Source organism: Bicyclus anynana, chromosome 8 (assembly GCF_947172395.1).
Source record: "Bicyclus anynana chromosome 8, ilBicAnyn1.1, whole genome shotgun sequence".
In the NCBI taxonomy this organism is placed as follows: Eukaryota; Metazoa; Arthropoda; class Insecta; order Lepidoptera; family Nymphalidae; genus Bicyclus; species Bicyclus anynana.
In genome coordinates this window covers 9969391-10257748 of record NC_069090.1, presented here as the reverse complement: position 1 = coordinate 10257748, position 288358 = coordinate 9969391, and the positions used below count along the sequence as shown (strand labels likewise).

Sequence of the window (288358 nt, the reverse complement as noted above, 5' to 3'; positions counted from 1 at the left end):
AGGTAAATTATAAAGAATTGCTCATATTAGGAAATACTATAAAATTGAAAAAAATTGCATTACTTTTAGGAGGGTATAACAACAGTAATACTGCAAAGTTGTGGACTTCACTGACAGCTCTCGTCACAGGAATTGAACTGGATGAAATAATACCTGAGCATTGTTTTTGGATGAATTATGGACCTGACTACACACTATCTGTACAGCCTTTATTATGTAAAGATGTCAATACTAGAGAATATATTATGCATGCCATATCTATCGTTAAAGGTAACAAATGGGAGTTAATGAAACATTAATTTATATTGAATTTTAATTATTAGTTAATGACAATGCTTTTTTTTTCAGAAAATTTAAGCAAATATTTACAAACAGATGAAATTGTAGAGCCACTAGTAAAGAAACGAAAAACTGATGAAGACCCCAAGCCAAATTCTGTTATTTCAAAAAAACTAGACTTCAGGTCTGAAAATAATATGGATGTCCAGTATGAAGTTACTGACAAAACTGTAGATATCTATGAATTCTTAGATTAATTTTTTTCTTACATTACGTAACATTATTATTTTTGATAAAAGTTATTTTTTAAATATGCATGCTATGAAACCATTAGCATTCATTGATACTACAAGGAAATTCAAAGCTACTGGGAAAAATATGATCTGTTAATTTAGAAGACCAGTAAACATTTATTATTTATTCACATACAGCAAATATAAATAATTGATTGTCGAACAAGTGAACAAGCAAACATTTGGATCAACTGTCTCATAGCAATTCCATGGGATACATAAAATGTTAACGCACATAATATAATGACAGGAACAAGATTATCTGCAACCTGAATACTTGATTTTATATATTTTAATTAAATACCTATTACAATACATATTACATTGAGATGCATATTATTTAATGAACCAGCTAACCCACATTAGTAATTATTCACAGACCATAAAGAAAACGTTAAAAAGACAATTGCCAAATCACATATAATAAATACCTACTTGAATTTCAACCCAATACCTTTAGTTTGCTAGAAATGCTTTTTAGTAACATAATATATGCTATTTACAAAAAACAAAAAAGAAAACAATTTGAATTTATTTTATAAGTTTAATAACTGTTACAGTGTAAAGTAAATAAATAAGACTGCTTTAATAATAAAAGAAATATTAAAAAGCAAAACAAGTTTCAATTACGTGCAATAATAAGCCCTATGTCACAAGGAAAATAGTGTCTGAAAATTCAATAGTGTAACAGTGTGAGTGTAAATTTCAGTTAGTTATTTTCCCTTTGATTACACCAATGTTATAATATTTGAAAGCACATTTTAATCATTCTTAAAACAAGTTTACTTTTTGCTAATTGGTGCTCAAAATTTTCAAGCAATGTGGTTTACAAAAACAATAGGCCCATATCCAGTAGCATATTTAAAATCTACAGCAAGTTTAAGCATCAAAGATTAATATAATAAGAAAACTTGTATTAAATCTTTTTTATTTTCAACATTCATACTTGAGAATATACTGTTACTCTAGGAAGGTTATAATTGAATCCATCATAGATACCCCGAAACCCTTAAGCATATTTGATACAAGTATTCTTTTTATTACAAACACATTTGCTGTAAATTAATTGGAATTGTTTAATCAGTAGGCCGCTTTTCACTATGCTTCTTAGTGAACTCTTCTGCATTCTTGGTAAATTTTTTTCTATCCTTAAGAAATTCTTCAGCAAGTTCAGCACGCAAGGGATGTTCTGGCTCAGGATCATTTACAAGAGCAACTAATGCTTGAATCACTTTAAAAAGAAAAAACAGTATTTAATCTCTCATTTCAATACCAAACAAAACTCACAGGATAAACTAAATAAACATTTTAATTGAGGTTTTTTCCATGACAAAAAATCCTTTATACAACCTACTTGTACTGTCTGGACCATTTTATATTTGACTAGCTGTACCCCACTGTAGCACTTGCATAGAACCTGTTTCCTTGGAAACATCCTCGTAAGAATATGAAGTATCCTATTTGTTGTTCTAGACTATAATCTATCTATTTGACAAAACATCCAAATCCATTCAGCCATTTTAATGTTATGAAAGACCCAACTTTGTTTAATATATGGTCTACTAGCAGACTCCTGATTTTAGAATACAGGGATAAAATATAGCCTATGTTACTTGTTGATGATGTAGTTTTCTAATGGTGTAAGAATTTATAAAATTAGTCCAGTAGTTTTAGAAGGCTGTTCAAAATGTGGTGCTGGAGGAAAATGCACTAGATCCCATGAACTGCATTTCAGACCAATACACCTAACTCAGACTCTACTACAAACTAGACTCTGTACCATCTGCCTCAAGAAGATCCTTGAGCCAGATGCATTGGTCTGGTCAGATCTGCACCACACTTGACTCCACAGTCTAAAATGCTCTCCAAGTGGCAGATAACACGACAAAATGATGTGACACATTCAAACTCACAAGTCAAGGATGGTCTTTAAAATTATAATGCATTTATTTTCTATTTGAAATACACATAACAAACCCTTTAAATTATTTGATAAGATGTGATAACTTTTAATCCAAAATGATTATATATATTGGTATTTCTAATCAATTGACATAGATTGTGAATCCATGTATTTTGACTGTTATACTGATAATATACATTACCTGCAGTATGTTACCTATCTAACTTTAGACATCCTAATCATAATGTATTGAGATTTTTTATAGATATGTCAGATTTTAGTTTACTATAACATAATTTGTGTCAAAAATTTAACAAATATTTATGTTAGACGCTGGCTAAGAAATAACCTGTTTACTAAACCATACACTGGTTCATCATAATCAACCCATATTCCGCTCACTGCTGAGCTTGAGTCTCCTCTCAGAATAAGAGATGTTAGGCCAAATAGTCCACCACACTGTCCCAATGTGGATTGGCAGACTTCACACACACAGAGAATGCAGCAAATTCTCAGGAATGCCGGTTTCCTCGCCCTGTTTTTCCTTCATTGTTTGAGACACTTGATATTTAATTTTTTAAAATGTGCATAACTGAAAAGTTGGAGGTGCAAACCCCGGACTGGATTCAAACCTACAACCTCCAGTATCTGAGGCAGAGGTCATATCCACTGGGCTATCACAGCTCATAATATACACTAATTAAGAATACATAATATTACAAAAGTAGAAATAGGTGAAAGGTGATAGTTACCAAGGTTGGTAAATTACTAGATTTTGGAGAAAACATATGCTTCTATTTAGTGTAAAAGTTTTGGGTAAAACAACAATTTGCTACAGATGTAGCAAGCAAAAAGTAATTTGAAAAAGAAGCATTATTCACTTTAATTTTACCATTTATACCATACTTTGTCCATTTGCAATCCATTTCAATTTATATTTCAGTAAACAGACAAATTAATTGCTGAATATTATGAATATGAAATACATGATTCACTAGTAACATAGAAACAGACTTATATTTCCTTTTATGTTAAAGATCTTATTCATTCCAATTATATTTTAAAAATCTTACCTTGGTCAGTCTTTGTGGCAGGTTTCCAGTTCTCTGCACTGATGATGGGAAGGCAAACTTGACCTTTCTCATCAATATTTGGGTGATAGATTTTAGTCTTGAAACTTATCTTAGGAGGTTTGAATGGATATTCAGCAGGGAAATTTATTTCAATGCGAAATGCTCCTTTGTTATATGGAGGATTATCCTAAAAAAATATATACATTACAATTGTAAAATAATATAACAATCAATGAGTCATAATTAGATTGAAATTTTAAGGATTAACTATGCAACATTTATACACTATAAAATATACTTACTGGAACAATTAAGCCTTGCCATGTTAAGATATTAGATTCGTCCACTTGAATGTCCCTAAAAGATTTAAGACCTGACTGCCTTATATCATTTAATTCCTGAAAATGATTGTTTTATACATTTTTGATCGTTCCACATAAACAAGATACTAAAAATGGTTACGGATTCGATTTGCTTTACCATATTTACACTTTATTAGATAATTTGATTACATATAAAAGTAATCTAAGATATTTTTTAGAAATAACAGACCTTTTGAAGTCTCCTTGTTGCAGCCATGGTAGATTATATCTGAACTATACCGTGTGTGATGATAACTTGCAATTTATTATAATATAATTTAAATTGAAATCCACTTAAATAACATAATTCGCAATGCCGAAAATATGATTTAGTGAAACGTCAGTAATATTCGCTTACTCGCTGCACTCGATCGAGCTCCGCCCAAGGAACATATTTACTCAGGAGAAGAATACCAACCTCATACAAAAAAAGCGGCACTAAAATTACCGCCATCTGTGGAATGCCCCCATTGAAACAATTTGCCAACGCGGGAAATTCAAAGCTAATATATTGTTTTTAAATTTTCACAGTTCAGCTTTTGTAGACGGAATAGCTTTAAAATAAATATTTTTAAAAACCATTTCGATTAATTAATTAATTTAAACAGATATTTATAAACTCTGTCGATTAATTAATTCATTTAAACAGATTTTTAAAAATATTTATTTTAAAACCACTCCGTCCCCAAAAGCTGAACTGTGAAAATATTAAAAACAATATAATAGCACAATATTTTAGTAACAAGTAATTGTATATAATAAATTAAACAATAGAAAGAATAACAGTTTCAAGTTGAAATGTCTTTATTATCAAATAAAAAATCTTATGCACTTAATCAATAACTAAGTAAACATCAGCACCTAAAATGTAATCTACATATATTCATTTTGCTTCTAAAACTAAATTTTATCTTTAAAGTAAAATGAAAACCAAAATAAAAATATATCTATGCATCAATTGGGTGACTTCACTGATATATTTGGGAAAATCAAGTCAATTATGACTTAACCAATTCATACATAAAAATATAGATTGTCGGGATATTTGTACATATGATAAACTATGCAAACGTCACGCAGTTTCACCAGCGTAGTTCTCGTTCCCGTGGGAATACAGAGATAACAATTATGGCCTAATCCATGATTATAATGCTGTAAGAAATTTTTAAATCAGCAAAGTAGTTTCAGAGCCTATTCAATGCAAACAAACAAATAATCAAATTCTTTCTCTTTCTAATTAGTATAAATTTCATAAACAATAAAATTATTAGAATTTGGCTAATGAAAGTAGAAACTGAAATCACCCGCCAAATTTTAAAAAATCGGAGTAAATTCTCAAAATTATAGTGCAAATATTGGAATAACTGAGTTTAACACTTATAGTATAGGTAATAATGTATTCACAAATTAAAATCTAATTTAAGTAAATTATGAAAACGCATGTTTTTTTACTTTGTTTATATGATTTTTAAATTTGGCGGGCAATTTCAGTCTCTACTTTCACTAGCCGAACTTTACAACCTAATGCGATAAAAAATCATAATATTACTTTTAGGCGAATCAATAGAGCATTTACCCTCTACTTCCTCAGAAACAGCTCTGATTTTGATGATTATTTTTGTTCAGTTTGTTTCTTCATATTATTTGACATCAGAAACCTTTTGAAGTGAGGATGGAACGATTTATACTATTCAACAATAGTTATGCTATTTATATAATAAATAATTAAAAAACAAACACTACCGACTTCAAAAACACAAAGTTATGCAGTAAACTAATAAGCTGAAGAAAACATTATAATATTTTCTATCTACTGATTACTTTGAAGCCGGTGCCAATTGTACAATTAATGGGTAGGCAATCAATCGTACAGTTTTTTTCCTCCTTAAGGATTCGAATTGTTTTCCGAAATTTATATGGGACCTACTTCGAAATAAACCCTTTACAAAAAGAAAAGAATTTTCAAAATCGGTCCACTCAGTAAAAAGTTACGCATAGTTTAACATTACAATAAATGGGAAAACAATTAATCATCTTCTATTTTCCTACTATTAGGTTTGAAATTGTTTTCCAACATTTTATGAGACTTTTAGGAATATACCCTTTCTATCAAAAAAAGAATAATCAAAATCGAACCACCCAATAAAAAGTTATGCTTGGTTTTACATTAAAATGAATGAGAAAACAATCAATCGCACATTTAGGATTGGAATTTTTTTTTTAAATTTATATGGGAGCTTTACAATCAAAATACCTTTACAATCTATAAAGAATTTACGAAATCGGACCACTTCGTAATAAGTTACGCATAGTTTTACAATACAATTAATGGGAAAATAACCAGTCATCTTCGTTTTTTTAAAATTTATAATGATTTGGGACCATTGTCGGAATATACCCTTTCTATTTAAAACAAAGTTATTCAAATCGGAATTCGAAGACATGCTTGGTTTTAAACTAAAACAATCAAGAATGATCAATCAAAAGAATTATCAAAATCGGACTACTCATGTTAACAGTTATTCTTGGTTTTACATTACGAAAACAGGGGATGATTGATTGTTTAACCATTAATTTTAGTATACAACCAAGTATAACTTTTTATTGAGTGGTCCGATTTTGATAATACTTTTTTATTATAAAGGGTTCATTCCGAAGATAGTCTTTTAAAGATATGAAAAAGCAATTCGAGCCCTATAGCTAGTAAACAATAGATAACTAATTGTCGGCCCATTAATTGGAACATTGGCACCGCCTTCAAAGTGATCAATAGATAGAAAATATTATAATATTTTCTTTCGTTTGTTAGTTTTCTGCATAAGTTTGTATTTTTGAAGTCGGTTGTATTTAAAAAAAAAAATATGTATAAATAGCATAGATATTTTTTAACAATTTAAATAATTTCGTCCACCAAAACATTTCTGATTTTAAATAACATAAAAAACATGACTTTAAAAAAATCATCAAAGTCGGAGCTGTTTCTGAGGACTTCCAGCATATGCTTGTTTTATTCATTATTTGATTCCATTATTTCTTTCATAAAAACGTGACATTTTTCATTATGAGAAGTACAGTACATAAAGAGACGAATTTTAGTATTCCAAAGAATCATGGTGCAGGTGCCTGGTCCATTGATTATATTTGTTGTGACCTGTAATAGAAAATTTCATTTAACATGACTTTTTAAAATGCACTGAAAATAAATATTTACATAATTATATATAATAAGAATATATAATAAAAATTCTCTTCAGGGACATTTGTGAGATACTACTAGATACACTTACAGTTTTTAAAAACAAAACTGTAAGTGTATCTAGTAAACATGTAGTTCATTGTTATTAAGCAGGTCAAAAATACCTTGTTGGTTCAGTAGCTAGCCCATGTGTTTTGGATCACGAGATCCTGGTTCTGTCTTTAAGAGATACTGAGTTTTTGCTTCTGCTAACAAATTCTTAGTCTGGAATTGGGAAGTTGGTGGTGTCACACCCCCGTGCCTCAGAGAGCATGTTAAGCCGTCGAACCCGGTCATTATCATTAACATTTCTGATAGTGATCATTAATCAATCTAATAATATCAACCTAAGCCGAATGAATAAAGCAAGTTACCTTGTGGTATTTTGCAAAAATGCCAGCAGCAACGTGGCTGCAGTAGTGTGGCTCGGGACGGGTACAGCTAGACCTTCATCTTTTATTTCTATCTCATGATATTTAACAATATATCTTCATTTTACAGCACCTGCAATAATAAATCAGAAGTTATTCATTTTACATAACTATTATTGCATGCACTGCACCTGCAAAAATAAATGAGAAGTATACATTTATGGGGTGTAAGGGGGAGGCTAGTACCAGTCAGCCTCTCCAACTGCCAACATCACCTGCACGTGGTGCACCCTGCAGATTGACCGACGAGGCTCTGGCGACCGACTAATGGCGGTTTAACAATTCTGATTCAGCTAGACATCACAAGTACCACAGACCGGTGTCAGGCAGCAGCGATACCGGTGCGAGAAGTCTAGGCCTGCGAATGACCAACCCGCATGCCCAGCGTGGTCATTTATGGGCATTACCTTGCAATGTATAGTACAACACAACAAGATCCATGCAAGAGGCCTATGTCCAGCAGTGGACGTCTATCGGCTGATAAGGTATACATTTTACATAATTATTATTGTTACCAGTTAAGAGGATAATCCCAGAGGATGTTGCTATTTCGTGATCTAAACCAGACATTTTCCTTTAGCATAGTACTTGTAGTGCTTACTGTCCCGTGGGAGACTAACATTCCAAAGGACCACAGTATAAAACTGAATAAATGTTATGACCTAACAAATGAACTAACTAAAATGGCTATATGGTTAGTCTGTACGCCGTAGAGAGGTGCGAGAGGATTACCAGCAAAATCTCTCTATAATTTGCTTAGAGACCTTGGTCTCTCTAGAAGTGCAGATTTGGGTTACCAAATTTGGCAGACCTTACTACGCAGGGAGAACAACACGAGCAGAGAAGGGGAGTGTTAATCAATTGTCAAGGAATTCTTTAACCTTACGTCCATTGATCACAAGTCCAAGCTCTGCTCAGCGTTTTTCTCTCTGCCACGTGATGGACACCCACATGGTGAATCCATGAATTGGTAAGATATTCGTCTCAAAAAAATCATGTTGTACACTAAAATAATTTAGTTGAGGCATGCAATAATGACCGCGTGAAATACAGTTTTTCACAAATCTCCCTTGATTTTTTCAGGAATAAAAGTTAATTTTAGTGAAATTTATCAATAGTTTTTTCAAGTGATTATAATTATATACACAATACTAAAATGCAAACAAGGTCTTTTAAATTTTTTGTCTGTCTGTGTTTCTGTTTCTCTGGGATAATCTTTGGAACGGCTGAACCGATTTTAATTGGACTTTCATTGGAAGATAGAGGAAGTTATTGAGCAATATTTAGGCTACTTTTTATCCCAGAAACATGGTTCCCGCTGGATGTTCAAAAACTGAACATCACACGGTTGAAATCGCGGGCGTCCGCCAGTATTATAATATTGGTTAGCCAATGTGGTTTTGGATAACTAGGTCGTGGCTTCGAACCTGGGTCAGGCTATCAGATACTGAGTTTTTCTTTCTTCCAAGAAATTTACAGTTCTCAGCCTGGAGTTGGTAAGTTGTTTGTATTACACTCCCGCGCCTCGTCCAGGTCATTATCATTAACATCTGATAGTGATCCACAATGAATTTCACTTTATCTCCCTTAGCTCACCAACCTTTATTGTAGCAGTGTGGTGGGTCTAAGCTCCCTAACCCCTTTTCTATAAGGTCTGGCTCTGTTAAACTAGTGTCGTTAAAATAGGCTGATAATGATGATGAAGCAGGTTACCTTGTGCTATTTTGCAAACATGCCAGCAGCAACTGTGTGGCTCAGCACTGACTGGCACAGCTAGACCTTCATCTTCTATTTTGCTACACCTGAAAAATTAAACATAAATAATAAATTTTATGTATTTTCACCAGTTAAAAACAAATGAAAACTAAAATAATTTTATTAAGTGAAAAATGTGAAGAATAGATTATGAAAAAAAAAACATAGACTCGAATTGAGAACCTCCTTCTTTTTTTGAAGTAGGTTAAAAATGTGAAAAAAAATTCAGTTAAATTCTCATCTTGGAGTTGGGAAGCCTTTAATCCCGATTATTATCATTAGCATCAGATAGTGGTTATTAATGAATTGAACATTATCACCCTAAGCCCTCCAACAGCATTGGAGCAGTGTGGTGGGTCTCAGCTCCATAATCACTTTTCTATAAGGCCTGGGCCTGTAATGCCGTAAAAATAGGTTGATAATAACGATGAAGCAGGTTACCTTGTGCTATTTTGCAAACATGCCAGCAGCAACTGTGTGGCTCAGCACTGACTGGCACAGCTAGACCTTCATCTTCTATTTTGCTACACCTGAAAATTTAAACATAAAGAATAAATTTTATGTATTTTCACCAGTTAAAAAACAAATAAAAACTAAAAGAATTTTATTAAGTGAAAAATGTGAAGAATAGATTATGAAAAAAAAACATAGACTCGAATTGAGAACCTCCTTCTTTTTTTGAAGTAGGTTAAAAATGTGAAAAAAAATTCAGTTAAATTCTCATCTTGGAGTTGGGAAGCCTTTAATCCCGATTATTATCATTAGCATCAGATAGTGGTTATTAATTAATTGAACATTATCACCCTAAGCCCTCCAACAGCATTGGAGCAGTGTGGTGGGTCTCAGCTCCATAATCACTTTTCTATAAGGCCTGGCCCTGTAATGCCGTAAAAATAGGTTGATAATAACGATGAAGCAGGTTACCTTGTGCTATTTTGCAAACATGCCAGCAGCAACTGTGTGGCTCAGCACTGACTGGCACAGCTAGACCTTCATCTTCTATTTTGCTACACCTGAAAAATTCAACATAAAGAATAAATTTTATGTATTTTCACCAGTTAAAAACAAATGAAAACTAAAATAATTTTATTAAGTGAAAAATGTGAAGAATAGATTATGAAAAAAAAACATAGACTCGAATTGATAACCTCCTTCTTTTTTTGAAGTAGGTTAAAAATGTGAAAAAAAATTCAGTTAAATTCTCATCTTGGAGTTGGGAAGCCTTTAATCCCGATTATTATCATTAACATCAGATAGTGGTTATTAATTAATTGAACATTATCACCCTAAGCCCTCCAACAGCATTGGAGCAGTGTGGTGGGTCTCAGCTCCATAATCACTTTTCTATAAGGCCTGGCCCTGTAATGCCGTTAAAATAGGTTGATAATTTAAACATAAAGAATAAATTTTATGTATTTTCACCAGTTAAAAAACAAATAAAAACTAAAAGAATTTTATTAAGTGAAAAATGTGAAGAATAGATTATGAAAAAAAAACATAGACTCGAATTGAGAACCTCCTTCTTTTTTTAAAATCGGTTAAAAATGTAAAAAAAAATTCAGTCAAATTCTCATCTTGGAGTTGGGAAGCCGATAGCAAAATTTCACATATTTTCACCAGTTAAAAACAAACAAAAACTAAAAGAATTTTATTAAGTGAAAAATGTGAAGAATAGATTATGAAAAATGTAAAAAAAAATCAGTTAAATTCTCATCCTGAAGTTGGGAAACCTTTAATCCCGATTATTAACATTAGCATCAGATAGTGGTAATTAATTAATTGAACATTATCACCCTAAGCCCACCAACAGCATTGGAGCAGTGTGGTGGGTCTCAGCTCCATACCTCCTCTACTATATGGAGACAATGATAAATGATGGATGTGTAGGATTAAAATAGCTTCTATGAAACATAACCTATTTTAACATACCTATTGCCTGGTTTCCATCTGTTAATGCTATATTTGCTAAGCATTGTGTGTTAATATTATTTTATTCTATTGTCTTCTTTTAAATTATCTTCTTGAAATTTCTTAGTCTGGCTTGCAAGTAATGCTAAATTTTGGGCTCATTTTTTGTGAGTTTGTTGGTACTGAACTTCTGCGAACATTGTTCATTTTTGAAAGCTTTGATTGCTTTTTGAGACATTGTGTAAATATTTTTTATATTAAAAACCGTCGTCATGCGGGTAAAATTCATGTGAAGAAGCAGGATTGCTGAAAGCATTAGGTATATATTTTTATTTTAATACATAATAAACTCTTTTTATTTATCTCTCTCTCTCTCTCTCTCTAACTGCTTTATTGGTTCAGTGTAACTATCATGAAATTCTGAGTTTGAGTCCTGGGTTGGTCTATGAAATATTGAGCATTTCCTTCTTTCAAGAAACTCACAATAAAAATCTATACTGATATGTATTCAACCCATTTTTAAATTAAATGTCTTAAATGGTGAAGCATAACATTGTGAAGAAACCTGCATAACTGAGAATTTTCTTAATTGTCTAGGTGTGTGAAGTCTGCCAATCCGCATTGGGCAAGCATGGAGGACTAAGGCCTAACCCCTCTCGTCCTGAGAAGTGACTCGTGCTCAAAAATGAGCCGAAAATGGGTTGTTAATCTATACTAATATTATAAAGAGGTAAAGTTTGTAAGTTTGTCACATTTTTTAAATGGGACAAATTTTCGGAACTACTGGTCCGATTTCAAAAATTCTTTCACCAGTAGAATGCTACATTATCGGGGAGTGCTATAGGCTATATTTTATATTAGCATGATATATATTCGATTTAATTTTATTTTAGCATAGAAGTCTCTATTTTCCTTTGTCATCGCACCACGCTCATATTTTCTATTTTTTGTCTGTCTGTTTGCCTTTTTTTTGACCGGGCATCACGCTGATACTACAGAATGAATTCAAACGATACTTAAGACGATTTGAGACCATAATACGTAGAAGGATCATAGGATACTTTTTGTCGTGAAAACAAAATCAGAATTGGGTGAAGTAGGGGTAGAAAGTTTGTACGGAAAGTCCTTAATTTTTTTAGTTACAGGGTATAAGTTATAAAACTTGCAAAATAGAATGTGAAATAGGGGTTGAAAGTTGACATCGATTTTTACGCGGACGAAGTCGCGGGCGTCCGCTAGTATGTATTATAAAGAGGTAAAGTTGGTGGTGTTCTAGCAGGTAAACTCTGGATCTACTGAACCAATTTTGAAAATTCTTTTACCACTAGAAAGCCACGTTATTTCTGAGTATCATAGGCTATATTTTATCCGCGTATTCTCAAACTGCAGAAAGTTGGTTAATATTTATATTAACACATTACACACATCACTAACTAGTCTCAAAGTGCTTAGCTTGTGTTATGGGTAGTAAAAGCTCAACTGAATGAGGAATGTTCATAAATAAATTATATATACTTAATATTCTTCATAAACTCCAAGCCCACCAACCGATACTGATGAATGATGGATTAGTAGGATTAAGTAGCATCTACAGGGTGCTCGGGAGTATTTCCCATAACTCAAGGGTAGCTCCAAGTTCTATAAGGAAAATTAACTTAAAATGTCTAAGGAACATGTGTATTAAAAAACTTTAATAAAAACAAGTCAACCGACTTCAAAAACATACTTACTAAACTAAAAAACGAAAAATAACATTATACTAAGTTCTATATATCATATTATGTTCTAACTGATGATCAGTTTGAAGGTGGTGCTAGCCCAATGATGTATTAATTCAAGCCATGTAAGAATATCATAAATATTTAGGTTTTTCAGACAGTGTTCTTTCATGTAGTTCTTTCAGTAACAGCTTAAATTAAAACAACACCGGTTTAGCACAGCCTTCAAACTGATCATCAGTTAGAACATAATATGATATGAACTTATTTATTATTTTTTTATTATAGCCTGGTTATTTATTTATTACTATTATTATATATGCATATATATATATGCATATATATATATATATTTTTTTTAATTTATAACCCATCCCATTTCCGGGCAAAGGCCTCCCCCAAACTCCTCCAAAGTTTTTGATTTGTCTTTTGGTGCCATGTAGGGCCCATGTACTCTACTAGGTCGTCTCTCCATCTACATAATTATGTAGATGATATGAACTTAGTATAATATTATTTTTCGCTTTTTAGTTTAGCCAGTATGTTTTATGTTTTTGAAGTTGGTTGAATTTCTTTAATTAAAAATTTTTTATTTTTCCATTTTTAGTGAAATCATCCTAGATATTGATCTAGCGCCAAAGGTATGTTGCTATGAGTCGTGATAAAACATTGTATTTGATTGCCTCTGACTTAGAATCAAACTAATTACTACTGTGAACCATCGAGAAGTTCCCTTAACCGTCCTTCGTCTTCATTACCAGACCCCTAATACAGTCACAACCCATCTAGGTGGAAAGTTCTCATCAATACAAATTTATCAACACATGGTAGCTACTGTGAACCATTGAGGAGTTCTCTTAACTGTCCTACGTCTTCATCACCAGACCCCTAATACAGTCACAACCCATCTAGGTGGAAAGTTCTCCTCAATATAAACTAGTAGCTAAGGTAACTCCTATAAGTGGACTTGTCAACACCTTGAATTTATGAGAAATAGTCCCGAGCACCCTGTATAAAATGTGTGCCTAGTTTGTTTCAGCTGTGCAATACATATTAATAAAATTTAAGTGTATGTCTGTGATTTCAAAATAACTGTGTTTTCTCAAGTGCCTATATACAATACTGACATACAGTCATACTTCTTTAAAATGTTCATCTGTCTGTTTGTTTGAGCTAATCTCTGGAACAGCAGGGTCATTTTAATGGAACTTTTACTGGAAGATAGAGAAGATTATTGATCAACATCTACTTAATATTTTGGCCATTACTTGTTATTTAACATGGGCGTACACTCACAACCACATAGACACTGAAATACATCCATGCTTATCACACTAATATGATGAGTTAAATTGCCACAACTGGCTGTGGTGTGTAGATGCAAAGAGCAATGATGCTATCTACTGCATCACTGGAGAGCTGTTGCTGGTGTTATATCCCTATATCTCAGAGAGTATGATATGCTATATATCCCAGTCATTATCATTAACACCTGATAGTGATCCTTTTATAATTTAACTTTATTACCCCAAGCCTATCAACCCACATTGGAGCAGTGTGCATTTTACAGTAGGTGTTTAACTTACCTTCTTATTCTCCCTCTCTCTTGTTCTTACAGGCAAAACATCTCGTCTTTTTTAAAAATGTAGATGACAAACCATTCATAGTTCAATGTAAAATTTATTCTAAAAGTCCAATAGTCTAATCATTGATTATCTGGACATTACTGAAATTAAGAGAGTGAGTAAATTTAATTAAAAATACATAAACATACTACGCATGAAGAGACAGATGAATATCTTAACATTCCGTGCAGGTGCCAGGTCCATCGCCTGGTAGAGAGAAATACTCCGAGCAGAGTCCTGGAGTTGTGACTACAGGATGTAGGGTTAAGGAATTCCTTGACAATTGATTAAACTCCCCTACTTGTGTTGTTCTCCCTGTTTAGCCAAATTTGGTAAGATCCTAGTAAGAGCAGCTTTGGATACTTATTCTTCTTTCTCTCTTTCTTCTACATAGAAGTTGCTGCAGTCCTAAAGATGCCAAGGTCTTTAAACAAGTTATAGATAGATTTTGTTGGTAATCCTCTCGCAGCTACTTCTACGGCAGACAGACTAACCACATAGCCATTTTTACTTAGTTCATTTGTTATTATTGTTTATTACAAAACCTTGACAAGAACCAGGTGAGAAATATAACTAAAATGTCCGGAGGCAATCTGATGATAGAACACAGATGAGGGAATTCCTCAACTGTTCACAGAAGCTACATTGTCAAAAAGAAAAAAAAAAATAAAATGTGCAAAGCTTAGGTCTTATAGCTAAAAGCTATTTCTTTCAAACAACCTTCAATGAAAAATGTATCTTATTATTGGCAAAAGCTTTTATAGATCAAGGCAAGAAAAATATTGCCGAAATGGCCTCCGTAGCACAGTGAATTAACTACGCAAAAGTCCTGGGTTCTATCCCCGGCTGGGCCAATTGAAGTTTTCTTTCTGGTCTATGTCTGGCTGGCTAGTTAATACCCTACTGGCAAGCGATTTAGTGTTCTGGTGAGATATTATGTAGAAACAGAAATGTGTGTGGATTTTCATCCTTTGCCTAACTAGTTATCTCGCTTCCATCTTAGATTGCATCATCACTTATCATCTTATTCTATAATTATGTCAAAGAACAGATTTTTGTACAAAGTAAACTAACATACTCTTCATTAGTCTGCCTAGTGCCTAACATAATTATAAAAACTTGTAATTGTAATTTCAAATTAACAAATTGATCTGGTTCATCATTACATAATTATAAACTACTTATTATAGATTCAAAAATAAAACTCAAATTTTACTCTACCTGCCTTTAGTACATATACCTGTGGTTTAATATTGAACTGGTAACAGATACTTTCAAATTAGTTCATGGAATTTGCTTTTCTCAGATGTTTATTTTCATTACCATTTCATAATTAACCTTATGTTGCTCCAGATTAAGCTACCTGTGATAACCAAATGAAAATCTGTTCAGTAGGTCCAGAGAAGTAAACATTCAGACAGCTGCAGGTCAGACAGTTATTTGGGGTGCATTGCATCTACAAACATTACTATAATGTGTAAACCCTTAACCCAGCATAGTTGTATAATTGAGCACGAGTTTCATAAGAATTAGTAGGATTTTAATAATTCCCATATCTTGAGAAGACTACTAAGAAACCTAATTAACTAACTAATGTAATCATTATCTGATCAATAGCTATAATTAAAGTATTTTATTATTAGCTAAAACTTAAAGTAGGTACTTACCGGAGACTAAATTTGTAGAATCAAATTTCTGTAATCTCTGTAGGGTCTTCTCTGGATCATCGGCAGGCGAAGAACCACACTCAAAGCATTTTCTTTTGTTCTTCTTCATAGTTATAGAGACACTTGAACTAACAAAGTCTTATTTTTAACATAATGAAAAACCACAACACTCAGATGAAACGCAAAAGACTTATAGATCTTCTCAACATCAAGAATGGCGAGGATATTACACAGCAGGTTGCTTAAATCCAATCCATGAAGAGGTCTTCATAAATATTAACAGGCCGTGGCAAACATTTATTTTATTATTCGTGAATTCGTGTTTTATTTGGTGAAATGACGCCATTTTCATTTTATAACATATTTATTTTTTATTAAGTAATTGGGGTTGCCACACTTCGTTTAGAAAATCTTACCCATACGTTACTAAAACAATATTCAACGAGTGTCTCTCTATATTTTTGTAGAAGAAAAGTATTTATTCAGTTATTAAAGTCATATTTAAATCTAAAAATGTATTAGATTTATCAAAATATTATGTCAGGCGTGAGCTACTAACGATAATAATATTGCTACAACTACCAGACGGTAGAACCCTATGGATGATGACACCACAGGTCTAGCCCCCGTAGGTATAACCAAACTTTGTTCGAGAGTTGACCCGGCCTGGCTCCGCCATTCATTACCAAAGAACACAAGCATAAGTCACAAACGTCAAATAGAGCCATAGAGTAGAATGTATAGGCAAAAAAAAAGTAAATATTATACCACAGACAAAAACAATGAGAAAACACCTAATATATTTCGTCACTTCATTCTTCAGAATTCAGATATAATTTTGCCATTGCCAAGATTTGTGGTCTGTGTTGCCAAGTCAATTACGTGTTGATCGCATTTTCCATATTTTTCAAAAGGAAAAAATAAAGGAAAGAAATGATGGACAGGAAGGGGAAGGAAAGGAAAGAAAACAGTTTTTAACCCTTTAGAGGTTGAATTATAAATCTCCTTTACATTTACCATTCTATCGATAGTCAATGTATATAATACCTCCTGAGTAAATATGTTCCTTGTATAATACCGTGAACATAACTTGATTGACTTGAAGTTCAATCCCTGTTTAAACCCCAAACCCCGTTTTTGGGTTGTATTTTAAAAATTCTTAAGTCATATTATAAATTTCAACCCCTTCTCTTTTTATTTTAGGGTCAAAAAGTAGTCTATGTTCAGCTCCAATATCCCATTTATCATATACCAAAATTCATCTTGATCGGTTTAGCCGTTAAAAGGTAATAGACAGACATACAGACTTACTTTCGCATTTATAATATTAGTATAAATGTATTTATAATGTTTATTGGTTTAATGTATAGTGGTTTATAATGTTTAATATTTATTGCGAACTCTCGCAAGAGCAGGAATACTTTCAGCTGTAGTGCAGAGCTTGACCAAATTGACTGTGTCTCTGAGACTTAAGCCCTTATTCGCACGAGAGTTTTTAACCGACTTCAAAAAAAAAATGTTATCAATTCGACGCGCATGTTTTTCTTCTGATCTTCTTCTTTCTTCACGAGTGTTATTACCACGAAACTAAATAAAAGCTAGTGTATTTACATGCAGGGCTATATGTATAATGAGCAAATTATAATCTTCGAACTCAAATATAATATCTGCCTGAAAATGAATAAATGAATTGCAAATAAATGCAAATTAATAAAATCTTATTTGAGACAAATTTGTATTTATTATTACAAACTTTCACTATAAATCTTTATATATTTAGATAGCGCTCTTCCGAACTGCAAGTCTTTCAAACGTAAAATTTAACACATACAGAAAATAAATACGTGTTAGGGTTCATTTACACGAGCGGCAACTGATACCTACAACCGCGAAGCGAAGTCTCGGCGGCAGTCAACGGCAGTCGACTGCAGTAGACTGCAGTCGGCAACTGCCGTCAACTGTCGCCGAGACGTCGCCGAGTACAGTCGTCGGTAGCAGCTCCCGGTCGTGAAAATGAACACTTAAAACTGGCAAAACTGGCAACCCGGAAGAGCGCTATCAATCAGTGTGATTATGTTCAGTAAGAAAAATGTATTTTGCAACCGTCTCATCTTCATACACAGGAGGAAATGTATAAATATGACATACAAGAAATACGTACATTGATGTCACATTGAATATATCAACTGTGGCTGCTAAATTTTCATTTGTGGCAATTGATACTTTATTTGCCTGAGAATGTGAATCACAAGCGAGGGATTTAATTGGAAAAGGGCACTTTTCTAACGCCACTGTATAATCTATTCGTGAATCTGAGTGGCCGCACTCATATTCCAAACGTGGTTTCTTGGTAGTATGATATTTAAGGGTAAGTGGGCGTTTCTTCCCGCGTATGCCCCAACAGCCGTTAGTAATGTGTGGTGTAGGGTGCGATTGAGAGGGTTGGAATAGGTGTGAGTTTAGTCTTCGTGTTGGCGCTCGTCGTCGCGGCCACGGCGGTTGCGCTGGCGACGACCCCATCCGTCGCGCGGGCGCTCCCTTTGACGCCCTTCCCCCCGCGGGGCACCACCCCTTTGGAAGAACGACCCCTGCTTCTCGAAGATACGCTCGTTGGAATCTACTAGGTTGCCGACCTGTGAACGATGGTGGCGGATTATTTAATGACTAAGTAAAAATTCTGCTATCTAGAATAGGGTAGTCGACTCATATCAATTTTAATTTATACAAAATACGAATACAAAGTATTCGTGTGGTACATTCGTGTGGTTACCTAAAAAACTCAATTTAAATGTCACGATTTATTTCAAACGTCATAAACGCTGTCGTTAATTTTGTGACGTCACTAACACACTTGATTTACTAAACGTCAACCTAATCGGTAACTAAAATTTTTGCAGTGTTACCAACTCTGCAAAATATTTATTCCTAAAGTTTGTGTCAAAAACCCCTAAAATCGCCTTATTTATTGAGTTGTCCCCCTAAAAATATAAATTCATAATAATTTAGAAATAATATGTTTTAATATGTTTCAAAAGTCTATATTTAATACAGACTAAATATTACGTCTTTATCTGAAGATTCAGATTTTTTGAAATTATACATGTTGACAATGAATAAATTTAACAATTTTTTTATTCGATGAAAATTGCCGCCAGTTGCCTCAGAGTGGTTGTAGAATAACGTATTATATATCGTTATAAGTCGCTAGGTCAAGAAAGAAATATTAAAATTATCATAAATTTAAAAATATTAAAAGTCAAAAAATCCCTGAAAATACCCCTAAAAATTTCAGACCCCTAAAAAATCCCATTTCACTTATTTGCCCCCTAAATCTGGGGGGAAAACCCCTAAGTTGGGAACCCTGAATTTTTGTCAAACGCTGTTTGTTATAGGATTTGTTAAAGTGACGTCATGAAACAGATAAAAAATCATCATGGCCGTCAGCGTTTTAGCTCGTATTATCAAAAAAATATTCAAATATGAAATTTTCATGTATTTACGTTTCAAACAAATTTTTGATAATTTTTTTTTAATCTATTAGAACGATAATGAACAATTTAAGACCATTAAAAAAAAAGTGTTAACAAGCCTATTGTCATACCTTGTCAGCCAGTTGCAGCGCCAGCGCTTGCATCCTAGTGGGCTCGGAACGATGGAGTATGGCGCACTCGCTGGGGTCGTCCAGGGACGCCAGCAGCTCCTCGTTGATGATCATCTTGGACACCAGCGAGTGCACGCGCTGGCGCGGCAACTCGAACATGTCGGCCAGCGAGCGCAGCGACAGCGACGCGTACACGTGCGCGTACGTGAACAGGTACGTGCGGAGCGACTCTTCGCGAATGAGCCGCCCCAGCATGGCGCGCACGTTTTCCGCGCCTACCATTAAATCCCACACCTGAAATAATTCATTTTATACACATATAACCTGGTGGAATTAACAACAAAATTGTATACATTTTTGGATTGTAAAATACTAGCGGACGCCCGCGACTTCGTCTGTATGGTATCCAGATTTTCACAAATTCAGCATAGATTTTTTCGGGATGAAAGAAGAATATGTGTTAATCTATTTTCATTCCAAATTTCAGACAAAATCGCTTCAGTAGCCGTAGCGCAAAAAGGCGAACAAACATACACACACACTTTCGCATTTATAATATGTGATTATCCTGTATATGACTAACTAGTGGGTGCCTGCGACTCCATTCACGTGAAATTGGCTTAAAAAATTAAAAAGTTTACTGTATCTCTATACCAAATTTCTTCCAAAACGGTTCAATGGCCATCAATTATAATGGACAGACACTTACACTGTAGTATTTATAATGCATACTAGCGGACACCCGCGACTTCGTCGGACCTAAGACCTTCTTAATCCGATCCTCTTACAAAATCCGTTCTTAGCGGACATCTACTACCTACAAACTATCTCTCTGCCAAATATCATCTCGTGTAATATTAGTATGAATTTTGATAAGAATGAAATATTTTTAGTACCTTAGCATTCATCTTTTCGTTGACGATGAAGTTCAGACATGCGCGCCAATCCCCGCGGCGCATGGCTCTGGCAGCCGCCACAGCGTGCTCGCGCATCGACTCCGGCGGTCCTACTAAAGCTTGGCGTTCACTGGCGCGCAAGTTCTGGTAGAACGTCTTACTTATCATACGGCGACGGGCGTCGAACTCGTGAGCTGCCATGTAAGGGATCTCGATCATCATAGCGGACACCAAGTAGACGCATTCCAACAACTCCAGGTTTATATGCATATGGAAAGGCATTTGGCGCTGTTTCTCTATCTTCTCTTGTTCTTTGGAGCGCTCGTGTTGCCGCTGGGGCAGGAGACCCTGAGCGAGCAACTCTTTCGGCTTGCCGGTCATCATCAGCTCGGCTAAACAGCCGTGAGCCTCCTTGACGTTGCCGCGGCGGAAGGCACACAGGCCCAAATTGGCCATAGTACGATTGTAAAGAATCTGAGTGCTCGGGTCGGAGTGCTGAACGTTTTCTTGCAGATGCGACATGAGAAGCAGATCTCGTGCTTGGAACCAGTTGTCGTGCAATGCGTGATGGTAGATGTGAGAAAGGATGGCGCGAGTTCTCAGACGGTCAGAATCATCGTTAGCGTAGATGTATTTGCACAGGCGTTCCATTTTCTTAATAGTGGTCTCCTCGCCGGGCGGCAGATCTTTCTTGACGGCTCGCGGATCGAATTTATAGTAAAGATGATCAATTTTGCGCAAGTAAGCGCGACAAATTTCCTGCGGCGTCCCATCACGCTCCACCACTTGGCAGACGCGATCGATCAGTGCCGAAACCCTCACTTCGTCCTTCAGTCTCTCCACATACTCATTGGAATGGGGATCGCATTCCTTCAACAGTTTGGTGAATTCATCGTCGAGACGTTCGAGCGCTGTAAGTAGGCATCCCCGGACTCTGTAGGGAGGCGTCACGAGCTGTTCGTTTTCTTCGAGGATGCTTTCACTGAACACCATGTCATCAAAGGATAGAAGAAGTGTGACCATCTGGTCGACGTTTTCGACCAGTCGCGACCAGTATTCCGGTTTCATAGCATCAGACACTTTAGGATTGTAGTCGAATAGTGCGGCGACGGTGGCAGCTCGTAGTTTGAGTTGGAGCGCATCCCCTAAGTTGTGCTGCTGTGCCACAGTTCGCAGTTCGTGCAATAGCTCGAGCTGCGCGCGCCGGTCGGTACGCTTGCGGCCGCGGGCGGCGCTGATCTCGCCTAGTTTCTTGACAACGAGAGCTGCATCGATGTCGCTATCCTGTGTGTAATAATTTAAAATGTGGTAATGATTTTGACGGCCTCCGTGGCGCAGTGATACGCGCGGTGGATTTACAAGACGAAGGTGTTATGTTATTATATTCCTCGAAAAATGGATTATTCAACACAAATTTCTTGTGTTGAATAATCAATTTTTCGAGGAATATAATAACTATTACTATTTTCAACTATTTTCACTAATTCATCTAATTGGGGATCCAAAATAAGAACGATTCCTCTACTAAAATTAAAACATAAAAGGAAATTTTACTTACGTGTAGCAAAAGCCCGCCACTTTATCAATCAGATTAAAAAAAATTTAGTAGTAATTTTTTTTAAATCTGATTGATAAAGTGAAGTTCAATGAAAAATATATCAAACTTACTTTAGCAAACATCTTGGGTTTATCCGAGGTAGCAGCACCTTTCCGAACCGTCTCCCACTCCCCTCCATCATCAGCCTGGTCCTTCTTACTAATTTTGCCAGCTCCCTCGCGTCTCTTATTACGACGTATTTGACGCTTGTCTCCTCTCTCATCGTCATCATCTCTCTCAGTGGTACGTTTCAAGAATCGCTCTCTGATTGTGGTAGCACCATGGGCTTCATCATCTGAGCTTGAGCTTGAATCAGACGAGCTGGAACCCCAGTCCATGGAGTCTGAAGACTCATCATCTTGAGGTGGAGGTCGCCGAGGTGGCTCTGGAGAACGACGCACTCTTGGTTTTTCTTTAACTTTCTCTTCATCTTCAGACTCATCAGATGAGGATGTATCTATGAGAAAAAATTTCTAGATAACAACTTATTTTATATTGGTTTATGGTTTATTTTATATAATGTATATTTAATTCATTTTCTTTAACCACTTAAAAAAGTACTTAAAACATAACACAATAATTAAAAACTAAAACTAAATAAAATGCAAAAGGCAACTTGTTTCTTCCAGGTTACCCTAATGATAGGAACACAGTCACAATAAAATAGTATGTTATACAACGTGTCCCAAAATTCAACGATAAGCGGGCGCCAAAAGATTGACCTGCTCATGAGCACTTAAGGAAAAATAATAAAAAAAATATACCTAAATTTTTTTTTTAGTTACAAAATAAATTTTAAAATTCTTTGAAAATTTACACCTTGTATGATATTTTGAACTACCGCAGCTACAATTTCTTAAATATGCTTAAGATTTTTTTTGTATCGGAACCTAAGTAGTACTACTATTCACCACAACTCTTAAAAACACCACAATGCCCGCAGTTTTTACACAAAAAAATATCAAAATATTTTTTTTCCCTCAAATTTTTAAAGATTTTTACTTTCAGTCTACTTTGACTCATGGTCTTGCAAAAAAAAGTATGAACACCGCTATGGCAAGTTATTTTCAAAGTTGACGCAACTAATCAAGATTTCAAAATAGTATAATACCCTAGGATAACTAGTCACAAAAAAAAATATGCGTACCATTTGTAAACAAGAACCAAATTTCTTAATTGTTCTTGTTGTTAGTAATAAATTTTACTATGTTCCAAAAATGTGTTTGTTATTTTAATTACACAACATTAAAGTAAATGTTCGAATTGTTTTCCACCGGCATTAATACAGGCACGACATCGCCTTAAAAACGACCGTTTTATTTTTCGCGCATATCTTCTAGCATTGATATGTGCCGCAGCCTGAGTGATTTTTTGCCGAAGCTCGTCCAATGTCGTAATCGGTTTTGCGTAGATCCTGTCTTTGAGACAACCCCAATAAAAGAAATCCAGGGGGTTTAGGTCGGGTGATCGGGGTGGCCATAGGATAGGACCAAGTCGCCCGATCCAACGCCCCGGATACTCGTGGTCTAGGTATTGTCTCACAGGACGAGCGTAGTGAGCTGGGCAACCATCATTTTGATACCACATATTTTGAAGGTCGCTTAGGGGGACGTCTTCTAGTAATTCTTGCAAATCATTTTGTAAAAAGTTCAAATAACTGTCCCCATCTAAGTTTCCTTGTAATTCAAAAGGCCCAATCACTTTTCCATTTAAAATGCCCGTCCATAAGTTGACCTTAAATTGATATTGGGATTTGTCTTCTCTCATCAGGTGCGGATTCTCATTGCTCCAGCTGTGTAGGTTGTGAAGATTTAAATAGCCATCTTTCTTGCAGGTTGTTTCATCCGACCATAGTACTTTATCCAAGAACTGAGGAGCTTCCCGATGCTTTTGAAGCATCACTCGGCAAAATGCGATCCGCAGTGGATAGTCCCGTGATAGTAACGTTTGTACACGTCTGTAATGATATGGGTGTAGCCGATGACGTTTTAGTATTCGATGTGCTGAACTTTTTGGGATTCCCGTAGCTGCTTCTATGGCACGCACTGAGGTAGTTGAATCAATGTTTATTTCATTGAGAACTTCTTCATCGCATTCCGATCTAGGTCTTCCAGCGTTTCTTCTAGCTGACGGCAAACGACCCTCCGAAAACGCTTGATGCACATTCATAAATACCCGATAATCTGGATATCTTTGAGCGTTTGGGTACCTTTCTCGATACAATCTGCTAGCAGCGTTAGCATTGCACCGACATTCTCCATAAATGAGATGCATGTTAGCGTATTCCATCGGCGTGTATGGTTGCGGCATGATAACGCTAAACAGTCCAAAATACACCAAAAGTCCAATTCACAAAACACAGGCACAGTCCAAAATAATGCCAGGTCAGTTCAGTTTGCAGATCACTTAAGTCCAGTCCAAAATGCAAAGCCAAAAGTCGTTAGTACGAGAGCCACGTCAATTGAATACGGAAAGTTGCGCAGTAAACAAAGGAGCAGAGCGTACTGACTTGCTGGGAACAGGATTTTCTTTACCTGCATCATTGTCATTCAACAAAGAACATCTGTCTATCCCTCTCTAACGTATACTTATCGCTATCTTTCTCTCTCTCTCTCTCTCTTATTTTTAAATGTTATCGTTCGTTCCATTAAAATTCTAGGAAATTGCAACGTATGACTCACATCATTTTGTGCATAAAGTAAAAGTGATTTCTAGGAGCAAAAACATTTTAGAAATTTAGTTCTTGTTTACAAATGGTACGCATATTTTTTTTTTGCGACTAGTTATCTTAGGGTATTATACTATTTTGAAATCTTGATTAGTTGCGTTAACTTTGAAAATAACTTGCCATAGCGGTGTTCATACTTTTTTTTGCAAGACCATGAGTCAAAGTAGACTGAAAGTAAAAATCTTTATAAATTTGAGGGAAAAAAAATATTTTGATTTTTTTTTGTGTAAAAACTGCGGGCATTGTGGTGTTTTTAAGAGTTGTGGTGAATAGTAGTACTACTTAGGTATCCGATACAAAAAAAATCTTAAGCATATTTAAGAAATTGTAGCCGTGGTAGTTCAAAATATCATACAAGGTGTAAATTTTCAAAGAATTTTAAAATTTATTTTGTAACTAAAAAAAAATTTAGGTATATTTTTTTTATTATTTTTCCTTAAGTGCTCATGAGCAGGTCAATCTTTTGGCGCCCGCTTATCGTTGAATTTTGGGACACGTTGTATATAGTAAATCAAAATAAAAACAATAATATAAAACTAAATATAGCATACAAATATGTATACATATACATAAAATCATAAATATATAAAAATATACATATTAAACTACAGAAAGGAGACAAATAGACAAAGAGAAAATAGCATAAACTGAGAATTATTATAAAATTACAGTGACTGATAATGTTCCTATACCTGTTTTTTATACAAATGACTTTGAGCATCTTAAGTATTTTTCATCTTAAGCATCTTTGCATTAGAACTTTTTCTAATATTGATAACAAGCTATCAACAAAGGTCCTATTTAAAAGTTAGCGTAACATAATTTATGAAATTTAAATAAAACGTTTGGTTTTTTATTCCAGTTATGAATAACTAAAATATAAATAAAAGTGAGAACCCCAAGGTTCTGGAATGGCAACCATGAACTAGAAAGCCCAGTGTTGGTTAACCCCTATAGAATGGGCTGACAACATCAAGCTGGTTACATAGAGATGTTGGAAGCTAGAGATTGGTGATTGGTGTCCATGCAAGAGGCATTTGTTCAACAATGAATCCATCCATCCATTGGCATAAAATGATACAATAATAAGGATATGCACTACAAATTACTACATTAATGATGCCTGATGGATAATCATTAAACTGTTGCAATTAATAGATAGATTTGAGCAATTAAAGAGCAGAAATCTAAAAACTTTGTCAACAGCTTTTTTAAACTTATAATTGTAGCAAAGGAAACAATATATTGCTATAAGTTGTTACATAAAGAATATATAAAGAGAAGGTGTCTAGAAATTCATACCAACCTTTACGCTCATCATCATCATCAGGCAAATCAGGGTTCTCCCTGAACTTAGATATCTCTGCGTCAAAATCTTTTGTATATTTCCTCAGTTTTTGTCTCAATGATGTAAGTGCCTTACTGTTGCCCTTTGAAAGAGCTTTACGGCTATCCCTATCATTCCACGCCCCAGAAACCCAATCATCCAGCTCAGTCAAGGCTCTTATAAAGAACCGTGGTGCTATTCCATTTTCTTCCTTTTGCACTACAGGAGCAGCACGGGTGTAAGCTCTTTGGAGTTCTTCAAATGAAGCCAATGCTGACGAGTAGTCTTTAATCTTTCGATGGTTGCGAAGTGAATGAATTATTCCTTCTAACTCCTCATATCTTTTCTCTTTCATGGAACGCACTACACGTTTAGTTTCTTCTTCATCGTCACTAAACTGTTGATAAAGACAATTTATTTTATAGGATTTTCAATATAATAAACTTGTGCAGCGTCCACAAATTATATTTTCCTTTTATTACAAACTTTCGATATCAAATGCAACTTACCGTATAGACGGGTGCAGGCGCTCGTACTACCTGCTCCTCTTCAGACGAACTATCAGACTCGGAGTCTGTACCAGTAGCGAAGAAACGACTCATGATTGTAGTTTATCTAAAATAACATGTAATAATAACAACAAAGTAATAACTTTATTCGATATAAACCTTTATAAACTGTTGCTTATGAATTTGAAGAGATTTCTAGCGTTAAATGTGTTTCAAATTTGAAGGTTATGACTGCAATATTGTTAAATATAAACTGTGCTAAAAAGTAACTAAAACACGGTTTTTGCATAATATTCTAAAATATGGATTAAAACTTACATAGATTGCTTTAAATTAATTAATTTTAATCGCTTTACTTTTGTATCATAAAATTGCTCACGACTCCATCCCGCTAGCGCAACGCAACGCAACCATACGTCAAAAACTGTCAGTGTCACTGTCAAATTATCATGTCAGTCGCCATCACCCAGAGACAGCGAAAGACTGTGGAGCGTGTGGAGCGGAGAAAAAAATAGTCGCCTGTTGGTCGTGCCGTAGTCATTCAAATACATAGAGGAATAAGAAAATGGAAATGCATATATATATATATGTTCCGTCAAAAGAATCGATTCTTTTAGAAATCGTTTTTATTACAAATTTGATAAAATTATGGTACAAATACTTACAAACGAAACGTTACTCCATCTTTTACTAATCTACAAGCTTTTGGCCGTTTTTTATGCCATTCAACTACACAAACCGGCATTTTTAGTTCTTTACACGACGAAAACGATTATAATAATGAAACATCGATTCTATAGAAACAGTTTTAATAAACGCGTTAGATCATTGATTTTTGATCTTTGACAGAGGGGTAACGGTTTACGAGGCAGGTCCTTTCTTTTCAATGGTCTAAGGTATGTGGCCACCCTTATGTGATCATGTTATTGAATCTATGTTATCTATAGTCTATGGATTATGTGGTGTGAATGGCTATGGTCTATACTCTATAACTCTATGTATGGACTATGGAGAAGGAGATTGGTGGAGTGCGAAATTGCAAATGGATTATTCCAGATTCTGATTCTTCGTACTTAAATGGAGTGTATTGTATTGGTTAAACTATGGAAGATGTTTGGTGCATAGTACTGAAAATCTATAAAACGATAAATTGATTGAAGTCTAACATGGAGCACTACGCTAACTTGATATTACCTTCATCGAAAAACATATGTCGGACTTGTCTATTAGATTATGATTCAAACGACCCTACGATGTTCATGAATATACAAGATTTAGTTTCACATGAAATGAATAAAATTAAGCTTATTGATATATTGATTTTCCTCAACTGTTTAGAAGTAAGTTGTATGTCTACTTAAGTATATGTTAATTTGTTGGTGGTATTTTATTTAACCAATGTTTTGTTTGTTTAGAATAATGATGAAGAAAATTGGCCCCAAGGAATGTGTGCATCATGCGTTTCAACTGCTCTGCTTGCCTATAATTTCAAACTCAACTGCTTGAAAGCTAATGTGACAATGTGTCATTTGTTTAGTATGCAGTCATCAAACAACTTTGAAAGAGCTAATAATATGGATGCAATTGATATAAATGTTGTATACCAAGATCACGAATATGATGTACCATTGTATAGTAACCATTCAATGATTAATTTTGAACCACAATTACCCGAGAGTAAAGAGTTGACTCCTTTGCCTCCCGTGACAGAAATAACCTCAACAGAGAGACCTCCTCGGCAAGAGGGCGAGAAGCGATATGTGTGCAGTTTATGTCCTAAATCATTCACTAGAGTCTACGGCCTGAAATACCATATGGCTAACCATAGCGAGTTTCGCAGATTTCTTTGTCAAAAGTGTGGCAAAAGATTCCACACATCTAATGGAATAAAACAGCACATGGTATCTCACATTAATGTTAACCAATTCAAATGTGGTTTTTGTAATAAGACTTACAAATCAAGACAATCTTTAAAAGAGCACTTTCGTGTAGCACATTCTAGCAATCGTAAATTGTTTGTCTGTGTGACATGTGGGAAGAGGTTCACAGCAAAATCAACCTTAATGATGCACTTGAAGATTCATGATGGCTTCAAAGCATTTGCTTGCCCAGATTGTCCGAAAAGATATACAAGGGCATCTTACTTGAGAGTTCATAGTCTGATTCATACTGGTCAAGAGCAGCCAAAACCTTTTCAGTGCACACATAAAGATTGTAATCGAAGTTTTGCAACTAAACATTCCCTGGTTGTTCACGTTGCTTACACACATACACAGAACAGACCTCATAAGTGTGATGAATGTTTTAAAACATTTGCTACATCTTCAGGCTTAAAAATTCATAAAGAATCTCATATTGATAAAGAGATTTCATGTGATATTTGTAATAAGAAATTAGCTAATAAGAGAGTATTACAAAAGCACAGGAAGATTCACGAGGAACTGACAGAAATAAACACTGAAAATGTGATTATAGATGACCTGTTTTATTAGCCACAAAACTTAATATTTGTAGTGGCCATAGACTTCCATAGGTATTAGAAATAACTCTTGCTATACATTAAGTTTCTAATTTGAGTAAATAAAAATGCTTTGAAACTTTATTAGTTTTTATTGAAATTCATTTACCAATATTTAAAGCATTTCTTTTCACTTTTCAAATCTTATGGAATGTGTTGTTTGAGTATCCAATTTTTCTTAAATTTATATTATTTCTAATGAGGGGTTTGAGTAATGTTCAACGAGTCTGGTTGTATGTAATCTAACTAGACGTATATCTGTATGTACAACAGTAATTTTGATGAACAATGTTAATAGTATTGTCTTTCTACCAATGAAAATGCCAATTATGGAGTCCTCCCAATTTTATCCACTTTTTTAAGAGAGTAACAGTCAAGGTTAAAATTAACAAAAACAGATGGACCCATAAAAGTAGAGAATATAGAAAACATTTATGAGTCAGTACAAGTACTAGAAAATCTATTTTTTAAATTTGTCTTGTAATAAAGTTACTTCTGATCTTAGACCATTCTTTTTAATGGTCTAAGCTTCTGATGCTTGTTTGCTTCGGTCTTTTAACGCTTAAACTATTTAGCAGACTAATGTAGTTTTCAGAAATAGATAGTAATTCAAGAGACAGGTTTACATGTTTAAAGAGTACATACATAAGATAGTACTGAAAATACATCAGAGATGTGTATAAAAAAGACAGCAGCTGCTGGGGCTTATATTTTGTCTGAGTTGGCACAGTCAATGGGCATGAAGCATCAATATAGTGTTTGTAGTATAGACTAATTATATTATTAGAATCTACATAGCACCAATCCAAAGATGGGGCAGGTTGCTAGTTGCCCATATGAAAAACCATTCCCCTTTGAATTTTTAATAAGACTTTACAAGTTTGCCCATCAACCAACCCCTCTTAAAGTTATGTAAAAGAGCCACATGTCTGGTTATCATATACAAATAGAATTTAAACAATCAGACTGGTGATTCCAGATATTAGCTTGTCTCCTATAAAGAGTTTGTTTACATGGATAGTAATACAAACATACTCTTGATACTCATATCATCATCATATCAGCCGATGGACATCCACTGCAGGACATAGGGACTTTAGTAGGGTCTTCCAAACATCACAATACTGAGCCACCTGCAGCCAGCGAATCCCTGCAATTCGCTTGAAGTCGTCAGTCCACAAGGATTCATAGATAATCAGTGTAAATTATAGAAAACTGATACTTTCATATTAGCATAAATGATAAAGTGAAATAAATGGCATTCCACAAAATTAGTTATAATTTAATCATTCTAAAAAATATATTACAATAATTGAAAGTAGTTTACTGGATGTATTTATAAAGCAAATAGGAATGATGATAAGTAAGCGGGGCTGCATAATCAAGCAGCATACACAAATCTTATACACAATGGATACAGGTTTCAAGTAAAAAATCAATGAAACTTTCTAGTAAATACAAGAATTTATCTTGGTAAAAACACATTATATTGCAAAGGACAATGGGCACAATCTGACCTGATTCGTGAAAAAGCACATACAATAATCAATTTGGATTAATTATTACAATAAATCCCACTTTTAATTTCATGTATTTTTTTTTTATTGTAAAATTAAAAAGTAAAAGTTAAAAAAAAGGCAAATGATAATTCTATTGATTCTCCACAACTAGAAAATTTGACAAATTCTGAGTACCTATAATAATATTATCATAAACTAGTCTATATTCTATCTATTCCACTCTATTTTACATCTGTACAGCCTGGGTATATTTTGGTGCCTGAGATGGAGATGCAAATAGTATTGTATTTTTTTACATGCTGGTCTTGTATGCAGCCTTCTAATTCCCAGTATGCAAAAATTATATACAAACTCAAATAGTGCTAAAAAAGTGTATACTATAATAATTAATATATTGTTTATCAGTACAAAGTTAGTAGCTTTGCACTTTATCATGAATAGCCACCTACACCTAAATTTTTGATAAGCGATACATGTTAATTAATTTATAGATAACCTTTCCTATAATACTTAGCAATATATTACAGAACTTTTTTTAATGAATACAATAATTTTATGTTCAACATTTTCAGCTGATATAAAAGTAACAAAGGCTTAAGTTTAAATTTAACAAATTCACTTAACAAAGTTTATATTATACAGTAATAGGAGAACAGATTGATTTCTTATAAATGTTATCATTTGCCTAATAGCTTATTCATTTGCTTGTTTTGCTGGCCAATCTTTATATCTGCATCATCAGCTTTGTCGTGAATTCTATCAATGAGTTCATTTTGTTGTGTTATTTCATCACCAAGAGCCACTCCGAGGCCTTTGAGTCTTGTTATATGAGAAACCATTTCATCCAAATTCTGATCCAGTATTTTGTTTATTCTCTGCGAGTCTGATATTGGTTCAGGTTGTATTTGTGCATCAAGTTCTCGCAAGCGAGTGCTGGGATGACTGCTGAAGTTGCTGCTTCTTCCAGCAGCCATTGACGGTGTGGTATCATCAAACCTGCTACTTGTGCCTACTTTAGAACTACTTGAACTTGGGGAAATCTGACTTTTAGGGGGTGTTTGGTCAGATTTACCAGAGAGATAATTTTTGAATCCATAAAAAACCGATTTAATGCCATTAAGATGCTTTTGACTGTAAGTTAAGTTAGTGTTAATTTCATCTAGACGTTTGTTGGTATTTTCCAGTTGTTCTCTTTGACGAGCCAGTTCCTCCGCGGTTGCAATGCCAATTTGTTCAGACTCACGCAATAAACCTATACTTCTTACCGAGGAATCGAGCGTACGCTGTTCGATCTCTTTTTGTTTTTCTAAAGTTATTTGCCTTTGTCTTTCCAATTCCGCGATGTATGGCGACTGAGATGGCCTCGGTTGAGGTGGAGGGAATCTTTGTCTATAACTTTCAACGAAGTTTGCGTCGTCAACATCGTCATCTTCGAAAAGATTGTTTGAATTAAGGATACTCCTATTTCCTGACATTGTTCTTATTTGGTGACGCACTCCTTTTAATTAAAACTATATACAAACACACTTTTATCAGTTATGTAGACTTTAAAATTTAAATATGATTACTTTTTCGTTCGAAACACTAAACACAAAATTTTATTTCTTTCCAAGTTTCTAGTATTCACTAATTACTTTCTTTTGTATTTAGTAAAGTGGGCAGCAATAAAGTACTCTGTAATGAGTAATGATTAATGAAAATGAAATGAAATGATGGAATGATTTACAGAAGAAGTCACAAATCACAAATGTCAAATCAAGAAACCACAAACGAGGAACTTATGTCAAATATAGGGAAATCCACAGACGACAAAGGTAATCACAGCACAGCTCAGATTAGTTAGATAAGGACCGGCCTTGCAAGACGTTACTTTTCTGTCGAAGTATATGATCAATGATCTAGAGCTTTTAAGCACAGTTGCTGTAGAATCGATGTATTGTAATGAAGAATCGATTCTTTTTGGATATTGTTTTTATTACAAAATATAATTAAGTGTAATAATATTATTGATACCACCTGTGACCAGCAGCAGGCTGGCTTTTTATTGTATTTAGTATCGCCCTCAGATCAATTACCTTTTATAGGACCATCGTCGCTAGAGTTTACCCCTCTACCAAAAATATTTGATATGCGTCGTTGTGTTGATATTTGATATGAACTGCGTCTATAGAATCGATGTTTCATTGTTTAAATTACACAGGAGAGTATAACGATTTAAAATTTATAGTTGTGTGTAGTAAGTATGTGTAGTAGTGTGTAAGTATACAGATTATTTATTGGTGTTAATTATTTTCGATATTTGAGTCAACTCAACACTCAAAAAACGACAGACAATCTTAATTGGTGAATTTGAGTGCAATACAAGTCCAATACAACGTGATTAGTCTGAGGTACTGCCATACAACGTGGCAATACAGCCAACCAAGGAATATTTATACTGCCTATAAACGTTCTACTATAGGCTGCCAACTTTCAGGGGCACTTTCTTGATTCTTCGGAAGAATGGGATTGGCATTTGTAAAAGTGGCGCTTTGATCGCTGGTACCTGTTTTTGTTAAATAATATAATTTAGCTATTTAATTTATGTTGTATTAATATTGTACGTACTTTTATAATTTTGAAGCCTACTTTATCTCTAAAAAAATAAAGCAAAAAAAATTTACTAATGATGACAGTTGACATCGTTGACATTGACTCTTGACAGATGGTAGCAATCTGTGGATGGCAGTAAGTGACAGAAAAAAAAATGCGTAAAAATAATTTACTTTTTTACTTTCAAGAATTTGCATTTAAATGAAATTTTAGTTTATTTAATATTGTAAGTTATTGTTTTAATAAGAAATAACTAAGTACATTAGCATTTAGCAAAGGAAAACATAATATAAGGTTTCAAGATGATGGCAGGAAAAGGTTAGTGTCTAGTTTTGCTGTACAAACTGTGTTTTGATTATCCATTAAATACTTTTATGTATTCTTATAAGCCTCCCTTGATAAAACTTGTACGTTGAGTTGGTTTAAGTCTCATAAAACCATAACTGCTGCAACTTGCGATTCCGTCGGGTAGCACCCTGTCAAACAACCTTAAGATTTCTTTTAAATAAATATGTACCTTATTTATTTCAGTTATGGAAACAGAAGAGCAGAATAGAATAAGGTTTCAAGTGGAGCTTGAATTTGTACAGTGCCTGGCCAATCCAAACTACATTCATTGTGAGTTAGAATATTTTTTTGCATTTAAATAGTTATACTCAACTAATATTATAAAAATGCTATAATTAAATTCCAATTACTCATTACATTTATTATTGTTGTAAAGTTTAATGAATAATAGATTTATTGTGTAAAAAAATTTGTTATTGTCAGTAGTTGTTTTGGATGTGGAAAGTAATTTGGGTTGGGTTTTGAATGCCTTATCCTCGATAAGTGGGTGGATGGAAGCGGGGAAAGGGGGGTCGGGGTGGAGGAGAAGTTACACCCATTCCTCTAATCTCCTCTGAGCGGAGAGTCATAGTTTTTTTCATCGAAGCTTAAATAGTGATAATGAACCTAAAAATAGGATAATTTAAAAACTACTAAACCGATTTTCATGTACTTCCACAGATATATTAAGCTAAGTTTGGAGCAAGTTTCAGAGTTGTTTCATAAAGATTGGACATAAGAAAAAAGTTCTGCTAAAATTCCCTTTCTGATTTCTGACAAAGTTGCAGATATCCACTATGTATCAACCACTGTTATTTTATTAGTAAAATGTTGTTATTGTTAATTATAAGTATAATTTTATCAAATCTAGGACATAAATGTTTCTGGTACCAGGCTCTCTCTTGTAAGTTCTCCCCCATGTTCCCGCACGCAACTATTCCCGTTCCCATAAGAATATGGTGATAATATATAGACTATAGCCTTCCTCGATAAATGGACTATCTAACACTGAAAGAATTTTTCAAATCAGACCAGTAGTTCCTGAGATTAGCACATTTAATGAAACAAACTCTCAGCTTTATAATATTAGTATAGATTATGCCATTATCAAATAAATTGAATAATTTTTAAAATTAAATTTTTATTCTGTATATTGTTTTAGTTCTGGCACAAAGAGGGTATCTTAAAGAGCAGCCGTTCATCAATTACTTGAAGTATCTTCAGTACTGGCGTGAACCAGAGTACGCTCGGTATTTAAAATACCCAATGTGCTTGCATTTCCTCGAACTATTACAACATGAAGCCTTCAGAAGAGAATGTGTTTCAGCACAGGTTTGTGTTCCAAGAATGTTTTATTTTTGCTCAGGACACCATTTCAACAAAGATGCTTGATAAATAATCTCATAATCTTTTTAAAATAATAACTCAATCACAGAGTAAGGATCATACAGAGTGACTTTTTACAAGCAGCATGGTGAAGGCAGTGAAATTCATAAAAAAAGTCACGCGTCTCCTAGACATCAGCATATACAAACTTTTTTCATATATTGTATTTTAAAATTTAACACTAACAATAAATACGAAAATTAATATAATAATCAATGATTACCAATGAAAAAATACTCCATCTTATTTCTTTAGTTATTTTAAACAGTTTTTATAATATTTAAAAACATAAGACACCATTTTTCTTGAATAATATTGAAAGTTACTGATGCGACGCTTCCTGGTGTACTGACTGAGAATATATTCGTTTTTTAATTTTGTATTTGGAGCCAGCTACAACACCATCGTTTTCCGTACACTCCATCTGCCTATTATTCTTAATCTGTGAACTCAATATAATATAATGATATCATTTTATATTTTCAGGTATGTAAATTTATGGATGACCAAGCAATTTTATTATGGCAACACTACACACGGCGGCGAACGCGCACACTGCAACCGCCTGACGCGCCTGCCGCCCCCGCACCTCCCGCTCCTCCGCAGCAAGGTCCTCCGAGACAACAATCATGAACTGTGAGTGTAATCAATTGAATAGTGAATGAAATCAATCATGAACAGTGAATGTAATCAATTATGTAAAGTGAATGAAATCAATCATGAACAGTAAAACAAAATAATGATGGATTAGTGAATGAAATCAATTGTGAAGATTGTTTGAATTACAGTTCTACCACTTTCATAAGTATGGGTAAATTTATTAAAATTAATTTGTGCCGAAATACGACTTGACTCTAAGTGAGACATGAAATACAGACTATAGTAGTGATACTTATTGAAAATAAATTAAAGCTAGTATCCATATGGAATATTTGTCCAGTATTGGCCTGGATATAGAAGCTCACAAACTCAGATTTTTAGATATTACAGTACTAGTTAAAAGTTTAGAACTAGGTACTGAGTTACTTAAACATTTAAGTTGAGTTACTTAACCAAGTTACTGAAAGAAATTCATTTCCAAGCTTTTACAAGACCAACAGAATCTATCTTGAGAATCCCACAAATTTTAAAGAATATTGTCTTAGTTGGATTGGCCATGCCATTCAAAATTAAGCTGTATGTCAGCCTAAAAAAATTATAAAAGTGGTAAAACAGTAATTAAAAGTGTTTACTTTTAGACTTCAGACTTTCAAAAGCAGTGTTAGAGAAAAGCCTGTGATATTGCATTTAAATTATAAAGCCAATTACTGGGCTGTATAAAATGTTGATTGATGATAATTAAGTCAACTGTATAAATTGTATATTGACTAATTGCCAGCAGCATTCAAGTCTGATTTCGAAATGGTGTATTAATATTCCACACAAGTGTGTTGTGGGTATAGTTTACTATATTATACACTTGCCTTAATGGTAAGGGCGTCTTTATAACTTGAATTTATTAGTTTCGAATTATATGTACTAACATTTATCTCTCTCTGTCTGAGGCAGGTCCTCAAGCTTATTTATACCACCACGTTTTTTAAGGATATTTCTTCATCTAAAGTGCCCATTTGCACTGCAATAAAGTGCTCTTGAAAAAATTACTTTTTCATATGATTAAATTTAATGTATGTATGTAAATGTAATTAAACCTTTTCTATCTACCAGTTAAATTTTAATTGTTTCGTGACTTAATAATAATTTTGGAAGTCTTCTCTGTAATATGGTTTTAACTGACCTACTTCCCTTCCGTGCCATTTAAATGCCCTCTAATTTTCTCTGGGTAGTCTACATACTGTCCTGCATATCTACTATATATTTCAAACGCCCGATATAGAAGAGATGGGAGGAGGATATGGTCTGAGTGCTCATTTACACATGCGTTACATTGACCATTTGAAATGAATTATGATTCATTATGATGTTCATATTTTTATAATAAGATTCGTCATGGATAAAAGTTACAATTAGTGCAGAGTGCGTGACCTATACCAAATATAGGACAAATCATCATCAAAAAGGTAACCTCTGTCTAAATATTTCATCTTATTTAAGATCATAATGTTTATAAAGCTATTATTAACATTATTCGGAATTTTTGTATTTTTTCACGATTTGAAGCATGTGAAAAGGTCCATAGTAGTTAACACTGCGAGTTGCGACTGACGAATTAATTATAAAAAAATCTTACGTAATAACGGCCAGTAAAAATATGTTTCGGTAACTGGCCGTTACACAACACGATTGATAGTTAGAGAGATATTCGAAACTCATGATATTATAGAACATACTCGTAACCACTGAACTAATCTTCTGAACTGAACTAAACTGTTGCTATAGTAACAATTACTGATTTTATATATTGTAATTATGGTCTGACTAGAAAAATAAATGGATTGAGGGTGGGACCAAATACTTTCAAGGTTTCAACAAGTAACCCTTGTTGCAGTGTGTGCATAATTATGCTAGAAAAAAAATGAATTCCTTTTATTGTACAACATAGGGAGGATTCTTATTTTCCTAGTTAGGCTATAAATTAGTCTTAGATAGCTATAAAAACTATACTGTAAGTGAAAGATTTAGTGTAAATAATAATTTAATTAAATAATAAATATTTGTAAAATAACACATACTCTTTTTTTTAATAGAACAGTTTCATTTGGTTCCAAAATATCTATTACTTAAAAGACAAATATAAATTATTTATTTAATAAAAGGTTGCACCGTATTCCTTTGTCTGGCAACACACAGAGCTCGCAGAGTCAAGTAATACAGTAGTTCGACTGCACTCATCATGCTAAAACCCATACAGAGGCCGAGAAGACCTCCAGTGTTTGCTGAAACAAACCAAAAATAGTAGCAGAGCTTTTTGTGACACAGTTTGTCAGGGGAAGTACTACTGCTATGTTTATTTATGTTTTCCTTTACCTTTTGAGGCACGTGATATTTAATTCCTTACTAAAAAGTTGGAGGTGCATGCCCCGGACTGGATTCGAACCTACGCCCGAATCAAAGGCTTAGGTCATATCCACTGGGCTATTACGGCTCTGATATCTAAACACCTATTAGTAATAATTATTTATTATCTATACTTACATAAAAATTCCGTGAGGCCAAAAATTTCGCCTTTCGTAAACCTCATAAATGAATTGTCCTCGAAATAAAAATGTATTATCAACATATTGTTACTGAAATAAAGGATTAGATTATTTATTAGGCGTTTTGCAGTTCTAACTTTTACGGCAAATTCGTTATTCACGGAAACGCAATCAGGATTCCGAGATTCAATTATATGTCTAAATCTGGAGACCCAAATGTGCATGTAAAATTTCATTCAAATCAGCAGTCTAGGATGAATTAGGTGACAGACAAAAAGGCAAATAGGTGTCGGATAATTAGGTAGGTATATAAAACAACGATCCATAGGTACAATATAAGTCATTGATATAAAAATTCCATTATTATTTTAGCCCACAAATTAGTACTTTCCAGGTTCCCATAAAAGCATGTTACGGTTCTTGTGGTTCTAACTACTAAGTAGGTAAATTCATTGTTTTCGTATTTACCTACTAGGTACTATGTTGGTACATCTGCAGACATTTCCCATCCTTTGGACAAGTTCTATTATATTTAACATCATTCAACTAACTTTAAATTATCGTAGAACCAGTGGGGTAGCGTGCCTTAGAAGGGCCCTGTATCAAAATTTGTTAGGGGCCCAATGGATGAGCGGAAAACTCTTTCACTACAAAGTAAAGTTGGTGCCAAAATATTTGTAGTACATACATACTACACAAGATGTAGGTAAATTTTTTTTTTTGATTTCTGTGTGAGAACATTGAAATATTGTGTATTGAAATATTGTATAAGTTGAAGAGTTTATTTGTTTGTTTGATTGAACGCGCTAATCTCAGAAACTACTGGTCAAGTTTGAAAAATTCTTTCAGTGTTAGATAGCCCATTTAACGAGGAAGGCTATAGGCTATATATTATCCCCGTATTCCTACAGGAAAGTGAACCACGCGGGTAAAACCGCGCGGCGTCAGCTATAGTCAATGATACAGCTGATACGGTAACTTCGACCTTGCGTAGAACTTACGTAAAGTACTCAGCTGATCGATTTTGGGCCAAGCTAATACTGTCCGTATAGCGATTAACAAGTGCTTTGTTCAGCGGCGCACCACTCGGCCGTTCCGAATAGGAGATTTCCGTGCACGCAGGCAAACATTCGTCGCAGCCTCTTTCAAGACCTTTAAAATAAAGTAAACATGGTTAATTTTAATAATTTCTCATTTTATCTTGTACTTAACGTAAAAGACTTAAATTGTCCATACAAATAAATTAAATAAAATAACCACCATTTATATATATTTTTTTCTTTTTTAATTTATACGAATACGAAAATAATGGCAGTATTCTGTTTATATTCTATGGGCCGATCTCCAGGGTGATAATATTGCGACGGTACAGTGGTGGAACTATTGTATCGTATAGATTATACGGTAATAGTGGGGCGGACTCGTTGCAATCCTCCGTTTCGTGGAGAGGGCGCCAAGACATTATTTATGTACTACTAGTAGACGCCTCCGCGGTTTCACCCGCGTGTTTCTCGTTCCCGTAGGAGTACGGGGATAATATATAGCCTATAGCCTTGCTTGATAAATGGGCTACCTAACACCGAAATAATTTTACAAATCGGACCAGTAGTTCCCGAGATTAGCGCGTTCAACCAAACAGACTTTTCAGCTTTATAATATTAGTATAGATGTATAACAAAGGACTAGAGAGTACCTTGCGGAACACCTCGCTGAACACCTAGATAGTGATGTGTCTATTGTCGAACAAGCGCATTGGGCAATAGACACATCATTTTCTAACCCCAAGGTGTAACCTGTGCTATGGGTACCTACTAAGATACTCCCAGGCTCATCACGCAAATATTTTCCAGTTGTGGGAATCGAACGACCGTGGATGCAGAAAGCATTTCCCACTATTGCTGATAAAATATGTCCAAGTAAAAAGCTATACGAGATAATACGGTTGGGAATAATAAAACTTACCTTGAGGCACATAATTTTTCAAATTGCTATAACATTTCGCGTCTGCTTTCCCACAAACTCTTGTTGTTTTATTTTCTGAAAAAAGAAAATCAGTTATGTAAGTATAATCCAGGCAGAAAAATGAAAATATAAATAGCAATATACACTTACTAGGCATATAATACAGGACACATTTGCAAATATCAAGCACATTGCGTGATTCACACTCCATCTCACAATTTCTTAATGTGTAAGTCCTGTTGACAAAGAATGGTGTTTTAGTGTTAGGTAATAGATACAGTAAATATTTTTATTAGAGTACCTAGATGACGTGACGGATAGCAGCGACAGGGATTGTACCATTGTTTTGTGGCAGAGGAAACATCTCAAGCAGGTCCCAGGACTTGTGCCCTTGAGAGTAGGTTTAAGGAATCCCTTTAGAATGAATCAACACTTACCTTCCCTGTCTGACACTAAACAATATACGATAAACAATCATTAAAACACAAAACATTATGAATAATTACAACATGAAACACTATTGCACAAAATCACTAACGCGACTGGCAGCGTGACGGTGTCTACGCCATCCTCTCTCCTATAAGGAGGGAAGCCTGGAGCTGTACTAGGCCGTTAAAATAGGCTGATAATAATGATGTAGGTATACGAAGGCGCTGTCAAGTGTCAACATACCTATAGAACACCAATTCTTTTTCGTTGGAGAACAGACAGAGTCTCTTATTGACGTCAATATATTTAAGCGATGGTTGAGCGTCGAGGATTCTCGGCTGTATGGCCACGCGGGCTTCCATGCCTGGCCCATACACTTCCCCTAATTTGGCTATATTTGGTGTTTCCGTCGGATTATGCAGAAGAATCTAGAAAAAAGAGTTATGAGGTCTTGTTGGTTAATATCAATCATAGTAACGAAATATTTGTTGTGTAGTTAGTGGGTTCTAGAAGATATTTTCGAATTTACCAACTTTAATATAGTTGTAATATAATTAGAAAATACTTTATTGATAACTGTGCAGTTAGATTTATTATTATTTTCAAGAATTTGAATTCTAAAATGCAATAAAATAAATAGTACCTTGAACCCAGTGCTTTTCGTTGACGCACAGTAGTATTCCTCAGTGTTGGCGTCCAACACAAGCGTTAACCCGTGGTCGGTCCCAATTCCTGAGGACATGAGAAAAAATAATATTTATAGAAAAAACACTGTGTTCTAAAAGCTACTACTACTAGATTAATAAAATCGATATTATTCTACCCATTATCCTGCCCAGAACTTTCAACACTAATTTTCAAATGAAATTTTTGTCTCTTAATGTAATCTGGGTAAAAGATGCCTGAATAAAACCAATATTCGTGTGAAAAAGTCGTGCACACCCTCTAGTAGTAATAAATAAATAGATTAATGAACTTTGTAGATACCCTTAGGTTTCCAGGGGAAGCCGTCATCTGGAGCATCATCCGGGTAGCCGCTTTCAGGAGTCCAATCAACAGTTGGCAACGGGAATGTAAAGTTCATGTCATTCAAAGCTTTTCTGGAAAAAAAAAGAATATATATGGTTTAATGTTTACCTGTTTGAATTGACTCTCCTTGAAATGAAGTGCCGGTCTTACTGCCTTCTGAGGCCTTGATGGTTTAACCGTAAGTTTGTCACTTCTTACTTTATGTGAGACGACAAAAACAAAAGTTGTAAATAAGCTATACAGTAGCGTAGCGTGCCTTGGAGGGGCCCTGTATCAAAATTATTTGGGGCGCCCATATGAAGGGTAAAGATTTCTCACAAAGTAGCAAAAATGCTCGCTTAAAATAAATATGACAATGACTTAACCTATGTAGGATGTTTTCAACATTTTAACCAAGGAAAAAAAGAGATTGTGGATTGCTACATTTTACTAATTTTTGCTTTCACACGTAAGGGGCCCCTGTAGTTCGGGGCCCCGTATCTTTGACACGGCTGATACGGCGGTAGCTACGCCCCTGGAGTACAACCACTTATCAGAAGGTGGTGAAAGCTGCTCTAAATGTATACTCACGGGTTTCGAAACATTTTTTCTCGATGGACAACATTAAAGGTGCAGCAAAGGCCCTCATCAGTGAGCTGTGCATTAAACAGATCTTGACAACTCATTTGCGCTGAGTTCCAAATGCATACCGATAGCATCTCGTTGCACGGTTGGGTTACCTACAATATAAATTCGTATTAGGTATAGGTAACATTGAATTATAACTTATGTTATTTATTGATTACCGAAGTAGATCATACCTAATTCGATTTTTGTTTAAAACATTTACAGAGTTCCCTCATCTATGTTTCAGCTCCATCATCAGATCGACGCTACGACCTTCGTTACATTGTAGTGCTTTAAAATACTTAATAAAATCATAATAAACGCACTAGTCGTTCCTACGATTTTTGAAAGTTTCCCTCGATTTCTCTAGGTTCCCAGATTCTTTCAAACCAAAAAAGAATTATCCGAATCGGTTTAGGCGTCATCGAGTAATCGCGTAACATCTGTCGTAATATACCGTACAGACTACTTTAGTATTTTAATCGAGTACGAACAATTTTTGGGCGTGTTACGCGATTACTATCCAAATCCAAACTAGGCCTAAGGGTTATTTTTATTGGAGCTTTAGAGTGTCTGACAAAAGTTCTGGTCAAAGAAAAATAAAACACAGTTATTTTATAGTCCCACACAGACACTTGAATTTTATTTCTATGTACCTACTTAATGATAAGTGGCTTATACAAAAACGCCAGTCTAATTTCACATCTTAACCACATAAATAAAGAGACCTTTGACTCGTTCTCTTTTTGTGCTGTGATTGAAAAGCGTGGAGCTTACGTTTATAAGGAAAGACCGCGTGTAGTCCCAGTTAGCACTGTCTGCAAGCTCGTCTTCGAAAATATCTGCATCGGTTTGAGTTGAACACAGGCTCTCCAATAATTTTTTGTCGATTGAATCACTAAAACATAATTCAGTGCCTACTTTAATGGTAGGCGTCCACATATCCACATCGGACGCATCGCATCAAACGGATTTTAATATTCTTTGTATAGAAAGTCATGAAAGTGCGTCCACTGATCTGCATCGTACGGATCGCATGAATCTACCGTAAAATAAAAAATCCGTTTAATGCGATGCGTCCGATACTTATACGATGTGGATAATTATGTGAACGCCTATCTGATCTTAATGGGTAGGTAAGTGATTTAGTTCCATCACTGAGTTAGCTAACAGTAGGTAATCAATTAAATTGGTTTGCTATTAGGTTCGATTATGTTTTAAGATTGTTGCTCAACAGATTTGATAATCTTTATAAATTTACCGAATTTTATGCTGTCAATTGAGTCATGCAATAGATCGAGATTATTATTAGTCAAAGGAACAGAGTAGAAATATTAATTTCTGAAGATGTGTCATTCTTTCGATTTTAAAACAATGTTCTGATCTGGTAGAGTCAAAGCATGTGAAGTTTGGCTTTTGTTAGAGCTAACTATGGTCTAACATTCACAGAAAGTTCAGAGTTGCATAATGGGTGATGGAACGAGCTATGCTCGGAGTATAGTATATCTGCGCGATTGAATCAGAAATGAGTAGATCCGCAGAAGAGCTAAAGTCCGATATAGCTCAACGAGTCGCGAAGCTAAATAGTTCGAAGAGCTGATGTAGATCGGTGCCCAAGGCGCTGGAATGGCGAATTAGAAAGCGCAGTGTTGGTCGATCTCTCACTAGATGGACTGAAGCCATCAAGCGAGTCGCAGGGATTCGCTGGATGCAGGCTCTGGATCGTGATGTTTGTAAGTCCCTACAAAAGGCCTATGTCCTGCAGTGGCATCCATCGGCTGATATTGATGATGATGATGAATAGTTTTCTGTGTCAATTTCGTAATAAAAATAAATAAATGCAACTTACCCAGACTTCTTAATTCGCTCTGCGACAGACTTCTTTGCTTGATTAACATTACATATAGTAATAGCGGGAAAGGGCAGTTGGTTGAGAGGCATGTTCTCGGGGTTGATGCTGACTATCATTGGCGACATGCGCCATTTTGCGTAAACGTTTAAAATGAAAAATGCGGCGCACATTAACGAGCTACCAAACGCTGCCAGCCAAAAAAATCTAAAAATTCAATCATATATACAGAATAAAGTAATCTACTAAGATATTTTAAGTAGGTATTGTGTACCTGTATGCAGTGTCGTGCACTTTATAGATGCTAAAATGCATTGTTCACCCTAAAGAATGATTCATCATTAACAACTCATATTCGGCTCAATGTTGAATACGAGTCTCCTCTCAGAATGAGAGGGACCTTAGTCCACCACGCTGGCCCAATGCGTATTGGCAGACTTCACACACCTAAAGAATTAACAAAATTCTCAGGTATATCTAGTACCTACGAGTTTCCTCACGATGTTTTCCTTCACCGTTTATACACGTGATATTTAATTTCTTAAAATGGAAATAACTGAAAAGTTGGCCCTTATTGGAGAAAGAATTTTCTATTTTGTGTGTAATCTATACGTTTAGTGCGTACCTTAGTTAAAACTTTGTGCACGCCACTGCCAGAGGCTGTATAATATGGGCTTACCGCTCAAACCACGTTAACCTTTTTTCTCCGACGTACCGCAGACCATGTAGAGTTGAGGTCAGCAAGTATTCCCTGAGATCACGGCGGAATGATTGAAAAAAGGGTATCTGTCGGAGCGGCCTTTCCTAAAATAATGGAAACAGACTTAGGCATAGTAGGTAATGTTGTATGACTGAAACCTCAATGACTCAACGATAAAAGGGAACGGATTCAATACCGAGAGTTCATGAGTTCGATCTTCAAACCGCTGGACTATTGTAGTATCCAATCCTAACAGTATTTCCGACTAATTTGGGGAACGCGAATTGGTCATATTAAATAGATTGGACGCCCGCGGCTTCGTTCGCCCTTAGACTTTCTAAATCCGGCCCTATCGGAAAATCCGTTCTTAGCGGAAGTCTGTTAATTTTAACCTAATTCTCTGCTAAATTTTATCTTTGTACGTCCAGCGTTTTTGGTATGTCGTAAAATTCTGTTAATAAAAGATTTAATGTAAAACGATGTAAGTATACATATACATTTATATTATGTCTCTGACACTACAACAACGTTTCTTTTATATTAAAAAATAATGTGTAGGATTTTACCATCGATGCGCGATTTTAGTACTATAAGGTAGCTAATTTTTGCAACGCACTAAAGCATTGTGCTTGAAAGAGTATTTAATCTCTTATACTGGAAGTTGTCGACTTTGTTTCTAATGAAGGCTTAGTTTGATTAAAAGCATTCCGTTTAATAACTTACTGACCTCGCTTTTACTGCGGCTTGTCGGTTTGTTTGTGCTCCACTCGTACCACGGCTGCGTTGATTGAGCCCAGTAGTTTTGCTAAACGAGATACATTAGTTAATTGAATTAATCGCTGCTTCATTAATCACATTCCTTACAATCAAGCACATTCTGGTCTTAGCTCTAGTTTTTTTGCTCCGTATAACTATATAATATTTTCAGTGAATTTATTAAAAAAATTAAAATGTCTTTGGTTACCTTATCTGACTTTGCAGGTGCCACATTCTTGTTTAGTTTAGCAGTTTTATATTTTTTAATCATACTTTTAATGTTCCAAATAAAAAACAGAGCATCTATATAGTAGATTTATACGAGTGCTAGCAGAAATGTGGTGTTATTTTGTCATTAGTCGTTATTCGTCTACTGAACAAAATCCGTCGAATTTCCATGATCTAACGTAATTTCAAAATGTCAATGTTTGTGGTCAATTTGTTTGATAGTGGGACATGACAAATCGACCTTGTTCCGCCTCAATTTACTTTCGATGGCAAAATTACACATTTTACAGTTATTTGTCGCTCTGACCTCATCCGCATAATGAATGGTATGCTCAGTAAATGTGACGACATTTAAAATAATTGTTAATTTTCTTTAACCCGACTTATTATGAAGCAAAAGCATTATACGACAGTATTTTTCCATTGAGTTTACATTGTCGCATAGCATTCAACGCTGCATGTCGTGTTATCGAATACATTCATCAGTCATCACCACATCACGCTATTTTAATAGAGACTGGTATGATGCATTAAGCTGTAATTACTTTTCATTTGACATGCATTTGTAAATTAAAATTGTTCATTAACGTATCACCGAGCTTAAAAGTTTTCGTAATTATCATTAAGTATAAAACCATCCTGCAATGTTCTGATTTCTTTTAACGATTCTACTAAGTATGTGATGTTATGTATATTGCCTAATGCCTATATTTTCTTAATCAAATTAATTGATTGCTATAGGATTCTTCAAGAGTTGATGTTATTGCAATCTTCACCATCATCAAAGAATGGCTTCAACGGAGGGACCAGAGGTAGGTGTAATAGAGGTAGGACTTGGTATATTTTCAGGTTATAGTAATTAATCATATTAAATGATGATTCTACGCTGGTCAAAAAAATTTACTACCAAGTAGGTACTTTCACTCGTATATAGAATATACAAATATTGTAGATAGGAAGTTAGATTAAAACTTTTTTATCTATGTGTTTGTATCGTTTAATATAATTCGTTTACGCATACATACAATTATTTATTATGTACAAAAGTTCGTATAATAGATATTAAATTTCTTAGAAAAGTAACAAAAAGCCACAGGGAAGTAAGAGTCTGACGCACTAGCACTTTGATAAACTAAAAGAAGAAGAGATCGAAGGAGAAGAGGGCTTCTCGACGTATCTCTGGGGTGTCACCTGCCCGCGTTCTGGAGAGCGCGTGACACGCGAGAGGAGTCCAGCACACCCGGAAAGAGAAGGAGAAGTGATCACCAGCGTTGTTGGCCGTGACCGTGGGCGGGGGCGACCTGCGCGTGCGCGGCTAAGTGGGCGGCGCGTGCGGCGGCTACCTCAGGAGTGTCCAGGATACCGGCGCCGTTGTTGGCCAGTCTGATCTGGGCGGGGGGTCCTTGCCAGGAGGGAGCACCGTTCCACTGGTTTTGGTGGTTGCCGTTCCATTGGTTCTGGTTGTTACCGTTCCATTGGCCTTCGTTTCCCGAGCGCCATTGACCATCGTCGTTACCGGCGTTCCATTGGCCATTGTCGTTTCCGGCGTTCCATTGACCGTTGTCGCTAGCCGCGTTCCACTGGCCGTTGTTGCCATTGTTCCACTGGTTGCTGGGACCGGAGTGGGCAGAGTTGAGGGCGGCGAGGTGGGCGGCGCGGGCCTGGGCTACTTCGGGGGTCTCGGCGACGGGGGCGGGTGCGTGACCGGCGGCGTTCCACGCTGGGGCGGGAGCGGAGTTCCATTGGTTTCCGTTGTTCCACTGGTTAGCCTGAGCACCGTTCCATTTGTTGTTGTCGCGTTGCCAGAATTCCTCGTTGTTCCAGGCGGGGTTGTAGGAGCCGTCGTCTTGTGGGTTGGGGTTGTTCTGTCCGGCTTGCTGCAGGGCAGAGAGGTGGGCGGCGCGCGCTTGTGCTACCTCGGGAGTGTCGAGGATGTTGCGGCCGTCCTGAGACAGTGCGATGTTGGCGGGCGGGCCCACCCATCCGGCCTGTGCCGCCAGCACTAAACAAGATACAACGATCTGCAAAAGAAATACGATCGATATTAATATCGATGACTCAAGCTTTAAAAAGTTGTTAGGGAAACGCTTGAAAGCGCGAAAGACAGTGGTGCCGATGTTGAATTAAATATCTTTAAGTTATGGAAAGACTGCATGTTTTCCATTTTATTAATATCAAATTAGCGGGTAATTCGATTAAACAATACGTGCGGCTATTTTAAAACCTGACCAACCCTGATAATGTCAAGCTTTTAAACGAGCTGGTGTAAAAACGTTTAGTAATTGCACGTTTGTTGAATTTTAATAATACTCATTGATTGTAAAATGTTTTTTTTTCTAAGTTATTTATCGTACAACATTGCTGAAGTATTTACTACATAATCTTTTTTAATGAATTATAAGAAAATGTTAGTAAGTAGGTATACGACGTTACATTAAAGGCATGTTAAAATATGTTGTATTAAGGACTAGATCAATTACGAACATGTCGATTAGAAGAACCTCGTGAACAATACCGATTTACTTTGCTCAATTTTTGTTAACTAAAGAGAATTATGTAGTTGATTGGATAATCTGAAGTTACATTTTGTCTTTGTAACTAAGATTAGCGGAGTTTATTATTTAGATGAAAATACTATAACAAGTTTATTAAGGAATTTAAGGCGGTCTAAGTTCAGAATCACGTAACGATGTCAGGGTTTATGTTTGCGGTCGTGTTCGATCACCTGGCAAGACGACATAATCCAATTATGGATTTAGACATCACATCGGCTAATAAATCAATGTCGGATAATGTTAAAATATTTTCAATGTTCCTGTATACATTTATTAAGGATTCGCAAAGTTAAAGCTTTCACAGAACTTGGTATCGAGAGATGCTGTGTTATATCATATTAACCTAATACATAAAAGTTTACAAGAAAATTAATTTTCCGTATAGTAATGGAAGTCACGGACTGTGTCGTCATTGCAATCAAATTCATGCAAGGTTACGTTTCTCTTGAATGACGTGTGCTTTCTTTGTTTGAGATAGATTGTTTTTGTATAATTGCCCTAATAAAAAGGGACAATCAGACGAGGCACCTGCTGCTATATTTTAAACTGTCATAGAAAATTAACTATAGACAAAAGCAAGTTCCTATGTTTTGTTGGTTTAATGAAGTATAAAGACAAAGCGTGAACCGGCTCTCTCGTCCATATAATTTACTGCAGATAAAAGTAACCCGAGTGAATGGCGCCAAGGTTTGAAGGCTGCCCGAAGGTCATGAATCAGGAAGCCAGTCTTCCGGACCTGCCCACCGTCACATAGTGACTGGTTTCTCTCGCATATCAATTTGACATTTGTGTTCAATTTTATTCGTTATGCTTAGTTTTTGCAACCTACACGAATAAATGAGCTCGCAAGTTGAAAAAAGCGGTCCGGTATAATTTGGGAACTACTAGCTTTCATCATTAGCCATACTTTGACGAAGGTCTGATTTTATTTGATAGAGGTGGGCGTTCATGTTTAGATATAATCAGAATATCGATATTGCGAGCTGACGAAGGCATGCCCTTCTAAATCAGCCTGCGATGGAATGCAGACAAAAAGCCAGCGAGCGGCGAGGCGAACAAGCGTGGACGCTATCCGGTAGATTAAATGGAAAAAATACTAATAAAAATAAAGAAAGACATTCATGCGGTTTTTCATTCTATAAATAACGCTTAAAATAAGGTTTCGATTTGAAGATTTATCAAAATAATCACGTTTAATTTGTAAAAAAACACGTTAAGAGCCAAATTCACTAGTTATGTTAAAATATATGCGAAGTCGGGATCTAGGAACTTTTTGAGTGAAAAACAAAGTGGATTCTTGCGCGGAAGCGGGACATCGTAATAAAAACGTATATAATCAAAAGTTTTGAATATTAATCTTTTTATTTGAGTTCTAATTACGTTTACGTGAAAATCGCCTGTCCCGCGCGGAACATTGAATTATGAAATTTAAATCGGGACGTCCCGCCAAAATAGGGACGTCTAGCAACGCTGGTATGTGAAATCAAAAATAGTAGAGAAATAAGTAGTTCATGGAGCATTTGCTTCTACTAATATTTCATGAAATCTAGCCACGATGAAATGCATGGACAACACTAGCACGTAATCGATGCGCGTTGTATGAACACTGTATAAATCAGGTATAAAATCTCAACCTTAGTGCTTCAATATTAAGATAAAGGAGTGAACAAGTGGCGATTGTGACGGTAACACCAGTTGACATTGTAGGCTTAAATGGAGCATGATCTGGACGGTTACCGGGTGATAGCTGTTGCGTTTACCTTACTATATTTGGGAGTTTTACGTAGCCTTTGAGCTTCCAATCGGGTTTTTTTTTTAAATATCGGTATCGAGATCACACCTTTATCTTAATAAAAGATAAAAAGACAATGACAATAAGGTACGTAAGAATGTATACTTGGTTGATTTATTAACAGCTACAATTTTATAGAATTTGTATAGACTGAAAATCTGATAGACTGAATATTATTGAAACCTTTTACAGTAGTTCAATAGATTTTGTATATTCTTCTCTCAAAAATTATTTCAGTAGAAGTTTATATCGGTTTCGTTAAATTTCTATTTATTGACAATATACAGTATAGACTATTAGTGGACGTCCGCGACTTCGTCCGCGTGAAATTTAGTTTTTTACAAATCCCTCGGGAACCATGGATTTTTCTGGTACGAAAAGCCTTATGTGCTAATCAAGAGTAATATCTATTTCCATTCCAAATTTCAACTAAATCGGTTCAGTAGTTGCGCCGTTAAAGAGTAACAAACGTCCAAACAAACATTCATAGAAACTTTCGCGTTTATAATATTAGTAGGATAGGATACTACAGATTTTGTATCATCATAGAAGATTAAACTCTTGTTAAATAGAAGTTGATCTTTAGGATTTGGAAAATAATGTCGAACCAATTAGTTAAAATTAAAACATTAATATCGTAATGTAATCGCATTGTAGTTTGAAAAACGAGTTACGGGACGAACAAATCACACAAAGGTTGAATTCTTGAGGACAAGAGGGATCTATTGAGGATATTTCTGGACAATTTTACTTCATTTGTTTCATAATATCTCTCTCTCCACATTCATTTGAGAATTTAAATTCTTTAATGTTTTTTATATAGAAGTATGTAATTGTAACCCAATACATATCTAACATATTTTTAGGCTCAATGGAAGAAAGTCCAAGTTTAGTCTTACAATGTTTATGCGACACAATAGTGCGCGTGAAGTATTTATTAGTCCATATCTCTAGTATATATATCCAGACGTACGTAAATAAGTAAAAAAAATTGCGTCTTCAAATTCATTAAGGATTTTTGACATGATTACAGAGAGTGAACGCTCAGTAATCTTGTTTCTTCATCTTAAACCGGAAACAAATTATCAATTAGATTTTTTGTTTTCTATTCTATTTTCTTACAGCCATCCATATATTTATGGTTATATGCATGTCAGATATATCAGATATAGAGAAATTCGGATATACATCAGTGCCTACGTCAATAATAATGAGACATTGTTTGCATAGATTGCGCATAGCTCTTTTACTAATTTTTGTTTCGTGTGTGGAATTTATATTCCACACACTTATATTAATTGTTATTACCTATTTAGTATGTGCCAGTTAGTTACTTCTAAATTAATATTATAAAGACGTAATGTTTTTGAAATTATAGGGGTTATTCTCTGAATTTACTTAACCGATTTTAAAAATTCTTTTACCAATACAAAAGCCACGTTATGTAGAAGTTTCACAAGCTATTTTTTATCCTGGTATTCTCACGGGAAGTGAAACAACGCGGGTTAAACCGCGGGGCGTCGACTAGTTTGCTTTTAAAGTTATTGCATCAGCAACTTATACTTTCAATGTCATTGAAAATATAGGGTAGCGTCGAGATCTATTTGTGCTCTGATTCGCTACACTTGGAGCCTTGAATAAAAAAAATATTTGGAATGTTTCTGTGAACTATTACAATTATTACTACAATTTGAATAGTTTATATATATTCTTTATATCTATGATTCTATCTAGTTTTAAGTCATAAATATTAAGTAGGTAAACTAAATTTTTTCATGCACATCTTTTGTTTTTATATGAACATTTTAATATAAGTATATTTCTATGTGATCTCTTTTATTACTTTCAATGGAAATAGATTTTTATTTCCGAGATCAACGAACTTTATTAAACGAATCTAATTTAACGCTATTTTTTGTGAAGTTGTCGCAATTCTAAGATATAAAAGGCTAAAAATACTCGTAGAGTGACAAGGCGACAACTATTAAGTACCTACGCAACTTTATTAAAAAAATCTACTTATATAAAAGGCATTTTAGCAATTATATGAAAGTTTGACTAATCGCAAGCGTGCTATATGCATATGAGGAAACAATTCCAAGTGGAGCGCGAAGTAAAAAAAAATCAGTGACAATGACCCACCAGTCGCGTGCAGCGTGGTTGCACGGGCACGGTCTCGATATCTCTGTAGTTTTCTAAACGTGACGTTGATTTACTACATGATTGTAATAACTATATAAATATAAATAATAGAACGTTGTTATGGTTAATTATATTTAAAAATATGTTTTCTATTTAAAATTATAATTCATATTTTACTGTTGTTTTTTAAATGAATATAAACAATAAATATAACAAAATTACAATAAGATTGATGGCGAACTACTAAAGATCAACACTTTGAAATTGCTTAAATATTGTTAAGAATAATTTCGTTTTTTCGGGATATTTTAGAAATAAAAGGAAATTAATTAAGTTGTCTAAGTATTAATTATATATGTTGTTAGTTTGACACTGTTTATCAATGTTCTGTTACTTGTTGGGTTGTTGCCTACAGTTGTGTAAGAAACAGCTTGCTCTGCTGACATGAAATTAGGCTAGAAACTTGTTACAAGCCTTTTGGAGGTCAAATATCCTGCAGGTATTGAGCAACAGTGTTTGGAAACAAAGTACAACATGCCTGGCAAAAGATTTATCAACAAATTGAGTTACAAGCCTTAAACTAACACCGGCACACACTTTATCATTTGTATTCAATAGGACATTTGTATAATTGATCTATAACAGACTCATAAATCAAAAACTAAGCAATATATTTTTTATTATATTTTACTTATTTGTATTTCTTTTTGTTCAAGATAGAAATTCAAAGATAGAGAAAGAAGAAAGTCAGATAAAAGTACTTACCATTGATTTCATTTTGAAAAGAAGTAAAGCACAGAAGTGAAAGAAAGAAAAGTTATATAAAAAATAAGTTTTTGTTTAATAGCGCTGCTGAAAGACTAGTGTCCTCCAGGAATCGCTATGTTGAAGTGCAACTTGCGTCTGATTAAAATGAGGGCGGGAGCTGCTTATATACTTCGGCGCTTGCGCAGAGGGGGTGGCCATACTTTGCACGTGAAAGTATTGGGACATGCCATTGATAATGCGAATCATAGATACAAATTTCAATGGCAGCGTTTTGGCTCAATTTTGTGTGAGGTTTCGTTGAGTGATCATACGGACTTTCTTGGTTCTACAATTCAGTGATTCGATAACTGTGGCCATGATAAGCCGGCATGTGGTGAAAATGATATGGGATTTAATAGCATACAATTTTGTTTAACATTTTAAAGTTAACGTGTACGTTAAAAGTTAGAAACTATACATTTTAGGGTTGATTTTAAGTGATGTATTAGCCAGTTGTGATTTATAATGTATAAGTATAAGTATGCTTACAATATTTAACTCAATGTTTACTTTTGTTTTTATAGCGATCTTAGTTTTTGTATTAGATAAATTCTCTAGCTTTACTATACTATGATTAAGTACTTCCTTCAATCTGTAGTTTACTTTTTCTTACTAATCGTAGGCTATGTCAATTTAGAATTTTATGATTTTTAAATTTTCACCTGGTATGAGACACAGGAGCTGTGATAGCCCAGTGGATATGACCTCTGCCTCCGATTCCGGAGGGTGTGGGTTCGAATCCGACCCGGGGCATGCACTTCCAACTTTTCAGTTGTGTGCATTTTCAGAAATTAAATATCACGTCATAACATTCCTCACGATGTTTTTCCTTCACCGTTTGAGACACGTGATATTTAATTTCTTAAATCTTAAAATGTAAACTATAAAACTGTAAAATTGGAAGTGTATGCCCCGGACCGTATTCGAACCTACGCCCTCCGAAATCGGAGGCAGAAGTCATATCCACTGAGCTATCACTGTCTTCTACAGTAATATTATAAAGAGGAAACATTTGATTGTTTGTTTGCATTGAATAATGAAACTATTAGATCGATTTGAAAAATTCTTATAATATTAGACTCTATTATCCCTGCTGGACATAGGCTATATTTTATCCCTGTATTCACACAGAATATTATATAGATTTATTTTATATTAGGTTTAATGATTTACGCATACAGAAAATTATCTTCATAAAAGTTAGGTAGAATTTAGACATGTAAGTAAACTGCATGCAGCTTCTGGCACTGTTTACCTAAGCGCGTATATAAGTAGGTATATTAAGATTACCTAAGATGAATAACTCTTTGATGTATTCATCAGACATCGGCATTGATCCTAATATTTAGTTGACACGAAACCTTTGCGGTTATTGTGGTTTACTTTGCGACTGACTGACCAGCGTAGGATGTTACTGAATATAATTTAATACAAATTCATCAATATCATCGTCAGCATTATAATCTCTACTTTTATGTAGGCCCTACACGCCTGCTCTCTCATAGTTAGGAGATTTTAACTTAGGTAAGGCTCGTTATCAACCCATATTCAGCTCACTGTTAAGCTCGAGTCTCCTCTCAGAATGAGAGGGGCTAGGTCAATAGTCCACCAAGCTGGCCCAATGCGGATTAGCAGACTTCACACACGCCCTCAAGAATCGAAGGCAGATATATATATAAGGCAGGCAGTCTTTCTTTTCAGATAACTTTCTTAATTCTCTGCGTGTGTGAAATCTGTCATTCTTCTGTCGTTCTTAAGTTATGGCTTTAGAAAGTGACTAAGGGAACTCCTAAACTGAATAAGATAGACCTAAGTTTGGGCTCATTGTCTTGGCTAACACTTTTCTGTATTATGTAAAAGCATTCTATCAAAAACTAAACAAAAAAAAATAATAAAATATTAATTAATTAAGTTTTAAGTTAATCTCTAGAGAATATAAATCAACTTAAAATAAGTTGCGGTACAAAGTTAGTCGTCTAAAAGGTGACAGTGAACTCTTTCTAATGAGGTTACAAATGACAAATTAATGGTTAACTTACTAATGACACTTTCCAACAAGTATTTTGGACCATAGACCTACGAATGCGTAGTGTGGTACTCATTAATTAATAGTATCATAATGGTTATTGATAGTGAAGTTTCACAAGTTTACCTATTTTGAGTTATATTAGATTCGAAAGTAAATATAGGCACTTAGATTTCATTTGTTTTAATCTGGCACCTCAGTCCTAGACACATTAGCTTATTGTGCAAAACGCAAGATGTAATTTTTAGTGTGACGTCACGTCTTCAACTTCATTGACAATACATAAGTAAAGGTACAGTGTTGTTCAGTGTTGAAACCCGTTGTGTTGAGGTGCAAGGATCAAACATTAATTTTGGAACTAATCTATCTAAGGTTTTAAACTATTTAAGCAAGTGTGATATGTTTTTTATTTCAATATATAAATTACTAAATTAACACGCCTTTTTATTTCATCATCATCATTATCAACCCATATTCGGCTTACTGCTGAGCTCGAGTCTCCTCTCTGAATGAGAGGGGTTAGGCCAATAGTCCACCACGCTGGCCCAATGCGGGTTGGCAGACTTCACACACGCAGATAATTAAGATAATTCTCTGGTATGCAGGTTTCCTCACGATGTTTTCCTTCACCGTTTGAGACACGTGATAGTTAATTCTTAAAATGCACACAACCGAAAGTTGGAGGTGTATGCCCCGGACAAGATTTGAAACCACACCCTCCGGAATTGGAGGCAGAGGTCATATCTACTGGGTTATCACGCCTTTTTATTTAAAATAACGAAAATGAAAATGTTGTAAAAATAAGTTTGGTTCTAACTAAAAATGTTTCATTCTAAGTGTAAAAAAAACTATCGTTCAGATACGTGTAGCATGCTATAAAGCCCGTTTTGAAGCGTATGCAATATTTATTTTAGCTAAACCTACCTACGCACTAAACTGTTTGAAACAGTCAAAAAGCAAGTCGTTATACAATGGCGTAATTATTTCGATCGTGTACTAATTAAGGGATCATTATTATTTATCATTATCAATTAATAAAAATTTTGCTTTCTAATCTATAGTGATTTTTTTTCTAATCAGTCCTGCCGGACTATTCACTACTTTGGCCTTTGTTATCAATCTATTAATATAAACATCAAATCAATTGACAAAATGTCATTTACCGATTGTAAGATATCCATCAGTAGGTAAGCACCGGATGACATTCTTACATAAAATCTCAATTTCGTATATGTCAACTAGCATACGTCAAAGATTGTAAATTAGCCTACAATTAGTTTTATTTTCATTAAATAGACATTTATTTCCTCTTTAAACGTTATAATAGTAATGGAATTAAGAAAATTCTCAGGTATGCAGGTTTCCTCACGATGGTTTCCTTCACCGTTTGAGAGACGTGATATTTATTTTTTTTAATTTCGCTGCGTGTGTGTAGTCTGCCAATCTGCATTGGGCCAGCGTGGTATACTATTGGCCGTATCCTCTCATTCTGAAAGGAGACTCGAGCTTAGCAGTGAGCCGAATATGGGTTGATGACGACAATGTAGATAAGATAGTGGATTATTAAGTATTAGTATATTTAAACGTTATTGTCTTAATAGAACTGAAAAGGACGAGATGAATAGACGAAGACTTTTACGTTATTATTAAGTAGTTAAACGGCCTTCATACTGTGTCGCAGGTATAGTTGCGAGTGTAAAATGTATAGAAACGAATTTGAAACTTATCGTTGACCCAGGCTGAACGCTTGACCGCCCGTGGCGATCACATTACTAACCTATATTATAAGCTCGACCTTGAGCTACTTGCTTAAGCTGCTCCATACTGCTGAACTTTATAAAAAACACTAATATCAAAACAGTTATTAAGATGTTACTTGAAGTAACAAAGCTTTCGTAACAACCTTTTAATCATCTATAGGTACTAATCATCATCATTATATCATAAAAGTGACCACGATGGACATGCGGGTTGATCAGCACCAACCCGCATGCCCATCGTAGTCACTATTGGGTAAATCTCTATCTCTAATCTAGCTTTGTGCTGGCAGTGATTTCTCGCGCCGGTGTTGCTACTCCCCCGACACCGGCCTGTGCTATTTAATAATCTAGCCTGTGAGAATGGATATACCGCAATTCGGTCACCAGAACCACGTCAGTCCAACTGCAGCGTGCACCACGAGCAGGTGAGGTCGGCAGTTGGGGAGACTGAAGGGCCTTCCCCTTACGACCCAGGTACAAATATCTCACTAATATACTATAATGTACCTTTTATTTTTTTGCCATTGTGAGTGTCATATTAGTATAATATATATTAGGCTATATTTTATCCCCGTATTCTCACGGAAATTGGAACTATGCGGGTGAAACCGTGGGATTTCGGCTAGTATAGAATAATTATACTTAATATTCTGCGTGAATCCTAGTCTAAAGTTTTCTACACACCCCACAGTTTAGTTACAATGTGTGTTTTGTCCGTTTATTATTACGAATTACTAGCGGACGCCCGTTGCGGGCGTCCGCTAGTAATTCGTAATAATGTTCGAATTCGTGGAATTCAGTTTTTCACAAATCCGTGGAATTCAGTTTTTCACAAATCCCTCGGGAACCATGGATTTTTCCGGAATGAAAAGTAGCTATGTGTTAATTCAGAGTAAAATCTATTTCCATTCCAAGTTTCAGCCAAATCGCTTCAGTAGCCGCAGTGTAAAGGAGAAATCAACATACACACTTACACACAAAGATTACTTTATAATATTAGAATAACACTAACGATAGTCATATGAAAACACCCATGCCTATTACACCGTCATTTTCCATTTGTGGGGATCGAATCCACGGTCTTGAAAGCAGAAGGCGACTACTTACTGCGCCACTCAGCTGTAAAATCAAAGAAAGTGTGGTAAGTGGTGTATTGTAGAGACGGGTGTGCACTTATTTCCGATATCATTAATGCGAAGATGAGCTACGGACCTACGCCGTTTTACTTTTACTACAAGATGCTACGAAAACATAGACTGTAGACACGGGTCAAGGGCAATGAAATCGTAAATAATAGTTCATTGGATACATTTGTATAATCGAGATCGTCTTGTATTATAATTATTATAAATAATATATTTGTAGAACTGTATATACAACCACAAAATTATATAATTATAAATATGTCAATATTCAATAGTGAATATTCATTTATTTCAATTAGACTTCGTTTACAAGTACTTTTGACACGTCAGCTATTAATATTATAAGGTAATGGTGATAATAATTAGTCGAAAATTTAAAATTGAATTTACGATGGTTCTAAAGCGCCTTGATCCGAGAAGAGTCACGAAAAACTCAGTCAGGATTTTTCTTTTTTAGTTTATCACCATCTAACAATAGGTCATATAAGTAGCTAGTCATGTAATACCATAGAATCTTTACAAATAGTCAACAGAACTGACGTGTCAAAAGTGCTTGTAAACTGAGCCTACTTGAAATAAATGAATTTTGAATTTTGAATTCATATCAATTCTAGGCTATTTTGTCGTTACCGTAGTCATTATAGTGTTAATATGAATTTGTATAATAATTTTAAATTTTCCTAAATATTTTTAATAACCATCATAATTTAATCACTCGCTCTAAGACCAGGCCTTTATGAGAGGGATTTAAAGTGTTGATATCTTGGCCACCCAATTGTTAGTTAGTTAGATTTTAGTTGGCTACCTTATGAAGATAATTTTTGTCTGTGTAACTATATCCGAGACAGATTACCTATGGTATGTTTTGGATAACCACAATATAATCCAAGAATGAGCGATTAATAGACCAGACTAATAGGTGAGGGATTTGAAGCTGAGATCCAGCTCGTGGCCACCAAATCGGGGTTGTCCGGCTTAGGGAGATAATGTTTATCTGTGACTATGACCGAGATCGATACATTAACTTGTTTCCCGTAGTACGGGTATGTTGTTGGTAGTTACCAATATACTTACATTATAACCACCAGTCACTACTCTTCAGCAATTGAGAATTTCTGGGAAGAAAAAAGCCTAGTATACTCGTGTAAATAGTTCGTCTTAGGACTTAAACCTTGGACCTACTCGTAATAATGCGAAACCGCCGTCCAACCACTGGATCATTAAGGCAGTATATTCGGACAATATACGAGTAGAGTGGTACTTTAATCCGTATCGTAGTCATCAATAATTTACCGAAATGTGTATAATTATGCATAAAGAAGCATTCTTATCCCCAAAAGGAAACTCATTATAACATTGCCAATCGCTATATTTTACAGATTTCGATTATAAAAGTGCTGTGGAATGCCAATTATATATTTTATGATAATTTTTCCATATTTATATTTGTTTTCGTTGGCGGAATACAGAATAATAATAATATTTATAAAGTCAGAGTCTGGACTTAGGGAAATAAGTATGCCGGTATTCTTTCCCAGACATGTTTTCACAAAGAGCTCTATTTTTTATTTACTTTATGTGATTCATCAAATATTTTGCGGAAGGTTCAAGGAACAAATTTGATTTTGCCATGGTCAATGCTAAAGGTTAAAGTCGAATAATTCCAGAGTAGTTTTCACGATACTTGAAGATATTTCTTACATTCTACATCCAAAAAGGATTATATCCGCCGTCGCCTTCGGATTATTTACAATTTATTGCGACTTTGCTTTTTCCTTATCTTCGTGTAAATTCGTCGTTTTTAATAAATTTATATGATTTCCATATAAACAAACATCTGAAAACGATTAATTAAACGAAATAAGGTTCAAGATATAAAAGTAAAAGTAAGATAAAAGCTTGTGCTAAAAATTATGCAATTTGTACCTACTATATAAAGGTAAAGGTAAAGTTTATGAGTTGCTTGTGTGTTGGCCAGTTTGTGAGGTTGTATAGGGAGTAATCTCTGGATCTCATCAGCATCATCATCACATCAACAGCTTGACGTCTACTCCAGGACATAGGCCTTTTGTAGGGACTTCCAAACATCACGATCCTGAGCCGCCTGCATCCAGCGAATCCCTGCGACTCGCTTGATGTCGTCAGTTCACCTGGTGGGGGGGTTGACCAACACAGCGCTTTGTAGTGAGGGTCGCCATTCCAGCACTTCGGGACCCAACGAGTCGCGAAGTTGAAGTGGACATGGGCGGGACACATAGTTCGAAGAGCTGATGGAGATCTCTTCGAACTATGTGGGACACATACTTCGAAGCCCATGTCCACTTGAACTTCGCGACTCGTTGAGCATAGTGTAGCTTTTCAACAGTGAAATAAATTTTCAAATCGTTTCAGAAGTTTCAGAGCCTATTCAATCCAAACAAACAAGCAATCAAATCTTTCCTATTTATATTATTTAATACTATATAGAAGATTATATCCTTATTCATCAAAAGAATGACCATCCGAAAGGTAAATAAATCATGAAGACGCTCGATATTACTTTGGTATTGCAAATAAACTGAAATAAATTTACGTCGCGAAGCAAATTTAACGAATGGCAATTTAAAAGTGGCGGTACGGAAACTTGAGCTATGTGAAAAATGCATGCAAGGTTGACTGCCGGAGATTATATCGGTTTTTAATCACTATTAAGAACTCTATATTGTTTCGTAGTATGCCTAACTTTTATACAGAGCCGTGACCTGTCTAATGCTTTATTATTTTTGGCTGGTGGGAGGCTTCGGCCGTGGCTAGTTACCACCCTATCTGCCAAGACATACCGCCAAGTGATTTAGAGTTCCGGTATGATGTCGTGTACTAGTAGAAACCGAAAGGGGTGTGGATTTTTATACCCCTCCTAACAAGTTATCCTGCTTCCATCTTAGAATACATCATCACTTACCGTCAGGTGAGATTGTAGTCAAAGGCTAACTTGTAAAGAATAAAAAAATATACTGACGCTCATAATGGAGTTTGTTCAATGAGAGTGGAAAACATATTTTTTCTTTGCCTACTATATTTTTTCTACAAAAAAAATATGAAGATGCTGCAATCTTCAGGAAATAATGAAGTTGTATTAAATACAAAATTTCGTTATCGATCTTTATCACCTAACTCTTAAACAACTACTGGCCCAGTTTCCAATCTTTAATCTACACTTATTGATATTTGTTTATGAAGGAGGCATTGTTTATCTTTTTGATTGCGTTTATTTCGGTTTAGATTATTATCTGACAAAATTATTACAAATCCTTTCTCAATGAAAGTAATATCTATTCATAAAAGACGCCATCAGTCTGTCGATAATAACATTTTTCTTGGAATAGGAATAGGTTAATAAAGACAAACTATTATAATTTTAGAGTAGCAGTTAATAATTGAAATGCATACTTATCCGTGCCACATACATACAGTTTTAACTGAACAGTTAAAACTGCACGTGTGTAGTGTCCGTCAGTTTTAACTGTACAGATTTTTCTAATGATTTTGATTAAAATTTCTATTAGATAAAACTGGACAATTTATACTGTAGGTCTTTAGCGCCTTAAATTATTAAAAGTAAAAAATTTGGTAATAATCTAATTTTTATCGTGGTACTATCCAAATAACGTAGGTAATTTTTATTATGAATTCTAGTTTTATAGGAATTTGTTGATAACATACATACGTATATTTATTTTAGTTACAGAATTACTATACTATACAAATAACCTTAACTAATATACGAGTTAGGTACCTATAGCTTTAACAATGCTTTGAGACAGGAAGGAACTAGGAAGCGATTCGGCTTTTTCGTAACTCTGTTACTAACCACTAGATAAGAAGGTACTTCTGACGACAAAACCAGATACTTAGGTACTTCTAATGACAATACCAGAGAAACTACAATAAATGTCATGGACAATGCATGATCGTACTGTGTATATTTAAACACATGACAAGCGCTAAGCAGGTACATAATGAATAAATTATCCCGAGCACTTGTAAAGAAAATAATGACATCTTAGAAGGTTAAATTTATTATATGTCATGTCTAAAAGTTCGTTTCAAAATTTAATACAGAAAGAATACATACAGATTTCTTTAATACAGTGTAGGCGAAGTAAATATAGACGACCCATAGATGGACAACTTACTCAAAATGATCAATGAATTGTCAAATTCAATTATTTTAATGCTCAGCATATTTTCATGGGACTTATCGATTTTTGTGTTTGAAACTCTAAAGCCTTGGGAATGTGGATGGAATCACCAAGATTCAGTAGTAGAAGTATGTAGATCTTGTACTAGTAGGTACTTGTAAGTAGACACTGCACAAGTGATAAACGAGACTATACGCTAGACTCAAGCAGGACAAAAACGACACGATCATTGGACCGAGGTAGTACAAAAAATCTAATGAGTAGGTACGAACATACGTAGAGACTTCGATAGGATTTGAATATTCATTTGCTGTTGTTTGATTTATTTGAAACTATTTTGTTTTTTTATGAAACAGATCCGGTTTTAATAATCTGCATTCGCAATTCTGAACTTTCTTTCAATAGATATTATATAATCATTTGGCTTTACAAAAAATATACTCGCGATAAGATCTAAATAACTTGGAATACATTCAGTTATTGTACCTACAAATCGCCTTTCTTTTTCTTTTTTCTATGTTCTCTAACATTAACATCTGTCATTCAAAGGAAACTTTTAACTCGCATTATTAAGTGTTTAGATTAAACCTCAGATATATATCACGATTACTTCTAAACACTCCGATAGCATCGTAACGCGAATAGGCTACTCGCCTGCTGCACAAAACTAAGAAGATTTTTTGCATAGAGGCAGTTTAGATGCCTAGAAACTCTGATCATATTTTTATTTGTGAAAATAATCTCGTAATTGTAATATTTTTATAAAATAAAATTGTATTTTTATCACATCACCGCAAACGCCAATCATAAACTGTAACGTCATTCGCTAAAAGGCATCGGCTTGTGATTGGCGCTTGCGGTGACGTGATATAATCATATCACTGCAAACGCCAATCATGCGTTATCTCAATGAATGACGTCACTTGCTTGTTGTGTTTCGACGGCAAAAATTTTACTACATATATATTAAATTTTTTACTGGTTATTATTGACGGGACAAAATAAACTATAGCATATAATACTTCCATAATTCAGTTTAAACACTGTTTACAAAAGAGGCAAGTAGCCTATTGTTATGTTACCCAAATTGGGCCACAACCATCCAGTCTGTCACCTACATAATCTCGACGATATGAGTGTTGCACGCAGCGTGTGAAGGTATTTTTATGAGTTTAGATAAAGGCGTGCGCGGAGATATAGATGCCTACATTTTTAATACTCAGGCATTTATATGGCTATATTTTCCCCCTTACTGAAATTGGACTTCCAAGGTGTTTTTAAAAACTACATCAAACCGACGCGTTCCTCATTTATGGGACTTTAGTTCACTGGTAATATATTTTATCTGCTTATATATACTTTTATTATAATATACTAGCGGACGCCCGCGACTTCGTTCGCGTGAAACTCGATGTAAACTTTCAACTACCCCTACCCTACCCTATCTTTTCCTGAATTTTCGCTTTGCTATAAACTTCATGGAGCCCGAGATCTTTCCAACGAATGCAAAACCGTGGAAATCGGTTCGTGCGTTCTGCAGTTATAGCGTCAGGAAGGAAAACCCGACTTATTTTTATATAGTAGAAAAAGATGAGGCTGCCGCAAGACGCCTTGAATACTTAAAGAATTAATAATCAGAAACAATCAAGCAATTAATATTTTTATTTAGACCAAAACCTTACACTAAATACTTGCAAATGTAAGGATTTTTTCTTCACAAATTATTGATCACACTGGACGTTTATAATATCACAGTCAAGGCCTTGCATCACTATGCATTGATAAGGCAGCACATATATGACTCCTTCGGATATTACCTTGTTGTCGCACTTTATATTCTGCAATCTCCTCAAAGCGCTAATGCAATTAAATAAATAAGTAAGTATATATGGAAACTGATATTTCGATTTATGGATAAATATGAATAATATATTGTAATTGCAATAAAATCATTATACATTTTAAGAAATGATTATCTAAATATAGACGTATCTACTGAACCACATTGTGACCTTTTCACACACAGATGTCTAGTAAATATTCCATAAATGGTTCGACGGGTCTTATTACTAAATGCTTTTTAAACATATTTACTACTTGCATCAGGCCGCCCACAAAATAGTTTTTATATGCTGTTACTTGCGACTTCGCTTGATATGCCTAATTTTAAAATATGTTTTTGCTTTGCTGACGCTCCACCCATTCATTCACACACAAATTTTCCTATGCCTGTCTGCACACCGTACCACTATAAACAAAGTAAATCCGACATCATAAATTAGAGCATCTAAGTAGTGATTACCGCACAACGAATTTAAATTTGTTTTTTTTTTTATTTTTGAACTTTTATCCAGATGCGGTATTTTTTTTAAAGAATATTTGCCCTTTACCGATGAGCTACTGAGGCTTAATTTTAATCTTTAATTTTTTTTAACCAGTCTTTTACTTACTTTTTATTGAGTAGATACAAAAAAAATAATCAGTAATATATTTAATTTTGCTCTACATTCTAAATTACGTAAAATTAACACAAAGATTTTTGCGACAAGGCCTTGACTCGGTCAAGCAAATAAATTATAGTGGACAGTGCAACTAAATCTTATACCTAGAGTAAGTTTAGTATTTCATTTCTACATACGCTCGACACTTTATCTCCTCGCTCAATCTATGAGTGGGTGTTTTATGACATTATTAAGCTATTTGAATTTATTTACCGTTGCAAATACATACACATTAAATTTTATTGACAAATATATTAAAAAAATAATAAATATTATTTATAAGATAAATAAGATAAATATACTTTATTTGCACACCACGAAGACAAAAACAAGTGAAATAAAAAACAAATTAGGAAGAGATCAGCATACAAAAGGCGGCCTTATCGTTAAGTAGCGATTTCTTCCAGGCAACCTTCGGTTTAGGAAAAGGTATTTATATCAGTAGCGAGGAGTAGCTGAATGAGTTTCTTCATCAAAGCTAAAGTGGCTGTGGCATAGCACATTTTAGTGTCTTACGAATATGAGGTCCCCGATATCCGACGTCATCCGGACGTAGGTTTTTAACTTACGATCTCGGGGGCTCCCGGACTGATATATAAGGCCAAAATACCCTTCCAAAATAGCCCTCTAAGCCGATGTCCGAGTCTTAGAGGAGAGGCTCTAGAGACACCCCCATCTCTTCTGCTTCTGCCTTCGGACTCCATGAGGCGAAGCTTCTGTGCTGGACCAAAGTCCCACCTGATGCCGCTAAGGTCCCATATCCCATGAGGAATCGATGGACGCAATGATACAGTAATTAGTAGTACATGATGAAGATGATTGAAATTAATACATACCCAGAGAATAAAGATTAGGTTAAGTTCATTTTAAATCGGTATGAAAAGTATTTCCACTCGTCGACTTTTGTCTCCTCAAGCAGACATGGATCCCAACCATAGCCGCATACAGTCCAGAATCTCCATTTGATGGTGGTGCTAAAAAACAAAATAAACTTCGAGAGTCTGTTTGGCATAGCACCACCTTCAAACAATGAATAGAAAGGACATACGTATACGATGTTATATTTCGCTTTTTAGATTAATGCATCTTAGAAGTCGGTTAAATTTTTTTGTTAATAAGATTTTATATAACCTAGGTAGGCTTAACTTGATTATGCAACTATCAATCAAACCCGTCTAAAACTGATATAAATGACACTAATTTGATCATTGCAACGGTTCATTTATCAATACCAGACCTACCGTACCAATTTCGCATTAAAAAATTAAGAATGTCTGACCACTCCAGCTCTTAGTCGATAAAAAACTGTTTCAAGATTTAAAAAGCTCTTAAACCGTTACGTCATTTAACTCCATTGACTCAGTAAATACCACAGCCGTACAAGGTCGGCAGGTCAGGCGTCACCAGAACACACGGGAAGGCATGTTACAAAAAGAAGCCTGCCTTTGAGATACACGAGCAATAAGGTTGTCTACGTACCGGCCGTTTAGGAGCGGATTAAAGTACGTTTTTGTAACGAAACGTAAACGCTGGAGCAGGTGGAAACGTTTGTCACAAGTACGAGTAATAACACAGATTCACACTTTTTTGTATACAGTTCCTAATTTTTTTTGGTACTACAAATTCTAGTCTTAATAATCTACTAGGCGACGCCTCGCGGTTTTAAAATATAGTTATCTACTTATAAGAATTTTCAAAATCCTTCAGTAGACCCTCTACAATACCACAAACTTTACCTCTTTATGATATTAGTAGGTAGGTATTCTTATAGATAACTAATTTTAAAGTGCTTCACAAAAAATAGTTTTCAATGCGAACATTTATTGATTTTGAATGAATTGAAGCTTTTTTATGTTCTTTAATGGGTCCTAACTCCTAAATATAACTGTGAGATGGTGATAACAAATAGTTTTGTTGTTGACTCAGAGTAAGGTGCGAACCCTCAAAGTTATAATTTTGAATTTATACAACTTTTTTTTATTATAATGTGAAAAAATACAAATGTATTGACGAAGACTGAAAAGCAAAACGTACCTTTAAAGTTAAAACGCTCTTTTTATTGATACATACCTGTATAAGTACTAGCTGACAGTTCCAGTCGATCAAATGGAGACAAATTGACACTCTTATTATGCTTTAAATAGCTTTACGTTATGCGAGCGTTAGGTTACTTTAAGATCGTAATCAGCTAAGGGCAACGATTTAATACTGTTAGATATGTTACGTGCCTACAAAATAATCACAAAAGTGATCCATTGAGCGCAAACATGAACAATTTTGTAAATAATATGGTTTTACATTTTCTGAACTCTAATTATCACACACACTCTACACAATTCTACATTTTAAACAATATTTAGGTATTATTTCACCTTTTTATACATAAATTAAAACTAGTTTATTTTAATATAATATTAAAACTACTTACCTATCTATATTAACTACCTAAAGCTATTATATTAAAAAAAATAATAAAAGTTTTATTATTTTTCAATAACTTTCGTTGTTTAGGTTCTGTGTGACTAAATGAAATTACTTAGCCACCTTTGTTTGCCTCAATTTCGACGCGCTAATGACATATCTATAGAAGGTGTAAAATCTTTGGCTACGGGTTCATTTTAAAGACGGATGTGTTTTGTGTTTTGTTTCAATAGGTTTTAAGTTGTTGGTAAGTAAGAAGTTTGCCTTAATTTTAGTTTATTGTAACTTTTTGATTAAGTGCGTAAGATTGTAACCACATTACCCAACCACGTTGGGGTAAGTATTTCAAGGTTAATATTGCGTTAAATATTGCGTTAGGATTTCACCTTTGATGTTTTATTATCGGATAATAAATATTTTATTACATTGTCAGTAAAGGGTTACTCTTTTATAGCAAAACCCTTTACTCGGCTGCAGCAGAGATTTGTTTTTTCATAAAATCTTTTTAACAAAAATTTCAACCGACATCAATATCACAAAATAAACTAAAAAGCAAAAAATAAAATCGTATGAGCTACCTTATAATTCCTTTTGAAGGCGGTGCCAACACAGTGATGCATTAACTAAAACCGTTTCAATTATAAAATTCTAGGATTATCAGACAGTTCTTTCCCGCGGTTTTTTTAGTAACGGCTTTAATTAATACGCCAGTGGCATGCATCACTGTGTTGGCACCGCCTTCAAAGTGGTTAGATGGTAGCACATACAATATTATGTTTCTCTTTTTAGTTTATTTTTGTGATTTTGAAGTCGGTTGAATTTTTTTGTAAAAAAAATCATTTTATTGTATTGTAATGGTTTTAGTGTGTCCTAGCATAGTGAACGTAAGCGCCACAGTACAGTCAATTTCGTTATTTTCATTTAAACACAAAATTACTAAACCGATTTTCATGAAAATTAAGAGGGTGCAATCTGGAAGCATATCGTAATTCGTTAAGAAATGACGAAGTTATGACAAACATTAAAAAAAAACATACGCGTCGAATTGAGTACGTCCTCCTTTTTTTGAAGTTTGATATAATTCTAAATATAGTATACTAGCGGACGCTCGCGACTTCATCCACGTGAAAGCCAGCTTTTACTGCGGGAACCATAGATTTTTCCGGGATGAAAAGTAGCCTATGTGTAAATCGAGTAAAATTTATTTCCATTCCAAATTTCAGTCAAATCGCTTCAGCAGCCGCAGCGCAAAGAAGGAACAAACATACTAACACACACAAACTTTCGCCTTTATAAAATTAGGGTATTTAAAATAATAATTACAAAATATGTCAATTTAAAAGTATGCAGTAATCCTACAGCACCCACTAGTTGAGTTCTTACGTGACCGGTCGCAAGGGCGACATGTTAGTCGTTAGATACAAGTACCTTTTACAACAGACTTTTTTGCTTACAAATGAGGTCGAAAGTCTAAAGTCTAGCACTCCCAATTTACATGTAAAAGCAACATGACATTGCCGCTTGAACTTTGTGTAGGAATTTTGTAGCGCTGTTGTAGCCTGTACTACCTACGTCGGCGTCTATACTATTTGAACAAGTCCTTTTTAAATCCTTTGTGGTGTCGAGTGTACCTACTACCAATATATATATACTTATACGGAACGGTACAATTTTAGTAGTAATTTTAATTAGTAGGCAGAGTAAATTTAATTAGTTTATGAGAAAGAATACTTAGTATAATAACTACACAAATTATGCCTACGTGGTATGATGGCAATAATACTGGCTTCATCACCAATCGAGGCAACTGACTAGCATCGGTAAAATAATTCGTAGAAGATTTTTGGCACTGTGACTTCATGGCCCAAGGGTCTCTACGACAAAAGTAACTTTGTAACTCTACGTCAGAGAGCTTTTTCTGCTGCGGCTCCCTAAAATTAGTTTATTTAAATTCATCATTAACAATCGGCTCACTATTGAGTTTGCTAGATTTTAGTGCTGAAAATATAGTATTTTTGCGTACTATATAAGGTATAGTACGCAGACACGAAATTTTGACGGCCTCCGTGGCGCAGTGGTGTGCGTGGTGAATTTACAAGACGGAGATTCTGGGTTCGATCCCCGGCTGGGCCGACTGAGATTTTCTTAATTGGTCCAGGTCTGGCTGGTGGGAGGCTTCGGTCGTGGCTAGTTACCACCCTACCGGCAAAGGCGCACCGCCAAGCGATTAAGCGTTCCGGTACGATGTCGTGTAGAAACCGAAAGGGGTGTGGATTATCATCCTACTCTTAACAAGTTAGCCTGCTTCCATCTTAGATTGCATCATCACTTATCATCAGGTAACATTGTAATCAAAGGCTAACTTGCAAAGAATAAAAAAAAATAGTGCATTACTATAAATTATAGTACGGTTGGCAACCCTTACCTGACCATGGTCAATACACGGTTTTTTTTATATTCTTGAAGAAACTCCAATATACGGCAATTACTTGTCCTTTTAAGCAAGTTAAAAATTACATTACACACAGACTTACAAGCCGTGTGCAACATTATTACGACGTGTAATGTTATCGTGTGCTATCAAAGAATGCTTGATATGTTTCTTAACGGCAATTACTTACAAATACCCGAGTACCTCCGTACAACGTATATTACGTATTAGATTTGTGATAAACACGCTTTTTAGTCTATTTCTGTTATCTTTTACTTACTTTTATGAACACAGGATAATATAATAGCCATATTTGTAAATGATTTTCCTCGGTGACGTTGCTGCGATGGTGATGGCTTCTAACAACTTTATTCCTACCTACCTTTTAAAAACCCACGAGTTTTACGGACGTACATAATTTTACATACTCAGTGAAAAACACAGTCAGACTAAAAAAAACACATGAACGAGTTACCTATGAGAAAATTTCAGTCTTCGTTACTGCTACACACACTATTTTCTTATCTGATGGCAAGTGATGATGCAATCTAAAATTAAGCCGGAACGGGAGCGGAAGCAGGATAACTTATTTGGAGGAGGATGAATACCCACACCCCTTTCGGTTTCTACATCGGTTTGGAACTCTAAATCGCTTGGTGGTACGCCTTTGACGGTAGGCTGGTAACTAGCCAGACCTGGACCAATTAAGAAATCCTCAATTGGCCCAGCCGGAATTGAACTCAGGACCTCCGTCTTGTAAATCCACTGCGCATATCACTGCGCCACGTGGCTAGCGTATGGAACTCTCTCCCGAAGTTTCCAATTCTTACAGCCTTAGCATCTGTAAGAAGAGACTGAAGAGACATCATCTAGGCAAGCGCGTTTCACCTTAGGCCACATCTACATTTACCATTAGGTGAGATCGTGGTCAAGCAAGAGCTTAATCCATATACATTTTACATCCATAGTCACGGAAGCTTACTTCCTCATCTCGGAGTCGAATATGATATATATAATTATAAGGTTATATGGCATCGCATTTGGTCTTTCAGTTTTAAAAGTTGCTTGATTGACGTATTATTTATGAGAAACACATAAGGCAAGGCCACGGGCAAAGTGAAGTATATTAAATAATATAAAGTCAGCATTGAGTAGTAGCTATTTTTGTGACTTTCAGAAAACATGAGGTAGTAATAATAATTATATTATGCCTTATTAGAAACATTGTATAATGACCGACAAAAAATTAACTCCCACGTATGTATCTACATATGTACACCTGCTATCTTACAAGTTTTGTAATGTAACATGTTAATAATTTAAATGTATAAATAAATAAAGTAGCCCGTATTCCCGTTCACAAATATTCTTTATAAAGATAACCGAAAATACAAATGACAAAGTTGTTTGAGGAAGAATTTATTTTAAAATTATTTATAACCAACCCATATTTGGCTCACTGTTAAGCACGAGTCTCCTCTCAGAATTAGAGGGATTAGACCTTAGTCCACCACGCTGGCCCAATGCGGATTGGCAGACTTCACACACCCTAGAGAATTAAGAAAACTCTCAGGTATGCAGGTTTCTTAACGATGTTTTCCTTCACCGTTTAGGACTCACACAAAATTCACACAACTAAAAAGTTGGAGGTGCATGCCCCGGGCCGTGTCGAACCTACGTCCTCCGAATCGCAGGCAGTGGTCATATCCACTGGGCTATCACGTTTTTCTAATTACTTAGTTTACTTATTTAATTATTTCATTTAATGATGCGAACACAATTCATCATAATACATACATAATAATAACATCGTATGTGCTACGTTCTGATCACTTTGAAGATGGTGCAAAGCCAGTGACGTATTAATTAAAGCCGTTTCTGAAAGAACCACGGCATAGAACTGTCTTTAAATCTTAAAGTTAATGATTTAATCGCCTTTAGTTAATGCATGCACCGCCTTTAAAGTAATCAGAAAGTAGCACATACGATGTTATTTTTCGCTTTTTAATTTTGATTTTGAAGTCAGTTAAATTTTTTGTTAAAAATATTTCATTTTTCTGTTTTTAGTGTGTCCTAGCATTTAATTTTCATAGAAATCGGTAATATTTTTTACTACTACAAACATAAAAAATACATACGCGTCGAATTAATAACCTCCTCCTTTTTTTGAAGTCGGTTAAAAACTATACAGACAATTGTTTTAATTTAAAAACTGATATGAGTTACACATTTCAGGTTTTTTACTTACATCACGCAGGAAGTGAATGTCCGTTGATCCGGCGAATAGCGACAGTGTTCAGCTTTCAGTATCAACTTTTACTTTATCAGCAGCTAACACGAGTAGCTGTGTAGTAATGAGAGCCTGCGTGGCCAGATATACCTATAGTAGATTGTCATACAAGGCTAAAAAGACCCATTGTATACGTGGTATTGTTAGGGCACGAGCCGTAAGACGAGGGCGCTATAGAAACCGAGTTATAATGGGTTTAGCCCCGCGAGTTACACTCGTATCGAATATGATCGTAGTGAATCACTAATTATTCAGGAAAGTATTTAATGTTTTATTTCATTAAAAAATTAAATGTACAAATGCTACAATTTTAGATATTAACTTATTTAGTGCAAGGAAACAGTGCAAGTTTATTATAAGAAAATATGCCTTAATAACGGTTACATACAGTCTATTTTCTTATAATACAAACACATAAGTCTTCATGTATGAAAATACGCGGGCCCCGCCCCCTAGGTCCTTCTATTGCTAAAGCGTTCTATATTCTGAGGTTTGAACCCTTGAAATCTGCTATTTCCTAAAGCCGCAACAGTTTGAACACCATAATTGCTTAAATATTTACCTATTGTAGAAGTATTAGGCTCACAAAGTTTCAGCCTTTATCAAATGAGGTATGTCTCGCTATCGCAGGCTCTCAGTCCAATGTGACTATACCTGATTGCAACTTGAACTTGATACGCAGACTTTGTTGGAATGTCAATCGCCTTCTAAAAGAGTCAAGTGTGAAAGGCGCGTGTCACTATGCACGACGTAGGCGGTATCTAATACTAATATCAGCGGCTGAGAACAAAAAAATGTTTAATTGTTTTGTTCAAATGAACGAAACAAAAAGTGTGAAATCATGAAATATACCTACTAAGTCGGTACTTGGTTTAATAAATATATGTAAACGCTGAAATGTATCTATTTATATAAAGTACTACTTCTTCCCTACCCCCACCCTACCCTTACCCTACCCCTCTTTTACGTATAATTACGAATCGTTTGTATAGGAGTATAAAAGGGTTGTACTTTTTTCTTTGTAATTTTTATATTACACAAACCTTGTACTAACAATAACTAGTATATAAAACCAAGAATCAGGAGCAGTCGTTTGAAAGTTATGGGCGTAAATACATATCGAAGATCTATTTTTTTTTATATAGATATAAATGCACTAACTTATTGATTATTATCTATTAATGTATTATAATAGCAGTCGTGAAGCTGAAGTGGCAATGGGCAGCCACATAGTTCGATGAGCCGATAGACGATGGTTCCCAAGGTGCTGGAATGGCGACCCCGCACCGGAATTGCAGTGTTGGGCGACCCCCCACTGGGTTGACCGAGGATATTAAGTGGGTTGCAGGGAGCCGCTGGATGCTGGCGGCTCGAGACGGGTGTGGTCCATGAAAGAGGACTATGTCTAACAGTGGATGTCTATCGGTTGATAATGATGATAACTAATAGCAGAGCTTTAGACAGAGGTCGTCCAGGGTATCTGCTACTACTATATCTATTTATGTCATGGAGCAGCGATGTACTATCTTGAGTATAATGTTGTCGGTGAAAATACAGTAAACTAGACACATTGAACAACATCAAGGCTTTGATTTATCACGATCGGATATAAGGACAAAAAGTTATCCGCTAGTCGATAATAATCTCGATAATTATTTAATCCAATTTATTTTATAAGTAAAACAGCCTTTAAAGTAATGACTAAAAGAAGTTTTATGCATTAACACTCAGTGATATTTAAAAAAAAGCTATGTAGGTGCTTAATGTCATTGATTACACCCATTACATCCTGCTTTATACGGCCGGAACGAATATTAAAGGCTACATTTTCAATAAACAACGTCCGATACTTATTGCAGTTTCGCTGTCGATCATTTGAATTCATTGCCAAAGATCGCCGAATAAAATTTAAATTGTAAAGATATTGCTTGCTACTTCGGAGTTGTATAATTTAAAGTTGTATCATACCCATAATTATAAGATAATGGTAAGCTAGCTAGCCAAATCAAGCAAGTTACAGCTATATAGTACGTATATATAAGTCGCCTGTACGGCGTAGGCCTCCCCCAAATCATTCAATATTTTTCTGTTTCGGGTTGTACGCATCCAGACCGGTCCACTCGTATGTGACAAGACGTCTCTCCATCTCCAGGAAGTCAGAAAAGGAGATATTACCCATTGCGTCACCCTTTTGGTCCATCTATCGTTCTCCAATCTGCAGATATACTCAGCCCATTTCCTTTTTAAGGATCGGATCCTTTTTATTATATCCGTCAGTTGTGTTCTTTTCCTTATTGTTTTGTTGCTTACTCGGTCCTTTATTTTTACATACAATATGCTTTCATTTAACAACATAATTTGGTTTTAATGGTCCCATTTCAGTGAAAGCATTATAAATAATGCCCAGATGATTTGATTTTTGCAATTTTATTATCATTTTCCCCTTTCATATTAGACATTTTTTAAACAACGTGTACATTTTTTATAATGTCCTATTAAATGCATTTTATGTTCGTATTCCCAGATAAAATTATCGAATATAGTAAACAAGCAGTCCATAGTTATCCCGGACTTGCAACGACACTCCTGAATAGGACATTAAGACATCTGGCAACATTACGTTCAGTTAAATGAATACATACTACATAGTAGGTTGTATTAAACTTGATATCTTTACTTACTCGAACTCAGTGAACACCGCCCGGAGCTATACTTGTATGTGAACTACATTTATCAAATTAATTCAATAACTTGTTATTTGATTAATTTTATTTATAGTTATTTATTTGTATTTAATTGATAGTTACTCGTAACATATGTTATTACGTAATACATTGTTTGATTAAGATTGATGTATAATATAAGAATTTCGACGAAATATGATTTGAATATATTTGGAGACCAAGCCCCCATTGCTCGTACATGCGTTTATATAAATATAATCAACTATCTCGACGTCGGCATATTTTGCAATTCTTATCTTGTTTAAAAAATTAGAAAGAATTCACCACATCACATATAGATGATCGGTGAGTTCTTTGTCATAGTGAGTAATATATTATTGTTCCTTGTTTTGTTTAGGTACAACTTGATTGTTTACATTTTATGTGGTGAGTGTTGTGTGCACTTGTCATAGATGTACGTATAGGTGAATGTGAGCTATTTATTAACTTTAGCTACTTGTGCATGTCTCTATATGTATGTTGTTAGTGTACGTAATAAATAAATTACTACATAGTATGAGAGTAAACAGTTCTCGCATTCTCCATATCTTCGCGTTTTTATTCCGATGTCTCAGTACACTGATGATACTGTATAATAAGGTACGAGTAGGATCGAGTAGGAACTACTTTCTGAGCCACGAAGTTACTCGACTTGTAGGTAAGTACACTTGATTGACAACCCAGCTTTAATATTTACTGAAATTCTAAGAAGTTCCTAAATATCTATAAAGGTCGAAATGCGGATACGGAATTCGATATGCTTATAATGGGGCATACACGAACATATCTTAAAATGTAAAGTTGGACCTAGAGGTGAAATAAAATTTCTTATTTACCTACTTACTAGTCACGAGGTGTTACGGATTCGTTTACAAAATGCATAGTCCTATCCTTGATCTTAAATATGAAAATATTTACTTTTATGATATAGACCGTTACTATATTTATATAGTACCGGTCACTTTAATATACTCGCGTCATATTAAAGTGGGCGGATAATTGTGCCTCTGTGTATATTTGTGGGTGAAGTTTAAAACTCATGAAGTCTACGAAAGACGGAATTGCAGTCAAGAGTTAACTTGTAGGAGAAAAAAAGATAAACATACACAGCAGGTACTTGTTTTTCCTTATAACCAACAAATTGAAGCAATATCAAAAGAGCTCCCATATCAGTAATAGCCGAAGAAGAGCTTAAAGACCAGAAGCACTCCCAGTAATTTTAATTAAAGCATTTTTAATTTTCCATATAGAGCAGCCGAACTATAAAACGGATCATTGAATGTTTGGCGAATGAATTAAACCTCCCATCACAATTCCGAACCGGTATCGGTTTATTGGATAATTGTAAATAGCATATCGACTGAGTTGTTGTTGGCATTGTACTTCTTTAGGTATAAAGGGCCAGTGTTCAAGGGCGCGGTTCTGACTTGTATTCTTGAATTAATTACTACACCGGTAAAACAACGGACTGATTTTCGCTTGAATGTTATTTCATCACTTGGTGCGGTTGTAGTTGGTTGTAGTTGTATATGTACCTACCTAGTCTTAGAGTACCGTATGAATTTTAACTGTAGGTACAATTTTATCAATTTTTACTTATTTAAAAATTGTATTCTACAAAAACTACTTGAGGAAACTCTAAAAATTTCATATTGACATTTTTTTTTAAATTATTTACAGGTTAGCCTAACTACAATCTCCCCTGACGGTAAGCGATGATGCAATCTAAAATGGAACCTGGTTAACTTGTTAGGAGTAGGATGAAAATCCACACCCCTTTCGGTTTTTACACGACATCATTTGAAATCTTTTGCCACGGCCGAATCCTCCCACCAGCCAAACAACTCTACAATTTAAAAAAAAAACGTCTTTTGGAAACTAAAGAATTTCGTATTATATCCATATCTACTCTTCTTTAAGGAGAGATGTCCCTGAAGTAGGCTGTTAATGTAATATGATAATGATGAATAACACTTGTACTGATTTTCCGAATCTGTTTGGAGAGTCGACGGAACCCTCAGAGTATGTGTATGGCTCATATTTGGTTATAATTTTTCAAGACAGTTGCAGTTTCATTATGACGTTTTGTTTTTATAAATATCGCTAGGGTAAATAAGCTAAAGATATCCAGTGGGGAATTTCCTATGTTCTACGCAACAATGCGTGTTTCTTTGTTTTTTAGGCAGGTGAAACTTTTATAATTCAAAAAATATGAATTAATGAAAAAGCCAACAATTTGTTATTTGGATTTAAACCCATAATATATCTGCTTTGCTGTGCTTTATAATTTCAGAAACGATGAAACGAAATATGTAATATGAATGTTTCTAAAATATTATCTTCACCTTCACCTTTGATAAAATATTGTCTTCACTAGGTACTTTACGCTTTCACATCTCTACCTGCCTCTACATAAGTCTTAAATCTAAGCTCTAATATAATGTAACAATTAACTTTTGACACCCCTTAATTAATGCTTAATCAACATGATCCTCATTAAACGAATTAAGAATCAAGTTTATGTTAATTGATATAAAACACGGCTAAAACTCACGTGATATTAGATTACGTGTTTGGATCGTGCCGCGATGCAAGAACCAGCTCATGACTAAGGGCCCCGTATGGGTTCGAAAATAGTCGGGCATACTCCGACCTAATATCACGTGAGTTTTAGCCGTGTTTTATATCAATTAATATGAATAACACTCACGATAATTTAAATTCTAAAAAAGTTTATGTTAGTTTAAAACACAATGTTCGATGATTGCAAAGACAAAAATACGATGGAAAACGATGTAGTGACTGATTACTTGAAAGGTACACTAAGTTACATAATAACCGTGCAGATTATTAACCAGTGACATACACACATATTATTTCACAAACCTTTTTTTAATGGAATAGAATGCATTAATTTTTATTAACTACTAATTAGTAAGGTGTGTGTAGAATTAATTATTTGTACGGAATGTAGAAATATTGTTTACGTAATGCAGAAATATGATCGGTGCGTGATATACCGTACTGTCAATGTGTCCAATGAATTTGGGCTTGTCTGTGCATATAAATGGTGCGCTGGTGTTACAATGCTAATTCGTAAATATACTGCCAAGTGCCACTTAACATAAGCTATGCGGCGAGCTCTTATGCTGATTACGAAGACCAAAAGATATTCTATTTCATATGTACGTACGTAAAATAAATTCAGCCTGTTAATTATGTATCTCGATGTACTTATGATTCAAAACATGAGTTACTACATTGTTTTTTGGATTCCGTAGTCAACATGTCCGTCCGCGGTTTAGCTCAGAGATTATTACTACTAGAAAGCTGTAATTTAGCATGAGTATGTACATGAAAAATGTTGACAAAGTCGTAAAATAAAATCTTGAAAAATATTTACAAGGAATAAATTACTTTTACTCGTTTGTCACATAGTATGGGGTATCGCTGTATTATCGTACATTATAAGGGATTTAAAGAGCTAATTTAATCTACGGAACCCTACACTGACCATGACCCGACACGCGCTTGGCCAGTTTTTTAATCGTAGTTTCGTTTTTGCGATCATCTGAGGTATTGTAGGACCACCAATGATTTACGAGTCACGACCCTTGTGATATTATGTCTATAAGTGGTGTTTTTTTGTTTTGGATATTATTTCTAACTTTAGATGTTTCATGTGATTTTAGAAGATTACAAATAAGCAAAATTGTCGCTCATTTGGAATCTTCAAAAACTACAAAACGCTTCGGCGCTGTTTGTTTGTTTTTACAATAATACTAAAAAATCTGTGCTGAATCAACGAACTGCAACTAAAATAACAAAAACCGCTTGGAAGAAATATTCTTTACAAACAGAGCACTTTCTCTGTTACAAATTACAAAAGTGATAGATCAAACACAATCTTCGAAAATTTTTTTATAATTCAAAAAAGTTATTGACAAAAAATATAATTGTCGCGTTGATGTCTTTTGTATGAGTACTTTGCTTACAGTTACGAGTACTTCAATTATTTATTTTAACAGTTGTATTCAACTATTATATGTAGGTATATGTCATCATTACCCATATTCGGCTCACTGTTGAGCTCGAGACTCCTCTCAGAATGAGAGGGGTTAGGCCAATAGTCCACCACGCTGGCCCAATGCGGATTGGCAGACTTCACACATGCAGAGAATTAAGAGAATTCTCTGGTATGCAGATTTCCTCACGGTGTTTTCCTTCACCGTTTTGAGACACGTGATATTGAATTTTATAAAATGCACACAACTACAAAGTTGGAGGTGCATGCCCCGGACCGGATTCAAACCCACATCCTCCGGAATCGGAGGCAGAGGTCATATTATCCACTGGGCTATCACGGCTTTTTTTTGTTACTTATTATTTTACACATCACATAATATATATACCACTACATAAGCTTTTATGTTTCGTTTTTGCTTTTTGTTAGGATTTACAAGATATGCAAAACATTGTAAAGTATTTTTCAAAGAAGTAGGAACAATTAGAAATGTTTGAGCAAGAACTAGGCATTTGTACCTACATTTAAAAAATTTCACACTGCCAAGTGGGTCAGTAATATTACTTAATATGTTATTTCGTGTAAAATTAGATTGATCATTAGAGTTAAAACTGTTAACTAAGTACAAGTAGGTGCCTTAACAATTTTGTAATCCATGAAAATGAAATCCAAGCGATTACCCAACTGCGGAACTTCAGTTTTCGATAAAAAAAAATAACACCGTGGGAATGGTCGTTGTAAAAGTTCGATTCGTCATATTTTTTGCACTTTTCCGTTGATAAGTTTGTACGTAACAGGTACCTATGGGCTTGAAAACCATTTTACATTTAGGTACTCGTATAACGTCAAGATTTACTCCAAGAGGGCTTTCTTACGTGACAGTGCTTAATTGTCCAGCAGGCTAATTCACTATCTTTGACGTATGCATGACATAATATTCGCAGTTGACATTCTATGTAACAAATGCCATCCAGTGCCTACTAGTGAATATCATATGGTAGACATTTCTTAATTGAGTTGATGTTTATTTTAATAGGTTGATAATAAAGACCAATTCACTAACTTTGACGTTTGTTAGTGGACATATACGAAATTTACTAACCAGCTATTGTTAGTAATTCTCAAGTCACGTGATTTCATATTCACAATTTATTTAACGCTAACTGGTCAATATTGAGATTAAAGTTATAGCTTAGCTATCCGGTACCTAATGACAACCCGTCGTCGATATCATAGAACAGGTAGATGACATTTACCAGTTGATATTGCTATTTTTGTTAACAACGGGTTTTACAAAATACGAAAAATGGGGTTATTGATTTGATGTAAATTCTTATATGTGTAAGCAGGTGTGATTATTCTGTGATTCAACGTGATTAAACTAGTAGGTGGAGTACCTATATATTTGTATTTTTAACTCTTCTTCGACAGAGAAGGCAAGATGTATGTTACTAGAAAGATGTCCACAAGAATTATTTGTTCCATTTCTAATACAGAAAGAATATTAATACCTCTCTACAGAAAGTTTACAACTTGACAATGCTGAGACCGTGGATATAACATTACATTTTGGTTACCATTAAATATCATTTCGTATCGCAAAATAATTATATATTTTTTTTTTAAATAATTTTTCAACTCAAAATATGTTGTGTAGAATAACATCATCATCACGATCATGAGCTAGCCAAAATCAAGACCACCTGCGATTATATCAATTAGAATTGTTGGTAACTAAATCATAATTTAGAGATTATCTATGAAAACCCTACAATTATCTTTATTGGTAATTTATATGCATAAACATTTGGTAGATGTGCCGGGGGCATTTTAGTTGGACAAGTTTATGAAACTGCGAGTGCCTTGCCTACTTTATACTCGACTACAATATTACGGTAATTGTAAAGATTTACGGTACAAAGCCCGACTGATCCTATTTTAGTATCTGATTGATTATGGATCACGACAATACATGTTAGTGTAGAAATGGCTGTTGTACATAAAACTATTGTTATCGCCGTTTAGTGTTGGAAATAGTAGTCTGTGACGGATATGACGTCGCTCGATCTCGTGTTGGCTTCAGTGTGCTCGTGGCGTTCGAGCCGTCCACATCTCTTGTTGTGTAATTCTTTATGGGTTACTTGGGATAGGCGGGGAGAGTGACTTGAGTGGAAAAGGGGAGTGTTTGATATCAGTAAAAAGGTACCTTTAACCCTACACACATCGTTCACAAGTACGTGACTCCACTCAAGGTCATTCTCTGCCATTCTAGGGTGGTATTTCGGTTACAGTTTGATTTGTTGATTAAGTTGTCCTGACAAGTGTTGTGAATCATAACCTTTGTTTGACATTACTTTTCATATTTTTATAATCACCTTTGAGTCCTATAATACTATTATGACTAAATATTGAAAAGGACGGCTTGTTATATTTAATCCTGTCAATTTAATTAAGTTAAAGTAGGTTGTAACAACAGAATTAGTAACATTGTTTATGGTATTGGGCCGAAGTGACGTTTTGCATGCTTTTGAATCACGGCGGTCGTTATTTTGACAAATGGTATTTGTTTGAAACAATACGCCTTTTGCTGTACTTATTTAATTTATTCCACGAATTTGTGGCACACAAAAATTCATACCTAGTAAAGTGTCTTGTTTTATTGTTGTGAATGCGTGCCTTGACCGCCCTCGGTGACGAAATTTGAGACAAATACAGACAAAGCTGATATATCATGTGTAGGTTGTACGTGGTAGAACACTCACTATTCCGTACATGATTCATTTAACAACTATATCTAGACCATTGTAGCTTATATGACAAGTAATAATATAAAGATCTCACCATCAATTTTTATTGCTTTCATTTCAAAAATGCAACATTCATTATTACCTCCTTATCCTTATCACACTTAAGTGCAATCTATTTATTCTATCGTGTTATGTCAACTCATTTCCTACTTTACAGTCATAATATCTTCTTTCACACACTCCCACTACCTCTTTGGCCTTCCTATCCTCTTGTGTTCTTTCACTTGCAGTTTTAACATATTCTTCTTTTATCACTTTCATTCCGTCTCTTAACAAGTCGTTACAACATCAAAGATGTAACGATATAGTACCGTCATTTATTACAAACTTTAGAAGGCCTCACGGCAAGAATATTTTGAGATCTTAGACAAACTTCATTGTCACGAGTACTTAAATTGTTACTGTATATTTAGTATTTAATGATATCTCTCTCTATAGTCGTTGCTTCATTACTGAAGATCATGGTCCTGGTAAGATCCCAGCCTCCTGCGGGTCCACGCCTTCCATCGGCTTCTGTTGGTGGCCATCGCTGCTATAGTGTAGAACTTCGTCCCTGTATTCTCCTTCAGCTGGTCAGCCCATCGTGTTGGTGAGCGGCCCCTCGGTCTTTCCCCGTCAGTGATGCCTGTTATTATTAATTTCTCTAAATTGCAGTCACCACGCCGTATAATGTGCCCGAAATACCCCAGTATGTGGTAGTAACTAAAGGAGGAAAGCCTAACCTTGATTCCGAGCTGCGATAGAATAGACACGTTTGTGCGCTTGGCTGTCCAAGGTATTCTTAACATGCGCCTCCAGCACCACATCTCGAACGCGTCTATCCTAAGCCTTTCTCTTGCTTTTATGGTCCAAGTTTCTACTCCATACATAAAAATCGAGAATATTAAGGCACGGACAAGGCGACTCTTGGTGTTGTTTGATATGCCTCTATTCTTCCAGATTTTGTTCAGTCGGGTCATGGCACTTTTCGCCATCGCAATGCGTCTCTTTATTTCTGGCATACAGCTGCCATCACTGCAAATCTGAGATCCAAGATAAACAAAATCCTCCACGATTTCTACTGATGGTATGATGTTGGTATTAAGTAATTTGCCCGCTCTGTCAACTATCATAAGCTTTGTCTTGTTTTTGATTATACTCAAGCCCAACTCTCGACTTTCTGCTTCTAGTTTTTGTAAAAGATTTTCCATGTCTTCCACTGACGTTGTAATGAGGACAGTATCATCGGCGTATCTAAGGTTGCACATCCGCTTTCCACCAAGAGGAAAACCTCCTTCCCAGTTTTCTACCACTTTACGTATTTAATGATATACGAGGTGGTACATCTAATAAATTGCTACTGACAACGATCAAATCTCGAATAAGTTTTTATCTACCTACGTAGTTTTTGATAATCACACTTCAAATCATACAATCCATTTACGAGTTAATGCTCAAGATTCAATTCGATATGATTGAGACGATTGCAAACGATAAATGTGAACACTGAACAAAATCTAGGCAAAGGTCAATAGCATCTGGATTGAAGATAATAAGTATGATTGCTATTGTGAATGGTATATTGAAAATTAAAGTAGTTCTTGGTCAGAAAAACAAACACAAAGATTTTAAGCACAAGAATCAATAGAAGTGTGAAAGCGATCACATTCAAATAGCGACAGGCTATTTGATTTGTAAATAAAGTTATATTAGCTTAGCTTACTCGTATTTATTCGTAGATAGACTAGCTGACGCCGCGAGGTTTCACCGGAGTGGTTCCTGTTCCCGGAAGTATACGGGGAATATATACAGCCTTCCCCGATAAATGGGCTATGTAACACTGAAAGAATTATTCAAATCGGACCAGTAGTTCCTGAAATTAGCGCGTTAACGCAAATAAACAAACTCTTAAAGTAGCTGAACCGCTTTAACTTCGTACCGCCTGAAAAAAATTGACTGTTCCTTTTAATTTTATGGTTAAAAACAAAAAAAAACATAGTAATACTCTACTAAAACACAAATTGTTAGAGCAACATAACAAAAAAAACTAAGATGATTGAATGAAAAAGAAAATCATGTTATTCGTATAACATCCCCATAGTTTGTCAAGGTTACTTACCTACTATCATAAAATATTCTGTTTTGTTTGCCGTTCCGCTCGTTACCTAAAATTTCTTAATGTGAAGGAATTTCGTAGCTCCTCAATACTAACGCGTCATACGCGTAGGTAATCTAAATAATTACATATTCATCTATTATTAGCATAATTTTAATGTAATTATACTTTAGTAATAGACCGCTAAATATCTTAATTTCCATATAGTCTAACGTACCTACCTATACATATTTTATCTATTATTTTGATCAGTTACAATAATTCAATAATAATAATTGTTTATTTAAAGGTAAAAAACACCCAGTATAAAATATACACATAGAATATAGAAATAATAGATAGTACATGCTAAATTACAATAATTGAAGCCAATATACTCGTATGCTCAGTCAATAGTAAATATTTTATTTTAATATAAACAAAAAATTTACTTATATGGTTAGCTTAGCTTTGGATTTTGAGATCCTGTATGAAGAGGTCAGAAGTCTTCTGGCTAGGCCTATTTAAAGACTTGCCAGCTTGACAAAAATGTTTGCTATAAATGATTATCTGTTAGCCTATGAGGCTTTGCTTTCTGATATCAACTCGCTTTAAAGAAGCATTGTGGGTCTAAGCTCCAAATCCTATTTACTATAAAGAGGTACACAAATAGAGTGATAACGGTAATGATCATTTTATACTATATACATGTTACGTGCCTACGTAATCACCACAAATAGTGGTCGGAATTTAGCGACTCCATGGATGCAGTGGACAAAATGTACAATTTTGTTTTTAATTCCATTATACTTATATTTAAGTATATAAAGTTTTTACACTTCCTTTTTTTTATTCTTTACAACAATAAAATTGCCCTTGACTACAATCTCACCTGATGGTAAGTGATGATGCAGTCTAAGATGGAAGCGGGCTAACTTGTTAGGAGGAGGATGAAAATCCACACCCCTTTCGATTTCTACACGGCATCATACCGGAACGCTAAATCGCTTGGCGGTACGTCTTTTGCCGGTAGGGTGGTAACTAGCCACGGCCGAAGCCTCCCACCAGCCAGACCTGGACAAATTAAGAAAATCTCAATCTGACCAGCCGGGGATCGAACCCAGGACCTCCGTCTTGTAAATCCACCGCGCATACCACTGCGCCACGGAGGCCGTCAAAACACACAACTCAACATTGTAGACGACATTTAGGTATTATTTGTTTAAATAACGTTCGTTGTTTAATAAGCGACTAAATGAAATTAAGACATTTGTCTGCCTCAGTACTAATGCGCTAGCATCCTATATCTAGCATAAAATATCATTGAATAATGGTGATATTAATATATAAATACCACATCTACAATATAACCTACATGTAAAAGAAGTTATTAAATCTATCTAATAGTCTAACACTGAACACTGTTATTCCTTGGCATTTGTACAACTACGGTAGCCTTTTTTATTACACAAGGGCGATAACGTAGACCTACTTCACTTTATTGTAGGCACCTAAAATTTTCATGTCAATCGATCTAAACTAGATGCCGTAATTGTCGAAAGGTGATCAGCTGACATTTGGGTAGCAAAACATTGTTTGTTTAGATTATCTTTTACTACGGATTACGTAAATAGTCTAATAAAAACCGGCTAAGTGCAAGTCAGACGCGTCGCGCACGAAGGGTTCCGTACCATTGTCTATAAAAGCGGCGAAAAAATTTAAAAATTCAGTTTGTTGTATGAAAGCCTCCTTAAATATTAATTTTATTTTAATTTAAGAATACAACTCTTAACTGAATATTTCACACGTCTACCTGTTGCCGTTATCGATATCTAGCGATCGAAAACAAGCAAAACGTTTTATGGGACCTCCATAAATATATATTTTTATGTATTTGTTATAACGGAAACAGAAATACATCATCAGTGAAAATTTTATATGTCTAAATATCACAGTTTATGAGATTCAGTTTGGTGATAGACGGACGGACACCGCAGTTAGTTATACGAGTAGGATCCCGTCTTAACCTTAGGTTATGGAACCCTAAATAAGGCACGTTTATGAGGAGTTTCTAGCCGTGGGGCTTTTCATCACATTATATATACATTTAAGTAATTAGGGAAAAATGCGGACGTACATTGAACTTGTTGTTATTTTTTATAATGTTTTCAAATTTTATAGTCACGTACTTCGGTACTTAAGTCACAAGCCGTGGAGATAATTGGCTAATGGATTTGTCATTGGGTTATAATCAAACGGAACTTGTACCATTGGCTACTGGCTACGTATAGCGGATACCAGAACGTTTGATACTTACGCTATTGTCTTGATTTTTTTTACAAATTGTCGATTGTTTAGTAGATGTGGGTGGCGTGAATTTTTAGTTACGTATCAATATGCATTTAAGAAAGCAATAGTAAAACAATATTACAATAATTGATCACAAAGAAACAAACCTCCTTTTTGCACTTTTCATTTGTGCATTTTAAGAAATTCAATTTCATATGTCTCAAACAGTGAAGGAAAAACATCGTGAGGAAACCTGCATACCTGAGAGTTTTCTTAATTATCTACGTGTGTGAAGTCTGCCAATCTGCATTGGGCCAGCGTGGTGGACTATTGGCTATATCCCTCTCATTCTGAGAGGAGACTCGTGCTCAGCAGTGAGCCGAATATGGATTGATAATGATGAATATAAATGAAGCATAAAATATACCTATTTAAGTAAAGCTGTTCAAAAACTGTTTCTTTAAATGTATAAAAAATGTTTTAAGTTACGTCTAATTACAAAAATAAAAGCTTTTGAAGGCTCACAAGTTTTAGCACGTTACATTTATTATAAGCAAGGTCATCGGAACTTAAGGAATTTTTCTTACGTAATAAACTACCTATACTTGAAAGTAAATTTACTGGTTTGGGAAGTAAAATAAAATATGATTTTGATTTGTGCGAGTATTGTATTTCACTTAAATATATTTTTACAAAACAGTCGATGGCAAGAAATAAAATATTTTGTATGTCTACTTTTTGTGTAGGTACAATAACCATGTACTAGCTATGAAGTAGAAAATAGAGAAATACTCGGTATATTTTAAATAAATAATTAACTAAACTAATTAACTAAAACCGACCAATTTCAATCTTACGATTAGTTTTTACGACTTATTACGTAATAATATAGAATTATCTAATATGTTATCTAAATGAAGGTTTCATAAAAATATTTTTACAAATCCATTTACAAGTTACTTACGATATAAAAAACATAGCCGCCTAATTATTTACAAAATTAACGAATTTAACAATTTTGTGTTTAATTTTAATAAGTTATATATTTGTTTAATTTATAATTTATGCGGTGGAAAATCAAGTGTGGTATACGCTGGTCTGCCTCTGGGTACGGGAGGTCGTCTGACTCTCGGGTGCGTTTTACCTCCTTCATTACCAGCATTTATTCCCGACTCCCCTTCTTCGGGTAGGTATGGTGTTCTAGGATTCAAAACAAGAGCTTTATAAGAAGAATGTGAATCTGCAATGCTTCTGCCATCGCCTTCATCCCTTCTAGAAAGTTCCGAAAATGGCGAAACGCACCGCTTTTCTATCGCACTCGGTCCTGCCGTATCGTCTTTCTGTTTTAATTCATAAACGTTTTCTTCTTTTCTTTTAGGTTCGATGTCTTTCTTGAACTTATTTTTCCGTTCTATTATTTCAGCAGTTGTCAAATCTGAACTTTGTATATCTGTCTCCAAAGGAGGTGCGGATAGCCAAGGTCGAGAAGCGTTTCCACTACACCATCTGTCCTCTGTTTCGCTGGTCTCCCCAAGTAGACCTAACTTCTCTAGGTTCTGTAAAAGTAAATTTTCACTGGAGCTAGCAGTTCTCATTTCAGTTTTTGAATCTTCTGACAAAAGTAGCTCTGCTAATGGTGGGGCTAGACCTAATCCAATATTTCTTTCGTGGTAAACTTCGGATATTGTGGGAGTTAATTCTCCGCTCATATGTCTGACTTGAGCCATGGAGTCTCGACTGTTTGTACCCATTTTGGGTCTCGGAGCTCGCTTTGACGTTGATGGCTGGCTTAACGTTTGGTCCGGTTTTTCATCTTCGGCTCGACGAGTTTGAGCTGATGCTAAATCGTAAAATGCATCTAAATATCTTTGATGAGGATGTTCCGGACGTCTTCGTAAGACTGTGTCGTGGCCAGAACTTTCCCAATCTGAGTCGTCAGTAGAAGGAGGTCGCCTTGTGTAAAGAGTTCTGATTTTAGTTTGATGTGCTAACGCTAAAGATACATCTCTTTGAGGCGCAGAGGAGTTTGGAGGTGGTGCTGCAGGCGGTGACGGGGTGAAGGCAGCATCACTTTCTCCTCTATATCTGGGTGGTGGAGGAGCTGGGGGCGGGGCTGTTCTACCATCAGGTTCACCGCGACCAACTTCAGTTGCAGAATTGGTGCCGCGAACGTACATTGTGAAGGCACCACCGCAAGATCCTAATGGCAATGGCGGAGGTGGCATGGCTGGTACACTTTCTTCTGTAAAAATGGTTAGTTGTAAGTATCTTTGAATAACATTTTTCAGTTTTATTATTCCAGTTATAATTACTTATAAAACTTACGTCTATGCTGTCTTGGTGGTGGTTCCCCATCGGAATGCGGCTCCAAGTCTCCATCTTCTATGGATGCTAACGATTCAACGCTAGAGCTGGACTCCAAGCTCAGACTACGTGGTGCCTCTTGCGTATCTGTATTAAAATATATTTTTAATTTAACCAAAATTAAAATCCACAAAAGATTGGACTCAACAGATGCGACAAAACAAGGGCTAATTAATTCAAAATCTTAAATAATAACGAAGTCTTACCAAAAAGCGCCAGTAAGGCCTGCAAAACAAATTGTATGTGACGTCTATTAGCCGCTTTGCCAGTGCGGAGAGTAACTTCATCTTGACCAACTTCAGCCAAGTCGAAGCCGAGAGAGGCCAAAAGTTCGTGACATCCATTAACTCTCCATAACCTAAAAACAATACTTTTTCATTTAGAATTTTATCATCAAGTAGTCAAGTGAAAAAAAATCATTAAAAAATGATGCAAACGAACCTGACGTTAACAGCAACCTCAAAGGTATCACTTTCAGAACTCTTCACGGAGAACTGCGATATAACAGAGCGAACTACGCCTATTATGTCGTCTGCTACATCACTCCCGTTCGATATAAGTTTCGACAGCGCTTGCAGCGTCGTTGGAGTCAATCCTGAGGAAAGAATAGAGGAAAGAATACAATCGTATGAAAAATCTCTAAACTAGGTAGAAAGGTGCCCTTGCAACATTTAATTATATCAAAAACAATCTTTATACTAAATCTAAAAATCAAAATATTCGGTGTACAAAATTCGAAATAATAAGTTGATTATAAAGCAAATTTCATACCCAACAGAGCTTGAAGACTGGCAGAGCATTGTGTTAATCTTTCTTCGGGATCACTTTGAGGGAAGAACACACTTGAAGGTATGCCGTTTGCCGCTGGTTCAAATCTATTAAAAAATATTAATAATTTTAATTCACGCAATTCACACATTTGTGTTTTTTAAGAGTCAGATGATTTTCATACCTAAAACCGACGCTCATCAATAGTTCCCGCCAACCAGTAGAAGTTCCAGCTTTGTTCTCGATACTCTTTTGTGTCGTATACATTGCGTTCTTCTGACCTCTTACGATCCGTTGTAGAGACTTTTCTACCAAGTGCAAACAAACTCTCAATGCATCTCTGAAAGAGTCAGAATCAAAATTTTAGTTGCAAAATACATTTTATCATACAAAGAATCAAAGTCTAGTGTTTTTCTAAATTCAAGAAGATTTTTGATAAAAAAAGGTTGGTTGTGAAGTCATTCCACTGATGAATTTTATATGATAAAGTCTTGAGACTAGATTGATGAAAAATTGCCTATTTATAATTTTATTAAATTATTATCACTGAATTATCATTATTTTATATGATACAAAGAAGGGGTTAGGGTTAAGAATTGAAAATTATTAGTTTTTTCGATAAATTAAGTACAAGCTGAAAGCTCAGGCCGATCGTGTCTCCCTATCTATCACTTGTTCCACGCTTTCGCTTCGGACGTCACACTTCTTCGTGCGTGCAGCCGGCGTTCATCGATTTATAAGACGTTATCATATCAAAAGTATTTCATTATTGTTTTTTTACTGTCAGAATAATACGAACCTGCATTTGTCTGGAGCGGCTAGCAGTTCACACAGTGCTTGGCCCATAAGTGCAACTTTGTTGCTTAAACGCACGTTAACACCTAATAAGGTTAGACCTGCCCAATGTGCAGGGTGGGAGAAATGTTTGGTGTGACGAACTGTTTGCATGGCATCTCCTAGAGCTCTGAAACAAATAATTGTTGGTTAGTAAAACTGCCGTTAAAAACCAATTAAATATGACTATGGCTAGATGACAATTTTTTTTTTATCTTGTTCGGTTGGGGTATTGAAACCAATGTTTTCCTATATGTAATCTAAAACTAAAATTATTTCTTACTTTGCCACCCTGCTTCCTTGTAAAAGTGCTGAATACAAAGCTCGATATAAAATCTTAGTGGCGGTGTCCTGAGGAGAAGGCCAGAGGGTGACTAATATAGCTTGAGCTCCAGCTGCCAAGAATGCTCTGCACAAACGGGATACACCTTCGCCGGCTGATGTAACGGAGTCTGGATCATCTGAGTCTTGGAACGCTGCACTTGACGGGGCACATGAAAGTACCACCTGGAAATGTATCAAAAATGGTTTTAACTAAGTTCAACTTTGCAAATAATCATACGTTTGTTTGGTTTGTTTGATTATTAACATTAAAGTTATCATATTAGAATTCGGCTATTACAAGCATGCAAGTTTATAAGCACTCGGCAAGTAATCCAACAGTAACTCGTTCTTAAAAAGGTATGTTTAAGAGTTTACCAGTCTGGCGGTGATTTTCAAATTCATGATCTCAGTTGCTGTCAACATAAACTCAGAGGTGGGAGGCAATTCTTCGTTACTTGGAGGTAGTTCAGCATCTATACAAAATGAAATATAATAAATAATTTTTTTATTATAACAAAACAAGCTTTTATACAAAATGCTCTACAAATTGATAATCAGCTGATTCATAACGATCCACTTCTTGGGCCAACACTCCTTTTCTAGGAGAGCTGATAGAAGCTTAGCCCAACTAACGAATACTGCTTGCTTGCTATGCTAAATAATGCTTGTTGACGGGCTTAGAGTGTACCAAGTATGATTGGTACGAGTACTTAAATTGTTACTGTATATTTAGTATTTAATGATATCTCTCTCTATAGTCGTTGCTTCATTACTGAAGATCATGGTCCTGGTAAGATCCCAGCCTCCTGCGGGTCCACGCCTTCCATCGGCTTCTGTTGGTGGCCATCGCTGCTATAGTGTAGAACTTCGTCCCTGTATTCTCCTTCAGCTGGTCAGCCCATCGTGTTGGTGAGCGGCCCCTCGGTCTTTCCCCGTCAGTGATGCCTGTTATTATTAATTTCTCTAAATTGCAGTCACCACGCCGTATAATGTGCCCGAAATACCCCAGTATGTGGTAGTAACTAAAGGAGGAAAGCCTAACCTTGATTCCGAGCTGCGATAGAATAGACACGTTTGTGCGCTTGGCTGTCCAAGGTATTCTTAACATGCGCCTCCAGCACCACATCTCGAACGCGTCTATCCTAAGCCTTTCTCTTGCTTTTATGGTCCAAGTTTCTACTCCATACATAAAAATCGAGAATATTAAGGCACGGACAAGGCGACTCTTGGTGTTGTTTGATATGCCTCTATTCTTCCAGATTTTGTTCAGTCGGGTCATGGCACTTTTCGCCATCGCAATGCGTCTCTTTATTTCTGGCATACAGCTGCCATCACTGCAAATCTGAGATCCAAGATAAACAAAATCCTCCACGATTTCTACTGATGGTATGATGTTGGTATTAAGTAATTTGCCCGCTCTGTCAACTATCATAAGCTTTGTCTTGTTTTTGATTATACTCAAGCCCAACTCTCGACTTTCTGCTTCTAGTTTTTGTAAAAGATTTTCCATGTCTTCCACTGACGTTGTAATGAGGACAGTATCATCGGCGTATCTAAGGTTGCACATCCGCTTTCCACCAAGAGGAAAACCTCCTTCCCAGTTTTCTACCACTTTACGTATTTAATGATATACGAGGTGGTACATCTAATAAATTGCTACTGACAACGATCAAATCTCGAATAAGTTTTTATCTACCTACGTAGTTTTTGATAATCACACTTCAAATCATACAATCCATTTACGAGTTAATGCTCAAGATTCAATTCGATATGATTGAGACGATTGCAAACGATAAATGTGAACACTGAACAAAATCTAGGCAAAGGTCAATAGCATCTGGATTGAAGATAATAAGTATGATTGCTATTGTGAATGGTATATTGAAAATTAAAGTAGTTCTTGGTCAGAAAAACAAACACAAAGATTTTAAGCACAAGAATCAATAGAAGTGTGAAAGCGATCACATTCAAATAGCGACAGGCTATTTGATTTGTAAATAAAGTTATATTAGCTTAGCTTACTCGTATTTATTCGTAGATAGACTAGCTGACGCCGCGAGGTTTCACCGGAGTGGTTCCTGTTCCCGGAAGTATACGGGGAATATATACAGCCTTCCCCGATAAATGGGCTATGTAACACTGAAAGAATTATTCAAATCGGACCAGTAGTTCCTGAAATTAGCGCGTTAACGCAAATAAACAAACTCTTAAAGTAGCTGAACCGCTTTAACTTCGTACCGCCTGAAAAAAATTGACTGTTCCTTTTAATTTTATGGTTAAAAACAAAAAAAAACATAGTAATACTCTACTAAAACACAAATTGTTAGAGCAACATAACAAAAAAAACTAAGATGATTGAATGAAAAAGAAAATCATGTTATTCGTATAACATCCCCATAGTTTGTCAAGGTTACTTACCTACTATCATAAAATATTCTGTTTTGTTTGCCGTTCCGCTCGTTACCTAAAATTTCTTAATGTGAAGGAATTTCGTAGCTCCTCAATACTAACGCGTCATACGCGTAGGTAATCTAAATAATTACATATTCATCTATTATTAGCATAATTTTAATGTAATTATACTTTAGTAATAGACCGCTAAATATCTTAATTTCCATATAGTCTAACGTACCTACCTATACATATTTTATCTATTATTTTGATCAGTTACAATAATTCAATAATAATAATTGTTTATTTAAAGGTAAAAAACACCCAGTATAAAATATACACATAGAATATAGAAATAATAGATAGTACATGCTAAATTACAATAATTGAAGCCAATATACTCGTATGCTCAGTCAATAGTAAATATTTTATTTTAATATAAACAAAAAATTTACTTATATGGTTAGCTTAGCTTTGGATTTTGAGATCCTGTATGAAGAGGTCAGAAGTCTTCTGGCTAGGCCTATTTAAAGACTTGCCAGCTTGACAAAAATGTTTGCTATAAATGATTATCTGTTAGCCTATGAGGCTTTGCTTTCTGATATCAACTCGCTTTAAAGAAGCATTGTGGGTCTAAGCTCCAAATCCTATTTACTATAAAGAGGTACACAAATAGAGTGATAACGGTAATGATCATTTTATACTATATACATGTTACGTGCCTACGTAATCACCACAAATAGTGGTCGGAATTTAGCGACTCCATGGATGCAGTGGACAAAATGTACAATTTTGTTTTTAATTCCATTATACTTATATTTAAGTATATAAAGTTTTTACACTTCCTTTTTTTTATTCTTTACAACAATAAAATTGCCCTTGACTACAATCTCACCTGATGGTAAGTGATGATGCAGTCTAAGATGGAAGCGGGCTAACTTGTTAGGAGGAGGATGAAAATCCACACCCCTTTCGATTTCTACACGGCATCATACCGGAACGCTAAATCGCTTGGCGGTACGTCTTTTGCCGGTAGGGTGGTAACTAGCCACGGCCGAAGCCTCCCACCAGCCAGACCTGGACAAATTAAGAAAATCTCAATCTGACCAGCCGGGGATCGAACCCAGGACCTCCGTCTTGTAAATCCACCGCGCATACCACTGCGCCACGGAGGCCGTCAAAACACACAACTCAACATTGTAGACGACATTTAGGTATTATTTGTTTAAATAACGTTCGTTGTTTAATAAGCGACTAAATGAAATTAAGACATTTGTCTGCCTCAGTACTAATGCGCTAGCATCCTATATCTAGCATAAAATATCATTGAATAATGGTGATATTAATATATAAATACCACATCTACAATATAACCTACATGTAAAAGAAGTTATTAAATCTATCTAATAGTCTAACACTGAACACTGTTATTCCTTGGCATTTGTACAACTACGGTAGCCTTTTTTATTACACAAGGGCGATAACGTAGACCTACTTCACTTTATTGTAGGCACCTAAAATTTTCATGTCAATCGATCTAAACTAGATGCCGTAATTGTCGAAAGGTGATCAGCTGACATTTGGGTAGCAAAACATTGTTTGTTTAGATTATCTTTTACTACGGATTACGTAAATAGTCTAATAAAAACCGGCTAAGTGCAAGTCAGACGCGTCGCGCACGAAGGGTTCCGTACCATTGTCTATAAAAGCGGCGAAAAAATTTAAAAATTCAGTTTGTTGTATGAAAGCCTCCTTAAATATTAATTTTATTTTAATTTAAGAATACAACTCTTAACTGAATATTTCACACGTCTACCTGTTGCCGTTATCGATATCTAGCGATCGAAAACAAGCAAAACGTTTTATGGGACCTCCATAAATATATATTTTTATGTATTTGTTATAACGGAAACAGAAATACATCATCAGTGAAAATTTTATATGTCTAAATATCACAGTTTATGAGATTCAGTTTGGTGATAGACGGACGGACACCGCAGTTAGTTATACGAGTAGGATCCCGTCTTAACCTTAGGTTATGGAACCCTAAATAAGGCACGTTTATGAGGAGTTTCTAGCCGTGGGGCTTTTCATCACATTATATATACATTTAAGTAATTAGGGAAAAATGCGGACGTACATTGAACTTGTTGTTATTTTTTATAATGTTTTCAAATTTTATAGTCACGTACTGGCTACGTATAGCGGATACCAGAACGTTTGATACTTACGCTATTGTCTTGATTTTTTTTACAAATTGTCGATTGTTTAGTAGATGTGGGTGGCGTGAATTTTTAGTTACGTATCAATATGCATTTAAGAAAGCAATAGTAAAACAATATTACAATAATTGATCACAAAGAAACAAACCTCCTTTTTGCACTTTTCATTTGTGCATTTTAAGAAATTCAATTTCATATGTCTCAAACAGTGAAGGAAAAACATCGTGAGGAAACCTGCATACCTGAGAGTTTTCTTAATTATCTACGTGTGTGAAGTCTGCCAATCTGCATTGGGCCAGCGTGGTGGACTATTGGCTATATCCCTCTCATTCTGAGAGGAGACTCGTGCTCAGCAGTGAGCCGAATATGGATTGATAATGATGAATATAAATGAAGCATAAAATATACCTATTTAAGTAAAGCTGTTCAAAAACTGTTTCTTTAAATGTATAAAAAATGTTTTAAGTTACGTCTAATTACAAAAATAAAAGCTTTTGAAGGCTCACAAGTTTTAGCACGTTACATTTATTATAAGCAAGGTCATCGGAACTTAAGGAATTTTTCTTACGTAATAAACTACCTATACTTGAAAGTAAATTTACTGGTTTGGGAAGTAAAATAAAATATGATTTTGATTTGTGCGAGTATTGTATTTCACTTAAATATATTTTTACAAAACAGTCGATGGCAAGAAATAAAATATTTTGTATGTCTACTTTTTGTGTAGGTACAATAACCATGTACTAGCTATGAAGTAGAAAATAGAGAAATACTCGGTATATTTTAAATAAATAATTAACTAAACTAATTAACTAAAACCGACCAATTTCAATCTTACGATTAGTTTTTACGACTTATTACGTAATAATATAGAATTATCTAATATGTTATCTAAATGAAGGTTTCATAAAAATATTTTTACAAATCCATTTACAAGTTACTTACGATATAAAAAACATAGCCGCCTAATTATTTACAAAATTAACGAATTTAACAATTTTGTGTTTAATTTTAATAAGTTATATATTTGTTTAATTTATAATTTATGCGGTGGAAAATCAAGTGTGGTATACGCTGGTCTGCCTCTGGGTACGGGAGGTCGTCTGACTCTCGGGTGCGTTTTACCTCCTTCATTACCAGCATTTATTCCCGACTCCCCTTCTTCGGGTAGGTATGGTGTTCTAGGATTCAAAACAAGAGCTTTATAAGAAGAATGTGAATCTGCAATGCTTCTGCCATCGCCTTCATCCCTTCTAGAAAGTTCCGAAAATGGCGAAACGCACCGCTTTTCTATCGCACTCGGTCCTGCCGTATCGTCTTTCTGTTTTAATTCATAAACGTTTTCTTCTTTTCTTTTAGGTTCGATGTCTTTCTTGAACTTATTTTTCCGTTCTATTATTTCAGCAGTTGTCAAATCTGAACTTTGTATATCTGTCTCCAAAGGAGGTGCGGATAGCCAAGGTCGAGAAGCGTTTCCACTACACCATCTGTCCTCTGTTTCGCTGGTCTCCCCAAGTAGACCTAACTTCTCTAGGTTCTGTAAAAGTAAATTTTCACTGGAGCTAGCAGTTCTCATTTCAGTTTTTGAATCTTCTGACAAAAGTAGCTCTGCTAATGGTGGGGCTAGACCTAATCCAATATTTCTTTCGTGGTAAACTTCGGATATTGTGGGAGTTAATTCTCCGCTCATATGTCTGACTTGAGCCATGGAGTCTCGACTGTTTGTACCCATTTTGGGTCTCGGAGCTCGCTTTGACGTTGATGGCTGGCTTAACGTTTGGTCCGGTTTTTCATCTTCGGCTCGACGAGTTTGAGCTGATGCTAAATCGTAAAATGCATCTAAATATCTTTGATGAGGATGTTCCGGACGTCTTCGTAAGACTGTGTCGTGGCCAGAACTTTCCCAATCTGAGTCGTCAGTAGAAGGAGGTCGCCTTGTGTAAAGAGTTCTGATTTTAGTTTGATGTGCTAACGCTAAAGATACATCTCTTTGAGGCGCAGAGGAGTTTGGAGGTGGTGCTGCAGGCGGTGACGGGGTGAAGGCAGCATCACTTTCTCCTCTATATCTGGGTGGTGGAGGAGCTGGGGGCGGGGCTGTTCTACCATCAGGTTCACCGCGACCAACTTCAGTTGCAGAATTGGTGCCGCGAACGTACATTGTGAAGGCACCACCGCAAGATCCTAATGGCAATGGCGGAGGTGGCATGGCTGGTACACTTTCTTCTGTAAAAATGGTTAGTTGTAAGTATCTTTGAATAACATTTTTCAGTTTTATTATTCCAGTTATAATTACTTATAAAACTTACGTCTATGCTGTCTTGGTGGTGGTTCCCCATCGGAATGCGGCTCCAAGTCTCCATCTTCTATGGATGCTAACGATTCAACGCTAGAGCTGGACTCCAAGCTCAGACTACGTGGTGCCTCTTGCGTATCTGTATTAAAATATATTTTTAATTTAACCAAAATTAAAATCCACAAAAGATTGGACTCAACAGATGCGACAAAACAAGGGCTAATTAATTCAAAATCTTAAATAATAACGAAGTCTTACCAAAAAGCGCCAGTAAGGCCTGCAAAACAAATTGTATGTGACGTCTATTAGCCGCTTTGCCAGTGCGGAGAGTAACTTCATCTTGACCAACTTCAGCCAAGTCGAAGCCGAGAGAGGCCAAAAGTTCGTGACATCCATTAACTCTCCATAACCTAAAAACAATACTTTTTCATTTAGAATTTTATCATCAAGTAGTCAAGTGAAAAAAAATCATTAAAAAATGATGCAAACGAACCTGACGTTAACAGCAACCTCAAAGGTATCACTTTCAGAACTCTTCACGGAGAACTGCGATATAACAGAGCGAACTACGCCTATTATGTCGTCTGCTACATCACTCCCGTTCGATATAAGTTTCGACAGCGCTTGCAGCGTCGTTGGAGTCAATCCTGAGGAAAGAATAGAGGAAAGAATACAATCGTATGAAAAATCTCTAAACTAGGTAGAAAGGTGCCCTTGCAACATTTAATTATATCAAAAACAATCTTTATACTAAATCTAAAAATCAAAATATTCGGTGTACAAAATTCGAAATAATAAGTTGATTATAAAGCAAATTTCATACCCAACAGAGCTTGAAGACTGGCAGAGCATTGTGTTAATCTTTCTTCGGGATCACTTTGAGGGAAGAACACACTTGAAGGTATGCCGTTTGCCGCTGGTTCAAATCTATTAAAAAATATTAATAATTTTAATTCACGCAATTCACACATTTGTGTTTTTTAAGAGTCAGATGATTTTCATACCTAAAACCGACGCTCATCAATAGTTCCCGCCAACCAGTAGAAGTTCCAGCTTTGTTCTCGATACTCTTTTGTGTCGTATACATTGCGTTCTTCTGACCTCTTACGATCCGTTGTAGAGACTTTTCTACCAAGTGCAAACAAACTCTCAATGCATCTCTGAAAGAGTCAGAATCAAAATTTTAGTTGCAAAATACATTTTATCATACAAAGAATCAAAGTCTAGTGTTTTTCTAAATTCAAGAAGATTTTTGATAAAAAAAGGTTGGTTGTGAAGTCATTCCACTGATGAATTTTATATGATAAAGTCTTGAGACTAGATTGATGAAAAATTGCCTATTTATAATTTTATTAAATTATTATCACTGAATTATCATTATTTTATATGATACAAAGAAGGGGTTAGGGTTAAGAATTGAAAATTATTAGTTTTTTCGATAAATTAAGTACAAGCTGAAAGCTCAGGCCGATCGTGTCTCCCTATCTATCACTTGTTCCACGCTTTCGCTTCGGACGTCACACTTCTTCGTGCGTGCAGCCGGCGTTCATCGATTTATAAGACGTTATCATATCAAAAGTATTTCATTATTGTTTTTTTACTGTCAGAATAATACGAACCTGCATTTGTCTGGAGCGGCTAGCAGTTCACACAGTGCTTGGCCCATAAGTGCAACTTTGTTGCTTAAACGCACGTTAACACCTAATAAGGTTAGACCTGCCCAATGTGCAGGGTGGGAGAAATGTTTGGTGTGACGAACTGTTTGCATGGCATCTCCTAGAGCTCTGAAACAAATAATTGTTGGTTAGTAAAACTGCCGTTAAAAACCAATTAAATATGACTATGGCTAGATGACAATTTTTTTTTTATCTTGTTCGGTTGGGGTATTGAAACCAATGTTTTCCTATATGTAATCTAAAACTAAAATTATTTCTTACTTTGCCACCCTGCTTCCTTGTAAAAGTGCTGAATACAAAGCTCGATATAAAATCTTAGTGGCGGTGTCCTGAGGAGAAGGCCAGAGGGTGACTAATATAGCTTGAGCTCCAGCTGCCAAGAATGCTCTGCACAAACGGGATACACCTTCGCCGGCTGATGTAACGGAGTCTGGATCATCTGAGTCTTGGAACGCTGCACTTGACGGGGCACATGAAAGTACCACCTGGAAATGTATCAAAAATGGTTTTAACTAAGTTCAACTTTGCAAATAATCATACGTTTGTTTGGTTTGTTTGATTATTAACATTAAAGTTATCATATTAGAATTCGGCTATTACAAGCATGCAAGTTTATAAGCACTCGGCAAGTAATCCAACAGTAACTCGTTCTTAAAAAGGTATGTTTAAGAGTTTACCAGTCTGGCGGTGATTTTCAAATTCATGATCTCAGTTGCTGTCAACATAAACTCAGAGGTGGGAGGCAATTCTTCGTTACTTGGAGGTAGTTCAGCATCTATACAAAATGAAATATAATAAATAATTTTTTTATTATAACAAAACAAGCTTTTATACAAAATGCTCTACAAATTGATAATCAGCTGATTCATAACGATCCACTTCTTGGGCCAACACTCCTTTTCTAGGAGAGCTGATAGAAGCTTAGCCCAACTAACGAATACTGCTTGCTTGCTATGCTAAATAATGCTTGTTGACGGGCTTAGAGTGTTAATGTTAAATTCTTTAATAACCACAAAAAGATGTTATAATGATAAGATTCACAACGTCTTCGCAGGCATGTGGGATGTAACACCGCCAAGTTCCTACTGAAAATTTTGCATGAATTTCACTTTTCAATTTAACAAAATCCAGTTAGCTAAATTACTTACTATCTTCCTCGTTTTCTGTTGATGTGTCGACAACACCGCTACCAACGCTTGTGTTGAGTAGACGTTTGGCTTGAGAGTCCACCTGAATGGAAACATAGTTAAAATATTAGAGAAAACTTGCTTTGTGAAATCGTTAGCACGAATATAAACAATAATTCGGTTTTATGAACGGAATCGTTGACATTGCAAGGTTCTCCATTTTTTTAGGTTTTTCTTTATTAGCTTGTAGAGTATTCAACTTATTGAATAACTAAACCGGTTAAGCCGTTTTATAATGAAATATCAAAATATGATAAAACACTCCTTCAACTGGAATTTAAAAACGAGGTATTTAATTTACAAAATAGTTAACTCTGTTCTAGACAAACTGAAGTTTTTATAGTATTTATTTTAAAATATTCAGTTCAGAGAGTTAGTGTACATTTTATTTTAAAGTTAAGTTACATTCGTGATTCACTTTTAGCAATCCCCCATAACTTACCACTTCTCCGGGACTGAGAACAATTCCAGGAGTTTTCCAGCAGATGTGTGTGGCAAAGTGGACGCATTCCGCTTGAGGAAGTTGCGCTAACACTGTTTCCTTTGAAGCCTGAAAAGGAAGTTTTCTTTTCAATGGAACTGTCTTATAGAAATTTTCAAATATAATCTAAACTTTGAGAAATATGGACCAGTGGCGGCATTAGGCTATATCAACGACCACTCATAAAACTTGCACTATATTTCTAATTATTTATATGTAATTAGTGAAGTCGCAAAATAGTAATACTAAGCGAAATTATCAAAAAACACCTATTTTTTGGCCATTGGGTGATATGAGGTTCAAAAGATTAGGAATACAAAGGGCAGTTCTTGTTGTTAAACAAATTAAGCCAAGGTTCCGTAAAAGGCGTTGCAAAGTTGATGTCGCCGACATCCACATTTTGTCTTGTGCCTCTACTGCTATGGATTATGGAGATTACTTGTTTTATGGTTTTAAAATGTACCTGGTAGTCGGTGAGAGGTGTCACTCGCAGCATATCTGCGACGAGCTCAGCCTCCTTGAGTAAGGCATGCGCGGCTCCCCAGCGCACGCCAACTACTAGACAACGCATGCCCGCTTCTGCGTTGTTAGCATTTGCGCCACCTGTTTTAATGTCAGACAAATTATAGATATTAAAACGAAGTGGTTCAAGTCACCTGGTTCAAGGTTATCAGCTGAAAATCAGCGCCGTATGACCAATATTTCCTTGGTACATGCAGCACAATGCTGAGCTGGATCCTTTTTCAAGGTTGTGCCAAGTATGACATAGTGGTGTTCTGACTAAGTGGTTTGAGTATCAGGCACTACAATAGTGTTAAGTGTGGCACAATTTTTGAAATAAATGTTTTTTCTTTCTTTCTTTCTTTAAGTTCTTTTACATGGCTTACTGACTGAACCGACAACAATCGTAGCATCATCCAGCCTCAAACAAAGTACCAGGATAGCAGAAGTAATTTCTTAATTGTTCAAATAAACTTTGTGCGCTGTAGCATGGTACAGTTGTCAGTTCGTTTCACTCTTGAAAGTTTGCCGCGATTCACGATAATAGTACGTATTATGAACGTCATAAGGCAATTGTCACCCGCACCATGCTACAGCGCACATAGTATAAGTTAAAAACTTGGCAAATACAGAATATTAATGAAAATGAATAATTCATATTCATTTCATCTCACAAGGTTTCACCTGAAAACCAGCGCCACAGCTCGCTGTGGCATTGTGCTGAGGTGGATACCTGTTTTGTCCACGACCAGATATTTGTATGTTCTGTTTGTTTATTTTATTTTATTACTCGTGTGTGGACAAATAAAGATATATTCTATTATATTCTATTCTATTCTATATTTCTCCTTGAAAAACTGACGAATCAAAGATCGGAAGAGGCAACATCCACTCAAGATGCTGCGTTTTCGGAGCGGAACATGCGTAAGGGATCACCAACTCCCCAAGTCTGGGCTGAGATTTTCAACAGAAATTTTCTTAGATGAAAGTCACCGTAACTCCGAATTTCATAGCTTGACCCAAGTATCGAATCCTAGATCTCATGATCCGAAACGACATAGGCTTAAACTCGACCAAGGAGGCAGTCAATAAACAAGTCGAGGCAAATAATAATTTAACAGTATTATGTTAACGTACAATACCATAACTTTTTAACGGTAGATTTTCCTTAATAAATAATTAAACAGACAAATGAGAAAAAAGAAGTACAATACATAAAAGCGCACTTATCGCTTTATAGTGATCTCTTCTAGGTAACGTTAAGTTTAAGAAAATACTAGAATTAGATTTTGACGGCTTCCGTGGCGCAGTGGTATGGTATGCGCGGTGGATTTAATGACGGAGGTCCTCGGTTTGATCCCCGGCTGGGCCGATTGAGGTTTCCTAATTGGTCCAGGTCTAACTGGTGGGAGGCTTCGGCCGTGGCTAGTTACCACTCTACCGACAAAAGACATACCGCCAAGCGATTTAGCGTTCCGGTACGATGTCGTGTAGAAACTGAAAAGAGTGTGGATTTTCGTCCTCCTCCTAACAAGTTGGTCCGCTTCCATCTTAGATTACATCATCACTTATCATCAGGTTAGATTTGTAGTCAAGGGCTTGTAAAGAATAAAAAAAAAAATACTGCTCACTGAAACTCACCATGTTCAGGATGAGGTTTAGCCCTCGGATGGCGCGTGTGTCGCAGCGGGCGCAGTGCGGGTGCCACGAGCAGCGCGTACCGCTCGCACAGCGGCTCCGCCTCAGCCGGCCCGCGCAGCGCGCCCCACGGACACGCGTACAGAGCACCCTCCACCACCAGAGCTATCTCACGCCGCCCGCCACAGCCACGACGCGCGTGTGGTGCTGGAATATTCATCGTTATCAGCCTATTTTATGTATATTATCATTTTAGCCTGATGATCTGGTACCCAAGAGATGGTACCAGACAACGTGGACGTCCAACAAGAAGATGGGAATGGGGCCTCGCTGGACCAGAGTTGCAGCCGACAAGGTGCAGTCGAAGCAGATGGAGGAGGACTATGTCAGGTGTCACTATGAACAGTGGGACATACTATAAACAGATCTAACCCAAAACGTATGTAACTAAACGCTGTTTGAAATAAAAGGCTATTTATTTATTGATCATTTTAGCATAGCACAGGGAGCTTAAACCCCACTAATAGAAGTAGAGGACAAGAGAGGACCGAGCTTGGGCCGATTACGCTCCCATGCTGGACTTTGTAACTATTTGATAGTATTGATGATGACCGGAACCGACTGTCTTAACGTTTTCTTTGGGGGGGCGTAACAAAACCAAATTCCAAACTATGGGCAGAAATTTTTCTGGAAAATATCTCAGATGAATGAAAAGCATAATTATAAGTCTTGTATGCCAAGTTCGACCAAGATCAAACGACATATCTTGTGAAGAGAAATAGACAAGAGAAGACAAACGTCAACCAATGGCGGCTGAGTAGCCTCAGTCTCATCACTGTCGTCCCAATGCAACGCAACGGAATGAAAATGGTTGATCTATTTCTCCAAGAGATACGTCACTTGGTCGCATGTTAGGCCCTCTGGACTTTCAGGACCCAGACAGTGACTGTGAATAATGCATTATCTAAATACCTTCCAAACGTTTCAAATCGATGACTTAAATTTATTTAAATTGAAGGAAAAGATTATTAATTACCATTACCATTATTATTGTTACAGGAAGCCGGTAGAAGGTCTTCGAAAGGCGCAATGAGCATCTGATATAATGAGTTGAGGCACGGAGGACCTTGCCATGAGGGCTGCTTCTTTCTGGGCAAATGAACACTGGACCTAAAATAATAATTTAGTTAGTTGGCTTATCTAAACTAATTTTATAACGATTTGATTGTTTACTTTGGCTATTATATTCATAGACTCTGAATCTGTTGCACCGATTTAAAAAAAATGTCCTACGTTATCCTTTATGAACATATGCTATATTTTAACCCCGTATTCTCAGGGGATCGAGAAATAGGTGGGTGCTATAGGGCGTCTGCTATAATCTATATAATTACGTAAAATCTTGCTCTTAAATCACTCTATCTAATGATAAAAACCGCTATAAAAGACGTTGCCTTGTTTAAAAAATCTAAGCGTACCCAGGAACAGCGGAAAGTGACTCTGAGCGCAGCATAAGTGCTTGATGTTGTGTGTTGCGTATTACAGAAAGAAAATTATATTTTACCTAGTAGATCCTTGCAGGCTGGCTACTGAGCCGGCTACTGAACCACCGACGGAACCTACACTGAACAAGGAGCTCAGTGAATAGTTCGAGGAATTCAACAAATGGTTTCTTGTCACCTGAAATGTAAAAATACGCTTAAGAAATAAAGCCTCAATAGCTAAGTAATAAAAACCGGATATATGCCGAGAATGTGAATATAAGATGTGTGTTCTAACACATAACTGACAACACAGTTTTTTTGGCTAATTCGAAGAGAACGGGATTATAAGTATTTTTTTAAAGAAAACCCATCGGGAAACTATTTCTGACAATTATTGAATTTAGCGTACCATTCTTGCAAGGCCAGTACTAGGGCGGTCATCAGGATCCCATTGGTCGTCTTCTCTCCTGTCAGCAGATGTTTTCAACCACGCAGACCACTCCTTGATCCATCTTTCTAATTTGCCGGCACCTTTTGTACAATAAAATGTTGAGGATAAAAGATATTTTTACTTACTTTGCAACATACCTCTTAGTTCTTGGATAATCGTAAAACTTACTTATATTTGTTTGAAGGTCGTCGGGACTAATATCGGGTAAACTGTTATCGGTGTCTTCGGGTTGATCTAGTAGGCAGGTTTGGTGGAATCTCAGAATACCTTAAACAAATTAAATGCAATAGTACAAAAATTCTAAAAGTTTCTACGCTCTTGTTAACATTTCTAGTAGTAAAAGGCAAATTATGTCACCTTTATGAGGTTGGAGTAACCAGGAGTATAATCTTCCAGCTGCAATGCTGAAATACAACACGGGTGACTTCTGTTTGTTCACCACTTCCATGATTTGATCTACGGTCGATGGACTCCATAATTCTGTTCGGTCTTTGCTAACATCTTCATTCAGATTCCTACTAAACAAAACAAAAAATTACTCAAATAAAGCACATTAATTAAGAAATGGATTTAAGGATAAGCAAAAATTGTTGTTTTTCAAATTTACCTTTGGGCAGTGTGTAGTTCAAGATTCGCTTGGTTCAAGGCACTAGTTTGTTTGTCTGTGGTAGTGTCCAGAGAACGACATCGACCACGTTCAGCTACTACAAGCGCTTCGTGATGACGTCCAAGTTCTAAAGGAATAAATACAGTTTAATAATAAACTCCCTAAATAGGTCCTGATGTAAATAAATAAATAGAAGTATTTATAAACTTACCAACAAATACTCTTTGGAGAGCATGATGCGTTGAGGTATATAAGGCAACAGTTTTCTTGTCTTTGTGCTTTTCATTGCTTGATTCTAAGACTGTGAGGGCTGCATGAAGCTGCTCCTTTGCCTCTTCCAATTCACCCGAAGCCCAAAGGGCGAAACCGAGTCTGTGTCGAACACGAGCCTGAAAATATTGAAACTTATTAGTATTCCTACTATATAACTGATAAGTTTTCATGTTAAACTAATCTCCCGGTCAAGTTACTCTTGCAAAACTTCTCAAGTAGGTGAAAATTAAGAAATGAAGGATGAAAGTTAATTTGTGAAAGTCTCTATCAACCAAAAACTAAAAGATTATAACTAAACTGTTTGCAAAAATAGCGTTTATCGAAAATTGTCGTTATACTTTTCCTTGTCCCAACATGCAAATCGCTTTTTCTTAGAGAGGGTCTAAGAAAAAGCGATTATTGTGCAAATTATCAGCTACCTTGAATTTATTCCAAGGTGAATGTTTATTTGTTATGGAGTATAAAGTACCTCTTCATCCGCATCAGCAAGTCCTTCAGTGGCGGCCAGTGCCTGTCGCAAGTAGGAGACTGCACTGCCGCATGCACCCATGGCGAGATGCGCTCTACCAAGATCTGCTAACGCGTTTGCTCTTCCTCGAGAATCACCTAATGCGACAAAAACTTTTTTTAATTTGAAGTATATTCTACTAGCAGAACTTCGCGGTTTTACACCGGTCCTGAGTATGTGACTTGGGACGAGCTATGATATATCGAACTTCTCGAAATTTTCAGTAAATACTCTCACTTAGGAAGTTGATTGTCTTACACCCCATGCCTCGGAGAATACACCAAGCCGACGATCCTAAATATTATCATTGCTCGTTCCAACAGTAAACATATCAGTAATTAAAACTCTAAGCTCGCCCGTATAAGAGCAGCGATTCAATCTCCATAACCCCTCATACGAGCAGGAACGTCTGGCCTGTAGTGGGTCTTTATATTGGCTTATGATGATGATACAAAGCCGATCATACCAGCTGCCGTGGCGTGACGCAGACGAGACTCGTGCCACCGGGCCGCTTCTGCCTGCGCGCCTAGCGCTGCGTGCGCCGCGCCCAGTCCACCGCACGCTCGAGCCTGGATCATAACGACACAACAGATTATCAATCTTATCTTAAGGGGATGATGAAATAAATGTGAGTTATAGATAATTTTATTAGAACCCGACACCAAAAAAGTGGCGACCTTAGTTTGATTTGCGTGTCTACCTATCGGCGTGTGTATATGTGGTATCGTTCTAAATTAGTAGTATTAATGATGCAGTTTTTTTCTTTGAAAGTTCTTCAGATACTCATTAGCTCATTTCCTACTTAACTAACTTTCACCGATCACATTGATATGCTTATCCATGAGGTGATACAGTTGGATCCGCGACACGGACATGCGAATTCCTCAGAAACTTAGAGCAGATATAGCGTGTTTGGGGTCATAATAATAGTCTCAACAATATAATATACAAATAAGCGTTTCCACAATGCATCTCCTATATGGACGTGATATATGTGAGTTACCTGTAAATGAGTGAGTCCCAGTCTGTGAGCCAGTTCTAGCTCCGCGCGATGATGTCGCACAGCCGCTGCGTGGTCGCCGAGAGCGTGATGCGCAACACCCAGTGTGTGACAAGCTTCTGACTCCATTATTTGATTGTTTAGCTCCCTACAAAATTGACACACCATTAGGAATTTGCAAAGCGATAACAGAACATCGATTTATACAATATCATCATCACATCATCTGATGGACCTCCACTGCAGGATATAAGACTTTTGTAAGGACTTCCAAACAATACAATTCTTTATCTAGCGACTCAATGCGACTCTTGCGAATTGCGAATATTACTGAAAATGTACCAACATTTTAGAAAAACTTACTTGGCAATACTCTTCTGATGCTCAAGACAAGAGACTGCTTGTTCAAGATTGTTCAGCGCTATGTGTAAAGCACCAAGTTCTCCATAAGCTTGCGCCTTCGCTTCAGGTATGCCTAGCTCGTGTGACACTACGAGACGTTTCTCTAGACATACTAGAGCTTGTTGAAGATTTCCAACCGATCTGGATAACAAAATAAACAATTTCAGTACGACGAAAGTGATCTTATTATATAGTATACGTTACAAAAACTCTGATAGACTTGGTTGGAGAAAATAGATCTTTATTTATTGTTTGTGGGGAAAAAGATAATAAATATATTATCGCATTGAATATGCGAAATAGAAATACAGATAAATTTTTGTTCTGATAGTTAGCGACGCCACGTCTCTATTTCTGCTATGAGGGAAATGCCCTTATAATAATAGGCTATAACTACAAATATGGACAATGGACTCACCTTTTTTACAATTTTGTATTTATTTACTTAGATTTTATCCAGGGTGAATTTTTGTATAGAAACATTACACGATCTTATGTATACCCTAATGAGTCTGACAGTATTTTCTTAAAAAACTGAATAACTCATATACTTACTTATGACTTAATCCAAGTCCCCGGTACGCTCGCTCTTGTTCCCTCGTATTGTCTAACTTAAGTGCTGCAGCCAAATGTTGTTCATGATATTTAGCGGCTTCGTCTGGATCTCCAAGAGCGTCATAACAATCTCCAAGAGAACCGAGTGCTCTTGCTTTATCCAATTGGCAAGTTGGTGTGTTAACTCGCTCTAATATTGCTAATTGCTGAAAATAAATATTAATTTAATGTAAACGTTTGGAACCCTCGTAAATTTAATTTTAAGTTTTCGACTAATTATTATCACCATTATCATAAAATATTAATACTTGACGTTTCTAAAGTATAATAGAAGAACAATAGGTAATAGTTGTAACTTACTTGCTCCAAATAGCCAATGGCGTCTTCATAGTGGCCCATGTTTAGTTTCGCTATACCAAGATTTCCATAAGCCTGAGCTTCTAGTGCACAGTCTTGAAGTTCTTGAGCTCTTTCTAGTTGCTCCTGAAATAATTGACAGAAAATCCGATAAATATTATTGATTCATTGATTGATTTCAAGTATTAAGCGAGACTTGCAGGATTTTCAACATACCCGATAGCATCTTGCTGCATGAGAATAATGCCCTAATGCCATATGTACGGCACCCAAATGAGAATGAGCTCTTGCTTCGCCGGCCGCGTCGCCTGCTTCTTGGCGAAGTGTTAATTCCTAAAAAATCAGAGAAACGCATTATTATTTTCGGTAACACTTTTTGCATTAAATTTTGTTACATTACTGTTTATAATTGCCTACCTGTGTATGATGACCTAATGCTGCGTCTAATCTTCTCTGTAGTCTTCTTGCTAAGCCTAATGCTCCACATGCTGCTGCCTCTAAAGATCTATCCCGAGCCTATAAAGACCACAAGAATCATGTAAATAAAAGTAATTAAGCTAAGGAATACTCTGATACTGAGGTCGAGAAATGTAATATACTTACTTGTCTAGCAAATCCAAGCTGTCTCTGATACATTTTAACCGCTTCCTCCACGTCTCCCATTTTAATTAATACATCTCCGATATTCCCGAGTGCCCTGAATTTCCCTTGCAAATGTTGCGTCATGTGGGCTATAGCAAGGAAGTACTTTTGGCATTCCAGGGCAGTTTCGAGATTTCCCAGAGCAAGGTGGGCTAGGCCAAGGTTGCAATATGCCCTTCCCATATTCATTTTATCTTGCAAATCCTTAGCTAGCGATAAATCTTGGTCATAATATCTAAAAATATTTAATTATTTTTATTACTAATAGGACTACTAATAGTTATTATCAAGAACGATATAATCAAATTTATTTTGGAACTATGAATAATATACTAAGTAGACAAAATGTAGCGTCTAGGTAATCGCATTCACAACTTATGGATTTCATTAACGCTTAGTTTTTAGGTGTTTTATCTTTATATATCTAATAGTCTTTATATATTTAGCAGAAAATATTGTTACCTCACAGCTTCTTTATAATTTCCTAGGCAATAATGAGCGTATCCTAAAAAGTGGCAAGCTTTTGCTTCAGCAATAACATCTCCGAGCTCCTGTGAAAGCATTAGATGTTGTTCATAGTACGGCACTGCTTGAGCGAACTCGCCTCTTGATGACAGACAATTACCGAGATTAAGAAGAGCGCAAGCTTCTCCTGCCGCGTCTTTTAGTTCTCGTGCTATACCTGAAGAAGAAGTTCAGCGTTACTAGGTATATTCGAATTTATTACAAAAGAGGCAGGGAATCTAAACTTTTGGTTATTGAGAAAATAGATACATATTATGAAAAGGAAGCTCACCTAAATGTGCTCTATAATGAAATAACGCCATATCATGAGCTCCTAACGCTTGGTACGCAACAGCCAAATTGCCATGAGTGGAAGCTTCGGAACTCCGATCGTGAACTTCTTTGGATATCGTCAGTTCTTGTTTATGGTATTTGATCGCTTGTTCATAAAATCCTGCCGCTGAATACGCGTTTCCGATATTGCCGTATGCTCGCCCCATACCAGCTTTGTCCTGCACGTGAAGGTTTCGTTTAGTAAATTTGTGTAAATACAAAGACAGATCAATATTTATTTGATAAATAAAACTTACCTGCAATTGTCTAGCTATTGATAAATGAGCTTGATGTAACTTAAGTGCTGCATCGTGTTCACCTAGTAATTGGTATACGATACCTAAGTTCGAACAAGCTCGACCTTCGCCGATCTGAAAGAATATTATCTCTTTAGTAGTTAGTATATAAAAAAAAGCTCTTTAAAATTAGATATTCTCCCGTTATCGTACCTTATCTCTCGCCGCTAAAGCTACGTCTAGTTGCCTTTCATGCCATTTCTTAGCTTGTGCGTAATCACCGGCACACCTGTGAGTAAAATCTGCATTAGTACCAGCACATTCGGAATGTTAAAGGTCTGCCTTAAAAGGAAAAACTTGTACCTTGCTGCATGACCCAATCCAGCGTAAGCTCTAGCTTCAATCGCTCTGTCGCCTAGATTTTGAGCTATTCTCAAAACGTTTTCGTGGTAAGCAATTGCTTGTGTAAAGTTTCGTCTGTAGTGGTATGACGATCCTAAGTTCGAATATGCTCTGGCTTCCTCAACCTGTAAATATCGTAATTAATATGGTTAGGAATGACGTTTAATTCACAAAAATAAGTTATTTTTTCCCATTTTTTTTGGTCGTCTGATAAAGATTGGTAATCAAGCAAGCAATAAGATCAGAATTGCATACTGCATGTATTTCATTTCTTTGTATAATGTATTGTTTTCGTTTCTTGTAAATGTGCAATAAAAAAGATTTGGAAACCAATTTTACCTGATCGCCCAATCTTCTGGCCAATCTCAAGTGTTGTGTATGACAGTCGACCGCGGAGTCAAACTCTCCCATAGCTAAGTACACAGCTCCGACATTGCCTATTTCTCTAGCTTCTTGTAGCCTATCTCCCATCTGTTTGACTAGCTGTACGCATTGCTTGTGACTGGCTAGCGCGTTCGGGTAGTCGCCGATTGCAGTGTAGACGTGACCTAATGAGGTCAATGCCGCGGCTGCTGCTTGGGTGTCCTGCAAACATTATTTATTTTCAAATTAAGTAAAGACGCAATTAGTCCAATTACAATTATTGAAGTATCAATACTGTTTTAGGTAATTACTAGCATAACCGGCAAACATAAATAAGGGGTTGATAGTATAGAAGGGTCAAAATTTAGGTATGAATTGACACATCATAAAATTTTGGTAAAAAAAAATTAACAACTCTTATCACTTACTAAAATAGATAACAACCTGTTCTCAGAATGTAAATAAAACATCATTAAAATCAAAAATTAGTTTCGGAGGTGTATGGCAACTAGCACTGTGATACGAGAATTGTATATAGGTACATCATCATCATTATAAACCCATATCCGGCTCACTGCTGAGCTCCAGTCTCCTCTCAGAATGAGAGGGGTTAGGCCAAAACTCCACCACGCTGGCCCAATGCGGATTGGCACTTCACGCACGCAGAGAATCAAGAAAATTCTCTGGTATGCAGGTTTTCTCACGATGTTTTTTCTTCACCGCTTGAGACACGTGATATTTAATTTCTTAAAATGCACAGAAATGAAAAGTTGGAGTTACGAGTAAATACATATCGTTTTTAAATTGTTGGTATGTAAGGCTAAATGTCTTGGTTGGCTGTATACTTTATTTGTCTTGTAAGTAAATTAGTTTTGTTTAAGATGTTTTATATTTGACTTATACCATAAAAGCAAGTATGTAAATCATAAAATATCACCTACTTTATATTCTGAGCTACGAGGGTTAACAAATAAAAACAAATAAAAGATGATTAGAATGCATCGCATCCTTTTCAACGAGGAAATGAAGGACAAAGGGAAAAAAACGTTCGACGACAGGCCGCCAATAGGGCCTTTGTCTCGACGAAACAAACTAGTGATGGGACGAAATATTTGTTACCAAAAATAGGACGAAAATATTTTAATTCCTACGCGTAAATTTTTATCCTCTTTGGGTAAGGGAAATTTCTGTATAAAGCCTATTTTTAATTTTTCTATATAAATTTTGTCAATGTTGAATATTCTGAAACTTATTGGTAAGTTCATAGAACTTTTAATATTTGTCCTGTTGTTGTCACGATGATCAAGCCAAACTAAGCCAGTCCTGAGCACCAGGAGAACGCAAATCTCGTACAGCCCAAAGATTTTGTATTATTAGATATACTAGTCGAAATTGGGGCGAACAAAGTTTGCTAATTGTCTTAATTTTATTTAGTCGCATAGTAAATAGCGAGAATTATTTAAACAAATGTTAACTAAATATTGTCTACAATGTCAAGTTGTGTGTTCATAGAAGTGTAAAAACTATATGGATATAATGTAAATAAACGCAAAATAGTGCGCTCAGTGGAGTAGCTAAATTCCGATCACTTGTTTACGGTGATTTTGTAGGCACGTAACATATGTAATAGTATAAAATCGTTAGTTGTTGCTGCGTTGCACTCACTTTACTAGACGCCGCGTTGCAAGAACAACTTTATGAACATGAACTTCGATAGATACCCACTAGTCGAGGATAGAAGTTCAGATGTTTATTTATTCAATTACAACAACACGACATACCAAACTTTTCAATAAATTTTACCGTGTAAATTTAGTCATTTTCCGTATCAATCTAACTTACGGGTATGACTGAATGATATTATCTTAGAACACAACCAAAACTCATTCTTAGTTATCTATTGTATGGGATTATTTTAAATATATTCGATTATATTTATCTTCAGGAATAAAGAGGAGTCTTAATTGCTTAGGACGGATTACAGTCGATAACATCGATAGCTACATTAAAGCCCTCCCTAGTTAGCCAGTCGGGCTGCAACAATCTAGCTAATTAAGTATGTGCAACATGATACGATAACACACTGATTTACATATTGACTTGATCTCCTTTTAGTGTATTTCAACTATAATAGCTACGGGTTTGTTCTTGGATCCCTGTCAGGTCTCAGCATTCTTCGGACGGATAGTTAGTTGACCGGCTTTATATTAAATGTCGCTTAAAGAATATTGAATTTATTCATACTAGCAATCGTCTGTAAAGATAGGACGAATTTCGTTTCACGACACGAATTGCGAGAGAATTGAGAGTGAGTTACGTTAAAATGTCTTTTAACATTGCCAATATTTTTTGTCATTTTACTCCAATAAACCAAGAACAAGTTGACCTTACATTAGGTACTCGTAGATCTTAAGCTAATTTTTAGTAAAGTCCTTTTCATTAAAGAAGTCGCGGCGCTAATGTCTTAATGGGGCTGATTGTCATTTGATAATGGCCGTCTTATTGTCATTTGTGTAAGTCGCTGTCAATTTTAGTTCAGGTTTTAGCCGCGGGACTTTTTCAAAAAAAGGACTCTACTTTCTTCTGTTTCCCGAACACGTTAAAAACATTTTCCTTTTCTCAAACATAATAAATATGGCATATTCAAATTTCTCCTAACTGAAACGTCCATAGCACGTTCGTTAAAAAAAGACCTCCTGCTAAAATGCGAAAAAAGACAGTATTTGATTATTTCTATTGTACTCCAACTAAGTCATAGAATAATTATTATAAAAAGGATGCAATGTTTAAAAGTCCCTACAAAAGGCTTACATCCTGCAGTGGACGTCCAGCGGCTGATATGATGATGATGATGGTGAAATAAGCCAAAAATCATGTATATACTCAGAGTGGGTAAGATAAAAGTCCAAGGGACGATCTAGTTCTAGACCTCTTGATTTGTCCGCTGTTACTTCCAATTGTATACAATGATAACGAAGAACAATTTTAATACTTAGATGCGTGTGATAGATGCGAAAGTATTTTACATTATTGTGAAAAGCCTTTCCATCAAACTGTCCAAATGTTTGGATCGAGTACTTGTACACAATATCGGCAACGTCCAAACGCCACTCGTATTCCCACATTTTTATCTGAGTCATCAATCCCGTTTTACTGGAATGCTGGCTAGGAATCCAGACCTACCTACAATTGTATACTGCGATGTGACAATACCTTACGACTGGAATAGCTTTATGAGATTATATTATATGACTGTTATATTTTTTAGTTAGGTACCTACTCGGATTTAATTAGTGTTACAAATAGTACCTGCTTCCCGCCTATTTCGTATAGATTCGTGTCGCCGCCTAGCGTATAGTAGCGTCATTCCATTTCACACTTTTATGACTTCCGGTTATTATAGTTAAATTTAATTAATTAACAATGATTATCAATCCGAACAGTGTAGAGGTTATTATTAATGATTTATATAAATATAATTATTTATTTTACATAATATAAATTCATCATTGGTTATTTTACTCTTAACAATTGTGACGTCACGCTATGATTTATATTGTATTTAATTTCTCAACTTTGTGTTTCGATATTTTAATATTATTTTACGATCGTTATAAATTTCCTCTAATTAATTAATGTGTTTTAGATAGAATTATAACGTTTGGTTTGTATAATAATACTCCGGAACTATTATTAAAACGTACTTGTATTGTTAACATATTCGTGTTACCAATAGTAGACACTAACTTTGCAAATATTATGAAATAGAGGGTTGTTTGTCACAATTATTGATATACTACCGTCAGCGTGTAATATTAACATTATAGCGGAAGCTATGCTGAAATTGTTATCGAATAAATTTAGCTTTTACTAACTCTTTTAATTGACTGACGAGGATTAATGCCTAACCAAACATCTACTTATTTTCTGATAAATAATTAATCTTTGATTTTACTTTCGCTAAGTATACACTATACACTACATGTATAACCTATTTGCTGACCGAGATGCTTCTCAAGAGTCAGATTGAAAGTGCAAGCAAGATCGTTGTAAGCTCGATTTAGACCAAAAGTACCTACTTAAGTCTAAAAGAACAAAAATGTACATTGTAAATTGACTAATATTCCTAATTGATTTATTACGTTTTCTTCGCGAATTATCGACGAATCCCAGTAGCAGCTCTTTAACACAAGTGAAACGTATCTATATCAATAGGTACTAGCGGACCTGATCATGCTTCGCTTTGACTTATGTGTACTTACTTCTTCCCTACCCTACACCTACCCTTTTGCCATATTTTCTCACCGTTTAAACTTTCCCTGGACTACGACAAACAATTCAAAACCAAAATCGTCTAAATCGGCCTAGCCATTCTCGAGTTTTAGCGAGACAAACCAACAGCAATTGATTTTTATATATGTATAGATATATGATTTATGCTTACATAATAAACAACCGCAAAGTAATGGTTGCTTGCTACTTCTATTCCATTGTATATTCATTAGGTACAATATTTTTGCGAAACTTAGCGGTGGCGTGACTCGTTTCTTTCATGACGAAACGCTTTGCGTGGAATTCAAACCCGATACATAAATATTCATTTTAGCGATCACAGGAATCGTTTTAATTACATACGTGTTTCGGCGTTTGTTGCCATTGAACTCGGCGAAACGTTTTAGAGTTATGATTTTGACCTCAATTGGACAAAGAGCCTGCTATGGCCAGACATGATGGATGGATGACGGACGCCCTGGGTTCGATCGCCGGTTGGGCTGATTGAGGTTTCCTTAATTGGTCCAGGTCTGGCTGGTGGGATGGGATGCTTCGGTCGTGGTTAGTTACCATCCTACCGGCAAAGACGTGTCGCTAAGCGATTTACCATTCCGGTACGAAGTTGTGTAGAAACCGAAAGGGGTGTGAATTTTCATCCTCCTCTTAATAAGTTAGTCCGCTTCTATCTAATCTTCCAGCATCATTTACCACCAAGTGAGATTGTAGTCAAGGGCTAACTTGTAAAGAATAAAATTCTACATTTTGTAAAGGTTAAAAGATGGTCAGCTTATGATCCTAAAGGTAACTACAGTAGCCAATTTTGGAGTTTGAACCATTGTAAACATAGGAAGGTAACATGTTTCAAGGGTTTAGACCCTTAACAATCAAAGTATAAAGTGTATTTTTTAGGTTCTGAACGTCCGTACGTACAAAAACGGAACCCTTATAATATTACTCCCGCCTATTCCGGATGTCCGTCTGTTTTCTCACAATCTAAACCTAACCAATTAAATTGAAATTTGGGACAAATATCAATTTATGTGACCCAGAGACGCAGAGGTGTACCGTGAATAGATGAAATCTGAATACGGGGGGTACTTATGGGGGCAAGATGAAAGGTTGAAAAAATAAAACTTTTGCAAACTGCATTGTGTAGTGATAAAGAGCATAATAAGAGCATCTTAAATGTATTTTTTTGTAATGATGAAATAAATTGTTTGTAAAATAACTTGAGTTATTTTAAAAATAGAAGAAAATTTACCATTCCCCTTATTTTTAATATTTTCCTCTGCAAAATATAGGGATCACATCCCAAGTCAACTTTGCGGCAAGCCTTTGAAGAACACTATTAAATGTATTAAATATTAAATGACGTATGTGTGGCACTCGCAGACTCTCGGCTTAAATATTGTGCTGTGGCGTTACTTTTATTTATTACTACGTTAGTATCCGCAAAGCAGTAAACGGTCTCTTAATTTATGGAAACTTTTGATGCCGGAATTTAACTATTACTTTTTATATGACTGTAAGAGATATAATTTTGATATTGTTGTTCGGAATCAGTTGCTCACTTTTTACAACGTTTTATATATCATAATATAATAATCAATATATATAATATAATATATAAAATACTAGCAGACGCCGCGCAGTTTCACCCGTGTGGTTCCCGTTCCCGTAGGAATACGGAGATAAAATATAGCCTATAGCACTCGGGGTTAGTGTAGCTTCCCCACAGTGAAATAATTTTTCAAATCGGTTCAGTAGTTTCAGAGTCTAATTCAATGCAAACAAACAATAAATCAAATCTTTCCTCTTTAAAATATTATTAGATATAGACTAGCCGTATAGACAACGGGTCCCATAAGAAAACTCAGAGTCACTCAGCGGGCGATGGAGCGAGCTATGCTAGGAGTATCTCTGCGTGATCGAATCAGAAATGAGGAAATCCGCAGACGAACTAAAGTCACCGACATAGCTCAACGTGTCGCGAAGATGAAGTGGCAATGGGCAGGCCATATAGCTCGGAGAGCCGATGGACGTTGGGGTCCCATGCTGCTGGAATGGCGACCCCGCACCGGAAAGCGCAGTGTTGGTGGACCGAGGACATCAAGCGGGTTGCAGGGAGCCGCTGGATGCTCGCGGCTCGAGACCGTTTTGTTTGGAAGTCCATGCAAGAAGCCCATGTCCAGCAGTGGACATCCATCCGCTGTTAACACGTTCGCTGCGGCAGTGATTATTCTGTACTTTCCCCTGGTGCGGTACGAGGTTTTTTGACCTCGTACTAAAACTTTGTGTGGTGCAGAATGAGGTTTATCGACCTCGTAACTCTTGAACGCTAAAATCCTTTTCTGCTGCTGCGGAACGAGGTCAATTGACCTCGTACCGCAGCGAACGTGTTAATGATGATGATGATGATATAACAAATAATGCTTGGAGGTAAAAATAACCTTATTTTCCATTTTTCTAGTTCTTATAGTGACACGTAGGTGTCAAAATATGTTTTAATTGTATGGAATATATACTATACATAGACACTATATACTGGAAATAATATGTAAGTACCTAATAATTATGCTAATTTCATACGTGTAATGATCGTAAAGTTTGCGTTCAAGCATAGGAAGATTTGAATTAGTTTCCATTTCAAAAGTGCAATCCTCTTAGATCTTGGGAGAAACTGTTTATATTAACTCGCATAGTAGGCGGCAGATATTACAAAATCCTTTTAGATTCAATCCCTTTAGATGTGCAATTCGCACCTGTCTCGCTAAGGGTTGGCAGTAGGTAGAGTATAGTCTATGATTATCCAAAAATTAAATATTTTTATTTTAATTCTTAGGCTGGAGTTGAGGAGTTAGTGGTGGTACACCTTCGTGTTGATGTCCAGGTCATTCATTATTTTATCCCATGACAAGTTAGCTCTTATCTACGATCTCACCTGATGTTAAGTGACAATATAGTCTTAGATGGAAGAGGTACAAGTTTATTCTAGTCATACATCTGACGGTTTCTACGCGGCATCGTACCGAAACGCTAAATCGCTTGGCAGTACGTCTTTGTCGGTAGGATGGTAGCCAGGCCCGAAGCATACCAACATAGCAGACTTGAGCTAATTTAGAAAATATAAAATAAACTGAACTCATCCGTACTGGGAATGGAACCCGGGACCTGTGTTGAGAACTACAACACTATCAACTGCGCACGAGAGTTTGTCATTTACATTAACATCTGATAGTGATCGTTAAACATTATCATCATAAGCCAACCAACCTGCATTGGAGCGATGTGGTGGGTATAATACCCATATCCTCTCTCCTATAAGGAGGAAGGCCTGGGCCTATTGTGGGCCGTCTAAATAGGCTGATAATTATGATTCTCGCACGAGAATAATATCTACGCAGGTGAAATCGTAGAGCACTGCTAGTTATAGACAGCACCGGACCGAGGTAAATTTTAGAATGGAGCGAGATCCAATTATGGCGCCTTTCGCGCACGTAAATTCATCACATAAATTTCTTTTCGATCTTGTCTTTACCATTTTGGCGCCCCCTAGGATTTGGCGCCTGGAGCGACCGCTCCTTTCGCCGTATGGACGGTCCGGCCCTGGTTATAGATACTTGAATTGGAAACATTTCAAATATTCGATAACTATTTTAACTAGCTGTATGCAGATACCTACATAACGATGAGAAACATTCCCGAAAAGAAAAGAAAAAATACTCGTGTCTTGTTAGTAAACGAGTGTAAATGCCAAGCGCTTTCCATTGCTGTGGGTACGAAAGGCATGCATGCATACGATAACTCAGCAATCGTTGATTCTTTAGCAAGTGATGTCATTACATTTTGGATGGAAATTATAGGTTCGAATCCGGTCAAGGACATGCACCTCTAACTTTTCAGTTATGTGCAGTTTCAGAAATTAAATATCACTTCTCTCAAACGGTGAAGGAAAAACTTGTGAGGAAACCTGCATACCTGGTGAAAATTTTCTTAATTCTCTACACGTGTGTGAAGTCTGCCAAACTGCATTGGGTATGTGTGAACTAAGGCTTAACCCCTCTCATTCTGAGAAGAGACTCATGCTCAAAAGTGAGCCAAATGTGGGTTGTTAATGATGAATATGTATGTACACTGAGAAAAAATTCCTTTACCATCATACTTAAAATACATAGCAAACCAGGCACTATTACGCTTGTAGTCGGCACCATGTTGTTACAAGTTCTTTATGTAACATGGTGTTGCTTCTAAACGGCACAGTAAGCTGTACCATTACTAAGTATACGGCATCTATTTTACGTTTGCTACACCTGTAGAAGATATGCAAGCTCCTTACGTAAGTAGCTTATTTTTCTCAGTGGTAAAACCTATACTAATATTATAAAGGTGAAGAGTTTGTTGGTCTGGTTGAAATCTCAGGAACTACTGGTCCGATTTGTAAATTTATTCCACTGTTAGATAGCCCATTTATCGAGGAAGGCTATTGGTTATATATTATACCCGTATTCCTACAGAAACGGGAACCACGCGGGTGAAACCGCGCGGCGTCAGCTAGTGGTAATTTAAACACCTTCAAAGCAAGAGCAGACAAGTGACTGCCAACTGAGACCATATCATTGTTTTCAATCATGCGCGAAGCGTCGCTGTTTTTATTTTGCGTAATGCATTCGTTGATCCCTTTAGTTAAATTTTAGATGGAAATTATAAATAGATATATAGCTGCATAACCAAACGGTGTCCTCTAATTTTTTAATATAATAATAATTCGTTTAAACTGCCTCCCAAAATTGAAGCAATTTTAAAGACGTATTCACGTGAGAAATGTTGTACGAGTATGTTTGGTGTAGCCCTGAGCTGCGCTGGTTATTCTAGGCATTTTCTAATGAAGCGCGCGCCAGACGTGTTACTGTCAAATTATTCGCGGTTTATAAGTACTAAGGGTACTTATGCTTGATAGGCTCATTTATTTTTAAAAAAATGTATTGAGAAATGAAAAGGCAACGTCTCGGCAACGTAAAATGACAGTAGGAATGATACAAAACAGGAAATTGAAAACTGGATATAATAAACCCTTCCGTCTATCTACTAAAAGAGATGTGCTAAAAATCGATGCCAATGTTGTGCGAATTAAGAAATTAATTATCACGTATCTCAATCGGTGTAGGAAAAACATCATCAGAAAATCTGCATACCTGAGATTTTTTCTACGTGTGTGTGAAGTCTGCCAATCTGTATTGGACTATTGACTCTCATTCTGAGAGGAGGCTTGTGTTCAACAGTGAGCTGAATATGGATTGTTAATGATGAATGTCTAATTTGAGGGTCAGCAGTAGCATAAATAAGTAAAGTGGACCCTTCGAGTATTAAAATGTTAATAATATCTTACACTCAGATATAACTTTTGTCAATCATACGGTCTAGCGCGTTTCGATAAGCGCTTCACGGATTAAGTCTTTGATAAGGGTCCTTGCTAAGACTACGGAAGTGGTCATTACAGTTGATTTGAATAAGAGTACGCTCATTTTACATTTAGTATTTTTTTCTGTCAGCGGAAAGACAGCACAAGTTTTTGTTAGGTCAAGATTTTGTATTCTATCAATTCTGTATATTTTAGTACAAAATTAAACAATTTTTCTCATAATTACAAGGCTCAAACTAAATACATAAGAACCTGCCTCGCTAGATGTTGCTTTTCTGTCTCTATAGTATCGATGTATCATGGTTGTAATACGTGTTCGTCGGTTAAAATACCTTTTTGTGTAGCTAAATAGTGTAAAAAACGGTAAATAGCTTCTAGTTTAGTATAAGATATTTACCTAATCGAAGCTCGTTTTTATCAAAAAAATTACAGACAATTTCGTTCGTGAATTTGAGTCCGATACTAGTCCTTAAGTAATTAGTCTGCGCTACAAGGTAATTAAATGATATGAATTTCATTTAATTACCTTGTAGCTCAGACTAATTAGCTTACTATCAGACACACGCAGCTTACATCTATTATTTTTACAAAAGAAAATAAAAATACTTTCATTAGGTACTTTCCTTTCATTAGCTACAGGTACAACAATCTCGTATTGCTGAAAAATTCCAAGTTCGCTACAATTTCTCGGTTGTTTTGAGCCCGACAGAGTTCTTGCCGGCGTCCATTCGCGCGGAACACGTAAAATAAACATTTTACGACTGTTTGTTTTTTAGATTGTTCCATTTTATGCGGCCTGGGTATTCATTTTGTATTAGAGTTTATGAATGCACGCGAAATTAAATATTGCATTGATGTGTGGAATATTTTAAATAGGGTAACAAATAACAATAGCTGAGAGCCATTTTTATGTGGTGGACTTAACAATAATAACTATTAGGTACCTCGTAATATACATATAGTGGAGCCGAAGAGGGAAATATCGGGACTAACTCGAGTGACACAAAAATCCTAGATGGGAAATTGGAATGCGAAAAACAATTTGGTTCTTCAATCCACTCGTCCTACAAACGCTCACGCTCCAAAAATTAAATAATGTATTGGAATGAACGTGATCAAGTTGTCGATCGGATATGTCATTCACATACATTTTGTTAGTTTTTGAAGAGTTAGCGTTTGTAGAAAGAGCATCGACGTGTCACATGACTAAAGGCCTAGATTACTTCTGAATCTACTAGTTAGCAAGTGGCAATTTACCAATCTTGCCATCCCGTATTTACGCCACTGTTAAAATTTATAAACACTTTCCTCACATCTGAAAGCTTATTATAAACTTCCTATTATCTAATAAATCACCTATTAGCCTTTATGTGGCACCAAGAATAGTTTGTTTATTCGGCGCTTTGAGTTTGTATGAGTTTGTATGAGTTTTGTGTAGTTTTTTGAGTATCATGACAAGCATAAAAAAAGATACAACATACGCTAGGCGCTATTATTTTGTTTCTAAAATTTATTTCCTCGATTTTTTATAGACTTTGTATCTTAAACGATTACCACATTATTCTAGGATCGTACAAAACCATTGATTCGTCTTTAACTTCTTGAGACATACTTATCAAGTGAAAGATATGAAGCTGGTATTTCCAGTCCACTGGTACGAGCTTACCTTTTTCATTTAGCGTCCCTATATCAAATGTCCGTATTAAAAGTTAATATATGTGCAGGTAGGCCGACATAAAAAGAATAGTAATCCATAAACGTCATTAAACTGCTGCAATAAAGATCAATGTCTTGTGCGTTAACTACAAATTAACATTACTGCCCGCCGGCGATTCAAAGGGATAAGCGAATATCTTAACATTTGTACTCGTGACTGCACTGGAGTTGGAGCCAATATTGGCAACAAATGTTTGCAAAGCAAAAGCTTGTCTTATAGATCTAGGAATAGTAAAAGTATGTTCTCAAAACAGATAGGTATGTTTTAGCTTTAACGAGTGGGAATCTAAATGAGAAAGTTTGGATGAATGTACGGATTAATGTTCGTTGCTTAACGACGCCAGAACGGCTGAAATGATCTGGATGAAATTTGGCACACAAATACTTTATAGTCTGAATTAGTTTATTTTTTTTAATTAGTTTAATTAATTAATATAAAAAGTAACCAATCTAGGTTACTATCGATATTCCCACAGGAACGGGATCTACGCGAGTGAAACTGTGAGTTCAACTAGTCAACAAAACATTACGCACAAGGTTTTGACAATTATTTTTTATTTTATTACACAGAACACAAAACAGGGTCCTAGGCCAACCCTTATCTAAGGAGACTAGAATGTTGTTTAATTTAAGTAAGATAGCGATTAATCGTAGGTAAATAAGGTATTATTGTATGTATAATGTAGCTCCTAGCATATTCGATATTGAACAAACCCAAAAAAAACAAAGCGCTTAAGCTGTGGACAATCATTTAAGTTTATCTAATCAAAATAAACATCTCGCACATATTATCCATTAAAGCTAAAATTTTAAGTACATTTCAAAAAGGAGTACATTTTATATACGTCTGTTTATAGATATTATAGCTGTACCCATAATTCAAATAAAGAATATAATTGACACACACTGCAAAACTTGTTGGATCCAACATTGGTCACAATAAGGTAGGAGGACTAAAGTGGACACCGGTTCTAGTAAAACAACATATTTATGCGTTGAGAGAAAGTGATTTTAGACATTTGCAGAGGATTCAAGCGCTGCTGCTTGCTAATTATATTTCCTGAGAATTTTAAGTTTGCAAATCGTTCGTTTATAGATGCAATTGACTTAGAAGTGGGAGATAATTATGTGGATATATAACACTTAAATGCTTATGGAACATTGAAGCCAATGTAAGCCATGTTTTGAGTTTATTTCGAACGATAACTCAAACAAAGGAGATTCTTCAGCCTACTTATAAATCTGTCATACATAATTTAAATATTAGGTCCATACATATGACGATTTAGCCGTGATAGCCTAGCGGATATGAACTCTGCCTCCGATTCTGGAGGGTGTGGGTTTGAATCCGGTGTGTGCCGATCCAGTTGTGTGCCTTTTTAAGAAATTAAATATCACGTGTCTCAATCGGTGAAGGAAAACATCGTAACCTGCATACCAGAGAATTATCTTAATTCTCTGCGTGTGTGAAGTCTGCCAATCCGCATTAGGCCAGCGTGGTGGATTGGCCTTACCCCTCTCATTCTGAGAGGAGACTGCAGCTCAGCAGTGAGCCGAATATGGGTTGATGACGACATATGATATTGGTGTTTAATCGTACTGGCCACTTTGATCTCAAACATCTTTTCTTTGATAAGAAATTCCAATTTCAAATGTATACAGCTATTTACTCATACTTATGTGTTTTGAAAACCCTAATTCATTTGTTTTTTCCTCTTTTGATTTTTTCTTTGAAAACTTGAAATATCGCGAGTATTTATTTACAAGTTCTATTGTGGCACTACCTATATGATATAATCATGGTGGAAAACAATGATGGGGTCTTGGTTTGAGTTCGCTTGCCTAGAATATGCCTAATCACTCTTGCCTTGCAAATACACACACAAATCATGAGTAATTTAAAGCCTATAATGTAGATAAATACTATATACTTCTTTGTATACTTACTATAAGTATAATAGCACCATACTTATAAAGATTGTTAATGTTAAATGCAATCACACAGCCAATTTGTACGAAATGAATCCAAATTGCCGTACAAAAGAAACCACACTTGGTAATTACCGAGAGCTTAATAAAGAACACACCACAGCCGGGGTCACGGACGGGCTCCGAGATTCCACGGTAATACCACAACGCAGCCATTAGGTACGAGGGACGTTTGTTTGGTTAGACAATCTCGAGGATTACTTACATTAACTTTGGTTACGTTAAACTAATCGTTATCTTATATTATTTCATTTTATATTTTACCGGACCTCCTCGGCCCAGCCGTGGATCGAACCCAAGACCTCCGTCTTGTAAATCCACCGCGCATACACGGAGGTCGTCAAAAGGCTGGAACGATTTTTATAAAATTTTGTGCACATTGGGTAGGTCTGAGAATCGGTTAACATCTATTTTTATACCCCTAAGTGAATTAAGCCGCCGATATATAGGATATAGGATAGCCGGATAAACTCTACCACTACAGCTTGGCAAGTTAGTTGATGACACTACCATGGTATGCGGGCGACGGAGGGAAACGACTGAGCGTCTATGAAGTCGGGCGTGCGGGCACCGCTACCCCCCTCCCGGCCCGCGCGGACCATCGGGAGTGTTACGAACGAGTTTGCCAAGCTAGAACACCTATTTTATTCCAGTTTGGGTTGTGCGTAGAGCAACCATTGAAAATATAAAAGCGTCTCACGCCATATTCATAATTATTATGATTCCAATCTTACCTTGCACTTCATAGCCAGCACTAGTTGATATCGGTGAGCCGTCAAAGCGTCCTTGTATGAACCTTGGCTGAAGTAAGCGGCGCCAAGGTTGCCATGTGCTCTACATTCGCCCGCCGTGTCGCCCAACGACTTGGCCACGGCTAGATCTTGCTGCATGTAGTTAATTGCCGCGTCTAGCTGACTGAGCGCCCAATGCGCTGATGACAATGCACTGAAGACTGAACCTCTGTGAACAAAAAAGAATATCAAAATTATAAGTTCTGAGACCCAAAGAAAAACACCGTACAGTGTTTTTCAGATAGCATGGGTACGGTGACAGTCGGATACGGTCATAAAATGTGCTATGGTCGTCAATCGCGACAAACTTTCAAGAGCGAAACGATCTGTCACCCACATATATGAAACGAACTGTAGGTATCATGTCTGTGTCCTATACAAAGGTATAGACACAAAGGCGTGTAATCTTGTTCCTGATTTTCTCTTCTACCTCAGACCAATTATTGTATAGGACCTGCCTCGCTAGACGTTACTTTTCTGTCAAAGTATATGATCAACGATCTAATGCGATTATAAAAACTGTCTTTATAGAATCGATGTTAAATAGTTGTAATCGTGTTCGTCGGTTAAAGTGCTCCGTAAAATACCTTTTTGTGTAATTGAATTGTGTAAAAAACGGACAAAAACTTCTAGTTTAGTATAAGATATATACCAAATCTACGCTAGTTTTCCTCAGAAAATGACAGACAATTTTGTTCGTGACTATGAGTGCGATACAGGTCCTTCTATAATTGGTCTGAGTATTCTACCACAGAACAGCAATATACTCGTACCTAGAACAGTGACATTCCTACTTAACGTATCTGTGGGGATTCAGTATCCCCACACTAAACGTTTCGCTTCAATGTTTCTAATCCAAACACCTAAAGTAGTGGAATACTCGTCCAGCATCTGTGTATCTTGTCATCTCCAATTTAAACATCTTCGTATCATGGAATATAATAATACCTGCCATGATTCATTGTTTTTTCGTCAACATTACCTGGGTCCGAAGGACCACAATATAAAAGTGAATAAATATTATGACCTAACAAATGAACTAACTAAAAATGGCTATATGGTTAGTCTGTACGCCGTAGAAGTAGGTGAGAGAGGATTACCAGCAAAATCTCTTTATAACTTGCTTAAAGCCTCTCTAGAACTAGCTAGTTCTATATTAGAACGAGTATCCAAAACTGCTCTAATAGGATCTTACCAAATTTGGCTAGGCAGGGAGAACAACACGAGCTGAGAACGGGGAGTGTTTATCGATCGTCAAGGAATTCCTTAACCCTGTATTCCTTAATCCTGTAGTCACAAGTTCAGGACTCTGCTCGGAGTTCTTCTCTCTACCACGCGATGGATCCGGCACCCGCATGGTGAATCCATGGAATGCTAAGATATTCGTCTCTCTCTTATCACTACTTTCCAACAACGCAAGCAAAAAAAAAGGAGAAACTAAAATCTGCCTAATTATCACTTATCTTTACCTAGGGTAAATAGGTAAGCAAGAAGAAATATTATTACTAGCAGTGGCGCGCACAAGGATTTTAAATAGGATAAGCACTATACGTACAAATCGTACAAAATGTAAAATTCCTTCCTCAATCCACGTTCGTCATGATTCCTTAAGGTAGGCAGGGCGTTTTTGTATCTATGAAGTGCCTGCCATTGATAACGAGGAATGTTACACAGAAAGAAGAAAATTATCAGATCGCGTTTAACCTAACGCTAATAGACTGACTACAAGAAGTTTAGTGTTAATGTGTGTTACATGATTGATCTTTTACGACCAATTACACCATTCGAGTCATAATACAGTTGTCCGATTAGCATTTGCGGATCCAATATCGACGCTAGGATATAAAAGCTTGCAATAAAAACTCTGTGATTATCTCTTTTTTATTGGCATTTTAATAATCGTATGTGAAAGCGTACAAACATGTTTAATTTGCAATCAAATTTGAGTTAAAATTACTATCAGAAGATCGATATGGACTCGTCGCTCGACGTTGTCGAAGAAATTGTGATTTATTTCTCTCTCTATTTATTTTTCTTCAACGTCCGAATGAATGAACTTAATAATGAAACTCAGTCCAAACATTGCTCCAGACTTTACTTTACTACTCTTGAAAAAACTAAGTTATTGGGAATTTCATCTTAATCATCACGAAATTTCGAAAATCGAATGACGTACAAAGATGAAATTTGGCAGGGAAGCCGTCTATAGTTAAGGTACTGGTACACATGCTAAAAACGTGTTATTAAGTATGCTCCATACGAGCATGCTTATCATCAGTTTACATTTGCTAGCAATAAGCATGCTATATTTAAGTATGCTCCTGAATAAGCATGCTCAAAGCAAACATTCCAATTACACGTGCTAATTTGTATCTGGCGCTCTCTGTCTATAGTATCGCGTTAGACAGGGAGAGATGAAGGTGAAGAAAACACAGAATAGCAATGCTGATCGACTAGCATACTCAATAAGCAAACCTGTTCAGACGCGCTGAAAGCACGCCCGCCGCGTTCCACCCGCGGTGCAAGTAGCATGCTCATAAATCGCACGACTGTTGATTCTTGCAAGCTCGAAATAAACATGCTCATCATTAGCAATGTGGCGATACACATGCTAATAAGTAGCAACTGCTCAATAGTAGCATGCCTTCGTGCTTGAAATGAGCACGTGTAACAGTAGCTTTAGTAGGAATCCGCTAAGAACAAATTTTGCGATAGGGCAGGATTAAAGAGGTCTAATGGCGGACGAAGTCGCGGACGTCCGCTAGTCTCGGTATAAGTAGATAGAAGATTAACTGGCAAGCAGTATAAAAAAGTTGTCATAAGATACCCTCAAAATCATATAATATCAATCATGTATAAGAAAACTGTTTTATCAAAGGCTATTTGACAAGTACTAATCGCGTTTGTCGTAGTGCTGGTTTAATACTAGAGCTAACTCCCGGAATTGATGCTTAATGATAGTAGGCCCGGGGAGATTAATGGAATTTGTTTGCCTACTGACAGTTACTTGGAAGAAATGAAGGAAGATTTACGATATATGCAGGTGAATGCAAATAGTATTAATCTTTGTGTTGTACTCGTGTATAATATTGATATGCAACATGTATTACATTGGATGCTTAATTATTATTGTACATGTAATACAATCGTGTTTTATTTAGCTAGCCGACGCCACGTATTTCACGTACCCGTCAGAATACGGGGATAAATAAAAATAATATTAGTATAGTCTAGCAGATACCCGCGATTCTGTTTGCGAGAAATTCTGTGTTTCTCACTGGCGTGAACTGGGGTGAACTTTTTACGACAAAAGCCCATGTTCCTATATATTTGCACATATAAATTAATTAACTTTTTTATAATGTGCAACGCAAATTTATTTCATACACAATATTTTTAAATAGTTTATCTATACTTCTGTACTAATTGTGTAAAGACGATAATGTTTGTGGTGTAGTAGGTTATATCTGGATCTACTGAACCGATTTTATAAATTCTTTTACCTATAGAAAACCACATACTTTAGGAGAAAAACGCAATCCAAAAACTTTTTAAGTTTCTGATCCACTCCAAGGGGGAGGGGGGGGGGGGGGGGGTGTCGATGTACTCAAGTTAAGCTTGTTGGGTTGGTCCGTACCGATGATTAAAAAATCTCGAGTCATGCAATTCTTTTACAAATCTTATACGATTTTTTCTAAATTTCCTGCACTATGACTGAAGTGGTTAACTCAACCCATATCATTTTTCCCACTATCTGTTTTCGTCTCACGGTTGATGTCTCGGGACATCTCACAGACTTTGATAAAAAGCCGTGTAGTTGATAAAATTAAAACGATAACTATTTAAATTCAGCCCACCTTAATGAATCACTTGCCCCGTATCATTTTACATTCTATGATGTCTTAATGGAAGATCGATTGTCGTGGGTAACATGGATATTGTAATTTGTAGCTATTGCATCGCATTCAATAAATATTATTTGAGGATGTAACGTAATTATGCTAAAGAATAGTAGGTAGACGTAATTTAATAAACTTTTATAATATTTTTTTCTAATGCCATGCTATTTGGCAGTAATAATTCTCGAAGGCGCTTAATGTCTAAGAGCCTGTTATGGTCAGACCTCCGTCACATTATAAAAGCTGAAAGTTTGCCCGTTCACACTTCAACTTTTTTTTCAGGGAGGAAAAGAAACCCCTTCGAACTTCTGCCGGCATGACTGACTTGCACGGACTAAAAATAACCTTCCCTGGACTCCGTGGTCAGCACGGAACCGCTTTGCATTTCTTCGTGCACACTTCACGTCACACTTCTACTGTAGGTAAGTAGGTACGGTAAGCTATAAGGTAAGGTAAGTTAGACTTTGAATCATAGTAGCCTTGGGAAATCATGCCCTCAATCGCCAGACATAGACATCCTTAAAGTTTATTTCTTCAACGGTTCTGTCAAACTTTCAGCTTTTAGAAAACGAGTAGGTCGTGGAAACCGTGGATATTTACGGAATAAAAATTAGCATGTATGTTGCTCCATAACTTCCTCTATATTTTAACAAAACTCCCATCAACATCAGTGCAGCCGTTCCAGAGATTAGCACGGACAAACAGAAAGACAGATCGCCAAAATTTAAAAAAAGATTTGTAGTTTGGTGTCATGTAAATAAAGCACATGAGAAAACACTTGTTTTCACAGTTATCTTGGAATCACAGACAGACACTTGATAAATGAGGTCTGGTCATCCCAGCCTGTATTAAAGTCAACGCAACCCGATCCACTGTTACGGGTCGCGGCTTCGGTTTCAGCCGCAGCTGCCGAGTCCCTTATAGCGCCATCAGTCACCAATTATCTTATATCGATAAAAATCAAAAATAAATGTCCCTATTTATCGAGTTAAGCGTTCCCACTGAAAGGCGGTATCGATTCTGATTCGATCCATCAAGGAGATAACATCTCGCCGAGGTGTGGGTTTCAACGCCCGGTACGGGTTTGATCCCGTCACTTCGGTAACGGCTTCGACTTTTAACCGCAACATACTTTTATGCGGCTCGTGACTTTAATGTGCGTTCCCGTAATGAACTCGGATATTTGACAGACTCTTTGACGTGATATACCGTAGAAAACAATTACATACCATCTAAAACTTGCTAATGCTAACTCCCAAAGCCAAGCCCAAACCCCATATTCGCCTACCTTGCTTAGCTCAGATAGGAGCAGAAGCTTACAAACTTTAATGTATACCTACATGTATTATTAAAGAGGTAAGATTTGGTTGTTTGTTTGCATTGAATAGGCTTTAAAACGACTTTACCGATTTGAAAAATTCTTTCACTGTTGGGAAGTTGCACTATCCCCGTGTGCTATAGGCTATTTTTCTTATCCCCGTATTCTTACGGGAACGGGTACCACGCGGTTGAAACTACGTGTCTGCTATATTTTATAAAATGTCAATGAGTCTCTTAGTCCATAAATTTCTGATGAACTAATTTTTAACAAATTAGATTGTCAAAATATATTCTCAGCATTAACTTTGAACATAGTTCGAAGAGCCGATGGACGTTGGGGTTCAATGTGCTGGAATGGCGACCCCTCATTAGTAAGCGCAGTGTTGGTCGACCCCCCACCAGGTGGACTGACGATATCGAGTCGTCGCAGGGTTTCGCTGGATGCAGGTGGCTCAGTATCGTGGTGTTTGGAAGTCCCTACAAAAGGCCTATATCCTGTAGTGGACGTCCATCGGCTGATATGATGATGATCAACTTTGATATCACGACAAACTTTTTTATAATTAGAAAATACAAGCATATTGAAATTATTATTCGTCAGAAAGTAGTGTTAGTAAAATAGTAATTAAGTAAAATACTAACAAAATACTGAATAAATAAGTACATGTCACGACGCAAAACAAGTCGATCGACCGGATAAGTAGACACAAAATAATGACGCTAGCCAATAAATTACTTGGAAACACTACATCATAGTCAGAAACCAAAAAGAAAACGAGCAAACGAAAATAAGCCAGCCTATTAAACCCGACGTCACTTGATACCATTATACATCTTTATTTCCTGCGTCTGCAAAGAGAAATAAATCAAAACGTCCAAATTCCGCCAAAGATACCGTCCTTAAGCACATATAAATTACACCACTGTCAAGTAAGGTTACCACGACTTTAAGAATTCTTGGGATCTTCATAAAATTCGAGATCTCGTATTTTGGTTTTTTTTATAAGTACATTTTGCAAATAAAAGTTCCGAGTAAACAGATTATTAGACGCCTTTGATTTCGTTCGCGATTTCATCCTCTTTAGCACTAAAGGCAAGGCTAAATGAGATGAAATAGTGGGTATCAAAACAAATTCCCCTCTGGCTAAACTACCGATGGTGTTATGAACGTTTGAGCTTAATGAATTGATATGACAATCCTTACTTAGCTTAACTAGTTCTATTGGCGAAGGTCTGAATACAATACTTGCTTACATTACTTTTTTTTTCAAATATTGTACGGTTTATAATTACTAATTTAAAATTAGCGTATCGTTTAATATAGATTTTTTATTTGAGTTAATGAAAGGAATGATATTCTTTCGTTGTTGATTATATTATTTATTATTTTTCCGTTATGAATGTAACGCGCTCTACTAGATTAATTTTCTCCATATAGGGTTAGAATATAGTTTAGCGATCATGTCCTCGTAAGTACTAAATACTGTATGTAGGTGGATTTTATTATTGGTAATTAAATCGACACGTAATTGATATAACTTTATTTATATGCTTCGTTGGTTCAGTATCCTGTCGCTTCAGATCAGAAGGTTTAAGTCTTAGAAGTATGAAGTATGAGTTTTATGAGCTTTTCTTTATTGTATAAATTTTTTAGTAAAATCTCAACCCGGAATTTTGAAGATGTAGGTGTTGCTCCCGTACCTCGGAAAAAACACTAAGCCGTCGGTTCCAGTCACTTAAATTAACATCTAATAAATTAATAACGAACGGTAATGCATACATTGTCGCCGTAAGACCAGCACACCCGGATTAAAGCAGCGCAGTGGGTCTAAGCTCCATATTCTCTCCTATCTATCCTATCTCCTGTATGGAGGGAGGCCTGGCACTGCAGCGGGCCGTTCAAATAGGTTGACAATGATAATTCTAGATTTATAATATTTCGGAATATTCCTATGATTTTATGTCTAGCTGGCCACCCCAGCCACCTTACTGTCAACCATAACATGGCCCATGATTAAAAATAATAATACAATATTAATGAATGTGAAGATCTGAGGAGCAATTTGTCTTCGTTTAACATTTGAGTGGTGCAAAGGTGTAATCGGCGCTAAGAGATTACTTTGAAAGGGGATATCTCACATGTCCTGGATTAACACTGCAACGTAATATTGTATACGCCTTGACAGTATGAGAATTTGTGTATGTTTTGTTCAAGGGATTAATTATTAGGTAATTATGTAACTAATTTTTGTTTTCATTTATTTATTTTTATAAACATATGACTAACGTTCATCATTTCATCATCATCATCAGCCGATGGACATCCACTGCTGGACATAGGCCTCTTGCATGGACCTCCAAGCACAACGGTATCGAGTCGCCAGCATCCAACGGCTGCCTGTAACCCGCTTGATGTCTTCGGTCCACCTAGTAGGGGTTGGCTAACATTAGAAGCTACTAATTCACTAGCGTAGCAAATTTTTTTTAACTTATCCCTACTTAGACCCACCAGTCTACTATAGAGTAGTTTAGTGGGTATAAGTTCGACATGTAACACTTTGCTGATTTAGCATTTCGTGCAGCAACGATGTCTTTTGTAAGAAAGTCCTGGGTCCTTTAGTAAGAAATTGAAAATAGGCTGATATCTATCATCACACTTCACACTAATATTATAAAGTGTGTATTCAAGTATATTAGTGTGTATGTTTATTCCTCCTTTACACTGTGGCTTCTAAACCGATTTGGCGGAAATTTGGAATGAAAATAGATTTTACTCTGAACTAACACATGTCTAATTTACTAGGCTACTTTTCATCCCGGAAAAAATCACAGTTCCCGTGGGATTTGTGATAAACTGAATTTTACGCGAACGAAGAAGCGGGCGTCCGCTACTATAAAATATAAAACATGAAAAACAATATTTTTATATACTTTAGTATTTCGATATATATTTTTTCTGTTTATAAAGTAAACCGTCCACTTAATACATTTCTAGAGCACAGTAATGTTTTATTTATTTGTAAAACTCTCGAAATACTTTAAACAGACCCTAATCCTATTTACCAGAATTATTACTTATGTAAATCAAAGATGTTTTAGTTTCGGTGAAAAGGAACAAACTTCAAAAGCAGATGCAAACATATCCGATGACAATATCAATATTTCTTTAGGAACCACACACAATGCCGCGTCTCGATCCCCTGGGACCGAATGAGTTATTAATCAAAAATGTACCTTAGTTTAAGGGAGCAAGATCCAATCCTCAATGCCGCTTCTAGAACAGTGACTGCCGCCTGGTACTGCCCTGCCGCCAAAAGCTCTTGACCAACGACCTGTCAAAAATTTCACGTATTAAAGTTCATTATGTCAAATTAAACACCTTAAATACCTGAGTACCTGAGTTCGTTAAAAAAATCTCGTGCGAATGAGGGCTAAAGATGTAATTTATGTTTTATAAAAAAAAATGTCATCATCACCACAATCATCATCATCCTAGCTTTGCTAAACTACGGATTTCTAGTGAACCAAACTGTCTATTGAAAGAACTGTATTAGTGTTTGGTTTACGCCGCGTTGCATGAACAAGCTTACGACTAAGAGCCCCGTGTGGTTTTCAAACTACGGGGCCAAGTATTAACTTATGTTACTAAATTTCGAGGACCCTACACATAGAGAATTCCACCCTTCGAGATGTTTTCTTGACTTTCCATGACCTCTACGTATGAGAAATGTCTGTTTATTATTTTATGGCACAAAAAGAAAAGAATATATATGCGTTAGTCGTGTCCGATAACATTAACGCTGTAATATAAAATATCCATGACTTTTAATCTGCACAAGGGGCTTATTAAAATAAGCTAATACACGTTAATGGGCCACTATCAGTAAAATAGCCCATACGCGCGTATCTTCGCTCAATTTATTAACCATTAAAACACAAAGTGCATAAAATGTTTGTCGTGTAATACTAATATACTTTTGCAAAATGTCTTCGCGATGACTTTTGATCTCGCCGTATATAATTTAGCCCGTGAAACTAATAATAATGGGCTAATACACTGAAATGCGAATTTGAGTATCATTGCTGGTCACAAAAAACGTTACGAATGTCTACCTTGGTATTTCATTTAATGGAGATCGTAATATATATGCGTGGGTAGGTGTTCTCAAACGCTAAAGTTGAATTGAAATAAGAAATGTTCGTATATATACAATATACATATATTTTTTAATGGATTTTCGCATTGTAAAACTATAATGAAAGTTAAATTACGAGACGTAACAATATGGTTTAATTAAATAAGCATTAAACTATTCGGTACCTATTTGATATATGTCATGCTTTTTTATGGCGTACTATGACGTCACAAATGTCACGACACTTCTCTTGGTTGACGAAACTTGTTAATACTTCTCTCACAACTTCACTATGAAATGGTCATTTTATTATATCGTACACCTCACTTCATTAATTAAACGTAGGTATGCAAAATGCAGACAAAATTTTGGACTGTTGAATCATCTTTGGAATACGATTAAAAACACCTACAGAGTTTTTTTATAACAAAGATTAATTAAATCTATATTGTTATTTGCGATGAAACCAGCGAGTATCTATGCGTGATCGAATCAGAAATGAGGAGATCCGCAGAAGAACCAAAGTCACCGATATAGCTCAAAGAATCGCGAAGCTGAAGTGGCAATGAGTGGGGCACATTTTTCGAAGAGCCGATTGACGTTGGGGTGCTATGGAATAACGACCCCGCACATGAAAGCGCAGTGTTGATCGGACCCCCCACCAGGTGGACTGACGACATCAAGCGAGTCGCATGGATTCGCTGGATGCAGACGGCTCAGGATCGTGATGTTTGTAAGTCCCTACAAAAGGCCTATGTCCTACAGTGGACGTCCAACGGCTGATATGATGATGTTGACGATGATAATGTTATTTTATACGAAGAAAAGTTCAAAATGAGGTAATACTTTATCTAGTAGCTCTTTAGTACCTAATAACATTAATTAATCCTTGTGCATTAAACATTTATGGCTTTATAGATATCATTGGCGGTAGCTAATAGCTATCATCATGGTTATACTTAGCTAGTCGCCGCTTCTTCATTTAATACTTTGCTGTCAACCGTGTAGATTTTTCACCTCACGATTACCTACGTCATTCGATTTATCCAGTGAGATTTTTTTTATTCAGAATAGAAAATGCCTATACACTCTTGCATTGAAGGTGCACAATCATAAGTGTTCATTTACACGAGCGGCAGCTGCTACCGACGACTGCAGTCAGCGACGTCTCGGCGGCAGCCAACGGCAGTCGACTGCAGTCAGCGTCGTCTCGGCGGCAGGCGTCGGCGGTCACCGACTGCAGTCGACTGCGGTCGTCTGTAGCAGTTGCCACTTGTGTAAATGAACGCTAAGTGTAAGGAAACAGAGAAGAGCATTCCACATGTTTTCTGTTCTAATTTTATTTTTTTTATTTTTTAAATTGTTTCTAGCTCGGGTAGGTAGTAGGTACCATAAACAAAATCATTTTAATGACTTTCTTGGTGACAAAGATTCATGGAAGCAATTTGCTCTGCTTACTTCAGCAGATTTATGTTTGCACAGAAGACAGAATTACTTAAATTACACATTGTAACTGGCTGTAGTTATTATTAGTCTATACTTAGTAGTATAGAATAAAGTATTAGACCTCTTTGTAATTCCAGATTTAATGTATTCCTGGTATTAGCTTTTCTGGTAATTACACTACCCCCAGGTAAAGCCGCTGAGGTCCCATAAGAACTACGGCACTTACACTATCAGAGAGAAAAAAACAAAGTTATTACACTATTATAAGTGATGTCTTCCACTTAAGATTAGGTGTTTCGTCTGCTTGTTGAGTCAAGTAAAAAATCTAGGAAATACAAGTCGGTGGCTATACTTAATAGCTTTAATGACGTCACGAAGCACTACTCAATTTGTCAGATCATAAAAAATGTAGTTATCACTGTAATAGTCTGCGCTGTAGATGGTAGACAATAAAAAGTAGCCGGATCAGTAACAAAGGACTGCCGAAATACAAATACCTGAATCGAATCTCCGTAATAATCGTCCGCCTTATTTTATGCCATCTAATGCCGACTCGACATAATGAATACCTTCAGTAATGTGTCGGGCAGATAAAAAATAACTTTGTCCCGACAAAAAATATAGTTAAAATTAATTAATGGCCATTTGTCAAGGATGTGGCGAGATAAATTCTCAAAGGCGCAAAACAGATTGCGAAAATGAAGCGAATATGTTTCGCTTGCTAAACATCCTGTAGGGAAGCAGTGTAATTAAATTATTTGGACTAATCTGTATGTGTACAAACTTGGGCCTAATACAATAAAAATTATGAATAAGTACGAATGTTGAATAAAAAAGAAAAATTGGTAAACGTATATTTTTTTAATCTTTTATTGGACGAACCAAAACATCTGTTGGTTAACCATCGTCTACTAATATTATAAAAAGGTAAAGTTTGTGAGGTTGTAGCGGGTAAACTCTGGATCAGTAGAGTTTACCCGCTACAACCTCATTATCACCGGTTTAGTAAAACCGATTTTGAAAATTCTTTTACCAATACCAAGACACGTTAGTTGTGAGTGTCATAGGCTATATTATATCCTTGTATTCCCACGGGAACGGGAATTACGCGGGTAAAACCGCGGTGCGGTGCGGTACTTCCCTGGACCAGCTGGCCTGTTCACTAACTTCGGTTTATTAGCCACCGACTATAATTAACCGTAAAACATGTTGTTAACGAAAACAATTTCAATGGAAATATACTGGTAAGTAATTTTGATCAGTTAGCAATAAATTAATAGCGAATACGTATTCACTTGTTTTTAGAATTACTTACAATAGCTAGTTTGTAGCTTTCGTGTATATCCACTAAAGTAACTCAAAATTAGTGAATAGGCGAGCAGGTCGGTCACAAAAAGCTCTTGTAAAATAATTTGTACAATGGTTTAGGGCCTGGCGATGTGGATACCTTAAGAATTAAAATCGATATGCTAGGTAAGAAATTTTTAGTTTCGACCGCATTATTGCTTTCCCCATCCGTTGGGATTGCGGTTAAACGCATCAATAAAAGCAAAAAAACGTACATAAATAGTAACTTCCAATTTTAGTCTTTTCCGGTAGACGGCCTCCATTTTGCGGTAGCCTTGGTTTTATTCACGTAGCTGCCTATCAACTGTCGTCCAGATTGTATTTAAATACGCGGGGGTCGTATTTATGGGGTCCTGATCACTCAGTCCCATTGTTTGGAAGTTAAACGCGCCGAAAAATGTACGAATGTCCGACAGCGGGTGGAATGTATGCAAATGGTGCGACTGCAAGATTCTTTAAGGCCTGAGAGTTGCGGCCAAAATTCGCTTTTCTTTTGTTTGGTTATGTTATTAGCAATGCTTTTGATACTTGTTATTTGTTGTTCTGAATTTGAATTTAGTGCAATGCCATGGAGTCCGATAGAAGTACAACTATGTCCAGTCTATGTCCTGTCTTGTAGGATGCCATATAAAGGGCAAAAAGTACTTGACCCAAGCTATTGTCAATTAACCTATTATTTATATGCTATTAGTTATCAGCAAAATTGGTCATTTAATGTTATGTTGTTAATTGATTGTTAATTGACAACAAATCTTTCGTTATGGGTATATTCAGCCGGCCTATTCACATGTATGTTGTGTATACCGGATGTATGTTACAGGACATATACGAAATTTACCAACTATTCTTAAGTCACGTGATTTGCTAATCACAATTTATTTAATGCTAACTAAAATGTCCACTGACAACCCTTCGTGTAGGTAGATAACATTGCCCAGTTGACATTGTGATTTTTGTTAACAATGGGCTTTACAGAATAAGAAAAATGCGGTTGTTATTGATTGGATGCTAATTATATTATGTAGCTAACTTACGTCAAAGTTAGTGAATTGGCCGGCTTAAATTTATAACAATATATTATATTTATACGGGTGATATATCCTTTTTATATAAGTAACAATGCAACCTTTCAAACTACAAGACTAATTTTACATACTCGTAAACAACAGTTTGCACAAAATGTGTAGAAATACACGAGTAGGTACTAGGTACTGAGATTAGAATAAAAACGCAATTGATATTTACGCCCCAAATTAAAGAACTTTTAAGTCGATAGCTATTTTTTGTTAATTCATAAAAAACAGTTCAACTATGGATAATTTGAAGCTCTAAGAAGATAGAATAAATGTTTTTTATTTGATTTCCAGAATCGTTACCGACAAATAAGACGTTTAACAAGTTAATTTTAAATGTGATCGTCCTAACTGCGAGAGCAAAAAGTATAAAAATCACACGTAATTCAGTAATCAAACATCGGATCTAGTTTTGTTAAACATATTTACGACACCAAAGTGTTGGTCGTATATCTTTTGATTTACTGCTGTGTACCACCTGTGTGAATTTAATAAATTAAATTAGGTATCCTCAATATGAAATTCTGATAAATATATTTTTTTAACTACAACATAGGACTAGCTTTAGATATTAACGTGTAAAAACAAACTTTTGAGTTTTATTAGTATACTCATAGATGATTCATAGACTTTAAGTACTATATCCTCTTGTATTTTTTGTGTAAATGAAATTCAATGCAAATTCCTTGTTTATAGAATAATAATTAGGCTTAGTTAACTTATTGATGGCCTCCGTGGTGCAGTGGTATGCGCAGAGCACTTACAAGACGGATGTCCTGGGTTCGATCCCCGGCTTGACCGATTGAGGTTTTCTTAATTGGTCCAGGTCTGAGAAGACGTACCGCCAAGCGATTTAGCGTTCCGGTACGACGTCGTGTAGAGACTGAAAGGGGTGTGGATTTCATACTCCTAACAAGTTAGCCCGATTCCATCTTAGATTGCATCATCACCTACCATCAGGTGAGATTGTAGTCAAGGGCTAACTTGTAAAGAATAAGAAAACTTTTTCAAACGAATAATATCTCTTTTTGTTGTGATTCTACTGCCGTTTTAGAATCCTGAATCCATATTATATTAAACAAACTCGACAAGAAACTGCGCAACCTCTAAGATTGTGTTTTCATAGTTATTGATTCTCATAACTGTGAATTAACTATTCGTTTGCTAAGTTCGTCGCATACTTTCACATGAATTAAGAATTAAGCGTAAATTTTATATCTTATCCTTAACTTAAAAGGCTCGTAATTGGTTCTGAGCATCAGATATTTAAGCATCCCGGTTGACAGTTTAAATAAACTCAAGTTCGACAGCGGTCCACGAATCACATTACTTTATACAATTTAACTGCATACTTATTTTAAAGAAAACCCCGAGTGTTTCGGCTGCGTCGCTTTGAATAAAGATTACGGCGAACGAAGGCTGCCAGGCTATTGAAAATGCTGATAAACTTGTTCCCCGTTCCCATTTATCAGTTGAGTTATTAGGTAAGTTATTTTTAAAAGTAGAAACTACCCAATGTATAACACAGTACTATTATAATATTTAGTTATGACATCACACTATCACACTAATATCACACTAATCACATCACACTAATATTATAAAGGCGAAAGTTTGTGTGTAAGTGTGAAAGTGTGTAAGTATGTTTGTTCCTCTTTTAAGCTGCGGCTACTGAAGCGATTTGGCTGAAATTTGGAATGGAAATAGATTTTACTCTGGATTAACACATAGGCTTCTTTTTATCCCGAAAACTCCCTGGTCCCCGCGGGATTTGTGAAAAACTGAAATCCACGTGAACGAAGTCGCCGACGTCCGCTAGTTAATTGTATTGGAAGATTAAATTTCGTTAAGTTGCCCATGAAAATTAGGTACTTCATTAGTATAGTTGAAGCTCAAATCCTTTGATTTTGAAGTAGATATTTATATTAGAATATTTTATTAAGTTATCTATGACAAACATTTATGTACTTCGCTAGTATCGGTAATTTTTAAACTCAACTTTGAATATTTGGTAATAATGGTTTGAATATTGTATATTCGTGTGATCAACCCAAAGATTAAGTAAATATGTACAACAACAAAAAATATAATAATTATGAATGACGAAAATTTCAAGATGTGCACATTTTTTGCGAGAATTTCCTTTTCGGATTATTTTCAATACGTAGCGGTCGCAGATTGGTTAATTTAATATAATCTCAATTTATTTAAGCCAACCAATTGTGCCGGTGTTAAAGTTAAAATTTAAATCAGTTAAGTTCAAACCAGGTTTCGGTTTTTAAGAAACGTTATTCAAGTAGCTACCGCGAAAGCCTCATTACTAGCGGCAATGAGTATAAAAAAGAATTTCGTGTAACAAACTTCTCCCAGGACATTCCGTTCCCCTATTTAAAATGTCAATGTGATTTCCACGCACTGTCAAATACTTTAAAATATAGGGTGCTTCAAAACGTACATGTTTTCGTTTAAGAGAAAAACCTTAATAGCCTTAAAGTGGTTCATTGTATTTACGACGTTTACTTTAGCAACAATGTTATAAAGGTTTATGTTAAATTTATTAACCTCATCACGACCTATAAAAGCATGGTGTTTTATTGGCGTACGTTGTAAAGGTGCAATTTAAGGATACACAAGTTACTTGACTCTGTTAATTAAACCAAAAACCTATTATTCGTTAGGACGTTGTTAAAATTACGAGTAATTGTGTGAACTCTTCGCGAAGCTATTCTGTTTTGATTATTACGTAATTGTTTTTAGTGTTTAATTTTGAAATACAAATTTTGAAAAAAAAATATATTTGCGGTCGTCAAGGAGACGCGTGACGTTTGTTTTTTTTATGGGTTGCACCGGCTTCACACATTACTTGTAAAGACTCAATCTGGTTACACTGTGACTAAATTTCAGAAATATCAAAAATTCCAGAACTGACAAAAAATAAAACCTTGGCTCTATAGCCAGTCTTCTTTGGTTTTGGTTTATTTTGTTTGTGATGTAAAAATGTAAAGAAAAACTATAAACTATAAACTTTATTTTACTACGAAAATTCAAAAAATAAAAGATCACTTTTATTTTAATAGCTTATATTCACTTTTAAAAGAAAAAAGGATCGGCGATCGTCTCCTATGCCGATAAGATTAGTTATTATGTTTTAAATTGGCACTTTCTAATTTAAATATGCAATTAGTTCTTTGTTCGAATTAATTACATCCCATTTAGATACCCTTTTGTTCAAAAAAATTTAATGAACGTAATGAAGCCAGCTAACGCTTTTGTGTTTCGTGGCAACTAATACAAAAACAACTATTAGATAAGCTAATATAAAATCCGCTTTGAAATTTATGTCTAACATCCTAATATTTGGAAGAAACGAAACTTTCTATTGCATTGGACTAGGTGAATGTGGTTTTCTACTGCTTTCATAACTTTAATGATGAGATCTGATTCTGCCGGTGATTTAATCATAGGAATAAAAATTTGAATTGTGAATCAATATAATAAATCAATAATCAATCAAGCATTCAATTAAGTATCCATTGGTATAAAAATGTTTACAGATTAATAGCTTACCATAAAGTGTAAAAAAGTTTTTTTAATAACTTACTTTTTGACCTTCGAGATTGGCGCCAAACCAATTATATCACGGATTTTAAGTGTATTTAATTAAGTACATATTTATAAAAATACACTTATAACTTAAAAATGTACTTAAATAATATGTAGAGTAGGAAGAGAAACTAGCAAGCTTTTCACTATAATCTTTCTTGGACAAACGTTACACTTAATATCTAACTTACGAATATCCATACTAGTATGTGTTTGTAGAGCACTTTGCGTCAGCACCTTGCTCAGATACAGCTAATTATATCTACATTGGGGCTTAAAGGTCGTAACTCATTAGAACCACCCTGGAATCTACCCGCACCGCCTCGCCTCGAGTGGTTAGTATTCTTCGTATAGATTTGTATGGGCATGCGCTCACTCAACTCAACTCAACTCCGTATCATCACCGGATCGTCGCTGTGAGGTGTACACGCGCGGACTACGAGTGGACCAATCGATGGTGAACGCCTAGCGGCGAGGTGCGAGTCGGGTCCCGAGTGACTCCAATGAGCTACGTCCTTTAGACCTACGATTATGCCTCTGGTTGAGGGTCAACGGTCTCTGTTACATCAGGGCACCAAGTCATAGGGCTTGTTCCTTGCATGCCCTGCGAAGCATGCGGTAAAAGATTTGTATGGGCTCTTTGAGAGCCTTTAACCGATGCGTGGCCCCTAATCTGTCTAATAGCAAATTCTAGTGCAAAAAGATTATTAAAAACTTACAGATATCAGTACAAATGGAGACTGGTCCAGTTTCATAGCTTCCAGTTGCCGAAACGTGGGCTCCAGTGTGACTCGTAGAGGAGACTTGAGGGAAGCCTCCACCAGAGCGGCCAGGAGCTGTCGTGATGAAGGCTCCACTCCCAGGCCTGAGCTGAACGCGGCGAGAGCCTCGCCGTGCCGACCGAGACATTGTAAGGCAACACCTAGAATAAAATGGGCTTTATATATGCAGTAAAGAGACAGTAAGTACTAAAGAAGTATTTTTTGTTGAGTAAGTATTAATCCGTGATAGCCCAATTGATATGGCCCTCTGCCTCTGATTCCGATGGGTGTGGGTTCGAATCCGGTCCGGGGCATGCAACTCCAATTTTTCAGTTGTGTGCATTTTAAGAAATTAAATGTTACGTGTCTCAAACGGTGAAGGAGAGAAAACGATTCGTGAGGAAAACCTGCATATCAGAGAATTTCCTTAATTTTCTGCGTGTGTGAAGTCTGCCAATCCGCATTGGTCCAGCGTGGTGGACTATTGGCCTAACTTCTTTCATTCTGAGAGGAGACTCGAGCTCAGCAGTGAGCCGAATATGGGTTGATAATAATAAAGTATTAATCACAGATTGTGCTTGTATATAATACTTCTTGGATATTGGACAATGGATAGATATTGAATATGCAAGATATCACGTCCCCAGGTCTACAGTTACTTGTAATTCATCATTAGCGGTATCGAAGGGTTGCCATGAAGCTACGTGACTGGTTACTGGTTACTGGTTACTGGTTACTGGGACATAATTTCTCATAATTATGCCGAATAGAATGAAAAAAATACGCTTTATACTTTGACGGTTGAGGATTTGGATCCTTGACACATTCAAACTCCCAAAGGTTCATAGTTATTATGGTATGTTGCATAGGCCGACAATCTTTCAGCTTTTATTAAATCACTAGCAGACACCACGCGGTTACACCCGCGTAGTCAACAGTGAAAGAATGTTTCAAATCGGTTCAATAGTTTTGGGGCCTATTCAATGCAAACAAACAAACAATCAAATCTTTTCTCTGTATAATATTAGTGTAGTTTAAGGTATGTCTCTCTATACATAATTATATTTTCCCGGCTATTAATAGATGACGCGATTCCTTGTCGCGCCTAATACGTAAAACTACTCATTTTGTCAAGTAGTTTACATCATCAATAAATTAAAAAGTAATAACTATGAAGTAGAATAGGAAACGACGAGGAAAAGAGTGCAGAAAGTTAGAGTCGCACGCAATAATGTCGCACGACCATGTGCTGTGCACGATATCACCGTATCACGTAACGCGTTTTGCATAACAATACGCAATTTTATACAAGGAGCTTATTAAACTTGGATTTAATGTGTATCGACCTTAAATGCTTTTTGAGATAAAGGTGTACGCCTACCAACGAATGGTTTTTATTATTTTTTAACACTCAGTTAGATCTTTGGTCCAATGGGTTTTCTGTTCAGCTAGGGATAGGATGTCATACAATTCAGTGGCGTGCACTTCAAACATGCAAAAATGCACTGCCTACATGACCACTCAAAGATGAAGATTTTTTTTACTCATGAGATTCAATTTTTACTCATAGTGCATACCCTAGTTAAAATCCTTGTGCACGCCACTGTTATACATAGAGCTTAAGTCCAGGAGGCAGTTCTTTGTCGGCTGTAAAATAACTTCCTTCCAAGAAAGTTTTATTTACAGTGTCATACCTCCTTGTCTTTGAGATCACGTTAATTCGCTAGACAATGTCTGATCATTAAAGTATCAATCATTAATTACTCTTAGCTCGCATTTTAGCAAGGTGATGGGTATAAGCATATAAGCTTCAAATTCACTCTATAGGAGAAAGAGAATGTGAATTTAAATTTGAGATAACTATTGACGCTAGAGTTATGTCGTCTACACTAGTGATGTAAACACTACACAAGCCAATGATTTTATACTAGTGCTATTAATTGATTATGAAACACGGCTAAAACTCACGTGATATTAGGTCGGAGTATGCCCGACTAGTTTCGAACCCATACGGGGCCTTTAGTTATGAGCTGGTTCATGCATCGCGGCACGATCCAAACTGACTAGTTACGATCCAAACTAGTTTGGATCGTGCCGCGATGGATGAAGCAGCTCATGACTAAGGGCCCCGTATGGGTTCGAAACTAGTCGGGCATACTTCGACCTAATATCACGTGCTTGAACGCGCTTATCTCAGGAAGTACTGGTCCGATTTGAAAAATTCTTTCGTATTCTTCTTTGAAAAATTGTGTCAGATAGCTTATTTATTGAGGAAGGCTATATGCTATATATTAACCCCGTATTCCTACGGGAACGGGAACCACCTCAGCGTCAGCTAGTGTATAATGTAAATAAACACAAATCACTTTATGCGATGATTTTGTAGGCACGTAACAATATATCTAATAGTAGAAAATATTTGACAGAAGTACAGTTTCTTAATATGTTGGCAAGCTAAGTTAAATTAATTTATATACGAGTAGACTATGTACAGTACACATTATGTAATAGAAGTCGAGTTAGATGGACGAGAACCTTAACTGGTAATTGTTTGGCATTATTTAAGCAAACGTAGCAGGTCTATGTAAATCGTGCAGTAGTTAAGCCCTTTTCTTACCTTGCCTATAATAGGCTTTCGGCCAGTTTGGGCAGAGTTCCCGCGCTCGCGTCGCGTCTTGCAGGGCGGCCGCGAACTGACCTTGCTTTAGCCGCGCCGCTGACCTAAGGGCGGACATAATTATTTATTTGAAAAAAATACATTATTGAAAAAAAAATCAGAGATTCAAAGTTTTTCAAAAATCTCAATTTTTATATTAACATACGTCAAAGTCAGTGAATTAGCCAGCTGGTCTTTGTTGCTTCTGTCGCATCGAATTCAAAATGAAACTGACTCGTTGGTCTAGTGATTAAACATATAAGACTTCATATTGTAAAGATTCTGGCTGGGTTAGAGTCCTGGATTTATGAAATATTCAGCTTTTCTTGCTTCCGAGAAAGTCTAAGTAGAAGTCTCGAGTTGGAAAGTTACACCGTACTTCATACCTCTGAGAGCGCTTTAGACCTTAAGTTCCTTTATAGAGGTTCGGCCATTGAAATAAGCTGATACTGACGAAAATTTCAAGGCTGTTTACTCGGGATTAACTCCAAAACTAATAAACCGATGTTGATGAAATTTTGCACACAGTAAGTATGCAGTTTTATTCAACTAAAGAGGACAGTTATTTTGTGTATCTCGCAAAAGCACGAGAATACCTTGACTAGTTTTTAACACCCGACGTAAATAGAGGGGTGTTATAAGTTTGACGTGTCTGTCTGTGTGTCTGTCAGTCTGTCTGTGGCGCCATAACTCCCGAACGGATGAAGCGATTTCAATTTACCTTTTTTTTATTAAAGGTTACTTACGCGTGAGTGTTTTTAGACATGTTTGATGAAAATCGGTTGAGCCGTTTAAAAGTTCTGGGGGTTGAAAGTGGGGAAGAATAACCGAATGTCTGCAAATATACTCGAGTGGGATCTCAAATGAAAGCGCACTGAAAGAGACTGTATCATTTTCAGGAGTTTTTAAAAATTTTCAATTTTATGTTATTGCAGATTTTTTTCAGGTTATATAACACGAAACGCATTTTATTTTTAGCCTTTTGCTCTGTCTAGTCTTTACAGATTTTTTCAGCTTACATAGCACAAAATTATATTTACCTGTTGCTGTATAATATATGGTTGGCTGGGTCCAAGGTCAGGGCGTCCGTATACAACGCCACGGCTGTAGAGAAGTCCCCGGACTGGCATGCTGCGTTGGACGCTCGGACCTTCTCCACGAAGAGTGCTCTGGACGCGGCTCCCAGAGATGCAGAGCCGGTTGGCTCCACCTGGATTAAAAGAGAGATTATGTAACTTGCAAGAAATCCTAAAGCGATTAATCGACGCCTTCCGTATACAACGTGGCAATACTGCCAGCCTTCTGGGCTGGTAAATGAACGGACATTTGAATGAATCATACAACGACGCCTAAGTCTGTAAATATAATTTTATATTTCCTTTTATTATACTTTTATAATAGGTTTATTTAGTTAATTAAGTTAAATATTATATTATTGCTTTAGTTAGTGTAAATAATTTCACTTAAAATAAATGAAGTAAATGGTATGGTGATAACTAGCCACGGCCGAAGCCTTCCACCAGCCAGACCGTTGAATTAAGAAAACCTCAATCTGCCCAGGCTTGGATCAAACCCTGAACCTCTTGTAAAACCTCCGCGCATACCACTGCGCCACGGAGGCCGTCAAACTACTTTTATATTTATCCAGTGGTTAGCCTACGTATTTTCTGATTACGGTCCTGGGTTCGAATACTGGGTCCGGCTTCGAGATACTGAGTTTTCTTTCCAAAAAATTTTCAGTTCTTTCCCCGGAGTTGGGTAGTTGGTGGTGTTACACCCCCATGCCTTGGATAGCACGTTACACTATCGATCGATATTATTAATTTCTGATAGTGGTTGTTAATGAATTTAACATGATCACCCTATCCAGCGAGCCAAAGGTTCTTTGTTGATTACGCACCCCAAAAAAAGAAGACTTCAGTGGTATCCGACCTTTCCGAATATGGTATACTAGCTGACGCCGCACAGTTTCACCCGCGTGGTTCCTGTTCCCGTAGGAGTACGGAGATAATATATAGCCTATAGCCTTCCTCGATAATTGGGATAATTGAAATAATTATTCAAATCGGACCAGTAGTTCGCGTTCAATCAAACAAACAAACAAACTCTTCAGCATTATATATTAGTATAGGTTACCGTATGCTGGTAATAAATTATTTTGAATTTTGAATTATGAATTTTGAATTTTATGACATGCTTTAAAACAAGAATGGTGAAATACAAACACCTCAACAAGTGTCAAAAAGAAACAATGGGTAAACTGAAATCTGAAAAATTGTAGTGTTTCTATCAGAGCCATTTTTCCAGGTTATTAACAATGGTGACCATTAAAAATATGGTTGTCATAATAAATCTTTTGTAAAAGCAATCTTACATTGTTAACATGTATGAAATGACACTGAAATTTTAGTCTCGGATTCTTAAAGCGGTCTTAAACGTTCCAATAAATTAATACGTTAAAATCGATGGGTTTTATAAATATATCTCCGTTAATTGGTTCGGACTTTAATAGCCCACTTGATTTATTTTTGAGCCAGTTTCGTTTGCGGGCCCCGCAAGTGACGTGAATAACGTTATATTTATTATTTATAGTCTTACGAATGTGAGTGTATGAGTTTTTAACAAACGCGTGAAATCGTTAAAGTATCTCTTCCGTGTTCATTTATATAAGCGATTAGTAGTTTATGTTCCAGGTAGAGTACGGGGATAAAATATAGCCTATAACACTCACAAATGACGTGACTTTCTATAGGTAAAAAAAAAATTAAAATCGGTTCAGTATATCCAGAGAATAAATACCTAATAGAATACCACAAACTTTAATATTAATAAGCGTTTTTAATCATTTTCTTTTTTGTTATACCCGCATATCATCTGTAATTTTTCAGGTTGTTTTTTGTGGCGGATTGTGTAAGATAAGAACTAATAATTTCTTTATGATACCCTAAGGTACCTATGTACTATTGTAGACTTCGCAGATATATACTAATGCGTTTTTAAAACAATGTAGTCTGTATTGTAGGCCGTGATAGCCCAGTGGATATGACCTCTGCCTCCGATTCCGGAGGGTGTGGGTTCGTATCCGGTCCGGGGCATGCATCTCCAACTTTTCAGTTGTGTGCATTTTAAGAAATTAAATATCACGTGTCTCAAACGGTGAAGGAAAACATCGTGAGGAAACCTGCATACCAGAGAATTATCTTAATTCTCTGGTGTGTGAAGTCTGCCAATCCGCATTGGGCCAGCGTGGTGGACTAATGGCCTAACCCCTCTCATTCTGAGAGGAGACTTGAGCTCAGCAGTGAGCCGAATATGGGTTGATGACGTAGTCTGTATTGTAGACCTGCTAACACTGTTGATTCGATTAGTCTCATCTGTAGTCTGTAGGGGATTCTTGACTGATTGTCAGTTATGTGAAAATTCGTAACGCTACGAAGGTAAGGCGCAATAAATCTGACATGCTTCTGGCACGAGTTACTTTGTAAAGCATCAGTACGGAATCTTACTCCGTTATATAAAAACCGTATCGAGTTATTGTGCGTATAATCAATGATTTCAAGGTATCTTCTTAGGTCCTGAATAATGTCCAAGATGAATGTACCATATCATAATGTATTGCATACGAATGGGAATATATGTATGGAACTAATTTCTCTTAGAGATTTTATGAATTAGCATAAGAAAGTTAATTGGTGAAATAAATATTACTAGGCAAACGAGCTAATAGAATATTTTATATTTCGTCATAATTATGAATTTTGACTACCTATAAACCTTGGCGATTCGAACAAAAGTATGAAAGAAGCGAATCATAGTAGTGCGGAGTTTTTCTTTTAAACCCTCTTCCGAATTTTGGGACCACCGATATAAATATATATATATATGTTCCCTGAATATTGCCTGACATGGGTACTTTTCACACTTGATTTGAAATGTCTTTTCTTTGCTGCTTTATTTATTTTACAAAATTCGGCTCGGATGTAGTAATATACCTATTTGTTTTATATAAGTACCGTAATTCAATCAGCATATATGTGTGCTAATGTTTTTTATTTATAATTTACATATTCATAGATGATGAACAATTAGATGGTGTGTATTTATTATAATTATTTTATTCATGATATATTTAATATAATTTAATAATTCTTGGTTTAAATTTAATTTAAATTAATTATTAATGTGCTAATGTTAAGCTTTTATTATGTTCTGTCTCCGAAAAGGTACAAACGGTATCAGCTTAAAGCGACTCTGACTGTGAGTAGGAAACGTATACAAATATCTACGCATTACTTATACATACCGAATTATTTAAATTTCAAATCCAGGATACGAGAACTAAAACCGCACGCCGATAGAATATTCCTGTAAAGTTTCCTTTAAAAATACGTTTCATATCTCATAATCTTTTCCGAGAAAACGGCATTAAGCCTTCATAAATATTTACAAATCAAAATGATGGGTGTCCCCACAACAAAAGCACAAAGGGTTTCACGTCGTGGTCAATAATAAGTAGCTAATAAAAAGACAATGTCAACGCGCTACTGAATTCCAAACTCCCCAAAAACCGGTTAAGGTTGACTGCAGAGACCCACTCGGGGTTCTTTAGATGTCACGCTTTTTGATTCAATTCTGAATTGAAAAGAAATTAGTCTGAATCATAGATTCTTAATTTTATTTCATGCCCACCTTTGGAAATGGTTCTTTTTTACGTGACACAAATTTATTTTTCTTTTTTATTTTTTCGAATCAAAAGTATTGTTTTGTTTTACATGATCCACCTACAGAAATAGTGGAAACCTATCTTTTCCATCTCATTTTTCCTACTATATACTGTCACAAAACAACTACACTTTCATTAGTTCTTTGCAATAAGACGTGAGTTTTTGTAAAATCATATTATAAAACTACACTACTTTGCAACTATCATGATTTGGATTTTCTCTTTTTACAGTCGCTAAAGTTTCGAAAATTAACTAATGTATTTTTTTAATTTTTTTTTATTCCTTAGAAGTTAGCCCTTGACTACAATCTCACCTGATGGTAAGTGATGATGCAATCTAAGAAGGAAGCGGGCTAATTTGTTAGGAGGAGGATGAAAATCCACACCTTTTTCGGATCCAACACGACATTATACTGAAACGCTAAATCGCTTGGCGGTAGGTCTTTGTCGGTAGGGTGCTAACTAGCCACGACCGAAGCCTTCCACCAGCCATAAATGCCCTAGGAATGATATATCCGTTTGGTAAGTTAATCACATGACGTATCGATAATCGTCAACATCCCGTTCACACCAAGTTTGATTTTCAAGTCGTTGGCAAATGTAGAAAGAGAATCGCTATAGGTATGTAACATGGCTAAAGCGGCTGATAGTTGTAGGTACATCTTTGTATGGTTCTATTTTCCCCACAAGGAACTCCGAACCCTATTTCGAAAGAGGCGGTACGGCCGCGGCGTGAGGCGCATTCACCACCTGCGCTATCTAGCTGAGCGCATCGGAAGCGAGAATATTTTTTTCTCACGGACCGCATTCCCCGCCTCTACCAATAACCTCGCGATCGCGTATCTTATCCATTGCACGTAATACACCGTTGCGTCATGCTATTCAAGCGGGATTCGACTTTGGTACGCACGCAATGTACGCGGTTCAAAACGTTACCGCATAACCTGTTTTATTATTTTTCAAGGCGTCGGTCGACGCAGGTACGCCCTTTTACCTATGGCCCGCATTGTTTTGTTGAGGTGTAGAAAATTTCATACGTGACATGTTTGGAGCTGAACCGTGGAAATAACAAACGGAAGCTTAGGAGAAACACAGTTTAATTTTGCACAATAAGCAACCTGAATGAGGGCATTGAAAAATGATTCCGATTTAGTGATATGAACTTGACCAGAAGAGAGTTGATAGATACTTATATAGGTTATATAGGTACCTATTCGGAAAATACTTTTAATTATTAGATACTAGCGGACCCGGTCAAGCTTCGTTTTGACATAAATGCACTTATTCTCTATCCCTACTCTACCCTTCTATACCTCTACCCCTACCCTACCCCTCCCCTACCCCTACCCTACCCCTACCCTACCCCTACCCTACCCCTACCCTACCCCTACCCTACCCCTACCCTACCCCTACCCTACCCCTACCCTACCCCTACCCTACCCCTACCCTACCCCTACCCTACCCCTACCCTACCCCTACCCTACCCCTACCCTACCCCTACCCTACCCCTACCCTACCCCTACCCTACCCCTACCCTACCCCTACCCTACCCCTACCCTACCCCTACCCTACCCCTACCCTACCCCTACCCTACCCCTACCCTACCCCTACCCTACCCCTACCCTACCCCTACCCTACCCCTACCCTACCCCTACCCTACCCCTACCCTACCCCTACCCTACCCCTACCCTACCCCTACCCTACCCCTACCCTACCCAAAATCAAATCAAAATCAAAAATCATTTATTTCAAGTAGGCTCAGTTTACAAGCACTTTTGACACGTCAGTTGACTATTTGTAAAGATTCTACCACCGGTTCGGAAGGCAGGTTCTGCTGAGAAGATACCGGCAAGAAACTCAACAGTTGCTCTTTTGAAAAAGTCATACAGTATTATAATTTACAATTAATAACAATTACTGTTTACATTTTTTATAGTTTTACTTTCTGTGTGAAGGTGGAAGCTGATCCAACGACCTCCAAGCACCTTTATCATTAAGGAACTCATCAATGTTGTAGTACCCTCGACTAAGTAGATGTTTTTTAACACATTGCTTAAAGCTATGCATTGGCAGGTCCATCACAGTCTTGGGGATCTTATTATAGAAGAGTACACCCAAACCTACAAAAGATTTTTTTACTCTTTGGAGACGATATGCAGAAATAACTAACTTATGCCCGTGTCTAGTAAGACGTGGGTTTAAATCTCCTTTTCGTTTGTACAAATTAATATTTTGTCTTACATATACTATACTGTTATATATATATTGACAGGCTACTGTTAGTATACCTATTTCTTTAAACTTTTGACGAAGGGACTCGCGTGATTTTAATTGATATATTGCTCGAATTGCTCTTTTTTGAAGAACAAATATAGATTGTATATCGGCAGCCTTGCCCCACAATAAAATACCGTAAGACATTACGCTGTGAAAGTACGCAAAATAAACAAGCCTAGCTGTATCAACATCAGTAAACTGTCTTATTTTTCTCACGGCAAATGCCGCTGAGCTAAGTTTACCAGACAGTTTTTCTATATGAGCACCCCACTGAAGTTTACAATCCAAGGTCACTCCCAGGAAAACTGTGGAACTCTCCATTTCTAGTGTTTCACCATCGATCATTATAGACTTATCTAATTTTTTAACATTTGGCAATGAAAACTCAATACATTTAGTTTTCTTGGCATTCAAAAGTAGATTATTTGCAGTGAACTAATGCGACACATGCGATATGGCACGGTTTACGTCGTCAGAGTTATCTTTATTTCTGTCGGACTTAAAAATTAAGGATGTGTCATCAGCAAACAGTACAATCTCACATATGCCGCTGACATGGTATGGTAAATCGTTTATGTACACTAAAAATAGAAAAGGACCCAGAATTGAACCCTGTGGGACGCCCATTATGGTAGTGGAACCGTGCGACTTTATATCATTTATGCATACCTTCTGCGTTCTATCACTGAGATAAGAGGCAATGAGATCGAGTGCAACACTTTTGATGCCATAGTGGCTTAACTTGAGTAGAAGGGTGTTATGGTCAACACAATCGAACGCCTTGGACAGATCACAGAACACACCAATAGCATTCTTAGAACCTTCCCATGCTTCATAAATATGTTTTAAAAGTTTAGCCCCTGCATCAGTTGTATTGCGACCTTTTGTAAAACCATACTGTTCAGGATGAAACAAGTTATTTAAATTAAAATGACATAAAAGTTGATTTAATATGATTTTTTCAAAGACCTTGCTAAGTGTTGGCAATATTGTAATCGGTCTATAATTATTAAGATCTGATTTGTCTCCTGATTTAAAAAGTGGTATCAATTTGCCATGCTTCATTAGGTTCGGAAAAATACCTAAGTCCACACATTCATTAAAAATAATGGCTAAGTGGGGAGCAATTACATCAATTATATTAGATATTACTTTCACTGACATGCCCCACAGATCTCCGGTTCTTTTTAATTTTAACAAATTGAAAGATTTTTTAATGTCTGATACAGATATGTGGTGAAATTCAAAAAGAACGTTGCACTCTTTAACATTGCCTCTTAATAGTCTCTGGGCTTCCGTAGCAGACGAATCTAGTGAATCAGTTAACAAGATAGGAACATTCTGGAAAAAATCTTCAAAGGCATTAACAACCTCGATATCAGTGTTTACCTTTTTGTCATTGACAATTAATTCAAAACTGATATCCCGCGGTTTGATTTTTCCTGATTCTCTATTAATTATATTCCAGGTGGTTTGTATCTTGTTCTCAGACTCAATTATTTTCTGTTTGATGTGTAACGATTTCGCAAGAATACAAACACGTTTGAAAATTTTTGAGTAACTTTTGACATAATCTAAATAAGTTCGCGTTTGAGTATATTGTTTTTCCTCGTACAACTCGTACAGTTTGTCTCTACTTTTGTAAATGCCTACAGTAGCCCATTCGCTAAACTTTAATTTTTGGCTAGCATTAATGCGTTTAAAGTTAAAAATTTTACTAAACTCTCTGTCTATTGTCTTGAAAAGTGTACCAAAGAGCATGTCTGGATGATTATTTTCAAATGCAAGACTTGGAATTTTAGAAATAATTGTGTTTTTGAATCGCTTTAATTTACTTTCAGTTATTGGCCTACACTTTACCCATTGATTGCTATTGGTTTTATTATTTAAGATAGTAATTATTTGACCACTATGATCAGAGCTTAATTTATTTATTATCTTCTTTCTCTCAAGCACACAATTATAAAATATATTATCCAGACAGGTACCTGAAGTTGCGGTTATCCTAGTAGGTTCGTTAAAAGCATGCATCAAATCAAAACATTTAAATAAGTTAAGAAATCTAACAGATTTTGAGTTTTCTGTTAGAATATCAACATTAAAATCGCCGCAAATCAGTATTTGTTTGGAAGATGTGCACAATCGCCTCATTACATCTTCCATTACCTCTTCAAAATGATCAAAGTCGGCAGGAGGGGGTCTGTACACGCATACTATAATAATTTGTTCCAACTCCACACAAGAAAGTTCAACAATGCATTCCACAGAAAGACGAACTATATCTTTTCTATCCTTACATTTTAAGTTATTATGTAAGAAAATTAAGGAGCCACCATGACCAGCCCTTCTGAAGAACACACTTGACAATGAATAATTATTAATATTAAGAACTGACAGCTGTGAGTTAGTGAGCCAATGCTCCGTAATACATAATATGTGTATATTGAATTTTTCTACAACTACCCTACCCCTACCCTACCCCTACCCTACCCCTACCCGACCCCTACCCTACCCTACCCCTACCCTACCCCTACCCGACCCCTACCCTACCCTACCCTACCCTACCCCTACCCTACCCCTACCGCTTGACTCTTAAACGTTTGTATGGGAAATAGAAAAGGGCAGTTTTTAGGGTTTTCCCGGAAATTATTTGATTTTTCTCACCTTTTAAACCTTCCCTATACCTCCACGAACATTTCAAGACCAAGATAAGATAAATCCGTTAAGCCGTTCTCGAGTTTTAGCGAGACTAACGAACAGCAATTCATTTTTATATATATAGATAGATATGCGTCTGGTGACCCAAGAGCTGGCGCTTATTTAGCCCAAAGATTAGGTATTCAGATAATAGCCAGATAATAGCGTAAGCGTGATGGTAGAGTATTGGGCACCTTGCCCAAGGGTAAACAATTTCGAACGGCTCTCTAAGCCGACGTCTCGGAGGAGACGCCCTTAGAGAGTCGTTTCGCCCATCTACTCTGCTTCTGCCTTCGGGCCCCAAAAGGTGATGTTTCTGCGCTCGCCCAAACCCCCCGGAGACTCCGCTGAGGTCCCATAAGGAGTCTACGGCACTTACACAATCAGAAAAAAAGGGTGAACAATGGCTTGGCGTATACTTTTTGTAAATATATTCTTTTAAATTTAAATTTAATATTTTATTCAAATCTAATATTCTTTCAGCAACTATTTTTGATACTTTTCGGGGATATTCTATCCCCGAAATATATCAATAGCCAATACACTAAAAAGAACGTGGTTTTCTAGTGGTAAAATAATAAACCCAAACAGTCGGTTCAGTAGATCCAGAGATTTCCACCAACAACACCACAAACTTTACCTCTCAAAAATATTAAGTATATTTTAAAATATATCTACTAATCCGTCCATGTCGAAGCTGGTTTCCGGGTTAGATTAGGTACCTTGTTATTTTTGAAAAAATCAAGAGCCATAATCACGTTTTCGTAAAATATAGTAAGAATTAAAAATTCGTTTAAAAAGGCCCCTGATATCCAAGATCAACGTATTGGGTAATTATTTTCGCTTCGCAAGTCCTGCCATCTTGAGAATATTTCTCAAACCCGCCCAACACTGCTTGTTAAATAATAAATTTCGATATTCTATGTAGTTAGCAACATATCGCATTTTATTAATTGAACTCTGTGTTGGAGGTTTATCTTAAATCTATAATTGTTATTTTAAAATTCGTGTACATTTTCGTATTTCTGGCATCGAAACTTCACCCGATAGTAATAAATTCAGTAACACACAAAATTAACTTTATAAAATGTTTAAGAAGTAAATTTTTTTTAATACAAAATTATGTACATTTTTTCAGGTACTTTATTTTTTTTAAACTTTACAATCCTTGCCTTTGACTACAATCTCGCGTGATGGTAAGTGATGATGCTAACTAGGAGGCTGAAGAAAATCCACACCCGTTTCGGTTTCTACACGACATCGTACCGGTGCGCTAAATCGCTTGGTGGTACGTCAGTAACTAGCAACGGGCGAAGCCTCCCACAAGCCAGACCTGGACCAATTAAGAAAATTTAATCGGCTCAGCCGGTGATCGAACCTAGGACTTCTGTTTTGTAAATCCACCGCGCAAACCACTACGCCACAGAGGCCGTCAAATTCTTATTTCTCGAAAGGATAATCTCAATAAGTCTGAACAACAGAGTTGAAGAGCTTCTTTGGCTTCATATCTAAAGGTTTATCATATAGGTAGGTATATTATAAATCTCCTGCCTTAAAAGATCAGAAGAGATCTTCTCTTTCTCTTGGGGCTTTTTGAAGTGTTCTAACGTACCGACAAAACGAACCGCTAAACGAGTACGACTTTCTGGTACCGCACAGAAATCCGTCAGGGATATTGTTATTTTTATAATAAACTTCATGTAATTTTATAATAAACTTCATGTAATTTTATAATAAACTTCATGTAATTTTATAATAAACTTCATGTAATTATTATTGTAAAAAATATATCGATATATAGATCGAGTGTTGTCTAACACTTGATCAGTTTTATCGGATATCAAGCCATTAGCGCTACAAGCATGTTGGCTTATCGGATGGCGAGTGAATGAGTGAGAACCATTATGGTTCTTCTAAATACACGAACTAGTTTATCATTGGTAATCTATATAATATTTTAACCGATTTCAAAAAAGGAGGAGGTCCTCAATTCGACGTGAACTTCGTCATTTATTAACCAATTTTGGTCCCTTTTCAATTTCATGAAAATCGGTTTGATAATTTTGTGTTAAAATCAAAATAATTTTAACACGTCTTTTTATGTTTTGTGTTCCATTTATATGTATTCGTAACTACAACTTTCGAAAATTTTGAAAAGGGTTCTAGAATTATATACCCCAGTATTCTAAGAATATATACCGACATGAACTGCATGTGCATTGTGCACGCTTCTTTAGTACGTGTAGAAAGAAACGGGTTATTCCTATCATAAAAAAGCAAACGAAAATATAAAACCTTTTTGGGCACCGAACGCAGGTACGAACTATAGGCCTTAAAATAAAAGAAAAATCTCGAGTCGTCGGTCACCCTTTGTCTATTTTTTTCCCCTCCATTTTCTTATTGTGGGTGTGCGTGAAGATAATGACGAAATTTACCTGGCGAGTATAAAACAATTAACGTGCGTAGGTTCCGAGACAAATCACACAATAATTGAACGGAATTCTATAATTTTTGATGGTTTAGTGGAGAGGTTGTATACACGTGTTTAGTTTTATGGGAATCTTACAGCAATGAGTTCCGCTTGAAGCGATTCGTAAAGGATGTTAGCGAAGCTAGGTAATGACAGCATATTTCTGTAAGAATTTTTCTCTGATAGGTATTTCATATTGTATCCGCTCGCGTCTATACTAACGCGTGGAATTTCTGTGAACTTGACTACCTGAAACCACTATCTTTACTCTGCTAAAACTGATGTATCATTAGACGATTTTCAAATATCAAACTTCCTAAAATTCATGGAAACCTACTTTGTAATATTGAAATATACAAGAAGTTGAAATGTTCTTATCGTTATGTGCGTATCTATTGAATACTTAAGTACATATCTACAGTCTACATTTGAATATATCACATTGATTTTGCTGTGTAGTATGCTGTTTTGGGTGAACATAAATAGAAAATTACACCATAAACCATTCAATGGCGAATAATAACAAGCAAGACCAACCTTGCGATAATCCCTATTGTTTTCTATTTTAGGCAACACAATATTACCATATCGTTAATACAGAAAACAATACAGATTGGGATACTTGTTTCCTACGCAATGCCGCCTCGGAGAAAATTACTTTCATAGTTATGGGAGGAATGCGTTCGTGACGTTCGTTTTCGCGCTCAATCTTCCGCCATGTTGTTTTCGCTGTCAAAACGATAGCCCGGAGGAGTTCTGCCCTCACGCTACCGTATTCTGATTTATATTGTGATGGTTTATTAACTTCATTTGTTTCTTTTATGTTTCGTTGCTTGTCAACGTTTTAAACTTGAAAAATACGTACGATAAACGGCCACGTGGAATGATAATGTAGTCTTATCTGCAGTCTGATTATGTATCTCGGTGTAAGATTCAACACCAGAGCCACTATATCAAATTACAGTTGATTTTTCAGTTTTATAACTGACGTTTATAACCTCATTTTTGATTAAATTACTTAAGTAAATATATTAGTTGTTAGAATTTTCTGTATTTACCTCGCCACATTGTTGAAAGAAATGGAAGTTGGAACTAATTTCTTCTTTGTTTTTATTGAACTGACTTTAAGCCAGTTCTGAACCCTTTTAAGCCTCTAATTTCTTCCATTAGTATAGTAAGCATAGACTGCTAAAAATTACTTTAAACCCATTAAGGGGGCATAATATATTTTAAATATTCTTTTATATTCTCCAGTACTTTTATAATTATAGCTATCGTATATTCTTGAAAGAACCTTGGTATAAAATTCACGTAGGTTACCTACTTATACCTTTTATCGCCTTGATATCAAAATTATAATATACCTAGCTACCGCGTGTTTGCATTTCATGTAAATGTCATTGTTATTAGAGCTTTTTAAATACCATGTATAACCAATAAGACACGATTTAGTTATACATATTTCATGTAGATATCCATTGTGTTCAGAATACAGAACCACCCGTAAGCCAGACAACAAATTGTTTAGGTCGTTCTCGCACTAATTCCAAAAGTTAATTACTGCAATCGAATGAAATTTGTTTCTTCCATTTAATTATATTCAGGCTATTATTACGACCAACATTATCGCGGATTAAGTGTTCCTTTATTTTTTAAGTCTTTGCGAACCAGCCAGTGTAGGCGTGGCGGACATGTATTATACTTGGCCAGTATTATGTATCTGTTTAAGGTACGTTTTTACATTGCGACATACATTGCGTGTTGCGACAGTCTGCAGTAGAAACTTGCAGTCGCCCTGTTACAATACTAGTCGATATAAATGAAAATTTACTGTACCTATGCGTACTTAGCATACCCAATAGGATATGCAGATGATGTATACGCACAAAAGGAGATGGTCCATTTCAGGTTTACTCTTGTAAACTGTATCATTAAAATTTAAAAAATACAAGGATTTTATTAAAATATAATTAAGTGAATAAATCTAACTAAATAAAAAGAAATAAATAAAATTGAAACCCAAGTTATATCAAGATTGCCCTTATAGCAACTATTACATGACAGTTGACAGCAAACGTGAAATCGACCACCGCGTTGAAAACGTCATCAATACGCAAATGGACCATCTCCTTTTACAAAATGGAAAATTACTTCTCCAACAATAAGAAAATTCCTTTCCAGAAGGGTAGGCAGTGCATTTCTGCAGCTATGAAGTGCACGCCACTGCATTACCTACATCTCAAACAGTGATTAATGAAACTGTTTGTTAGAGGTTCCTGCATTGCTTAGATTTAAAGTTTGAGCCAACTAATTTAAAAATGATTTATACTGTCCTTGGGTTTGATACCTATCCAAAAATACGTAGATGTACATTATTTGGATAAAATGTTGTACCTATAGTAAATTTGTTACCAGCAGCTACTTACTTTTTATTTTTATTAATAAGCTTAAGAATATACGAGTATGTAGAATATCTTTTAATTAACATTGTATGACAAAACAATACATGATTTTAAATAGATTAGGTGTTGTGATAACGTGCGTTTTCTACCTTCATTTTTAATTTGTTTGTAAACATTCCACATAGAGTTCGGCTTTAATAGTTGTACTCATACGTTTGTAGTCAAGTTTGTAATTAGCAATGCGCGCTCAAACCGTACCTTTAAAATTCTTCAGACTCCTCGAACTGTATGGAACGCAAGGGCTCACAATTTAACGGTCAAGCGATTACGCGTTGTATGAAAAAACAAACAAAACTTTTTAAACATCGAAAATTACATTATTCCGCTCGGTTTCCGAACGCGGCGGTCGTAAACTGCCGGCGCAGACGCATAAACTTTATTATAACAATCTGAATAGATTTGATACTCCTTAATAGCGCACATTTCTGTTAATAGGTTACTAAGGCATTAACGTCTTTTAATTATTATATTAATCTATTAAAACTAGTGTAACTACCGACTGTATAAAATACAAGTCATATTAGATGAGAGCCGTGATAGCCCAGTGGATATTAACTCTGCCTCCGATTTCGGAGGGTGTGGGTTCGAATCCGGTCTGGGGCATGCACCTCTAATATTGCAGTTGTGTGTACTTTTAAGAAATTAAATATCACGTGTCTGAAACGGTGAAGGAAAAGATCGTGATGAAACCTACATATCAGAGAATTTTCTTGATTCTCTGCGTGTGTGAAGTCTGCCAATCCGCATTGGGCCAGCGTGGTGGACTATTGGCCTAACCCCTCTCATTCTGAGAGGAGACTCGAGCTCAGCAGTGAGCCGAATATGGGTTGAGAATGATGATGATGATCTATATGACACGGCAAACGCTGTTAGAAGGGCGTAAAATATTTTACTATATTTTCTCATACCCACGAAATATAGGTAGGTACAAATGAATACATCAAAATCGGTCGAGCCGCTTCAGAGGAGTGCGGCCACAAACACCTTGACACTTGACGTTGGCGCTTCATATATGCTATAATGGAGGCATTATGGGAGGCGTCCACAGATCCACATCGTACGTATCGGACGCATCGCATTTTAGTATTCTTTGTATAGAAATTCATACAACAGCGTCCATTGATCCGCATTGATCGCATTTTGTATACCGTAAAATTAATAATCCGTTTGATACGATACGTACGATGCGGACGAATTGGATCTGTGAACGCCTCCCATAAAGCGTCCATTATAGCATATATGAAGCGCCAACGTCAAGTGTCAAGGTGTTTGTGGCTGCACTCCTCCGAAGCGGCTCAACCGATTTTGATGTATTCATTTGTACCTACCTATATTTGGTAGGTATGAGAAAATATAGTAAAATATTTTTCGCCTTTCTAACACCTAGAACAGCAGAACAGGCAGGCAGAACAGCGTTTGCAGTGTCATCTAATATGTATTTCATGCAGTCAGCAGTTACATCAGTTTTAATAGATTAATATAAAAATTAAATATTAATTTGTATATCTAGTTAAAAACCTAGTGCAAGTCACTGCATACAGGAGAGGCGTCTAAAATGTGCTAAACTGTAACCTGAGGCATAGGTGTTGTTTCTGGCATAAATAAGCATTGCTTATGAAATATTTAAGAAAAAGTTTAACCAACTACTTAAAAAAACGTAAATTCAATAATTTTATTGGCTCCTTCAATGACAAAAGGAATACCTAATAACAATATTATAAATGGACGGTAATGATTTAGGGATAAGGTACGCAAGTCATCATCATTAACCGATGGAATAAATCGAAGGCAGAGGTCATATCCACTGGGCTATCAAAGTACGTATGTACAGCCTTATAATTAAATTCAAAAGCATTACATTAAAAAATAATTTTATACCGATCTAGTGATCCTTGTAGCCGTATGATTGCTTTAATTAGTTACTATACGCGCAGGAATGTAGCGGAGGCTCTATGCAATTTTGATATTAGACGAGGATCAAATTAACTGCCAAGCTTTAATCATACAAGGTAAAAGAGATTTTATAAACCTTCATATAGAGAATATAATTGATTGTTAGTAAAAAAATACTTGACCGTGCAGACTCAGACTTAGAGGGGGTCTAAAACTATGATGGCCCAGAACTTCGCCTTCAATGCTAATATTATACACGCAATTGTAGAACCTCCTCCTTTTTGGCAGTTGGTTAAGAAATAATTTTGTATACGATTTTCATAACAATTTAAGATTTAACACAACCTAAACTATAATTTTTTATCATCTCGGTCAAGTAAGTATTTTCTCCAGAACACAGGTTTACACCTTACACCTTCGGTGCTCAAATGATATAAGACTCCAATGATTTTAACTCTATCATTACGTGATCATTAAGTTTCACTTAAGTGGTCGAGTCGAGCATTTATCATATTTTTACCTGGACGGGTTATTGTTGAAGCCAGGGTACGAAATCAGCCGGAAACTGAATCCTTTGTCGGACCATCCCACCCAGACGACCGCGCTCACCGCAAAATATCTGAACTAAGGCTCACTTTTATGTGCTACGAGTATTTTTATTTCTTTATGATTATTTGTATTACCTGTCTGATAATGATAATTTTATACCATAGATCGGTTACGTCCCAACAAAATCACCGCATAAAGTGATCCAAATAATAGGCTACAAAACTAAGCGCACACATGCACTATTTTGTCTTCAATTCCATTATATATTTATGTATATTGTATATATAGTTTTTACACTTTCTGAACACACAACTCGACATTAGACGATATTTGGGTACTATTTGTTTAAATAACGTTCGTTGTTGAAAACATTGAGTTGTGTATAAATATCCTCTTTTGAGCGCCTTTTTTATTTTTATTTTCCATTTGCTAGTAATACATCTAACAGTATTTAACATCATTACCTGTCTAACTGTTATACTAATCCAGCAACGCACTTTAACTAAGACACTGACTAAGGAGAGCGAAGTTTTCGAACTTTGTTTTCTTAGAGTTAATTTAGGATTATGCTAGTTTGAGAAGAGGAAGAAGAAGAAGAAGAAGAAATACTTTATTGCATACAATATAAAACAAATTGAGAATTAAAAAAAGAATAATTAAAACGAAAAATTAGCATGCATGCAATGCAACCCTTCATGACAGAATTGCGGAGAAAGAGCAGGAAGGTGCAATATAAATAAATAAATAAACATACATATATGCCTAAATATACATATAACATATAAATATATAATATACAAATACACAAAAGAAGAAAGTGTTATGCTCAGAAAAGTCGATCCAAAAAATATTTAGCAACCATTATTATTGGACAATATATAAAAATTCTGTCTTATTGCCTAGAATGATTTAGCGTTAAATTGTTCTGGATAAAAGTTTAGCCATATATAGGAACAAGTATATATGTGTGCTATACATAGTTATATTTTAGAAACAAGTATTTTTTAAACTGTTTAAATAACTTTGTGCTTTAAACAACCTGCTATTGTACATACTTTAAGTTATACTTTTCTTGTTTGTCAACAAAATAAATGTTATTAACAAACTTAATAATTAGTTCCCAATTTTTACCTACAACAACATAATCGGGCCTTAATTCTGTAATGAAAAAAAGTAAGCCTGAGAACATAATAGGCGCACGACGTTATAAATCGTTATCGAATACGGAGTGGTTATAAAATTAATTGAATTCAAATGTATGACTTTAAAACCTTTTTATCAACCAAAACCGCTGCCCGGTATCGTTTTGGTACAACTAATTAATTATAATGAACATTCACGTCAGTGTATGCTAATTAAAAATAACTAAACACGAACTTTTCGGTTGCATGGAAGGTTCTGTATTTATTTCCCCTTACATTTTGAATAATAATTTTAATTACTTTAATAAACATTTTATAGGAATTTCATTTCATATTATGTAAGCTCTTTGAAATTTTCTTCTAAAAATGGTCACGTGTACTGAAAGTTTTCATAAATTTTCTCGTGGACGAAGTTGCGGGAGTTGCACTAGTCTATACTAATATTGAAATATTTGATCGTTTGTTTGTTTGCATTGACATTACCAAGGCTACATAGGCTAGGTTACATAGGCTATATTTTATCCTAGTATTCTAATACTAACTACGTATATTATAATGGGAAGTATGCGGGTGAAACCGCGGCGTTCTGTTAGTAAATCATAAATGTGAAAGCTACTTTACACTCGCTTATAAGTTGAAACAGTATCTTGCAAGCAAGCACCTATAATTATGGAATTCCGTGTCTCTTACCTTATCTCAAAGCATACATACATGTCCGTTATAAGTAAATGCTCTAATTTGTAGTATTCCCCTCACGTACATATCTTCAACCATATTTTTTGAAATTACACAACTCGCTGTTTATCTTTCGAATGCACTCATGTATTATAGTCAAGCCTTAATTACTAATATAATTGGCTGCTTGCTTTTCTATTACAAGTTTCTATCGATGCCTTATACGTAGGCTTACACAGAATGAAACATATTTTCTAAAAATATCTTGAATGTGAAGGACCGTTTATTATTTTACTTTATTTTTTTATTCTTTAGAACAAGTAAGCCCTTGATTACAATCTCACCTGATGGTAAGTGATGATGCAATCTAAAATAGAAGCGGGCTAAATTGTTAGAAGAAGGATGAAATCCACGCCCCTTTCGGTTTCTAAACGACATCGTACCGGAACGCTAAATCGCTTGGCGGTACGTCATTGTCGGTAGGGTGGTAACTAGCCACGGCCAAAGCCTCCCACCAGCCAGATCTGGACAAATTAAGAAAACCTCAATCGGCCCAACCGGGGATCGAACCCAGGACCTCCGTCTTGTAAGTACACTACGCATACCACTGCGCCACGGAGGTCAATATTTCTATGTACTACTACTTCAGTGGCCTTCACTAAAGTCTAGAATGATTATAACTAAATCTCTATAAAAGTGTTCTAAATATATATTTTCTTCCTTTTGAAATAACTGTAAATGTACACAAATAGACCAGGCGCAGTGAGGTATTGAGTGTGCATAATCCGAATACCGTATTATGTTTTGGATAGTTTTGTTACTTCAACAGGCGTTCAGATTACGATTCTGCATGTTGCTAGGAGGCTTGGTGGTAAACTTTGGCCAAACTTCAGTGTCTAGTAGGTATATGGACTGAACAAATTTGTATTTATTGCTTGTTTTATTGAGATAATTAAATTTTTTCATAACATCATCATAACATTATCATACTAATAGCTAATCTATTAAAAAATCACAAGAAAGTTAAAAACAAGCATTTAAAAAAATGTAAATACGGAATCGTAATCTACATGCTTTTCTAATTTCAAAATTGTAAACAGAATGTGGTCCTCGATTTATGTACACTCACATCCTCACAGCGCCTGGTCTGAGAGGTAAATATGTAAATTCAGTCAGTCGCGTACGTCTCGTCAACTGTTAAAATACGACGTATTGTACGTCATGCAACAATTGCTACTCAAACTTGACTGGTCCCTGCAGGAAAATAGACAGTAGCACATAAAATACTAAACTTTATACTAATGTTGAGTAAGTTGCTATGTTAATTTTACTGAAGATTATTAAAACGCAGCGTAATCTATTGTTTTTTAAACAAATTTTATGATATTTTCTAAGGAATGTTTTAATCTACAGTAGATAGCGGTTTTTCCTTAAAATAAAGTTACTACATACTTGCTAAGAAATTACTAATATTATTTCCTACGTAAAATGAATAATCATTGAATTTCGTTGAAAACACAACATTAGATGATTGCTAAAACGGAAACGGTGAAAAACGATGCAGCGACTTATTATTTGAATGATAGACCGAAATACATAATAGGTCCGCTGATAAGCTAAGCACTAAGGATGACGGTGAGGCTTGCTCCTGCATTCTGTAAAGTTAACGCTCTGTGACATCGTTCGTTTCCATGGCAACTTCGTTGTTAACTTTATAATGTTGGCATTATAAACATCAAGTTCAAAATCGATGAAGTGTTATTGGCGAAAAGTTCGTCGACGAGTGAAAAATGGCGAAATCGTACCCCGTATATTCGCGTACACAAAAGGCCTGAGTGATATCGACGCCAAGCCAAAAATGGGACCAAAAATATCAAAATTAGTAGTAAGGCTTTTTTACACATTCAGTTTGTCTTTAGTAAAAACTTAATGTGTAACACTAAATCATGTCTTTGTAAAAGAAGAAAAACTCACTATTTCATGCATGAGATGCTAACAATACTAACCATTGAAACAGCGGGACAGTTAAACGTTATTTAGCAATGAAATATTTTCACTAATTATTTCCAAGTAAGTTCTAGAAACTAGATATACGAGTAGGTAGGTATTCGATAAATTTGCAGTTATTTGTCCCGTAGTTATCGTTTCCCGCGAGTAATTGCTTCCAGCCGTTTTAAATATAGCTACACGATCTCTATCTCAACAGCATTTTTTATTGTTCTTTTTATTCTTTGTGAGCTTGCTTTTTATAAACCTGGAGATATTTTTGTTCTAAATTAGTACAGTATAATGATTGTATTCTCACTTGGGTGTTATGTTTAAGGACTTTTAAAACACATTTTCTGAGATACTCACCACCACTTTCTCCTGAACAATTAATGTTTAGTGGTTAAGTTAATAGGGCATTTATTTCATATTTATTTTTGGCAGTCCTTTTAAAACTTGGTTAGAGTAAGTGTGTTACAAAAATATAGCAATTTTAAGGGCTTATTTTGTAAAATTGAAACCATAGCATTGCTTACTTTATTGTCATCTAGGTATACTTATAATTTTAAGTTTATTTTTTATAAAAATACTTGACGTTTCAAAAGTGCTCCTAAGAAGACATGCAGTTTAACTGAACTGTTCAGTTAAAACGTCCGTGTGTAGACAAAACTGAGTACGGTAGGTACAGTTTTTCTAATGATTTTGATTGAAATATTCGATCAGATAAAACTGCGCAGTTAAAACTGAAGGTCTGTAATAATCCAGTCAAATAAGAATTTGAAGGTTACAATAATTCCCGCTACAAGCCTACTTGAAAGAAATTAATTGTTTGAGTTTGGAAGAGAAAGAGTTGGAATTTATTTTCCAAAGGATCCCGAATTATTGTGAGGCCATTCTGATTACAAATATTATTCATAGTATTTTTTTACAAGTTAGCGCTTGACTACAATCTCACCTGATGGTAAGTGATGTTGCAGTCTAAGATGGAAGCGGGCTAACTTGTTACGAGTAGGCAGAAATCCACACTCCTTTCGGTTTTTACACGACATCGTATCGGAACGCTAAATCGCTTGGCGGTACGTCTTTGTCGGTAGGGTGGTAACTAGCCACGGCCGAAGCCTCCCACCAGCCAGACATGGACGAATTAAGAAAATCTCAATCGGCCCAGACGGGGATCGAACCCAGAACCTCTGCCTTGTAAATTCACCGCGCATACCACTGCGCCACGGAGGCCGTCAAAGCAAAAGTAGGTAATAGCAAAATAATATTAATTTCAAACATTATGTTCTGATCGTAAAATGAGATTTTACCCACTTACGGGCCAACATTTGTTATCACGCCTACGTTACTTCTCACATCTGCACCTAAGCCACATTTGAATTTGAAATTATATGAATTTGTATCAGACCTCAACTTAGTGCAACTTGCCACGTCATCGGTCATCTACATCTACAAGCGAAAGTAAACCTTATTAGTTAACTGATAGAGTATAGAATTATTTATTTGCAAAGTAATATTAGGAGTGTATGTTTTGTGATGGCTCCAAAGACGTTATGATTAAAAGCAAGCGTGGGTTAGAGCTTTGGATTACATTGTTACATAGTTCTTAGAGTTGTTTAGGTCCTGTTTATAAATAGCTCTACAAGATTACTTACATATTTTTATTAACTTATTAATGTTTCTCTATATTTTTCCGCCCTACTCACTTACATAACCAATACTTTTTTTTTATAAAACTATCCTTTAACCATACCATTCCTAAAAAGGTTTGAAACTATGAAATTATATACCAATATCCGCGTTGCAGGAACCGAAAGAGTCGGGCACACTCCGACGTTATGTCACATCAGTTTTAGTCGTATTTTATAATAAATTAATAGGGTAAACCTATTCTAGAGAAATAAGTTTCACAAACCTCTGAGAAATCGCGTTGTGACATTTTCTGCTGCTACATGCTTTAACGATCCTGTAAAAAAAACCGGTGGTTAATAATCAAAATAGTCAATCAGTTTCGTCCTTATTATAAGGGCGTTAAGTATCTCTCAGGTTCTCTTATTCGCGCGAGAACTTGTATTTAAAGGCTTTGTTAACGTCCGTTAAAAAAACTCTCGTGCGAATGAGGGCTTAAGCAGAAACCCCCTCACTTTAGGTTTCACTTTAAATAGCAGACTTTCAAAATGCACATTTTCAGGCAACTTCATAAACAGACCCAGGAGTCGAACACAGGACCACATAGACTACACTTCACGGGACCAACGAGGCGGTCTACTCACTAATACTAAACTGCAAAATACAAAAGCTGACAACAGTTAACTTTTAAAACTTGCTCAAGCAATAATTAAGTACATTTTACAGAAATACTGGACAACTTTGAAGTCGTAAATTAAGTTCAAAGGAATCGCATTTCAGCAATACGGTTGACAAACAAAAAATAATCGTCTTGTAATCCAAATTCCCAAAAACTCCGATACGTGTAAGCATATTTAATGTATCATTATAATCAGGAATGACTTTTATGTGCAATTTCGTGAAAACTTGTCCGCTGTCAAGGTACAAAGATAACGTTTTGGAAAAATAAGACTTATTTATTGGAATGCAGAGTTCTAAGTCGTTTGGAACATGCAAAGCATATCTCTAGAAGTTGGTAGTTCTGTTTATAATCTGATGCTTGTCAGTTTCCGCTAGCGGTCATCAAACTTGGGAAACGTCGTGCCGTTTCCTACATTGTATGGAATGGTAAGAAAGTAAAACCGCTTTTAAGTGTCTCATTAACAATTAATATTTAACTACTTAAATATGCGAGTTTCTATACATATATATGGCAGTTTATTTTATAAAACAGCATTGCCTATGTTTGTGTTTAAATCAAAAACATCCATAAATAGTTGCGAGGCTCGCTTGTTTATTATAGAAAGATGATGACTCTACATCAGTTCATTCAGACTTCTGAAAAATCTGAACTTAGTTAAAATTAAAGCTAAAGTAAAAAAAGAACCGACGTATTTTAAAACCTGTAGTTTAAAGTTTTGTATACTAAAGGTTTACATTTTTTTAATCAGATCAGTAGTTCTGAATATTAGCACTTGCAACCATTGCCAAACTTACAAACATTACCTCTTTTAATATTAGTATAGATATTAATGAATCGTTTATTTACATTTCATACATAGGGTTTATGTATGAAATGGCAATGGTTATTAGGCAACTAAATTATTTGTTTGTAAATTTACTAAAAATACACGAGTAGTACACGATAAGCTTTGAACCAACGATATTTTATACTAGATATAAGGCACTAGCGCATCAAAACTGAGGTGGACAAATGTGTATAAGTGTCTTAATTTCGTTTAGTTCGCTTATTTAACAGCGAAAGTTATTTAAACAAATAATACCTAAATATTGTCTACAATATCGATTTATGTGTTCAGGAAGTGTAAAAACTATTATATACTTAAATATATAATATAAGTAAACACACAATTGTGCATGTGTGCGCTCAGTGGAATAGCTAAATTCGTATCACTTTTGCGGTGATTTTGTAGGGACGTGACATGTCTATAATATAAAATATCGTTGCTCTGACCATAGCCATAATTCATGAGTTTTTGAAAAAAAATTATAGTAAAAAAATCAAAAGAATAATTGAGTAATCTATGGAATTACAGTTGTTCGCATATATTCCCTTTCTATACGAGAGAGCCGAATCCAAACATAAATCATGCTCACCTGACTCCAATGGTTCCTCGCAAGGAACTCGATTAAGTTTATCTCTGTTTCACATTCCTTATGCAATGTTTATGCAATAATATTATCTGCAGATATTCAAGATGCATTCTGCGAGGCTTACTTTTTTTGTGAAAATACATGGACAAGTATTTTCTCGGAAAGAAATGGAAATATGAATAATTGCCAATAAATAGTTTTTATTTTTCAACTTTAACAAAAATCTTAATTCATCATCATTATCAACTCATATTCGGGTTACTACTGAGCTCGAGTCTCCCCTCAGAATGAGAGGGGGTTAGGCCAATACTTATAGGCAGACTTCACACACGCAGAGAATTAAAAAAATCTCTGGTATGCAGGTTTCCTCACAATGTTTTTCCTTCACCGTTTGAGACACATGATATTTAATTTCTTAAAATGCACATAACTGAAAAGTTAGAGGTGCATGTCCCGGACCGGATTCGAACCCACAACCTTTCGAAATCGGAGGCAGAGATCACGTCCACTGGACTATCACTTAATAGATGAAGTTTCTAAGAATTTAAGTGACTGGCATCTGAGTATAAGATAATTGATCATTCTATAAATCTATGTCTTGAATGGAATGGTAATGAATGACATGATCTTGAAAATTCCGAAATGCTTATATGAAAACCGTGAATAGAGTAAATCCTTGTAAACAGGAATAGACATTTAGCAAGAACTTAATCAAGACAACGTTACTGAGACCCGACAAACTTTATGTACCTACGTTTCACTCCGAAACTGGAGGAGAAGTTGACTCTACAATGTTCATTGAAAAGTTCGCAATTGAATATTGTAGATTGCCGCTTTGACTCGAAGTCTTTATCTTAATTGAATTTGTATTTATTACTTATTACAGTTTTGGACAGTGCCGGATTAAGGTAACATGTCCTAAACAATCTTTCCCTGTGGGAAAGAACCCTCCTTAAGTGAACTAATTGAATGAATATTCTGTTAATACGTACCGTATGTAGCTAGAATATGTTTTAATAGACATAAATTTAAAACGCGCGGATTTTGAAATTGCCTTAACTTTCGTGTGCTCGTTTATTTTACTTGGTTGTCAATCAATCTTATGGATCCGAGTCCCGTGGCCTTTCATAACAAGGCTCAAAATCATTCAGCGGACGATACAGTGAGCTATGCTTGGGGTTCGAATCGGAAATGAGGATATCCGCAGAAGTCACTGATATAGCTCAGCGAGTCGCGAAGCTGAAGTGGCAATGGGTAGGTCACATAGTTCGAAGAGCCGATGGACGTTGGGGTCCTAAGGTGCTGGAATGGCGACTCCGCACCGGGAAGCGCAGTGTTGGTCGACTCCTTGTCCTAGGTGGACATCAAGCCGGTTTCAGGGAGCTGCTGCATGCTCGGGGCTCGAGAGCGTTTTGTTTGGAAGTCCATGCAAGAGGCCTATGTCCAGCAGTGGACGTCCATCGGCTGATAATGATGATGATGATGAATCAATCAATCAAAATCAATTCATTTATTTCAAGGATTCCAAGTATACATTCACTTTTGAAACAAAGTTGACTATTTAAGTAAAGCTTTCGTCTTTAATGTCCCCTAGACGGGATGCCCTAACAATTCGCTTAAATAGTTTAAAGGCTAATCCAGGACTATTTTAGAAGACGATTTCTTTGTTGGCTTTGGTTGCATCGGTCTTATACAAACACTAGATTAAACTAAGTAAATGAAATATTAAAGCTCCTATAGACAATTCTATCGCAATTATTTACAAGGTTTAAATGAACAGCAATCTAATTTTTCTAGTATTAACTAGTAATTGATTAAAAGACGTTTTTATATTCCAAGTAGCAAATGTGTGCGCTTAATAATGATTTTTATCGTTAAAATCTAAAAATAATATTAATGCTATTAGCTTGTACCGGCGATAAAAGTTGAGATAATTATCGTTTAGCGTTCAAATTAGTATTAAATCTGGACATCTTATTGACCACATTAGCATACTCGTACGTACTAGTTGGAATGGCTGTTCTGTTTTTGTAGACCAAGTGTCTTTTCATTGCATTTTTACATAGGTACATACTTATATACACGGCTTTTGTGTATATCTAGCTGACCCCCTGCGGGGTTTCACCCGCGTAGTTCTCGATCCTGTGAGAATACGGGGAAAAACATAGCCTGTGATACTCACAAATAACGTGACTTTCTAGTGGTAAAATAATATTAAAATCGTTTAGTACATCCAGAGACTACCCTCTACAAACTTTACTTCTTTATAAAATTAGTATAGATAGTTTCGTCCTATGGTATTTGGTTTTTCACTAATCCAGCGGCACCTATGTACGAGTATTTTTTCGGGATAAAAAGTCCACGTGTAAATACAGGTTATAATGTATCTACATTTCAAATTTGAAACATTTTTTTCACTACTGGCTTGTAGAAGTAACAAACATTTTGACTTTTCAAATGCAATGGAAGACAACCTACTTGAAAGTTCTCATCAAATAAGTCTGGCAATCTGAACTTGGTTTAAATAAGTGCACAGTAATCAAAATTACAAAACTAAATAGGCAATAGGCATCAATATAGGAATATGCATATTCAGAAACCGAACTTTAGAGCCAGGTTTTATGACACAAATGTATATTACACTGACAGACACCCCGCGGTTTCATCCGCGTAATAGTTCCGTGAGAATACAAAAATAAAATATAGTCTATGAAAATCTCAAAGAACGTGACTGTCTATTAGTAAAAGAATTTTCATCGGTAAAAGAAATTTCAATCGGTTTAGTAGGTTCAAAGGGAACCCCTACAACCTCAAAAACTTTACCTCTTTATAATATTGGTATAGAAATATAGTTATAGATAAATGCATACATATTTAATTCCGAATCAAAATTCCAATCATGAAGATGTGTTATAAGGTATTGTTGAACATTATCAACATTGTTAACTTTTACAATGGCAGGTCGTTTAATAATGCCTTAAACAGTGAATACAATAAAGCGGGCTCAGATTAATCGTGATTGATTAGTCTCCTCACGATAGCTCTCGTGTCGGTAATGGCAACCACATGGATAGAATTTGAATGTCTACACCAACTGACTGGCTACTGTTTATGCCTAAGGGGCTTTAACTTTATAGAATTAAAATTGCATTGTTATTTACATTTAAAATTGCTTGTTCAATGCTCTGCAGATAAAAATACAAGGATTTTGGGATATAAATTTCAAGGTTCTATCTACTATGAAAATGAAATTTTCCAAGTTATTAGTATTTTTGAAGAATAAATAGTTTAGTTTAGTTTACTATGTGCCTGTAAGTAAATTACGCGTACATAAAAATTAGAGAGGTCGATAAAAAATAGTCAAAAAATTCGAGGATAACTTCAAAACTTTAATCTTTGATTGAAACAACATTTAAACAGTAGGTAACTACGAGCACATAGTTACCAACTGTTTTTTTCTTTTATTACATTAAAATATTAAAATTATTACATTCCACCAATCGAACCTATAGAAAATCTAAATCATACCTATAATTCAAGAAAATCTAAATGAACACGAAATATGAAATTCAGAAATTAGACCATAACTAATTTATTAGGAACAATTAAGACACAGACATGATAATCTGGAATAACACACATTATAATACTTATTATGTTCCCGATATTCCCACAGAAATATTACGTACCTACACGAGTTAAACAGCGGGCACAGCATGTAAAAAAAACACATTATATTAATTAAAAGCTCATTCTCGCAGTCCACATGAAATATCAGTTTTTCACAATTTCTGTGGGAACCATACACATAAAAAATAGCCTATATTTTTATTCAGGGTGTAATCCTATCTCCGTTACAAATTTCAGTCAAATCGGTACTGTAGTTACGACTAGACGGAGACAATATAATAATATAATTGTGGTCAAAGTGATAAATAATATTCAAATCGCCTTCTTTAGAACTCGCTTCTTATGGAATGTATACTTTGGTGTGGAAATAGGTGAACTTTGGAGACAAAGGATCTCGTGAACTGACCTTGTGAAGCAGCAAATCTCACAGGGCTGCTAGGCGCCTTCGACAGCTCATAGAAGCCCACCAATGCACTCACAACACATATTATAGTTTTTAATAATCACTGATTTAGAAAGCGCGCGAGCCAATTTATGCGTAGTTATCAGGCGGCGAACATTGATTGACTAATTTGATCGAAGCGTCTGGCGTTGCGGGTTGCAATTGTCTCCCTCTCACGAGAATAAGGAAATGGAAAAGGTAGGAGAAGAAGGGAGACAAATATATATCTGTAATGTGTGTGTATGGCGTTAACATTTATCCCCCGGGCTGAGGCAAAGCCTTCAGGAAAATAAAAGTTTGCGATGATGCGATAGCGTATAAATAATATAATAAAGTTGTAAGAAAAGACTAACTATAAATTAAAAATAAACATTAAATAATTAGGTTAAAGCGTTAATATTAAAGTGCGAATATTATTGAAGAGGTAGAGGGCAAAGCCTTACTACAGCTCTCGTATAGTAACCAGTTCTGGTCTTAACTCTAGCGGCTCTTACGATACCGTCTCTACCGGGATAGAGCTCCTCTACTATAGCTAGAGGCCAACTAAGAGGCGGTGAGTTATCGTCTCGTATAATGACAATACATCCTACTTTAATCGGATTTGATGGAGTGTTCCATTTTTGTCTACTTTGAAGCGAAGTTAGGTATTCACGGTTCCATCTGTCCCAATATGATTGGACCAGTTTTGACAACAACTGATAGCGAGTAAGCCTGTTCTGAGGTACGTCCGTAAGGTCCTCAGCCGGTAAGTATTTCAGTGGTGTTATATTCAAAAAATGCGATGGTGTTAGAGCAGTGAGATCGGAAGGATCTGAACTTAATACACAGAGCGGGCGACTGTTCATTATTCCTTCAATTTGAATAAGGACAGTGTTGAGCTCTTCGTATGTCAAAATTTGATTTCCAATGACCCTAAATAGATGGGTTTTAACAGATTTAATGTTACTCTCCCATATTCCACCGAAATGCGGAGCGTAAGGTGGGTTTCTTTGGAATTGTATGCGTAAATCTGCTAAATGTTGGTCTAAAAATTTATCCTTTGACAAAAGCTCGTGAATTTCCTTCAGACATCTATCCGCTTTAACAAAAGCGCCTCCCGAGTCGCTTCTTATTAAGGAAATAGGGCCCTTTCTAGAAATAAATCTTTTAAAAGCGTTTAAAAATGACTCTGTACTTAAATCGCTCACTAGCTCTAGATGTAGAGCTTTTGTAGTTAAGCAAACAAATAGGCACAGGTAAGCTTTTATACTTTTTACACCGCGGCGGCGATAAGGCGTTATGTAGAGGGGCCCTGCGAAATCAACACCCGAGAAAACGAAGCTTTTTACTTCGCTTACGCGATAGGAGGGCAAGTCGCCCATAACAGGGAAGGTATTTTTTGGCTTAAGCTTGAAACAACGATTACAGCTTTGTACTCGTTGGCGTACCATGTTACGAGCGGCGATAACCCAATAATTTTGGCGTAATAGAGCAAGCAATAGAGCAGGCCCTGCGTGTGTATTCTGCCTATGAAAATAATCTACGAGCAAGTGCACTATGCGATCTTTAGACGGAAGGACGACTGGGTGCATCTGCGAATATCCCAATTGTGACTGAGACAGTCGGCCTCCAACACGTATAATTTTATTTGAATCTATGAACGCATTGAGCTTTCGCAAAGCTGGGCTATTAATATTTAAACAATGCCTTTTTTGTATAGCTCGTAAAATGTAATTTTCAGCAATTTCTAAATCAGCGACAGTAATATTGCCTTGCGATTTTAAAGTTTTAGTAAAGCGAAGCACATACACCCAAGAGTGTATGAATTTATTCCAATTTGACATGCGCATCGCGGAGTTATAATATAAATCGGTACTTTCATTATCTGTACAGACTTTAGCGGTTAAAGAAATAAGCGTTTTATGTTCAGGTAGTTCATCGATAGCGAGAGAATGACATTCATTGATTGGCCATTCTTTGAAAGGAAGCGTGGCCCACGGAGGTCCGTGAAACCAAAGCGTATTATTTATAAACTTAGCGGGTAAAATAGGGCGTGATATTATATCGGCGGGATTTTCTTTACCAGAAATATGAAACCAGTTTTCAGCTGGAAGATTAGCGTTTATAGCGGCGATTCTATTTGCAACAAAGGTTTGAAACCTATGTGCAGGCGAGCGGACCCACGAAAGTGCGATCGTGGAGTCAGAAAAAGCGTATATTTTATTTATTGTTACGCGTTCACTTATTGAGTCTTTTACAGCGACAATTAAATTCGATAATAAAAGATTAGCGCAAAGTTCGAGTCGCGGTAAAGACACATTGCCTTTAGGGGAAGCTACTCTAGACCGCGAACAGAGTAATGTGATTTGACCGTCACCTGATTCACTAGTACTTACGCGCAGGTAAATTACAGCTCCGTAACACTTTTCACTAGCATCTGCAAACCCTATAAGCGAAATATTTTTTGTGGTTTGAAAAATACCTATATGTCGCGGAATCTGCAACCTTTCTAACAAATGTAGCTCGCGTTGTAACTGAAACCATTGGTCACTTATACTAGAAGAAACTTCTTCGTCCCAGTGTAGATTTTGTTTCCAGCATTCTTGCACTAATAATTTTAATAAGGCGGTTACAGGACCCAATAAAGAAAGCGGATCGAAAAGGCGGGCGGTGACGGACAGAATAATGCGTTTGGTGCACTTATATTCTGTAGGTACATTTACTTTAAACGTAAAAACATCATCGTTAGGCTCCCATTGTAAGCCAACTATTTTTGTACTAGCGGTTATTGAGTGTTCATCAAACTGAACGATGTTAGGCGAGCGTAATTCAGGCGGAATTTCTTGAAGTAAGCGAGTATTATTTGATATCCATTTTGTTAATTTAAAACCACCAGCGTTGAACAGATTAACGAGCTCATAGTAAAGGTTCGTAGCATCTTCTAAAGAAGGGACGGAGGAGACGAAATCGTCCATATAGAAATGCCGTCCAGCTGCCCAAGCGCCTGCTGGATATCGTGAGCGTTCATCGTTAGCTAGTTCTTTAATCACACGCATCGCGAGGTATGGTGACGCTGACAGACCGAAAGATACACAATTAAATTCATACGTATCAATAGGATCATTTGAATCGAACCTATACAGAATACGCTGATAACGATGATCTTCTGGTTTAAGTTTAATTCTAAAATACATTTTTTCCACGTCAGCACTTAAAGCGACAGAATATAAGCGTAGATTAAGTAGTAGATCAAAAATATTACTTTGTAGATTTGGACCTGTATATAACAAATCGTTAAGCGATTTTCCTGAAGTGGTTTTACATGAGGCGTTCAAAACAATACGCGTTTTGGAGGTTTGCTTGTCAGGCCGACAGACAGCACGATGCGGAATATAATAAGAATTAATATTGCGTGAGGATTGGCTAACTTTATTAAGATAACCTTCATCTATGTAAGATTTAAGGGTCGCGTTGTAATCGGAGCGTAGCGATGGATTATTATTAAATTGTTTTTCTAAGCGTAATAAACAGCGTTTAGCAATTGCGAATGAATCACCAAGTAATTTGGTATCATATTTGAAAGGAAGGGAGACAATATAACGACCTGATGATATATCGCGCGAAATATTATCTGAAAAAATGCGTTCGCAAGCGGAATCATCCTGACTTATATGTATCTTAGTAGGTACTGAGTCCAGTTCCCAAAAGCGTTGCGTTAATTTATCTAAATTCGATTCAGTATTTTCAGAGAAAATATGAAAAGATTTTTCTTTTGAATGCGAGGGCGTTAAGTAGCTTGCTTTTCCCATTAAAATGTAGCCGAGTGTAGTTTGAATAGCGGCCACAGACGAATCAGGGTGTGCTACCTTATTATTTTCTAAAAGAAATGGAAATAATTCATTTCCGATAAGGCAATCAATATCACCAGGCGAATAAAATTCCTCATCAGCGAGAGGTAATCCTTTTATATGATGTAAATTATTTAAATCTATAATATCATTTGGAATATTTCGCGAAATTGAATCCATAACGCAAGCTTTTATAGAATATTTACATCTATTTTGTAAGCGAGATTCAAACGTTAAAAATGCGTGTCCCTGTGCGTTCACTTGATTGTCACCTAAAGCGTGTAGTGTCGTATTAGACTTATTAATTTTTAAGTTTAATCGATTACAAAGCGATTTAGTTACTATATGACACGAACTACCGGTGTCTAACAGCACTCGCATCTTAAAACGTTCACCAGCATTGTTATAAACATATACTACTGCAGTCGGAAGTAACACTGTCGTATCTTTCGTCTGTATTTTTAAAGAATGAAGTGACGCGTCGCTCCCGGCGGCGGCCGGCGGGCGACTGAAGTTGGTAGGCACATTCCGCGCGAGCGCCGGCGATTCGGTCGATCCCACGTCACGTCGAGTGCTATCGCACTCGGTCAGCGGTTGCGCGTGCGCGGGCTGCGGGGGGGCAACATTTTTACAGAGGAGCGTTGACACTTGCGCGTGGCTATGTTTCACGGGTTCGATTCCCGAATGCAATTTCGAATGGTGTGCAGCCCCACAGAAGCATCTTATCTTACTTCTGCAATTTTCTAGTACATGAAATCCACTTAAACAATTAATACATAATTTGTTAGACCGGACAAATTGTATCTTAGATTTTGGATCGCGTTCATTGAATTTATTACATCTGAAAAGATGATGATCCTGTTCGCAATCAGGACATCTTTGAGTTTGCCTATTATGATCAGACGTACTAGGTTTATTATAATCTACGTGAAGCGAGCGAGCGTGCGGCGTTCGGTTTATTTGTTTTGCGTTTACCTTCCAATTTTGTTTAGAAGTCTGCGGCGATGAGTTACGTAACGTGAATATTTTGTTTTGTTCTTTGACAAATTCTACTAAAGACGCGAAAGATGGTATTTTCTCACTACGATGCGTTTGCTCAAATAGCATTACAGTTTCCTTGTCTAACTTATTCAAACCTATATGTAAAAATATAAAGTCCGTTAAGTCAGAAATACCTAATAATGATAATGCGGCTTGTGCAGAACAAAATTGCTCAATAAATAATTCTAATGAGTTTTGCGTTAGCGTATGAGTACTTTTAAAATTCAATATCTGTTCTAAATACATTGATCCTAGCGTTCTTTTGTCTTCATATTTTTCGATAAGCGAATTCCAAATTAATTCATAGTTACTGGCTACCGGTTGTATCCCAGAACAAACTAACAAGGCTTTTCCTGATAATTTGCCTAATAAATATTGTATTTTTTCGGCGTTACATAAGTTTTCGTTGTTGTGTATAAGCGTTTTAAAGTTTTCATAAAAAGCAGACCAATGCGTTGGATTTCCGTCAAAACCCCTTAACTCCAAAGCAGGCAGTTTTTTGAGGAGATCTAAATTGTGCGTTTTATTTCGTGCCAATTTATCTAATATATCTGATTCAACACTTTTAATGTGACAGAATAGTTCGTCAAAAGAAGTTAAAGTATCAAAATTAATAAGCGATTTGGGGTTGGCTTTTAAGTTAGATATATTCAGTTGGTCTGTAACCGACACGTAATCATTTCTTAAATTGTCTAAACATTTAAGTTTAATTAAAAAGTTTTTGATGGTTATGTCATCTTTTAAATTTTGCGACAAATCGTACAGGGTTTGTATATGCTTATAAAAACTTTGTTGCTTCGCTTGAAGCAAGCGTATTTCTAACTGCAAATCTTCTTTCTCGGCCATTGTTAGAATTTAAAAGAAAATGGCGTCGTGGCGTTAGCGGCGTGTAGCGTGTGTGTAGCGTGTAAATGTATGTAAAAGTATGTAAAATATAGCGGATTAGGCGTAGAAATGAAAGAAATAAATAAATAGCGGGAATAGAAAGTATATCCAGGGAGAAGGACCAAAAAATATGGTGTGGAAATAGGTGAACTTTGGAGACAAAGGATCTCGTGAACTGACCTTGTGAAGCAGCAAATCTCACAGGGCTGCTAGGCGCCTTCGACAGCTCATAGAAGCCCACCAATGCACTCACAACACATATTATAGTTTTTAATAATCACTGATTTAGAAAGCGCGCGAGCCAATTTATGCGTAGTTATCAGGCGGCGAACATTGATTGACTAATTTGATCGAAGCGTCTGGCGTTGCGGGTTGCAATTGTCTCCCTCTCACGAGAATAAGGAAATGGAAAAGGTAGGAGAAGAAGGGAGACAAATATATATCTGTAATGTGTGTGTATGGCGTTAACATACTTTATACCTTTAAGTAGGTTGATTGCAATTTTCATGCCTCTCTGAACGCATTAATATATGCTCGCAGCCGTGCCGATTTGTAAGCGAAATTGAAAAGATAAAATGGAAATGAAATTAATCATCAGGCAGTAATGTGATTACGACTGTTTTTGAAAAGATAAATTTAAATTAGCAGGTTTGTAAGCTTTTGTTGCTAAAATGCACTAGATTTTGAACGTTAAATACTTTTTATACTATGTAATATCTAATAACGCAGTTTTAATTCATGTAAGAATATACTAATATAAATAAACTCAAAATTCATTTTTCGCGGTTGTGTTGTTTATCTAATTTCGGCAAAATATATGGCAGAGTTGTTTAAAAAAATGAATTTTGACAGATAGACAGATTTACAGACTTCATGTAGGTACCTACTTATTATTAAATCTGAATCTAACTGAGTGTGTTGCGGGTTTTCCGCGTTCTAAGACTTGTAACCCTTGTAACTTAATTTTAAATTTTCGACCAATTATTATCACCATTATTTAATAAAAATAATATTATTACTTGACGTTTAGAAAGTCCTTATAAACTAAGCCTCATTGAAATAAATGATTTTGACTTTGACTTTTGACGAAGTAGGTAATTTTTATAGAACAACATAATACGCACACATACAACTACTTAGAGAATAGGTATAGCTAAGTATGAATCGCTTCATTCTTTCATATAAAAAAATTAATCAATCTACTATACTTACATACGAGTAGGTAGGTAGGTAGGTACATTGTAATTACCTGCGTTATTTTCCTCAATTAGTTACCTAGTGTTTTTGATGTAATATAAAAAAACCTGGGGAGCTTTTATACGTATGTACTATGTGTAATTATTGTATATCTCATAACTATTAATAGTTATGAGATATACAATACCTACCTAGATTTTAAAATGGTTGAATAATGGCGATATGGAGTTAATTTTAAAAAGTGTTTAATGATAAAGGTACGAGTATTTTACAATAACATGTGGAGGTAGATACATATCTCATAACAATAAATCTTTTGAGCAAAACAAAAGCGTTCATAATTAACTTCACTATAATAGTAATAAAATAGTTTTAGCAGTTGCCCCGCAGTTTCACCCGCGTACTTCCCGTTTCCGTGAGAATACGGGAATAAAATATAGCCAATGTCGCTTGGTGAAGATGTTGTATGTATGATGTATTCCTATTCCTAATCGTGTCCTATCAATAAAAATGTAGAGATCTTTACAACCTCACAAAACTCTTTCAAATATTAGTACAGAAAACAGTAATTTTTAGTAATATTTTTTTTTTCAATATAATTAGATATAATATGAACATGTATTTTGTATTTTACATATCATGGTAACTTACATAATTGAAGTTTTATTAAGTAAGAGTTGTTAATATTATTACAGGATCCATATTCCATACAACATGTATTGTAGAACGCGTTGATGTCTTTAACATGAGCGCGTGGTTTGCGTGTGTGCGTGAATACGATCTCACTTATAAATCACTCCTTTCATATTTTGATAACCGATTAGATGGATTGCATCTGACGAATTAGATACCCAGCTCCGTCTAACAACTTTCTACTTTCCTTATTAGGTATATTTCCTAGTTGAAGGTTTCAACACAACTTTATTCGTATAAAAACTGACATAACTAGGAAAATGTGTGATAATTAAACGTTGCTCACGTATTTACTACATCTCTACCACATAAAGTTTTATAAAGAGACTTTTAATATAAAACAATCTTCAGATGAGACAGTACTACACAAAAAATAGAGAAATAGTGTAATAGTATATCTTACCATCCCAGCCTTTGATTTGGGCCAATTATAAACCCATTTCTTGGTTTCAAACACGGTTGTTACACTCGCTCGGATAAACAAAAAAATACCAATCGTCGCCACTTTACATAGACACAACTTTCAAAGATTTTATATTAAACACTTTTCTATAATGAAACACACTTTCCATCACTTATGAGTATATAATACAAGCGTAATATAGTAGAAAAGTCAGTGCCGTTGGCCTATGAATTGAATGGTTGTTTGAATTTGGAATGCACTTTAGATGGCATGTTAGCATGCGCAAACGCAGCCTGCGCTCGACTGACTGCCTGGCGCCAGTGCTGCCAGGTTATAATCTTTTTTGAGTCTATTAAAACAAAACTACTGAGTTCATGGTAGAAATGGTAGAATTCTTTACAGTATCGGGACTTTAACAACAAACTGGTAGAGATAATGCTGAATTTATTATCGTTGTCTCAGAAACAACTTGCTTATAATGGGCTTAGAATTGTAGTATTGTAAATATAGTATAGCTCAAACGGTGAAGGAAAAACATCATGAGGAAACCTGCATTCCAGAGAACTTTCTTAATTAACTGCGTGTGTGTAATCTGCCAATTCGCATTGGGCCAGCGTGGTGGACTATTGGCGTAACATTCTGACAAGAGACTCGAGCACAGCAGTGAGCCGAATATGGGTTGCTAATGATGATGATGAATAGCTGTAAATATATTGGCTGTTAGCTGGTAATTTTTATACCAGTCATCATCATCAATGAGCAGAATGCAATCATAAAACTCATATGAAAGCTTTTATGATTTGGAACTTAGATCCACCGCGATGTTTCATCGGTTTTATGTATGCACATGGTAATTATTGTGATTTTCTTGGAAGGAAGAAAATTTAATAATTCATAGACCATACAAAATATTACAGGAGTTCATGTCTCATGCTATGTTTTGTTAGTAAGTCCTTAATCCTATACTAAAATAGACTCGTAACTATACCAGACTTATGTGCCGCAGACTTTAACATTGTCTTTACTATAAAGATGCCTGTTATAACTATGTTCTTTGCAAATTTGAGGAACGAACTGTGACAACGGGTCTGGACTTTCTAGAATACACCAAATTCACTATAGGTTTACATAATTCAATCCTTGCGTTGTATTTGCATCGGTTTTCGAGATTTCTATATATAGATAATAGTATATGAAATGAAATAGATATTTCAAGTTACATGACATAATTATAAGCCTACCTTTAATAATTTCAGTACAGCTTAGTAATTTGGAATAAAACGTGGCCAACTTTTTACCTGAAATTTCTACAGAAAAGAAGACAGTATCTAATAATAATTTTCCGACTCCGGTACGGAACAGGCCTGAGGTGGTTTTTATATGTAAATAAAATGGTTTCTTAGACTTACGTAAGTACTGATAAACACAAACACAAACATATTGTGGTTGTTTATTCAAAGATACTCACACAGAGTCACTTTACTTAAGCAAATCATTTACTGGTGAACTAAAAATTTAATAAATAAACTAAAAATTTAATAAATGTCGTTAATATTTATCTCTACACAAAATATAGAAATAATTTCATTTTCTACTGCTTTGGTAGAAATTTCCCAATGTGGCAACATTTATAAGGCTACCACGCAACGCGGAAATGAGATAGAATATTACTCCTTCTCTTTTACCGCGCCGGAATGTGACCCGCTATCACCTTGAAGGCCGTAAGCTCGCGGACGCTTCAATGAAAACAACAGCTTTCGAGCTTAAACACTAAAGAAATGAGTATAGGACGGAAAAATGGGCGGCCCTTGCATCTAGCATTACGGTATTTTTCTACAAATTTCCATCCAAGTTTGCAAACTTAAGTTGCGCTTATTCTAAGATATTCGAAAATACTTGATTCATACAGTACAGGTACATCAGAGATTTGTTTGACTACTTATTTTGAAATGCCTTTTTAACTGCCTCTTTTTTTATTCTTTACAAGTTAGCCCTTGACTACAAGTACAATCCTATCTGATGGTAAGTGCTGAAGAAAGCCTGCTTCCATATTACATTAATATGGAAGCAGGCTTGCTAAGAGTAGGATGAAAATCCACAGTCCACACCCCTTTCGGTTTCTACACGACATTGTACCGGAACGCTAAATCACATGGTAGGGTGGTAACTATTATCTAATATTTATCCAACTGCGTAAGAAGGAGGGTTATGTTTTCCAGCGTATATATGTGTGTATGTCTATGTATGTCCATTTCTTTGGCACGCTCTACAGTCCAAACGGATAGACAGATTTTAAGGTGTCATTGAGATTGTGACAATTGTGGTAGTGACGTAGGCTATATAAATTTTCAAAATGGCGCCCGTAACTGAAATAAGTGGGTAGGTGGGTTTGTTTCTTTTCTCACTCTAACAACATTGGTATCAAATTAAAAGTCGTAAAAATACAATTACAGAAATATATATATCATATTACTTATATATTACTGTTTTAACACAAATTGTCAAAAAGCATACCAATTATATTGGAATCATCGAAATAACATTTTCTAACAAGAATATATTCAAATCAGGAATGACCTTGTCTATACTGAGTTATATTTTAAATAAAAGGTCTGTATTGAAGAAACTAAAAAGTCCGAAAAAAAATATTATTACAAAAACAAAATCCCGATTTTATCAACATAAAAGTGTAAACAAATAGCACAATATCTATATAAAATTCCAACTAAATACTTTAAGGTGCTGCAGTCGGGGACAAACAATACTATTTTACCTAAGGGCAAAGAATGGTCTACCAAAACTACTTTACTTTACCTGCATCCAGCGAATCCCTGCGACTCGCTTAATGTCATCATTCCACCTGGTGAGAGGTCGACCAACGCTACGCTTTCCAGTTCGGGGTCGCCATTCCAGCACTTTGGGACTCCAACGTTCATTGCCAATTCAGCTTCGCACGAGAGCTTTTTAACGTCCGTTAAAAAGGCTTTCGTGCGAACGAGGGCTTACGCGGGAGTACTATGGAGTAGCGTAGCGTATGAAACAGTAGCATCTCATCGCATCATCGATCTCATCATTTTCAGTGTAGATGTGGACCAAGGTGAAACACACTTACCTATAGAAAAGGCCTATTCAATCAGTATTCAGTCTTGTCCTATAGATGCCCTTTATGATTCAGTTGTATAATCAGGAAACACAGACTTCGGGAGAGAGTTCTTAATCCCAAAATATATCTTTAATATCTAATAAAACTCGACATAGCCCAACGAGTCGCGAAGCTGAAGTGGCAGTGGGCAGGCCACATAGTTCGAAGAGCCGATGGACGTTGGGGTCCCAAGGTGCTGGATTGGCGACCCCACACCGGAAAGCGCAGTGTTGGTCGACCCTCCACTAGGTGCACCGAGGATATCAAGCGGGTTGCTGGGAGTCGCTGGATGCTGGCGGCTCGAGATCGTTGTGTTTGGAGGTCCATGCAAGAGGCCTAAGTTTTAAAACGCCTACAATTTAATAATAGCATCTAGAATACTTGATTTCAATAAGCTTTGCTTTTTATTTTTTGCAACAAGCGTAATTTTTATAGTAAAATATCTAATACTTTAGCGATAATAAGAAATCACCACAACTTTCGAACAAAAAAACCGCCAGTCGCTTTATCCAATAGTCATTTTGTCAAACTTACAATAAAAAATAAATAAATATACTTTTAAACAATCCACACATGAATTTCACTATCTAGCCAAAAAGTAAGCGCACCGCCTGTGTTATGAGCTCAGAATACAGGTTATGAGTATCAAGATAGCTGATTTTATCATATACTTTAAGTTTTTTATACTAATTTATAAAGACACCGAGGTCAAAGCGATTAAATGACGGACGACGTCGCTAATTATTTTATCGAACTACCTCCTTACACTACATATAAAACATATAAATATACACACAAATATTTTCCAGTTGTGGGAATCGAACCAACGACCATGGATGCAAAAAGCAGGGTCACTTACCACTGCGCCGTGCGGCTGTCCATAGATTATTATGCGGGCTTAGTCAGTTTTAAAAGTTACAATCAATAAAATAAATTAGGATATTTTTACGTATAATTTCAAAGTTTATTGATTCAAAATATAAAAAAAATATTTCACAGAATAAAAGAAGTATAATATGTTTAAAACCAAAACTCACGTGTGATGGTTTCTATGGTATCTATGGTTTCTAAGCATTGTCAATTGACATTGACACTTGAGCAGTCATTCCAGTCTGACAGTTGAACTTTCGAGTTTGAAAATTTGTAAACAAAACTTATTCCCTAACTACCTCACAAAAAGTAAAATAATGTAAAACATTTACGTAATTTAAGTAATAAACGTGCTTTTGTATTTACGTTAAATAGAGTAAGTAAAACAATTTGGTATATATTACTGTTTAATAAAGATTACAGATGCATTTGTCAGCAATTTGCACAAAAATAATCGTTGAACTGCATGTCCGAAGGCAATAAAATTGAGGAAGTGGTCTAAACGTAATATAATTACTCGTCCGACCTCATACTGGCCAATTCAGTGTCGTTATAACCCACGCTTCGTTATTGTGACCAATATATGAGCAAGCGTGTAACGCGCGGAAGTGAGTGTTTACTCCAGAATTGGTAAAGACCTTACCGTGTGCAGTCAACCGAGGTTAGTGATCGATTTTACAAAATTAGTCATATTAGATTAAGCTCGTCGCGGTTCAGTGTGCGATAAGGATTCCATGTGAATTGGGCTGATATTTTCTTTCTGTGTTCAATATCTTTAAGGTACCTGCATATTTTATTGGTGTATTTTTTAAATAAGACTTCGGGTGGGGTTTTTAAACTACCTATTCTCGATATGTGGGAGGATGTAGCTGAGGAAGTGGGTAGTTGGTGGTGACCCCCATCTCTCCCGTTTCCTCTAAGTGAAGAGTGCTTGTTTGACTTGGGGGTAAGCTCGTGAACGCGTTACGAAAAGTGTAATCGGGTTACACAAACAGACGTTGAGAGGGAGAGCTAAAAAGGTTTTATTACAATTGTGTGGTCAACGGCATACCAGTTTTTTGTTGTTACTAATTTTTAATTTGTTACCTTATCCTACATTATTTTAAACAGTTTTTATCCATAAAACAACATATAAATCTACTTTTTTAAAGTTATTTCTGTCTGAAGGATACCTAAAGATTTTGAATACAAATACATACCCAATCTCGTTACTTATCTTACTCATAAGCTCAAAGTAGCTAGCCACCTTACAGACTCAACTTATCACTATCTCATAAAGTCAGGTGACAATACCAAGGCAAGGGCTAACTTTCCATGAAATAAAAGCAAATTAAAAGCTTTCTTTTGTACAAAGAAACCTCAGGTATACCTAAACTATGTTTAATTAACAAATTTTCATTTTATATTTCAGAACATGTCACACATCAGACCGCAATGGCAACTTCAAGCTATAGCAGCTCAAAAGCGAGACAATGTGCTTCGCCGTGCTGAAGAACTCAAGAAAGTGGCCAGCTACTTTGAGCTCAACACCAACAAGTCCAGACACCATGAGCAGTGGACGACTGAAGGCTACTATGAACGAGCCAACAAAGAAGCTGAGTTGTTGAGTGAAAAGAAAATTAGGGTTGCGTAAGTGTTAATAATGTAGTGTTATTTAGTTTGGGTTGATTAAAACAGTAAATAAAAATAATTTATATAGAATAATAAATAATATATTAGGTAGTGGTTAGTTACACCATTTACAGTTTACATTGTAACAAACATGGCTTTGTTTAACTTCAGAAATTTGACTCAGAGATTTATTTTATTATCTGGAATAGCACATCACCTTTTTTATTTTCATATTCATAATGGAAATTGAGCACAGCTAGTATGGTAAACATTCTAGATTCTCTAAACTAATTATTGATTTTGATTGCTTGATTGATTGATTGATTCAATTTGGCAGGTATACTACACAAACTTTTCAGTTGTGTGCATTTTAAGAAATTAAATATCACGTGTCTCAAACGGTGAAGGAAAAACATCATGAGGAAACCTGCATACCAGAGAATTATCTTAATTCTCTGCGTGTGTGAAGTCTGCCAATCCGCATTGGGCCAGCGTGGTGGACTATTGGCCTAACCCCTCTCATTCTGAGAGGAGACTCGAGCTCAGCAGTGAGCCGAATATGGGTTGATGACGACGACTACACTACCTTTACCAAAGACTTTTAATTTAAGACTGAATGATTTTTGTGAATTTGTAAAGCTCCCAGACAAAAAGCTCTACTATTACTATTACTATTCATTGAATGTTATTTAATTCACTAGCAAATCTGATAAATTTTGTCTTCTTTAATACTTGTAAAGGGTTTTTTTATTGTTACCATCTTTCACACATTTTGCCATTCAGGGTGGAGTAAATTTCAATAAAGATTGTAAAAATTCATAATCCAACCATTCTTAAGTTTTAACTGGTTTCGAACTGACTCTGTTTTACCATTTTTTCAGGCAACTGGAAGAGAGACGCAAGAAATTGGAGCTGATGTTATTCCAAGAAAACATGCAATACCAACAAGAGCTGAAAGCTCTAGCCGCACAGCCAAAGTTCTACAAAAATGGGTATAGCACATCTTTGTTATGTCGTCAAAATAAAAGTAATGCTATTACATAGTACCTACTTATATATTTTTTATTATCCCCTGCTTTTATGTTTGTGTTCACTGTGTTGTCAATTTAAATAAACTATACACAAAGTGTATTGATTTTAGCATTTTTAGAGCTTCACCTTAAAATGTTTGTATATGGCTTGGTTGCAGTTTCCTCTTGATGGTATATAATGATGCAGATGCAGAAAATGTAACATATATACTGAAACATTAAATTATTGACTTATATATTAGAAACAAAGGTGGAGATTAGAGTATCAAAAAATCTTCCAAAAACATATAATCATACTTATAGGGAATTTAGACCCAATTCACCGCTTCTGTTACTGTATTACAATTGCTGATGGCAATGATTATGTCAAGCTGGCTAATTCACTACCTTTGATGTATGTTAATTGACATATACGAAAATGAGATTGTATGTTAAAAATGTCATTTGATGCTTACTGACAACCCTTCGTGAATATCATACAGTAGGGAGATGACATTTCTCGGTTGATTTGAAGTTTATTTTAATAGGTTGTTAAAAAAAAACAAATTAATGAATATGACAAACAGTATGTACAGCAACTTAATTCTCTGAGTCACAGGGTCATAACATCACCCTTTTCTCAACTTCAGATAATTAATTTCTTGATTTGAGAATTTCTCAAAAGGAAAAGAAACAAAGTTGATACTAAAAAGAATCATATCAGGAATCCAACCTTGTATGATCCATAACAGTAACCAAAAAGGTCAACCACTGAATCAACAAAACTCATCAACAGTTAATCGATAATTTTGGCCCTATTTTGATATTTTTATGTTATTAAATAAAAAACCACAACAATTAAAATGTTTCATAATTAAACGACTCTAGCTCTACTAGCTTCAACACATTGTCTTATCAGATCTTATCTCAACAAAGTCCCCACATCCACCCTGCAAGAGATCAACCAGGGCATCATGGAGAAAGAGGCACAGATGAGGAAACAAGAGGCCGAGCTGAAGCTGTACCATGCGTGGAGGTTGCGCCAGCCGGAGTTGCGTGCAGCTAGCTCCTACATAGCGAATGGAAAACTTAAGTCAGCCTGGTAATATATTTTTATCTATATTCTAGATCATCTGGATTATTCGCTGTGGGTAAAGTGAGATTAGACAGTTTTGTTTTTGACAAAGAACATTTGCCTTAACTATTAAACATGACCAATTAACGGACGCCTACTACTTTATCTGCCCTTAGATCTCCTTAATCTGGCCCTGTCACAAAATCCGTTCTTAGCGGACATCTACTAACTATAAACTCTGCCAAATTTGTAACCTTTCTATGTACCTTTTTGAGATTTCGTGGTGCATATTCCCATTCTCCTCCAACTACTTGAAGTGGGTACGACAATAATCCAGCGGGCGGGGATCGAACTGAACCATTCGAATCCTTTGGCGAGTCGAGCAATTTGACCATTTAACTATTGAGGTTACAATTTTGTTTGGCATTTCTATGATTTTTATTGAAACTTAATTTCTTATTTAAAATTCTTTTGCTTTCAAGCTTGATAGATGGATGGATATTAGCTACGACGAGGTCTTTAAATTGTAAACCACCTAATATATTTACAATTATAGGATGGAACAAATAGTAGAGAAAGAGATGCAGAAGAAGAAAGATGAGGAAGATACAAGGAAGGTTCTTCAAGAGAGAGACGAAGCGCTGCGACGTCAAATACAAATTGAAGAAGAAAGACTTAGAGAAAAGGAAGCTCAAATGAAGGTATTGGCAGAAACAAGTAAACTAAATATACTTAGTAAAATCATAGACAACATAATTTGTTTGAAACTCCAGTCACCTAGAGGCTCCCCAGAAGTTTGTAAAACGCAAATGAAGATTTATTCAACATTCAGCCCCTGGCTGTATGTTGAATGCTGGTTTTGGGGGATTGTTCACTTCACGATTATGAATTGCACTGTTATACGGCATTAGGAATTATGAACGTCATAAGGCAACTGACACCGTACCCATGCTATCTGAAAAACACTTTAGGTGCATGAAAATTTGTTTGAAAAGTAGGCTATGTCATTCATCCAAATATTGAAATCCAAATATTTTAAACAATTTAAGGAACTTCGGAGCAGCTTAGAAGGCCAAATAGCAGAGTTGAGCGAGAAAGAGACAATCGTAAAAACACTTCGAAAAAAAGAAGAGAAAGAAAGACTGATACTTCAAGAGCTCGAGCTTCTATCAAGTGAAAGGGAGAGGGAACATCAGAAGCTTGTATCAGAAAGAGACACACATATAATCAACATGGGCCTGCATAAGTACAAATTGAAAAGAAAAGTGATTTCAGTTATAAATGAAATAGAAATTGAATTGAAAATGCTGGATAAGTTAACGAAAAGTGTACTGAAGGTAACATTTTTTTATATTTGTTTTTTATATGTATTTTTTATACTGAGCCCACAGTATTGAGTATTTTTCGATATAGTAGAGTAACCGGAGGTTCGGACGAGCGCAGAAGTCGAGCCCGAGTGCTAAAAGCGTAAAAGTAGCGCCTGTGACTTCGTCGAATCAGTTTCTCACAGGTCCTGGAAGAATTTCGGCATGAAAAGTAGCCTATATCGTCGTCGTCATCAACCCATATTCGGCTCACTGCTGAGCTCGAGTCTCCTCTCAGAATGAGAGGGGTTAGGCCAATAGTCCACCACGCTGGCCCAATGCGGATTGGCAGACTTCACACACGCAGAGAATGAAGATAATTCTCTGGTATGCAGGTTTCCTCACGATGTTTTCCTTCACCGATTGAGACACGTGATATTTAATTTCTTAATAATCTTGCTCTGCTCTGCTCTGCTCAATAATCTTCTCTTATCTAGTAAAAGTCCCAATAAGATCCATTCAGCTGTTCTAGAAATTCATCATCATCATATCAGCCGATGGATGTACACTGCAAAACGAAGACCTTTTGTAGGGACTTCCAAACATTACATAGGAGATGTTTGGAAGTCCTTACTAGTACCTGCATCCAGCGAATAAAATCTCTTGATGTCGTCAGTTCACCTGGTGGGGGGTCCACCTGTTGGGAGGTCTAGAAATTAGTCTAAACAAATAGACAGACTAAAATCTTAAACAGTGTGTATTTTGTATCTACGGGTTTAAACATTAAAATTTTCATGTAATTGTCTCAAAAAAATATGAATTTTCAGTTTAGTAGAACGATGATGAACTATTTAAGCCCATTTAAAAAAAAGTGTCTACTAGCCTATTTCATTTATATGTATTATAACTTGGCAAATTCGTTCATAACACTCCCGATGGTCCGCGCAGTCCTTCCCTCTTCCCCGCGCGCACAACTTCACACCCGCCCAGTCCTTCGCCCGGTTATCATGGGAGTGTCATCAACGAACTTGCCAATCTTAAAATGAATGTTATGTAGAAATTCATAGTTTTGCGATTATTTTTAACAGACTTCCAAAAAGGAGGAGGTTCTACGTTCGGCTATATGTATGTTTTTTTTTTAGGAATACGAAGTCGATCGCGAGAAATGCGCCCACCACAAGCGAGTGCTAGACGAAGCGCTGCGCGAGCTGGAGGAGCACAGGGAGAGGGAGCGGCAGAGGCAGAAGAACATCGAGGCCATGTACGACGGAGAGGCGAGGCAGATCAATGACAAACAAGACAAGGTAACATTTATCATCATCCTACTAATATTATAAACGTGAATGTTTGTCTGGATGTTTGTTTGGATGTTTGTTACTCTTTAACGCCGCTGCTACTGCACCGATTTGGCAGAAAGGAGATGGTCCAAAATTGTATGGAGCCCAGGATCAGTTATTGTACCCTAGCGGAAATGAAAGAAGATATTTCTTTTAACTATTTTTGATTATATAAATCTACGAATTTACTTTAATTATTTACGAAATAATATTCATTACCGCCCAAGAAATGTAACATTATTAAGGGTAATAATGGCGGATAGATGACGTTTTCAATGCAGTAATCAATTTGACGTTTGATGTCAATTGTCATGTCATAGTTGCTCTATGGGCGCCATCTTGATATAACTTGGGTTTTTATTTTATTTATTTCTTTTTATTTAGTTAGATTTAATATATTTAATAAATTTTAATAAAATCCTTGTGTTTCTTAAATTTTAATGATACGGGGTACAAGAGTGGACTTGAAATGGACCATCTCCTTTAGAATAGGCAGGCTATCTCATAGAATGGTCCGATTCTAAAAATTTTTTCAGTGATAGTTAGCTCATTTATCGAGGAAGCCTATAGACTTTATATTATCCCCGTACTCCTACGGGAACGAGAACCACGCGGGTGAACCCGCGCGGCGTCAGCTAGTTGATAATATTAGTGACGATCTCAAAAATATTTATTTTAACAATAATATTTATTACTAACTAAACAGCTACTCCAAAAGAGAAAATTTTTATTAAGTATTGTTTATTATTTATTTCATTTATAAGATTATTTTAAAAATTCTATTTTGATATTTTATGTTAATTACATCATTTATGTCATTGTACCTAAGGAAGTCACTGGACCTTAACTCACGGGCTTACCTAGTTTAAGGGTCAGGACGTCATTGTAATTTGTGTACTGAGTTTTTTCAAATAAACAAATTCTTATTCTTATTATTATTCTCCTTGTTTTTCAGCTGTGGGCCAAAGAACGCGAAGCTCGCAACATCCTGATGAAGGAGGTCTTAGATGCTCTCAAAAGGCAGGTGGAGGATAAGATTGAAGCCAACATCCAGCAGCAGAAGGCGAATGTTCTGGAGAGAGAGGAGATCCTCCAACAAATGGACACTTACCATCAGGAAGTACGCGCTAGGGAGAGAGAAACACAGGTATTGAAGTTATCAATTACTTCTCCAAGCATTTAATTAGCTTGATATTCTTATTATATATAATAACTTTAAATGGTTTAAAAAACTAAAAAACCAGTTTTTAGCACGCACTAAAAATTACCAATATTAGATTTAATTCACGTGACTATTCCTGACTGCAAACCCTTTCATTTAATATCGATATCCTGGCGGTGGATTTCAAACAGCCAGTCCGCCATCTTGGGGAGGCCGCCATATTGAATTTGTTGGGACGTTTGTATTTTTTTGTAAGTGTTTGGCCAATTTATCTATGCAACTTATGTGCAATGTGTCACTGTAAACATTTTCTATCATTTATTTTTATCCCAATTAAATAACAGATGAGGGTATATATTTCTTATGTCGGATCTCATACTATCACCACTGTACAATTGCCGTCAAAAATAAAAAACAGCGCCATCTATGAGCCTCAGGAATAACTGCAGTACAAAAAGGGATGGACTGAAACCTCTATCAAAACGCCATCTACTGGTAGTTTTAAGAAACGGTGCGAATTGACGGCTACCGTGGCGCAATGGTCTGGCTGGTGGGAGGCTTCGGCTGTGGCTAGTTACCACCTTACCGGCAAAGACGTACCGCCAAGCGATTTAGCGTTCATTTAGGATTTTCATCCTCCTCCTAACAAGTTAGCCCGCTTCCATCTTAGACTGCATCATCACTTACCACCAGGTGAGATTGTAGTCAAAAACTAACTTGTAAAGAATAAAAAAAGAATGTATTGTGTATATGTTTCACTTCGATATACCGAAAAATAACTCGTTAAATTGTAATCAGTACGTTTAGTTCACAATATACCGACAGATTACGATATTCCGAATGAGATTATAAACTGTTTTTATAGATATAACGTACGTACAAATTAAGAGCAAATTCAACCTTAAGTATAGAGTTTAAGGTTGAATTTGCAAATGCGACTACATTTTAATAGGAGATCGATGATTTAACGGTAACATAATTATACTATAACACGTAACTATCTTGTTTCAGTTGAAGAACAGCCAATACTCGACAATAACGTCGCTGCAGTCGCAACTGAACGGGCTGCGTGTACAGAAGCAGCAACTGGAGGACGTCGCCCAGCGCGAGGACGAGCTGCGCGCGGCGGCCGCGCACGAGCGCCTGCTGCGGGCGGAGATCGCGCGCGCGCAGCGGGAGGGGAACACGCAGGCCTGGGCCTAGACACTGACCTAATGTGGTCTAGCCCACATTCGCACGAGAGCTTTTTTAAAAGCGTGCAAATACAACAAATGCATTCCCAAGTATTACCCATACCCAACGACGCTTTTTTTCGATCAGTGTTGCATTTTCAATTTTGGGTGTTTGAAATAGACACATTTTTAACGTCCGCTAAAAAAACTCTTGCGAATGAGGGACAACATCCCCAATGCACTATTTGCGAAGTTAATCGAATACGATAGTGTAGGCACAAGTTGTTGTCGGTTTACCCGAGTCAAGGGACTCGAAGCGAAAACGCCTCGCTAAACTACTCGGCTAACTTTGGGATTTCTTCGAAGCGTCCAAGCGTGTAATTTATTTGAGGCTCGAAAGCTGTAGGCCTTTTGCCGGTTCCACATTAGTGCTGTGAATTCACGCGCAAATTATCGCCATGAATTCACGCCACGAGTCCATGCCACTAATCACGCCACTAATGTGCCAGCATAGGATGCGCGCCACGACATATTTTGTAAAGACAAAAATTACATATTCAATTATAAGTCTTAATTACACATCTCGAAAAAGACCATTCGTCTACCAGTATAAGCGGAGTTGAATAAAATTATAGCTCTTTCGTCCCATCGCAGCAATTAAGTTGTCAATGTTAACAGTATTATTGCGTATGTGCTGCCTCCTTTTATTTTATGTGTGTGAACTGTGAGTGGATTTTTTAGATTTGTACGATAACTCTTAAATGCTTTACAATGCAAATATGAATGATATTAGCTTTAAAATATTAATAAGTTATAAATCGGTGAATGTATGAACTTTAAGTGATGCATTAAAAAAAATCAGTATTCAAAATTAAAAATATTACATAGTTTACGCATGTTTTAGATTCGTAAACTCAAAAAAAGACTGCTAGTAATTTGACAGATGTTTTAAGTATAGCTATGTCAGTGTGTTCTATACATACTTACAAACATATATTTAAGATAAAAGCTTTAAACTGATATTTATTAGTTAAGTAAAATTGAATTAAATTGACACACATATCAGAAAAATATCTTGAAAATTAGAGAAAAAAATGTTTTTTTTTGTGTGTGGTGTTCCTATTCTATTGTGATGAAATAAAGATATATTTTGTGTAAAATTTGTTTTATTTAAATTTTTATCAACACTTGTTTTTTTCTAAAAGACCCTTTAAACTTTACCTAATTTAAAAAAAATAATGCAGTTGAAAAGATCTCATAGGACGCCTGAAAAACGTCCTGAAAGGTACGTACGTAGGATATGAGGTAGGTAGTAATTAGGTGCATGATGGGTGTATGCTACTAAAAGGTCACCTGTTTATCATAGATTTACATTTCGGTACAAGTACTTGTAATTCTATGCCTGTATATAATATTAATTTGTATTCTGTAGTAGCCTATGTACTTATAGAAAGAAATAAACGGTAGTGTGCGTCAAGCGTAAAGTCATTGCGCGAGACCCATTTTTATACTATGTTATAACGCCATCTATTACAAATTTGAAGAATTAAGTTGTTACGTGAGAATTATAGATGGCGCTATTACGTAATTTGTTTACAAAAATCTCAATAGCGGGCAGGCGCAGGAAACGTTTAACAGGTCAAAGATGTTTCAGACTTTCAGTAGATGGCATTACATGAAATTGAATAGAACTTTTAAAAATAAACAGGAGTTAGTGGAGATAACGGGCAAACATATACTTATTATACTCTTTGCGGGCAAAGATGACAATGTATTATTGGATAACGGGGCGGTAAAATAAAAATAGAGTACATATTATAGTAATTAATATATGTAATAGGTAATATGAAGATTTATTTAACAGTGAATTAAATTTAATTACTGGTATGTTTACTAATTTAATATAAGACCAAACGAAATTAGTGAAGATCGATCATTATTATGAGTCGCTTCATTCGAAGATAAGATTTGGGAAACATCGCGACATCTTTTCGTCCGAAATTCCTCGGTGCCTGAAGACAAAAGTCTTCGAACAGTGAAGACATCAAGCGAGTCGCAGGGATTAGCTGGATGCGGTGGCTCAGTAGGTATCGTGATATTTGGAAGTCCCTACAAAAGGCCTATTGTTTTTTTTATTATTTACAAGCTACCATCCCCTTGGCTACGATCTTACCTGATGGTAAGTGATGATGCAATCTAAGATGGAATCGGGCTAGCTTGTTAGGAGCTGAATGGAAATTCACACCCCTTTCGGTTTCTACACGACATCGTACCGGAACGCTGAACCGCTTGGCGGTAGGTAGGTACGTCTTTGTCAGTAGGGTGGTAACTGGCCACGTTCGAAGCATCTCACCAGCCAGACCTGGACCAATTAAGAAAATATCTCTCGGCCCAGCTGGGGATCGAACCCAGTTCCTCCGTTTTGTAAATCCACTGTGCATACTACTGCGCCTCGGAGGCCGTCAAAGTTTATTTTATTAACCGACTTCCAAAAAAAGGAGGAGGTTCTACGTTCGGCTGTATGTATGTTTTTTTATCCAATACACATCGCACTATAAGGAATTGATTTTCAATCGATACAACTTCTCATATTTTTTTCGTCCACCGGCCACCTCCGGGGTAAGCGCCACTTGTTAACTCATTATTTTTAGAGATAAAAAAACAGCGCCGGACCGAGGTAAATTTTAGAATGGAGCGAGATCCAGTGATGGCGCCTTTCCTATTTGCTCCTAACATTATATTAGTATATAATGTTAGGAGCAAATAGGAAAGGCGCCATCACTGGATCTCGTTCCATTCTAAAATTTACCTGTATATACCCGGGTTAAAATCAACGCACTTCCTGCACCATAGGTAAAGAAAGACGCCTCTATTAGAAGTAAATTGACGCACGTCGCGTTCATCTCTTCGCTTTAAATATAGACGGTCGAAAATAAATAAATTTATTTTCGATCTTGTCTTTACCATTTCGGCGCCCCCTAGGATTTGGCGCCTGGAGCGACCGCTCCGTTCGCCGTATGGACGGTCCGGCCCTGTAAATAAATATATATTTTTTGTTTTGGTTGTGGGTTGGGAGAGAAAGAAAAGAAAAGAAGAGAAAATAGATAAAGAAAAGGCAAGAAAAGATTATAATATTAAATAAATAAATAAATAATAGTTAACTATAAAGTAGTTAATAAGTTTCACCACACACGGGCCACACTCGACATCCACAAACGCCACCACAGGAAGCAAGGGGCCACAAAGTAGCTGAAGCGCGCGACAGCCACTTGAGGCCGGTGGTCGACACTTGCGATCGGTGGCTGCTACTTTTTAACCGACTTCAAAAAAAGGAGGAGGTTCTCAATTCGACTGTATGTTTTTTTTTGTATGTATGATTGATTACTCGAAGACGCCTGGATCGATTTGAAAAGTTTTTTTTGTTTGAAAGGCGGTGCTAAACCGGTGTTGTGTTAATTTAAGCCGCTTCTGAAAGAACTACATGAAAGAACCTGAAAAACCTAAATCTTTATGATATTCTTACATGGCATGAATTAATACCTACATCATCGGGCTAGCACCGCCTTCAAACTGATCAACAGTTAGAACATAATATGATATATGGAACATAGTATGATGTTACTTTCCGCTTTTAAGTTTAGTCAGTATGTTTTATGTTTTTGAAGTCGGTTGAATTTTTTTAGTTAAATTTTTCTTTGAATCCCAAATCGCAGGACTGGATTGAATTTCTGATATAAATAATTCTATACCTACCTATTCATATTTATGGTGTGGTGGCCACCGGCGTCTACCGTGTATGGCGAATCAATATAAAATGGGTTTTGGGGTTGTGGCCGGTGGCCCGTGTGGGAGCCCAAGGTATAGGTAGGTATTTATTACTTTTATTACAATTAGGTAAGTAGATAGTAGGTACCTAATACAGGTAGTTATATGATGATGATGCCTCAAAGCCGATTTCGGCTACAGCGACGCTTCTGACTCCTCAAATCTGGGTAAGGAACTCGGATGTATAGTTCTCTGGAGTGCTTTCCAGTGACTAATGTACCCTATTTTGGCCTTAAAAGTGCGACTACATAGGGCACAAGTTAGCACAGCAACACAGTAATTGTATTTTTTTTTGTAAATTGTTGAGTATAGGGTGTGAGTTCGATTCGGTCCGGGGCATGCACCTCCAACTTTTCAGTTGTGTGCATTTTAATAAATTAAATATCACGTGTCTCAATCGGTGAAGGAAAACATCGTGAGGAAACCTGCATACCAGAGAATTTCTTAATTCTCTGCGTGTGTGAAGTCTGCCAATACGTTTTGGACCAGCGTGGTGGTATAGTCCACCAAGGCCAATAGGAGTAACCCCTCTTCTCTTCTGACTCCCCCATTCTGAGATTAGACTCGAGCTCAGCAGTGAGCCGTACCTATATAGGTTGATAACGAATATACGAGTACCTACCTAATGGTATTAAAAGTTGTTAATCGATAGGTGTTTATTATTTTATGATTACATATTTTTAAGCTTTGGAAAATACTTAGATGATCCTACCGATTGATGGATCCTACTTAATTCTGAACTTTTCTCTGATAATAATACATAGGTATAATCTACTTATATCTACTAATATTAGAAACCTACCTATAAATAGGAAATATTTGATTGTTTGTTTGTTTTAATGGAAGTTGGAAGCATGTATTTTAACCCCGTATTCCCACGGACATTACGCGGGGAAAATCGCATGGCGTCTGCTAACTAAAACTGTTTAATGTTTATTGAAATAGGTTATTCTTACATAAAGAAATAGGTTCTTATTAGGCATACCTATAGGCAAAGTCGAAGTGGTACCTACCTACCTAACTGGCAGGCAGTGGCGTGCATAAGGTTTTGAGCTAGGGTATGCACTATAAGTAAAAATTAGAAAATTCCTTGTCCTACTATATAATTTGTGGTCCAACATAGGGTTTTATTGAGTCCTTAGGGTAGGCAGTGCATTTTTGCATCTATAAAGTGCACGCCACTGCTGGCAGGGCACATAATTTGAAGAGCCGTTGTATGTTGGAGTCCCAAGGTGCTGAAATGGCGACCTCGTACGGAAAAGCGCAGTGTTGGTTGACCACACTAGGTAGAATGACGATATCCCAGGCGGCTCAAAACCGTGTTGTTTGGAAGTCCTTAAAAGGGGCCCGTAAGTGGACCTCTATCCATCCAGCTGATAATGGTGATGACCTTGACGAATAAAGAAGTCAATTAAGAAGTAGGTACCTACCTATACATACTTTAATTATAGTAGATAGGTAAGGTGGATAGGTAAGTAGGTTAGAATCCTTTGTATATCTACAGAATTCGTAAATTACTTAGGTAGGTAGGTACCTATACCTAAAATAGTACCTATAATTACATAGGTTATAGACTACAAGCCCTTGAAAAAAAATGCCTGGTAAATGGAAAATTAAAAGAAAACCAAAAACAAATTAAAACTGTACCTACCTAGGAGTTTGGAAATTCGTAGGAATCACAATATGTAGGTAGGTAGGTATAGCTCTCGTTTTGGTTTCATTGTTTTTCTGCATTATTTATTTATTTATTTATTTATTTTATACACATATGTCATATATAAACATTACAGGCTTAACCTAATGTGTTTATATAAACTATCTATAATTACTGCATTACTTGTACGTATCTGCTAAAAGTCCTGTGAAATTCAGCAGGCGAGGAGAAATTATAAGAGATTATAGAGTTTAACGTAAAGTAGAATGCATTTTATTCAATACTAGCTGACGCCGCGCGGTTTTTCCCGCGTGGTTCCCGTTCCCGTAAGAATACGGGGATAATATTATAGAATACGGATTACGGGGATAATGAGCTATCTAACATAGAAAGAATATTTCAAATCGGAGCAGTAGTTCCTGAGCTTAGCGCGTTCAATCAAACAAACAAACAAACTTTTCAGCTTTATAATATTAAGTAGGTATACTTAGATAGGTCTGTAAAGGGTGCACGAGTGAGGTGAAGGTTGAACAACGAGGTTTTATTGAGTGGTTTGGTGGTGGTAGGTTTTATTTTTCAATGAGTGACTAACTCGATTTTCTCCGAAGACTCTATCAAAAGTTTTATTAAGGTTGCTTTCGCCGTACTAAAGCATGACATGACTTGACTAAGACCGACTGACTATACTAAATGGACTAATATTTGACGACTTTCGCCCTAAACATACCTACGGGCAAATTATTTGATAATAGAACATTATGATATAAGTGATGCGGTAAGTTGAAAATTAAGTACATCCGAGGCGATATTGCAGCTCGAGCCTTGGCGAGAGCTATACTAAGGAAGCAGAGGCTGTGATCATCAATGCGCACGTATGTCATACGACGTTTTATAACACATTTGCGAGGAAACACACTTTGAACACACTTTCTGAAAATTAACTGCATCTTTGCCTGTTTTCCATACGATAACATTTTGATACGCTTGTCATTTTTGTACAGATAACGAAGTGCGCACACCAGCGTTTGTTTTTTTCAGACAAATACACCAAAAACCGCCAGTATTACTAATAAAGTAAATATATTTTTGTGTTTCTGATTGATACAGATAAATGGTTGTCAAAATTATTAAAATTAAAGAATTAAATGTTTTTTTTTTTATTATATTTTATCTCACAAAGTTAATTTTATTCATAAAATGTTGGCTTTGTCACTTAAATGGATTTAAATTGTTCATTATCAAAAAAAATATCATAGATACCTACCTATTTATTTGAGACGTGATTACATGTAAATTTTAATTTATAAATATTTATTTCACAATGAGCCAAAACTCTGTCGGCATTATAGTCTATATTTCAACTGTTTCATGACGTCACGTTGACCAAATCCTTTACAGAACGGAGCATTTGAGAGAAATGTTAGTTCAATTAGTTTGACGTTTAGTACTTAAGTACATCACAGAATAAAGAATGTCCAGAGTGAGTGTTTACAAGCAGCGTGGTGAAGCCGGTGAAACCCATAAAAAACCCCGTCACGCGTCTCCTTGACACCCGCATAGAAACTTTTTTCATGTTTTCATTTTCATTTCATTACCTACTGTAACTTAATTAATATACCTACCTAATAATTAGGTACCTAATTAATACCTAATTACCAATAAAAAATATTCCATCTTATTTCTTTAGTTTTTGTGAACAGTTTTTAAAATATTTAAAAACATACGACGCCATTTTTCTTGAATAGGTAATATTGAAAATTACCTACTGATACGACGCTTCGTGTTGTACTGACTCGGGAATATAGGTAGGTATTCGTTTTTGAATTTTGTATTTGGGGCGGCTACGACACCGTTGTGTTCCGTACGCTATCTGCCTATTATTCTTTAATCTGTGTTGATATCGAGATATTTCGGAACCTAATTTATGAAATTAATATTATTTCATCATTATCAACTCATATTCAGCTCACTGCTGGTGCATATCCTAGTTAAAATCCTTGTGCAAGCCAAGCCATTGTCTTTATTTATATAGTAGGTAGATAAATGAGCCTATTTTATTTTTCCCTATGATCGTCTTCCATTTGCAGATATAAAATTATAGGTAGGTAGGTATTTATTATAGATATTTATTATTTATTAGGTAGGTATTTATTATAGGTATTTATTATATTTATACATCGTAGGTAAAGATTTTGTAAGTATTTATATATAGGTATTTATACTGGTTGCAGTTTAAGTACAACATTGTACCTACACCGTTGCTAACAATACCTACATAATATTAGGTAGGTACGCTTAGTGTAAACAATAGGCAGTAGGAGGTAGTCTCAAGAGAGCCAAGTGTAGATACCTCCCTGAAAACGCATGCTCAAATACCTACACGCCGGATCTGAAAACGTCAGAACAAAAAAATAATAGAACTTCAACCTCAGAAGGCGGGCGAGCATCTACATAAACACGGCTCGCACGCCCCCCGTCAAAACAACCGAACTATAAAGAACCTAGATGAGAAACCGAAAAATCCAGGCTATAATTACACAGCTACCCGATACAAGGCAATTTAAATTTACTGCCAACGCACGTGTCCCACAAAACGAAGTCCCACTACACGGAACACGCACGGAGGAAAAAATAAAGAAAAATATACAACATGGCGCCACCCCCTCGATGCGAGTGGCCGCTCACTTGAACCACGCCTGTTTCAAAACGCTACCCTTTCCCTCTCGCTCTTGTGTATCGATTATTTGTATACCCGTCCTTGTCTGGTGCGCGTTTTGATGGAAAAGCTATGGTTTTGTGATCAGTACGCGTTTGGAAGTCGCGCGTGTTGGATCGCTGTCGGGAGTCGCGCGCGATCCGCGGTGTGTCTTGATAAGTGAAGTGACGTGAGCCGAAGTGGCGGGATTTTTAGCCGCAGGACGGGGGGCCCACCCCCCCTTCCATCAGCACCACATTGGTAAAAGTCAGTGTCTCGTGATAGGATTTTGGCAGAATTATTAAACCGTGTTTTTATTGAACATTGAATGTGATTAGATCAGATCAAAGATCAGCGATGCCGACGTACGGAGGTTGTTTTGTTTGTTTCTTTTTTTTATTATTACCCGCGACTGTCCAGTGGTTAGAACGCGTCGGCCCTCACCATGGGGTTGTCGGTTCGAATATAAGTTACTTCTATAAAACTTATGACATGTAAACTCCATCGCTTTCCTCTAATTTACAAGTTTTTAACATTAGGTATAAGGTGACGGAAAATGCTGCGTAATTTTCTTTGGAAAAGCTGCATTTATCTCAGTATAGAAAACTTAAGATCTCGATGGGGTTTTGTAGGTTATGTCTTATGTCATCTGCTAACTTTTGAAGCTGTATAGTGGAAGATCCATGGTATTATCCTCAAGATAGGCTTCCAATAGTGGGATATTAACTAATATTACTGTAATCAAAACAAAGAACAATATCCGTGGGGATGTAAGCAAAGATGTATTGTGCTATTAGGTCGAGGGAAGGCATGAAATACTTGATACTTAGGTCAACAAATAATTCCTTTACTAATTATTATCATCAATACCTAGGGACATATCTAGGTACATACCTAAATTACACTAGGTAATTATACAACCTAGGTACAGTTCTACCCATAGGTACCTATTTAGCTACTAGAATTTTCTTTATTTACCTACCTTTCAATACATATTAAACTTCTACTATGGGTCAAAACGTTAATATACTGGTCGTCATATAAGTATTCATGAGTATTTTAATTATTATTTGTGTTTATAGTTTATTTAGTGTGCATTTAGTTCACTATTTAGGCCTAATGTAGACGGCGTTGTCTCTATGTAGCGTTAGTCGTATAGAGACGGTCTAAATTCTAAATTTAATGTAATTATTATAAGCTAATGTTTTATATAACATTATTATCATGTAAATATACCTATGCAATAAACGCTATAAGTACTAGGTAGGTAGATACTAGATACCTACCTTCCTAGACCTACTTTGTTAGGCGAAGTCTCAATAATGTCAAATCTATAGCTAAGTAGGTACTAATATTATAAAGTTGTAGTTGTTGCGTTCAACCAAACAAGCAAATTTGTTTGCTTGTTTGGTTGAACGATCTCAGGAACTAATCTCAGGAACTACAGGTCCGATTTCAAAAATTCTTTCAGTGTTACATAGCCCATTTATCGAGAAAGGTTACAAAAACTCTCTTTACCGAGGTACCTAAATCATCGTCATCATTATTTCGGCTCACTATTGAGCACGAGTCTAAGAATGTGAGGGGTTAGGCTAATAGTCCACCACGCTGGCCCAATGGGGATTGGCAGGCTTGACACACGTCAAGGTATGCAAGTTTTCTCACGATGTTTTTCACCGTTCAAGACATGTGATACCTAAGTAATTTCTTTAAATGCAAATAACTGAAAAGTTGGAGGTAGGTACATGACCGGACCGGATTTGACAGATGCCATATCCACTGGGCTATCGCAGCTCACCTACCCAAAATTATAAAGAAGTTCACTTTTTAATATTAACTAGCGGACGCCCGCGACTTCGTCCGCGTGGAATTCAGTTTTTTACAAATTCCACGGGAACCATGGATTTTTCCGAGATGTGAACTCTGAATTTAAAAACATATCACAGTTTTTAAATTCAGAGTGAAATTTATTTCCATTCCAAATTTCAGCCAAATCGCCTCAGTAGCCGCAGCGTAAAGGAGGCAAATATATACACACACTTACATACAAATTTTCGCCTTTATATTATTATTGAGAACCCGTGCGCAGCCGAAGTAGGTTATACTTATAAACCTTCCTCTTCAATCATTCTATCTATAAAAAAACCGCATCAAAATCCGTTGCATAGTTTTAAAGGTTTAAGCATACCTACCTACATAGAGACATAGGGATATACCTAGGGACAGAGAAAGCGACTTTGTTGAACTACCAATGTAGTGATTTCTTTTTTGTGTTATTCCTACTATAAATCGATTGCTATGCAAAACTAATAGAACAGTACATAGGTATCTAGTTACCTAATATTAGGCTAATATTGAGGTAAATAATTCTTCTTAAAAATAGGATAACTATAATAAAAAAAACAAGTTTGTTGATTTTAGTTACCCTATATACCTATAGGTATTATAGCTTGATTACCTATGAACTTAGGTAGTAGGTAGTTAGGCAGGTAGGTAGTAGAGTCCATGTTTTTACTTAGTAGCTATAAATACTTAATTAAATTTTCATAGAGGAAATCCTAACCGGGGCTTTTTTAAGTAATCCAAAGAAGAAGTGCGTTATGAGATTTTACGGTAAAAAACAGTAAGAAGATAGCTTAAAAACTATAGATGGACCTACGGGATAGGCATGGATTAAAAATGGCACACTTCTTATAATGCCTTTTTTAAATTGTTATTGTCAAACAACGGAGCACTTTAAAAAAATGGTTTTTAGGATAAAAGACGTTATTTTGTATAATTTAATCCGCTTTTTGTAATTTTTTCATAACTGTCTGTCAAGAACTTACATAGGTATAGAGTCCGGCAAATAAGTTGAACCAGTGATAGTTGTCTGCGTAGGTACAATTATAAACAAAAGTGTTTAAGTAAGACAGCTCCGTGTTTCCTTGGTAGGTACGAGTAGGTACGTATAGGCACATTCAATTAGTCAAATAATTGAAAATTTCGTATGCAATACGGATTATGACAAGGTTTCAAAATATATATTTCAATAATAGCTAGGTAATTAATACATAAAAATCGAAGATTGTTTATAGAACAAATATGGTTATAATAATTTTAAAATCAATTAATTTTTTTTTAAATTAGATGAACATTCATACATTTTAGCGATACCTATATCCATAGATATACCTATATCCAATGTGAAATTTTTTCTCTCATTTATTTATTACTTGTTTTTTAAATTTTTAACAATATAAGTAGATATAAAATACAAAACATTATTAAAAATTTATAAAAAAATCCACCCTCACGCTGCGGTACATTTGAGTGCCCAAGCAACCGGTGGTCAGGGCTCCAGAGTGAGGAACCTCCTCACAATACGCGCCGTCTTAAGAATCACTGCCTTTTGTATCCGACTCTTGATCCAACAGTTAAGCAAAAGCTTCATATGGTGTTGGTCGAAGCTTTTCGCTATAAGACCATAGACTGAAACAACCATCGGAACAATAATAGTTGATTCAACATTCCACATGGCGGTAATCTCGTGAGCAAGGTCCAAGTATTTTGATACTTTTCAAAGCCAATGTGAATTTATTATTAAATTGGTACCTATATGAAGTATAAACTCGTACTCGTAAGTCGTAACACAAATAACAAAGATATTTGTAATTTTGTTTCAACCTCCATACAAGTGTAACGATCTCAATACTCATATCAATTAATATTTCATAATCCGTATGCGACCAGGTTAACCGCTATACCGACAAGGTTTTTCAAGGCTTTATTTTATTAAATTTTTCCTACACCTGAAGCTCTTTAGAAAAACAATGTTTTCAACCACATGCTGTGGTCAGATAATAGGGCATCAGTATGAGCCTTATTAGCCGGCCCGGATCCTTCGCGAATTGGTTCAGCGGTTTTCGCGTAATTGGAAAACAAACATTCAATACTACAGAATGTTAACACATTGTAAAGTTACGTTATTTACGACAGGATGTGGAAAAGTTGTGGATTAGTTATTTTTTTCTATTAGGTATCTACCTAAGTACATAAGAGTAGGTAGGTAAATAGGTCGGAGCTTTTTCAATGATTTTATAAATGCTAAAAGTTTGTCCGTCTGTGCTATACCTACTTCCATAATAATAATTATAGTACCTAGTAGCACAGACGGAGACGCCCGCGACTTCGTCCACGTGGAAATCAACGTAAATTTCCAACCACTATTTCACCACTTTACGGGTTGAGTTTTAAAAATTCGTGAACTACATTATATTTTGAATTTTATTCATGAGTTATGAACGAATATTTAAAACTGTAACTCTAAATATGAAGGACTTTCCAAACAAACTTTCAACCCCTATTTTATCTCCTTCTATTTTGATGTTAAGGTCTCTTATGTTTTGCTCCAAGGTCCCATTTACTATTAAACCAAAATTCATCTTGATCGGTTCAGCCGTTTAGCCGTGAAAAGGTAACAGACAAACAGAACGACAGGCATACAGACAGACAGACAGGTGCCCCCCACTAGGTGGACCGAGGACATCAAGCGGGTTGCAGGGAGCCGCTGGATGCTGGCGGCTCGAGACCGTTTTATTTGAAAGTCCATGCTAGAGCCAAGAGGCATATGTCCAGCAGTGGACGTCCATCGGCTGTTAATGGTGATGATTGATTAAAAGACATATTCCCTAAACCATTAACCCTCTAATTCTAACATTAAATCAAGTTCAAGTGAGATACAGTTATTTTAGAAGTCCACCTAATTATTGCTTTAAAAATTTCTACACGTATTAAAATTCGATGCCAATATATGTTCACAATATTGAGGTAAAACCACAGATTATGATCGTGTTAATACTTTGTAAATAAGCTCGTATAATCCGTGGCCCCGTTGCATTTCTGGTAAGCGTGAGGCGATCACCATACTAACTTTCACGTGAGCCGATTAACTTTTAAATCTATTTACAAGTTTTTAAACTTTTAACAAGTTTATTTATGTGGTTTGTGATTTCACTTAAGGAGGATTTAGAATTTTAACAAGAGTATAGTCATAACGTGATTTTACCTGACTAGGACTACAGAAGGTAATAGAGGTGTTTATGGCGTATGATTTATTCAATGATTTTATACTATTAGATATGTTACGTCCCTACAAAATCACCGCAAAAAGTGATCCGCATAATAGGCTACAATATTCATTTATTTATTTATTATAACTTTATTATAATATATACAAAACAACAAAAGAACACATAATTTTTTTAGGCAAAAGGCGACCTTACCACTAAAAGTGATCTAATATTTATATATAATCTAATATTTAGGTATTATTTGTTTAAATAACGTTTGTTGTTGACCATAACTGACATTGAGTTGACTATAAATTTCCTCTTTTGAGCGCCTCATTTTTCATGCACTAGTAACACATCTATCAGTATTTAATATCATTGGTAAAAAGTGTTCCAAACTCAACTACTCCACTGGGCACTGCACCATTTTGACCACGGCTCCACCGTGACCATTTATGTTACTATGCATTTCTCTATTTCAATCTGAAATATTTTCTTGTTTCGTTCTTTTTAGACCCTTTTCTACGTAGTCGGGTTATATTTTTTTTATACTATACTTGCAAAATCGCATAATTTGATCTAAATTTAGCCACTACACTGAGCGCATCATACCTATGCGCAATTTTGTGTTTACTTACATTAAGTAGGTATATATTTATGCATATATAGTTTTTACACTTTCTGAACGCACAACTCGACATTGTATACAATATTTAGGTATAATGTGTTTAAATAGCGACTAACTGAGATTAAGACAATTATGCACATTTGTCCGCCTCAGTTTTGATGCGCAAGTGCCCTGTCTCTAGAAAAAATATCATTGCAGTTAACACGATATGATTTTGATCAATAGGTATAGGTACGTGTGTTCATCTGTTCCTTCATACCTTATTTAACATTTGATAGTGATCGATAAACAACTTTGTCACCCTAAGTTCGTCAACTCACATTTGAGCCAAGTGGTAGGTCTAAGATCCATATCCCCTTTTCTTGGAGGTCTATCTTTAGTCTGCTCTGGCCCTATAGTCTGCTATTAAATTAGGCTAAATATTATGGAGATGGACTAATCATCATATCAGCCGATAGACGTCCACTGCAGGACATAGGCCTTTTGTAGGGACTTCCAAAAATCAGGATCCTGAGCCTGCATCCAGCGAATCCCTGCGACTCGCTTGATGTTGTCAGTCCACCTGGTGGGAGGTCGACCAACACTGCGTTTACTAGTGCGGGGTCGCCATTACAGCACTTGGATGGACTAATAAATGAAGTCAACCATTGAATAAATACTTGTGTAATTATTAGGCAGTAGGTACTTAAGTAGGCTTGGATGTTTAACTATTTCACCTACCTCCTTACCTAACTAGTCTGTGGTTTTATAATCCGTCGTAAAAAAGTAAATCTTAAGTAGCGTGACAGCAGTATATTTCATCCAAAATCATACGCATCAGTGCATAACCATGACCACTGTAGGTAAATCGAGTAAATCGCGCGGCAGACATTTCTAAACGCATCGCACCAAATGGTGCGCGACCAATCGGACATTCAGATTTGAATATGGAATACGAACCGACGACGGCAACGCCGCGACCTTCATAAATTTAGCCAATAAATGTCAACTTTTTGATCGTTTTAAAAAAAGAATGTTTGTTTGAAAAAAGTCATAAAACGAGTGAAAAGATTTCGAGTTGACAACATGGACAATGTGTTTTAAACTTGTGATATTTTTGTTTCGTGAATTAAAATTTTGAGTGTGGGAAACTGTGCCTAACTTTAAATAAATATTACGTGTCTTACTCTATTCTCTATTCTCTTACCTCTAGGTTAAATTTTCATAAGTATCTACATAGTACATGATTACCATGCTTGCTCGTAGTAAAGTCTTTAAATGACAGATTAGTTGGGTACGATAAATCTAATCTTCTTCTTCTCTACTATACCTATAAAAATAAGTCGGGTTTTCCTTCCTGACGCTATAACTCCAGAACACACGAACCGATTTCCACGGTTTTGCATTCGTTGGAAAGGTCTCGGGCTCCATGAGGTTTATAGCAAAGAAAATTCAGGAAAAGTGGGAAAATCTTTTTTCACATACAGCGCCATCTCTGATACATAGCATCTACTACAAACCAATATTGTACAGGTAGGGTAGGGGTAGGGTAGGGTTAGGGTAGGGGTAGGGTAGGGGTAGCGTAGGGGTAGGGTAGGGGTAGTTGAAAGTTTACATCGAGTTTCACGCGGACGAAGTCGCGGGCGTCCGCTAGTGTTTAATAATATGATGCTATATGGTATATGGTAAATTAGGTATCATGATTGGCTCTAAAGAAGTATTTTTGTAAATTGTACCTACCTAATACGCCATCACAATCAAGTTTCATAAAATATCTAAATACCATATTTTGATATTTTGTTGTGTGATTGATTAGGTATGTTTTCTAATTTCGTTATTTATTTTTCAAAACCACGCTATAGACTTGAAGGTAAAATTGACCGTGTGTAGCTGGCGTAATGTGAAATAGATAGATGGAAAGTGGACGAAATTCTTTTATTTATTCATCACTTATAACCATTTACATTATCTAAAACTAACTAAATACTTAAATAAATTAACTACCTACCTAAATAAACAAAGAACAATATAATTAAAAAAAGGAAATAGAAATGAAAATTAAAGACTTAGAATAGTCGTATCGTATACATAATAATCGTATAATCGAACGTAGCATTCATCCGAATCGATGTTAATTGGTAAAGTGTCCAGAAGGCTGGCAGTATTGCCACGTTGTATGGCAATACTAATAGACGAAAGATTATATGAAAGATCTACCACGCGGACTAAGTCGTGAGGCTCTTCCCTTCCGCTAGTCCTTCGAGTTAAATTAGTAGGTACAACAGTCCATTAGGTACATACCTACATCAAAAGCAGCTACATTTTATATGCGAAAGTACATATAACATAGCCGGCAATAACATATGCAAATAAAACTTTATTCAACTAAGCTTTATCGATCGTAAAACACAATCCTATTATGGTGCAGCCGTTCGCTACCTACCAGCGTGCGATAAAACGGAGCACTGAAACATTTCTCCAATCTTCCATACCTATACCTATATATACATACACATACCAATTTTTTTCTAATCCCACGGTACAGGCAAATATCACGGACCCCACAGTTTTATATATTATCCCCGTATTCTTACGGGAACGGGAACCACGCGGATGAAACCGCGCCGCGTCAGCTAGTACATTAATAAAATATTAATTTTCTTAAAACCACTCAATCTCTGGAAGTATTGACCTTAAATACGCTTTCAAATAAAAAAATAATTTTCTAAATCGGTCCACAAATATCGCTGGATATACCTACATAAAAAAACATACGTACAGCCGAACGTAGAACCTCCTCCTTTTTGGAAGTCGGTTAAAAAAGAAGAAATAAAAGCCCAATAATTAGCATACACTTATACCAGCATATCCTGTGATAGCGATGACTTACCACTTAGCATCAGGTGGGTCATCTACTGGTTACGTCAACTTGCCTCGAAAGCAGTTAGTAAAAGTAGGCAAGTCTCCAGACAAAAGCTAGGAAAGTTAGAAATTTCCTCAGGTAAAAGCTAGGAAATTCCCCAGCTAAAAGCTAGAAAAGATAGGAAAGTCTCCAGCTAAAAGCTGGGGAACTTAGGAAAGGAAGTCTCCAGCTAGCTCCTTCCAACCCGGAAGGATCTGGATTGTTACTAAAAATGTTGGGAAATTAGGAAAGTGTCCACTGTCCTGCTTGAAGCCAGGAAAGTTAGTAAACTCTTCAGCTAGCTCTCTTTGGTGTACCTGAGAACGAGTTGCAAGAGACGCTATTAGGAGCTAGAACAGTTAGATGAGTCTCCTGTTAAGCTAATAAAGTTTGCTCGGTTGCTAACGGCAGCGGTTGTCCTCAGGACGCGGCGAGGCGGGCGGCACCATGGCGTGCCCATCCTGGACAAGTTCCTGCTGCACGTGCTGGAGCGCGCGTGTCACGCGGTGTGCGCGCGCTGTAGCACGTGCAGCATGTGGAACATTGCATGAGACGCAAGGAGCTAGGAGCTAGGATAGTTATGTGTGTCTCCCGCTACGCTAGAGTTCGCTCGGTCGCTAACGGCAGCGGTTGTCCGTAGGACGCGGCGAGACGGGCGACGCCATGGCGTGCCCATCCTGGACAAGTTCCTGCTGCACGTGCTGCAGCGCGCGTGTCACGCGGTGTGCGCGCGCTGTAGCACGTGCAGAACGTGGAATAGTTGCATGAGACGCTAGGAGCTAGGAGCTAGGATAGTTAGACGATTCTCCCGCTATGCTAGAGTTCGCTCGGTCGCTAACGGCAGCGGTTGTCCGCAGGACGCGGCGAGGCGGGCGGCGCCATGGCGTGCGCCGGCTGCGAGAAGCCCATCCTGGACAAGTTCCTGCTGCACGTGCTGGAGCGCGCGTGGCACGCGGCGTGCGTGCGCTGCGCCGACTGCCGCGCGCCGCTCGCCGACAAGTGCTACTCCAGGGATAACAAACTCTTTTGTAGGAATGATTTCTTTAGGTGAGTTTGTTTTTATTATTTTTAAACACGACACATTTTTATTGACTTTATTATACACTAGCCGACACCCGCGCCTTCGTCTGTTTAGGAATTAAAGTCTACCGGCGGCCGCTCAGCGCACTTACACCCTAAATGAGCTGTGGTGCCTATTAGCCCAGGATCCGTAAAACATTTTTACAATTTCATTACTATCAAGTTAATGGCGACCCCGCACCGGAAAGCACAGTGTTGGTTGACCCCCCACTAGGTGGACCGAAGACATCAAGCCGCTGGATGCTGGCGGCTCGAGACCGTTTTATTTGGAAGTCCATGCAAGAGGCCTATGTTCAGCAGTCGACGTCCATCGGCTGATAATGATGATGATGATGAATTTTCCGTGAGTAGCTTCATATTGATGAGATGCTCAACTTTTTTATTTACGAAAATTCTTGATTCTGGTAGCTAACCGCAATTATCTACTCTAGGGTGTTAAAATCCAAAAATTTTATTGCACCACGCAATCATCTTATTCTTGAGCAAACCCGCGTGACTAAAGATTGATGAAAAGAAAAGTTAATAGGTATTAATAAAAAAACGTGCACAGTCGCTTCGGGTTTTTTTTGTAACGCAGAAGACGCAAGACGTTGCGAATCGGTAGACACTGTAGGCTCGCCACGGCCAAAAAGTAGTTTCTTCGAATACGATTTCTTTAGATGACTTTTTTACAACGCCAAGGAAGCGCTTTGTTGTCTTGCAAAAGTCACCAAACAAAAAATAACCAGAAAACGCCGACAAAAAACAAAAATAGCGCAAGACGACGTGTAATGTCGCAAACTGGAAAGAACAAAATCTAGACAGAAGAACTCCTCACGTTTTGTGGCTCTTAACGAAATCAATTTTCATTTTAAAACAGAATAAAAACACAGTGCATAATCCATTACATTTTTTTTTTAGTCAGACAAAAGATTTGTTATCATTTGTGTGAAGTGATTCTTTGTTATAAATGACGATTTTGTATCGTTTTGTGTAATGCTTGTTTTCGAATTATGTAGGAATTTTAGTTGCGAAAAAGATCTGAGAAGATACGACGTCCTACATTTAAAACTACATTGCGTTGATTTTATATAAGATATGAATGATAGTGACTGACTTGAACATAGCATCATCAGAAGCAGTCATTGGAACAGCGAATGCAAAAACAATTAATTAATGCGCCTTTACAATGTGTAACTTAAAGATTACCATTTGTGACTAATACATAAGTAATACTTAGGTACAAAGATGCCAAAATAAGCAAGATTTATTTTTCAATTAAATAAGTATTAGTTTAATTTAAAAAATCAAGAGGTTTTTATTTTTTTTAATGTTTGTTACCTTATAATTTAGTTTTTTTTTAAAATACTTACTTACTACCTAATTTTTACTAAAATTTTTTTTTATAAGATCATTTTTAAATTAGGTATATTTTTTGAATGGAAAAATTTCTAAATTGGTCCCATAAAATGTAGAAAGATTTATTAATGTGAGTTGGGTGATGTTTAATAAATTAATATAACTTAAATAAGTATTTCATGAAAGTAAACGGAAAAAAAATTAAACAATTTTGCTTTTCTGTCCTCTTTTTGTGGTGTTAAGCACACCCAAAAAAGGGGCTCAATGTAAGAGTCCCAACATTATCATCAGATAGTAATGAAACCATAAGGTAGGATAGCAAGTTCGTTATAATTTAATGTAGAAACTTCTTGGCAGTGTAGTAATTCTGGGACATTAAAAACGAAAAAAACTTTGTGAAAGCCAAAAAGTGGTAGGTATCGTCCCTCACAAACCTTACAAAGATTCCCTTTTAGCATCATCTAAAAACCCATATATGAGTAATATACCTACCTACAATTACTTATCATGTGAAAAGAAAAGGAATTGTCTTTTTTTAGTAACATTGTTTCAGTCCGCCCCTGCCTAAAAAACGTGGCGTAACCTTTAGATTCTACCAACGTTAATACTTGATTTTTTTTCTCTAAAACCAAAACCACACATCTATTAGATAGATAGAAATTATCAAAGAATTTGTTTTGTGTAATTTTATTCCTTGCCTTTGGAAAAAAATCCAACTTCAAGTTAAAATGTGGGTTTGTTTTACGGCAAAAAAGCCTACAATGGTTAAATCATATGGCGCCTAAAATTATTAAGTTATTAGAGTGTTTCCGCTGCTTCACACTAGCGTAGTAGTCGAACATCGAGAGCCGTAATAGCCTAGTGGACATGACCTCTGCCTCCGATTCCGGAGGGTGTGATGGGTTCGAATCCGGTCCGGGGCATGCACCTACAACTTTTTATTGTAGTTGTGTGTATTTTAAGAAATTAAATATCACGTGTCTCAAACCCATATTATATTTATATTTTTATACAAGCAACATTTGATTGCGCCTCTAGAATTTTTTAACAATTTTTAGTTTAAAATAAGTGTTAATCTCTCCTCCTCTCCTCCCACCTCTTCTTTAAAATCAATGATAAAATATAAAATTATCATTGTTTTAAATACGTTGATCCTCTTGATGTAGGAACTTTAAAGTGTTAAACGGAACCAGAGTTTTTACCAGATCTAACAGTATACTTGTAGATAGTAAAAACGGAAGGGTTTGCGTTTTTGTGAGCGGTTTGCTTGATGACTTCATTGGGTGACATTTGGGTTTCCTCTTTTTAAGTGACGTCATTTCCGCTGGGTAACACACTCGCATTATTTTTGTTGTAAATTATTTTCAGAAAACCCTTTTTTATTAGGTTTTGCGGTTTACTTTTTACAATTTTCTTCATGCGGTGAGTAAAAGCATCATTATCAACCTGTATTAAGTACCCATGAAGCCTATACTACGGCAATGTTTAGATTGAAACAATCGCTATTAGATGTTGGTGATTATGACTGAGACCAAAGGCTAAACCTGCTCTCCAAGGCATGGGGCCTTAACACCATCAACTTCCTAAGTCCAGGTAGTAAGTACCTACTTCTTAGAATAAATAAAAGCTTAACTTTTAGGCCGAGCTTTGGCTCGAAGCTAGGACTCGTGGACTCATAATCACATCAGGTTAACCACTAAACTTTCTAGGCATTAATTTAAAAAAAAAATCCAGTTAAATCATAACGTCCAGTTAAAAATCCAGTTAAATAATTTTTACGGCCTCCGTGGTGCAGTGGTATGCGCGGTGGATTTAATGACGGAGGTCCTGGGTTAGACTCCATCATCACTTACCATCATTTGAGATTGTAGTCTAACTTGTGAAGAATTAATATTGAAAAACAAAGACTCAAACTCAAGACCAGTTCATGACCCTTTGTCGAACAGGCTAATCACCATAGATTAATATACTTGCTAATACTGAAACTATATAATCACTACACTAAAGGAACAGTTATTGAATTGTTATTCGAATTTCGAACAATTTGAAAATTGGCGGCAACTCTCAAACCAACATGGCGGATTGCCAGTTCGCGCCAAAGCGGGCTTATGTTTTATTCATGCAGCCTACATCGTTTATGCAAATGGGCTCCGTAATAATTCAGTGCGATGATACAAAAATATATTTATCAGATACAACTAAAAGCTAAATTAGGCCTGAATGTTTTTTTTAATCGTTTTATTGCAGATATAAATATATTTACGGAAAAACACTTCTACGTCTTATTCTACTGTATCAGAAAAATTGATGTTTTGTAAATAATTACGTAAATATATTGTAAATAATTTTGTAATTAATTTACGTTAAAAAAACTCTCGTGCATTTCGATTAAAGGTTTCTTTTCATTTTGATTATAGGTTGTAATCATTAACAACCTATAATTGGCTCATTGGTGAGCACGAGTCACCTCTCAGAATTAGAGGGAGAACCACGCTGGCCCAATGCGGATTGGCAGACTTCTCAGACGTAGAGAATTAAGAAAATTCTCTAGGTATGCTGGTTTCCTCATGATGTTTTTCTTCACCGTTTGATACACGTCATATTTAAATTCTTAAAATGCACACAACTAAGAAGTTGGAGGTGCATGCCCCAGACCGGATTCGAATCCACACCCTCTGGAATCGGAGGCAGAGGTCATATCCACTTTGCTATCACGGCTCACTAAACATCTGATAGTGGTCGTTAATGAATTTAACACTATCCCGCATCGGAGCCGTCTGGTGGGCCTAAGCTGCATATTTTGTAAATGGGGAGTACTAAATGAGGAGGCCTGGCCTTGTAGTGGACCGTTAAAAATAGGCTATTAATTATTATGATATTACATAATTGTCTTAAAACTACTTTTAAAATTAAGTAATTAGAGTAGACCAGGGCAAATTGGAACATCGAGTTTTATTATAAACAAAAGTTTTAAAAATTTCAGTAGATGAACTTAATAAAATATATTTAAAACATGTTTAATGTTTATACATTGTTGTTACATTTTTACCAGTAATTTATTATTAATCGAGCAAACCTATTAAACACTAAGTTCTAGTCTTTACTTTGTCATATACTGAGTATGTACTTACATAGCGAAATTAGCATAAAATAATATAAAGATTATATTCAATCTTTTGCTACAAATACCATCATAGTTTTAACATTAATTAGATACTTCAAGACCATTCAAGCGTTTCTTTGCTGTAGGCAAAACAAAGCAAAGTCATTAAAAAATATGGATGAGCATACAACATACAAGTTTCGATCGATTCATTTTAGTATCGAAGTCAAGAATTTAACCAGGCTTGCGTTCGATTTAACTAGATGAATAAAAAAAACAGGTGCCAATTGACCGGTTGCATGTTAAGAGTCAATAAAACGACTGTCATCACGACCGCGGCGGCCTGGCTTTGGTATTGACCTAAAAATCACCGCGTCGAACATTACTCACGAATCTTACCGACACCGCTATCGCATAATTCTAAATTTTATGTCTGTCATAAACGGTTGATCTATAACACTGCCTAATAAAAATTTTCGAGACCAACGTTTTCTGTACGTACAAAAACGAATTGGATAAAAATTCAAAGTAAAAACATTATTCTATTTGTTCTTTACACATGAACTTTGAAGTTAAATATATTTTAAAAACATCATTTGTCTATCTTGTTTTTGAAATATGCCTGTATATTTAAAGATTTAAGTGTTATTTAAAAAATTAAGTGTTATTATAATAATTTTACTTAATTTTTTTTCTTTTTTCCGTGTAAATACACGGTTAAAAGCTATTTCAAGTGCACCTATACAACTGTATTTAATTAAATTGATAATTATAATATACCTGAATTGAGGTGGTCGATTGGTGCGTTCGATTCTCATAACTACGAAGTATTTGTATGATGGACATTTTCCATTATCTCGGTGGCTTGTTATTAGTATTTATATAGTATATAATACCCATAACACAAGCTACTGTTTCTTTGGGCTATATTATGGCAAAGTCTTAAATTATTGTCCTAATATATGTGTTCATTTATTTTTGTAATATTATTATTGTATGTTGATTTCATTCCATACCAGAAACATTCAATGGGTTGTTTCAATATGTTTTAATATTCGTCCATTATCTTCATCAAACTAATTAATAAATCGAATTAATGAAATGAAATGTGGGATATAAAGTAATTTAGAAGTAATGTTTCTGATTGTATAATAACCTGACGAATTCGCGGCCTAGTGTCATAAAACTTTAAATGGGCATACTTCTATGATGATATTAATGCGTCCAATTAAAAATAACTGCTTCTTTAGTTTAATGACACAAGGTTGTAAACTTGACCCCATCGTTAAAACTATAAGCAAATTAGGTTAGTGTAACCATGAAAATGTACATTGTCAATCAATACAATAAGTCACTAACAAGAAAACGTTTAATTAAAGCGGTGACATAGCGTGAGAAATGCAACTTACTTAATATAGTATTTCAAGTGATTGGAAACTGCATTATATACATCGTGCCTAGTTGCAAGAACCAGCTTATGACTAAGGGCCTTGTATGGGTTCGAAACTATTCGGGCATACTCCGACGTTGTATCACGCGAGTTTTAACCGTGTTTTATAATAAATTAATATGCATAATATACAGTTTATTTATTGGATTGGATTTATCAATACAGGCATCCCATTGGTTTAAATTAATTGTAGGTACAAGAAAAATATCAAAATATTATTTAAGGTAATATTATATTTGCTACGTAGTTGTTTTACATTTTTTTGTTATTTGACTTATATTTGCATTTTTTTTGTACATTATGAATTAAAATAATAAATTTTAATCTGTTTAATTATAAATGTTGTGATTTTGTTTTCTTATATTCATTTTACTAACACCATAGAATACATAATAGTACAAGGTAAGACATAGGTACTTTGTTCCTTATGTCAGAGTAAATTGTATACTGTGCTTATGTGTTTTAGTCATTCTCTTGTTTGTGATAAAACTTTTTATGAGTTAATCTACACGGAATAATGAATGCTTTTAAATTTAATATTTTGAATTTTACAATAAGCGAGTTTATACAACGCAAGTCAGCATCAGGTGCTAGTTAATACATTGGAAAGTTTGTTGGTCGGTATGTACAAAGCATTTTGATTTGCTAGTTGAGAATATTCATTAAGCTCGCTACCGTCTATTACCGACTTCCGGGATCAACCTTTACAGAGCATAATCTTCAACATTTGCATTTTAACATAATTCTCCAAACCAGTTAACGAATGTGAATATTATATTTTATCGATATTCCGATAGGTTACTCTCTGATATTCTCGATGATGTTGAGAGGCGTCTAAATTATGTTTACGATTAATATTTCATCATAGATTGACATAAAATCTGGCAGACGGTGGCGATTTATACGATTTTTAATCTGACCGCAGCAATTTATATGGGTTATTATGGTAAGGTTGGTCTTTAGCAATCAGCTGGACATCAATGTCAAATAAAATCGATTCAAAAATGGTAGTACAAATGATTTTAAATCACGCAATTTTATGCAAAGTCTGCTATTGTGTGGAATTCGAACAATTGGATATTAAGTATTAATAATTTTACAATAATTGATGTTACTATTATTTTTAAATATGACGTAAGCTCTATTATTAATTTTGGAGTTTTCGGCTAGTCCGTTTCTGACATCTGAAAATATGCTTTATTCAAGAACATTTATTCAAGAATTGTTCTTTTAAACATATTTTAGTTATAACAGTTTGTTTGTATATCATTACTTTTATACCAAGTTTCATTATTAATTTGGTTTTCCCGGTAGAAGTTGTAAATTACACCTTTTGTAAGCTGCTTGTTAATTTGGAAAAGTTTCCGGCATGTGCGGGTAACCATTCGTCAATGTTTCATCACAATGGAGCTATGAATTATGTGTTTATGAATGCATAAATAACAAGCAAACCAATATTTAATTTTTATTTACGTAGGAGGTTTTAGTAATATCAGGTGTGATCACAGTCAAGAATAACTTGTAAAATAATTATATTAAATATTATAAACGCGAAAGTTTGTATGGATGTTCCTTTGGATGTTTGTTACTTTTTGACGCCGCCAGTACTGAACCGATTTAACTGAAATTTAAAACGATGATAGACAATACCTACCCGGGATTAACATATGGGCTTTTAACTACCATTTATTCCGAAAAAATCCATGGATTTTCCGAGATTTGCGAAAAACTGAAATCCAAGTCGAAGTCGCGGGTGTCCACTAGTATAAAAATAAAAAAAGGTTATTATTTATTTAACTTGAGAATACATTGTTTGCAGACGTTACGGTACAAAATGCAGCGGCTGCGGTCACGGAATATCCCCATCAGATCTAGTTAGGAAAGCACGGGAAAAGGTGTTCCACCTGAATTGCTTCACCTGCTTAGTCTGCAGGAAGCAACTGTCCACTGGTGAAGAATTGTACGTGCTAGACGACAACAAATTTATATGTAAAGAGGATTACTTAGCGGGGAAGGCGCCGACGCATTGTGAGTACTTTATTGGTGTTTTATTTAATTTTAAGTTTTAACACCTTCATGTTTTAATTTTATGACCATTACAGGAATAAGTCGTAATTATGAGTTTATTAAGGTTACCGATAAGCCTCGTAAAATTATGGAAGTTCTTAGGTTTTAATAAATAGAAGTCATAATAGTTGATTCTATTGTGATGACATCTTTAAAATAAAATTCTGATAGAAGGGAAACTTAGTGACCTCAGTTATCACACGAATGGTCAGTGTTACAAAATATGTCAACAACTAAATTGGTTTGAAATTGGTTCAAATCAAAAGCATAGTTTACGCAACTTCAATCAAACAACTACACACGATATCACGTTTGCAATCGAAGGTAATATTGCTGTACGAAAAAATAAATTAGGTCTTTTATTGTCCTCACCTCAGGTCGAACCCAATCGATGTTGAATAATTACATTTCTAAAACACGACCAGACCAGGGTCCCCTTCAATTTCTGAACGTGACATGTGAGAATTGCATTCTCAGTTTAAAATGCGTTTTTTATTGTTTAAGAACGTATCGTGGCAACAATAAAATTCTGAGCACCCATTTCGAAATCTGATTTCTCGATCAATACGAACCGTAACCGAATCTGAGAGAAAAAAGAAACAAAAAAGATCAAGGCGTTGGACAAAAACCCAACCGCATTACACATTAGCTACGACTCCACGCGGTAGTGCCATAGACATCTTTTTTTATTTTTTTACGGCTTGTCGTAGACAACACCTTGACGCGAGGGTAAAAAAATGACGGACCGTGTAGACAAGACACGAAAGTTTAGGGAAATTAAATACAAAAGTACGTACAAATATTATGATTGTGGGTTTGATATCTGTTTAAACATTTTTGAAAAGGCCTGTTGAGTTTTTGATACCTTTTGTTAATTATAATCCTGTAATTTGAGCCGTATTCTCGTTCTTCCGTCTGTCAGTAATACTAGATCCGGTATTACTGGTTTTTTTAGAAGGTTGATTAGTATGTACTCTGTTTTAATGTATTCTGTTTACGCTACTGTATCGTCTTCGGCTTTGTTTATCATTTTAGTTTTAAATATTGGTTAAAAGTTCAATTCTATTCCATGAGATAAATGATTTTTTAAATTTACTAATGATCATTTTTAAAACAGATTTTTTCATGTTTAAATTGTCATTTGGTGTTTAAATGGTCTGGATTGACTCACGTATGGCGGTTTGTGGCAGTATCACCCTACATAGCAATTCATTGTTCCAGTGTGTTGCCTCGTAGAAAAGCAGACAGGGCTATTGGTCAATCAACTATAGCCAAATTGGCGCATTACATCTAATCATTAGAGTTATGCGTAAAAAATCCTTAATATTACGTGATTTGAATATCATGTTTTATTTTGTCGATTTTATGTGATGATTTTATGACGATGTTCTAAATATTATAAAAAATATGCCATATACGTATACATTTATTGTTAAGCAATTTTTAATACATTTTTAACGCGTGTGTAGCGTTTTTTGATAATATGAGGGTAGCATAGCTATCAATTTGGTTGTCTTGTTTACCCGCGCCTACCCACAACATGTGCTCGCCGGCGGCGCCGTCTATTTGCACAGGGTAATTGTGTTTAGACATTGTTACTGGAATAATACGCGTAAATAAATACCCGCAGGAAATTGGGACAAGCGTAATGGAATGAAAAACGCGAAAATGCTGTAATGAAATCGCGAACAAATAATGATTGGAAAAATATGGAATGTTGAAATTGACAGTCAAAATTGACAGTCAAAATTGACTGTTAAAAATATGATATACCCACGAATTGGAATTCATTTTGGGGTCTTAATAAAAATATTTTACTGTTGGTCATAACCCACCAATTCGCAATGTATGGTGTGGTGGAGTCAAAATGTCATCAATCAAAATCTCTAGGGCCTCATGTGGTACCGGTTATTAATTTAAAAATTATTAATGGAAAAATTTACAGTACTAACTGCCGTCCTTAAAAATATGCAATTAACGAATCCCTATCTAAATCGATCCAGTAGTTTTTACAAAAATGCAGAATTTTCACAAAACTTACATAGGTTTACAAAATCATACATACAGTGCATACAAGTAAACATTACCTAGACATAGACCTAAGGGTCGAAAACAACGTCATTTTCTGAAGTCGGTTAAATGAAACGAGTTGAGTAGGCACCTATACGTATTTGCAGCAAAAGCTCTCGCGTTTTACCCTTGCAGGGGATCAGCTCGGTTAATCTCCTTCGGGGGCTTAGTTTAGCTAGTGGAAACGATTACTTGTTTGCCATATCATATATTATCTGTATTAGTTCACTGCACAAGAGGGAGAGGGAGATGCTATCTGTCCTTATCCGTTTGTAACAGTTTTTGACACGGACTTATATTATTTAGTAGACGATTCTTCCTTCATTGAAAGAGAGCCTGCATGCCAGACGAACCTCATTCTTTGAAGCACTATATGGTAACAAAATGGAAAATTCCTTCTCCAATGCAGGTAGGTAATGAGTAATGACACTTCAGGGTAGGCATTACGTTTTTGCATCTAAGGAGTCTACTTTCTATAGTTTATAGAGCCACTGCTTTCAAGGCTGCAAGTTTGACGGTAAAATACCGCAGCCAATTATGGAGTTTGAACCGTGGGGTCCAGCTGGCCTTATTAAAAATATCTACCTAATAGCATTAATTTATAAATTGGTGGATTACCTTCCCATCTATCACTTTACCCACACTCATCTTTTTTTGAACTCAGTTAGCAAAGTACCAGGCTAACATGTTATAGAAGCGTCAGAGCGTAGCCAATCTAAACAAAAACAATATCCGGGGCGCCCCGTATTTGTTGCAAGACAAACAGCCCGCAGCGGACCGCGAGTGTTTGTTCAACTACCCTACGCTTCCACATATTTTATTTTAAAGTATCTTAAAATAAAATATGTGGAAGTGGAGTCACCAATAAGTTCGTATAGCTATACCTTTCCGTTTCTCGGAGAACATATTTTCTATGTTATCACCGTTACTACCTGGTGGTGTTGTATCGTCTGACCTGAACAAAAAAGATATTTGTATGCTATGTACGTTAGAACTTAGGTGACTGCATGAATGAATCAAAAATGAGGAAATCCGCAGAATAAGCAAAGTTATTGACATAGTTCAGCAAGCCAATAGCTTACTCGTAGCAGAGGGCATAGTTCAAATAGCCGATGGATGGATGGCTAGTTATCAAGGTGCTGAATTGGAAACTCCGCACCGATTAAGAAAACGCAGTTATTGGTCGAATCCACAATAGGTACCTACTCGTAGACTAACTAAATCAAACGCAAGGATTCCGTTGGTTGTAAGCGACTCAACATCTTTTTGGGACTCATTTTGGGAGGTCCATCGGCTGATAATCATGACAATGATGACAAAATTAATGCATATTTTCAAAATCATTCAACGAAAACCCAATAAAAATCAGTTCGTAATTTTCAGTCAATTGTGGTCCAACATACATACAAAGTTAAATACAAAGACTTTTTGAAGTTGGTTAAAAAAAGCAAGATTATTTCCCCCTACGCACCCATAGCAATATCCTTTTACTCGCATTTTGTAGTGTAATAGAAGCTTGCGCGTGTGTTTGATTGATAAGCGTTATCGGGCCATACTCGTGCCGTGCAGGGGACGGGGTATCCGCTCAACCATCTTGGCTGGGGTCTGGGGGACCCTTCTATAAAAGAAACGGAGTGTGCAATGTGCACATTATCTTTGGCTCGACTAATAAATTGTAATGTGCACAGTGCTTTATAGAATTAATGGAGTTTATCTGTAGCTAGCCTTATAAATGACCGGTCAAATTTAAGTCGGACTCGATAAAAACGGCAAAATAATTACGTTTGTTGTATAGGAGCCCCCTTAAATAAATTTATAGATATTATTTAGTTTTTAGAACTTAGGTTCTACAGCAACACGCATAAACAAATACATCATCTGTAAAAATTTCAACTGTCGAACTATTATGTTTAATGGCATACAGTCTGATGACAGAAGAAGGAACGTATCTATGCGGATATATCATTGGCTTAGTAGCGTTAGTAGAGCTATTTGTGACAGGTTGTTTGGGGAAGTACCACTGTACTTATTTCAGTCGCCAAGCAGGATACCTGCATTCCAATATAAAGGGTATAGTTGGAATCACATGTAGCTTAGCTACAGCTAGCTTGATGTTAACAGGCGCAAGGCCTACGTGCTTTTAGAGTGTGGTCCTAAGTATAGTTTTGTGATACCTAAGCCATGGTTTTCCACTATTATTCTGTCATCTACTACTATAAAAGAATGTAAACTGTTTATACCAGGCACCTTAACCAACTGCGAATGTAGGGTTAAAGGTGACAAAAAAAAATTTTTGGTTTTACCAAAGCTTTGTTTGTTTGTTTTGTTGTTGTTTTTTGATGTATTTGTCTCTAAAAACAGATGATGACGGAAAACTACAATCTTGCTTTTATTAAGAGATAATAAAACATTTGAAATAAGGAACAGGTTCTCCACGAAACCTATATATTCATCCAAATGGATTTAGCGGCTTAGTACTGAAACCTTTACAATTACTCTGACAGGAGTTTTGCAATTATGTATAATGATATTTAAATAAATTCGTTTATATCGTTATATAAATAAGTATCTAACAATATCAAATTTTAATCAATTTTAGTAAAAAAAATTCTTAACAAAAAATATTTACCTACAGTATAAGAGTTCAGAACATTTTCATGAAATTTTCCACAGTAATTTTATTATTCGCGAAATTCCCTTCAGTGCAATGAAAACGTAGTTTTCATGTCACATTTTTTCATGTCCGGAGGAAAACTACATTTTCAGTAAAAGTATTCACGAACTCCGCTCGACACGAATGTCAACTGAGAAAAAAGTATAAAACACGAAATTACAGACGTAAACAAAACCATTGAACCGCAAACACTGCGAGGGCGAGGGAATTTAATCCTTACCCTGTGGCAATAAGATCTCATTTGAATTGTATAGTTATAACTACAGTCATGTCGCTATTAGTGATGTGACGTAGGTACTGTCGTGGTACTATCGTGCTAAAAAATTTTTAGACGAGATGCCAAAAGCTTGTGGTTTACCAACCGATAGACAAATCAATAGTTAAAAAAAAAATTTAATTCGGACTGCCTAACCTGCTCGCACCAAAATTTTGTATAGCGATTAATAAATAACGTTTTAGTAATTGTACTTTTTTAATATGGCCATGATATACCATTTTGAAATCTTCTTGATAAACCCTTGAATTTGATACCCATATCGTAAAAATCGTATAAAATGATTTTTTTCACCTCGAATCTATAGCGTCCCGCAGTCGTCCTGTTGACTTTTTTTTAATTTTACCTATCTAAGAACACTTGGGTTATTCAAGACAAATCTAACGATATCTTAATTACGTATACCTATCCGTTTAGCGGTTTGGAAGATATGAGGTAATAAAGAATATTACCTACATACATACTTACATACACACATACAAGATACGCGTGAAAACATAACCTTTCTTGCAGTCGGGTAGAAATAATTAAAATAGAATCCAATGTTAATATGATCAACAAGGTTTCCATTCATATTTAGTTCCGATCCTTCCGTTAAGGACATATCAATCTATTTTTGACGTTGGAGTAGAACAGGCTACTTTTATCCCGAAAAAAAATATGATTTCCCGGGCACACGACACGGGCGTCCGCGGTTAATTATGCGTCCATGAAAAAAGTAGAATATAGGTACGTTATTTCGTAAAAGCGATGTTTTTGAACGTCGTAACGTAGTCGGATGATGGATCACGTCGCATCACTAGTCGGGACGCGAACAGCGTGGAATGGAAGAGAGCGATAGAATCCTATTTGCCTCCCCCTCCCCTTCCCCCTCCCGCCGGTAGCTGCGGGGGAGGCTGCTGCAGCCGACGGGACCGATCGAGTTAATAGCGGCTGTGTTTTCAGACTCGATTATTATTAATACCCGTGTCTTTGCACAAATGAAATCGATTAAAATAAAATAAAAAATTTGATGGTAGAATTTGCGGTTCTTTTTTTTTGTTTCCTGCAATAAATGGTTTTTTCTTTTGTATTTTTTTCGTTATTAAAAAAAAATAAAAGTTAAAATCTTTTTTCTCTGTAAATATTTTCTCTTGTCTAAAATATTAAATAAAAGCACATTTTAAGGCAACTCGACTGGTATGTGTTACCCAATTTATTTAATTTAATTAAATATGATAATTTTCATCCCTTAAGCAAAAATGATCTTGAGATCCTGCGACATAGTCCGGGTAAAACTCAGTTTTTCACAAATCCCGCGGGAGCCGGAATATTTTTCGAATTTCAATTTTTGATTTCGGCATAGAAAGTATTTATGCCTTAATCGCAAATTTAATCTATCACCATTCCAAATTTAATAGTTTTTGCATGAAAGAGTAACAAACATCCATTCAAACTTTTGCGTTTATAATGTTGCAGGATTAGATATTCTGTGTTGAAGGATATATTAGGATGTATTTGTGTTTTGATTGTTATGCTTTTGTGTACTTTTCTGATAGACGTACCTATACCTATACGATTTTAGCGTTCTTAACCCTAGTGTGCGCGCGCTTAGCAATTTGCCGCCTCCTCTTCTAGCGGCCGCACTTATGTTAGGTTTTCTATTAAATAATAATACCTAGCAGCTAATAAAATTGGCAAACTTAACGGACGATTGATTTACGAATTATCAACTTTTTTCGTGAGTGCGGCAAAATGCTCATAGCATGAACGCTATGAGCATTTTGCCACACTATAGGTTTAACAAATAAGTTTCTTTAAAAACACAGTACGATAACAGGAACTAAGCCATGTGGCTAGACCTTATAAGGATAGCCGGCTCTAACATGGCCACTGCGATTCCGTCCTGTCTGGCCATTAATTTTTATTTATCGTTAAAACGATCGATAGGTAGCGTGATCGTAAAGTCGTAGCACTAAACGTTTATGTTTCGAGTTTTATGATCTTTTAATGTAGCGTTTTTGAAAGCTCGCGAGTCCCGAGTTTCTATTTTATATGGACTCGTGGAATAGAATTATTGCTACTAAAACATTGGCGATGATGCGTTTTAACGGTTACCTCGGGCTTTATACATCCCGACTATACGTATTAGAATAATTTTCAATAAATGTTTTACTCGTATCAAATCACTTACAAGATTATCTTAGTAAATTTCTGATTTTATAGATGTGTTTACTTTATGTATATCTGTATCAACATTTCTTGCATGTGTTTACTAATTGAAAAACTTTCCTCTTTCTTCTTTGTAGTAGGTAAGCCTATCTGACAAAATACACGTACCTACACGTTAGCTTCCTTTAGGTTTATTGTAATGAGTAGTTTATTGATATTTGAATTTAATGTGCAAATATTCAGGAACGTATAACACTAAATCGTTATGTGTATATTTAACTAAATAACTATGTCAACGTCCATATAAAAAAAGCCTTGTCCTATTTTTCACTCCACATGCCATAGATAGAGCTAGAAGACATATTATTATATAATAAATTGTATACATAGGTACATATATTTATGAGGAAATGTTCCTCTGGACTTTTGCTGTTTGGCAGGGCACATCCATTGCATTGACTGAAGTTACCTTCTCTCTTGATTTTTGAGTAATCTCTGTGTGCTAGATATTTTCTCTTCCCTCTTTTAATCATTATTTTTCAAAGTTTCTCCATTTCCGGAGAAAAACCATTTAGCTATCAACTGAATAACATGTTCTTCTAAATACTTGTATGGTTTGGATATATATTGTTAACCTTTGGTTTGATATTAGTTCATAGATACGATTTAAAATACCAATCTAACTTTTTCTTTTAAAAAATATGGTAGGTATCATATGAGGAAATCACCGTTGCCGTTTGCTACGTTTATCGGAAATATGTAGTCAGGTGTACTAAACTGCGTAGTGCAATCAAAACAGGTAAAAAACTAATCGGTCAGCGATTTACAACGTCAGGAGCGTACCTCGAGGGCAAATTATCGATAATCGACGGACTAACCAAATAGCCGGTGTCGATACAAGTTATCGACAATAATCGTTATAATCGTCTGTGCCGCGCGATTGTTGCCGGTCGCCATTATAGGACGTGCGCAGCGTTTGTAAGATCGACCACATGAGTTGGGACTATCGAATATGACGCGCTAGAACAATTTGTTCCCAATATAGTAACAGACGAAGCTCGTTGTAAACTGGCGCTCCCAACAACTTTTTGTATACGCTTATTATTTAAATTATTATTTATTAACCGTAATTGTCGGCGACGATTCGAGGGTTAAGTCCGGCGTTTAGCGTAATTTGGTTCGAGCTTTTTGGGGGGTTATTAGTAAGTTATTAGTAGTCGCTCTGGGGTCGTGCTCTGAGGAAACTTTAGAAGCATCTAGTTCATTAAATAGGTACGAATAACGGTATGGTAATATCGCTCTTAAAACTGACTTTTTTTTTTACAAGTTACTTACCCTTGACTACAATCTCACGTGATGTTATGTAATAAAACTTGAAAAAAACAAATCCTCTTGATTTGTTCACAAGGGTCAAACGAAAACTTTATAATAAGGAGGAAAGTTATACGTAGGACTTTTGATAAACAAAAAGTACCTTTATCTAATTGTATAAAATGAAAACAATACCATGATTAAGATGATGAGAATGAAGTTTATTTTCAACCCAAGATAAACTTTGACAAGTGTATTTGTTCCAAGAACTTCTTAGTCAATCGTGTAGTTCATATGCCCGGATATTAGGACAAAATAAAAAAAAACAACTGTCTTGTTTTTTTTAATTTTTTTGCTACCCGGGCAATAATGCGTTTAATAAATCCGTTAGAGATAACTGTTACTAAACGAAACTACGATTAACTATCGAATTCTCAGAATATAATTTTCCTAAACGTCTTTTAGTCGGATATTCTCGTTTGGTAGAGTCGGTGCAAATAACGTACCTACCAATGTTTTTTTCGGATTATTTTGTTTCTTGCTGCACTTTGCATTGTGCTGAGCTAAATGGCGTGAAATTGACGGCGGCTGGTAGGTATTTCACTGTTACTGTTTGCATATGATTTAAAATTAAAAAACTGAGAAGTTCATTTAACCCGTGAACTTTAAATTGTATTTTACTAAAAAATGTGCCAAAAAACTGTGGATCGGTTGCGATATTTAATTGAGGGTTCTTCAACTTTTTTGTTTTTGCATTTTCTTATTATGAAAGTGTTTGTTCAGTTTTAAAGACAGATAGATAGATAGTTAGGTATCTATGGGTACCTAAACAAGGCAAAGCGATGAAGACAGCATTAGACATGCGTTATTTGAATGTGTGTGTTGCGTAGATTTAAGAGCAGGGTCCACATAGACCCTAAAAACCTCGATGTACCCCTCTTGTTGCCCAGAGAAGAGGTTCGAAAGTAAAGAAAGTGGGAAGGATGAAGAATAGGACATAGAGCATGTTTCTTTTTTCCGTAAGTGCCGTAGGCTCCTTAATGAGACCTCAGCGGCGTCAGCGAGGGTTTTGGGCGAGCGCAGAACCATCGCCTAAAGGGTCCCGAAGGCTGAAGCAGGGAGCCTCAGAGACTCGAACATGGAACATGTGTGGTGTGTTCAGCATGAAGAAATGCAAATCAGTTCCATGCTGACCGGGCTGCAAGGGGGACTAATAAATATTTTAGCAAGCCTCAGCCGTTAGAGGTTTGTCTGAAGAAACTTTTTCTTCCCCAATCAAAAAACGTACCTATACATAAGGTAATTAGAGGATTATTTTTCTGGTTGTTTATTTGTTGTAGGCGCCATAATCGGACGCAGTAGCGTCACCGCGTACCTATGGGCGAGTGCAGAAGAATTAGGGCACAGAACTTCTCTCTGAACAGGTTGATTTAGAGGTTTTGGCAACACGTTTAGGTACCTACAGAACCCTAAAAGAATGTCTGTCGCAACGTATCTGTTTAGATTTCGTGTGGTGACCTTGGATTCGTATTGTGAGAGAAAAAGTTGTGCAATTTTTGGTTATTTTTTTTTTAATCGAATGTCACGCGACGCTGGGTTGTATCGTCGATGGTTTTTACCTGATAATGAAATACTCTTCCGCCCAGCACGACAGATCTGTCAGCATTATTTAGATACTTTTTCTTTACTTTTTTTTGGAGGCCTTCGTGGCGCAGTGTTATGCACGGTTGATTTACAAGACGGTCCTGGGTTCGATCCCCGGCTGGGGCGGTTGCGGTTGAGGCTGCGGCCGTGGCTAGTTACCACCCTACCGGCAAAGACGCAGCGTTCCGGTATGATGTTATGTAGAAACCGAAAGGGGTGAGGATTTTCATCCTCCTCCTAACAAGTTAGCCCGCTTATTAGATTACATCATCACTTACCATAAGGTGAGATTGTAGTCAAGGGCTAACTACCACAAATAAATACCTACATTGCTTACTGAAATGTATAGGCATCAATAACAGCTTTGTTGGTCTAACGGAAACGAAGAACGGAGTTAGGTTGCAGTTGTTTTTGATTTTGATACATTCGTGCGAAGCCAAGGCGGGAAATAAAACCTAGTTATAGAAAGAAAAAAAAAAGTTCAGACGTACGAGCATGAAATATACCTACTCGTAGGTACATCACTAAAAACGAAAAATATTTATTTTAAGTTTTATCCTGGGTATAAAAGTTACGAAGTCTTAAGACAATCCAGCTTCGTCATTAAACCGGAAAGCATAGATAAATACCACATATTTTGATTTTAAAAATAAAGTGCTTAATCGATTTCAATAAAAAGCCGGACCAATCTGGAAGTAGATAATACCAATTCAAACAACAAAACAAAACAAACAATGACATAATATTAGTTGATAAATGATAAAGTTATGAAGTAACAAACATACGCGTCAAATTGTTATCTCGTTCTTGTTTCAAAGTCGGTTAAAAAGTAAAAACTACTAATATATCGCGTGTGAGACCCCAGCCGGTCGGAGCAAGGGCCTATCACACACGTTTAATTGGACCCCCTGAGTCACCATAAAACGAACAACAATGGTAATTTATTGATCTGACATCGATTATTATTCTATGCCGTCTTAATGATTCTGTTTCCCAATGGAGGTGATATGTATACTAATGAGGAACAAGATGCTGTTAGTATGGACATACGAGGAGGATAGTCGTAGGTCTGCACTCCATAGAAGCGTAAAAGCACTGCTTACTCTTATAATTTTGGGTTTTGTTTGGTTTGGCTGATGTTAGTCGGAAAAGACTTATGAGTGGGTACGGACTGGGATTGAACCACGACCTCTCGGTGATAGTAGATCTATTGAGGCTTTTATTTTTACTTTTTGTTAAAACGAAATGAAAAAATAAAAATAATTATGCACCTTAAAAAACGCAATAAATTTTCCAAGAAAGGATAATAATTATTTGTTCATATTATATCGAGATTAAAAGATTAAAAATATTGCAAGTTTTATTTATCTAAATGCGAGTAATATTTAAAGTAGTGAATAAACAAGTAATTTCAAGATTCAAACTACTAGGTCAACGACCCCATTCCGGCGTAACAAAACATTCTCAGAATCACATAACTCATCTACACAAACATAATGACATCCGACACTCAATTGAACGCTTGTTCAGTCAAAACGGCCCATTCATCACAAAACATATGCTAACAACCCGGCCGTGCCATTATTCAACTTAACCTTAACACTTTAATAGCCCGAATCGGGAATCGAACCTGCAACGCCTCATTTCCTCCAACTTCCTCATTAATTGACGACTAAAATTGCACCTTATTCCCTAAACATAAAACTTAATTTTGTACTTCGACAAATTAAAGAGTTAATTGGCTTTCGTAGAATGCAAAAATCGTATAAGATGCAAATAATCAATCTATTTTGAATCTAATTTTCGGCAGCAGTAGAGTTAAATATTAATAAAAGAGAGAAAATAATGGGGAAATTCCTACTTTCGCAACAGTTTTACGGCATTCGCTAATCTCAGTCAAGCATAAAGCATATACCTATGCAGAAATAATTATTTTAAACCCTGTGAACCGAAAGATGGTTATTGAACTATTAGTCAAGTTCCTGTTATCTGCTGATAATTGCTACAAACAACATTCTTTTTCTTTTTTTTAGAACGGTTAGTGGAATTAATTAATTGCCTAAAAGTTTTACAACTACAATTTTATTCCACCGGTATCTAAATTACACGGTCGAGTTATTTCAAATTATGGTACCTGACGATATCCTTCAGAGTTTGACCAAATCTCTAGCTACCGTATCAACGGACCTCCTTCATTTTATTGTTTGCAAAATTTTACGGCCAGTACTAAATCATTTCATTCTGCGAAAAACTAAAGCCTCGCAGTTCGGAACCACGAGCTTTTAAATATCCTTTGATGATGTTTATTTATTTTCCCAGAATTCAAATTCAACATTTCTCATAGCACCTCTGAAACATTAGGCTGTATGTAAATATTATAAACAATCCCGAGTTGATAATGCGAAAAAAAAGAAAAGTTATTCAAAAATCGATGAAACATCGATAGACAATCGTGGAGAAACAAAGAAGTAAAAAAAGCGGGAAGAAACCTGTCGACGCCATGTTGTGTGGCACTCGGCCTTCACGCCTCGGCCGCCGAAGATAATCTTTGAAAAAAAGAACCGAACAGGAGGCACTTGAACTGAAACACAAAAGACTTTTCGCGTGGTGATTTCATGGAACTTACTGTTCTCTTGGCTACTGAATAAGGATTACAATCGTGTGGAGAGCTCCACGAGCGATGTATCTTTTCATGTATCGCCGTCGGGTGAAAGAAAGAGCATCGTCACCGTGCGCCTGCGCCTTCGCTGATGACCTGTCAATTCCGCCTTGTACGCTGTGCGCCGGCCTGAAGAAAAAAGTGACATTAGACTTGGCCATCTATTATTTTGACTTTAAGTGGGGAGATGGAGTTGAGATTGATCGTGTTTGGCTCGGCCCTTTTAATTATATTGCATTCAGGCTTTGTGCTGAGAGTTTCTACTGTGCGGTTGATGCTACCTAATTTATATATGCTCTTGTAGGTAAAGTTACTTCACCACATTAATCTTCTAGCGCCCGCGCCACTGCTACGTTTTGTCTTGGCTTCTTTTTTGTTGTTGTTGTATTAGTTGTTTTGGTATGGAAACAATTGAGTACAATTTTTGTGTTTCTATCATCTATTGAAGTTTTATGTAAGTTTTTATGCTTTGTGCTCTAGATTAATGAAACTCTAGAAATGCTATATTTTGGTTATAGTAGGTATATAATCGGTTTCCACAAGAGTTGTAAGGACTGTATCATTTTGTCTAAAATACTATAAAGTCTAACTACTCGTAACACAGTCTTTATCGACTAGTTGGAGAGGAATGGGAATATTGGTCGTATTTAAAAAGATATGGCGAATATTCTTCTTACAATAGGAAAAGTATTGGAATAAAGGAAGCTTAATTCATGCCCCGATCGAGAGCTCGAACCCAAAACCATGATCCAACGCCACAACAGTTAACTACTGGCGCAACAAGGCAGATTCAGGCAGAAGAACCATAGATCGCTAAAATCACAACTTTCTGTGGGTAATAAAAACGCCGGCAAACGTACCGGTGGCACACCGTACATTGCTGATTCGGCACGCAGCGCGCACGTAACGCGTGCCGCGTCTCGTCTCATTGTACAATTTCGTATGCTCACTCGCCATTACTGGCGAGCGTGCTGTTGACGACTTCTTCTTCTGTTTTATTTATAAAACAATTTGCGAGGAAAGCTTCCTTGTTGTCAACAAAAACTTTACTACTTACAGGTGTTGGATGGATCGCTTCTTCAATACTTAAATATTTGAATCGACATGTCTTTTTAGAAAGCTATTTGCGAAGAATGTTTTTTTTGTCGACAGCAAAATTTTTAATACTTACAGGTTTTTTATTGATCGTTTCTTCGACCAATACTGGCCGATACTACGAGTAGATTTCTTAATAGGTCTTGAGATGTCTTAGCAAGACACTTGCACAATGCTGAGCTGTTGCCTTTTACAAGGTTGTGCCAAACATAGCAAAGTAGCATTTGTTGCTTCTACTACTTGTGTTTTGATACCGACATGCCGCGGTGGTTCAAGCATCATACACTTTATAGAGCAAGGCATTGTGATGTTACACAATTTTAAAATAAACGTTTTTTTTTCTTTCTTACTTAGTCTGTGTTTTGGACAAATTAACTAAGTTTAGTAATTTTGTGACAAATTATATAAGTTAGCCGTTGGCCTCTGTTTCTATGGTCTGGGCAACTTAATAGCATTTTACTGTGTCAAAGTTGTCATCAAACAAATTACTTGATGCGATAAGGATGTTCCGTCGTCAGCCGTCATTAGCACGGACTACCGAGCGGAAGTTTCAACCCCCTGTTCTTCTAGCATTGTGGCTTAACTCTGGCAGAGTTTTAACCTTTCGGTGATCCTTCTGTGGTCCCATTAAGGAGCGAACCTACACAATCAGAGAAGAGAGCGTCCTCTCTATGGACTAAGATGCACTGGGCAAAATAGTAGCGATTTACGGTGCCAAACAAATTACTTGACGCGTTATGGATGTTCCGTCGTCAATCGTCATTAGCACGGACTACCGAGCGGAAGTTTCAACCTCCTGTTCTTCTAGCCCTAGGACTTGACTCTGACAGTTCATTTTCTATCTTTCGTTGACGCTGTTGTGGTCCCATTAAGGAGCAAACTTACACAATCAAGAAAAAAACCTCTTCTATGATGCACTGGGTAATGTAGATGGTTTACTGTGTCAAAGTTGTCATCAAACAAATTACCTGATGCGTTATGGACGTACCCTCGTCAATTGTCATTAGCACGGACTGAATGTGTACTCGCTGACCTCTTCGTCACCGTTTTATTTATTCTGCGATTATGTTCATTTACAGTTTTTGCCCTCATCTGCGTGAATTCTGATGTACGATTTCTTAAAACATGCAATTATCGATTACGTAACCATCTGTAAAGGCTTCTTCTGTAAATTACCAGTATGTGACAATAAGGGAATAATTATCTTTAAGTACAGGTAGATACTTCGTCGTGTTATTGTGTTGATAGACAAATAATAATCTATTGTAGCAAAAAAGCTTATTATCTAGCTTGCTAGAAGTAAGTAGTAAATACATAATTGACATATTTTCATTTATGAAGGTATATGACTAATATAGCCTAATAGGGGATATTAAGATTTACTCGAGCGCGACAGTTAAACATAGGTATACCTTACATGTTGTTGAGTATCTCTACCAAGTATCTCAATATATGAGGGTACGCTTAAAGCCTTCCTCGATAAATAGGCTATCTAACACTGAAATAATTTTTCAAATCAGACCAGTAGTTCCTGAGATTAGCGAGTTCAAGCAAACAATCTAACAAAATCTTCAGCTTTATAATATTTGTAAAGATAATATTTTGTACCTCTTTAGGTACAAAATTCATGTTGGAGACGGAACAATTATGCTACAATGTCTAGTCCGATTTCCAGTCAAGATATGATGAAACTTAAAACAAATAAAGCCACTGTACACGCACAGGTACACGACTATCTGGCCGGTCACGATTTGCGGTCATGTTACTGTTATTGTTATTTGTTATCAATGTAGCAACTTATCTTACGTACCTATAGATACAGAGGAAAGAGAGTTAGGTACACAAGGTATTGTTTTGTAATGCTAGCCACACACGGTCCGATATATCCATATGCCTGCACCGCTGCCGGCATGACATCCGGTAAAACTGATAATGTGTTGGTCGTGATTAATGGCGTGCACTCCATAGATGCAAGAATGCACTGCTTACCCTGAGGAGTCATTACGAATCTCCTTTGGAGAAGGAAATTTCTATTTTGTAACCAATTTGTACGTATTATAGTGCATACCCTAAAAACACCCTGTGCGCACCAATGGTCGCGATGTGCTTGACGGCTCGACTTGAATCAAGAATCGCCTTTGTTTTGCTTCTATAGGTTCCACGCATACAATTTTTCAATAAAACAATTTTGATAGGAAAAAGAAAAACCTTCCTTAGTTTTGGACTAAGCAGATTATGAATTTACTTTGGTCCATAGAAACATTGATAGACAAACACAAACAAAAAAACGGCATGCCAAATTGAAGCATAGAAGTGAGTTTGTGCTTCGAATCCCCTCTCCTTAAAGGGGGAATCCCTCCCTCTTCTCTTTACAAACTCTGCGTGTGTGAAGTCTGCCAATCCGCATTGGGCCAGCGTTGTGAACTATTGACCTAACCCCTCTCATTCTGAGAGGAGACTCGACCTAAGCAGTGAGCCGAATATAAGTTTCTAATGGTGATAAATAAAATCAAATTCAACGATTTACAAAACGGAGGTCCTGGGTTCGATCCCAGGCTGGGCAGATTGAGATTTTCTTAATTTGTCTAGGTCTGGCTGGTGGGAGGCTTCGGCCATGGCTAGTTACCTTCCTACCGGCAAAGACGTACCGCCAAGCGATTTAGCGTTCCGGTACGATGCCGTGTAGAAACCGAAAGGGGTGTGGATTTTCATCCTCCTCCTAACAAGTTAGCCCGCTTCCATCTTAGACTGCATCATCACTTACCATCAGGTGAGATTGTAGTCAAGGGCTAACTTGTAAAGAATTTAAAAAAAAAACGACTGAAGCCGCGGCCGCCTGTTGTAATATTATGTAAACATCTGTAGGTGCATTACAAAGTTCCTATATATTCAGTACCTAAAAGACGTACAAAATAAATAAAGCCACCGCACACGCGCGCCTACAATCGCTATGGTCACGATTTGTGGTCACGGAGCATTGTTGCAATGTAGGTTTTTATATAGATATACCTACTGTGGTACTTGTACCTACATTCTATATTTCCAATAGGCTACTCGCTTGCTTTATAAAACTAAGAACTTTTGCATATAGGCGGTTTAGATCCCTAGAAACTCTAATCACATTTTTTTTGTGAAAATAATCTCGTAATAGTAATATTTTTATAAAACAAAATTGTGTTTTTATCACGTCACCGCAAACGCCAATCATAAACTGTGACGTCATTCGCTACAAGGCATCGGTTTGTGATTGGCGCTGTTAGATCTATGAATGCCGTCACTTGCTAATGTCTTGTGTTACGGCGGCAAAAATTTTACGTAGGTAGAATTTTTTTTTATTTATATTAAATTTATGTTGCCTTCTACAAAGCTCATCTCTCCTGCAGAGAAAGTTCCATTAAAATCAAACCCGGACAAACGCTTACAATACGAGTCGTTTTAGTCGTTTAGTTTTACTAGAGTACTGAAAAATGTTTTAGAGTAGGTCCCTATTGGCAGACTTCACATACCTACATATATGCAGGTTTCCTCACCATGCTTTTCCTTCACCATTTGGGACACGTGATATTTAATTTCTTAAAATGCACATAACTGAAGTTGGAGGTGCATGCCCTGGACCGGTTTTGAACCTACACCCATCGAATCGAAAGTAGAGGTCATATCCACTTGGCTATCACAGCTCAATTTAACATAGCACATTTAACATTGCAGTAAGTAATCTCGTGAGCATCAAGGTCCAAATTTTGATACATTTTTCTTTAACATAAGTTACCTACTTATATAATAATGGCCCTCTTATGTCGAAAATGTTTCTACCTAATTGCTCGCACAATATGTGTCTACCTATAGGTAGGTACCCTAACCGACGTAGTCCGTGAATGTAGAAACATTTAAAAAGGCATAAATTCAGCTGCCAATCACATTATGGAGTTATTTGCTAAAACCATTTATCAAGTTTAGCTCTCTTAGCATAAAGTTTCACATGACGGCTTCGTAATGAGTCCAGAAGACACTCGAGACATGATGGATGACTGACAAGACTTCGTAATGGATACCTACTTGCTCTGGATATCTTGCCCATTTATATATACAACATAACTGCATAGAAGAATACGTACGAACTGTTCAAATAGGTAGTCATCGATTGTCTATAGGGAGTTTGTAGTTGTACCTATCTGCATCATCATGTCAGCCGATGGACGTTCACTGCAGGACATAGTCCTTTTGTAGGGACTTCCAAACATCACGATCCTAAGCGGTCTGCATGCAGCGAATACCTTGATGTTGTCAGTCCAGCTGGTGGGGGGTTGACCAAGACTGCGCTTTCTGGTGCGGGTCGCCATTTTAGCACCTTGGGATCCCAACATCCATCGGCTCTTCGAACTATGTGCCCTGCCCATTGCCACTTCAACTTGGCGACTCGTTGTGTTATGTTAGTGAGTTTGGTTCCTTCATGGATTATTTTGGAATAGGCGGGGAGAATGATTTGAGTGGAGAAGGGAAGTGTTAACTTGTTTTAAAAGTCCACTCATCCACTCCCTTTACATACATGTCCTCTTTCACATGCTCCAGCCATCTGTTTTTTGGTCTTTCTATCCTCTTATGTCATAATACCTACCCAAAAGAAATCATAACCCCAGTCACCAGATTCTTAGACAGTCTGTTAAACGGTGTTTTTTAAAAGTCTGTTAGATACCTAGATAAATGATTTCTCATTTTCCAAAGAAATACAAACAGTGGCGTAGTGTGCCTTGGAGGGGCCCTGTATCAAAATTAATTAGGGGCAAATGAGGGTATTCACACAAAAGAAACAAAAATGCTTGGTTAAAGTAAATATGACAGTGACTTAACCTATGTAGGATGTTTCCAACTTTTGAGCGTACACTTAACCGGGGGAAAAATAGATTGTGGATTACCTACATTTTTACTGTAGTCCAGGGACCCCGTATATTACGTATTGATATAAACAATAAATTATTATAAACTTTAGCAAAATAAAAAAAAAATTAAATTTATTAAATAAATTAATATAAACTTTAGCAACATTAAAAAAAATTACGATAGCCGCATTACAGGTATCACGGACTTCTCCCATAAAGTAAAAGCTATAGGTACCTATAACCTACCTCCCTAATAATTTATAAGTTAATACTTTACTTAAAGTCATCTCAAATAACAAAAGGTCTCGTTAACAATATTCAATAACATCAAAACTGATCTACACCTAGAGGTCAGCGCTCGCGACCCGGGTACCATAAAGCTTCTTAATTTCCAAATAAACAAAGAAAACCTCATAAATAACGGTAAGAGCGTACGTAAAAGTAATATGTCAGCGTCCCCGCGGTCATTAGAGACGCCATGTTTGATCTAATACAATACAATGCGCAGGCGCATCCATGGCGTTAGCAGTAGGGTCACCATATCACCAGCTTTTGATGGAATTTTGTAAAAGTTGAATAAAGTTTTATGATATGATAGGATATTAAATTATTGTTCACTAATATTCCTTGGGTAATGGAAAATGTAGGAATTGCAACACTTTAAGTACTTTAATGTTTAAAAATATGTAATTCCTACATACCTAAAAAAGAGCTCATGAATTTTTTTTGATATTTTCTATTTCTATATTTTTCGAGTTTTTGTTGGTACCCAGTTAATTCCAAAAATCTTAATAGTAAGATAAAATACCAACATAAGCTACCTAACCTTTAAGTATAACATGTACTTGTAAGTAGATACAATAGACGGTACATTATCTCCCTACTCAGTTTCTGTTTGACTAAGTTAGTCATGTGTTTAGAACTTAGATGCTATTTGTACCTGATGGTAATTTCTGTGATCCAACGTGTTGTTTCCTATTCCTGTAAATTATTAAAATAAAACTGGTATAAATTACAAATGCACATATATTAAGTTTTAATTGTATTTGTAACTCAAATTATATATAAATTGGAAAAATTATAAGTTATGTATAAATTTGATTATATAAGCTACCTTATAAACTAAATCGCAATTTAATACTTTTTTGTTTTATATTTAATTTTTAATTTTAATAGTTTATTTAATTTAATTAATTTTAATAGTTTTTAATTGTACTTGTACTGCAGCTAAAAATATTGTAATCTTCGTTCGTGAAGAGATGGTGGTTGTAACACAAAATCTTTTATAGATTTTAGCACAACTGCCGTTTCAACCTATTCTGTATAAAAATGTTCATTTATTCATTTATTCTATGAATTTCTCGCGTTGTTTATGAATTTCAGTATAGGTAGGCAGGTACCTATTTTCAATCTGGTTGGTTAGGCACAAATTTTTGGCAGTCCTAAATTCATTTATTTTCGATCGTATGAGAAGGCGGGGATAAAAATTGAATTGTCCCGGAAAATTCGAAGATCTAGTCACCGTAACAGTAGACAAATTAGTAGGCTATCCATCAGATAGCTGTGAAAAATCGGTGTTAAATTATTTTTTTATGCGCCGCGGCGAATCGTACGACCTCGAGCATGATCCGTGTAACGAATAAACTCGGGAGGTAGTTAGTTGCTACAAAACAAACTGGCAATCTTGAAGCTATTTGTAATTACCCCGTGAATCATTAGATACTCTTAGGTATCAACATTAAATACAAGCAGGCGTTATTTTGCGGAAATGCATTATAAATAGTGACTTATTTATTTATTTTGCTAATATAAGCGAAACACCGCGGAATCCAAGCAACAACGTCATCCAGATCTGACAGAAAATCCTCTTAGGTACGTCTGTTATTTTTGTAGGCCTATTGAAAAAAAAATAGAAATGTCGTATAGTCGTTTCTAAAGCTAATGAGCTGTTCTTGAGAACTTCCGAAAATTGCTTATTTTATGTAGGTAGGTATTCATCGACCCGACTAGTTGGCTCATACATAGGGTGACTTACGAAGTAGATATTTATAGTAACATAACAGCTAAGCAATAACTAAACTCGTCACGTCTCCAACATAAAAGTTTTATAACAGTGAAAAAAATATCTTCAACAAAAAGTCAAAGTCATCGCATCCCAGTCCGCCGCAGAGGCGCCGCGAATCAAAAGTTCGTAAAAACTCAACTCATGCTACCAAGCTGTTTAATTGTGTCTACCCTCCCATCGCTACCTGGGGAAGTCACGTTCACGACTACCTTTGTGATGCCGCCAGTTTTTCATGACCCTCGACCTTCTCAAAACATCGTCAAGTCATGAGTATGTACCTATGTAGGCAGAGGCGTAGCTAGTGTGGGCAAAACGGGTACTAGCCTACGGCCTTGCGTGGTGGTTCTGAGTGCTACAATTAGATTGACGGATTCAATATATGAAAGACAATATATGATTTCTTTTAATTAAACTAAAATATAATTATCAATAGTTAAGTATATTCTGTAAAGTATAGGTAAGTACAAAGTAGATTTACCTATACATTTAGAGTTGGACTAACTACCTATATAGTTACGCCGGAAATCGAAATGTGTTTTAGCTGGCAAAACATGGTAGGATGACTTTTTAGGCACATTTTTGGGTACAGGTGCCTTCATGAAGAAAATGCCTTGTTGATGCCAGTTTGTCCACGTAGGTAACTTAGGTCTACGCTACACCACTGTTTTGGCCTAGGGAGCACCAATCTAGCTTTTACCTTTAGTAGTCCTCAGGTAATTTCATTGTAAAGTATTCTGAGATAGATTCCTAGTAGACCCTACTTAAACATGTCCCATGAGGACATAACACATAATACGAGTAGTTATTGTGCTAACCTATAGTATTGATCAACAATATACCTATACAGGGTGATTCGGTCTTTAGTGCGGATATTTTTTTTCGTGGTTCTGTATCATTAATAGAATATAAATCTACAAACAGTTCGATACATTTTATGTAATTTTTTTTTTAATTTATGTCTCTAAAATAACAAAATAATGTACATATTATTACTAAACAAGATATATTCAGCTTAAAAGTGATCTGGTGACGTCCTTTAGGTATCAAACGAAAATAAAATAAACGCACAATAGGGTGACCCTAAAATTCTGTTCAAAAGTAAATAACTTTAGCTAACGATAATTTTGTTATTTTTGAGTTAAAAAAAAAAAGAAAAAATACGTGATCATTAAATTTTGTTTATGTACAAAATATAAAAATATCCGCACTAAAAAAAATTTCTTCCTGTATATTAGGTAGGAGTAGGGCTCATCTTATGAAATAGGTACCTTCTCAAGTACCTAGGTAGATATTAGTTGTCAATAATTAATATGTGATATAATTTTGAAGCTTTCTTTGATAAATAAAAATTCAGGGTAGGGAAATATAACTAGAAGTTGTAAGTTTTCATCTCGGATTGTTGGTAAAGGTAGGAATTTTATAGCAGTAGGTAACTTTATGGGGTAGGTTTCTAACCTACATTTATAGAAATACCCTTGTAAATAACATTGAAACAAAATTTTCCAAGCCAAACAATCAAAGGGGGAACAATAAGGACCTCTGTGAAAAATCCGCGCAGATTTCCCACAGACGGCGGACGAGGCGAATGGAAATGACATTTTAAAATCGGCTCGAACCTATAGAGAGGCTATTTATTTACATATACGGATGTTCCTCACGCACGTTCCCGGCGCAACGTCGATAAAAGAGGGCGTGGCCGTCGCCACCGCATCCACCAATCACAACTCACGCTTCGACGTTTGCGTACAGAGGCCTTTCATGTGTGCCGCTTGGCGCGTGTGTGCGTGCCGTATACATGGGCGTCGGTACTACGCCGGTAGCCGGCTTCACAAAAGGTTCCCATATCTTTTATGTTCTAAGATTCTTATCTCGCGGTTTCTTATTTTACATTTAAGATGGTGGTCTCGAATTAACGGCCGGCCCCATAAACACGCTATAACACATTTTAATATGCCGGTAATACGAAATAATCTGTGATTTTTATAGCTTTTACCCCACTAATAGCTTGTTGTAGATCCGTAGATAGAGGAACTTAATTTTTTTTTCGGAAATTTATTCACCTTTTTTGATTGAATTGTTAATCGGCTCTAATTGTTGATTAACATTGCAGATAAGGTTATTACTTTAGTTATGATGTTGAGCTCATTATACATAAGCTTAGGCACATAATGCTTTCTCACACCCAACTAACTGAAGCTAACATAATGCGTTATAGGTACACTTACATTTATAACGGTTGTATTATCTGCAAGTATCTATACTTTGTTTTGAGAATCTAAAACAAAAGTGCCACTGGAAGATGTCTAGGGTATAAAATTTAAAATTTTGCAAACCCCCCATGAAATTATAAATTACATTCTCGATCAAATCATCAATATTCTTTTTCAGTGCGCTTTCATTCGAGTATATTTGCTGACTTTCGGTTGTTATTTCCCACTTTCAACCATCACAGCTTTTAAACGGCTCAATCGATTTTCATCGTCTTTCAAAAAACCTTACAAAAAACTAAATTAAAACGTCAAACTTAGGTATAACACCAATCTTTTTGTGTAGGGGGTTAAAAAGATGAAAATATAATCAAATAAATAATATGTGCAAATGAACCAAGACCGGTAAATAATATACCTACCGGAAAACTACGTTCAAAATAAAGATGATCAAAGATAAAATAAAAGTTATCTTAGCTGATCGTAGAGACTTATCGCGACAAAAGATAATAATTGTAACTACAAGTTAAAGGGGATCCTCATAGATACTTAACAGTGGCGAAGGATATAATTTAGATGAAAGTAAACTGTCCTAAAGAAAAGGAAATTCATATAACGTGATATAAACTCGGGTTTCTCATAATATCTAGACACAGAACAACAATGAATGTGCATAGATTTTTAAAGGTAACCCGGCGGGAATCAGCTTGCATGAACTTTTGGCCGCTGATACTTAATCATATCTCTCTACTACTACTATCTATCTATCTATCTATCTATCTATCTATCTACTTAAATCAGGAATAAGTATCCCAATAAAACCGTTACAGTTACCTACACATCGCAACTCTACAAATGCAAACACGATAAATGATCACAAAGTGACTGGGTCTTTTTCACAACCATTTATTTTAATTTCAAATTAAAGAAGCCACAAAATTCAGTTTGAATATGAAAGGGAAAAGCGGCTCGTTCGAAATTCGAACACAATAAAAGGCAGTTTTACCGCCAAAATTCGATTAGAGAGGAGGGATGGGACAAAAGAAGTCGTTTATTTGGGGGCGGTTTAAAATTGATTTCAGAATTGGGTGTGCATTCGAGTCCTTACCTACCCGTGTATGCTTTTCGTATTTGACGAGCACTGGAAAATTGGGAAAATGAAAATGTGGATACGTATATCTAGCAGAATAGGGTGATGTGAGGTGGATGGTGAATATTGAGTATCATCTAGGTTTATTTACTTATTATACTTTGTAGAACAATACTTTAGAGAACATGCTACTAGATTGGTACCTACCTACAAAGCTACAAACTTTATGATTCTAAAATATATTTTTAACCTCGAGATGTCAAAGTACTGGTACTTTTATTTTAGAGCTTCTAAACAATAGTTCTCTAAAAATACCGACTTAACTACTACCGAGGTTATGTTAATGATTTTTGACAAAATTGGTTTGATTTACAACTATTTCTAAGTCTGTAATTGCTATTTACATTGATCCCTAAGTAATAGAAATAGAAGCTAGGTAAATCAATATAATGCCCATATTTAATGTTATTAGGGCACCTATATATAATAGGACAATCAAATAATGATGTTCTTGTGATTTTAATGATACAAGAAGATATTTAAGCAGTGGTGGATTTACCAGTTCGCTAAGTAGGCTGGAGCCTAGGGCGGCAGATGATAAAGGGCGGCAATTTTGATTCAAAAAACTTTATCTTCTACAGAAATAAAAAAAATGTAACGATAATTTTAATATTTTAGTTCTGTACGTCCTGTACGCCCTGTACAGTCCTACTAAAATATTAAAATTTGCAATTTTATTGACACAATTTTATTGACACAATTTATTGATTCAATACCGAATTTCAGAGTTCAGTAAATTTGTAAATCCGCCACTGTATCTAAGCAAACTTAGCCACATAAAGCAAGTTTTCTTTCACACAACCACTCTTCCACTATCCCTAATAGAATCTACACTCTATAGATCGCACAATAGATACACTTGTTACACATTGTCAGCAAACCGTGAGAAGTTACTCGTACACTCCACGATTGTTTTAGACCAGATCACTCAATGAGTGCAAACACTCAAAAGTAAAACGTCCGGGCAACGAGGGCCCTCACCCTCCCCGTTGAGCAAACACTTCGTTTGTAGGAAAAACTTGAGTGGTTTGCTTTGGAATTATATCGATGTGAAATAGTCTTTGATCGCTTGATGGTGTGTTTAAGTGTGAGGAGAATTGCACTCCTATTTTATAGGTATGTGCATTCGTAAATTCATTATTTACTGTTCGCTTAGATATTGATGCAAGTTTAGAAGTTGTTGATTTTACAAATATACCTATGCTTTACAATTGAGCATTGTAGAGTCCACCTCTCCTGAGGATTCTCTGGTTTCGGAGTTAATCGTATGTATAGATTTATTCGTTGTCGTGTTTACGCTAGGATTATTTGGGTCTCCACAGAGAGTAGCATTAATAAATCTGATAAAAAACACCTTAAGGTGCAAATTAATGGCTTCTATTTAACATGTTTTTGGAGGCGTAATCGAATCATTTAGCTTAGTTACAGAAGCTATTTTGGGAAGAGTAGCATTAAATCGCTTGGTTACCTTGATGTTAACAATGATTTGCACTATTATAAGTAAGGGTCAATCCCTAAAATAAGCCCACTGGAAATAAGGAAGTAATAAGATTAATAGAAGCTAAGTTAACGGAGCCCTTCATTACTGGTAGGACAACGCATGGCGTGATGTAGCATTTGTTGTACCTAACTTACAGTTTTGTGTATGGAGCACAATAGTTAATACACCCTTAAATGTGAGTAAAAGAATCTTAACTAATACCATTGACGTATAAGACTATAATGATATGTTTATAAATTAAATTACCGACAGTTAAAAATTATGCTCGATACTTAGGTATAGTGTCTCTCCGTAATGAAATTTAAATAATGAATAATGTAGGAAATTCTGAATGGAAAAACCAAAGTTTCGTTACTGACGCCGATAAAACATCAGAATTTTAGTAGACTATACGTCAGCGTTGATTGCTTAAAAGGAGCCTATCTTGAGTAGGTATAGAACCTATCTAAAGTAGAAACAAACGTTAGAATAGCAAGTCAATAAACTTTCCAATTGAACTGTTCTAAGTTATAATACCCCAGTAATTTACAATTCAATATTTTATCTGGAAAGTTTGATGGAATGGAAGTTTGGACGACAGATGTTCTTGCCCACTGCCTCGAGCGCTGCCGGAACGATCGTTATTACTGGGCGTACGTACTGTTTATGTTAACAACTTGAAATATTTAACTTTAGTATCTATATTCAATATACACAGATGTCAAGAACTTCATCCGCTCAATAATGGCTTCCTCTTCAGTTCGTGTTTTGTTTTTTGGATGCACTTTCTGTTTTGTTTGTCAATTCAACCAATTTTGTTTCTTAAATCTTGTCTTCTCTGATGGTCTAATAACGTTGTAATTCGTTTAACCCAAAACGGAACGCTAAAGCACTTGCATGCAGGGATCAGATGACAGGGCTTAGATTAGGGTAAGCCTAGATACATTTTCAGACTAGCGTTGTTACTGTAGGACTTAACCCACTCAGTCTGAAACTTCCTTGTTTACAGTGTAAGACAAAAAACATTCAAAAAAACAGTAGGTAGATAATACACGTATGTGTCCGTTATGTTATAGAAAAGAAATTCAGTTGTAGGTACCTACACCACATCTACCAAAACTAAACGTTTTTGCGGCTAATTCTCCTCCCGCTGGGGGATGCGAGGCGAAATTACATTTTTATTCAGTTAAACGGGCGAAGGGTCGAGCGATTGCTTTTTGATAAGTCAATTTGGTCGTACACGACTATTACTGGATATTGTATGCAAATGCTATAGCATCGGAGAAACAACAGAAGCGGCAAATTGACATTGTAATTATTATGATACTTAACTTAAATCTTCAGATTAAAATATACGATTCCGTAATTTAAATTTAAGTGTATTTATTTCTTAGGCATTGAGAAATCTCATATAAACCCTGGATGAGTTTGTTGTGGGCTCTTCTCGGACCTAGGCGAGTTTGGATCCTTCGTAATTTAAATTTTAAGTTTTCGATCAATTATTATCACCATTATTTAATAATATTATTACCTGACGTGGCGAAAATGTTTGTAAACTAAGCCTGATTGAAATAAATGAACTTTGACTTTGATAAGGAACTGGAAGAAATGTAAGCAAACTTAATAAAGAAATTGGTAAGCATAATTTTAGTAAAATATAAAACAACCACAGAGCAAACAGAACGTTAAAGCTAAATATTTAGAATTCCGTGAAAACAACTCAATTGTTAAACTATTTTCATAACTAATAGTAATTAATAATTAGTAATAATTATTTTAATCGCTTTAATCATTGAATAAAAAATACACTACACAAACGACATAAAAGATCATGAAAATTAATCTCTGTTCATCATTTCTGCAGCCATCATTTATAAAACCAAACAGATATATATTTTTTTGTCAATTTCATCTAACTAAGTATTGACAAGTGAAACTAGTTTAGAAGGAACTGAATAAATAGAATGAAAGGAAAGAAATAGAACTTGCAAATTTGGATACATTTGTGCTAGTATGAGTAAATTACTTTGTAAGTTTTTGTTAGTATATAGACAATCAGTCAATAGACAATTACACATATAATAATGCGATCCTGCTATATTTCGCCGCCGATTCATACTTAGTTTGATAGATTAATACGTTGTTGAATTTCTTACTAAATGAATTCTAAAGCCATCCAATTCTAGCATGTCATGTTGCCAGCGAAAAGTAGCATCGTGTTTTTATCTGTTATCAATACACCAAAATTAAATCCTAGAGACAGCTCTTCAGCGTCCGTGCATTAGCCCCGGGGTCTAGGAATTGTTTTGTGTCAAACGATCGCAAAACCTAGGCATTCGAGAATTCCATTGTTAGCGTTTTTATATGGCTGAGAATCCTTATCAATTGTAATAGTTTCAGTCTTGTTTAGATGAATTAGTCTTTTCGTGTGTCATCTACGATTAGTGTTTCTTTCTAATGTTTCGTGTTTTAGTTGCTTTAGATGTTAATATCGTAATTGAGATTTGTATATATGTTAGCCAATCAAAATAAGGACTCAATTGAATTTATTCAAACTATTTAAAATGACATTTTTTTATTCCTATCATCTGCGGAAAAGCATATTTAGCAACAGACTCTTCCATAAGAGATGTACACTCGATATTGCTAAATGATATGTGTAGGTAAACTATGTGTTTCACACACATAAAAGTATCATCACATTGTTTTATTAAAAGAAAAACACACCGTAATTTATACTTAAAAATGAATTTCTCTTGTTCCAGCTGACTCACTACTCGGCTCAGGTTCAGATGACGAAGAAGAGGAAGAAGCGAGAGCAGCAAACAATTCAAGTAGTCCGGCGCATGCACCGCACCCTGCGCTACATTCTGAGCTATCACATAATGGGGACACCAAACCGCACGAAGATTCGGAAGATCAGGTTAGTATTGTTCGTATCTAAGAGATTACATGTGCATATAGAGACAGATACAAAATACGAGTATATAAATAATGTTCATTATTTGGGCATCATATCTATGCTAGCTTACACAGGTCAAAATGTTTTATTTCCCGTTGAAAAATATTTTTGCTATTAAACTTTATATCCAAATCACCATTAAAATCTGTAGGTACCTAGCTGTAAAGGTTTTTGATTTGCAAAAGTTTTCAATAAATCCGCCAATATTGTTATTGTTATAAGGTATAAAAAGCTATTGTTGTAGGACATTCATAATTTTACAAAGGCATAGGTGAGATACGTACTTTTTATCCAGCAAATACTTTATGGCTCTGATTTTTATGATTTTTTGATATATATATTCGTATTTTGAAAATATTGTTAATGCGGTGTTAGACTATTGGGACCCTTTTTTGGTGTGTGATGAACTCTTCAGAGTTCGTTATAGTCTTTAATCTAACTAAAATTCATGGCGAATATTTTGTGTGTAGGTACCTATTATCCATATAGCTTTACAACTTTTGCATCACTACCTTGTTATACTTGACCATCCCATATCATATGCATGGGGCCATACCACATAGTCGCATTCAGTTTTTTTTCTACCCGTACCAGGGTTCGCTGGACGGGGACACGGAGACCAGAGACTCTCAAGCGGAGAACAAGTCACCAGATGACGGCAACGGTGGCTCCAAAAGAAGAGGGCCTCGGACGACGATAAAGGCGAAACAGTTGGAGATACTGAAATCGGCTTTTTCACAGACACCCAAACCGACGAGGCACATACGAGAACAGCTGGCAAAAGAAACAGGGCTACCCATGAGGGTGATACAAGTAAGTAATTTTTGGGAATGCATATTTTTCTAGTTTTCATATTTAATCTTCCACAATATTTTTAACTTCTAATTTAAATGAAAAGATTAAGTTTGAGCTGCGTTAATTATTATTGCGGCTTTGATGTTTAATATCGAATGCTTCACAATTTCCTTAATCATAGGGTATGTTGATGCTCTTTTAAATATTATGTTTTCTTATACAGAATAATAAATAGTACATAATTATTGAATATTTTCCAGGTTTTTTCTTAATTCTGTAATTTAGGTTTTATATTTATTACTTATTTTATATCCATCTATATTCCTATAAATAGTGTAAAAAGGCGTCATATTATGAATTGTTTTAAAATTTTCATGTTGCGGGTCACCAAAAATTCTGCGCTGACATGATAAATTACCTAATTATTATCAAAGCACAGACTATATGCACTCGTTTACACATACATAAATACATACAACAAAATATTCTTCCATTATTTTATCCGGGATAAAATTACGCTTCGAAAAGGTTTTTGCTCCCGCAAATAAGCCTGCGAGTTCTGTGACTAATTTCTTTTTGGGCTCAAATTTAGCACAGTGACTTATCAGTTTTATGAATGTTCTAATCTAATTTAACACATGGATCCGAGTGATTCTCCACACAGCAACAGATGTCTGTTGTAGAACCGTCTGCTATCGTCATGCTTTTTGCCGCTGCTTCCTCTTTGTTTCAGTTTGTTTTTTGTGGACGTTAAAAGATTTTTTCATGATCTTATTGCATTAATGGAAGCGTAGTTAGATACAGGCATTAACTTATTCAATTGCCTCAATAGCTCAACGGTAAGATAGGCGTACCTATTCATTCGTCGTTGAGTCGGGTCGATCCTGGTCTACTGGGCTATTGTCACACCTGCTTTTACCACAGTCTTTTCCAACTAGTTAAGGGGAATATGAATGTTGTTCTTATTTACAAGATATGGCAAATATTCTTTTAAAATAAAAACTACAGTAGTTAAATTGGTTTGATATTTTTCTTATCAAATGATGTATGCAAGTCATCAATAGTTTCTTTTATTTTATTTGTGTTAAATCCTACTAAAACCTGTATGTAGGCTAGCCTTGTAAATTTATCTTTTTTTAGTTCACACATTTGTTTTGTTTTATACATCTATGTTTTAAGATTGAGATTCAAGCTACTTACTAGAATAAGGTAGGCGTGATAGCTCATCCTCCGTGTGCATTTTAAGAAATTAAATATCACGTGTCTCAAACGGTGAAGGAAAACATCGTGGGGAAACCTTCATACCAGAGAATTTTCTTAATTCTCTGCGTGTGTGAAGTCTGCCAATTCGCATTGGACCAGCGTGGTGGACTATTGGCCTAACCCCTCTCATTCTGAGAGGAGACTCGAGCTCAGCAGTAAGCCGAATATGGGTTGATAACGACTAGAATAAGTAAATTCAACAATATTGGAGATGCAGTTGTGCATCTACGCAGTCATCGTTCTGCAATGTTAGTAGTAGGCGTGACATCCTTTGAAGTCGGCTTCCCGATGATAAATATTTGTACAAGCAAGTGTTGTGTATCAATATTAGTTCAGTAACAATGTCGGCTATGTTAAGTGGGTTCATAAACAACGTTTTTTTGCCACCATCCGTCAAGAGCCGCCAGATCGCGCGTGTCAAATGCGCATACCACATGTGGCTTCGAGTAACTGTTATAAGTTTTTGTCCAAATATTCCGGAATTAACTAGTTAACACCGGTGCGTGTGAACGATTGGCCATTTGAAGGAGCCGATTTTCGGTTTCTTTGATGTTGGTTGCTACATATTGGTTGCATACTGAAGATAATGATCTGTTTATGATTTTTAATATGTACCTAAAAAATAAAAAAAATAATAATCGTAGATACCTAATCATGGGTCCCTATCTAAATTTTTATGTTAAAATAGAGAAGCACTAATGAGTAGGTAATTCTTTACTGATTTTAGCTTTATTGTTAGTTAGATAGAATAGTGGATAAAATAGTTCTTATTACTACGTACTACAACACTAGACTTCTAGTCTAACATCTGAGGCTACTAACAAATCATTGTGTTTTGATTATTGTAGAGCTTTTGGAATTTCAATTTTATCTTTCTGCGAATGTTAGTTACAAGTACCCATTGATACTATTTATTTTTATGCTTATAATATTGGTAGGATCTATTATTATATTGTAGATAGATAATCTATTTCGCAATGTCATTAAAACATCTCCATACATCCTTATGTTTATGGTATATTCTTATTTTATTACACACTGTTCGCCAAGTCGAGACACTTCGAGGAACTTTCATAAAAATTGTTTCCTCTTCCTGAAAAACCGGAGAATTCCTCCTATATTACCAAACACTGGCACTGACTGATTGACACTAAAACCTATTTTAGGCGACAAATATTGTCATTCTGGTGCATCATCTGTTAGACAAGCATCTACCTATAAATAATTTACAATACCGTTGCCGTCTCCACAAAAGGGACTCCAAAATAAAACGGACGTCACTCCACCTTAACGCGATGTCAACCGACCGCGAAACGAGAAAAAAAAGCGAAGATATTTTAATAAGTTCATATATCGTAATTTCTACAGTGTGACGGCCCTGTCGCCGCTCGTCGCGCCCTTATTGGCTCATATTTTATTTTGACAGCTCGAGTAGTTAGCGTCCAGGGTTGTCGATATATGCTGAATTAATGTTTATTCAGCAAATATTGAGTCATAAAGTGGTTGAGATGACACCGAATTTCTTGAATTACGGTTATGACGATTCACTTGAATATTTTGTATGTGATTACGCTTATTTGGTGTATCTGTACTTCTTTTGTTTGGCTCATCAAATAGATTTGATTAGATAGAAGAAGTGAAATAGATAAATTTTGAATTTTGATTTCTTTAAATGATGATATTTTTTTGTATGTAGTCAAAAGTCTGTATGTAAGTAGCCATGTATGTTTGTACGTCAGTATGGAATTCCTTATTATATAAATAGACAGCAGAAAATTATGATCACATGTTGCTTGAAATTCAAGTTCGTTATTCAGCAACGTCTAGGCCTAAGGCCTAAATCTTTAAAACCTGCCATTTATCTTATAGATCTACCTATTTGTTAACAGATTTTGATCTGTGTGATTATTATAGTTTTGTTTTATATATACCTATATATTTTTAGTTCCTTTTTCATTTGGTCTTCAAGGTCTATCTTTATTTACCTGAATTCACATAATTTATAGATAAGTAGAGTTCATAATCATGATTTTAATTGCCTAGATACCGCAAGTTCCATTCAAGCGTGCCTAAAAGATTAATGTCAAGTGCCTGCTTATCGAGCTCACACTTAATGCGTCTGTGTTTTGCTTCTGAATCGATGAATAACGCCAGCCACACACGGTCATGCTTAGCTTCAATTCTGCAGGGTACTTGGAATCTGGACAGTAAAAAATATCAAAATAGCGTTACCGGCACAGACTTATAAAATAGGCAGACGGTATCACGGTGTCAAACAACTGAAGCACTCTAATGGCGCCGAGTATGTACCTACCTATTTATGTGTGATTGTGAAGTCTTCATAATATGTGCATCTGTACGTGTAGGTACATATAATGAAAAACTGGCAGGCATAATTTTGTGTGCGTCACTTTTTAGTCTAGTAGACGGTATCTGGACCTTTTATTCAATATATGGTTATCGGTATGTTTTCGTAATTTTTTCACTGCTCACATCTCAAAGCAGACTTGACAGTATACTTGACCATGTGTGGCTGGCGTAACATCGACTTCCTTAAAATATCGTGCACTTCTACTAAAACGTGGTCATTGATGGTTATCTATAATTCTCGTGACGTCATTGTCGGTAGTGTAAAATAGATGAAAGTTGGATTTTATATCATCATCATCATCCTCTTTATATTCCGCGGTACGTTAGATCAGTGCAAACTATTCCTCTCTTTCATTCACTTGATCTAAGTAGGCTTACTTTTCTTATATACAATCTCTTCTATAGAGAGGGGGTCTAAAAAAGGCATTTTTTGTCTTTTTTGTCTACCCACTACTAGGTAAGTCTTATTAAAATTTATATGTATACTCGTACAAGAGCTGTTTGTGACAGAGCTCGTCCAAGGAAGCTTTGCTGTCATCCGGTCCGAATATGTGTGCCGGTGTAGTTGATTGAAGTATAGATGAGTCAGGGCCATATATCTACCTACCTGTACAGTAATTAACTATCTTTTTATTTTTAAATAAAAACAATTTTTTTTTAATCAAAGGACATCTGAGTATTGATTTGATCAGATAATATAAAATATTGTATAAGTAGGTAAATCATAAGTGATTAAAAACCGCTATGCCGGCTTACATCCATAAAGACATTATGGATGGCGCTCGTATGCATAATACAACGAATAAATTAATTCACACCTATTCATTTACCCGCCATGCGGAATGTCATCGGCGTACGGTTACGAATTACCTCATTACTCAAAAGAATATTCACCGCCTCTAGTGCGGGCATTAACAATTTAAAACATGGCTATTAATCATTATTAATTAGTCGCTAAACAATATCTCGCTACATGCACAATTGCACATGCGGCGGAGACAAATACCTATATTTCGCGATATTTTTCTTTTTTTGTGAAATTCTACAGAAGTCATTAACTTATTCATTTATGCTTTGGGTAAATTTTAAATATCGTGAGTGTTATTCATTTTACTTTACTAGCTGATGCCGCGCGGTTTCACCCGCGTGGTTCCTGATCCCGTTGGAATACGGGGATAATATATGTCCTTATAGCCTTCCTCGATAAACGGGCTATCCTAACACTAAAAGAATTTTTCAAATCGGAGCAGTAGCCACCAGCTCAAGATTAAGGGCCCCGTAAGGGTTCGAAAATAGTCGGTATAGGAATGTATAATATCGACATTAAAAGTTTTATCGTGGTATGTACCCGTTTAAATAATATTCGGAATGTATAATGTTTTACATTTTGATAATAATTAAATTTTTCACACGCTGGTGTCGCTGCTGACTGACATACCTAAACTTGACCAACCCGCATGCCCATTGTGGTCATTATCGGACATAACCTTTAGAAAATCAACAGATTTAAAATAATAATTAATAAATAAATAACCCGACTGCCTAACCTGCTTCCGCCTCCGCAAGTCATCAAGTCATCCACCACGCGTATTTTGTACAGCGATTAATAAATAACGTTTTTCTAATTGTAGGTTTTTTTAATATGGCAATGATGTACCATTTTTAAATCCTCTTGATGAACCCTTGAATTTGATACCCATATCGCAATATTTGAAAAAAAAAATATTATTTTCACCTCGAGTCTAAAGTATCTAACAGTCGTCGTGTTGGTTTTTTTTTAACTTCACCTGTCTAAGAACACTTGGGTTATTAAGACAAAGCTAACGATATCCTAATTACGTAAATCCGATCAGCGGTTTGAAAGATATGAGATAATAAATAAAATTACATACATACGTCATACATACATACAAGATACGCGCGAAAAACATAACCCTTCTTGCAGTCGGGTAATAACGCAAACTTACTAAAATAAAAATTAATGAACAGTGTAAAATTTCATACGTTTATTATTGCTTTGTAAGTAGGACATATTCCTAGCGTGCACGCCTTGCAAGGTGGTTATTCTGTGTGGTGGTTATACCGTATAACATCATATCGACCATCTGCTTACTTCATCAACTACTATCTAGGATCTAAGTAAATAAAAAACGTCGGTCCTGTTTGTAGGGGCAATCTCTGGACCTACTGAACCAATTTAGATAATTCTTTTACCACTAGAAAGCCACGTTATATGTGAATGCCATAGGCTATATTTTATCTCCATATTCTCACGGGGACGGGAGCTACGCGGGTGAAACTACGAGGAGTCGGCTATTAACTATATTTTTTACCATGGCCGCCATAAAGAGAAAGTAATTTCCACACGGAAGCTAGCCCGACTTTTGATTGATAGTGTCTATTAAACTGATAAATGCTTGTCAATGTGAACACGTTATTATGTCACTGGCCGGCTATTTGACGCGACCTGATTTATGTGCCTTCATAGGCTGAGTGCACAATGGTAAAGGGCCATTCATTTTTGCCTTGTATGTAGATATCTAATAACAACGGTCAAAGTGACCTACCTTGGATACCTCTCATCAATAAAAACCCATATTCGGCTCATTAGAAGAGTCTCATATCAGAATGAAAGGAGTTAGGCTAATAGTCCACCACGTTGGCCAATGCGGATTGGCAGACTTCACACACGTAGAGAATTGACAGAATTTTCAGGTATGCAGATTTCCTCACGATGTTTTGCCATCACCGTTTGAGACACGTGATATTTAATTTCTTAAAATGCACATAACTAATTGAAAATTTGAGGTGCATGCCCCGGACCGGATTCGAACCTACAACCTCCTAATCGATGGCAGAGGCTACCACTGGGCTACTACGGCCCATTTGATACCTTTAGGTATCTACAATCTGAGGTTTCAGCCTTGTGTGCTTGTGGCCTATGATATGTAGACAGGACCAAGAAGAGAGAATTTGGTTCCTTTTTTGTCCTTCATAACTTTTGAATATTTATACTATTACCTTTATACTCTTAGCTTAAGGGCCGCATCATATATTTAACAGCTAGGTACTATAGAACTATGTTAAAATTATACTTACGAGCAGCTATACCTTCGTTTAATATTCACAATTCTACAATTTAACCGGAAGGTTGCCGGTGTTATATAAAGATGTAGCAAGGTTTACGGCTACATAACTCCACTAGTAATTGACAGGTTTAACTAACCTGGGACCGCGTTTAGATCAAAGATGCATGCGCATTTCCTAACAAGCTTAGCAACTTATTACTTAGTTATACTTTACTATCTAGGTAGACAGAATAGCGGTTGTGATTTTGCACAAAATTTATAATTTTATGATTACTGTCAGCCCATTTTTAATAAATAATTATAAAGACAATATGTCTTCCTCGTTATAGGAGAGAGAATATTGACATTCATAACCATTAACAACACATATTCGGCTAACTGTTGAGCACTAGTCTCCTCTCAGAATGGGAGGAATAGGCCTTAGTCCACCACGCTGGCAGATTGGCAAGCTTCACACATGAAGCTAAGAAAATTCTCAGGTATGCAGGTTTCCTCTCGATGTTTTTCCTTCATAGTTTGAGACACGTGATAAAGTTTTTTTCAAACTTTATCAACTTTTCAGTTATGTGCATTTCAAGAATTTCAAAGCCCACTTCTTTTTTAGAAAAAAAGTTTAGTATTTCTGAGCTCGACTCAGGAGTCGAACCCAGAACCTCGTGATCCAAAACCATATAGGCGAACTAATAGACAGGCGCATAAAATTTCAATTTATTATTTTTAATTTTTATTGTTTTTATCAAAAGAAAGTGGACCGGCCCTTAATGTAATTTATTCAAGATTTGGAATGTCTAGTTCACTCAATGAAGTCGCAATGACCGATTAGGTACCATAAAATGAACTCGTTCAAAAATGTAAGGCACGGCAAGTCTTTTAACCTTTTATCTTAGAACCATAGTTATTAATCAATGGTAGCTTCCATACCTACCGTTAATTAATCAACAGCGGTTGGGTCAAGGTAACTTGATTTAACCGCAACAATAAAATGGAACAACAAGCGTTATTAAATTCGGATTAAAACAAATAAAAAGTTCCGTCAAAAGAGAAATTGGTCCGAGGCCTACGATTGCTAATAAACAAAAATTAACTTCAGCAACCGGTCAATCAGGCATCTATGGATGCCGGGTCTCGGGTTGAATGAGCCGTTCGTTTGGTCGCACGACCATATCTCTTCTTTTAATATCCGTCGGCGGCTTTGAACTGCCCTAAAATACTATAACTTTCACGAGTTACGAGGTAAACGGGTAAAGTCTGTGCGACCGCAGCTTTGCGGCGACGCGACGGCCGATCGCGGTCGAACTTTTACGACAAATTGTTCGATCTTTTAAGTTGGATGGTTTTTGAGTTCGTCAAATACTTTTTATTCGTGCGTGTCTTGTTTTGCCGACTTTTAATCAAAGAAATGGTCGTTGAAATCTACTCTACCTCGTCCCAACTCTTCAATATCTTTAGGATAAAATGTAAACAGGCAATTTATTTTGATGTAGCCAAATTGATAATGTCATGAGGTCATTAATTAGACAATGCAAAATGCTTGATATCTCATCGATTCAGCAGATTGTGTTTATTAGGATGATACTGACGGTTTAACGTGCGTTTCGAGGCTCAGGGTTGCAATACCAAATTCCTAACTCTAGGCTGAGATACTTTTTTTTTTCGTTTTCCCCTACAAGATCTGATAACATTTTATTTGCCCCATAGGTACTTTTTGTCCGATAGATTTGATTTTTTTATCCTGAATTTTTATCATGAATACACGTACCTATACAGCTTATAATTGTTAATATGTCGGTATTATTTGTAGCTAAGAAACAATATCTAAAAATAGTTTAACTTTATATTGTTAGATATAATTTGATTCTTATTCATAATATCTATTTAACTGTCAGAGGCCGCTTGTATTCTCCGAATTATGCTTAAAAACACCAACATATGGGCAGGTAAGTGCCTATATTAGTCTGTAAACTGTTCACCGTTTTAATATTTTTCTGATTCCGCGACACAATAAAGATAAAACATATAATTTTACAACCGCCAAAAATACTAAAGTATGTTGTTAAAAAAATAATATCAAAAATATGAAAAGTCGTTTTTATCAAAGCGCGATCATGTCGCCGGGTGTCATCGTACGTGGAATGATAACGATAACGATTATTGTTCGCAATTTGCAAAATCCCCGCTGTCGGAGCCGCACTTCTAAAAATGGACCAAGAACCTGCGGTAGCGAGACCTCATTTTATGATGACTGAAAATTTATCAGCCTATGCTCCTATCATAGGTAAGTAGTAGTTATATAATAGTCAGGTCTGTGGTGGCTTTGACGTTGCAGGTTTCAAGCCTCCAGAATATCAATTGTCAATGTATAAAAAGTAATTGTTTTGATATTTTGTACAGGATATCATGAGAAATCTAGACGCTAAATCGTTAAATCCGGGGCAACTCTTTGCTTTTACCTTTAAAGTTATTTTTAAAAAATCTTAAACTCATATTATGCCGCGGAAAAATTACAAAAAAATACGCTTTTTATTAGAATGTTTGAGGGCCCTTGAAACCTGCTATTTTCCAAAACCGTTACATCACAGTTAGTGGCGTGCATAAGGTTTTTAACTAGGACTTATAGCACTATAAGTAAAAATTGGAAAATTACTTGTCTATGTATTCTGTGATACAACATAGGTTTGTATTGTGTCCTTAGGGTAGGCAGTGCTTTTTAGCATTTATGCAGTAGCGTGCACCACACGACCACAGTGCAAACAGCATAATAATTGGCTATCGTACTTTCCTATAGTGGGAGTATAGGCTGACAAACTTTCAGCCATTCTAAAGTGCGGTGTGTCTGGTCATCGCAGGCTTCCAATCCAAAACGTCGATGTCGATGTTGTCGCAATAAATTTGTAATTTTAATCGTTTATTATTGAAACAGAACGCGGAATATGCATGAGTGAACGATAAAATAGGCGGTTTTACATCGCGATCGACATGTTTGCCGTAAAAATATCCGATGTATGAATATAGGATTTGCACAATACCCGTGTATGATTACGTGGGGAAACGGTAGCTGGGTGTAAAAATTTGTAAAACACATCAAACTTTCTATTTAATTGGGGAAAAAGATTCTGACGTAGGTATAGAACATGTTTCTAAAGACACAAAACTACTTAAAATGTTTTTAAGTACCAAAACATTAATGATTGCAACCTGAACATTTATTTATAAGCCTATTTAAATATCTTATTTTGTGGAAAATGCTTTTAATTCTTACAAAAAGCTTTTCTAAAACTAGGTTTACTTGAATGCTTTGATTTTGTTTTTTTCTGCCTGTAAACACACCATTACACACAATTTACCCAAGTTTTATCTTAATATATAAAATCGAAAGGTACTTACAAGTTGAAAGACAGGGAGGTAGTTTATAAATAGTAGGCGTCTGCTAAAAACGGATTTTATAAGACGGCTAGATTTAAGAGCCTTAATAACGGACAAAGTCGCGGGCGTCCGCTAGTCGGACTAGCTAATAGATATTTAAGTCGGGATAAAAAAAACCGGTAATACTGATAAAATGCGTTAAACAACACTTGTGTACACTATTAGTTTTAGCGCAAACAATTTCATGTTAACCGTCAAACCGTTATAACATACGACCTACACGGTCTCTTACGGTTTACGCAAAATAACAAAGATGGTATGATTTATCACCTACAAGACAGAGGCACCTTGCGATCGTGCAGGTGCGGCGCTACAAAAGCGCTTGACGAAAGCGATAAATTATTAATTATGATAAAGAGCAACGTCATATGAATCGTTTGCGAAAAGAACAGAACAGGCGCCTAGAGCCCTTTGTCTAGGGACGCCCTGCGGATTGGGAGCTTTCGGCCGGCGCTGGGTCCACGCCGACAAAAGATATCCCCGCACGGACAAAAAATGACGTCATTTATTTTATTGCCCTGGGTGAGAATGCTACATTAATATTGGGTAGGGCCTTAATGTTCGAGCGCCCTAGGGCCGTCATCTGTCAGCTTCGCTGGAGTCTGTAACGTTCGCTTATGTAGGTAGTTAGAGGGACTTACCTATTATAGTAAACTAGCTGACGCCGCGCGGTTTCACCCGCGTGGTTCCCGTTCCCGTAGGAATACGGGGTTAATATATGGCCTATAGCCTTCCTCGATAAATGGGCTATCCAACGCTCAAAGAATTTATCAAATCGGACCAGTAATTCCTGAGATTAGCGCGTTCAATCAAACAAACAAACAAACTCTTCAGCTTTATAATATTAGTATAGATACACGAAAGTGTTCCTGTTTGGTATCTTTCATGGTTTCCAACCGCCTATAGAATAATGACACAAATATGTTTGTACTAGCGGACGCCAGCGACTCAGTCCGCCTTTAAACCTCCTCAATCCGGCCCTCTCGTAAAATCCGATTTTAGCGGGCCTCTACTATCTGTAAGCTACCTCTCTGCCCGTCAAGTGGTTTTGAGACTTCGTGATGAATGACCTTTCGCATTTAATCACTAACTGATTTTCGAACCGATATAATACAATTTGGTATGCAGTTACAACTTACGTACACACTTTTGTCTTGATGTTTATTATTAACTAACTTAGGGATTTCAGGATAAAAAGTAGTCTCAAATGTCCCGCAGAGAGAGTGCTAATATATATTTTTTAATTTTTAATAGTATTTTATATTCTATTTTGTTTGAATAACTCGAGACTAAGATACTCGGACTAGTCCTCAGAACAGCTTGACTGGTCCAGGTGGCGCAAGAAACCGGGAGCGGCGCTATACAGCAAAAAAACTCAACTTAGGTCACTTTTTGTACAAAGTTTGTTACACTCCATAACGGGTGTTTAATCTGAGGATCTTATCAATTTCATTCACTGATAACAATCTCGTTCGCGCACCGATACCAATAATTCTGGTTTCCCTGTGACAACTGACAACTCACTTGCATCTACCTGTTTTAGTAGTACCTACTCTACATTGTAGAGTATAGATACAATATTAAATTGTTGACCTATGCCGCACGGGTTTGTTAAAATATGTTTGCGGAAAATAGCAAATCTCATTATCCATCGTCGATTTTGAATATACAAAAAGTTCTCTGTTCTATAAAAGAGACAACAAAAATATTTTGAAAATCTTTTCGGTAATAACTAATAAGCATTGAAGAATATTGTAAAAATAGTATGTAGGCATATGCCTACATACTATTATATATTAATAAAAATATTTTATTACGAAAATAACTAATAAGTGGATATAATATAATTAAGAATTAATAATATTAATAAATTAATAAATAATACATTTATAGGGAAATATTCATTTATTAGTTCAAACAAGCAGAAATCGAACATGACCGCTCGATTCAGAGTCTGGAACCTTATCCATAGTACCTACTATTGAAATTTACTACTACTGATGGATTTGGAAGATAAACACCTCATTGCAACAGTACATTCTTTTTAAAGTCACCTGTACGTACCTACCAATGGGTTTTTTTTTGTCGAACCGTCTTGATGATTTGATGTACCTACCGCGAGTGAAAGTAGGAGCTTGTTTGGAGATAGCATCTCCGTATTGGTTTTGCTATTCCTGCTTATTTTAGCGAATCTCATGAAGACATCCTATGCTTTAAACATAAGGTCGATTTTAGAATGACGTGTTATTTAGCCTCTGTTATAATTGTGTGACTCTAGCTTCCAAGATTTGACCCAAATCGTACATGTTTGTGTCAAATAATGAAAGCTAGAACCAAGGACTTTAAAATTTGGCACACATGTTCATTTTTGGTGAGAATTTATTAAAATAATAAAAATAACCTAATGATGGTAGCCAAGATTATTTAATGAGGGTATTCTACATCGGATAATGAAATAACATTTAGTTGGTCGTCTTTACCGGTAGGGTGGTAACTAGCCACAACCGAAGCCCACCAGCTGTGGCGTAAATAGGGCGGTGCCACCGGTGCCCAGGCACAGGCCGTATACTCTCGGGGGCGCAACTATAGACAGAATTATTAAGCATCAGAATGGGCAACACATTTGCAGTAGTGAACCTGCATTTGAGTTTTAGCGAGTGAGACCTAAAGGGTCTACTTTAGGGCGCAGAAACTCGCACAGGGCGCGGAAAAAGCTATTTACGGCACTACCCACTAGCCAGTATGGTATGTCTAAAGATGGTCATTTAAGCAAGATTCCCATAAACGATCCAAGAAGTAGTGTAGTAGTAAACAACACTTAATTATTCTGACTTATTTATGAATTTCAATTAGTAATCTTGAAACTTACAACATTAAATTAACTAAGACATTAGTTGCGTGAATCTATAGATAATGACCTGGTACCTGTGTTTAAATATCGTCATTTGAGCATGGTTTCCTATAAGTTAGCCAAGAAGTAGATTGATGACGGTAGCGCGAGCACTCGTAAACAACGCGTACGCAGGCATCCATCAAGTGCAGTGATTTATAGTGCCGCCGTCGAGAAGCGGTGTTATGGCTAATTGATTATCTGAAGCCGCTGCGACCTGCATCTAGGCTCTAATACCTATATGCAATACTGGGTGACCATACCGTGATAGACTTTGTTATGTTCTAACGAATATTCAAAGTTATCTTGTGAGTTTTTTTTTTCAAAATAAAGTTGTGGAGTGTGTTGTTGTTAGATACATCTGCTTTTAATATTTTGCAATTATTTTATAAATTAATTATAGGTTCCAATACCATAGGCGCGTATGATTGATTTCACCCGCGTAGTTCCCGTTCCCGTAAGCCTTCGTCGATAAATGGGATAGATAAATCTAACACTGAAAGAATTTTTCAAATCGGACCAGTAGTTCCTGAGAATAGCGAGTTCAATCAATCAAACAAACAAACAAACTGTTCATCTTTGTAATATTAGTATAGATTAGCTTCTTTGTCCGCAACGACGTAAATAATGTCGTTGTTTGTCCGTTTAATTTAGAACATTGGTTATAATTACGAGTAAGTAGATGATATTGGGTAGAGGAGAAGTAAAATTGTATAACTTTATATCTAAGCAATTATCAAAACCAATAAATATAAATACATAAATACCTACTGGCCTTTTTCTACAAAACAGCAATATATATAAATAATAGACTTCAGTACCTCAAAGTAAACTGAAATGTTAACACAACCATAGATTAAGGATAGACCATTTCATCTGAAAAAAAAAAATTTGAATGCTTTATATCGAATTAGATCTATAAGTACCTACCTACATACTCGTAATTGATAAGGTAAAATACATAAAAAATTACTCAGTAACAAAGAAAAATAAGGATTTTAGGCAACAGCATTTTAGATAAACGGTATTGCCTAAATCCTCAGTTCGCAACAAAGAAGAAGAGATCTGTAATTAAAAAAAAATAACTAGGAAGTTGAAGTAAACGTCATGATGCGGAATACGACACGCAATCAACCGTGGTGATACGGACTGTGCTTTTAGTGATGGGGGTAGGTACAATAAACACTATAAAAAATACTTTTATTTCCAAAGAATTCTATCAAAGATTACAAATTGTAGTTTTTGTTAGAATTGTACTTGTCACTTTCTAGGAGGAGCTTTGAAATAAAAAAAAAGTATGCGCTACGCATTTACGCATTTTTGTGTGGATTTCGTGTTAACTACCACAACTCGCATTGTACGCCTTGGAACTAAACTCAATTATGTGATATGTTACATTATAACCACTCCTTGAAAATCTTACTAAAAACCGTTTGCATATTACGTTACGAAGGGAGCTCAAAAAATTACAAAAGTTAAATAAAGTCGCATTTCTATAACTTTTCCACAATTTTATGTCGCCATCAACCACAAAACCTAATCACTGATAATAAAATGCTCAATTGACGCCAACAATATTACTTTGCTTATGCTTCGGAACGTGATGTTTGGATCGTGGTGTTTGGAAGTTCCTACTCACGGCCTATGTGCTGCAGTGGATATGCAGATGCAGATGTTATGTGATGATGATAATGAAACGTGTAAACTACAATTTCCAGCTAATGTACTTCATAGCTACGGTACCCGTTATGAAAAAAAAGGAAACCTACTCAACCCTACATTTAGTAAACGTTATTCTAGGTTTTAATAATTCAAAATAATAAAAAAGTTAAAATAAAAAACGTATCTTCATCTTTACGTTACGCATATTTAAAGGAAAAGTCAAGAAGTTTGGATAAGCCCATCACTATATAGCTGTTTTCTAAGCACACTTTTTTAATTAAAAATTGAAGTTTGCGGGAAAAAGGGAAATGTAATGTTTAAGATACACAGAAACAATTTTGACATTTTACGATCATACCTACAATAATAAATAATAATTAAATATTAACAAAATACATGCATTAATTAAGTAGCATTTGTATATTTTTTAGTTAATAAAGCTCTTTCAGAGTTTTATATTACAACAGTAGCTGAATTCTTTCCGTTTCAATACGTTACTTAAATAGACATGGATCATAACATCAAATAAATACCGCGTTGCAAACCAACGAATCGTCCACAATTTAGCGGTGTCGTAAACCACAAAAACAAATCATCGATAAACCGCTCCGTTGACGTCGGCATCGTCACATCACTAGCTGCGTGAAGCGTCACAGTTCGTGCTTGCGAAACGCCAAAACTATGAAAATCGGTCAACGAACTTATTTATTTGGTTCTTCCAGAGTTCCTTTATAAAAAAACAAGTAGAACCGAGCGGTTTCACCCGCGTGAATCCTTATCCAGTGGGAATACGGGGACTAAATATAGCCAATGTTACTCCCTGATAATGAAGCTTTTTATTGGTGCAAGAATTTTTTAAATCGGTCCAGTTGTTTTTGAGTTTATTAGTTACATACAAAATACAAATCCTTCATTTTTGTAATATCAGCTATGTGTAGGTAGGTATGTTATTCATATTTTTTATTATTATTTATTGTCTAATTGGGATGAACCGCAAATTTGGTCTACGTCGTTTTTATCTTCCTATGTTTTTCAAATGTGTTCAAGATATTTACGCGATACTTAAACACAAATGATCTTTTTTAAGAAAATTTTGTCTGTGTGTCTCTCAAGGCAGGGCAACGCAAGGCAGGCAGGCTCCAGGTAATCTCTGGAACGATAGAACCGATTTTGATGGGACTTTCACTGAAAGATAAAAGAGGTTATTGAGCAATATATGGGTTGGCTACTTTTTATATCAAAAATATCCTTAATTCCCATGGGATTTGAAAAAAAAAACAAATGATAGGTCATATATGGGTAAATATAAAACGCGAATCTTACAAATTGTTATTTTCTTGATAGAAACTTCAATGTTCACACCGTAGTTATAAAATACAAAGAAATAAATAGGTGTTTCAGAGTTTCACAAAAGTTCACGCGATACCTTATCGAGGGCCGTTAAAAAGTAAATAAAAGTTACGCTCAAATGGATTTAGATAAAGGCTGCCATATTGAAAAGCGTGACCAATAACAGTTGTGTATGTTATCAGTATGTGATAACAGTTCCATTTATGAATGCTACACGCCGATTGGTTGTGCCGGCAACAATGTCACTCTTGAATATTAAAATAGAATCACATTAACTTTTGAAATAGGCAACTGTTTACAAAATATAATTGAAAACTATTAAAACTGAAAGGTAAGTAACACATCAATGGTTCTAGATGATTTCAAGACTATCAAGAGATCAGATTAGGTGACTTTAACTTAAATGATTTTAACAGATATTATGTCTATGGTATTAAAATGTTCAGAATAAAAAATTACCACAAGCGCTGCTTGTGGTAAAGCCGGTGAAACCTATAAAAAAAACAAACGTCACGCGTCTCCTTGACATCCGTATAGGTACAAACTTTTTTCATAATTTGAACTTCAAAATTTAACACTAACAACAATTACGTATATTAATGTAATAATCAATAATTTCCAATAAAAATACTCCACCTTATTTCTTTAGTTTTTGTGATCAGTTTTTCAAATATTTAAAAAAATAAGACGCCATTTTTCTTGAATAATATTGAAAATTACTGATGCAACGCTACGTGTAGTACTGACTCGAAATGTATTCGTTTTTGAATTTTGTATTTGGAACAGCTACGACACCATCTTGCTTTGTGAGCTTTATCTGCCTATCAATCTGTGATAAAATGTCAATCTCCTCCATTCGACCCTATTACTCGTCAACTCATCATCCACTCCTTTACACACATGTCTTCTTTCACACACTCAAACCATCTCTTCTTAGGCGTTCCTCTCCTTTTGTGTCCTTCCACTTCGAATTTCAACATTCTTCTGGTAATATAACTTTCAAGTTTCATGCCTCCGGTTCATATGTCCATACCAAGCTATTCTTTTACTCCTCAATTTTTCTGTCACTGGCGCCACTTTTAGACTTCCTCTTATGTTGTCATTATTCTCATATTCGGCTCACTGCTGAGCTCGAGTCTCTTCTCAGGATGAAATGGGTTAGGCCAATAGTCGACCACGGTGGTTCAATGCGATTGACAGACACACGCAAATTATTAAGAAAATTCTCTGGTATGCAGGTTTCCTCACGATGTTTTTCTTTCACCGTTTGAGACACGGTTTCCTCATTCATATTTTATCTATTCTTGTCACAGCACACATCCATCTCATCATGATGTTAAGGTATAAAAGAAAACAAATTAAAATTGGCTCCCGTTTAATTTACCACGCGTCTCTCACCAATCTGTGACTTGTCTTATTTCAGATAATTAGCTACCGTTGCCGTTGCGTTATTCTCGTTCACTTTCTATTTAAACTAACTTTCTCATATCTTGTTATTTGTTTTACAATTTTAATTATGTGCTTTGTTGTTTGTTGTAAATACATGTCGTAAGTACATTGTTGACGAGATAACATCTTTGATTACGGCGTTGTAATTCATTTTGTCTGGGTAATTTATGTGTCGCCGTCGCCACTTGTACTTACTAGATGGCGCTGTGCTCATTTAGCTTCCTACTAGCGAACGCCCGCGTTTTCGTTTACGTTAAATTCCGTTTTTCACCAATACCGCAAAAGTTTAGTGGTTTAGCCATGAAAAGGTAATTCATTCAAGGACAAAACAGACAGACATTTCTGCTAATAAAATAAATATGGATACATTTAAATAGGGTTATCGGAGAAGAATGTCATCATAATAGTCAGGCTCATTTTTACTCGACGCATGCGACCAACGACATATATCGTGAATAGAAATAGACAAATTGTCGACCAATAGCGGTGAAGTAGTCCCATCTTATTTGCCCAAACGAAAGCGATATTTCTGGTTGCATTGCTATTGGTTGACATTTGTCTATTTCTCTTCACGAGATGGTACGTTTGGTCGCATGCCTACTGGGTACAGGCCTCGCTATTTTATTTAAAAATTTAATATTTAAAAATAATATAACAGGGCAAATTAAATAAACACTTGTACCTTAATTATCGTGCGTGTTACACATTACAGCTAATTATAATGAAACTAAAAAGATTGTAGTTTGCTCTGCAACAATAACTATGTATAACAATTAAAAATGCTGGATAGCATCTAAACTAGATCGTGCATCTATAATTAAAGTCACTTTTATTTATCTAATAAATATAAGAATTAAATAAAACAAAGAGCTTAAATGGAGTGAATTTATGCCCGACTGTACAGTACTAATAATCGTACTCGCATAGCTATAGTAATAGAATAATGAAGTCGTAAAATATTCTATGAACAACCCTACCTATCTCTAATTTATTAGTTATGCTTGGATATGGCGTTTAAATTTTTAACTGTCTGTCATCGTGCAGTCGTAAAAATATCGAACGACCTCGATCACGATTTCGTAATAATGGAATACGAAGATTTCGCGCCTTTATTGACCGTGACAGAGGTCCAAAGTGAATAAATTCCTCTGCTTGCACTATACCAAATGGAAAAACTGCTCCACTTAAAAAGTACTGATTTTTCTGGTAAGAAGCGGATTTTTTTTCAGTAAACTGAGGCAATGGTCATTGACTAAACGTCTTACTAAATATTGTGTCATCAAGACGGTGGTATTCTTTAAATTCTGCACGATAAAGCTTAAGATTAGTAAATTTGCTATAACTATTCTATTATTATGGCAAATGGTGCGCTTATTTCTTACTTATGTATAATTGAAATTGCGTAGGTAGGTACGTAGTATCTATGTTACAGTGCCATGGGTACTTATAAATAAAAGTAAACACCTTAGTTGGTATTTGAACCTTATTTGAAGGTTGTGCGTAAACATCGAGGGTAGAGTTGGTATGAAATATGTAAATTAAAAGTCGTCTATACTGTAGCACGAGTGTAAGATTTACCTTAGACTTCTACCTTCTATGTTCAGCCCCTGTAGCCAAGTGGCACGTTGATTCTCTTTCTACGATCGCAAACGCTTCGAAAACTAGAAAAATGTATGGAAGCGTTTGCGACCGTAGAAAGAAAATCGACATGACACTTGGCTACAGGGGCAGGTTATTTACATTTTTTTCTTTACAATTTCTACAAATCTAGTAAAACTCTTCTCTTACTTAACTAGACAGTAAAAAGTTTTACTATGAGGTACAGAAACCATCTAGGTACCTACTTACCTACAAAAAAATAAAAATGTCCAAGTACTATTTTTATTATTTGCATCCACAAAAGTAAAGTTGCAATGCAAAATCACTCACGTTGATGTTGTAGTATATCTAACGAACGCACAAATAAGATGTATGAAGGCGCGCGGAAATAATTACTGTTATCTTTTGCTACGCCAATTGTAGATTAAGGAGGCGCTACTGTAGCACCAGTGTAAGATTTACCTCACCGTTCTACCTTCATTTAGGTTATTTACTTTTTTTCATCTTTACACTTTCTACAATACCTAATAGTGTCTCCTCCTGTTTTATACCTTCACACATAGTCTGTGTAATACCTATTAGTGAAAGACAAAAAAATAAAAATGTCCAAGTACTATTTTTATTATTTGCATCCACAAAAGTAAAGTTGCAATACAAAATCACTCACGTTGATGTTGTAGTATATCAAACGAACGCACAAATAAGATGTATGAAGGCGCGCGGAAATAATTACTTTTACCTTTTGCTACGCCAATTGGCTGTACATGGGCCGTGCGCGCGCGCAGTGTGGTCGCGGCCTCAGCGACGCCATCTTCGCGTTCCTTTTTTAAAATACGCGTTCCACGGTTTTTGTTTTGTTCTGGTGCGTTTGAATTTTATTGGCACTTAATATTTGTTTGTTTGACATAAATTCTAATTATTTTGGAGTTATTTTAACTATCCCCTGACGGTTTGTAATGTGCAGATTTAATTTTAGCTCAGTGTAGAACTATCTTTATCTTAAAAAGCAATAATATGTTGATAATGAAATATTAGAATACCTTTTATCATCAGCCTAATTATATCGGTCTACTACCAGGCCAGGCACTCCTTTTTTCTTATAGGAGAGCGAATGTGGTGGTTCGACATCACGCTCCTCTATTAAATAACACCATAATTATTGGATAAGTATGTATGTTTATCAGATATCAGATGTTAATGATAATGATTGGGTCGGGCTTAATGTGACATCTAAGGCACGGCACATATATAAGTAACTTTCCTACTCCAAGCTGAGAAACTTTAAGGGGTATATTTCACAGCCTGACTGACCTGACCTGACTTAACCCGAAGCCATGATAAAGTCACCTATGCTACCAGGTTATTATTAACCTGATTATAAATTCACACCGCGCACATCGTCAAAATTGGATGACATACTTTATCGAAACACAGGAGTAAAAATTTTATCCTGTTTATACAAATCGCGTTACTTTTTGCTCAACCTGATAATGAACCAAATAATACCTAGGTGCATTACCTATTGTATTAGAAATCGTTGATTGGAGACCTATCGACGAAATTCGATGCAATGCAAAACCGCTAGGGTGCCCAAATCGTCCACCCGTTCCCATATGGTGCATATTGTTTATGGAAAGAAAAACGAAAACAAAACACCGAACTGTTCGGTGCTTAAGTATTATAGTTAAGTTGGTATTGTGTCGGCCACAGCGGGGGAAGCCCGCCCGCTGGGTCGCTCTCGACTCTAAGACCAAATTACTAGTTCACCTCGGTCACCTTGCTTGCCAGATTACACATACGGATCGGGGCATTTAGGGTGGATTATACTCGTATAGGATGGAATCGTCGAGAAAATTGTGTTTAGAACTAGGTTTCACTTTGTGCAAGTTAATTATGAGCAGTGAGAGTTAAAACACAAAAAAAAAATAAAAAAATTAGAACCGCTTTCAAAAACGTAAAACGTATTGACTAAACTAAAAAGCGAAAAATAACATTATAATATTTTTCTGCTGCTTTGCTGTTGATTACCTGCTGATCCATTTGAAGGCGATGCTAATTTGATGATGTATTAATTCAAGCCATTTAAAGATTTAGGTTTTTCAGACAGTGTTCATTCAAAGACGGCTTAGCACCGCCTTCAAATTAATCAACATATATAAACATACAGTCGAATTAAAACCTCCTCCGTTTTTTTAAGTCGGTTAATAAAGAATAACAAAATTAATCGATTATTATAATACTTACTGTTTAATAAAATGATTTTGAAATCTTCTTCAATAGCAATCATTTATAATAGCTCGCTACCAAAGATTTTATAATAATACCGTTGCCCGCTACTGGGTACAGTTTTCTAAAAAGAGAGGTTTCTGTGCTGCAGTGGTTGGTGGCGATTAACCACCAGTAATAAGGTATTCGGTTAAAAAGTTACAAATACACAATATATTATGTATTTTTACCTTACCTTACCTTTATTATCCTGCTTATATTTCACAAATAATATTTTCTTTACCTACCACCAATGTAAGTACCAATGTTGTACTTAAACACAAACGTATGAAGTTGAATGTTACCGTTGGTCATATTAACCTCTCAATACACGATGTTGAATAAAACTCGCCGAACGATGTCAATAATTTTAATTTTTATATGGCTGTAGCTTGTTTTGTTGAATCGACTCATTAGCACTAGGGGGTACATCCACATAGTGATGTATACGAAAATTTGAGTAGGCACTGGCACAATACACGACACACACACATAATATAATTATGTATATAAATAGTAATGCATAATAGCTAAATATTATGTTCAATAAATAAGATCATATTATTTTAAAAAACAATTACGCTCCTAAATATATAGGTAGATTTTTATAACAATATATAGTTAATTGTACGTATTACACCTAAAATACATTAACTTCCCGCCTTTTTATCCAACTTCGTAAAAAAAATATACATTAACAGCTTTATTAGAAATTAACATTCATTACAATAGCAAAAGTGTAAAAAATTACCTATTTCTTAGGAAATATCACAAGAAGTAAGACATTATTAAGTGAAGCGTTAGGCTAAAAATGCAAAAATGCAAAAAGCAAAATAGGGACGACGAATAGAAATATAAATAGAAGACCACAAGTAAAACATTTACCTATTTCTTAAAAAATATCACGAGAAGTAAGACACTGTTAGTGGAGTAGCTAACTAAAAATTCAAAAGCAAAATACGAACGATGAATAGAAATGAGAGACATAAGCGAAAGTAATTATTTAATATTACTTGTACTAAAATATAATATCGTTTACCGTAACTATACCACGTCCCACACAGTACGAAGCATACTTCTGGCAGATTGCAATCTCGATTTTGGTTTTAACATCGGAGTAAAATCAGTGGGAAGCATCCGCGTTCGCTCCATACGAGCTATAGTGCTTTAATACTGATTTTATGAGGTTTACAAGGCGTCAGAGTTGCGGTAAAAGAATGAGCTCTCTCAGCGGTGGACGTATGAAATATAGTGTTTAACGCCGCGCGGCTTGTACGAGCGGCGCCCCGCCGTGCGGGACTGTCCGGGATAGCTTTGAGGCTTCGTCACCCTGGGAATAGGTATACACAGGTTTATTATTTTATTGTTATGGAGCATAGAAAAATGTTTATGATAGCTACTGGTTGGGTTCTTTCACGATGTTTTATTCTTCTACTTCGATTTAAAACGTGCTATTATTGGTAGGTGCATTTACTTACTTATTTTAGACAGTGGTGCCAGTCACAGCAAATACTCAAAACGTTAGTTAAAAATATTGTCAATGATTCTCAGACAGGGTTGAAATATAGAGTACCTAATAAATTTTAATAATGAATTAAAAAAAATCCCAAATAGATAATAATTAATAGATACATATTGTAAATGCGACTGTGACTTTGTTTATTTGTCTTTCACGCCTAAATCACTAAACCGATTAAAATGATCTTTTACCAATGAAAACCTACATTATCAGCAAGTAACATAGGCTATACTTCATCCCTGTATTCAAACGGAAATGCCGATGTCGCTCTGACATCGCGATGTGCGTGACATCATGCAGATTGCGACCGATCATTTTTATCGAACGTCCTGCCGTTAGCGCTGCAGGCACATGGTTTTATTGGATGGTGAGTGGCTAGCATTATATGCCTACGTATAGGTCTATTGCAAAACAGATTTCAAGTAGGTAGGTATAGTCGGATACACTCTTTCGGAGTCAGTACGCGCATAAATAAATTACGTCGTGCTCCTCTACGTAACCGGTGATACCTAAAATGCTACTGCACAGCTTAACGCAGGATGTTCTGAAACGTCATAAATATTGCATTCAACTATACCTGCTTATAGTAGATACGTTGAAAGGGAGTAGGTAAAGTGGCGTATAAACAATAATTTATAGCACACAACATAGTTGTATGCACCGGTGTTACGATGATGGGCCAATAAAAGTAAATCATAAGTAAATTCAACAGGAGCTACTAAGACCTACCAATAAACATAAAATGCTTACCTAAAATGGGAGTACAATTTGTAGTAGTAAAATCATCTATTAAACTTAACAGCGCAAAAGGTGGTACCTACATAATTTAACTGCCATTTTCAATAAATTATCAAACGACATTTTATATCCGTAAATAAAGGCAACGACACGTCAGCGTATTATCTATTATTATTTTAAATTTCATCCATATCGGTTCAGTAGTTACGGCGTTAAAAGTAACAAACATTCATACAAACTTTCGCGTTTATAATATTAGAAGGATGATGATCAGAGGATGATCATAAGGCAACTAAGTGATAAAAAACATAATAGGTAATAAAAACCTATTTCTAACTAACTTCTTTATCTAGACCTCCAGCCCTTATTCACGTATTTTTTTTTAATTTTTGCATTATCTGATTTGTCTGATTATGCATCATAAATAGGAGTAGCAAAGACAAACAATGAATATATCAATTGGATAGGTATCTACTAGATTAAAATTAGAAACATTTCCGCGTATCTACCTGCCAAAATCACTTTACCAAAACAAATTGTTGTTTAATGTGTGTGTAATAATAAACAGAAGTCGTTTATTTACCGCTCAGTTTATTCTGTTATTTCACACCTGTTTATTTAATTGATCTACGGACATTTTTTTAGGTTTTTTTTTAATTGCAATGGCAAGATGTCGTTCTATAATCCTTGAGTTCCAAAAATAATTCTATTAGGAAGATCTTACAAAAAAGTGATCTAAGTACTTTGTAATTGAAATTGAAGACCATTACGTGCTGATTAAAAAAACAAATATCTTCAAATAAAATAAATTGTTTTTTATTTTTTTATGCTTCATTGTAGGTAAGATGTTTTTCTACTTTGTTTTACTTAATCGTTTTTATTATATCATGTCAGCCTGCTAAATATTTCCTCTTTATAATATTAGTACCTATCTACCTACCTAAGTTTAGAGATAAGTATCTATAGGTACCAGTGGCGAAGGATGGAATTTAGATAAAGGTTAGCCAACCCAAAGAAAATTTCATATAGCATGATACTAACTCCGGTTTCATATATATCTAGATTCAGTACTATAATAATATGAAGGATTTGTAAAGGTAACCCGGCAGGAATCGGCTTTGTATGAACTCTTCGCCGCTGAACATAGATACTAATATAACAATGAAGAAAGATTTGATTGTTTCTTTGCATTTAATAGGCTTTGAAACTACTGGACCGATTTTCAAAATTCTTTCACTAATGGAAATTTACACTAACAGAGAGGAACATAGGCTATATTTTCTCACGGGAACGGAAGCTATGCGTCAAAGGTAAATTGAATGGAATGCCGTTGCGTTTGCGTTTCCTGAAACTTATACTTAATTTGAACACCTTTAAAGCAAGAGTGAATAGGCATCTTCTAAGTAAGCGCGCTCCAACTTAGACCGCATTAATGCTTACCATCAGGCTTAATTGTAGTCAAGCGCTGGTCTATATTGCATAAAAAAAAAGAAGAAACTTTTCCTCCCACCCTGGGACTGGGGACGCAGTCATTGATTGTCCAACTTTATTCAAAGTTTAAAAAATATAAGATATCTATAATCTTCTTGAACATGTTAGCAAGCAAGACTGACTCGCCGATCCTGCAGAAATTTATTTCTGTTTTGGTGCGGTGAGATAGTTTTTATTTTTTTTTCTTAAATGTAATTTGTGTACCTACCTACTAACATAATTTTTAAGTTTGTAACTAACCAATGTAACTAAACAATTATATTATTATTATATATAATAATTCTAGTCTCAGTTGGTTCTTGCCATAAAAACATCTCAATGCCATAAATAAATAATAAATAAATATACTTAAACAATACCCATCACTATCTAGCCCCAAAGTAAGCATACAGAGTAGCTTGTGTTATGGGTGCTAAGATAGTTGACATTATAATATTAATATACAATTATATACTACATATAAATACTTATATAATGTATAAACACAGACACTGGAAAACACCCATGCTCATCACACAAATATTTTCCAGTTGTGGGAATCGAACCCACGGCCGTGGATGCAGAAAGCAGGGTCACTACCCACTGCGCCACGCGGCCGTCAATGCCATTGTCAGGTTCATTGTGAAACTATGTCAGCGGCGCTACACCATGGCTAATGTAATGGTACTCTCACACGTGGCGGTATCGCCGTTAAGGCCGACTTAAAGATTAGTCGCGGCGAGCCACGGGACAACGTATAGGGTTGATAATTTTTTTTTTATGAAACTTTGCATGTTATAAAATTTTATATTATGCATTTCAGCTTTACTGTAACCATTGTTTTTAACACGCATATTAGCTTCACTTGTGACTATGTATGTAAGAAAATCTTTGAATGTTAATTTGACCTACTTTCCGGTCTTCGATTAGGATGAAATTTTGCACACGCTCTGTGTACTGATGATATGGTGGCTTCCCCGAGATGGCGGACTGGCTGTTTTAAATCCACCCCCATGATATGGATATCAAATGAAAGGGTTTGCTGTCAGGAATTCGAAAAAATAGTCACGTGACGTAAATCTAATATGGCGGACGTCCATGATGGCGGACAGGCTATTTGAAATGCACCCCTACATGGTATGGATATCAAGCGAGTTTTTTTTAGTTTTTTAAACTATTCATTATTCAACTCTGAAGTTACCTAGTCCTAGTATATTGGGCACTTCTGACCATTTCATTAGTTGGAAGTATTTTTCGTTGATATGTGAACTAAAATACATAAGTTACTAAATTACATGCCAAAGCATTATTCCCGCGGTGGGAATGGAACCCGTCGTCTCGGATGCAAATAGTCGCTACCCACTGAGCAGAGCGGTGGTCAAAAGATTCATCTTATAACAAGTGACACCCCTGTCTAAACAGTTAACTCAGCGTGAATTGGAAACAACCATCTGACGTGATTTTATGATTTTGTTACACTAAATTACTCGTATCTACACGAAAAGTATAATCTCGTCGTCTCGTTTTCATACTTCTGTCTCCTTGAACCAGCGACATGTTAGTTGTGCATAATTCCATTTCTACTGTACTTTTGAATGTGTCAATTTATGACCAAAACTGCTTCTACGCTGATTCACTCTGTAGGTAGGTATACTCTTGATGAGCCAGTATCTTTACATCCCTATTATAAAGGCATCAAGGTTGATTATTAAGCTTATAAACCTCTTCAGCACCAGTCCATACGTCCAAGCTGTGATTAGAGTCTTACAGAAGACGGCCTTAGAAAAGGTTTTGTCCTTTTCATTCTTATTTCCCTGGTGTCCTGATGTTCGTCTCTGGAAGAACTTAACTGCTTGCTCATATTATTTCTATTAATTTCTAAATTACTGCGGCTAATTGCCTCCATTACTGACAGAAGGGCTGATTCATTTTTTGCGCATACGATCAGCCTAACTGTCTAACGTGGAATAACCGTATTTCTGCCACCTTTCCACGTGGGCATGATTTGAATATCTTTTATAATAATTTTAATTCACTAATATCATAAAAAAGTCGTCAAGATATCCTGTATTCTGGCTAAAATAAGTCAAGTCAAGTCACATTGTATATGGTGACTCCGTTCGCAGTATTACATTATAACTGATAAACAAACTCGATTGAACATACAACATAACTTTGTGACCGCAGACGTTATGGCTGCGGTTAAAGAAGAAAAGAGTATACATACCTTAGAGTTTAATATATTTTTATTATTCGTTGTATTTATTTATATTGTTTTTAATAACATGATCTTTATACGCTTCCAAGATGATGAGCATAGGACAACGCTTTGTGGTCGTGTTGTTGATATGGATTATGAAGTTGTTTCTCTGTGATTGCCCATTAATATCATGGCAATCTGATTGTGCCAACAGCTATTACTATAAATAAAATCGTATGCTAATTCAAAATGTATAAACTGAGGCAACTAATATTACAATTTGATACTGACCATTCGCTTTGTTCACAGGTCTGGTTTCAAAACAAGCGGTCAAAGGAACGGCGTCTAAAACAGCTGACGTCGATGGGCAGGGGGCCTTTCTTCGGCTCGTCGCGCAAGATGCGCGGCTTCCCCATGAACCTGTCCCCGGGGGGCCTGGAGGAGGGGCCGCCGGGGTTCCCATACTTCGCGACAGCAGATGGAAAGTTCGAATTTGGCTATGGCCCGCCGTTTCACCATGACGCGCCGTTCTTCCATCCGCCGCCCGCTATGCCGTTCAACCAGCCAGGTTAGTAGACTCTTCAGGACTATTGATCTGAATATTTTTTTACCCAGAAATAACAAATTATGTAACCTTGGTAGGTTACATAATTTGTTATTTCTGGGTAAAAAGAAGTATCTGAGCTCCGTAACCCATCTTGCCTGATGACAAAAATGATTTAAATAAAAGAGAAATTAGGTGATCCATTTGTGCCTTTAAGTGCAAGTACTAAAATAGCCTTAACTTCTTGATATCATCAACCTATATTCGGCTCACTGCTGAGCTCGAGTCTCCTCTCAGAATGAGAGGGGTTACTCTAATTCTTGATATGGATTGTCTGATTTTGAAGTAGATAATACTAAATATGTCTGGAGAAACATGCGCTTAGTAAATTCTAAATAAATCTTCTTATAAAACGCTGACCGGTAAAAAGTTTAACCGGTCCGCGGTTTTTAACTTAAAAGTTTTGGTGGAGCGAATTTTTTCGCTGGAACGTTGCTCTTTTTGCTCTGATTTAAAAGTGTCTACGTCGTTTGCTTTACTTAAAAATGTTTTATTTTCATCTATTTTTATCCACCGTGACTCATCGAGTCGCACCTGAGAAAATTTGTTAAAACATTCTTCATTGTGCGACACAGCTTGTAACAGCTTGAAACTTGAATAAATTAATCCTAGTATTTCTATTTTACTTATTTGGCTCATGTTTTGCGTGGGATTGCTTTTTATATTCCACTTTTTTGTACGGAGCAATGGCCAGCCGAATGTCGATAACCCAAATATTCCTATACAAACTAAAGTCTAAACCTTTGGCGAATGTTGTTTGGAGTATCTGTTATTTGGGGAAGGTTAAATGTTTTGGCGTATGATATTATAGCACAGACCAAAGACATTCCTACTCCAGACTTTTATTTTGAAGTTATTTAAAAGAAAAACCCAATAATTGAATGCCATACCTAGGGTTTGAACCCGAAACGTATCGTGTAAACTAGCCAACGCCCCTCGGTTTCACCCACGTAGTTCCCGTTCCCATGAGAATAAGAGGATTTTTTTTTCTTTATTATTTACAAATTAGCCCTTGACTGCAATCTCACTTGATGGTAAGTGACGAAGCAATCTAAGATGGAAGCGGGCTAACTTGTTAGGAGGAGGATGAACATCCACACCCCTTTCGGTTTCTACATGACATCGTACCGGTACGCTAAATCGCTTGGCGGTACGTCTTTGTCGGTAGGGTGGTAACTAGCCACGGCCGAAGCCTCCCACCAGCTAAACTTGGATAGACTATGACACTCACGATTAACGTGGTTTTCTAGTGGTAACGAATTTTCAACATCGGATCTAGAGACTACTACCTACCACACAAACTTTACCTCTTTGTAATATTAGTGCCTATAGCTAAACAGGCTTTTAACTGAAGCAGGTCGTTTCCCAGGTGGTATGGAGACGCTGCAAGGCGGCGAGTTCCAGGACCAGTTCCCTCATCACGAGCACCTGGTGCTGCCGCGGCCTTCTTCCCCCGAGTTCGCGTTCGGCGACGCCCCCCCTCCTCTCCACCCCGAGGGTCTGGTGTGGTAGCTGAAGCCGGAGCCGCGTGACTACCACGAATGATGCGGCTCGACTGGCTTTTAAGTGGACTAAGTGGTTAAATTTTAAACATCACGTGAAAAAAGTGACTATTACGAAAAAAATATTGTTTTAGTTTTTTGTTTTTTAGAGAAATGAACTATTAGATATACTTAGTACTTAGATACATTTCAAAATTATCATCAATATCAGCCGATGGACATCCACAGGAAATAGGTATTTGTAAGCACTTCGAAACATCACGATCCTGAACCGCCTGCATCCAGCGAATCCCTGCGACTCGCTTGATGTCGTCAGTCCAACTGGTGGAGGGTCGACCAACACTGCGCTTTCTAGTGCGGGGTATTCCAGCACCTTGGGACCCCAACGTCCATCGACTCTTCGAACTATAAATTTCAAAATGCTGTATTGATTATTATTTGCTATTTAGAATCATCTCCGTTTCGAATGACCATTGTTTTGGTATTCAAATTTTAAAATGTAAAAGTATTTTGTACAATTTAAAAATAGGTACTTCTAGGTACTTTCAGTAGATTTTTATACATTTTAATGAACTTATGGGCTATTTCATGACATGACATTTGCCGTTTTATGTACAAATCTATCGTTGTCCAAAAACTTTTATTATTCTACAAATGGATATTAAAACTGGCACTAAAAAGTAAGTTCATCATCATTTTATTATAATTTTCGAATCAGTATCTTTTATTTATTGTTAAATATATTGTAAAATGTAGCGAATATTAAAAGTATTGTAAATAAAAAAGAAAAGTCCTTACTTACTTTATCTGGGCATTGCCTTTAGTTTTTATCAGTTATATTATTATTAACTTGGTTCAATTAAATATAAAATGTCATATAATAATGCGATTAACATCTATAAAACTTCAATTTCTTTTTTAAATTTCAAAATATATATTATTTTTCTTGACAATATTGCCGCTCTGCCCAGATTAAAGTTATTCTTTGGACTTTTACTTTCCTTTACAGTGGTGTAACTGTCACGACCAGGCTCCAAAAAAAAAATCAAATTTAGTTAAATTCACCAAAATGAATTTCAGTTAATATGTTTTTAGTCAGTTATTTATGATTTTTCGATGGTTTTTATGTTGAGGAATTGCGAATTAGTTAATTTTAGGGGGTGACGTCATTTTAGTTTCTGCGAGGGTGTGTAGTTACACCACTGACCCTGTAAAATATTTTACTAAGTACTTAATAAATTGTGATTGATTGTGAATATTGTACAGAAATGTGATTATATTATTAGTAAATATCGATATTTTATTAAGTTAAACAAAAAACTAATTTATTTACATTTAGCAATTGAAAATGTAAGCGGATATTTTGGTTCCTATTTTAAATATAGTAGTTAACTGGTAGTTAACACATTTTTGTTTTGTATATTTATTAACTAATTTCTAATAAATAGCTTACCCTTGTGATTAGGGCGAAATAAATTTATATTATGCACACATAAACAAACTGTCGATGTAAATAAATATATTGTGTAAATATAACTATAGGTAATTAGTACATTGCTGAGCGATTTTTTATTACCTAATTGTCTATATCGTAATTACATGTTTTGTGTATAACATACCATAGGTAGATATATTATGCACTACTTCAACTATATTTTCACACAATATATATGTACCTACTTATAGTTTATGTGATACTATTTTGTACATAATATATTTAGATGAATCTTTTATATTTTGACTTTATTTTGTTCCATTGTTAAATATGTAATTTAACTGAAGGGGTAACATCGTATATATTATATTTAATGTACAAATTTACGCTGCGTTTATTTTTATATACCTCGAGTCGGTATAAAAATATATCAGTTTTACTTAACATTGTAATGTATTGAATATAAAATATATATATATATATATATATATTCCGAGTAGTACACACTCGTTCATCTAAATTATTTAAAGAATTTTACAAATAAACTGTAAAAAACTGTAATATATTATCTGTATGCGCGAATTATTTTTCGAAAGCATTTCTGTAATTAAGGGAACATTGTATAATAATAGATATATATATATTTAATATGACCACATTGTTGTTTGGTTCACGATTTCAACTTATAAACAAACAAAAACGCGTTTGGCATGAAAATACATGTTCGAATATTAATAAAAACCAATAACTAAGAGTACTTGGCAAGTCTTATGTGTTTCGCGTATTTTTTATATATAACTAGCTTTGCCCCGTTTCACACACGTAAAACTTATTCCCGTAGGAACATCAGACTAAAAAGTAGTCTTTACCTAAGTCAAATTTCATCCAAATCCTAGCCATTCTAACTACAGTCATTACGTCGAAAAAATCGGCTTTGAAATACAAACGAACCGAGATAGCTGAAAGTTTCGTATCTCAACAGAGATTACAGAGTTATTGTAAATAAACTGAATTCAAACGTTCTTACAAAATGGTGGAAAATGCACATGTGAAATGGTCAAGAATTTGAAGTTAAGTTTTTCATTTAAAATTCAGCTTTTTCAGGTCTCTTGCATTTCAAATTGTGTATAATAACTATCAATCAATCAATTTATTTATTTGCAGATACATGCATTATTTATACAGGTGGTCGGTAGATGTAGATGGTAAATGTATCTTGCCAATTAGGCATGCAAATTATTTATTAAGTATTTAATGATTCAAAAGACAATTTCGCCATTTAAAATTTACATCTTTACAATTAAAATATGTATGAAAATAACAATAATATCAACTTAAATACTCATTTACACTGTAGAATGCCTGTTGAGTTAGGTATTTATATAAATTATTTTTAAAGCAATCTATATTCTTTTTTTTCCTAATTTCTTTTGGTAACTTATAATAAATTCTTACTGCCGCAATGAATAAACTATTATGGTACAGAGTAGTTTTATGTTGTTCGCATCTAAATTTATCATTGTCGCGTTTATTTTCATAAGGTATAAATATTTTTTTGTTATTAACTACAAACATGACTACTTCATAAATATATAATGATGGTACCGTTAATATTTTTAATTTTTTGAAGAACGGTTTACAACTGTCTTGTTGACATAATTTACAAATTGCTCTGATGCATCTTTTTTGCGCTATCAATAAACTATTTAGACTATTCGGAAGTTTTCGTATTCATCAATAGTGTAAAAACTCGAAACAAGACATGGCATATACTTAAGTATGACTGCCACTATGTCAATCGAGTTTAACTTTCTAGAGTGGTATAAAAACGTATTTCGCAGTATTATTAACAACCACTGTTTTGTTTTAAATATTGTTCATATTAATTGTATCTTTAAACTCTTTGCATATTAAGATTTCTAAATCCTCCATGAGTAACTATAAAATTCGGTGGCGTTCATTTTTTGTAGCGCTATTCTGATACAATATTTTTATAACTCTAGAGTGTGAGTCTCGAATTTGTCTCTCTCTCTATGTCTAACATGATACTATAGATAGAGACGAATTCGAATTTCTCTGTCGAGTTATACAAATCGTTAAAATATTTTATATATCTATATAATATGATTTTTTTATATGTACACCAAAATATATATAAAAAAATCATACCATAGGACAGAAACAAAGTATAAAAGTTACAGAAACAAAGGCGGCCTTATCGCTTCGTATCAATTACCTACAGGCAACTTTACTTTTTAATCTTTCATAGGCCAATATAGTGGGATATAATTTAAAATCGTGAATCAATGTCCAATGTACATAAGGGTAAACAGGATCACTAATTAAGTATGTACTTATAACTGTAAGTGTCAATATTCGGTACATACTTGTTGTCTATCTGTACTTAGTAAATGAAATAAAAATATAATGGAATTGTCTGTAAGAATAAAATCTATTCGATAAATTAATACTACGTTTTATTTTATTTATCTACCTTTAATTGCAATCAAATTTAAAGATACCCAAAGCTTTTTAGGGTTCCGTAGTCACACAACCCTTATAGTTTCGCCATGTTAAAGACCATTGAATCAGTCAATTTGCTCTTTTTGCTAGATATAACTGGGGCTGTAACCATGTTACTTGTCGAAACGCTAACGCTTCGAAAACTAAAAAAATGTCTGGTCATGATTAGTGGCGTGCACAAAGTTCTTAACTAGGGTAGGCACTATATGTAGAAATTGTACAAAATTGAAAATTCTTCCTCCAATACAGGTTCGTTATGTATTCTCAGGGTATGCATTGCGGGAAACCTACGTGTCACATAGCGACAGGCCCAGATCTATTAAGTATAGAATAATGAAATTATCTCTTACTGCCTCATTATTTTAGTGTTTAGCGTATATTGCTTCGGATCACAAGGTTCGAGTCCTGGATCGGAATGGAAGAAATGGAATGACAATGACATGAATGACAATAGAACGAAAATGGAATGGAATTACTGCGCTTTTCTTTCTTCTAAAAAAATTCAGTAAGAATTATCATTGTCTACCATCACTTACCATCAGATGAGATTGTAGTCAAGGGCCAGTAAAACAATGAGGTAGACCGTGCCTTCGAATCAGTGGCAAAGTACGAGTCACTACAAACAAACTTGCTAAAAGCCATCAATTCAATAAGTCAATCTGAAATACCTAAATTAACTTGATCCACGAAAATTAAGTAGGTACATAATTAAATTTACTTATTTGATTTTGATAGAAAACAACACCAGATTTCAGTTCCCGAAAAGGTAGATTAGATACGTGATAGCCCAATGGATATCTCCCTCCCTCTGCCTCCGATTCCGGAGGGTGGTGGGTTCGAATCCGGTTTGGGGCATGCACCTCCAACTTTTCAGTTGTGTGCATTTTAAGAAATTAAATATCTCGAATCTCAAACGGCGAAGGAAAACATGATGAGGAAACCTGCATACCAGAGAATTTTCTTAGTTTTCTGCGTGTGTGAAGTGTGCCGATCAGCATTGGTGGTCCAGCGTGGTGGACTATTGGCCTAATCCCTCTCATTCTGAGAGGAGACTCGAGTTCAGCAGTGAGCTGAATATGGGTTGAAAACGACGACGAGGTACCTACCTTCATCATCATCATCATCATATCAGCCGATGGACGTCCACTGCAGGACATAGGCCTTTTGTACGGACTTCCAAACATCACGATACTGAGTCACCTGCATCCAGCGAATCCCTGCGACTCGCTTGATGTCGCCAGTCCACCTGGTGGGGGTACCTACCTACTAGGACTATATTTAAACTTGAAAACAAAATGTCCCGTAAATAGCTACAATATTTCAAGACACAACCACTACGATACACGATGATAATGTCTAAAAAGGTAACAATGGGCTGCAAGAAACCTTTCAACACAGCAACACTTCATAGTACATGCAGGGACTAGATACGTAGTTACATACTACAAAGTAATAGTATGTGATCATTAACCTAATGCTAAGTTCAGACTGTACGGTATTAACCTAGATAAGACATGCTCTACTAGTAAAGCAAGGTAAGTTACGTTTTGTATTTTATATTACACTACTGTCTAATTTGGTTCTTAATGCAGCTGCTCATTGAAGTTGATTCATTCACTCACTTGAAACTTAAACTTCCATTAGTAAGATATTTTATACTTAACTTTTTGGCAGATTCCCAGTGGCGTAACTAAAGGGTGGCAGGGCTGGCAAAGTGTCACGGACTCACGGCTCAAAGGGGGCCTGTGAGCCAGAAGTAACATTAATAAAATCGGTTGTCTGTAAAGTCGGTTTACTGACGATAGTTGAACGTGACGTCATAAGAAAATACTGATGGAATGGTTGCATTTTTCAAAAGAAAATGTTCGTTTTTCTAAAATACTGTTTAATAATCTTCATAGATCAGAATATACCTACTTCGTGTAAAATAAGGGTTCCGTTTTTGTACTACGTACCTGCGGAACCCTTAAAAGTTGGCAACACTACAGCGATAGAACGACGCATGACGTCATCTTTTTTCGAGTGTGCAGTCGGCTCCATCGAATTATAAGACGTTGTCACGTCAAAAAGTTGGCAACTCTAGAGCGAGGGAACGACGCATGACGTCATTTTTTTTCGAATTTGCAGCCGGCTCCATCGAATTATAAGTTGTCACGTCAAAAATACATGACGATTTTTTTAGGCTCCTATCGTATAAATTCGCTACAGGCCTCAGTATAGTTACGCCACTGCAGACTCCGACAACCAAACAAAATATTGAGTGTTCGACATCAAAAATTTTAATTAAAAAAAAAACTCATCACCATTTGCACAAACAATCGCATCTTATCTAGGAGGCGACAATAATCGAGTATATAACCACCCTCGGTCGGCAGTCGAGTCGGGACGGCAGTAAACGAAAATTGGAACGGGCGCAGGGCACGATTACACGTGACAGTTCGCACGCTCGAATTAGCTGCGGTGCTATGCGAGCCTGGTAATTGGAAATGGTGTTTGATGTGTACCTTCGTAATGGCACAAGCTAGTGTGTAATCCTCGTGTTTTCACTGTTCTGTGATCAACTCATCCATATTAAGTACGAATAGGTAATAAGTTCATCAGTTCATTGCCAAAATACTAGCACTTTTGCGACGAGAACCAAATAAAGCGTATTTTTAGAGTTCCGTAGTGCACGAGGATCCCTTATAATTACGCTATGTCCGTCTGTCCGCAGTTTATCGCAGAGATTACTATCTACTACTAGAAAGCTGCCTAACGTCTTATCTCGTGGTGTGGTTATCGTTATTGGTATTTTTGTCCATTAAATAAGGGTTTAAAGTACTCATGTAATCTACAAAACCTTAAACTACACGCACTTAGGCGGTTTTTTATATTTTCCTCGGCATGATATGGAAAGTCATATCTCCAGTCGCTTGCTTCAGCTGCGATAACTTGTGTGGAATCCTCATGTTAATCTCAATGCTTATTATTCAACTTATCCACATTAAGTAGAATAATAACCATTTATGTAGACAAAAGATTGCATAATCAAATCAATCTGATTATTGCCAAAATCCTAGTACAATTAATAGGTCATCAGAATGCTAGGTAATGTTCATGTTTATCAAACATCAAAAAACGATATCAAAAGTTTAACTTATTCCACTTTTAAATGGACTTTCCAGGTGTGTGTAATCTATCAATTAATAAAAAAGTTAGTCGGTAGCCACCCTATTTCATAAGAATTATTGTATTGTTTTTTTTTATTTTGTAATAAGTCTGAGGGGCGTTGACGTGGCTGTGTTTTGAGTATAACCACCACTTCCTTTATGGTGAAGATGTGTTGATAACGCCTAAATTATTATTATTGTTTTGTACTAATTAGCATTCGAAAGTAAATTTTCGACCAACATACTCATAAACTTCTTGAATGTGTTTTTGTTATTGAATTCTTTTCTACAATTTAACTTATAGTTTGAAATGTGGAATAGACGGGTGCCTTGGCGAGCTTAATAATTAGATTAATTAATTTCACTAATTAATTTAATTTAATAATTGTCTGTGTGTAAAGTGCACATAATAAGGCACCTACCGCTACTCACTTTCCACTTAAAAGTTGAGCAATTATGCATAGATATACCTACCTATATTTTAAACGATATAGGTAGGTATATCGAGCTACTTCACTTTGTTCTTTTCGCTTCTTTTCGCCATTCTACTGAATGATGCTGAATGATGAATTTGATGCTGTGTGAATTGTTGTGCCGTTAATGATAATTAAATCGAGTCGTCATCATCATTCATCATTATCAGACTGCTGAAAATAGGCCTCTCTTAACGATTTCCAAATAACATCATTGGAACCACAGCGTCCATAAAGGCTCTTTAAGCTCTATATGCCCCGCCCATTGCCACTTCAGCATTAAATCCAGTCAAGGCAACGAATTCTTAGTAAAATATCGGTCTTGGTAAGGATCTACACGCTTTCTAAAATTCAATATTATAGAATTTTAGTTGTAGGTAGCTAGGTATGTAGCAAGCTTGTAGCTCTGGCTGCTGCCCGCTAACCGTAACGAATTGTGATTGATTGGATATCGTTCGCCTTTACGAATAAGGGCTGGCACATATCTGACGATCTGCGGTGTAGAGCATGCGAAATTCACGCGCGTGTGCGTGAACCACTGCAGTATTGTTATTCTGGAACCTTGGTGTTTAAACGAGACAGTGTGACGTTCGAATTCCTCAATATCGAAGTTCAGTCTATCGAGTCATTAAAACATTATTAAACTAGAGCACTACTAGGTCGTATTTTCATAAATTTTCAAGCAGAAGCGTGCGTTTGAAAGATACAGCCCTCTAAGTCGAGGTCCGACTCTCAGAGGAAACCTTTAGAGAGCCGTTCCGATCACATTTTCTGCATCTACCGTCGGGCCCCATCAGTGATACTTTTGCGCTCGCTCAAAACCCAGGTGACGCCGCTGAGAAAATTCCATTAAAAGGAACCTACGGCACTTACACAATCGAAAAAAAAGCGAGTTAGATCATTGCGCGTTATTTTGTCTGGTCGCTGATGCATTAACTAGGTATAGTGCGAATTAATTTCGTAACGCCACGTCAGATGTGCGCCGGCCCTAAATAGTTACTTTACCTTGTCCACTACATTATATGTGAATCTAACCTTAGTTTTAACTACGAACTTGGAATAATAATGGACGTTACTAATTGTTCTTTTAATAATAATAATTTGTTGTTTTCTGTGTAGTTTTCTTTACGATGACGTCACGACAATTTTTAATCTCCCTAGGCCTCATTGGGCCAGTGGTTAGCCTGTGTGGCTTCGGATCATTAGGGTCCTAGGATCGATTATATGGGCTATGAAATATTGAGCTTTTTATCGAAATTATTAATAAAAAAAATCTTGAATGTAAGTAATCAAAAAAATTGTTTCAACCGAACAAATGTCCTCTTAATAAAAGGTTTCACAAGAAAGTATTTCCCAATTCACAATTCACAATTTAGGTACCTACGCTTTAAACTAGATTATTAAGTAGGTGTTATTAAACATTATTTAAACTAATTCATTGCAATAAATAATACGCTACTTTTTCGATAACAGTAGATATGTTTTATTAAAACACTTAAATAATCAGCAATGCCCTGACATGGTCATGGTCATGCAAGCATTAGGTAAATTAATGTACCTATTATCGATTAAATTATCGACTTAAACTGTAATTGTTAAGTGAGAATCATAATTATGATCACTTAATCTATTATTTACTTACTACGCATTCACAGTATTGACT

The 288358-nt window shown here is 35.9% G+C and overlaps 12 protein-coding genes and 1 long non-coding RNA gene across 23 annotated transcripts in view; 5 read left to right on the top strand and 8 right to left on the bottom strand.

Moving 5' to 3' along the window:
- Positions 1–900, top strand: part of LOC112049990 (histone deacetylase 8) — a 5189-nt gene extending 4289 nt beyond the window's left edge. For both annotated transcript variants that reach the window (XM_024088093.2, XM_024088091.2), the window contains exons 7-8: positions 70–270; positions 349–900. In XM_024088093.2, the coding sequence (XP_023943861.2) occupies positions 70–270; positions 349–536 (389 nt within the window). In that variant the 3' untranslated portion in view covers positions 537–900. The remainder of the gene's footprint in view (positions 1–69; positions 271–348) is intronic.
- LOC112049991 (ubiquitin-conjugating enzyme E2 L3) lies at positions 683–4295 on the bottom strand. Its single transcript, XM_024088094.2, has 4 exons — positions 4101–4295; positions 3851–3946; positions 3549–3735; positions 683–1803 (listed from the first exon to the last, which is right to left on the bottom strand). Exons 1-4 carry the CDS (start codon positions 4125–4127, stop codon positions 1649–1651), a joined length of 465 nt encoding a protein of 154 aa, XP_023943862.1. The 5' UTR covers positions 4128–4295; the 3' UTR covers positions 683–1648.
- Positions 4296–9019: 4724 nt separating this feature from the next.
- Positions 9020–10346, bottom strand: LOC128198328 (uncharacterized). The gene is made up of 3 exons (XR_008251052.1): positions 10256–10346; positions 9773–9861; positions 9020–9378 (listed from the first exon to the last, which is right to left on the bottom strand). It is a non-coding gene; the product is annotated as an uncharacterized LOC128198328 (long non-coding RNA).
- A 7621-nt stretch (positions 10347–17967) lies between these two features.
- On the bottom strand, positions 17968–27381 carry LOC112049984 (eukaryotic translation initiation factor 3 subunit C). 2 transcript variants are annotated; one of them, XR_008251005.1, is made up of 8 exons: positions 27226–27381; positions 26908–27013; positions 26378–26795; positions 22415–22800; positions 20747–22030; positions 19851–20144; positions 18176–18882; positions 17968–18129 (listed from the first exon to the last, which is right to left on the bottom strand). XR_008251005.1 is itself a non-coding variant. In XM_024088083.2 (7 exons), the coding sequence occupies exons 2-7, from the start codon at positions 26998–27000 to the stop codon at positions 18709–18711; spliced, it is 2649 nt and encodes an 882-aa protein (XP_023943851.1). In that variant the 5' UTR covers positions 27001–27013; positions 27226–27381; the 3' UTR covers positions 17968–18708. The 2 variants fall into 2 exon arrangements, 1 of the variants encoding a protein (XP_023943851.1); XM_024088083.2 differs by having other exon boundaries at positions 17968–18882.
- A 515-nt stretch (positions 27382–27896) lies between these two features.
- On the top strand, positions 27897–29509 carry LOC112049985 (gastrula zinc finger protein XlCGF46.1). Its single transcript, XM_024088084.2, has 2 exons — positions 27897–28247; positions 28323–29509. Exons 1-2 carry the CDS (start codon positions 28074–28076, stop codon positions 29397–29399), a joined length of 1251 nt encoding a protein of 416 aa, XP_023943852.2. The 5' UTR covers positions 27897–28073; the 3' UTR covers positions 29400–29509.
- A 1177-nt stretch (positions 29510–30686) lies between these two features.
- Positions 30687–32705, bottom strand: LOC112049986 (soluble NSF attachment protein 29). The gene has a single exon (XM_024088085.2). It carries the CDS (start codon positions 32418–32420, stop codon positions 31623–31625), a length of 798 nt encoding a protein of 265 aa, XP_023943853.1. The 5' UTR covers positions 32421–32705; the 3' UTR covers positions 30687–31622.
- Positions 32706–33648: 943 nt separating this feature from the next.
- LOC112049981 (mediator of RNA polymerase II transcription subunit 31-A) lies at positions 33649–37915 on the top strand. The gene is made up of 4 exons (XM_024088076.2): positions 33649–33855; positions 34069–34155; positions 35027–35196; positions 35737–37915. The coding sequence occupies exons 1-4, from the start codon at positions 33840–33842 to the stop codon at positions 35881–35883; spliced, it is 420 nt and encodes a 139-aa protein (XP_023943844.1). The 5' UTR covers positions 33649–33839; the 3' UTR covers positions 35884–37915.
- A 39-nt stretch (positions 37916–37954) lies between these two features.
- On the bottom strand, positions 37955–46772 carry LOC112049979 (pickpocket protein 28). 2 transcript variants are annotated; one of them, XM_052882866.1, is made up of 14 exons: positions 45927–46772; positions 45690–45767; positions 44942–45066; positions 44263–44469; positions 43191–43311; positions 42378–42526; positions 41766–41878; positions 41422–41510; positions 41022–41206; positions 40500–40585; positions 40350–40424; positions 39389–39539; positions 38386–38477; positions 37971–38126 (listed from the first exon to the last, which is right to left on the bottom strand). In XM_052882866.1, the coding sequence occupies exons 1-14, from the start codon at positions 45987–45989 to the stop codon at positions 37993–37995; spliced, it is 1668 nt and encodes a 555-aa protein (XP_052738826.1). In that variant the 5' UTR covers positions 45990–46772; the 3' UTR covers positions 37971–37992. The 2 variants fall into 2 exon arrangements, with proteins under 2 accessions (XP_052738827.1, XP_052738826.1); XM_052882867.1 differs by lacking the exon at positions 38386–38477 and having other exon boundaries at positions 37955–38126.
- Positions 46773–46918: 146 nt separating this feature from the next.
- LOC112049980 (pupal cuticle protein) lies at positions 46919–53360 on the bottom strand. Its single transcript, XM_024088075.2, has 2 exons — positions 53201–53360; positions 46919–47967 (listed from the first exon to the last, which is right to left on the bottom strand). The coding sequence occupies exons 1-2, from the start codon at positions 53210–53212 to the stop codon at positions 47209–47211; spliced, it is 771 nt and encodes a 256-aa protein (XP_023943843.1). The 5' UTR covers positions 53213–53360; the 3' UTR covers positions 46919–47208.
- Positions 53361–86562: 33202 nt separating this feature from the next.
- Positions 86563–90714, bottom strand: LOC128198294 (tetratricopeptide repeat protein 28-like). Its single transcript, XM_052882766.1, has 9 exons — positions 90580–90714; positions 90164–90387; positions 89846–90010; positions 89231–89386; positions 89050–89153; positions 88720–88873; positions 88485–88636; positions 88240–88365; positions 86563–88153 (listed from the first exon to the last, which is right to left on the bottom strand). Exons 1-9 carry the CDS (start codon positions 90625–90627, stop codon positions 86970–86972), a joined length of 2313 nt encoding a protein of 770 aa, XP_052738726.1. The 5' UTR covers positions 90628–90714; the 3' UTR covers positions 86563–86969.
- A 4732-nt stretch (positions 90715–95446) lies between these two features.
- LOC112049987 (tetratricopeptide repeat protein 28) lies at positions 95447–182169 on the bottom strand. Of its 3 annotated transcripts, none has more exons than XM_052882763.1 (42): positions 181854–182169; positions 167928–167978; positions 146179–146348; positions 145100–145203; positions 142441–142643; positions 133351–133448; positions 124841–125066; positions 110687–110932; positions 110309–110472; positions 110159–110234; positions 109967–110080; positions 109669–109888; positions 109335–109554; positions 108834–109107; positions 108648–108746; positions 108447–108563; positions 108234–108356; positions 107874–108079; positions 107280–107459; positions 106920–107064; positions 106383–106485; positions 105878–106014; positions 105347–105524; positions 105136–105262; positions 104886–105046; positions 104697–104795; positions 104487–104608; positions 104158–104273; positions 103636–103763; positions 102597–102800; positions 100918–101057; positions 100416–100523; positions 99935–100016; positions 99464–99561; positions 99048–99271; positions 98730–98894; positions 98115–98270; positions 97934–98037; positions 97604–97757; positions 97369–97520; positions 97124–97249; positions 95447–97040 (listed from the first exon to the last, which is right to left on the bottom strand). In XM_052882763.1, exons 2-42 carry the CDS (start codon positions 167949–167951, stop codon positions 95854–95856), a joined length of 7080 nt encoding a protein of 2359 aa, XP_052738723.1. In that variant the 5' UTR covers positions 167952–167978; positions 181854–182169; the 3' UTR covers positions 95447–95853. The 3 variants fall into 3 exon arrangements, with proteins under 3 accessions (XP_052738723.1, XP_052738725.1, XP_052738724.1); XM_052882765.1 differs by having other exon boundaries at positions 95447–97037; XM_052882764.1 differs by having other exon boundaries at positions 104886–105043.
- A 3925-nt stretch (positions 182170–186094) lies between these two features.
- Positions 186095–195689, top strand: LOC112049995 (trichoplein keratin filament-binding protein). Of its 4 annotated transcripts, XM_052883117.1 has the most exons (10): positions 186112–186241; positions 186342–186526; positions 187277–187494; positions 188358–188468; positions 189406–189588; positions 190118–190262; positions 190611–190898; positions 192008–192169; positions 193158–193349; positions 194376–195689. In XM_052883117.1, exons 3-10 carry the CDS (start codon positions 187280–187282, stop codon positions 194565–194567), a joined length of 1488 nt encoding a protein of 495 aa, XP_052739077.1. In that variant the 5' UTR covers positions 186112–186241; positions 186342–186526; positions 187277–187279; the 3' UTR covers positions 194568–195689. The 4 variants fall into 4 exon arrangements, with proteins under 4 accessions (XP_023943869.2, XP_023943870.2, XP_052739077.1 ...); XM_024088101.2 differs by lacking the exon at positions 186342–186526 and having other exon boundaries at positions 186095–186241; XM_024088102.2 differs by having other exon boundaries at positions 186111–186645.
- A 7145-nt stretch (positions 195690–202834) lies between these two features.
- On the top strand, positions 202835–283018 carry LOC112054918 (LIM/homeobox protein Lhx1). Of its 3 annotated transcripts, none has more exons than XM_052883121.1 (7): positions 202835–202977; positions 212128–212317; positions 220061–220269; positions 248731–248888; positions 249522–249740; positions 277319–277577; positions 278971–283018. In XM_052883121.1, the coding sequence occupies exons 2-7, from the start codon at positions 212151–212153 to the stop codon at positions 279123–279125; spliced, it is 1167 nt and encodes a 388-aa protein (XP_052739081.1). In that variant the 5' UTR covers positions 202835–202977; positions 212128–212150; the 3' UTR covers positions 279126–283018. The 3 variants fall into 3 exon arrangements, with proteins under 3 accessions (XP_052739081.1, XP_052739080.1, XP_052739079.1); XM_052883120.1 differs by having other exon boundaries at positions 202835–203083; positions 278983–283018; XM_052883119.1 differs by having other exon boundaries at positions 202835–203083.
- The last annotated feature ends 5340 nt before the right edge of the window (positions 283019–288358 follow it).

Bases quoted from the DNA above. Each gene is read 5' to 3' on its own strand.
- LOC112049986 (XM_024088085.2), bottom strand. From the start codon at position 32,420: ATGTCAGGAAATAGGAGTATCCTTAATTCAAACAATCTTTTCGAAGAT.
- LOC112049991 (XM_024088094.2), bottom strand. From the start codon at position 4,127: ATGGCTGCAACAAGGAGACTTCAAAAG. The intron at 3,947-4,100 runs GTCTGTTATTTC...AATCATTTTCAG, and splicing joins CAACAAGGAGACTTCAAAAG to GAATTAAATGATATAAGGCA. The intron at 1,804-3,548 runs GTAAGATTTTTA...TTCTTTTTAAAG, and splicing joins TGCCACAAAGACTGACCAAG to TGATTCAAGCATTAGTTGCT.
- LOC112049985 (XM_024088084.2), top strand. From the start codon at position 28,074: ATGGAGCACTACGCTAACTTGATATTACCTTCATCGAAAAACATATGT. The intron at 28,248-28,322 runs GTAAGTTGTATG...TTGTTTGTTTAG, and splicing joins TTTTCCTCAACTGTTTAGAA to AATAATGATGAAGAAAATTG.
- LOC112049987 (XM_052882763.1), bottom strand. From the start codon at position 167,951: ATGTCACAACGCGATTTCTCAGAG. The intron at 125,067-133,350 runs GTACATTTTTGA...TTTTGTTCACAG, and splicing joins TCTTGCTCCCTTAAACTAAG to AGGTTCAGTCTTCAGTGCAT. The intron at 97,758-97,933 runs GTATGAAATTTG...TTCTTTCCTCAG, and splicing joins CAGTCTTCAAGCTCTGTTGG to GATTGACTCCAACGACGCTG.
- LOC112054918 (XM_052883119.1), top strand. The intron at 220,270-248,730 runs GTGAGTACTTTA...CTCTTGTTCCAG, and splicing joins GGGGAAGGCGCCGACGCATT to CTGACTCACTACTCGGCTCA. The intron at 248,889-249,521 runs GTTAGTATTGTT...TACCCGTACCAG, and splicing joins ACGAAGATTCGGAAGATCAG to GGTTCGCTGGACGGGGACAC.
- LOC128198294 (XM_052882766.1), bottom strand. From the start codon at position 90,627: ATGTTGACAGCAACTGAGATCATGAATTTGAAAATCACCGCCAGACTG. The intron at 90,388-90,579 runs GTAAACTCTTAA...ATACATTTCCAG, and splicing joins TGAAAATCACCGCCAGACTG to GTGGTACTTTCATGTGCCCC. The intron at 88,637-88,719 runs GTTCGTTTGCAT...TATTGTTTTTAG, and splicing joins GAGGTTGCTGTTAACGTCAG to GTTATGGAGAGTTAATGGAT.
- LOC112049979 (XM_052882866.1), bottom strand. From the start codon at position 45,989: ATGATTAAAAAATATAAAACTGCTAAACTAAACAAGAATGTGGCACCT. The intron at 40,425-40,499 runs GTAAGTGTATAT...TTCTTTTTTCAG, and splicing joins TGTCCTGTATTATATGCCTA to AAAATAAAACAACAAGAGTT. The intron at 38,127-38,385 runs GTAAGTATAGAT...GGTTTGTTTCAG, and splicing joins TGGCCTCACGGAATTTTTAT to CAAACACTGGAGGTCTTCTC.
- LOC112049984 (XM_024088083.2), bottom strand. From the start codon at position 27,000: ATGAGTCGTTTCTTCGCTACTGGTACAGACTCCGAGTCTGATAGTTCG. The intron at 22,031-22,414 runs GTAAGTTTGATA...TATTACACACAG, and splicing joins AACCCAAGATGTTTGCTAAA to GATAGCGACATCGATGCAGC. The intron at 20,145-20,746 runs GTACTAAAAATA...GAATTATTTCAG, and splicing joins ACGAAAAGATGAATGCTAAG to GTGTGGGATTTAATGGTAGG.
- LOC112049981 (XM_024088076.2), top strand. The intron at 34,156-35,026 runs GTGAGTTAGAAT...ATATTGTTTTAG, and splicing joins CAATCCAAACTACATTCATT to TTCTGGCACAAAGAGGGTAT. The intron at 35,197-35,736 runs GTTTGTGTTCCA...TTATATTTTCAG, and splicing joins GAGAATGTGTTTCAGCACAG to GTATGTAAATTTATGGATGA.
- LOC112049995 (XM_024088101.2), top strand. From the start codon at position 187,280: ATGTCACACATCAGACCGCAATGGCAACTTCAAGCTATAGCAGCTCAA. The intron at 189,589-190,117 runs GTAATATATTTT...TTACAATTATAG, and splicing joins GGAAAACTTAAGTCAGCCTG to GATGGAACAAATAGTAGAGA. The intron at 190,263-190,610 runs GTATTGGCAGAA...AAACAATTTAAG, and splicing joins AAAAGGAAGCTCAAATGAAG to GAACTTCGGAGCAGCTTAGA.